The sequence below is a fragment of the Alosa pseudoharengus genome, unplaced genomic scaffold (genome assembly GCF_046254945.1).
Source record: "Alosa pseudoharengus isolate Yale_2024_CS ecotype anadromous, Long Island Sound unplaced genomic scaffold, YU_APseudo_1.1 YU_APseudo_1.1_scf_5, whole genome shotgun sequence".
Lineage (NCBI taxonomy): Eukaryota > Metazoa > Chordata > Actinopteri > Clupeiformes > Clupeidae > Alosa > Alosa pseudoharengus.
In genome coordinates this window covers 2,109,960-2,398,317 of record NW_027468837.1, presented here as the reverse complement: position 1 = coordinate 2,398,317, position 288,358 = coordinate 2,109,960, and the positions used below count along the sequence as shown (strand labels likewise).

Genomic DNA, 288,358 nt, shown 5'->3' with positions numbered 1-288,358 from the left:
GTCAGATGTCAAACCAGGAAAGGAAAACATCCTACTCTTTAAAAATTCTACATGTTACTGCGACTTGCAGTTATGAGTAAATTAATCATAACTTCTGAACCAAAGGTGATAAATTGATTCTGTTTTTTTCACTGAGGAGACCACAACACTTTCTATCTTTCACACACTATATCTACAATAGACATTAGGTGAAAAGCAAGATTCATCTTTACAAATTTATATTTTCGTGTTTTTTTATGTTGAATTTTGAAGGAATTGTTTAAAAACAATGTGTGTTACACTCAAACTTATTAACTATGATATGTACCATTTTAAAGGGCTAGTTCTCCTGATTACAATGGTGGGTATATCTTATCTCTGCCATGTAGCATGGCCACACAATAAGCCTTTTTGTCTCACAATGGCATCAACTATGAAAAATCGGAATGTTTCGTGCCGTCTGCAAAGGTCTAATACATTTATCATAACTTTTGAACAAAAGGTGATACATTGATTCTGTTTTCATCACTGAGTAGAGGACAAAATTGTGAATCTCCCATACACTCTAAGTTTTTCTCTATCTACAACAGAAATTGGGGGGAAAATTAGATTAATCTTGACAAACTGATAGTTTTGTGTTTTTTGGGGTTGAATTTTAAAGATATTTTTTAAAAAATATGTGTGTTCTCCTCAAAATTATTAATTATATTTTATACCATTTGAAAGGGCTATTTCTCCTGATTATAATGGTGGGTAAATTATATCTCTGTCATGTAGCATAATCACACAATAAGCCTTTTTGTGCCATAAGGCCATCGAGTATGAAAAAATGGAATGTTTGGCGCGGTCTGCAAAGGGTTAAAGCCTGAGACAGACAGTTGCTGGAGGTGGCCGGAACCATATGGCTCTGGCCGGAACACTTGGCATAGGATTCTAAGAGCCCTATTGTGATGCCATAATCGCCAGTGTTAAGTCTATGGGGAAAATTGTAATAGTTTTTAATTAATAGTTCAAAAAGTATAAAAGTTACAAATATGAAAAATACATTCCCCACCTGTCCTAAGTAAGACCTACGTAACACAGTTTGAATTAAGTTTCTACATTAAACGGTTGAAGCCGCATTAAACGCAGAAAAAGTGTTAGAAGAAGAATAATAACTAGAAAAGCATTTCCTGAAGGAAATACAGTGCATGAAAATGCAAAAAATATATACTATATAAACTATATTGGTTGCTAGGTAGATGAGGTTTAATATAGTTGGAATGACTGAACAGTTAAATAGGTGGATAGTTTATACAGTTAAATGATTTGCTTGGTAGATAAGGTTTAATATAGTTGGAATGATTGAACGGTTAAATAGGTGGATAATACTTAACTTAGTTAACTTAGCTAATGTTTTCATTTTTAGTAGTTATGCTAACTAGCATGTTAGCAATGCTAGCATGCTAACTATGCTAACCATGTGACTTAGCTAACTGAGCTAATCATTTTTAGCAGTTTTGTAAAAAATGCTAACTAGCATGCTAACATGCTAGCATGCTAACTATGCTAACCATGTGACTTAGCTAACTTAGCTAATCATTTTTAGCAGTTTTGCTAAAAATGCTAACTAGCATGCTAACATGTTAGCATGCTAACTATGCGAACCATGTGACTTAGCTAACTTAGCTAATCATTTTTAGCAGTTTTGCTAAAAATGCTAACTAGCATGCTAACATGCTAGCATGCTAACTATGCTAACCATGTGACTTAGCTAACTTAGCTAATCATTTTAGCAGTTTTGCTAAAAATGCTAACTAGCATGCTAACATGCTAGCATGCTAACTATGCTAACCAAGTTACTTAGCTAACTTAGCTAACTAGCTACAGTGGGTAGGAGTCATAGTTGATGACAAGTAACAGTTACAATGGCTGAACAGTTAAAAAGTTCAGTAGTTTAAAGGGTTAAATTGTTTAACAGTGAAATATTGTAGTGAGGACTTTTATTTTGAAACAGTTTTTGGCAGAGGAAGCAGTTGAACAGGATGTGTAGTCTTAATAGGGCCAGTTTGTATGCTTAAAGCCTGAGAATGGCAGTTGGGCCAGCTGGCCTGAACACCTGCCATAAGATTCTAATTGCTGTGATGTCATAAAGGGCAATGTTAAGTCAATGGGAAAATTTTGATAGTTTTTAATTAATAGTTTAAAAAGTATAAAAGTTACAAAGTTGAAAAATACAAAGCCCACATGTCCTAATTAAGACCTACGTGTCAATGTTTGAATGAAGTTTCTACGTTAAACGGTTGAAGCTGCATTAACTGCGTTAGAAGAAGAGGAATAATAAGAACTAGAAAAGCATTTCCTGAAGGAAATACAGTGCATGAAAATGCAAAAATATGATGAGTTCATATGGTTAAATTATTTGCTTGGTAGATAAGGTTTACTATAGTTGGAATGACTGAACAGTTAAATAGGTTGATAATTGAAATGGTTAAATTATTTAGGCAGATAGTTGACGATAACTAACAGTTGGAATGGCTCCAATGTTTGCTAGTAGTTATGCTAACTATGTTAAAGATAATAATGTTAACCAAGTAACTACGCTAACTAGCATGCTAACAATATTAAAATGTTAACTATGCTAACCATATGACTTAGCTAACCTAGCTAATAATTTGTATTAGTTATGATAACTATGCTAATTAGCATGCTAACATGCTAATTATGTTAACCATGTGACTTAGCTAACTTCGCTAATCATTTTTAACAGTAATGCTAACTAGTATGTTAACATGCTAGCATGCTAACTATGCTAACCATGTGACTTAGCTAACTTAGGTAATCATTTTTAGCAGTTTTGCAAAAAATGCTAACTAGCATGCTAACATGCTAGCATGCTAACTATGCTAACCATGTGACTTAGCTAACTTAGCTAATCATTTTTAGTAGTTTTGCTAAAAATGCTAACTAGCATGCTAACTAGCATGCTAACATGCTAGCATGCTAACTATGCTAACCAAGTTACTTAGCTAACTTAGCTAATCATTTTTAGCAGTTTTGTAAAAAATGCTAACTAGCATGCTAACATCCTAACTATGCTAACCATGTGACTTAGCTAACTTAGCTAATCATTTTGAGCAGTTTTGCTAAAAATGCTAACTAGCATGTAAACATGTTAGCATGCTAACATGCTAACTATGCTAACCATGCTAACTAGCTACAGTGGGTAGGAGTCATAGTTGATGACAAGTAACAGTTACAATGGCTGAACAGTTAAAAAGTTCAGTAGTTTAAAGGGTTAAATTGTTTAACAGTGAAATATTGTAGTGAGGACTTTTATTTTGAAACAGTTTTTGGCAGAGGAAGCAGTTGAACAGGATGTGTAGTCTTAATAGGGCCAGTTTGTATGCTTAAAGCCTGAGACTGGCAGTTGAAACAGGTGGCCCGAACACCTGCCATAGGATTCTAATTGCTTAACGGCCGTATTGTGATGTCATAATCATAATGTTAAGTCAATGGGGAAATTTTGATTAGTTTTTAATTAATAGTTTAAAAAGTATAAAAGTTACAAAGTTGAAAAATACAAAGCTCACATGTCCTAAGTAAGACCTACGTAACATAGTTTGAATGAAGTTTCTACGTTAAACGGTTGAAGCTGCATTAGCTGCGTTAGAAGAAGAATAATAATAATAATAATAACTAGAAAAGCATTTCCTGAAGGAAATACAGTGCATGAAAATGCAAAAAATATGATGTAAAATATCATACAGAGTAAAAACAAACTATATTGGTTGCTAGGTAGATGAGGTTTAATATAGTTGGAATAATAGAACGGTTAAATAGGTGGATAATACTTAACTTAGTTAACTTAGCTAATGTTTTCATTTTTAGTAGTTATGCTAACTAGCATGTTAGCAATGCTAACATGCTAACTATGTTAACCATGTTACTTAGCTAACTTAGCTAATAATTTTTAGTAGTTTTGCTAAAAATGTTAACTAGCATGCTAACATGTTAGCATGCTAACTATGCTAACCATGTGACTTAGCTAACTTAGCTAATCATTTTTAACAGTTTTGCTAAAAATGTTAACTAGCATGCTAACTAGCATGCTAACATGCTAGCATGCTAACTATGCTAACCATGTGACTTAGCTAACTTAGCTAATCATTTTTAGCAGTTTTATAAAAAATGCTAACTAGCATGCTAACATGTTAGCATGCTAACTATGCTAACCATGTGACTTAGCTAACCTAGCTAATCATTTTTAGCAATTTTGCAAAAAATGCTAACTAGCATGCTAACATGCTAGCATGCTAACTATGTTAACCATGTGACTTAGCTAACTTAGCTAATCATTTTTAGCAGTTTTGTAAAAAATGCTAACTAGCATGCTAACATGCTAGCATGCTAACATGCTAGCATGCTAACTATGCTAACCATGCTAACTAGCTACAGTGGGTAGGAGTCATAGTTGATGACAAGTAACAGTTACAATGGCTGAACAGTTAAAAAGTTCAGTAGTTTAAAGGGTTAAATTGTTTAACAGTGAAATATTGTAGTGAGGACTTTTATTTTGAAACAGTTTTTGGCAGAGGAAGCAGTTGAACAGGATGTGTAGTCTTAATAGGGCCAGTTTGTATGCTTTAAAGCCTGAGACTGGCAGTTGATGCAGGTGGCCCGAACACCTGCCATAGGATTCTAATTGCTTAACGGCTCTATTGTGATGTCATCAGCCCATGTTAAGTCTATGGGGAAATTTTGATTAGTTTTTAATTAATAGTTTAAAAAGTATAAAAGTTACAAAGATGAAAAATACATAGCACCCATGTCCTAAGTAAGACCTACGTAACATAGTTTGAATGAAGTTTCTACGTTAAACGGTTGAAGCTGCATTAAGTGCGTTAGAAGAAGAATAATAATAAAATGCCTTGGAATAACAGTACAGTGCATTTTCATGCACTGTAATAATAAAATGCCTTGGAATAACAGTACAGTGCATTTTCATGCACTGTAACTAGAAAAGCATTTCCTGAAGGAAATACAGTGCATGAAAATGCAAAAATATGATGAGTTCATATGGTTAAATTATTTGCTTGGTGTAGATAAGGTTTACTATAGTTGGAATGACTGAACAGTTAAATAGGTTGATAATTGAAATGGTTAAATTATTTAGGCAGATAGTTGACGATAACTAACAGTTGGAATGGCTCCAATGTTTGCTAGTAGTTATGCTAACTATGTTAAAGATAATAATGTTAACCAAGTAACTATGCTAACTAGCATGCTAACAATATTAAAATGTTAACTATGCTAACCATATGACTTAGCTAACCTAGCTAATCATTTTTATTAGTTATGATAACTATGTTAATTAGCATGCTAACATGTTAATTATGTTAACCATGTGACTTAGCTAACTTCGCTAATCATTTTTAACAGTAATGCTAACTATGCTAACTAACATGTTAACATGCTAGCATGCTAACTATGCTAACCATGTGACTTAGCTAACTTAGCTAATCATTTTCAGCAGTTTTGCAAAAAATGCTAACTAGCATGCTAACATGTTAGCATGCTAACTATGCTAACCACGTGACTTAGCTAACTTAGCTAATCATTTTTAGCGGTTTTGCAAAAAATGCTAACTAGCATGCTAACATGTTAGCATGCTAACTATGCTAACCACGTGACTTAGCTAACTTAGCTAATCATTTTTAGCAGTTTTGCTAAAAATGCTAACTAGCATGCTAACATGCTAGCATGCTAACTATGCTAACCAAGTTACTTAGCTAACTTAGCTAACTAGCTACAGTGGGTAGGAGTCATAGTTGATGACAAGTAACAGTTACAATGGCTGAACAGTTAAAAAGTTCAGTAGTTTAAAGGGTTAAATTGTTGAACAGTGAAATATTATAGTGAGGACTTTTATTTTGAAACAGTTTTTGGCAGAGGAAGCAGTTGAACAGGATGTGTAGTCTTAATAGGGCCAGTTTGTATGCTTAAAGCCTGAGAATGGCAGTTGGGCCAGCTGGCCTGGCCACCTGCCACAAGATTCTAATTGCGATGATGTCATAAAGGGCAATGTTAAGTCAATGGGGATTTTTTAAAAGTTAATAATTAATAGTTTAAAAAGTATAAAAGTTACAAAGTTGAAAAATACATAGCCCCTATGACACAAGTAAGACCTACGTAACAAAGTTTGAATGAAGTTTCTACGTTAAACGGTTGAAGCTGCATTAAACGCGTTAGAAGAAGAAGTATAATAAGAACTAGAAAAGCATTTCCTGAAGGAAATACAGTGCATGAAAATGCAAAAATATGATGCGTTCATATGGTTAAATTATTTGCTTGGTAGATAAGGTTTAATATAGTTAGAATGACTGAACAGTTAAATAGGTTGATAATTGAAATGGTTAAATTATTTAGGCAGATAGTTGACGATAACTAACAGTTGGAATGGCTCCAATGTTTGCTAGTAGTTATGCTAACTATGTTAATAAAGATAATAATGTTAACCAAGTTACTATGCTAACTAGCATGATAACAATGTTAAAATGTTAACTATGCTAACCATATGACTTAGCTAACCTAGCTAATCATTTTTATTAGTTATGATAACTATGTTAATTAACATGCTAAAATGCTAATTATGCTAACCATATGACTTAGCTAACTTCGCTAATCTTTTTTAACAGTTATGCTAACTATGCTAACTAGCATGCTAACATGATAGCATGCTAACTATGTTTACCACGTGACTTAGCTAACTTAGCTAATCATTTTTAGCAGTTTTGCAAAAAATGCTAACTAGCATGCTAACATGCTAGCATGCTAACTATGCTAACCATGTTACTTAGCTAACTTAGCTAATCATTTTTAGCAGTTTTGTAAAAAATGCTAATTAGCATGCTAACATGCTAGCATGCTAACTATGCTAACCATGTTACTTAGCTAACTTAGCTAATCATTTTTAGCAGTTTTGTAAAAAATGCTAACTAGCATGCTAACATGCTAGCATGCTAACTATGCTAACCATATGACTTAGCTAACTTAGCTAATCATTTTTAGCAGTTTTGCTAAAAATGCTAATTAGCATGCTAACATGTTAGCATGCTAACATGCTAGTATGCTAAACTATGCTAACCATGCTAACTAGCTACAGTGGGTAGGAGTCATAGTTGATGACAAGTAACAGTTACAATGGCTGAACAGTTAAAAAGTTCAGTAGTTTAAAGGGTTAAATTGTTTAACAGTGAAATATTGTAGTGAGGACTTCTATTTTGAAACAGTTTTTGGCAGAGGAAGCAGTTGAACAGGATGTGTAGTCTTAATAGGGCCAGTTTGTATGCTTAAAGCCTGAGAATGGCAGTTGGTCCAGGTGGCCCGAACACCTGCCATAGGATTCTAATTGCTGTGATGTCATAAAGGGCAATGTTAAGTCAATGGGGAAATTTTGATAGTTTTTAATTAATAGTTTAAAAAGTATAAAAGTTACAAAAATGAAAAATACATAGCACCCATGTCATAAGTAAGACCTACGTAACATAGTTTGAATGAAGTTTCTACGTTAAACGGTTGAAGCTGCATTAAACGCGTTAGAAGAAGAATAAGAATAAGAAGAAGCCTAGGAAGAACAGTACAGTGCATTTTCATGCACTGTAATAAAATGCCTAGGAAGAACAGTACAGTGCATTTTCATGCACTGTAATAAGAAGAAGCCTAGGAAGAACAGTACAGTGCATTTTCATGCACTGTAACTAGAAAAGCATTTCCTGAAGGAAATACAGTGCATGAAAATGCAAAAATATGATGAGTTCATATGGTTAAATTATTTGCTTGGTAGATAAGGTTTAATATAGTTGGAATGACTAAACAGTTAAATAGGTTGATAATTGAAATGGTTAAATTATTTAGGCAGATAGTTGATGATAACTAACAGTTGGAATGGCTCCAATGTTTGCTAGTAGTTATGCTAACTATGTTAACAAAGATAATAATGCTAACCAAGTTACTATGCTAACTAGCATGCTAACAATGTTAAAATGTTAACTATGCTAACCATATGACTTAGCTAACCTAGCTAATCATTTTTAGCAGTTTTGCTAACTATGCTAACTAGCATGCTAACATGCTAGCATGCTAACCATTTTACTTAGCTAACTTAGCTAATCATTTTTAACAGTTTTGCTAAAAATGCTAACTAGCATGTTAACATGCTAGCATGCTAACCATGTGACTTAGCTAACTTAGCTAATCATTTTTAGCAGTTTTGCAAAAAATGCTAACTAGCAACCATGTGACTTCGCTAACTTAGCTAATCATTTTTAGCAGTTTTGCTAAAAATGCTAATTAGCATGCTAGCATGCTAACTATGGTAACCATACTAACTAGCTACAGTGGGTAGGAGTCATAGTTGATGACAAGTAACAGTTACAATGGCTGAACAGTTAAAAAGTTCAGTAGTTTAAAGGGTTAAATTGTTTAACAGTGAAATATTGTAGTGAGGACTTTTATTTTGAAACAGTTTTTGGCAGAGGAAGCAGTTGGACAGGATGTGTAGTCTTAATAGGGCCAGTTTGTATGCTTAAAGCCTGAGACTGGCAGTTGATGCAGCTGGCCCGAACACCTGCCATAGGATTCTAATTGCTTAACGGCAGTCTTAATAGAGCCATATTGTATGCTTAAAGCCTGAGACAGAGTATATAGTTTAAAAGTTAAATGTAGATAGTGTAATGGATGTTGATAGACAGAAAGTTGAATGGATGTTGATAGGCAGATTGTTTAATGGATGTTGATGGATAGTTTAATGGGTGGATGAGTGAATGGTTTGAAGAGGATGAATGGATAGAAAGTTGGAGGAAATGTGTCTTATATCCTTGTAGAATGGAGAGACAGAGAGAGTTGGTCTAGTTCAGTAGAAAGCAGTTGATACAGGTGCAATCAGTTGAACTGATTCTTTGATGGGGCCTAGATGAGCAGCTGGAAGATGATACCAGGTGCAAATCAAGTTAATTAGTCCATTGTGATGTCATCAGCCCATGTTAAGTCTATGGGGAAATTTTGAGCAGTTTTTAATTAATAGTTTAAAAAGTATAAAAGTTACAAAGATGAAAAATACAAAGCCCACATGTCATAAGTAAGACCTACGCAACGCAGTTTGAATGAAGTTTCTACGTTAAACGGTTGAAGCTACATTAACTGCGTTAGAAGAAGAAGAATAAGAAGAAGAAGAAGAAGAAGAAGAAGCCTAGGAAGAACAGTAGCGTGCATTTTCATGCACTCTAATAAGAAGACTTGGAAGAACAGTATAGTGCATTTTCATGCACTATAATAAGAATAACTAGAAAAGCATTTCCTGAAGGAAATACAGTGCATGAAAATGCAAAAATATGTAAAATATACAGAGTAAAAACAAACTATATTGGTTGCTAGGTAGATGAGGTTTAATATAGTTGGAATGACTGAACAGTTAAATAGGTGGATAGTTTATATAGTTAAATGATTTACTTGGTAGATAAGGTTTAATATAGTTGGAATGATTGAACGGTTAAATAGGTGGATAATTTAAATGGTTAAATTATTTAGGTAGATAATTGACGATAACTGACAGTTGGAATGGCTCTAATGTTTGCTAGTAGTTATGCTAACTATGTTATCAAAGATAATAATGTTAACCAAGTTACTTAACTTAGCTAATGTTTTCATTTTTAGTAGTTATGCTAACTAGCATGTTAGCAATGCTAACATGCTTACTATGTTAACCATGTTACTTAGCTAACCTAGCTAATATTTTTTAGCAGTTATGCTAACTATGCTAACTAGCATGTTAGCATGTTAACTATGCTAACCATGTGACTTAGCTAACTTAGCTAATCATTTTTAGCAGTTTTGCTAAAAATGCTAAACTAGCATGTTAACATGTTAGCATGCTAACTATGCTAACCATGTGACTTAGCTAACTTAGCTAATCATTTTTAGCAGTTTTCTTAAAAATGCTAACTAGCATGTTAACATGCTAGCATGCTAACTATGCTAACCACGTTACTTAGCTAACTTAGCTAATCATTTTTAGCAGTTTTGCTAAAATTGCTAACTAGCATGTTAACATGTTAGCATGCTAACATGCTAACTATGTTAACCATGCTAACTAGCTACAGTGGGTAGGAGTCATAGTTGATGACAAGTAACAGTTACAATGGCTGAACAGTTAAAAAGTTCAGTAGTTTAAAGGGTTAAATTGTTTAACAGTGAAATATTTTGGTTAGGACTTTTATTTTGAAACAGTTTTTGGCAGAGGAAGCAGTTGAACAGGATGTGTAGTCTTAATAGGGCCAGTTTATATGCTTAAAGCCTGAGACTGGCAGTTGATGCAGCTGGCCCGAACACCTGCCATAGGATTCAAATGGTTAAATTATTTGCTAGGTAGATGAGGTTTAATATAGTTGGAATGACTGAACTAGGTAGATGAGGTTTAATATAGGAATGACTGAACTAGGTAGATGAGGTTTAATATAGTTGGAATGACTGAACGGTTAAATAGGTGGATAGTGTAAAAGGTTAAATTATTTGCTAGGTAGATGAGGTTTAATATAGTTGGAATGACTGAACTAGGTAGATGAGGTTTAATATAGTTGGACTGACTGAACAGTCAAATAGCTGGATAGTTTAAAAGGTTAGCCTGAGACACTGATAGGGTGCAGGTGGCCTGGCCACCTGGCCTAGGATTCTAATTGCTTAACGGCAGTCTTAACAGAGCCATATTGTATGCTTAAAGCATGAGACAGAGTATATAGTTTAAAAGTTAAATGTAGATAGTGTAATGGATGTTGATAGACAGAAAGTTGAATGGATGTTGATAGGCAGATTGTTTAATGGATGTTGATGGATAGTTTAATGGGTGGATGAGTGAATGGTTTGAAGAGGATGAATGGATAGAAAGTTGGAGGAAATGTGTCTTATATCCTTGTAGAATGGAGAGACAGAGAGAGTTGGTCTAGTTCAGTAGAAAGCAGTTGATACAGGTGCAATCAGTTGAACTGATTCTTTGATGGGGCCTAGATGAGCAGCTGGAAGATGATACCAGGTGCAAATCAAGTTAATTAGTCCATTGTGATGTCATCAGCCCATGTTAAGTCTATGGGGAAATTTTGAGTAGTTTTTAATTAATAGTTTAAAAAGTATAAAAGTTACAAAGATGAAAAATACATAGCCCACATGTCCTAAGTAAGACCTACGCAACGCAGTTTGAATGAAGTTTCTACGTTAAACGGTTGAAGCTGCATTAACTGCGTTAGAAGAAGAAAAATAATAAGAACTAGAAAAGCATTTCCTGAAGGAAATACAGTGCATGAAAATGCAAAAAATATGATGTAAAATATCATACAGAGTAAAAACAAACTATATTGGTTGCTAGGTAGATGAGGTTTAATATAGTTGGAGTGACTGAGCAATTAAATAGGTGGATAGTTTATATGGTTAAATGATTTGCTTGGTAGATAAGGTTTAATATAGTTGGAATGATTGAACGGTTAAATAGGTGGATAATACTTAACTTAGTTAACTTAGCTAATGTTTTCATTTTTAATAGGTATGCTAACTAACTATGTTAACCATGTTACTTAGCTAACTTAGCTAATCTTTTTAGCAGTTTTGCTAAAAATGCTAACTAGCATATTAACATGCTAACATGCTAACTATGCTAACCATGTGACTTAGCTAATGTAGCTAATCATTTTTAGCAGTTTTGCTAACTATGCTAACTAGCATGTTAACATGCTAGCATGCTAACTATGCTAACCATGTGACTTAGCTAACTTAGCTAATAATTTTTAGCAGTTTTACAAAAAATGCTAACTAGCATGCTAACATGCTAGCATGCTAACTATGCTAACCATGTGACTTAGCTAACTTAGCTAATCATTTTTAGCAGTTTTATCAAAAATGATAACTAGCATGCTAACATGTTAGCATGCTAACTATGCTAACCATGTGACTTAGCTAACTTAGCTAATCATTTTTAGCAGTTTTGCAAAAAATGCTAACTAGCATGCTAACATGTTAGCATGCTAACTATGCTAACCATGTGACTTAGCTAACTTAGCTAATCATTTTTAGCAGTTTTGCTAAAAATGCTAACTAGCATGTTAACTAGCATGCTAACATGCTAACACGCTAACTATGCTAACCAAGTTACTTAGCTAACTTAGCTAACTAGCTACAGTGGGTAGGAGTCATAGTTGATGACAAGTAACAGTTACAATGGCTGAACAGTTAAAAAGTTCAGTAGTTTAAAGGGTTAAATTGTTTAACAGTGAAATATTGTAGTGATGACTTTTATTTTGAAACAGTTTTTGGCAGAGGAAGCAGTTGAACAGGATGTGTAGTCTTAATAGGGCCAGTTTGTATGCTTAAAGCCTGAGAATGGCAGTTGGGCCAGCTGGCCTGAACACCTGCCATAAGATTCTAATTGCTGTGATGTCATAAAGGGCAATGTTAAGTCAATGGGGAAATTTTGATAGTTTTTAATTAATAGTTTAAAAAGTATAAAAGTTACAAAGATGAAAAATACATAGCACTCTTGTCCTAAGTAAGACCTACGTAACAAAGTTTGAATGAAGTTTCTACGTTAAACGGTTGAAGCTGCATTAAACGCGTTAGAAGAAGAAGAATAAGAAGAACTAGAAAAGCATTTCCTGAAGGAAATACAGTGCATGAAAACGCAAAAATATGATGAGTTCATATGGTTAAATTATTTGCTTGGTAGATAAGGTTTACTATAGTTGGAATGACTGAACAGTTAAATAGGTTGATAATTGAAATGGTTAAATTATTTAGGCAGATAGTTGACGATAACTAACAGTTGGAATGGCTCCAATGTTTGCTAGTAGTTATGCTAACTATGTTAACAAAGATAATAATGTTAACCAAGTAACCATGCTAACTAGCATGCTAACAATGTTAAAATGTTAACTATGCTAACCATATGACTTAGCTAACCTAGCTAATCATTGTTATTAGTTATGATAACTATGTTAATTATCATGCTAACATGCTAATTATATTAACCATGTGACTTAGCTAACTTCACTAAACATTTTTAACAGTTATGCTAACTAGCATGCTAACATGCTAACATGCTAACTATGCTAACCATGTGACTTAGCTAACTTAGCTAATTATTTTTAGCAGTTTTGAAAAAAATGCTAACTAGCATGCTAAAATGTTAGCATGCTAACTATGCTAACCATGTGACTTAGCTAACTTAGCTAATCATTTCTAGCAGTTTTGCAAAACATGCTAACTAGCATGCTAACATGTTAGCATGCTAACTATGCTAACCATGTGACTTAGCTAACTTAGCTAATCATTTTTAGCAGTTTTGCTAAAAATGCTAACCAGCATGCTAACTAGCATGCTAACATGCTAGCATGCTAACTATGCTAACCATGTTACTTAGCTAACTTAGCTAACTAGCTACAGTGGGTAGGAGTCATAGTTGATGACAAGTAACAGTTACAATGGCTGAACAGTTAAAAAGTTCAGTAGTTTAAAGGGTTAAATTGTTTAACAGTGAAATATTGTAGTGAGGACTTTTATTTTGAAACAGTTTTTGGCAGAGGAAGCAGTTGAACAGGATGTGTAGTCTTAATAGGGCCAGTTTGTATGCTTTAAAGCCTGAGACTGGCAGTTGATGCAGGTGGCCCGAACACCTGCCATAGGATTCTAATTGCTTAACGGCTCTATTGTGATGTCATCAGCCCATGTTAAGTCTATGGGGAAATTTTGATTAGTTTTTAATTAATAGTTTAAAAAGTATAAAAGTTACAAAGATGAAAAATCCATAGCACCCATGTCCTAAGTAAGACCTACGTAACATAGTTTGAATGAAGTTTCTACGTTAAACGGTTGAAGCTGCATTAAGTGCGTTAGAAGAAGAATAATAATAAAATGCCTTGGAATAACAGTACAGTGCATTTTCATGCACTGTAATAAGAAGAAGAAGAAGAAGAAGAAGAAGCCTAGGAAGAACAGTACAGTGCATTTTCATGCACTGTAATAATAAGAAGAAGCATAGGAAGAACAGTAGAGTGCATTTTCATGCACTCTAATAAGAAGAAGCCTAGGAAGAACAGTAGAGTGCATTTTCATGCACTCTAATAAAAAGCCTAGGAAGAACAGTACAGTGCATTTTCATGCACTGTAACTAGAGAATGTAATAAAAATTTTAATTAGCATGCTAACTATGCTAGCCATGTGACTTAGCTAACTAGCATGCTAATATGCTAGCATGCTAACTATGTTAACCATGCTAACTAACAACAGTGGGTAAGAGTCATAGTTGATGACAAGTAACAGTTACAATGGCTGAACAGTTAAAAAGTTCAGTAGTTTTATTTTGAAACAGTTTTTGGCAGAGGAAGCAGTTGAACAGGATGTGTAGTCTTAATAGGGCCAGTTTGTATGCTTAAAGCCTGAGACTGGCAGTTGAAACAGGTGGCCCGAACACCTGCCATAGGATTCTAATTGCTTAACGGCTCTATTGTGATGTCATCAGCCCATGTTAAGTCAATGGGGAAATTTAGGAATGAATGTAAGTGTTAATGTCAGCGATGTATGGTTGGCAGGATGTGCACACAGACAGGCACACACGAAATGTAATACACGGTCATCACCACACTGGTCTGGTCTGGAACCTATAAGACAAAAGCAAACAAGTTAGTTATACCAAAAACAAGGAATGTGTACAATTGTTCAATACAACTTAGATATTTAAGTGAGGTTGTTGCACCATAAATCTGTAATGGTAGTTAAATATACTAGCCTATAGTATTTCACTGCAAACAAAGCAACATTTTGTGTTTTATTAATTTCTGTTTAAGGATAGTTGATGAACAGTTTAAAGTAAACAGCTTAGAACACTTTGTAGGCAAAGGGTGTGTTGTTGCTGTTGATAATCATAAACTGAGTCTTAAGGATGGACCATTCTGATATTAAGCATCTTGATAACCAACTACACTATATCTTACAACATGCTAGGTCTGTTATCCACATTTTTTCTACAGATTACGATGTAGGCCTAGGCCTACTTTAGGATGTAGCCTACAACAACTGGGAAGCTTTAATTTATAGGCCAGAATAATGCAGAAATGAGTAGCCTAGGCCAAGTAAACATACTCTGTAGCTATGTTGACAGCACAAACGTTATACCTCAACTTCTGTAGTGTGTTTTAACAATACTTTGGTCATATGGTCCGTTTCCAAACAGTAAGGTTTTCATCAGGTCCCTTTCCACAGGTTATCAAGAGCCAGATAGTATAACGTTAGTTAAAACGCTACTGGTTAGTGAGCAAATGTAACGTTAACGTCAGTGCTTAGCTGGGAGCGACGTTAGGTTTGATTGTCGTTAGCTAACGTTATCGAAACCTACAGCCGGTCAATTTAAAGTGACGACTTATTAACGTTGATTAGGTGGGTTTCATAACTTTCCTTACATAATAAATATCAACGGATAGGATAAGTGCTAACGTTAACTATTCCCCTATTAGAACTACCGAGTTTGGCTACTTGTGACCTATCATTTCATACATAGCCTATAGTAGGCTATAGAATGCTACATAACATAATGTTTGACGACATAAATGAGTCAAATACCAAAAATCGGACCACTTACCTTGTCTGTAGTTAGAGAAATGTGCCTCTGGAGGAGAGTTTTAAGAGCAGGTAAAGTATCACGGCAGGCCAATTGTCACGTTCAGAAGATTGCAGCAGACCAGCTGTTGATTGATTTCAGGTGCAGGTCACGTCATAATGCTAAAAGTTGCCGCCAAGGCGGTCAATGTTAACTCAATGGGAATGTATTGCTCTTTTATCGTAAATATCTTAAAAAGTATAAAGTTCACAAATGTAAAAAATACATTGTACAATTGTCCGTTACAAGACCTTTGTAGGAGTGTTTGAATGACGTCAAACGGTTCAGTGGTTTTAGTGTTATTAAACGTCAAATTTGGTCGGAAGAAGAATAATAAAAGACGATAAGAAGAACAGTGATAATAGTCCATTGCATTTACATGCAATGCAATAAAAGACGATAATAAGAAGAACAGTGATAATAGTCCATTGCATTTACATGCAATGCAATAATAATAATAAAATGCCTTGGAATAACAGTACAGTGCATTTTCATGCACTGTAATAAGAAGCCTAGGAAGAACAGTACAGTGCATTTTCATGCACTGTAATAAGAAGAAGAAGCCTAGGAAGAACAGTACAGTGCATTTTCATGCACTGTAATAAGAAGAAGCCTAGGAAGAACAGTATAGTGCATATTTTCATGCACTATAATAAATCGGATAACAGTAGAGTGCATTTTCCAGGGAATTACGAGTGCATGAAAATGCAAAAATGGCTGCTGAGTAAAATATTTTTAAATATTGTTAAAAATAGAATCCAAGCACAAAGATGGATGTCAGTTGGAGAGACACAGTTGATGACAACTGACAGTTTGAATGATTGAACGGTTTAATAGTTGAGTAGTTTGAACAGTTAAATTATTTAATGGTAAATTATTGTAGTGAGGACTTTTGAAACAGTTGTGGGCAGAGGAAACAATGGGCTAGCTATGCTAACAGTGTGCTAACAGTGTTATGAAAGCTAACTTAGCTGCAAAGCTAACTATGCTAACAATGCATGTAACATAAGTTTGAACATATTCCACATGTGCATACATTGTTGCACCATAATGTGGTTCTGTATTGTTATGCTACCACTAGGTGTTTTAACTCTCAGGCCTAAATCTGAAAATAATTTGGGGATAGTTAATAATAGACTTACTTTCTCTGAACATAGCCTTCTGCTGCAGTCACTATGTTTTGAAGATTCATGTTGTACAATACAAAGAGAATCTGCCCTTATTTGACACAGAATTTATAACTTACATCTCTGTTTGTGCAGTGAAACATTCTAGAATGAAGCGGTGCATTTGGTCTTTGCTCTACTAAACTGTTTCAGCTTCCTATTCCAATATACATACAGATAGATAGATAGATAGATTGATTTATTAAGATTAAATTGTATGTTATTTAATGACACTTGTTTATAGGCTACCTTACAGCATATGTAAAGTAAATTACCATGTACAACTTAATACCTGTTTGAAAAACAAGTTTATTTATTCAGTCATAGTTCAGAAAGGTACTTTCACAGTTAATAAACTACTTGCAATGGGAAGAGCTTGCTTTGTAGGCTACATAATAAATAGGCAGGCAGCTAGATGGTAATCTTATAAGATCACAGTTGGTAAAACAGTGGAGATAAGGAACTGTACAACTTGTACTTTAAATTGCCAATTAAACCCCATTACTAAGCTGTATGTGTAGTTATACAAATAATAAAATTAACTCTAAGACTACATGTAATATGGAAATGTGATTACATGAGTGATATATGTGAGACCAACCACACATATTGCCATAAAAGTATAAACAATTCAATATTCTGCATAGGCCTACTTCTGATATAACCCAACATTGGTATGCATTGGATTAAATGTTTAACTTAAAATGCAAAACACCAGGCCATGACAACTGTAATATGTTTGCAGGAGACCTGAATGGGCACTGTGCTTGTAATCAGAAATGAAGATATTGCCCAACAAAGTATTCTTCTCAGTGGTTGACCACACAGGATGATGTTTTTTGCAGGTTTGGGTTAGCCCCAACCTCCAACCAGGAGGACCAGGTGTTGCACTTAGTCTGGCCCTTCACCTGAGACCTGACCGGCATGGTTGAACCTGCCAGGGACCTGAGTCCCAGCCGGCATAGCATTTTCATATTTCAAGTTTAAGCTCTTGTTTTTGTTTAGATCAAGTTCAGGTTAAGTTGGTTATTTCAAGTTTAAGCTGTTGTTTAGTTGAAGTTCAGGTTAAGTATTTCAAGTTTAAGCTGTTGTTTAGTTCAAGTTCAGGCTAAGTTACTTTCCTCCCGATTTATGCATGGGTTCCAATATATTTCCATTCCGAATGAGGTAAAAGGTGTCAGACTCAGGAGATCAAGTTAAAATACAAAATATAGGATCATGATAACTGTAATATGTTTGTAGAACACCTGAATGGGCACAGTGCTGGAGATCAGAAATGAAGATATTGTCCAACAATGTGTTTTTTTCTGTGGTAGCAGTCGTAATGAGATTTGTGAAACCTCTAGACTGAAATGAATCAAAGATTGGCTTCCTTCCATCAGCCAATAGGTTCTCATTGAAATCCCCACAGACAATAACTGGACCATCAGCCATAACATGTAATGAGTCCAACAGATGACAGAGATTTGGGATGAATACATTTGTGCTGTAATCTGGTGGTCTATAAATCACTGCAATTAGTGCTGAAACTGGGGCCACCACTTTCACTGCCAGGAACTCAAGGTCAGTCACTCCCTGCAGGTATGGAACATGATGGGCTACAACATGGTTTTTCACAAACACTGCAACTCCCCCACCATTCTTCTGTGCTAGATGAGTAAGGGTAGAGTATGACGCATGCCTGTTGCGCTTGTACATACGGTAGTTCTCCAGCTGGATATTATCTGGGACACAGGTTCCGAAAAGGTGTGTTTCAGTGAAACATAAAATGTCTGCAAGGCCCATTTCATGGTGTTTCTTGACATCATCAATATGTGCTGACAGTTCCTCTGTGTTATGATGAATCAGTTTTAGACACGATGATGAGCTGACTGATGGGAGACAGTGGAGAAGGGGCATTGCATTTCCAAAATGTGCTTTTTGCATAGTTTCCAAAGAATGTGTGATTTCTGGATCAGAATAAATTGTGTTTTCATCAAAATCAATAATGCGTAGGCCACGCAGTGAGGTTGTTCTGCTTAGGGCCACATATGCCATACCTGGTTCAAAGATTCGGTTCAGGGAAACCACAGCAGAGTCTCTAGTCATACCTTGAGCTTTGTGAATCGTTGAAGAAAAGGACAGAACTAATGGTAGCATTAATCTCTTGACTCCTTTCTTGCTCAAAGGTTCCTCTATTCTGTCAATGTACACCAAGTTATCTGGCTGTCCTGGTACCTTCAGCGATGTCTAGTCTATCAGGTAACTCTCCTTTACATCCTTTAACAGGCTCTCTCATCCTTTCCATGCGTCCAGTTTGAGGATCTTTCCTGTAGTCATGGGCTTCAATATTGACCAGTTCAGAGTACAGAGCAGAGATGGTGTTTGCATTGTGTTGCTGTACTTCTTTATTAGTTGCAAAAAGATGCAAAATGTCTTTGGGACAGTCCTCAGCTTGACATATGGCCTGGGTAAGTAGAGCTCTGTCTGCTTCAGTTAATGCCTCTCCCGTTTCACTCTTAGCCTGTTGAGTAGTTCAGCAAATGGCACATCATCTTTTTGACGCATTATTTCTGTGAGGGTGACAATTTGAAACTGATCCTTCCAGAAATCAAGAACGTGATCCTCATATACACAGAGAGGTTTAGCTTTGCCTGGTGCAGGGAGCTGGAAGAAGTCGCCAAAGACCATTACAGAAATTCCCCCAAAAGGTCTCTTACTGCCTTTGATTTCTTGTAGCCTCCAGTTAACATACATGAATAGTGGTTTTGATACCATGGACACTTCATCAATGATGATTATCTGAACATTGGACAAGGTTGCTCTCACTTCATCTCGACAGTTTCCAAGGCACTGGTAAGGTGGTTTAAGGCTTCTCGGTAGTTTCAGGACAGAATGCAGTGTCTTGCCAGATATGTTAAAGGCTGCTGTGCCAGTAAATGCGGTGAGAAGGACAGTAGGCATGGACATGTCTCTTTCCTCTGTGATGCGGGGTAACTTGCGGAGTATCTTTGATGGCTCTGCATAGATGCATTTGATAAGGTGTGATTTGCCTGTTCCAGCTCCACCAGTGACAAAGTAGAAAAACTGATCAGCACTCTGTCCACACACACGTCTTATGCACCACTTACGCACCGTGTAGAAGATGGATGCCTGCGTTTGATTTAGATTTTGATACATGCTTCGGATAACATTTGGGTCTGTTTGAGGAGCCTCAAACATAGGCGTTACACTTCCTCTGCTGGTGGCAGTTGTGCTATATTCAGGAATGTCATCCTGTTCATTTATTTCCTCTGGATTTATTTCCTCACGCTCAGAAACACACTCAAGACGAAGAAGCTCTGTCTCAGGTGCAAGTGTTGTCCATACATCTTCCATAGGCCCATTTTCTTCCAAGTTCTCAATAGCTTTCTCAATTGCATCACTGTTCTTTTCAAAGTGTGACCTGTTCTCTTTGACAATAGCAAATACACTCTCAGGATAGTCTTTTCTAGGAAGCCTTACAGAGCCTGATGTGTAAAATGACTCATATGTTGGAAAACCTGTGGGTTTCAATTCTGAATTTGAACGGTGGGGTAAATACAGCTTAACTAGTGTGCCATAGAATTTCTCTGGAGCTTTTTTCACAGAAAATCTGGCATATCTGATGATGGCAGGCTTTCCAGTAGTGCGCTTCTGAATAAATCCCATTTCATTTAGAAGTGGTAAAACTCGGCTTCCTTTTTTCTGCCTTCCATACACAATTCTGTAAGTGGAAGCAAACTCTGCCATGCACATTGTTGCAAACTCTGGTGTATCAGGTCTGTTTTTGTATTTGTCTCCCATTCCAGACATCCAAACATTCTCTGATTCAGGTATTCTGTCATTCAGATATCTCAAAGGGACACTCATTTTCAGAGCATCATCATCAGTGGGTATAAATATCACACTTCGAGAGCAAGACTTGAGTTTCAAGCTACACACTCGTGCAACAGCCTCTTGAACACTGACCTCTCTGTTTTTGGAGTAGGCTTGCATGATTTGTTTCATTTCTTCGGAATCAGATGTAGTTGACTGAGAGGTATCAGACACGACTCTTTTCAGATACTCACTCATTTCGTGTTCCGCTTTGGAAATGTATGATAAGATGTACATGATGCAAGAATAAGGGTTCGGGACAAACTGAATGTCCATGTTAGCATCCCATGCCCTTAACAAATGTGGGTTGTAGCCGTTTATCCAGCTGTCCTTTGGTTCACGTTTCATTACTAACACACTGGCTGTTGTTAATGACTCAACACAGTTTAGGTATTCCTCATAGGTTAGGTTGCATTGTGCAATAAGTTGTGGGATGCTTTCAAAGGATGCAGTTGGATTATTCAGCAACTCCCATACAGGCTTCAGTTTAGTTTTGGCATTTTCAGGAGACATGGACGGAGAGTCATGAGCAGATTCATCATCTGATTCATTTATAAGCTCTTCTGGCCTTGGTCGGGTTATGAATGTGTTCTCAACAGGCTGTTTTGGAAACCCAAACCGACAGTGCTTATTTCCCTTCTTACATGATTTGGAGTGTCTTTTGCTGTGGGTTTGCACCTCTGTCACTATTTTGAAAAGTTCAGGATCTTTGTCAGGGTCAGGTAGCTGGCATGTTATGTATTTATCCACAAACTCACACACTTTCTCATCAGGATCCTCCTCAAATACAGGTGCGTTCTTACACCAAACCAAAAGATGGATATGCGGTGAACCTCTAGCTTGAAACTCCACCCGAAAAAAGTAGTCAATGACCTCACCGATTGGCTGGCTTGGTGACAAAATCAAATTTCTCATCAGGGCATCAACACGCTTATCAAACATACGCATGGTAGTGACAGGGTTGCTGCGTAAAATCTCACATTTTGAAGCCCAGTCAAGCTTAGAGAAGTCAACCTGTTCGCCTTGTTGTGCCTTTATTGTTTGTATAACCTCTGGCCATCTCATTTCGGCAGCACTAAACGTGACGAAAAACGTTGGACAGTTTAGAGTACGTAACATCGCATATAGGTCGCGTAGTGTTCTTTCCCAGTATGCAGGTGTACCTCGCAAAGGTTGCATGAACCGAGTGGCATCTCTGTTGCGTACAAATTTTTCCACCTCACGTTTGTCTTGGAGCATTCTTGCTGTTATTTTGCGTCCATCCCGTGTCATAGGTTTTCCTTTACGTAGTTGGATAGACATTGAGGACTTGGCCAAATGCATTTCAGTGATAAACTGTGCAAAGAAAATGTAATTGGAGTCGAGAGCAAATTGATTGTCAATAGAAAAGAGACGTGCATTGAAATATCTGCTTGGTGATAATTTTCTGGGTCTCTCTGTTTCATCCAAGGTGTTCACTCCGGTGGGAAACTGTACTGGAAAGGCCATCGCTTCTAGTTTGGGAACTTGGAAGAAATTAACTGGTCGGTTTCCTTCAGCCGGGGCCACGCTAAATATTCCTTCACCAAATGTAATCATTTCCTGAGCAAGATCAGCTGGCTGCAAACAGGAGTCTATTGAGCATGCACCATTCTGCTGACTTGTGTTCTGCTCAGGTGAATCCTGGTCATCATTAGACTCATTCCTTTCATTATTAGGCTGAATGCAAGCACTGTTAGTCTCTGAATGTCCTGTGTCAGTCAAATCACACTCATGTATTGCATCGGTCTGCATTAGATCAATTGCCTCTGCATCTGTAATGTCATCGCTGATGTCATTTTCATCTGCCATATCACTTGTTTCATCCTCAAAAGCAGGTATATCATGTATAGTTATGTCTCTGTACTCTGGATGCATCTCTTTTAGTTTTGATAAGGCACAAAGCACTTTGGACATGTCAAGAGTTTGGAACTGGTAATGTCCTGTATAATTCATTCTTCTTTTCAGCTTGACTTTCAAAAATTGAGATTGGCTGCTGGGTCTAGGCAAAGCGTTAACTGTTGCTTGAACCTCTGAAGGGACGCACACAATTCCACCATGTATTAATTTCTGCTGGCCTTTGGGAAGACTGATTATTTTTGCAAATGGTATATATTTTGCTATTATGTGCCTCTCAAGTATATTTAGATTACAGAGCTCTGGAGGAATTTGTGCTAGTTCCAACAAATTAATGGCAGAAATGGGTGGAAATCGGCCTGATTTGAGGTTTTCGTGACAACTATGACAAATCCACTCTTCCTTTTGTTCTGGTGCACAACACGATTCAAGTGAACTGCATTGATCGCTGCAAGTATGCACATATTTGCCTGTTAAGCATCGCTCAACCATGCCTGGGTTCTTTTGATAACTTGAATGTTTACACTGTTTTACCTGATTGTAAAACAAAGCTCGGTGACACACTGTGCATGCGAAGGTAGGACCATTCTGTACATCAATTCGAAAAGCTACAATGGCATCATGGAGAGGGGTGCTTTCTGTTGGTGTTGACTGTTCAATCTCTGGTTCTGATCGAATTTCAGATAGACGTGCAAGATTACGGTATTTCCGCTGTATATTCAAAGCACAATGCATTTTCTGAAATGCGTTATTGGAACACTTCTTTTTCTGTAGGCTTAGATAATGTCTGAAAGAGGGGTCATTTCTGTATCTGTAAGTTAAGGTTTCTTTTTTTTTCTGCCTATATGTTGGATCATTCGCATAGTGATGCTTCATGGTCAACTTCTGTCTTGAACGAAAATTAACATTGTGCAAGTATCTCTGCTTTATGTACGCCTGGTGCCTTGATCTAAAATCCGGGTCACTTGAGTATCGCCTCTGTAAGTAAGCCTGCTGCCTTGACCTAAAATCCGGGTCACTTGAGTAACGCCTTTGTATGTAAGCCTGCTGCCTTGACCTAAAATTCGGGTCACTTGAGTATCGCCTCTGGATGTAAGCCTGCTTCCTCGATCTAAAATGCGGGTCACTTGAGTAACGCCTTTTCATGGAAGATTTCTTATTGTGTTGAATGCAGTTTGCATATCTCTTTCTTTCATACTGCAGTTTATTCATCCTATTCTTTTTATAATATGTTTGTTGTCTGATTTTGTTGTTCTCACTGGGCAACATTTTGTTTTGTGCTTTGACAGCTTTTCGACGTCTGCGATCTTTTGCACATTTAGCAAGCCGTGAATTCACGGAAACAGCTGGAGCCTGTAATTCTGCAGGAGCACGCTGCATATTGTCAGTGTGGCTTCCTTGTTCATCATTACACTCAGACGTAGGTCTAAATAACACCGGCATCAACTCATAGACCCATTCATCAGATGTGTCAAAGAGGGCCCAGAATGCAAACAGTCGATCAATCAAATCGCTTCTTGGATGTGGATCAAAAATTCCATATCGATAATTTTTAAACAAGGCAATTGTTAGGCTACCTACAGTCAGCAATGCAAAAATTACATCATTTGACAAACAGTGCAGTCTTTCAGACAGCCTTAAGAAGTCTGCAGCAGCTTCAGGTCCATCTTGTCTAAAGTAACCATACCGTGACAGGCACTTCTCAATGTGAATCATCTGTCCGTAGATCTCAACACTATCGGGTAATTCATCAAGAGCCAAGTGGTCAGGTGCTACATTGCCTCTAGTGCTCAATCTTTCCTGTACTTCACTGTACATGGAGTTACCTTTTTGCTAAATGTAGTCAAGATCATCACTGTTGAGTTCAGTTCTGTAATGAAGAGTAGCGAGAAATACCAGCGAGTTGCAAGTGCACTGCTTGCCTTTGTTGTTCCCGTACCTCAAATCATTTTGACTATGACTTGCTTGAACACAGTTGTCTCTCTGTTCCATCTCCACATCGGCAGCACTAGTTACCTCATTTACCTGTTCTCTCTCACTTGGCTCACTCTGGTCAAATGATGACTGGCATGGTGTTTCAACTTCAGAGAGGTCCAATTTTCGCCAGCGTTTTTTCTGAGCCTCTGAGCGACGGCCTTTCCTTGGCATGTCTTAAAATGTTACACCTGTAGTATGCAACTGGATGACTATAGGGTATCTAAGTGCACTATAAGCTGTACAACGACCTGGCAGTACAATTACTTACAGATTAGACAGTGTTGTTTAACTCCTCTTACAGGTTATACACAGTATTCTTTAACTCTGCTTACAGGTTAAACAATGACACTTATGAGTAAATGTAAACGGTGCAGATTAAATATTAATACACAATATTCAAAAAGTATTCTTTATTTAGTATTCTGTTACAATATTAGGCTGGATGTCGGAAGAAGAAATTATAACAACTGATGATTACTTGGTCAGGAATAAGCTAATGTCTACTGAAGTTTAACACTTAATTTCAGAATTTGATACCAATACAATTATGCTCAAAACTTAATCTGTAATGCTTAAATTCCAGCAATTTATCAGTGGTAATTCTGAATAGGCAGCACTGGAGTGGTTATGTAGAGGTCACACTTGATGATGGAGGCAGCCGTCAAGTTATGCAGAACTTGGTTGGAATATCAAAATCTTCACACAGCACAGCAGGTCTTGCAGGACAGCTCAGGTCTAAAAGCACAGAGCTAACAGCACAGATAACTTTAACAGAATAGATTATACAAATGTATAAATGTTTGAAAGATATGATTTACAGATATTAGTCCACAGATATACCGTACTTCTCTGTATGAAAGGTTCCCAGGTGTAGTTCTCAGTATAGTTCAGAGTATAGGTTTGATTCAGAGTATAGGTTTGTTCGTTCGTTGTAGAGTGAGCAAAGCAGCATTCATTGTTCTATTCGTTACAGTAATAGGCAGATGATAGTGATATAGGTTGGTGAGATAAGTGAAGTAACTTAACTGTCTGATTTGCTGTTGGAGATTGAGTCTGCAAAGCATGAAGGATACTTACTGGCCTATCCTCTCGACACAGCAAGGGGTATAAACCCGATAGTGGAGAAACTGCCGTATGGGCTCCAGGACAAGTGGGTAATGGAAGGCTCACGATACAAAGAAGAATTCAGGGTCCCCTATCCTCCATTCCAATTTTTTTTAGAGTTTGTGTGCAGGCAAGCAAAGGCACGCAACGACCCAAGCTTTAGTCTTCCTCTCTCCAGTGCAGCAAACAGGAAAGATAAGTTTAGTGAAAGTCACAACAGCAGCTGCAGAACAGTCTCTGTGCATAGAACTGACATTGCCTACTCTAACTCCACGCCCACTGCTGAAGACCCAGAGAAACAATGCCCCGTGCATCAAAAACCACACTCCCTGCAAATGTGCCGCGGCTTCAGAGAAAAGCTAATGGATGAACGAAAGAAAATATTAAAGGAGAATAACATATGTTTTAAGTGCTGTGCGTCAAACAAGCATGTATCCCTAGACTGTGAGGCCACAATCAAATGCACTGAGTGTAATAGCCATAGACACCCAACAGCACTGCACCCAGGCCCTGCTCCATGGTTCTCCAAGACCTCTCCACCCCCATCAGAGAATGGCGGGGAGAGTGATGAAGCGTCAGAAACCGCTGTGGTTTCCAAATGCACTGAGGTATGTGGGGAAGGCTTCAATGGCAAATCATGTTCCAAGATATGCCTAGTAACAGTCTACCCAGCAGACAGCCGCAACAAAGGCAAGAGGATGTACATCATGCTGGACGACCAAAGCAACAGGTCGCTGGCACGCTCAGAGTTTTTTTATATCTTCGGTGTAGGTGGGCCCACATACCCTTACACTCTGAAAACCTGCTCTGGTGTAGGTGACACGTCCGGCCGCCGAGCTACAGGGTTCATCATTGAGCCCCTTGTTCAGCCCCGAATGTTTAAAATGTATATAGCCCTGAATATCATTTTAAAAGTAGTCTGACAAAGCTTATTGTTTTGTGACACAGCTAAACACTGGTACCTCATAGAACGTCTATAACATAGCCTAGGTGGTCGCAACTCACAAAAGTAAAGCAGATAGAAAGAACTCACGCAAATCTAGCCTACAACACGCAGACAGCTTCATGCGCAGGGGAGAGAGCGTGCGCGCGTGCACAGGTGCTTTATGATTTTTGGCTTCTGATGGTATCTTGCTAATTCACTGAACTGCATTAGGTGACACAAATGGTATTGCCTTTATCTTATAACTCCTTGTCTGGGCGACTACCAGGCCTATGGTTTTTAAAAGTCAGATGTTCCCTGACAAAGACATTCGAAAATTAAGAATGTTTATTGACTTGAAAAATACACTAATTTTTGCAAACTCCCTTCATTCAACCCTTGAAGACATTGCGGTCTGGTGCGCTATGTAGATCGTTTCTCTTACCATTTAATTTCTCAGAATTTAGGTCTACTAGGCCTACAATAACGTCATCACCAAATACATCTTTTATTTTTAGTTGATCAACCACCAAGAGTAGCATAGGCCTACTGTGCACAGTGCACTGACGACTGTAGCAGCCCAAGGTAACCAGTTGTTGTAGATGACAATTATGCATTATGTAGATGCATTATGTCAGTGACGCGCATCATGTCATCTGTTTTTGTAACCTCTGGAAACTATCTGTAAACCTGAATGTGATGTATCATCTCCGAAATGTAACCCGGAGAAGGATGTGAATGCGTGTCATTTTAAATAGTTGGTTAAGATCAGTGACTTCTAGAATGTATTAGCTAACGTGAGAATATTCCCAGCTATATTCCCAGCTAACGTGAGAATATTCCCAGCCCTCGTGGGAACTTCTAGAAGTTTCCAAACTGTCGTGGGAAAATAGGATTGATTTGTCTCAGGAATGTGTGGGGGAGGTCAAGTCTACCTAGTATAAATAAGGGCTGAACTAGACAATCGGGGCTGCTTCTTCTTTTTTCTTCTACTGCTACGTGCTGTTTGCTGTTATGCTTGATTGTCAGGATTCGTTGTCCGTACTTCGTTGAGAAACCGAGTGTTGGAACTTTGTGCCAGGCTGAAGCCGCGGATCGGAACTCCGCACCACCTGTTGCCGGGATCGCACCGTACTCCGACAGTAAAGAGACTGCCGAACGACTATCAGCGGATTTTTCCCTTTTTTTGAGGACTTACTCTTTTTTATACCTTTTCCTCCATTTGTGGATTTACTATTGTATTCTCTTCTCCATCTGTGGATTACTATTTTTATCGTACTCTCTTTTGTGGATTTACTCTTTTTATATTCTCTACAACATTGTAACCTGCAAGTGGATATTACGCCGCATTTTGTTATCATCTCCAGAGTGCTGAAAAGTAAAGAACTCATTTAACCTTGGCATCTCATTCTTCAAGCAGTATTTTTTTGTCTTTTCTTGGGTTTTTCTACGAATACCAGCAGGAGGGTAAGATAACTGGTTTCTTCTGTGGTTATTCATCTGCTCTTTCTAAGACTTGGGTTAGTTGGACTTAGGTGCTGCTGGACGGTAACTAAATCTCCATCCTTATAAAACCTGAGCAAGAAGTAGCCTATAACCTGTGTCTCTAGATAATTCTAGGGTCAAACATCTTCGCACGTTAGCCAACTGTTCGAGACCTAGGCGTAGTCGCTCCTTAGTTCATAAACATCTCAATAAGTCCACCACGGAAGCCTGAACAACTTCCAAGGGGGATATTTAAAATAGGAGCTTTAGGTTATCTGCGCCGCAGAGGGAAGTCGTGCGACTGCACTCGACAGTAGGTCCCTGCTATCTACAATAACTTCAAGGGAGGTTTCGTAGGTTTTAACTACTTAGGCCTGGGGTTACGTCTGAGAAACGGCTGACGTTGACTAGGTTCTGGGGGTTACCTGCAGGGGGCAACACACGGCGCATAGGCAGCGTTAAAAAAAAAACCCATCTTCTGTTTTTGCGCGTTGCGAACGGAACGCTTCAGTTACGCGCCCGGTGTAGGCTCCCTGTGAAACGCTTGTTTGTTTGTTTGAAGTGCGTATGTATAGGCTACTTCTGTGAGAGGGGAATCGATGTAGCCTACTTTGATTTCAATTTGGTAGTTGCAGTCTACGCGATTAAAAAGCATGTCTAATTGTTAGTAGGCCTAGCATCCAAACAATCCAACTCCAAATCAAACAACACCTTGCAAATTGTCCTCGCGAATCGAACAAGTGGCTATGTTTAGCCTAAAGCGAAAGTATCTTCCGACCAGTGAATTCAGATTAGGCAAGCAGAGGTAGAAGTTTGTGGCAATCGCCTTGTTGCTTTGCACTTTTAGTTCAGTTTAAAACAAACAACTTAGTATCCAAACAACACCATTCAGATCTAAAACTTCGAAGAAAAAAGTCCACCGGGACGTTCGCTTATATCTGTCAATATGAGCCCACCTCATGCTTCATGCGCAACATTGTCTCGCTTAGTAGTGCTTAATAACCTATACACAGTGTTGGGAAGAATACTTTTAAAATGTAATCAGTTACAGAATACAGAATACATGCCCTAAAATGTAATTTGTAACGTATTCTGTTACATTACTCCATCTAAGTACCGTATTCTAAATACTTAGATTACATAAGCGCTGTTTTACATTTTATCAAGTGGGAAATCAAGCTGCTATTTCAGTTTGTAAGAACCACAGGCGATGTCAGCAAAAAACCCACAACTTAACTTTATAGGATAAACTGAAACATTATACATTTTGTTAATGCACAAGATCATCTCACAGAAATATTAGAATTTCAGTTCAAAAATCCCAGAAATTCATATGAGAAGGATTCTAAAAGTAACCCCTTAAAATGGCCAAAGTAACTGTATTCTGAATACCACTCATTGAACATGTAACTGTAACTAAATACAGTTACTCATAATTTGTATTCTGAATACGTAATCCCGAATACATGTATTCAGTTACTTCCCAACACTGCCTATACAAGAACATGATCGGTTCCGAAAAAACCTTCACGACACTTTAATTACGACTGCGTTAGCCACAGACCTTCAGCTATTTTCAGTAGGCTATCTACTGTAGCGTATGGAACAGTCTAGGGATGCATTTCATGGGTGCACTGTTTGACATGTCAGTTAGCCTACTCATTTACACCACTGGTTAGATGTAAAACGATATTTCACTCGTGCAATGACAATAAGGTTAAATGTAGGACTACTCTAATCTAAAACTTAGACATATGAACTAAACGTGAATTAAATCTTAGTGGAATAAAATATTCAGCATATCTTCTACTTATTCAACAATAAATGAACTGACCTCCAATGCATATGGATAAGAAAAATTAACAAAAAATCCATGGCATGACCTGTCTTCCTGATAGGCCTACCCGTTGAAAAGTCGAACTGCATGGAACTGTCAGGGATTGTTTTTTTTGTTTTTACAATAACACAACAACCAAATAACATATCATGCTGATAGCTTTTGTTCATCTCAAACACAATGTAGCCAGGTGAGATGTTTACAACTACATGACCTTTTATCAGTCCAGTTGCAGTAGGCCTAGATCTCAACCACAATTGATGAACTGCCCTACTTGTGACTGTTTTTAGAGATTTTAGAGGTTTTATATCGATGCTACAGAATTTGTGGCTGGTGCTACAAAACTTTGAACCTCTGTAGCACCAGTGCTAGTTGCAAAAAAAGTTAACGTACAGCCCTGTGCTGGGTGGCACATCTGTAAGAAGGCCATCTCTGGTGGTACGCTTGAAGAGGCAGAGAAGTTTGACAGCAGTGGCCTGCTGCGAGTAGGTGGGTGTATCAGTCAGTCAGGCCTTGAATTAAAGGAAACAAACCCAATCATCTTACCTGGCAGTCATCATGTCACCACTCTTCTTGTACAACATCATCACAAGAGAGTGCAGCACCAGGGGAGGCACTTTATGGAGAGAGCTGTCAGAGAGAGCGGCCTGTGGATAATAGGAGCGAAGAGGTTCATTGGAAAGATATTAAACAAATGTGTGATTTGCAGACGGCTCAGAGGCAAGATTGAAGTGCAGCAAATGAGCGACCTGCCTGCAGATCGTCTTCAAGCACTCACACGTGAGCATGGACATGTTCGGGCCATGGGAAGTGTCCACAAGGAGAACATGCGGGGGTCAGGCTAATAGTAAGAGATGGGCAATCCTGTTCACCTGTTTATGCACAAGGGCTGTCCACATCGAAGTGGTCGAAGAGATGAGCTCTTCCAGCTTCATCAATGCCCTGAGGCGTTTCTTTGCGCTGCGCGGACCAGCCAAACAGTTACGCTCAGATTGTGGGACAAACTTCGTCGGTGCATGCAGAGAAATGGGCATCGGCACTGCAGAGCTAACCTGACTCTCGCCAGATGAATTTCGTTCCGCCTAGCTCCACTCATCCATCTGGGACCAATCCATTGGAGTGTTGCTTCAGAAGGCTGGGCCTAATCAAAAAATGCTTGCATATGATTGAATAAGCCACTTGTCCGTCATCTATTGACGTGCTACTTCAACCACTCACATCGAAGCCAACCCGTGACGCTGATAACAGTCTCACAGTCGCTTCTACGCTATGTCACATCTATGAAACTCCCGCCCTGCGTCCTGATTGGCTGTACCATAAAATCTGGTGCAGAAATCACTCTCAATGGAAGAGGTCCACTGGGTGAAAAGGCTCTGAATCAGGGGATATACTGACCGGATATTTTTTATGACATGCAGCATATCAGGAGCATCTTTGATCATATCCTGAGTTTTTAAGAATCAGTGAAAATATTTATTTATTTTGACTCCTGATATGCCAATGAGATATCAGGGGTATGTATACCCAAATCACAAGTCACACACACCATTTCTGGATATCTTTGGGTAGGTCTCCACCCTTGGATAGGCTATCATACTAGATAGCCTAGGCCCAGATCTGCCTAATTAACAGTCACGCATGCCCTACGCCCAAAACGAACCATAAAACATCACTGATAGGCTATTTGCCGTTTGATTTCTATCTAATTTCGGGACATTCAAAAATAGACTATTTACAGTGTAAAGACTACCTTTTTCAGGTAGCCATTTTGGTTATGGTTCAATTTCAATTATATCTTTGCGATTTTATAGTTGCTGTAGTCTGTAGGTCTAGCCTACTTTTTATGTATATGCATGAGATCTGTTGGAGGAATAAAGTCCACATTTTAAATTATCTAGTTTCCCTTTGTCCCCAATGCTGACTGCCAAAATGAATTTGGTTCAGCTGGAGTTGCCACATAACAACAATACAAAGTTAAATTTAACAGTAGCCTAAACAATTCAACGTCAACGTTTCAACGGTGCACTTACAAACTTTCTAATGCCTCGTTATTGGACTAAAGGTCGTAGTTGTACTACTGCAGAAGTTTCGTACCATTCAGGGCATTATTAGTGGGGTAATTTACGAGATAAAAGTTGGTTCCATCACGACTGCAGAACGTCATTAGTTTTTGATAGCGCTACTCGACCAGGGTTCGACCAAGGGAAAAAAGGTTCTGGGAGGGTGTTTGGCTCGGGGTCATGGTGCAAAGGACCCTAGGGTGAAATTACTCCGAACCATCGCTTTAAGGCATTAAGATCAGATGATTTTTAAATGTATGTGTATGCTAAGGTTATGTAAACTTATGAGCACAACTGTAATACATATCTCCATTACTTCTAACTATTGCACCTGACGTCTAGGCTGCTATTGTGGGTTTGCTTTTATTTGTCACACAAGCTGAGTTAATTATATTCATGGACAGGGTCAATTGTAACATATACTTTCTTTCTCTTTTTACAGACACCTCACTTTTACTGCCAAAAGGACCATCAGAGCACCTCTCCCTACCATCTATACCAGAAGAGTACGGACAAGGGCCCAAAATGTTTTAAAGGACATTTCACGCCCAGACCATGGACTGTTTAAACCACTGTAGTCAAGCAGAAGTCTCTGTTCTCACTTGAGGCAGGTCATTGAGAGGGGGCGAGTGTCACTGCGTAAGCCCCCTACTGCAGGCGAGAAAGCCATGTTGATTTGAATATTGATTGATAAATACAATAAAGGCCATGTAACAAATTTTATTGCCTGTCGTATATGAATTTTCATGGTAAAGTAAAATAAGTCATTGGGATTTAGCAGGTGTAATTCAAAGTAAATAATGTAATTAAGTGTATGTAAAATGAATATGAAATATTATTTAAGTTAAAGTTGCACAATAAGCTCAGTGTTGGTTATGTAGGACTATCTCACGTTTAAAAAAATTACATAAATCACCATACATAAATCACAGGATTAATTTTAAAAAATAAAGGCATAAAGCCTATGGAAAAGCAAATAAAGGCATACACATAAATGCCTGCGAAATGATCTGTGCCTGGCAGTATATGGGCAGTATATGCGTAGTCCCATGTTTGACATATCAGGGGATATATGGGAACAAGAACAAGAGGTGTCCGGGGTCATATAAGTAGCTAATACTTGAAACATGGATCATATCAGGTGAGAATATGAAGTCTGGATATCTTGCATGTCGTCGCAGTCCCATTCAGGACTTTTGATATGCTCCTGATATGGCAATTGGCACTAAAATATCAGGAGCATATCAACCAATATATTTCCTGATATTACACATATCAGGAAATATATCACTATGAATATTCCCTGATTCAGAGCCTTTTCACCCAGTGGTCCCAGATGGATGTGAGTGAAGCTAGGCGGAGCTAAGCAGAACGAAATTCATCTGGCGAGAGTCAGGTTACTGCAGAGCAGGATAAGGTCCAAAATTACCTGCAAGAACAAAGATGTTCATGGATCTTTAACCCGCCCCATTCATCCCACATGGGTGGAGTGTGGGAACGCATGATCGGTGTTGCACGGCGCATACTGGACAGCATGATGCTGTGTGCTGGACAAACACATCTTACACGAGACACTTACTACCTTCCTGGCTGAGGTCACAGCCATAACTAGACTGCATTTCCGGCGGGAACTGCGAAAGTGTGCTTGCCCTGGTCCGGTCACCAACGTGAGCAGACAGTGACATACGCTATGCTGAACCTGGCTTGATCCAAGCATTTTAACAGTGCCTTTCAGTGTTGGAGCAGTGGCAATACCTCAAAAGCTCTATTCAACTATTGCCTTGCGGGGTGAATGCGGTTCGTTGGATTATACCTGTGGCCTGCCTTCGAATTTAGCTTCTATGACTAAAATCAAATCAATAAAATAAACAGCAGTGATTGGCTGCAAAAATAAATAATGTCACGCGTCTTGCACCTCTCAAACTGGGCTATCAGGTAACCTAGAGAAAAATTTGAAATTATGAAATATGACTAAGGCATTAAAATGCTGCTTGTTTGTCAGGATACTTTTTCACTGATTTATTTTAAAAATATGAGCTATGAGTGTGAATGTTATATATTCCATCCCCTAATTCTGTTTTACTGGTTTATTTGACAAATAATCTATATGGATTTGCTCTATAAAGACCTTATGTCTGTTTGGGATTGTTTTGAGAGCCTATTGATGTATCTCAGAATAAAGGAATGTCCACAACATTAGTGATATTTTGTGTACGTGTGTAAATGTATTTTACTTAAAGGAACACGCCACCCAAAATCAGTAGTGATATATGTTCTTACCGTAACTTTCACGAGTTGAGTCGTACCTCTCCCGCGTCGGTAGGTGCACTCAAACGCTCTGTCGCGCGGCGGGAATGTGTTAGCATGTTGCTATGCAAGCGGGCTCTGCCGTGGCCGTAGAGAGAGGCACATAGCAGTATTCAAACACCTCCACGTTTTACCTACTTAAATACAGTTGCACGAGTAGTTGATGAAAAATGTTAGGGCACACAACATGAAACATGACGATTTTCCAAGCGAATAAACATGAGAACTACAATGTGTGGCGCAATAGCACTTGGGAGTACTTTGACCTAGCGTGGTAATATTATTAACACCTAATTGTAGATCCTATCCACCACAGAGTTTAGAATCCATGCTGGATCGACCCTCAGCCTCTCCCTCCCCTCTGAGCGAGAGAGGCACACACACTAGAGATGTGCTGATGGGCTATTATTTCAACCATAACTGCATAGCAAAACTTATCATCCATCAGCCATCCATCAGCACCAAAGTTTGTTGACCAATTTTCAAAACTACACCTGCCCACCATCCGCTGGTTGTTTTAATGTAGGCTATATGGGTGATGCAGCGCTGCTGACGTGAGGCTAGAAAGCCCTTGTCTGTTCTAGAAAGACTGATCTAATGCAGCAAATATATTAAAAGGCAAAAGTCGTACATTGGCTAGGCCTATCCCCAGAATATCAGCAAACTCAGTCTCTGTTGCGCAAAACAGTCTCCAAATAAAACGCACATCGGCCTGTTGCCTATTCTGCCAGCTTGTGACAATATATCGTCCAAAATGCTTGATTGCATTGCATTCTCCACATTTTTAGCTACATTTTCATGTACCACATCAGCATTTTTGTTCAGTGAATCTTTTGTAAATTGCTTTACAATTACCGTCGGGCCTATAGGCCTATTGCCTGGCTTGCCTCAGCTTCGGTCACGTCCTTTTACAATTTTATCATTGTAATAAAAAACGCAATTTGCCACATAATTTCAGCATGCTCCTGGCCTACTAATTAATGCCTATTGTACTTTATTTTTTGCAAAAAGAAAGAAATCCTTGATAAAATAACAAGTCATTCACATTATAGGCTACTTATGTCAGGTTGACTGACAAGCCTGTTCTGAAGACTCCCATTCATTTTGACTGCACGAGCGCGTCTTTTTCAGACAGACATCGCAATTCATTTTATAGCAGGCCATCGGACAAATATGACGCCTCGATATTAAAGAAACTCCGCCTCCATTCATTCTGAAAGTCCACCGCACAACAATGCAACGTGCATGTTCACATTTTTAGTAACAACCGCCGAACTTGCTTGCTTGCCTTACACATCTAAGTTTTCCGACTATTTTTCTTACCTTCTTTTTCCGCTGGATGTTAGTGAGTTTGTAGAAGTTTTAGCTCTTACGTTCTGAACATCTCGCACTGCCATCGCCCGATGTCATTTCTTAGTCATATCACTCTCTGTCTCTCTTTTAAATGCCTATTCCCTGAATGGTAGGCTACAATTATGTGTTTTATATATAGGCTAATATCAAAACAAAATAACCCAGGCAGTCTCATCTAGGATATAACACAGGTTGAAGTTGGTTAGGGAGGTGAACATCTGTAGATGACTCAGAAATGACATCGGAAGACAAGGAGTGAATATGGCAAGAGGCAAGCCGAAGTCTGCTGACAAGGGCCCGACGGTAATTGTAAAGCAATTTACAAAAGATTCACTGAACAAAAATGCTGATGTGGTACATGAAAATGTAGCTAAAAATGTGGAGAATGCAATGCAATCAAGCATTTTGGACGATATATTGTCACAAGCTGGCAGAATAGGCAACAGGCCGATGTGCGTTTTATTTGGAGACTGTTTTGCGCGACAGAGACTGAGTTTGCTGCTGATATTCTGGGGATAGGCCTAGACAATGTACGACTTTTGCCTTTTAATATTTGCTGCATTAGATCAGTCTTTCTAGAACAGGCAAGGGCTTTCTAGCCTCACGTCAGCAGCGCTGCATCACCCATATAGCCTACATTAAAACAACCAGCGGATGGTGGGCAGGTGTAGTTTTGAAAATTGGTCAACAAACTTTGGTGCTGATGGATGGCTGATGGATGATAAGTTTTGCTATGCAGTTATGGTTGAAATAATAGCCCATCAGCGCATCTCTAGTGCAGGGGCGATTCTAGACCTAGAGCTTTGCTGGGGCACAGGCCCCCAACTCCCAATACATAAAAAAAAAAAATAATAACTGTGCGCGCAATATGAATAAATGGCTTGCCTGATTTGGACCATCACATATCTCCCCTAGGTCACAGACATCCTCCTCCATACTCTGAATAGTTTTACGCCTAGCCCCCATCATGTCCTCATCCGTTTCTTGCCTGTCTCTCCTCCTCCTCCTGCCTGGTATTGGACTGCCCAGCCTGTGCTCTTTCTCCCCTCTCTTCTCCCTCTCTTCGACATTCTCTTCCTCCTCCAGCACTCTCTCCCTCAATTGTTGTAGCAGCCACTATCCAGCAACATCCAAACACATAGGCATAAGTAGGCCTATACTCACATGCATTAATTTAATAGGCTTTCCTACTAACACAAGGGAAGCTTATTTTTAGTCAAAAGTGAGATATGCTTCCCTCCCAGGCAAGGGTCCTATATACATCCTGGCAATACTGCAGTTCTTTGTAGCTTAAATAGCCTACTAAAGCCTTCATACTGACTTTTGGTGATAATTTGCAAATGTAGCCTATAATAATCTACACAGATGGCTATTCTGATTCTGTGTATATTATTATAGGCTACATTTGCAAATGCAGCAAACTTATTTAAGTTTGCCATTAAACCATTGATCAAATCACAGCACTGGCTATTACCAGCATAAATGTTAATGTTACCGTTAATGTGGGCAAAATTATCATACCTCCCTCATCCTCCTCACTGTTCCTCTCCCTCTGTTCAGGAAGAATTTTCTGATGTCCATCTCTAAATAGTCAGAAGGCTGTGTTTAGTTTTACAGTAGGACAGCTTCACAAACAATATAGGCTAGGCTACTTTTACAGGAGTCTCTACAGTATACGTATAAATCCTTATTAATTGTCCGCATGTGTGCATGCAGCCTACGCATGGCGTGAGTGTGTGTGTGAGGGAGAGAGCACAAGCTGGTAAACTGTTGCTAAATTTAGGCTACAATGACGCTAATCATTGAAAAACAGATGCTAGTTATGTTATGTTATCCTAACACTCTCTAACAGCGATCAACTTGTAATTTTTTCTGTCAAACAAGTTGTGAATTTGTTGTAACATTAAACAGGGGACGACTTACTCTATGCTCAAAGTGATTCCACAATCCACAGTGTATGTGTGTGCAGTACAACGAAACACTCGGAAGAATCATGTGAACGATTTTCATTGGTTGTTGCGTTCAATCTTAGCCAGCTACAGAGGTGCTATTTCCTGATTGGCTATTATGGCCCCTTTCTTTATTCCTTGTTTTTTTTTATTATTGGCTGGTAAGTGACATACTCGAGCCATGATTAAAGCAGGCACGGAGATGCGCTCATGAATGCCGTTTCCAGCTAGAGCCACGCTAGAATTTTACTGGGGCACTGGAGACTTTTACTAAGGCACGTGCCCCAGTGAATAAGGTCTAGTGACGCCCCTGCTCTAGTGTGTGTACCTCTCTCGCTCAGAGGGGAGGGAGAGGCTGAGGGTCGATCCAGCATGGATTCTAAACTCTGTGGTGGATAGGATCTACAATTAGGTGTTAATAATATTACCACGCTAGGTCAAAGTACTCCCAAGTGCTATTGCGCCACACATTGTAGTTCTCATGTTTATTCGCTTGGAAAATCGTCATGTTTCATGTTGTGTGCCCTAACATTTTTCATCAACTACTCGTGCAACTGTATTTAAGTAGGTAAAACGTGGAGGTGTTTGAATACTGCTATGTGCCTCTCTCTACGGCCACGGCAGAGCCCGCTAGCATAGCAACATGCTAACACATTCGCGCCGCGCGACAGAGCGTTTGAGTGCACCTACCGACGCGGGAGAGGTACGACTCAACTCGTGAAAGTTACGGTAAGAACATATATCACTACTGATTTTGGGTGGCGTGTTCCTTTAACTCATTGAATGTAGCTGGATACTCATCAACGCATGTCTCTAATAGCCACAATAGGAGTAATTTTAGCAACACCGTATTTTGTGTGGCCCATAACGACCCAGTGGATCATGAAAATGTGCCAAAATTCACATTCCTTGCTTGTTGTTGGTACGTTAATCCCATTCAGATTGCCACTTATCTGAGATGTAAGGTCTGGGGCAGGGATTTGACATTCTGTGACTTCTTCATTGAGGGCTTGCTTAGCAGCACTGTCCGCTTTCTCATTTCCCCTCAGACCAACATGGCCTGGGACCCAGCAAAAAACTACACTCAAGTTCTGGTTCTTTAGACGTTCTAGTTGATCAAGCTCAGCTTTGGTTGTACTTTTTGCGTGACATTAATGCCTACTGAAAAGATTTTTAATTGCAATTTAATTGAATGCAATTTACTTTTACGATTAAATAAAATTAATTTATCCCTCTCACCCATAGTTTTCTATTTATTTACAAATGTACATAGGCCTACTGTAATTACATTTATACATAGTTATTCTACTGATCTTTATACTATTCATCCTGCACATATTTATTCTTACTACTCTTATAATGTTGTTTCTGCACTACAATGACACTGTTTCTACACTGCACATAGCTGTATGTTATGTACATATCTGTTATATATTTGTCATATTGAATATCCATATTTATTCTGTTTTATTATATTCTGTTAATACACTGCATATATTTATATTATTATTTCTACTATTATAATGTTACTGCTACATCTACATACATTATTCTACTTATTGTATGAGATAACTGCTAATACACTGCACATATTTATATTTAATTCATATTACTCTAAACCACCTTCTGTAAATCAACTGTATAATACTGTCTACATTGCACTATATTTCTTGACCTGTCTCTGTATATTTCATCACCTTTCTATACTTTGCATCACATTGAATGCATACTGTACATGAATCACAGCTCAGATCTTTGGTTGCTATGAAGGCCAAAGTCGTTCTAAATGGATGGTTGCTATGGCCAAAGGCCAGTTCTATCTCTGCCGTTGTCAAGCGGGCATATCCTAACTTTATCTTATTTTAAACATCTCTATTTTACTTAGCCTACTTCCATACAGTGACTCCTATTAAGAAGTGGCCACTTCATTCGCGCTTACCGTGATTCACGCAGCAACATTATTAACCCTCTAACCGCCCATGTCGCAATATTGCGACAAGCGTCATTACTGAATAAAACAGACGATAGACGCGAGTACAGTGTAAAATCTCATTTGTACTCTTGACCACTAGTTGGCAGACACCCAGAGCTTCGATTCAAGCTCAAGCTTTTTTTTTCGAAGTTTTCAGGAAGCATGCGAAAACCCGCGAGAAACACACAAAGAAGACGTGCATTTCCTCCATAACGCGGAAGCGATGCGGGCCATAGTTTTGCACAAATTGAAGCAGAAATACACCAAATGTTGAAAAAATAATTCACGTGTGATGAAGTCTTGGATCTGTTATTCACCTATTCTGATTCTGAAGGAGAATATCTGCCTTTTGGAGAATATGATCGATCGTCTATTGACTGATAGTCACGGTGCATCTGTGAATGGAGGTACGTCTTTGCGACAGTGTCCACTAAGCATACCATGCTTATTTCGACTGATTTCGACCCTCTGCCCAACATAGCTGGAGGTGCTAGTGGCAATAGTGATGATAGTGTCCGTAATGGACGTGGTATAGACAGCAGGGGTTGTAAAAATAGGGCTCTGAAGAGCTACAAAGTCACCCGCGATATGGAACTGATTTGACCAGGCTACTTTATTGTATAGTAGCATAGGGTTTGTGATTATAGTAATAGTTTACTATTGTTGGTTTACATGTGACTGTATTCCTGTTCATTTGTTATGTCGGTGAAATGGCAAAAAAAAGAAATAAAAACTGCTCAAATATGTTCAACATCTAGTATTTACTGAAATGTGCATAATTCACAGTGGTTACCATCCAGTGAGTCATAATATGCAAATTAGATGAGTAAATTTACCCCCTTCATAAACTTCTGTTCATACTAAATGATTTTCACATTTACAGTAGGACTTTATCTCTGACCACTTGCAAGCCATGGCCTTTTTTTTATGTACAAATCCAATTTATTCTTTTTAAACCCTGGCGGCTAAAGGGTTAAATTAATCTGTCACCATATGCCTATGCCAACGTTTGCAAAGAGGAGAATCTTTTAATTTGATTTACAATGAAACGTTACATTTAATGTACATGTTGACAATGAGTAGGCTAGTTTTGGTTGTTGTTGGTGGGGTTACTGCATTCCTTAGTTATGCCTACAATACAAAATTGTTCCCTCGTGATTGTTAGACGCATTTCAAAACATCGCGACGTGAAATGACACCACAAAACATTGTTTGTGAATCGGTCTTATTAGGAGTCCTCGCTTAAGCTGTCACAGACTCAGGCACTACTTTTAGGGCTAAAATGCTTCCTGAATTACTCTTAGTAAAAAAAAAATAGGAGTCCTAAAGTTACGAGTGACGAAGTTACGAGTACAAGCATCTCATATCAAATGACCATGGCATTACGCTAAGCAACATACATCTCATAACGTTACAGCAACATCTCCTCCCTATGACATAGCTAGCTAGCTTCTAGCCACACAAGAAATGAATGATTTTAAATCTCCGCTTAGCATTCTAATAACAGAAGGGGCACATTTATGTGGACCACTACAACATGACTCATTATGTCTGTAACGTTAACTGTATAAAACACTTACTTTCATAAAGGAAGCACACCATCCAGCACATACGCATGGAAACCGATATTTTAGGTACTTGGCCACAAACTCAAAACGTGTCTCTCTGAAGCTCTGTTCTAGAATCTTTGCTCTGAAGTCTGCCCCGTTGCTAAGCAACATCAAATAAACGAAATGACAGTCTTCCAGTATTAAATGTGTACGTGTGATTACGAATGGATGTGTGTGGTTTGCCACCTAGTGTTCAGATCATTTTTTACAGTCTATGGTTCAGATGTAGGCTATTTAACATTAACGTGACATTGCTTGCTTATTCTTTCGTCAACTCCATGCTTTTAGGAAAACAATCTTTTTATCATAGTTCCCTCTTCAATGAGCAATTACCAGCTCGTTTTTGTAACAGAGATAGCTGTTTATTGTCCCTAGGTTTACAGAAACACCTATTCATATTAATACGTAGCCTATGGAGTGCTGCCGACCACAGTTCATTACGGCCCAGAATGCCTTGCATGTCTTTACAACAAAACAACCCAGTAAAACCTAATTTCCCGTAAACATATGAATTTGCATACTTGTAACATTTTTAATAATACTCTCCCATCATGATATTTAACAATAATGAAAAATTTAATTTGAATACCGTCAATGTGAAAACAACTCTATTATGTAAGCTATATATAGCTACTGTTCACCTTGCTATTTCAGTTTGTAAGTCCATACTATCCCATGGCAGAGCAAGGATTTCATGATTGGGCAAGGTTGCCCCAAGACATTGTGGCTGCCCAGAGGCATTGAGCATACTTGGAAGGCATTGTGATAGAAGGTGAATGGTGAGAGTTACCAAATACCTGTGGGTGGTTTGGCAAATGATGGAAACTTTTGGAATATGTCTTTTTTTTTAGCCTATGCACCCTCACACTGGAGTCCCCAGTTCATATACAAAATTTGGTATCGATATGTGACAGTGTTCCTGAGATATGGACGACTTCCTGTTTCGGAGCTTCGCCACCGAATTCGTTTGGCTGTGACGGGCAAACGCTTTCGAAAATCAAAAATCCTTCCACTAACATTTGTGAGGCTTGGTCCAAGGATAATGTACATCAAGTTTCGTGGCGTTCGGACCAAATTTGTGAAAATTTAGTTTGCTTTCTGTTCAATCCAATATGGCGGACGAATGACACGCCCACCTGACGTCATCTTCGCGACCAACTTACACCGGTACTGACCGGACGTTTTAAAGTTGGAACGGTGTCTCTGTCTCAAAGGGCCTAGGCGCTAGAGCTGACAAAAAATTAGGGAGACGGGAATAATAAAACTTAAGAAGAACAATAAGTGTGCTGCTTTCAGCAAGCACACTTAATAATAAAACTTAAGAAGAACAATAAGTGTGCTGCTTTGCAAGCACACTTAATAATAAATATAACCGCAAGCGGTGATTTACGGGGTCCGAGCAAAACGAACATGAGGTAGCATAGCTTTTTAGTTTTACATATGCTTTGATTGTTTGGGCACAAATGTTCAAAAGAAACGTGATCGGATTTCGGTTATTGGATTTCAGTTACCAGATTTCGGCTATCGGATTGGATCAAATCTTGAAAATGGGTTGTTCAAAGGGAAACAAGGATCCTGAAATTGGATTAGACCACATAATCTATTCTTGGTTTTGATCTGGATAAAACCTTCACTTTGTGTTGTTCAAAACTTTTTAGTTGGATTGGAATAAATTTGAGGCATAAAATTAGGATTACCCTGTGCTGTAACATTATAGTGTGCTAACCTCCACAACCTAATAGTATTCTAACAATACCCTATTCTAGTGTGCTAACCTCCACAACCCAACAGTATTCTAACAGTAGTATTCTAGTGCGCTAATCTCCACAACACAATAGTATTCTAACAATACTCTATTCTACAGGACTATGCATTTGTCATGGATAAGATGAAGGGTCTGATAATGGAAGGCAGTGTTTCCCACAGAATTGAATTGTATTTGTGGTGGTAGGTGAAGGGGGGTTCTGTGTTGGAGTCAATAATATGAACAGCCTATAATTATACAGTTATACTTGCCTTGCACGACAAGTCCTGACTAGTAGCTGTAACGTTATAGTGTGCTAACCTCCACAACCCAACAGTATTCTAACAGTATTCTATTCTAGTACGCTAACCTCCACAACCCAACTGAAGGAACTGTAGGGGACGATGTGGGTTGAGGTAGAGTGAGTGTGTGGTGAGCAGGCAGAGCCTCGTTCAGAAGGCTCCATGGTATGGAGTGATGACATGGAGATGGCAGGTTTCGGTGCAACACAAGTTAACTTTATTTGAGTTTCAATTCATCTATTCTTTTGTTCTTTACTTGTATGTGTGCTGCATCAAAGAGGAAACAAACAGAAAATTGAGTAATCAGTGAAATGGGGTAAATCAGTACAGATCCCAAATCACAACAATAAACTGAAATCATATGACTATATAAGGTACAACTAAACAATACTTGACATCCCAAGTCAACCAACATCATCTAATCATCTCTCACATGGGACTCCAACACACCAAACCAAGAAACAAAGACCTTAACTTTACACATGATGGCAGAGCTACTCTACAAACTGATAAACATCACAAAAGTCATAGTGATGGTCATTAGTGATGTCTTAACGTTAACTCAAAGATGCACACAAAGCAGGACACACTGGAGTGCTTGGTTGAGATGAACAAAAGAGTGAACTGAGGGCGAGCAAACAATTTATCCTGGTCTGAGCCCCTGCTCCGGAGCTACAGGGCTTTCCAGCAGGTAAACTGGGTGTGGTTAGGTGGCAGAGCCAAACAATCCTGCAATTTCTCCACAGCACTTTCACCTCAAGGGGTCATCCCTATGTTCCCCGGGTCCTATGTTCCCCGCTACCGGGAAACATAGGACCCTTTTTTGAAAAAAGGGTCTTATGTTCCCCGCTGCTTCCAAGTAGACTGCAGCCGCACGGCAAGGCGCAGGTTGTTGTTGCTCCGTGCCCACACTTTGTTTGTGATGAGGGAAGGAGAGGGGTTACTGTACAAGAGGTGAAGGAGGTGATCTAAAATAGCCTTTGGTTGAGCTGTTGGAAGAATGTGATTAATTTTAATGGAACAAAGAGATATCAAACTATACTGGGCTGTAGACCCAAAGGGACATTTTTGGATTATTGACGAGTCAGACCAAAGGGGATTCGGAGCAACGCGCAGTCCCCCCTGCAGCGTGCCAGCGAACGGAAAAATGAACAAAACAAACCAATTAAATATCAACTTAAAAAGGCATGTAGTTGTAGCGCGTTTCTTCTGTGAGAGGTGCAGCTCGTGTGTGTTGCTGTCCTCAATTTAGTGCTGAAGCGGACAACGCGAAGTTACCTAGAATGTTAACTTTGAACTCGTTATATTCAGTAAAGAAGCACTACACAAGTAAAACCATTGTAGGCCTATGTTATAAAAAATTTTCTTCATCTATTCTTTTACTCCGCTATACTCAACGTGGAAGTTAGGAAAATCGCCCTTCTGGCTTGTGTCAATATTGCACCGTGCGCGTATGTGTAGGTCTACCTGGTGTGCTACGGCAAGCAACATTGACAGAAAAATACACTTTGCTACCGTTTGTGCACGAAATGTGCACTCGCAAGCATATCCCATGCAATTTCCGTGGTCAGATACAAGGCGGGGAACATAGGACCCTTTTCTACAAAAAGGGTCCTATGTTCCCCGGTCCCATACAAATAGCGGGGAACATAGGACCCGGGGAACATAGGTACGCTCCCCACCTCAAGCCCTCCTTACACTAACAGACTTTGGAAAGATTTGCAAAGATTTGGAAAAGATTTTTGAAAGACTACAGTCTCAGACCCTAGGGATCTTGCAGGGTCACTATTTACAAGACTGCAACACGATTCCTTTAAATTATTACCCATCGTGCAATAGATAAACAGGAACTGAAAATTATAGCCTACTAAACTCAAAGTCGTATTTTCGTGTTTCTGCAGCATTGTTTCATGCATGACATCCTTAACCGATACAGAGTTGTTCTGTCAAGTGGAAGAGCCGACTGAATATGTATAAGAAATGACAAATATTATAAGAATAACAAATAATTATAGGCTGTGCCGGAGTCAATAAGATAAACAGCCTATACAGTTATACTTGCCTTGCACTACAAGTCCATATTGACAAGTAGCTGTAATGTTATAGTGTGTTAACCTCCACAACCCAACAGCATTCTATTGTAGTATGCTAACATCCACAACCCAACAGTATTCGAACACTAATGCTTGAAGTGGGATTTGAACTCTCAAGCTAAGGATCACCAGTACAAGGCATTATCCCACTGAGCCACTGTCAATACTACACGTTGGCCAGTCACATTCACATGGTGAAAATGTGTATTGGTAAACACACAAGAAAAACAAGCATACATTTGACAATAAAATGAAGGGCTTTCCTAAAAGAGTAGGCCTGCACCTGAAAACGTTTTGAAATTCTGGGGCAATTAGACATTTGTAGAGAAGAATACTAATGGATGAAATCAGGGCTGTAGTACTCGAGTCCGGTCTTGGGGAGTTTTTCTATGGTCTCAGACTTGTCTCGGACTCGCTAGTATTTGGACTTGGTCTTGTCTCGGTCTCGGCCACTGGTCTTGCCAAATATGGCTTTTGGTCTCGACCGAGTCCAGGTGTCTTTATGGCCATCAAAATTAACGTGTTAATCGCCGCGATTCATTTTCAAATACATAATGCCAGAGCCATATAAAAAGAGAGTTGCGACACTCTTTGAAGTCGCCGCCACGCGGTCACGTGGTTCACGTATGCTTCAACAGTTCCAAACAGCTCTTTGCGTGTCGTGTTATTTCAATGGGATAGACAGCAGCAAGTGCGTTATTGAACGTGAAACATTACAACAAACCAAAAACGAGTGTTATTACGTGTTAGCATGCTTACATTATAGTGTCAATTATATATTGCGAGTATAATTAGTTTGCAACATCAATCTAAAATATGTTCTTTGGTAGTTCTAACATTGAACGTTTGTTTCCTTGCTGGACATTAGCTGTTATTGGATTCCTACATTTGCCTGTATCACGCTACCAGTGTTGGGAGTAACGGCGTTACTAACGGCGTTAATTTGTCAATAACGGAGTAATCTAATTAATTACTTTTTACAACGTTACAACGCCGTTAATGTTACTGGATGTTAAATGCGGTGCGTTACTTACTTTGCATTGATTGAATAAACTGTGTAATCCGAACGCACCCCTGGCTCACAGCTAGTGAGGAGGTGGGTTAATAACGACGTAAGCGATTAGGATTGGCTAAGGCAGAGTCATGTTTCATGATAGCCAATCAGAGCCAGCACACGCGCCACACACACGCAACAGCTAAAGTAGAGATTCGATGAAACAGCAGAGGTCAGGAGCAATCCGATGAAAAGTTGGCATTTTCAAGGTGGAGATATAAGCACTACTTCAAATTCATTGTGGTCAAAGGCAAGAACGTGCATGTAATGTGTACATTATGTAGACTTTGTCGACATCCGTTTTAAGCAACTCTAATTTAATGAGGCATCTCACACACGCTAGTGGCCAAAAACATCGATAGCCCCCCTCCACCAGAGATGATAGCTCGCCATCCACTAGCAAATAAGGACTCGGAGCAATGTCCTCCAAGCAGCAAAAGCTAGATCTTTCTGCCTCACAACAAAAACCTATGACACAGGCTGAAGTCAACCGTAGGTCTATCGATGTACAATTTCCCCTTGGGGATCAATAAAGTATCTATCTATCTATCTATCTAATAAATATCGAAAGTTATGTAGCCTACAAACACCTGTCTGTTCTACTAATTTCAACTGGCTTTTCAAAACTGCTCAAAAAATCCAAATTGTTTGACATATAGCAACTTTTTTTTTAACAGTAACGCAAATAGTTACTTTCCCTGGTAACGAGTTACTCTTATCATAGAGTAATTCAGTTGCTAACTCAGTTACTTTTTGGAACAAGTAGTGAGTAACTATAACTAATTACTTTTTTAAAGTAACGTTCCCAACACTGCACGCTACATATACTTTACTTACATTGTCAAAACGTAGGCTATGCATTTTGTATCCTTTTTGTGTGTGTAACATTTTAAGAGTAAGCCATAAACATGTCAAAAACACATAGGCTAAATAAGAATCAATTACAACTTTAAATGTGAAAAATTTGATTCATACTGCAAGATAAGACACCCACTGTTTCAATAACACACTTGTAACTCAATAAGCAATCAACTATTTCAATAAAATACTTATAACTTATATTTCAGCCGGCTGGTGAGACTACAGCATGAAAAGGATGACTGATGTTAGGTTTTCAATAGAATTTTTATTAAGTTTTCAATGTGTGTTTAAAACAAGAACAGGAACAAATGCAAAAAAGACTGGGAGGGAGGTATGGTGACACTGCAACATAAAAAGAAGGTCTGACACTCATTTAGGTTTCCAAAAAATAAAAAGATTTCAGTTTCCAAAGTTTGAACAACAATTGTGTGAACTACACAAAAGACACAATGTGGAAGGGATGGGTAGCCCTGTACTCTGTACACCTATAAGAGGGACATGGTAAGGAGGATGCAACATTTGGCTGGAGTCGGGAGTGTTATGGGAGGTGTGGAAGATGCTGGATCAACACAACTCCATTTGTGTAAGGGCCCCATCGTGTGGACCTCAAACATAAAAAATTATCTTATCTGACCATTCCAGTCATATATCGCACACCCTTTTTGTCCTCTGCATCCTTGGTCCTGGATAAGCAGAACAGGCACAGTGGAGAATGGAGGGAGAGAACAAAGCAGGTAACACTCAGTGTATACTTGGGACAACACATTAAGAAAGTAGCAGAAACCTAAGCAAGAGGCCATCTCCAGCAAGAGGCCAGCACGAGTTTTACATACCCATACACAGCTAACCATTTGCAAGGCTGGTTGGGGGTGCCACAAGTCCACACAAAAACTATAACAATAACAACATGAAGAATGATTTTGTTGGGGATTACTTTCAGAGTGATCTATGCCCTATTAACCTGACTACACTTTTCAGTTATCCAAAAAAAGACATTTGTCCTACTTACAAAGATCACTGACCTAATGAAAGGCAATGCCCTCTTGTCACGTCAGTCTCTTCCATGCAAACTTCGCTATGTATTTGACAAATTACTTGGCAGATAAAGCAATCAAAATTACACCAAGAACACCAACACGAAATGTACAATTACTGAAAACTAAATGAACTGAAACCGATCATCAGTTGGAGCAAAAACTCCTAGGCTACTATACAGACGCTATACCTACTGTCCCACGACCACGCTCGTGCCACACTCGCCTACTGCTTGTGCCACTGTCCCGTTTGGAACAGTGAACAGTAGTGGCACAGGACTGGGCTGGCAAGGGACACAAGAGCCACGCACCAGTAACAACAACAATAACTTATAATAGTCTAGGTTTTGCTCCTACTGCTTCCCCTGAAATTCATAATTGAAATCCCCTCGTTCACGAGTCGTGGACACTAGCCTATATCATGTCATGTTCAGCCCACGGTTCAGTTCATAACGCCATAAAACTCGCCATCTAGCAAGCTAGTCTATATCAGGTTTAAAGACAATAATCACATTAATTTCCTCCATTTTTCACCTGAAGAGCGTTAATCACAAACCCATTGATAACCGGCACATCTGAATATAGAGTTACCATGCTGTATGGAATGTATTTTATCAATGTAGCATTTAATATGAGAACAGCTTTCGAGTTCCCCCTCATAGCATGTCTAACGTTATCACTATGTATGTGAATGAGCTGACTAGCTAACGTAAGCTAGTAAGCTAACGCAATCAGGTTTGAAAAATATAGCATTATAAACATAATAAAAATCTGTTGACAACCAACCTATCATCTAAAGTTGCCCTACTACAATAGGCTAACCAAATGTATTTTGTCTGAAATTCATTATTGACGTAGGAACATTATCTTTAAGCTAGCCTCTCTCCACATCAAGGTTTGCAGGCTAACTTTTGGCTTTAAAATTTCGGTCAACATTTAAGCTATAAATATCAGTTAAACAAGCAGCACAAAATCCTCAAAGAACAATACCAGTATCTACTAGTGCAGTTGGTATAGGAAATGCATATCACAATTAAAAAAACGTCGTACATTCGTCTACTTACCACTGACAATATCAGGCAGAAAGCAATGGAAGTGAATGGGGCTACAGCCGTGAATGTCAAAGTTTGGAACTGTTGAGCTCAGCATAAAGCGGAAGTAGCGTGGAAAAAGCACCGCCATTGTTTCCTATGGAAGTCTATGGGATTGTCGCAACTCGCTTTTTATATGGCTCTGCATAATGCGTTACAAAATATTAACTCAATAGTGTTTACCTTTGTGGGGGCTGATGTCACGTAACGGAAGCCGCAAAACCTAAAACCGCAAGCCTGAGAGTTTATTTTACTGTCTGTGGAGTTAGCTGAAGATGAAGAGGAAACAACATTTAGCCAAATAGTAGCTTTACTGCAAACTGCTTTTCACTCTTGTTAGATAACATTTACAATGTCAAAATGCACCAACAGCAACAGTTACATAAAGATGATACTTTTCGGGTCCTCTCCATTAAGATCAAACTTGAACGTATGCTACTCCATTCATAGCCGTGGGAAGTAGGGGTGCTGGGGGTGCGGCAGCACCCCCTGCAGGAAAGCACGCGTATTTATATGTCATACCACTCACGATCAGAAAAAAAAGAAGCTCTCCGTCCCCCTGTCTATTATTCTATTATGCACTAAAAAATGTTAGGCCTACATTAGACCTGGGAGATCTAAACAAAAACTAAACAAATTGACAAAACCTGAGGGAGATATCCTATGACGCTAGCTTTATGGTACAACAATATGCCATATATGTAGGCTAGCTGAATATTATCGTGAGTTTCCCAAGGAGCTGAACACGGGCCGCCTCAATCTTCAGTTTAAAATGATGCATAGTGTTATCGGGGAGTCTCGGTGCACCACGGTGAAAGGTGGCATAGATATTAAGTAAGCTCCATCCACAAACAAGAGCTCTCTTCAGCGAGGTAGATGAACTTATTCATCTGTCTTTGCGTGCCTGTTTCAGTGGCCTCCTCAGAGCGTTCTTTCTCTTCTTTTTGAAAGTGTAGGTTAAAGGCTACACTGTGCGTTTATGATGTCAGCATTTGTTGTAGGCTATATTTGTGATATGTGGATCAATTTAATGTAGGCTAGCTTATGAATATTGCGTTGTGTAGGCCTATCTTATGCATATGTTTTGAGTCAATGTGTTCTGTCTAATATGCTGTGCGATACTCTTTAGCCTGTTTAACACCCATGTCAGAAGCGTCAATAATTATTACGTTTTATTAATGTCCCATGTCAGAAGCGTCAATAATTATTATGTTTTATTAATGTTGGTGTTCAACATTTTTATATTTCTCGTGTTCACCTTCGATTTCGGTGCAAGGCTACAGCAACTTTGTTACCTTACTAGTGTAGCGTCAGATTGCAGACGGTTACTTTGTTTGCGTTAGTATCAATCTGTGGTTTGCGACATTTTCTGTGTGTCATGCAATGCCAGTATGCTGTTGTCCATTAACAGAGAAAGGCGTTTAAATAAAATACAATAACTTTTTTTAACCCCCCCCCCCCCCCCTCGACTACAGCACCCCCAACCAAAACTCACTTCCCACGGCCCTGACTCCATTTAATTGAGAGCGCGTCTGAGCGCACACGAGAAGGAGAGACAACGATTGGCAGGCTCCAGCTGGCTTGTCGTTGTTGATGATAATTGATATCTCCTTTTTAATATAAGAAACGTATAAAAGGAAGGCAACAAAGACGAGGTTAGAGGAGATTGCGGATTTATCCGATTTCCACTACTGACCAGTTATAAACATGTAGGCTATGACATGTAGGCTGCACTCACTGTGATTTGAAAAATGGACAAAAATATGAAGAGTTGTCTTTGCCTTTGTGTAATGGAACTGGTGAGTCTTGAAGTCTTCAATAATTTGTTTACATGAAGCACATATTATGCCGATTGAAACACAGGAATGAAAACTGTTTATACCAACTTAATATCATGCTTATCATTGTTAATATTGTACAATACATGTGGTACAAACAATATTAGAGCTTGTGGACTAGCTATAGGCTATATTTCAATGGAGCTGGTAAAAAAAAGATCATTATGAGAACGTGGCCACAATGGGCTAAAGTGACAGTTCACCATTTACAAATGAGTTAAACAGCATCAAATGTGTAGTATTTCTTAAGAAATGAATACTTTAAAACACAATTACTGTGTCAGTATTATCATTTAAATAATATAAAAGTGTTTTACTTTTACCTTTGTGGTTACTCATTAATTTTGTGATTTATGTTGTATTTAATATGCCATTTAAGAAGCTTTAGTCTTTAGGAACTTTTTAATTGCGGTTAATCGAGATTAATTCATTTCAAAATATATATTTTGAATCGTTTGACAGCCCTATAATAATATTGGAGAAGGGGAATGGCTACACTTACAAATCCTGTGTGTGTTCACACTGTTTTTGCTTTTAGATAATAATAATAATAACCCAAAATGATTGTCTTGATACTGTCATGCATAAGACTTTTTTTCCTATCCTGGACTCGGTCTTGACTCGGACTCGAACCTTTTTAGACTCGGTCTTGTCTTGGACTCGAACCTCTTTGGACTCGGTCTTGACTTGGTCTCGACTAGTCCTGGTCTTGGACTTGGCTACAGTGGTCTTGACTACAGCCCTGGATGAAATATAAATATGATAGACTTAACGATGAAGGAAAAATAGTAAACAAAGAAGTTCCCCTGAATGTCATAGAGTGTCTCGGCATTCTGATTCTTGGCAACTAATGACTGTGTATGTTGATTGCCTGATGTCATTCAGGTGCTGTTCAATGGTGTGAATCTTCAATAACCAATAGTATTCGAGCTAGAACCTAAAGCACTACCGGGGATTCAAACTCTCAACCTAAGAAACACCAGCACTAGGCATTATCCCACTGAGCCACTGACAATCCTACATATTTGGCAGTCACATTCACATGGTGAAAATGTGTGTTGGCAAACACACAACATCAAGAAAATTCCTAGCATACATTTGACAATAGAATTAAGGACTTTATAAAAAAGAGTACAGATCTGAAAATGTGCACTGTTAATGGTATCCACATAATGATGGTTGTATGGTTCTCAAAGGAAAAAAAATTACTCATATAGGAATATAGGTGATATAGGAGAAATAGGCTGAGTGGTGGAACTTTATTGGTCTATATCTCTGAAATGGACCAACATATCCAAATTCTTTTGATAACTTTTGTGAGGCTTGGTCTAAATATTGTCTGTGAGAATTTTGGTGAAGATTTGAATATTTTTGAAGAGTGTGAAACTTTTTATAATGTTTGGCTTTTCCATGAAATTGTGTCAAAAGTAAACATTTTTAGACCATAAGACCAAGGCCAAAAAGATGCATCTGAGTTTAGAGATTAATATTATGAAAGAATTTTGAGTCTAGGTCAATCTGGTAAGGAGAAATTGGCATAATTAACTTTTTTTTCCAATAGCGCTACCTTTGGGTGCAGTACCCCAAATTTTGGGTTATGGGCAAAGGGGGGTACTGGAAACCATACCTGAAAATTTGAAGAGTTTTGGAGTTACGGTTTAGGCTGCAGTATGACTTTGCTTGTCCTTTGATACAAGTCTCGTCTGACCCTGAGCATCCTCACATTCTGTCACCCTCCATCTTGCTGACCCAGAAATCGTGCACATCCTTCCCACCTTTGGGCAGCTGCAGTCCAAGGGAGATCTTAAGGAATCAGTGGAAACGTGTTCAGCTGCTGGCCGACGAGTTCTGGAACAGGTGTCGCAAGGAGTATCTTGGCACTTTGCAGTCGAGGCAGAAGTGGCAACACAAGAGACCAGGGGCCGTATTCACAAAGAATTTTAAGGCTAAAAGTAGCTCCTAAGTGGCGAATTTAGGAGCAACTCCTAAAAATAATGGGCGTGTCACTCCTAACTTTAGGACTCCTATTTTTTTTCACTAAAAGTAATTCACGAAGCATTTTAGACCTAAAAGTAGCACCTAAGTCTGGGACAGCCTAAAAGAAGTCGAGAGGACTCCTAACTCACTAAGACCTATTCACAAACAGCTTTTTGTGGCATTTCACGTTGCGATGTTTTGAAATGGGTATGCGCAACAGGAGCTTCCAATCGCGAGGGAACAATTTTGCATTGTAGGCATAAAAGGGATGCTATAACGCCACCAACAACAACCAGAACTACTCATTGTCAACATGTAAATTAAATGTAACGTTTCATTGTGAATCAAATTAAAATGTTCTCCTCTTTGCAAACGTAGGCATATGGTGACAGATTCATTTAATAATGTTGCAAAGATAGCCTAACCTACTGCATCAATCCGTAGGCCTATGTTTTATTAGGCTACTAGGCTATTTGTTTTGTCTTACTCTTTATCCATTTAGGCTAGGCCTTTTTATTCAGTTATTCATCATCTTCCGTCCTTTGCACTACTTGTGTAGCGCACGCATTCTCAGACCTGTCATCTGTCACTCATCATCGTAAGGGAGGTGTTTGGAATCATTCCCGCGTTACAATCATCAGCCAATCAAGGTGGTCACTTCAGTCAAGCTTGTGCATGAGTAATGATGTCATCTATATCAACGAAGACTCACTCTTAGTTTAGGAGTTGTAATTTTTCTTTACTAAGAGTAGATCTGAAAGGCTTTGTGAATAACTTTTAAGAGAAAACTCCTAGCTAAAATCTTTTCGTGCGATTTAGGAGTACTCCTAGTGGTAAGATAAAAGGCTTTGTGAATACGGCCCCAGATCTTAAGCCAGGAGACATAGTCCTTCTCAAGGAGAAACAGGCCAGAAGGAATGAGTGGCCTATGGGGGTCGTTGTTAAGACAGTCCCAAGCCAGATGGACTGATAAGAAAGGCTGAAGTCAAAGTTGTTCAGCAAGGGTCAACGAAGAACTATTACAGACCTATTTCAGAACTAGCAGTGTTTCCCACAGAATTGAATTATATTTGTGGTGGTAGGTTTGCAGAATTAACTTGAATGCAACAGTTTTTAACAAATTAGCACGGCGTGGTTATGATGCTAACCAGCTTTAAGCACAATTTAGTACAACCTGGAAAATCATTGTGTGGTGGTCAGTGTTGATATTGTGGTGGGCCGCCACAAATAAGTCAATGTATGGGAAACACTGACTAGTGTCTAGTATCCCCAGAGTAAGGTGTAATTTTAATGTGTTATGGTATCTCTAAAGATACCAGACGGGGAGTGTTCTGGCCTCTGCCAGCAGTTCACATGTTAGGGTATGTAGGGACTTTCATTTTGTCTATTGTTTACACTCTGCACTGTAGCTGCAGGAAGTCTGAGAAAGAAGAAGAAGAAAGTTAGACAGCATGGTTAAAAGCAGCATGGAAGTTTGTTGTTGTGCTCCTCCTTCTGTGTAACTGTTTGAAGGCATTCTCTGTAAGTAAATGTTCTCAAAGTAAATGAGATTAAGTTATGATGTTTGTGCCCTAGACAAATTAGATTAAGAATAGCATTATGATGTCCAGCTAGAGTTATAGCTAACCAGTTTGTTGTCCTGCTAGTTTCTGATAGCTTTTATATTGATTGCACCTGAGCCAAAGCTTTTATTTGTAAGATCCATATTGCCATGTATTTACTGTATGTGTATGTATCTGTATTTCAGTTTCACAATTTTCCATATAAAGAGTCATCTTCACCCTCGGTGTCCGGGACTTATTGTATGGAGTTGTTTAGCTTGCTGGATAGCTGAATTAGGACATTCTGTGATGCCAGTACACTTATTTTAGCAACTTTTTCAGTGAAAAATGTTGCAAAGTCATCTGCTGAGAGTGAAGTAGCTGATGGTGGTGGTGGAGGATTGAGAAGAGACTTGAAAGTGGAAAAAAGTTTTCCACTGTCAGTGGCGCTCTCAATCTTGCTCTGATAGAATGCCTTTTTTTGCAAGTGTAACAGTGGATGAAAAAGATGATAGCAAAGATTGGTAAAGATAGGTAAAATCATTTCCATAATGGCCATTGATTTACGCCATTTCCATCTCTTGATTTAAGCCGAAAGTTCCTTTCATACTGTGTCTATACTATTACTTCCTGTTGACTAGAAAAAACATACTTATAATCTTATTTCCTTCTGGATATTTCTATTTAATTATTTATTATATTTATTCATATGTATGTACCTATTTATTCTATTTATTTAACATTAGCAACTAATTTTGGGCTTAGTAACTAATGCTTAGGTGGGTTACCCCTGGGTTACCTATGTAGGCCTACATGAAGTCCATAAAGGGCCCATCATCAGCCACATCTGGGCTAACCCCATAGGGCCACCATGGCAACTGAGGACAAAATTAGTTGGGCCCCAGCTGGCTAGCCCAGATGGGCCCCACTCGTCAGCCCACAACCAACCCACACGGGCCCCTTATGAGTGTTACCTGGGATGCCCAGTTTCTAAACCTTTTATAATACGGATAGCGATGGCCATAGAATCCTGTGGCAGAGGAAGTAAGAAGATGAGTAAGGACATTCATAATAACAATGACAATGACAGACAGTAATGATGACAATAGGCTGAAAATAGTGGGTAGTTGCCTACACAGCTTCACAACTTGGCCCCCAATAAATGGTGGCTTTGTTACTACAGCATTGGCCAAAGTTATTAGTTTCTACAAAAATATGATTATGTTCTACAAAAATAAGGTTAACCTGATAATGTAGTAGCCTCTCGTTCATGTAATAATTTGTTACATTATCAGTACAGAGATTATTACATTATTGGAAAACGCACTTTATTACATTATCAGGGATTGATTATCACATTTTATTACATGTTTTTTTGGAATTATGAGGGGATTTTTATTACATTATTGGGAGTTTACATTATTTGAAAATTATTACATTATCAGTCTCTACAAACCTTTATATTGTCTTGAGAAATTGAAATTTGTCACTTCCAATGCCCCCATGTGTCCAAAGAATCTGGTAGCAATGCAGCCTTCACATCACAATATATCCAGTGAAGCACTAGACATAATTTCCTACCTTTGGCCTATAGCTAGAAAACAGTTACTTCATAAAGTTACATATAGCCCTATGTTTTTTTATTTGTTTTTAAATCAGGTTGGGCAGGTCTGATGTCACCATATTGGCTAAATACTATTCCGCTTTCCTTGGTTTTAACTCTGGGCACCACTAACTGACCTGATCTAGTAGCCTAGTTCTAGCAAACCTTTCAGCAATATTTAGGGCCCACACTATAGCATCTCAGTAAGAGATGCTAAGTAACAATCAGTAAGACCTTGGTCATTTTATAAACATGTTCATGCAATAAGGCCAGAAATCCCCTTGGGGATCAATAAAGTATCTATCTATCTATCTATCTATCTATCTATCTATCTATCTAAATCACATTTTTGTTTCAGTGACTACAGGTTTTCTAACTTTAGTGATCACAGGTGTATTCACTTTTGTATTTTGTTTAGTCCTACTTTGAGGCCTATATTTTCAATAGTCAAAATATAAATTTTGAATCATTATTGCACAGGCATGGACTTACTTCAGTTTAATAATAGGTCATATAGCCTATGTCCTTTTATGTGCGCTGAGATACCACTAGAGGGTGACAAATCTGTATTTAAATGCACCCGCTCAGTCTGCATGTAGCATTTCATTGTCCTGTAAATATCGATAGGCTAAACTTTTTCAACCAGCAAACTTACCAATGTGGCATATTGATGTATCTAACTGCATGTGACTTGTTACCATAGTTATGCACAATGTGCCTATTTTTTATTTCAGTTCTCTCTTTCTGTAGTCTGTTGGATATACTGCATAACATTAATATATCACAATGCAATTTGTCACAATATAGCCTATGACCACGCAGGCTTACTAGTGGGTGGTGTTAGGTTGACTATCCAAAATCTACTTTTAGTGAGCCATAGGCTAATTTTAGAAAATGACTTGTCAAGATTGGCTAGGCAACAGGAACACATAGCGGTGACGACATTTGCAATAGGCTAACCATACTAACCAAACTGGTTTGATGTGCATGTAGTTGAGGTGGTGAGACTAAAGCGCTAAAAGACGCGCAACCTTGGCAATATCAGGATACATTTTACCACATCTGCTAACCATGGCCAGGTCGCAGTGAGCTGTCAAAATGCCCTTACCCACAGTGCATTGTTTTTCCTTAGCCTCTTGCAATCGGATGGAGCTCATAGACAGTGAAAAGAGGTAGTCCTACGTCTGCATCCCTTTCTGCCTCCTCTGCCTCCCTCCCCCTCCTCGCTCAGGCGCTGCCTTATCCACTCGGCTTGTTATTACACTGAAATCGTTTTTTTGCTACAGTACAAGGTTTGCATGGACAATGATGCAATCAGCTGAGGATATGTTATTATAATACGGACGTGTATGTTAAGAGTGTGCCATTCAAGACAGCGATAATAAGGTAGGCCTAAGAGTTTATCATTAATCCATAATTCAATGACTTATTTCTCTTCTCTTTAATCTTAGGCTATAGCCGTCTCGAGAGTGGCGAGTGATGTAGTCATAGGCTTCAATGCCTGTCATGCTACTGATCATCTGGGTTTACAGACAGGCTATAGGCAGTGTCCAGTGAAATAGGCTAATGACATGGAGGATGCTCAGCAAAGCCACACAAGCCAGAACTTAATTACCATGATTCAAATAATCGTAGCCTACAGAAACGGAACAAGCACGAATAAGTAATAGGCTATTCTCATAATATTTTAAACACCCTGTATCCATTTATGGGTAACGAATGAAAACGCCTATACGGCAGTGAAGGGCCACGGGTAGGGTTAAACAAGTCCTAGGAAATCCGTGTCAATTAGCCTAAGCAAATTTCTTCACAAATTCGGTAAACTGCTATAAAGACCGCGACAGTGTCCATATCAATTGCGTATAGAATTTCAGTCACAGGACATTTTTCAACAGTCAATTTGTCGACTCCTTATGTAGCATATAGGCCTAATCGTGCATATGTGCGCCCATTACCCGTGATTTTGAACAAATGTGCATGAATAAGACTCATTGGTAAATGCATGTTTGTTGTTATCATAATAAAGCCTACAGGAAAGTTAGTAGGCCTAACAGTTAGGCTACGTCCCATCGTGATTTGAAGATGTCTGAAGATGCCACTATCAGCAAAAGACTCAATGTGTTCTGTCTCTATCACAGAAATCCTATCTTTAATAGCCATTTGACCTAGGCTTTGTTAGCTCCTATGTATTGATTACACATCTTTAGAATCTTGTGGCACTTTACCTGGGTTTTCTCCTTGATTGGCTGTGACATTTGATCAACATCTGATGTGCATTTTTTAGTTCATTTTATAGTTCTCTCCAGTGTGGAGTGTGATCCAATATTTTAAGTGTGGAGTGTGAGGCCATATTAAAGGGAGTCATGCCATACACTTCTCAGTTATTTTAATTAATAAGTTAATGAGTTAATTGTCTTGCTGATTCAGAAAAAACAGAGGGCATGTTTTTTTCTGAATTACTTACTTAATTCAGAAAAACAAATAATTGTAAGCATCAATGTTGTGCTTTGCCTGATGGCTATTGCTCATGAACATAATGCAGGCTATGGCTATATCTGCTTTTACTTTTTATTTGAGAAGGGTCCGACTGCAGAACCGTAGACCATAAGGCAACCGATCTACCACCACTGATCTATGGAGTGAGGATTGTCTCAAAATGATTTAACCCTTAGAACCCTAAGCTGTTTTAAGGGCATTTTCACTACCTTTATTCATAAGGATTTATTCTGGTCATTGTAAGTGCCACACACACATATTATATATTATTTTTTTCAGCAGAGTCTGAGTCATTCCATGCATTAGTACTAGCATTGATTTTATTTAGATTTTTAAAGAATTCAAATATAAAAAGCGTATTATAAAAAATCTTATATTTCAACATGTATCTCACCACAGCAAGCTCATAGCTCTACATGCATTTCATGTGTGTGTAGGGCAGACTGTCCTGAATCGGGCAATACAATTGCCATGTTGGAGGGATACTCTGGGGCTGAGCAATTTACAGAAATATGTGGTGTGTGATTTACGGAAATAAATGCCATTTTTTATTTAATGATGAAAAATTACCTTTCTGTGCTCCATATCTGTGACTCGAACTGATCTGACCTGACTTGACCCGAGGTTGCGTGTTAGCCTGCGTGCCTATGCACTCATAATGATTCTCAACTTTTTACTGGATTGCCATGAACAAAGTAAAGGCAAAAAAGGTGTTTCTTTGTTGAACAAATTGGGATGCAATGTGAGCCTTGAATTGGATGCCATGCAGGAATTTGCTAGGATCTTAAAACCGGATTATGAACATGCTTTGTTATAGAGAAACACACAATAGCGTTGGATTATAAACATGCTTTGCCACAAGAACAGACAAAAACGTGGGGTAAGCCCAGCTATATGAAGTTATTATTTTGCTGTCACTTCGTCTGTTTAATAACCCAGAATGATGTACTTGGTATCCTGTGTCTCCTCTTTCGCGAGTAATTCAAACGAGAGTAATGGGTGCGCAGGTGAACACAGAGAAGCATATACTGTAAATATGATGCAATTTGATTTAATTTCATGATTTTTTTTAATTTTCATACTTGATCGTACAGACAAGTGTGTAGTCTCTTTGGAAAGCCCCACTTCTGCTCTGTCATGCAATAAAGGTTTCATCTCGCTGCGATGAACATTTCCGGAGCAATGTAACAGAGAAGAAAGGGTGTGTTTTTTGACGCACTTTGCGTCAATCGGGTTCTAAGGGTTAAATATATATAAAAGGATATATATACATACATTTATAAATATCCAAATACAAAATGCTAATATAAAATGTGACATACAAATAAACACATTTATATAAATAAACGTGTCTTTGTAAATATATTTTCGAGATTTGAAAATAAATATGCTTGACTTTGTGATTAGTACATAGGTGCCTGCCATTGCACAGTGCCTGCTTCAAAGGCTACTGTTCCCACCTAGTTTGCCTATAATCAAATGATTGACCTCTTTGGAAAGCTAAGACACTGTTTATTGGGAAACAATCAGAATAACTGTTATGTACTGACATCGAGTTTCTGCCGGATTACAAGCATCTCTGAACTGACATAATTAAAACACACAAATAGCCTAACATAAAAGAAAACACCCCTCAAAGGTAAAGAAGTTGGTTACATACAAGTGCATGTGTGGGTGCACAATGTCCTTTAGTATGTATGTCAGTGGAAGTCTGAAGAGTTCTATGGTTCACCTTTTTTCACAAGTTCTTCTGTGTTAAATTCTCTAACATTTTATCTTATTTATTCACAGCGCACCTTAGTAGAAAACCTTTTTCATAAGGTATTCACATTTCAGCTTTATAGGGTTAGCTGGGAACTGCACAAACTTTGCATACAACTGAACAGTATGCATTTCTTTGCATTTTCCCTCTGTCTTTTATTACATAGAATGAACATTAATGGTAGTCCCACTAAGTAGATTTCATCTGGCATTTTGGGGCAAAGCACACTTTGGCTTCTGGGACAACAAAATAAAAGGCCATAGTTGTACATACAAAGAATGTTAGGCAGACAGGAGTAGGGGTTTTCGTGGGGGCATACACATTCATCCATGCATTTGGATTCATGTGTTGACAGAGCTGCTACTGTGCAAAGTCCTCTGCTCTCATTCTCACTCCTCACAAGGGCTAGCTTTGTATCACCAGCACTGCATCCTTGGCATAAAGATCAGCAAAAGCTGAAGCCAACATGGCATGCTGGGAAATGGACAGAGAGAAACGTATCCTCTGTTTTCACGCCACCTACCAGAAAAACAGCTCATGGAAAACCGAGCGAGGAGAGAGCAAGTGAAAGAATCAGGAGAGAATTCAATATCTTGATATGACCCCACAGATATAACAAGAAAGTGAGGGAGTTGCTTTTCAGGAACGAGAATCAGCCAGCAAGAAAAAAAATGGGAAGGGCCTTGATGATGATGCCTATAACACGGCATCGTACTTGAAAAATATGCCAGGGTGGCCCAGTAGTCCTTTAGTAGGAACATAAGCTCTATCCTGATGTAAAATCAATACTGTTTATTTTCTCTTACTTCCCCTCACAATACCCTCTTTTTGGCTTACTGACTGATAATGGTGTCGCTTCTCTTGCAAGACCACCTCTTGCCCATTCCCCATCTCAGTTTGTGTCACTTGTCCTCTTTATCTCTTTATGCATGTGAGTGAGTGACACCTTTTCTCGAAGCTCATGTCAAGATGCATTAATGATGCAGTAATTATTTACTGGTATTTGTTCACAAATATGGTAAAGAATTAGTGAGAACTTCACCTGTATTCTGTTCAGGCAACCACTATGGTGATTATCCCTGAAATCTGCAAGCCAGTTTCATTCTCCCTCAAAACTGGTGACATCAGTGGCATTGTGTTTTGTGATAAATCTGCACATTTTAGATGCTTTTTAATCAGCATCTTTCGATATGTCACACGTGTCAGGTGAATGGATTATCTTGGTGAAGGCGATGCTCACAGATTTGGTGTGAAAACAAAAGTGATTTTTTGTTTAGTATACTTCACAGCTAAGTTCTCTGTATGCCACACCAGACTATTCTCTATACTCTTAGGGATTCAGCTGTACTGTTACAGCTCCTGCTACTCTTTCAGACATAGACATCCCCTATACATCAAGACAGGGGGATTTTGTCAGTGTTGATAGTATCTTTGCAGCTTGCAATGCACCTAAGCCGCATCACTCTCCTCTCCAAGATGATCGAACCCATTCTCTGCTGGTACGCAGGACATGGGCAAAGCACAGGTAATTTTAGCCAATGTAGGGTACAAATTTGACAATTTCATAAATGAGCATTATATCTGCCTCCACATCAGAGGTTTTCCAAAAATGTAATGAACATTTTAAGAGAGGCTAGGCCTACATTTGCAATATTGACTTTTTAAACCATGCCAAACATATTTTAGCAAGGTATGCCAACCAAACTAAAATTATGATATGATATGATATGATATATCCTTATCAGAGATTTTCACAAAATTTAAATGAATGTTTTGAGAGGCTACATTGCAACATCGCCCACAGTATAGCCTACTCATAACCCTGCCAGTTAAAGCAAATCATTAATAACTATCTATATTTGAGTCACTAATAAAACAATTAAGGGCACTCTTTATTTCAATGTCTGATCCACTGTTTACTGTTGGTGATCCCCTGCTACTGCTAAGCAAGCGGTCGGAACATAATTTGATACCAAAGGTGTGAGTTCATGTTGCTTTGAATACAAGCATCTGATAAAGCCTATACTCACATACGCAACACTGTCAAATGTATTTTTCTCAAAGGGGTCAAATTCTGCTCAATTCCACATATAACTATGATTTTGGTTTAAATTAGTGAACTCTATGTTTTCATCTATGAGACCCACAATACATATAATATAATATTTGTGTGTGTGTGTATATTTGGTACTTTGGTAAATTTGAAGACTGTATATTTATGATGCTAATTCAGGTTGTGCCTGATGGTTTGCTGTTGGCATCTTCTTTTTGTTTGTGGCATTAGAGTTTTTTCCCTTCTGCTGCTTGCTGAGTGCCTGAAATATTTAACAAGGCTTTTGCTATTTTTGGAATGAAGTGCTCTCTCCCTGTCTCTCTCTTTCCCTCCCCTCTTTATTTTTCTTGCTCTATCTCCCTTCCGTTTTTATCTCACAATGGCTGCGTCTTACATGTTGTCTAAGAAATGTATGTGTTTGTTTGCACAAAGGAGCAGGCCATTTCTGTCTGTCATATTGACTCCAACCAGGGTAAGCTGAGGCTCTCATGAACATTTGTCTGATTTGTGGTTGAGGAGCCTACTTCTTTAGTGGCACCAACATGGTGCTATTATTCAGTCCAAAAGCATAATTTTCAAATCATCTTAGAACTTAGAAGCCTGAAGTGTTATTTCTCAGTTGTTAACAATGATCTAACAATATTGTCATGAAGTTGGCTGAAAACTATAGTCTTTCAGGGGAAGATGTAGGCCTACATATATTAGAAAGGGCAGGCCTAGAAACTGTTTTTGAATTTGAAATTAAATTATTTTGATGTATTTCAATAATATTAAATAGGATGATTCAATTGATTAAATCAGATAGATGAATGCATAATTATTATAATATAACAAGTAAGCAAGTCAAGCTAAGTCAAGTCATTTTATTTATATAGCACAATTTAAAACAACAGCAGTTGACTCAAAGTGCTTTACAGTTGAGGCAGTTAGGAGTTGACAATATAAAAAATGGTCCAGGTAGGAACAAAGTAGACTCGGTAAACCCAGCCCGATCTGCCAGCGATTTGATTTCGCCCTGCAGCTCAGACTGGAAACCTGTACATCTTTCTCTCCTGCTTCCGATAATTCCGTTCCATTCCGTTAATTTTGCGGGGACCAATCACAAACTGGCTTATCCACCTGGCATGCTATTGGCGGGTTTAACACAATGACGATAGAGAAGCGACGGCAAAGTCTCTCTCACGACTGTCAATCCAATTCCTTTTAACCTCTCGATGATGCTCAATGTGTTCTTTAGGTTAGCAAACAAATCGATCGAGGGGGTGTAAATACCACTCACTTTCATGTTTTTTTTTTGCACAACCTGCAAAAATCGCTCGATGCCATTGCTGCTTCTGTAGACCGCTGATCAATGCAACAAACCACCAACATGTTTGTTGACATGTTTCCTGACAGGAGTTTTCGCGCCACTCTGCAAACGTATGTCACCCGGATTGTTGGTCTGATTGTTGAATGTCTAACCAATTACGTACATCATTTGAACTATGCTGGTTGACCATGCCTGTTGTGCAGTAGAAAATACATAGCAGACTCCCCAGACCTATGTTCAATCTGAAAAGACTGAGCTTGGTCTGGTGATAGCCAGACTAGGGACAAAGATCAAAAGAGATAAAAAAAAACATATAATTCATAAAATATTAGATAAAAGAAAAGTTAAATAGGAACTAAAATAGTAAATAAAAAGAATACTACATACTAAAACATGAAATAAAGATGGAATAAAAAATGAAATACTTATGGATACAAATGTAAAAGTTAATTAAATAAGTAATAACAAAACTAGTGAATAAAATACTAAAGACTAAAAGATGAAATATGAAATAACATGAAATAAAAAGTGATAATAAACTAAAATATAGCCGTAAGTGGCAATGGCGGGCCCGAGCACCTGCGGGCCGCAACCCGTGACATGTCGGAATCCAACAAAGCACCGACGTGGTGCATTTGTGAAATGTACATATTTGATGCGTGTGCTATTTGTTTTTGTATTTTATTTTCTGCCACATGTACTTGCTTGACCAGGTGGGGACGCAATGCAAGGCAGGCACATTGGGTGTCATCATAATCATAATATTAACCTGAGAAATTTCAGACCATTCATTTTAAGCAAAGAACATTTCTGATACACTTTTTGGTTGGCCAGATGGTGGCGCTATGTTAGACATGGAAATTAGACATGTGAATATCATCACAATCATGATATCCAAAATTTGTGTAAACTTTCATATCAATCACTTAAGGCATTGTCCATTTCTGGCACATTTCCTGCTTGACCAGGTGGTGGCGCTATTCCAGGCAGGCCCATTGGGTGTCTAGATATCATCATAATCATAATATCTATTAACCTGAGAAGTTTCAGACCATTTATTCAAAGCATAGAGCATTTCTGGCACATTTCCGGCTTGGCCAGATGGTGGCGCTATGCTAGGCCTGTGAATTATGCATGTGAATATCATCACAATAATGATATCCAATATTTTATGAAGTTTCAGATCAATCACTTAAGGCATTGTCCATTTCTGGCACATTTCCTGCTTGGCCAGGTGGTGGCGCTATGCCAGGCAGGCCCATTGGGTGTCTGGATATCATCATAATCATGATATCTATTAACCTGAGAAGTTTCAGACCATTCATTCAATGCACTGTGATTTATGACACATTTCCTCTTTATGTGGTGAGATATTAAAATCATATGAAATATATAACATATCAAAAATCCCTTCACAATTTAACATCAGCGACATCTTGGCATAATGTTTGCCAAATTTCACATGAATCTGACAAACCGTCTAGGAGCAGTATGTTAAAATTGATCATGTGACATCAGTGTAATTGTCATTCTTTCTGTTGCCAGTTGGTGGCGCTATGCCAAACATGCATTATGGGCATGTGATTATTATCATTAACGTGGTCTTCAATGACCTGTGAAATATAAAACATTTCAAGCCATGCATGGTGAATTATGACACATTTATTGTTTATGTGGAAGGGTATTAAAATTAATAATTTCGCCATTTCGTCAAATTACAACATATCAAAAAAAGCTTTACAATTTATAACCAGGAACATCTCAGCGTCATGTATACCAACTTTGACATGAATCGGATCAACCGTCTAGGAGGAGTATGTTAAAATTGATCATGTCCACAACGAACAAAATCTCAATTACCTCACTTCCTGTGGGCGTGGCTAATGGCATGTTAATACAAAAGTTGATTGTTTTTGGGAGTTACATACACCCACCAAATTTGGTGTGTGTATCTAAAACTATATGCCAACCACAAGTCACAGTGACATAAGGGGGCGCTATGGAGTTCCTGGGCAACGCCCGGTGCCAAGGCTTTTCCCTTGTGTATTCACGGTACCTCTTGATGTGTGTGTCATTTTCACGTGTTTTCAGCGATGGGAAGCACCTCTTTTGGCATCACAATTCATCACATTTTAGTCCGCACAAAATCCCAAATACCTCACTTCCTGTTGGGCCGTCCCGGCCTCGCGCACCGTCGGTGCTCGGGCCCTAATGAAATTATCTAAACTAAAAAATAAACAGATAAAAACAGAAAATAGAAATGAGAAGGTGAAGAGTGTACCTTGAGAAGGACCGATATGGGACATCAGCCTGAGCTGAAAGCAAGGGTAAAAAGGTAGGTCTTTAAATTGGATTTAAAACTGCCAATAGTTGGGCATGACTTGATGTGAGTGGGAAGACTGTTCCAGAGCTGACAGTTTCCAGATTGTTATGAGATAAAAAAAAAACGTTTTACTATGGTTCTGAGTTGATAAAAGCACTACTAACAGAACTAGAAGAGCCAAATAATTATAACTTCAGTTTTGTTGTCATTTAGTTGGAGAATTTATTTGCCATCCATGATTTAATGTCATCCAGATAGTTCAACAGGTTTCAGTGTTTCCCACATAATTTGATTAAATTTATGGCGGGGGGGGTCTTAAGATTGTCTTGGTATTGTATAGGTCTAATTGAGTGCCTGTCACTTTAAGACGTTCGTGAGGGTAACACCGTTAAAAGGCTGCTGATGTGTTGCAATTGTGATGCAATTCATAACGTTTTCTATGTAGTTAGTTAAAATAAAGGTTGGTACTTCTCATTGGGACAAGCACTTTTGAGTCTTGGAAAACACTTTTCCATTTACATCGGGATTTTGCAAATATTCAGTGTCAGAGTCAATAAAATGAGCCCTGCATGAGTAACGAAATTGACAAGCAGCTGTAAGTAAGCATGCTAAACTTGCATCCAAACAGTATTCTAACGTTAGCTTTGAGATACTGCTTGATTGCATAACTTAACTTAGTTTAGTCTCCTCAATGTACTATGTTGTGATAAGACTTAGCAGTTAAAGCAACACCAAAGAACTTTCCCTCTGTCGCACGCATGCTATTTGTTTATCCAGCACCGGCTTTGCAAATAACGATGTCCACAGACAAGGTAGAATATGTTGCACGATTTATAAAAAAAAGTAGCCTACGATGTATTGCGACATCAGATGCAAGTCAAATTTGTAGTTTCTTATGTCTCATTCCATTGAACTACAGATCCGCTACCCGATCTGGGAAACTTATATAGTGCGGTTATAGCCGATAGAGGGCCGCGAAGCAAATGCAGAAGTGCCGTTCACCCTGTTACAAGTTGATGAACGACTGAAACGATTTTGGAAACATTATTTTAAGGTATAAAAAACTCTTTGGTGTTGCTTTAACTTTAATGCAGCAGTTTTGAACAAAACAAAATTTGTCACGATGCTAAGCGGATTTAGTAGCAATTTAGCCCGTCATCTTCTATGCAAAGCTTCTATATGGCAACAACAATCGTTCAACAATCATTACTTTTTTGTTAGATAGATACTTTATTGATCCCCAGGGGAAATTCAAGGTCTCAGCAGCATACAGACAACACAAACACATTCTTTAACAGCAGAAAGAGTAATTAAAGTATATAATATAAAAACACAACTAAGCAATAAGGACAGTAGAAGATAAAGAATATGCTAAATATACTAAAATACAAATTATACTAACACTTAATCTAAATCAATTCTAAAAACAGTATCCAGGAGGGAGGGGTTATGCATATGTGCTAATGTGCTAATATAGCACGCAAACAGTGAGGCAGAAAGACAGTGGTAAAAGTGGCTAGTGGACAGACAGTATCCAAACATGGAGGGGGTGAAGAGGCAGACAGACTATGCAGAGAAGTCTATCTCTCCTCTTCCCTTAAATGCACATGCAGAGTAGGGGCAGCGGGCTCGTTACGAGAGAGGGCGGGGCGGGGCAAGGAAAGGCTGTGTGCCTAAAAAGCACAGCTCAATGAAAGTATTTTATCTTATCTTTAATTTAAATAGTAGCCTACAACATAGAAGATTAATGTGTGGCGGCCGGTTTTGATTTCATATCGCCCCGCCACAGATTAGTCAACGTATGGGAAACACTGGGTTTGTAAGTGAGCAGGTATTATCTGACGTAGCTGGTAGGTATAACTGTGCATCATCCGCATAGCAATGACTTTGAATGTGGTATTTTTCAAGGATTGAATCAAGGGGTAGCATGTATAGAGAGAATAAAAGATCAAACCATGTGAAACGCCACATTTGATGCAGTTCCCTAATTTGACAGAGAAAGTTTGGTCTTTAAGATAGGAGGTAAACAATTTTATAATTGCGCCCTGTAGGCCAACTCTGTTCTCCAGGCGTTTTAAAAGGAGGTGGTCAATTGTATCAAAGGAAGCACTAAGATAAAGTAAGACTAAAATGGCACATGAACCAGAGTCAGTGCACAGCAAAATGTCGTTATGTACTTTCAACAAGGAAGATTCAGTGCTGTACAAAGATCTAAAACCAGACTGAAATGTGTCAAAAATATTAAAATTGTTCAGGTATGATGAGAGCTGTGAGAAAACAACTTTTTCCAGGATCTTAGACATGAATGGTAACTTATAGGTCTTATAGGAGATAGGTCTGTAATTCTTATGGTCACTGGATCATGGATGGTAGCATGTCTAAAACTGGGAGGGACAACACCATTTGCTAGAGAGCTATTTAGAATGGCTAAGATAAGGGGACAGATTACAGACAAAAGGCGTGATGGAACAGCATTTGAGGGGCAATAGGTGGGATATATGTATATATAATATGTGAGATGACCTCAGACAGCTGGGAGGATGTCACTTTTTTGACACCTCTTTGACACATCATTGTTTATTACTTTTGCAAAGTAATCTGCCCTAGCCACCTTTACAGAAAGTTGGTAGATTTTTAAATGGTCTTGTAAGATTTTGTATGAAACCTGCAATTTGTCTTTTTTCCATTTTCATTCCGTCTGCCTACAAGCTTCACGTAGGGTGTGGGTGGAATCATTCAGCCAAGGAGTCATTTAGACGTTTTAGTTTAAGAGGGGCTATAGTGTTCAAAGTGCCACAGGCTGAGTTGAAAAGATTAACTAGCTCAAGAGTGTCAGTGCAGGTGGATAGGGCTTCAGAGATATGAGTTAAAGAAATGTGAAGCTGTAGCTGAGTTTATAGATGGGTAGGAAGGGAGAGAAGGGTGTGGGCAGGACCATATACAACCAAATTCTACCAAGAAATGGTCTGACACAGCAATATTAAGATGTGAGACAGGAAAATCAGATGACAATACTAGATCCAGTATATTGGAGTTTGGAGCCAGGAGTTGCTAATTGCGAGAATCAATGCCCCCATCTCTGTATTTCCTATCCATATACATGGCATTCTAGACTAAATAACCTTATTTCCTGAGGGTTTTATGAAAAAATACTAAAAATTGTCAACGTCTACCAAAATGTAATATCTAAGCCTCTGTAGCACCTAGAAACATGAAATAAAAAGCATGCTGCGCTACGCAGCAACCAGTGGGAGATTCAATGTTGCGCTATGCAGCAACCAGTGGGAGATAGAATGTTGCGTCATGCAGCATCCAGCGTGAATAAACAGTGCCAAAGGGCTAATATTTGCAGGTCAGGCAAATATAGGGTATGATTTTAGGATAATTGGTTTCTTTTAGTGCTGAATTATGAAATTATTTCATAGGTATGTTTTCTTTCTTACAGTATTTTGTTTTACTTTTTGCCTCAGATAGGACAGTGAAGAGTGATGGGAAGTGAGTGGGGGAGATGGGCTAGGAACGGGAATTGACTGGGGGTCTGCGTGGGCACTTGGACCCAAATGTAGTATGGACGCTGCAGCCGCTTGCACCATAGCTCCCCCAGTATGGATACAAATATCAGACAAATATACAGGTCACATTATACGTGATTACAGAAGAATTGTATGAATAGCACAATAGTCTGAATAGCTGAGATTCTCAAATATTTACTTTTCAAAACAGAACATGTGTTAAATAGGTGGTATACCTTTTTGCTGTTCAGGACTGACAAAGATTTCCTGTAAGATGCAACTGCAACCAGTAACCATAACCCTCCTGATTGTTAAAAGCTATTGATCCCTGTCCCTCCTCTGCTCAGGCTGTCTGCTCCAGCTGCCTCTCTACACCATCTGTCCCTTCTCTATTACAATTCTCACATTCTCCACCCAATCGTTTAGAAAGAGGAGATGAAGGAGTGGAGTGAGTTGAGACAATATAAAGATTCACACAACCTATATCCAGACAGGGAGGTCACCAAATGGGGTAAAGGGAAAGGTTAACAGATGGGAATCTTACTCTGCAACCACACCCAGTCAACAAGGATCTGTGTTTTAACAACACAGAAATCTACAATCATGTTTCTCTCCCCCTCCTCAGAGGCACAAACAGAACAGGCTCCATAATAGCACATCAGGCCATTGTGAGAATATACACCTTTTAACTCATTGAATGCCAAGCTGTTTTCGGAAGCTTTGTCCTAGAGTGCCAGCAATCTAGACCATTGTTGATGCTCTCAGTGGGTGCAAACCGTGTATTTCTACACGCCTCTGTTCCTGAGAAATCCCAAGCTAAACAGTGGCTAGTTTTCATCAAAATCGCTGTTTTTTTCTAGAAATAGAGATATAACGTCTTTCATGAAATATGAAGTGTTGCCTGTAAACTTTCCGGGAAGTGATCAGCGAGACCTGGCAAGACTGCCACCTAGTGATAGACCCAACCGAGTTATGATAAAATGTCCAGGGGGTCGTTTCTAGAAAGCATCGTTTGCTAACTTGCGTCGCAACCTTGGTAGTACGCTCCATCGTTCTTGGATTTGGTGTTTCTAGAAAGGGTAGTTCGAACTCTCAATCGCAAACAAGGACGCAAAGTTTGGTCGTTTGAACTACTGCCCCTAGGCAGTCGCACTTGTGTCGTTCCTTGGTAGTTCCTGTTGGTGTCCGGAGCGCCTAACCAAAAATCACAACCGCCTAACCAAAATTTGCGAAGTGGATGTTTATCTCGTGACTTAATGATTGATCTATCCTGTAGCTTAATTTTGATTAAGACACTGACTCCCCTACTTGGGTCATTCTTGCTATTTATGTTAATTTAAGTATTGCCTTGCTTTTAGTATTATAATCTTCACAGACCCTTACATCAGCAGTGCTAAATGGTGTAGTGGCTAAAGTAGATGACTTATTATCCCAACGTTGTAGGTTCGATTTTCTTATGGTGTGAGATTGTCCTCTTGCTTCTCGCTACCTGCAGGTGAACTAGTGTGACACGTAGATTCAATTGTTTTTGACTGATGTATTGTACCTATGGTCTCTCGATGTAGAGTAACTATACATAAATATGTATGGTCAAAACCTATTGTGTCTCGTAGACCTACTCTTACTCAGAGATGAAAAGAAGAGATAGGATGCGAACTTGGGCTGAGCTCGCAGTGCACCGACGCGCTCCCGTTAAGCCACGAGACAGTTGACAAGCTATGGGATACCCAGACATTTGTCCAGGCTATATATTTTTTCCAACATAGATATTTAACACAAATAATGACTCATATTGGTCTTCTTAAGTTAACTGTTTTATATGCTTGCAATAGGTTTAGGTTTTGGCTGGTGGCAATGACAATGCCAGCATTAATCACTCGGTTTAGATTAGAAAAATGTCGACATAGGCCGTGACAGAACATTTCTAGGGGGTGGGGTATTACTCGTTGCCACTGTTTCCACCAATGATATGTATCGCTGCATCATCAACAACGTTGTTGGAACTACGGTGTTCGAACGACGGAGGTAGCGAATTGCGACACAGGTACGATGCTTTCTGGAAACAGGTGTAACAGTGTCGTTGTTTGGTCGCAAGTTGCGTCGTACCACGGTGGTTGAGCAACGTCGTTGCTAACTTTTCTAGAAACGACCCCCAGATTGTGCGTTTTCATGAGTTTTCGATCGTCATATATTTCATTTCCATTCATCACAGAGTTCCCAAAATCACATATAAGGTGTGTTACAGTGTCTAGTTTCGTAATTAAAAAAAAAGCTAAAAACATAATATTATGTTTTTGGCACTCAACGCATGGGAAGGAAAAACATAATATTACGTTTTTGGCACTCAATGAGATAAGTAATCACCAATACAACATCAAGTACTTTTCACAGTCATACGATTACTAATAGTCATACTTTTCATAGCCTGTCAGGAACTGTGGTAAACCCCATCAACTTACAACTCTGGAAAAAAATTGAGAGACCACTGCACATTTTGTCATCCTATGGTTGCTGAGTATCATTTGAATGAGTTGATGGTCATATTCAAATTTGCAGTGGTCTCTTATTTATGAATATGACCTGTATTTGAATTATATAAAATATTAACTTAAATTAATGCTATTTTAAGAAGATAATATGCCTAATGTTTGTGAACATTCTGTCATACAATATTCAGAACATCAGACCCTCTCTCACATAATGTGCTACACAACTTCTTGTACAGGCCACAAGGTTCTTTTGAAACTGGACTATTGCAATGAAATGTTCCTTCAAATGTAGTAAAACTATTACAGATGATTCCAAAAGCAGTAGTATTTAGTACTCCTCTATTACGTTCCCTACTTTGTCTTCGCATAGCAACTTGAATTAAATCCTTCAATCAGGCCTACAGGACACTTAATGGATCTGCACTTTCTATCATTCAGTGATAATCACAGTGCAAATCATATAGTTCTATGATTCAGTTTATTCCCCTTTTCACCACTGCAGTCCTCTGATAAGTGTTTGCTGTGTTGGCTTTCCATCCAAACTAATAGTTCATAATCAACAACTAAGTTGTTTGTGGTTCCTTGCTGGTGGAATGATTTACCTAGTGTTCTCCATTCTAGCGATTGTTGTGGGATTTTCAGGAGGCCATGAATCCAGTCATTGTTTGTAAATGTTCATGATTATTGTTGTTATGAAGACTTGGTATTATGTATTATTGTTATTAGAATTAGTCTATTGATTTTAAATGTGTTTGACTTAAACTGTTCATTTGAATGCTAATGTAATGTTTATTGTTAAAATATAAAATAAATATAGTATATAACATCAATGTTGCTATTGCACACACAGAAACACTCTCAAATACACAGCGCAGACTAGACAGTCACATGTTCTTTGTGAAGCCAGGGCACATCATGTGGTCGCTGTGCTGGTGACACAACTCATCTCTTTGTCATGCAAGAGGACGGAGAGGTATTTTTACTCACAAGGCTATGCCTGCTTCATAGGGGAATGTTATCTGGCCTGAGTAGACCTATTCATCTACAACCACTGCATGAACCTCAGGCTGAATCGCAGCCCAACAGTCTTTGGCACATAACAGAATATTACAGATGCATTCTATCAGGGTACCCAGACTTACTTAAGTGTTAGATAGTTTTAATGTTTGAATATATACAGTATAATGTACAGTTGCAATCTAAACATCAAAGTCGTTCTAGAGTGGCAAGTACAAGTTATTATGTCAACTAGTGTAGTAAATTGTATAGTAAACACTGTAATGAATTTCAGAATATAAATGAGATTATACAAAAAGTTAATACATCCAACATCCACGTGCAAAATGTATTCAATCCCTCAAAGTCAGTAAGAATCTACTTTCTTTTGACAGCATTTCATTTTAATCTTGACTCTGATCTCTTGTGCAAAGACTTCCGGTACAGTAATGCACTGTGCATACCATCAGGCTACTCAGCTACAAGTAGAGAGATAATTTCCCCTGTGGATATTCACTCCAAGTTGGCCAACTCTTCACTGCTGTAGCCCATTAACTACATATATCTTCCTGTAAAAACAAATTAAGTTCAACTTTATGCAGCAGAATTACTCACTACTTGAAAGCACACATTTTGTTCACGCAGGATGCATGCAGTAATTACATAATTTGTACTTGTTGCTGGTTACTAGCAAACAATGATTAGCTAATTTACCAACTGAAGACTTCAAGCCCATCATGGATATAAAACGTTTTTTTTTTGTAAACAAGAAAAACAAAGAATGGAGGCAGCAAAGCTAGAGGAGTTATTTCAGATGGGCAAGAACAAGGTTAATTGTTAATAAGGTTAATAAACACATTATTTGGGTGCACCCGATTTTTTTGAGATGTTTACATTAAGTATGCTATACGCATCCAAAACGACTGCTGTTCGGGGTGCGCATCTGCAATATGTTGGGTAGCCTACTCTGTAGCCTACTCTTGCTGCTCTTTCCTCTCTCCTTTTGTAGATATCCCAGGGGAGAAACCCTCGATTAATAGACCTATGACTTGACACTTCTGGCCTAAAAAAATGGATTGAAATGCGGATTGAAATGCGTGTCTCTCACGCATTGGGTGCCCTGTTTATGCCTATCGATATCTTCATATAGCCAATCTATACAAAATATCAGAAAATGGTTTTGCATTAGGCTTATAGCCTAGCTATAAGACTACCAAATTAATTAAACAAGAAAACTGCATGTGTTTTTCTTTCCTCCAATTGGAATTAATGAAATTACTGTGAGATTTCGCCAAATTTGGTTTTACTAATTTTGAGTAGGCTTAAACTGTTCGCCAGAGGCCATCATCTCTGGCCCCAGCTTGATAAAAAAAGTAGGTTGTGATTTAGCCTAGTCTACTGTTAACCTGACTCCGCCAGATGGATTTGCTCCGCATATCCATCTGGGAACTTTTCATTGAAGAACTTTTGGGAAGGGGCGGACATACTGGTTAGCTGATTGGATAAACCATCTGTCTATCACCACCTTTGTTGGTTATCGACGGGCCAAATCAACCAATTAGATGAACAAAGTATTCTTCTAATGCCGTTTAACATACAATTAAGTTAGGTAACGTGACAAACGTTAAGATGTTTTAACTTACCATTTATGAACCTAATCAACGACAATTCCCATCAAGTTTTCACGGTAGGCCCTACACTTCTGAAGAAAGTATATTCCTCCATTATGAACTGGAATCAGCCGTGGAGGATGTCTGTGTCGTTCATTCCTCCCAGCTGCATGGCTGAGACTCATAGCTTCACAGTTTACCCAGGAATACTTTCTAATTTGAATAAAACTTCTCTGTGGATGCCGTCATGTTGTTCGTTGCGTCACACCTCAACCCGCCTCAAAGCCAACGCTGATTGGACGTTCGTTTGGTGAACTGCTCCAAATTTTCTTTAACGGAAAGTATCCAGACTGATCTGCGAGTGAAACCCTGAAGCTCGCGAGATCAGGATGGTCTCACGAGGCTAGTCTACTGTATGACTTCAACGAGGTGATCTTTAGTATCTGTGGGGTTCCCAACCTTTTTCATTACCAGAACCGGTCATATTTCTGAGTATTTTGTGAGAGGTGGTGCTGATCATATTACCAGGGGTTCAGGGGTGTCTCCCCTGGGAAAATTTAGAAATTCTGGCTGGTAAATACACCATTTTAACGCAGTTTGGAAGGGGCAGAAATACTTTAACAGAGCAAGCAGGTGACGTAAGGTTATCACGCGTCATGTCATCGCCATAGGCTATTTGCTACGATGTAAGCTACTGTTAGGCCTACAACAAGTCACGATTTATAGGCTATCCAATCACTATGCTGTTTTCATGATTCAACATTACAGGAATCCACTTCATTCATTGTTTTAAATATCGTTGCTTACAGTAGTTCTAGCTACCCACGAATTTGTCAGTTTCACTTGCGCAGACGGCCTACACATTGAATGAGCACTCACAGCCTACCACTACCACCTAATGTTATGCCTCTATATTTTATGAATTAAGAAGTATGTATTGATCAGGGAAACATTTCGTTTTTTTTTCTTTTGGTCCGGGGTTCAGAGTCCTGCACGGGTCCAATTTTTTAAATCCGCACCCACCCGTACCCTTCATGTTTAAAACCGCATCCGACCCGTTTTCCGACACCAGAGCTAGTTAAAATCCGTACCCGACCCGACCCGCATTAAATAAAACTGACACCCGACCCGTACCGAGTTAAACAGACACGTTTAAGGAACTAATTACACAACCATTAACATTGCAGATCCAACTTCAGCTGAAGTTGACAGGCATATCCTACATGATGTATTGTGGTAGCCTGGCTACTTTTCAACACCCGAGTGATAACATTTTACCACTTTTCAAGCAGATGCGTCTACAAGGCTATCGCCACGCAAATGCCTAATTTAGAATTCAAACACGGCCTTGCACACACAACTTATTAACAGCAGTAGTAGGCTAGCCTACATTAAAAGAAGGAATGATTCGGTCATAACCTACACCGGATTATGCATTAGCCTGTGAAACTTTATGGAAATAGGCATAAGACGTGTGACACTATCCCGTTTATTTGAGTGCAAGATTGAATGGGGAAAATGTGCCTATACCTTTTCCCACGCATAGGAGAAATCTCGCTCGCTTGCAGGGATGTCAATAGATCTCACAATCTAGGCAATATTGGGAATTAAACGAGCATGCTCTCTCCACCATGACAACACAGAGTCATCTTTAGGCGTTTTTTTTATCAATGTGCAGCCACTTTTGTTCTGAAAGACTGCAGGCAGATCCCGCGCATGTGATTTTTAAAAGTGAAATAGCCTATAGGCGCCTGTTTTGGGAAGGCACGTACGAAACGTGCATTTCAAATGCTTTTATCAACTTGAATTGCAGGCATATTATTTAGGATGTGTTACTGTAGAAAATATTGTTACATATGCACGTGTGTTTATGAAAGGCCAATTCCGACCCGTGTCACCCCCGTGTCCGACCCGCATCCGACACAGTAGAATATTTTTCACCCGTTTCATCAAAATGTGCGGGTCACCCGTCGGGTACCCGCGGGTACCCGAACCCGTGCAGGACTCTGCCGGGGTTCCATAACACCATTCAGTTGTGCCGCAAATTAAAAGGACACCAGGCAAGCCTGATGCTTTTTCTCTACGAAACTCCCCCTTCGCTCGGTCTGAAGCTCTTTTCCTTTTCTTTGCATCTTCCGTCAAGGGTTTTCGCTGCTTTTTCGCCGGCTCTGCCATTATACACACGTTTGCAACAATCGCTAGCGTTTAGTAGCCTGCCTCTGAGAATGTAATTGATCCTGCTTCGGTCGGCGGGTAGGATACACTGAACTTGCAAGCGGGATATTCTTCCTATAGGCAGTAGGGGCGGGCGAGAGAGTCTTCATTCGCCCTGTAATAAGTCATTTAACCATATACCGATTTACAAAGATGAGTAATTAACACGAAAACGTTGCCTGGTGTCCCTTTAACAGACAGAAGCACTGGGTATAATCTAGCCTAAATTCGTGGCTCTGTGGACCAGCAATCTACTCGTCGAGGAGGCTCATAGTTTGAAGATCATAGACCATAGATCATAGACAGAGAAAGCCTATGCAGTTGCTTCGTATAGCACATGTTTTTTGGGGTTTTCTTTCGTGGACCAGCTAGGTCCAGCCAAGGGGGCAGGCGAATTCCCGGAAGTTCAATGGAGCTGTGGTTATCAACTCTCTTAGCCTGGGTGCCATTCCGGGTGCCATGTTTGAAATAAAAACGCTGTGGCTAGAAGGATACATGGCTTTTAAGACCCCATATGGAAAATGCATATTATTTAATGAGGTTTTATCACTGAAAATGATTATTTCTGAAAACTTTGGCCAAAGTTGAGATGTGGGAAAACTTGTGGTTTCACTTTCATCAAGGAAAAACAGCACTGTTGCATTGCGACATGTTCCCTCGTTCGTTTGAAATCTCTGATTGACCACCTGTACGAGGGATTTGCGACAGCCTTTTCCAGCTGTTTATGTTTGTAGCATATCAGTGTTCAACAGATTTTTAAAAACGGAGGGGATATAGGCGATCAGTTTTTTTCTAATAGCCTACCCTACTACGTATCTCTTAGATTTCGCTAATGAGTGTTGTAGGCTAGGAATTATTGACGGCACTAACTTTTACAAAAGACCAGAAAACAATGTTAAGGCATTTGTGTAGAAGAAGGATGGTTCGTGTGTTTTCTTCCTACAGTACACCTCACAGTAAGCTATTTCGTTGCTTTGATTGGTTAGGTCTATCCAATTGAGTGCAGAGGCATCTCCCCCCTGTATCGGTTGAAACACGCCCCATAATTATGTCCCAATGGAGCAGTATCAGACTCATATTCTGATTAGAATTGAGTATGACTACGTCAGGCTACAACTCTCTGCTAACCCCATAGAACACCCATTCATTTAGAATTTTTTTCAAATCCTATAACTTCATATAGTATATATCCTGTGCCGACATTGTAGCTTCTGTATTATCTACATTAACAATAGAAGGCAAAACAGGCTCAACTACCTCGTACGTAACGTTGGGTTCCCGTAAGAAGTATAGTTAGCATGTCCGGTTGTAGGGAAGCTAACTTTTGACGTAATTTGATGCAATTATGCCTGCGTCTTTCTGTCGCACAGTAGGGAAATAACCGCATTGTTTGGATAAGAAGCTAAGTCCAGCCAGCACGGAAACTCATGAACAAAGCTATGTAGCCTACAATATAAGGTAAAGCATTACATAGAGGCAAGTAAACCTAATAAAAAAAAACGGCACTAACGTTAATCATTTCAGAGGTTTTCGATGGATTGACAGTAGGACAAGTGGAAAGAAGATTAGGCTATAACTTTTTTGTTTTGTTTTACCATGACTGTGTTTGAAGATGATCATGTCTGGTAGTTTCAACATTAACACGACTTGATATCACTTGTGAGGATGGTATTAATAATAATACACAAACAAATGTTTAACTTTGATGACTTTGAAGGTGAAAGAAATGTGAGAAGAATTTCTGTGTGAACCATCTATAATAGAGTGTCCCAGTGACTTCCGTTTTACTTCCACTACAAGGGACCTATCTTTCAAGTAAATATGAACGGGAGTTAATGGAGAGATAACAATTATTTTTTGGTCCAGTTTGAATTGTGCCATGAATTTCACATATGATGTGTGTGATGTGTATGATGTGTATGATGATGTGTACGATCTTTCACAATGTTGTAATTCAATAGTTACGAAACAAACTGCAAATGTCTTTACATGAAAAATTGTCTTTAAAATTGACAAACATCATACCGGGACCAGAAAATCATTTCTTTTTCGCCATAGACTGGCATTCAAAATTTTTTTGAAAGGTAGGTCCCATGGAGGCAAATGGAAGTGGCGTCACTGGGACACTATACGAATTACAAGATTCAGTTTGATGGCTAATGTCACGGAGTTAAGTGTGAGTCTGCGCAGTACGATGGGAAGCCAACTGAAAAAACGTTCAATTTGCGTCTGTGCCCTCCCATTGAAAACGACAGAGTCCATTTCTTTTACTGTCTATGGGTTCAGCTCATGACCCGGCACCGGTCCGCGGATTGCCAATTACACTGCCGTTACAACGCCTCTGAATGCAGTCTGCTGCCCTGTTTACCGGCAATGCTAAGCTACCACCTCGTGGCGAAAAGCAGCTGCGTAAATCACAGGAAGGACGAATGAAGTGGCCACTTCTAAATGGGAGCCATTGTAGGTCCTGCATATGGAATCCAAATGTATGTGCTTTATATTTGTTCTGTTATTTCTATTATTTGTTCTATTATTTCTATATTTAAGCAGGCAAATGACAACAACAGCACCTCCCCTCCCCCCCAAAAAATAGCACCTACATTTCAGCGACCCGTGACATTCTGTAATGTCTAATGTCATACATGTTCGATTAGCATTTTGCATGTTCCGGTTCATAAGAAAAAATCCCTATGAGAGCATGAATGGGGTTTCAGGAATCATAAAAAGAATAATGCCCCCGATAGTTGATTAACTGCTCGTGAGTTCCCGCGTTTGTTTCCTTTCAACAAAATCAACGTGTACTGTATGTTGTCTCCGTGTGGACTTTATATCTGCTATATCTCCAAAATATGACTGTTGCTACACCTTTGCTACCAGCGTAAAACATTAAAACTACAAACTGTCTCTCGCGCTCTCTCCTAAATGTGTCACAAGGTGAGCAGGAGCTTACCATAGTTAGCTTTACCAAGCAAGGATAAGTTTTCTCACAACAATCACGCAGTTAAATAAAGTTAACTGTCGATTCCAGAAGAGTTTGGCAGCCACAATCAGTTGGATAGTATAAATCAGATGTTTTAGGCACTATAGCTGTAATGTAAAGTTACATGAGAAGTCAAGGGGAGTGAGCAAAGAGTTATCTGTAATCATCGATACCTCTCAACCACCCTGCTTGCTGTACCAGGCAAGTGACTCACTATATAGTCCACTTCATTTTTGTATCTTCATTTTGGTATCTTAATTTTTACCAGACAACAGTTTGTGACAGAATAGTAAATATCTTTTAACTCACCAAACTGAACGCCTAGGTTTTCAACGACCGTTATTTCGCTCAGACTGAGCCGTATATGCAAAAGTCCATTCATTTAACCATAGAGATTTTCTCTTATAAACCATGAAGCGTTAAAATGCTGATGCTAAAAACAACAAGCTTCCAGGTGGCTACCACTCTAAAAAAAGTTAAAGTTAGGCCTACAGATTAACATGCCTATGCAAGTTTGTTAAAGTTACCAGCCATGCTAAAAAAATTGCTAAAGCTGGTTTCCTACTAAATTAGACTGAAATAGCTACAGAAATGTCCTCATTCAGCTGTTCATTTATTTATTGGGTACAAGGCAACATGGTCTTGTCATGGTATTTTATTACTCTCTCCTTTGTTTTTCATTAGACAATGATGCACTTACCCTACATTATCACTGGGGGTTGTTCTCCTGATTTTCTTACCTTGTTTGTTAGTCCACAGAGTGACACAAAGTTGGATCCTTAGTATATGAAGCTATTCGTCAATGCTTACAAAATTCTAGAAAGAAAATAAAGATGACAAGTGATGAATTCATGCAATGATTAGTAAGTTGCTGGAGTCATGTTTGAGGTGAAAAGGGAAGGACCAAGTCTGTTTTCCCCTGACTCATTGTTGAGTTGTTGCATGTACAGCTGTCCACTCCATAACAGCTGAAGAGCTTCTCAGAGATCAGAAAGACATACCGGGCCAGTGTTGCTTATGCAGCTGACACCTTCCTATCCACAGTCTTCATCACTTGTCTTTCTTTCTTTCCTCTCCTGTTCTCCCACCTATCTAACATTTTTCTGGATGGTTGCAGCTCTGACACAGGGAATGGGTGCTATGAGGTGTTGTAGTACTATTCTTGGGCAGACCAAGATTAATTAAAGCAATGAATTTGGGCCTACATTATATCTGTCAGTGAGTCATTTTAGTACTTCTCTGTGGGCACTAGTTTAAATCTGCAGTGCACACTCCATGCTGTGGAAGCCACATAATGAGAACAGGTGATGATACCAATATTTGCTCATTTATTGACACATCGCAGGTTGAAGTGTTTGTTAACATCAAGGGAAACATGATGGAGGTTAAAGGGATATTCCAAGGGATATTACACTCACACCCTTGAGTTAAACAATTGATTTTTACCTTTTTCCAGTTCATCCAGCCGTTTTTAGATAGATAGATAGATAGATACTTTACTGATCCCCAAGGGGAAATTCAAAAATTTTACGAAGATTTAACGAAACATCTAGAGCAGTGCCACGCCAATCTTTTTGATTCTTCATGAAGCATAAAGCATCCTCTTCTGATGCATGCCATCTTTGCTTTTGCTTTGCCAGAAATGCAAAAACAAGATTGTGTAGCTTATCTTGCCATGTCTTTAGGCTTTGGGTTGCAATATAGTGGACTCTATTGATTTTAATGAGTAGGCCAAAATTTACAGTATTTCTATCACAATTTACCAGACTTTGACTTTTTGTCTATTTTTAATAAAATTCTGGCTATGATTGTTGACTTGTATTGAGTCATGAGGCATCACTGCACCTATTACATTTCACTCTTGTTAGCCTTAAGCCTAGTTCAGTCATTCATTATGCTATACCACATCGCCCTCCACTGGGTGTGTAATGGGCTGCATTGAACGTAACAAACCACATTTAGAATGCATTTATGGGATTTGGCAGATGTTTTTGTCCAAAAAGACATACAAATAAAAACATACAATAGTTAAATTTAACAGTGAACAATTTAAAATGTTGTAAGACTACATTAAGGAGAATAGCAATAATAAACAATAATGTGAATTTAATCAATAGCCTAATAAAACTAAACAATGAAAATAAAAGAGAATAGCAATAATAAACAATAATGTCAATTCAATCAATAGCATAATGACAAAACAAATACTATAATATACAAACCATAACTCATAAGAGACTCAAAACTATCACAGGAACAGAGAGCACTGGGCAAGATAAAGATAAACACCTAGGTTTGAAAATAGATAAAATTTTCAGTTGGAGAAAATAACGCTACCACAGATCAAACTCCTGAATAATCATAATTTCTAACATTTCTAACAATAACTATTCTAATTTCTAAAATAAATAAAATCTACTATAACCTGCTCATGTTGGTGAACTACAGCTGAGCAAAGGTCACATAAGGTCATATCTCAGCAACACTTGACAATGCACACAAAATATAGTGCCCTTCGACCTCTAGGGGACACTGCAACTATCAAAAATGGGTTTTGCCGTTTCAGACGTGCGTTAATGCACGTAACTTACCCGTAAGCCCGATGTTGAAAAATGAGTACTGTTAGAAGCAAACCAAGTTCAACCAGCCTATTCCACTACCTGCTCCCATAGGTGAACCACACCTGAGTAAGCACACTTTGCAGTTTCTCGGAAATGAATTCTAGTTATTAGTGGGTTTGATCCAGCAAGCCCACTATTGTTCTTCTTAAGTTTTCTTATTATTAGTGGGTTTGATCCAGCAAGCCCACAGCATGGCTTTGCCATGCTGTGTTCTTCTTAAGTTTTCTTATTATTATATCTTCCTATTCACCCACTTTTTGGCCGAACTACTGCTCCTAGACCGTTTGAGCTATCGACGCGGTTCAAACTCCAAAAATTCAGGCCCGAACCGGTGTAACTTGCTTGTTGATTTCGTGTCGCTGGCCCTTGTCGTTTTCGCGGTATTCCCGTTTTTCTGCGTTTTTTGGGCCCATTGAAATGAATGGCGGAATGTTCAGAATTCAAATTTCGATTGTGACATCACAGCTCTAATTGCTTAGGCTTGCACCTGGAAGAGTTCTAAGCCACCTGGCAGAGCTCTAATGGGCTGGGCTGGGCTGTCTGTGTATATGAAGGTGTGTGCATGTAACTTTTGACCCGTATGTCCGATTTTCATAAATGAGGTACCGTTGGAATCCTTGGATAAGGCCGAGTTCCATGCCCCTGATCAAACCCACTCTTGCAGTTCCTCGGAACCGCAATTCTAGTTATTATTATTATTTATTATTCCTGTTCACCCACTTTTTGGCCGAACTACTGCTCCTAGACCGTTTGAGCTATCGACGCGGTTCGAACTCCAAAAATTCAGGCCCGAACCGGTGTAACTTGCTTGTTGATTTCGTGTCGCTGGCCCTTGTCGTTTTCGCGGTATTCCCGTTTTTCTGCGTTTTTTGGGCCCATTGAAATGAATGGCGGAATGTTCAGAATTCAAATTTCGATTGTGACATCACAGCTCTAATTGCTTAAGCTTGCACCTGGAAGAGTTCTAAGCCACCTGGCAGAGCTATAATGGGCTGGGCTGGGCTGTCTGTGTATATGAAGGTGTGTGCATGTAACTTTTGACCCGTATGTCCGATTTTCATAAATGAGGTACCGTTGGAATCCTTGGATAAGGCCGAGTTCCATGCCCCTGATCAAACCCACTCTTGCAGTTCCTCGGAACCGCAATTCTAGTTGTTATTATTATTCCCGTCAGTCCATTTTGTTGGCCAGCGCCTGCTCCTAGACCTTTTGAGATATTGGCACCAGTCCATCTGTGGAACGTCCGGCCAGAACCAGTGTTAGTTGCTTAAGAAGAAGGCATCACTGACCCTTGTCGTTCTTCCGCTATATTGGATTTTATCGAAAGCGAAACTAACCTGAGCAAGCACACTTTGCAGTTCATCAGAAATGAATTCTAGTTGAAATTGTAAGCAATGACAAAACAGTCTTACACATAGTTTTTTACTTTCACAATACTGACTGACAAGGGGTTACAATCAAAAACATAGCCTCAAAAACACTTACCCAAATAACATTTGATTGACTGGTTAAAAATCCTAAGGACATTCATCCAAGTACATCAACAATTGTGTTGCCAGGGACTTGTTGCTTAAGTTTCGCGACTAGGCAGATCAGAAACTAGACTTCTTAGCTTTGGCTGATGCTTTTATCCAAAGCAAATTACATGCATCAAATATTACAATGGCCAGTCTCCCTGGAGCAACTCAGGGTAATTCAATTAAATGTGCCTTGCTCAAGGGCACAATGGTGGCAGCCAGGAGTCGAGTCCACAACTTTTTCTAACTGCTGCATTCCCAGCTCTGTATCCACTTTGCTACCACTGCACATTTCACTTTAGACCAGTTTTTTCTTGGTTATTAGTGTTCTAATTTTCAGTGGCGTCAAAATAGCAATGTGTGATCAATGAACCACCATTTGATCGAGATTTGACTCTTTTTGGATAATTTTACATGTTTTTCTACTGTGACAGTGGACTTTTGAATGGGAACTGTCAGATACTCAGAAGGTATTTTTTTCAAATTCCTCTTCTTGAAGTTTGGTGGTGATGGGCAACATTCACAATGCAATCCTGGGAATTGGGAATCTTGAATCAAATTACTACGTTTTCAGTTTTGGATCGTTATTCTGTGTTTCCATTCCAAATAGTAGGCAAAATAGTTCAGTGCTATTGAATTATATTTTTCATCATGTTTACATAATAGCAGAAACACTGGAGTTACATTGTGTGTGGGTGGCAGGTAAAACCCCACTGTTATTGGTGGAGTTGTCTTTACACATTATTGTACCATGATTGTCAGGGCATGTGGATAAACAGGTAGATAAACAATGGGAGCAAACTGACCGACAGAACAAGGAATGTAACCGCATATTAATTCTGCCATTATGTCTGGTGTAATTACAGCAAACGAAAGTATCACAAAATGAAAGGTAAAGGGAATGATCGACAGAAAAGAGGGGGGAGAGAAGAGAATTAAGTACTGCTCACTGGCGCCATCCTGCCTTTCAAATGACCAGCCAAATCAATAGATCTGTGTATGTGTGTGTGTGTGTGTGTGTGGGGGGGGGGGGCTATATTTGTTCACCACAACCTGTTCTCTACTGCAGAAGCAAGAATTACTCCAAATGATGCATGTTACATTTAGTCTGCATCATTTGGATTCATTTTTGCTTCTGCAGTTATGAAGATGCATGATATGCAGTTTGCATGTTATGACAAAATTATTATGTTATGCCAATGTATTAATACTAGGGCTGTCAAAATAACTGATTAATTTCGATTAATTAATTTGAGAAAAAATAACTGATTAAAAAAAATAACGCAGATTAATCGATTCTGTATGACCTTTGACCCCGAGACCCCGAGAAAATGTGCTGCCTAGATCATTGATTGGAACATTTACTTTTCAAAAACGGCTTGATGGTATTGGTAAAAATAATGTGTTGATTAAAATAAAGTCCTCTGCAATGTATGTGATAAAAAACCTTCTTCCCGAAGCACTTTTGAATTTATTTCCTCAGCATATTAGGTCATATCATAGATTATTATGGCCATTATTAAAATAATAATAAAGAGTTTTTGAACTTTAATGTCACTAATGCTGATTATTCAATGATTGATTTGAATTTAAATATTTAAAATACTTTCACAGCAAAAATCATATATGCGATTAATTTAGAGTAATTAATCACAGAGTATGTAATTAATTAGATACATTTTTTAATCGATTGACAGCCCTAATTAATACAATTTAATTAAATTTATATATTATATGAATTTAATTAAATTGTATTAATACATTGCCATAACATACTCATGCCTGAATGCATTTTACAGAGTACAGATAGAACTCCATCCTGAGAGCAAGCAGTAAGGTGACTGAGACAGTATAAAAAGGAACCTGGTCGAATATATGTAGATGATTCACAATGGATAATGGTATGATACATTCAGAGTTCAGAGTAGAGTATACATTCAGAGTAGGGCCAGCATTGAAAAAGGGTATGTGGTATGATATTATTATTACAGGAATGAGTAGAGCAATAAAGCAGAGAGTATATCATTGATGACAAATATGATGACTCATAAAGGGGCATAGAGCATCTGAAGGCAGCCTAAGCAGAACAATTTATTGTCGCTAATAAATCCCTACAAACTTGTAGGAAACCGAAAGTTGATAGACGTGGGAGGGACCTTTTTACCTTGACAGCTTGGACCAATAGACCTCTGAAGTTCGCCTTCAAAAAAGCTGCCATCTTTGAGACCTGGTATCTTGTGTTTTTTCCCATGGGAAAATAACATGGGGATTTTGAATTATCGCACCTGTTAAACTCTCGCGGGGACAAAGAAGTCTGAAATGCAGACATTTTGCCCAACACACTTTTGTCCTCTGCCTTCAAGTGGGTACTGTGATCTTCGGTACGTTAAGACGGCAAACAGATTTTTGCTACCCCAGAGCTAAATTGCAATGCAACTTGCCATAGGTAGTTAGCTTCAATTAACACCCGGATCTCCTTATATGGGCATAGATGGCTGTTGTTCTTTTTTGTAGGCGAACTTCAGAGGTCTATGATCGCACAATTCCGACTGAAAATGTTTATGCATAGGATGCTCTTGTGTTTCCTCGCATATCGGCCCTTTCTTCTCTCTCCTTGTTCTCACCTCCTCTGGTTGCAATTAGTTAAATTAAGCATCCTCGATGGGCATGAGGTAGCACAAATGAATAGCAGTGTTTTTAATATTTTTAGTATGACATGGGGGGCCAGCTTCATGGAGGTTAGGCTCGCATATCTCAAAATGTTCATCCAATTGATTTCAAACTTGGCAGGTGTCTTGCTATGGGCACGAGTAAGTGCAGTGCCAAGTTTGTTTGGATACGTAATTCAAAAGATATTGTTAACTAGAAATGTAATGCCAGAGGAATTACAATAGTGGATGGAAAGCTGCTGGCTTAATGTTGGTGGGGAGATTCCTGGAAAAAAAACATTGAATCTTCTACCAAAAAACCTTGAGATATAACACTCAAGGTGATTTTGACCTTGACATTTGACCTCCAACATCAATTCACTTCATCTTTGAGTCCATACAAACACTCATACCAAATTTCAGGCATGTATGTCAAGGCATTTTTGAGATATCGCGCTCAGAGTATTCATGGACTTGACCTTTGACCTCCAACATCAACTCACTTCATCTTTGAGTCCATACAAACACTTGTACCAAATTTGAAGCATATGCGTCAAGCCGTTCTGGAGATATAATGCGCAAAGAATGAGATATGGCTGTGACTTTTATTTTGACACACGGGAAACACTTAAACAGGATGTGTAGTTTTTATGTGTAATTGAATTTCCCCTTGGGGATCAATAAAGTATCTATCTATCTATCTATCTATCTATCTAACTAGTTTTAGGGAGCGCCAGATTGTATGCATTAGAAGCTGAGACAGTTGGATTTACACGTGACACCTGTGCCAGTGTTCTGATTAGCCCGGGAACTACTCTGGGAGCTTAACGAGCGCAGCTGGCTTTAGGCCATTATGACATCACAGACATTCAAGTCTATGGGGGGGAAATTAGCTTTTTAACATTTTTAATCCCCTATTTCTCAAAAAGTATAAACTTTTAATAAAATCTGAAAAAATAACTCTCTTGTCCAACTCCAGACACAACGGTTATTTCAACATGTCTGTCCGTTAAGCGGTTAGAGTCGCATTCATTCTTGAAAAGGTCAAAAGAAAAGGTTATAAGAAGAAGAAGAAGCCAGGAGATTTCAAGATAGTGGATTCCATCCACTATAAATATATCAGTAAAAGAAGCACACCTTGGCTATTTCCGCTCCCCCACTCCCCCTCTCACACAGCACAGTGCAGGACCAGAGACAGAGAGGGTAACCCTAGATGCACACAGTTGCGTTGCGTTACTGCATGCTGGTAGGTTTTCCCAACAGTCGGGGTGTGTACTTTGGTGTATATCTTGAAGCATAACCATAATTTGATTGGCTGGTGCCTTGCATTGTTCTCCGTTGGTGTAGCAAAAGTTGAACACTTCAACTTTTTGACAGAGGCGATGGGAGAAAAGCAATGCAACAGAACCACAATTTACTTGCACAACAGATGACGTAAGCCCATATAAAGTGAAGGAGGTGCGTCTCCAGCACTGCATTCAATGCAAGCATCTGTGAGACAAGTTTTGGCAGCACTGAATCAGGGCACAGCATGGGTCAAGATTACATTACATTACATTACATTACATTTGGCTGACGCATTTTTAACCAAAGCGACTAACAACATGGTAAACAGTTTAAGTTTTAGAGCAATTCTCAACAATATTAGGACAATTTAAAAAACATAAGAATAAGTACAGTAAGAATAAGTGCATCAGTGAGTGCTGTTTTTAACAGTTACGTGTCCGTTTAAGACGGCTGGTGAGTGCTAGGATCGATCAGCAAGACTTGTTGTAAGTGTTGCTATGAGAGGAGATGTTCTCTAAAGAGCTGGGTCTTCAGGAGTTTTTTGAAAATGGAGAGGGATGTCCCTGCCCTTGTAGGAACTGGCAGTGTGTTCCACCAACGAGGAACAACAGATGAGAAAAGTTTGGATTGGCCTGAGCGTACCGGAGGTAGAGCTAGACGTCGTTCGTCTGAGGAGCGCAGCGGTCTGGAGGTAGCGTATGTCTGTATGAAGGCATTCAAGTAGGTGGGAGCAGAACCGGAGACTACTTTGTAGGCAAGCGTTAGAGCCTTGAATTTGATGCGGGCCATCAAAGATGCAAGATGCAAGATGTTTGGATGATTATCATGTCTGACATCAACAGTAAAGACATGTATGCAGTTTGCTTGCATAAAATGATTCGGCAGATTTTGAAAAACACGCTAACAAACACAGGTATGCAGTGGTTATTCAAAATGACATAAAAAGGATGTGCAATAAACTGACACTTTGCATAGCCCAGTCTACTTTGGACTAGAGACTTTGAATAAACGACTATTCTGACTGCAAGGTCCCAAATTGAAACAAGCTATAGGCTAATGGTTCCGAATTTAAGGACGTTTCAGAATGCCACACAGAGACGAGTGTCTGTAGTCTGTATATATCAGTATAATATCACTTATGCTGCCAAAGACTGTTTTTGAGTCACATCATTGCAAATCTCATATGATGATGCATCTTTCTACAAAATAGTTTTCTATACTTATAGTATTTCTATACCATTATATTCATATATCAAGTTATTCAATAGGCTAAACATATAGCCTACATCAAAGCAGTCAGCTACAGACAACGAATGGCAGACAGAGCAGGATGTCACTTATAGTCTGCCAGAGATTGTTGAATCATATCTTTTCAAATGTCATATGATGATGCATCATTCCACAAAATGGTTTGTCTTCTCTATCAGGAAGTTATTCAATAAGCTTAACAATACACATAGCCTTAACTCAAAACAGCAGCAGCCATGCCTAAACTCTGCTTACTGCACATTTATTATAGGCTAATATATTATAATATAATATTCAGTATTCATTATTGAATGCTTAGCTGGAATAATGTTTTTCCCTATCATCCTATTTTTAAAATACATCCTATTTTCTACAGGATTGTCATGTTTGAACGGGCACTGCACTGAGATAAATGAGTGACAAAGAAAATGCAATTAAACTGTAATAAGCAGTTGTGGCAAGAAAACTCCCAAGAACAAACACTGAGCAGTATTTAACATTGAGATTCACCAGTTATCTGTGTTTTTATTAAATGGTGCCACATGCTCTCTAAGACTAGTGGCTAGAATGTCACTAAAAATTGATATTTTGCTATTTCATATTCTGTGCCGCATGCTTCATGCTAACATCAGTTTGTGACCTACTTTTGGAATGTGGGATGGGGGCAGCCATAAGGCATTTCTGAAATATCTGTCAGTATACGTTGTCTTACTGAGTTTGAATCTCTTTTGATTTACCCATTCATTCTGTATCACATTTATTTCTCTCTGAACAAAGTTTTTTTATAATCTATGTCTGACAAGCAACACAAGCAGTTCCAGATATACTTCTGTTTATTGTTCATGAACTGAAATAAGACATTTAGAAAAATAGCCTTTTGTGAAAATAATCTGCACATATCCATTGTAATATACATGATCTCAGGATTTTACAGCTAAGAGTACATGTAAGGAAATCAGTTTTTCACATTATCCTGAGATCATCATGTTGCATGTATATTTTTGTTCCCTCTCTTTAATATGTCACATAATTCCCACTGACCCACAGAAAATGCATTTTCTCAAACTCATCCTAGGCTGCAGTTTGAATGTGCATATCTGTGTCATCTCCAGAGCTTTCTTTCAAAAACGTTGGTCAAGGGATTTTGAAAGTTCTGCAAACATAAAAATCATCACAGTATGGGTTGGTGGGAAATGAGTTATCGGAACTCCCCCTATTACCGTCGGTCCCGTATTTCCGCCGTCTTGCGTGTAGGTGTCACTTAATATCCATTTCTATACAAACCAAGACGGCGGTTTCCTAAAGAAACACAAGCACCCACACCATAGGTGTATCTAAATTAGCTATGTACCAAAAATGACATTTTACCGTGACTCGAAGAGCTGTAAACAGTGTTGTAAGGCAAGAAATTTTAATTTAACCGTTTAACCGTTCATGTGCTGTTGAAACGGCGTAAATAGGCGACCCATCAGGCCAGCACTATAACTCCGAGCGTGGTCAACAAAATCGGATATTTCAGGCAGTAAATGCTCCCGTTAAGAACCAAACCAGATTTTGTTCAAATCTACACACCTATGGCTACTTTAAAATATTTTAAAGTGTTAAAAAACATCGTTGTTTTAGAATTTCCGAACAAAAGTGGTGATAATTGGGGGTGTAACGATGTAACATTTGTGGTAGGCAACTATTGTTATGTTTTTGGGAATGTATTATATTTGTGGGCATAACACAGAAGCCATGCATCAGCATGGTCAATGTGAAAAATAGGGTTAAAAGAAAAACAAACCATGTGAAGATTCTAATCTAGATGAATTCCTCAAATTCTAGTAGCACATTTCATGTGTGCCAGGTCCAAAAGCTGAATATTTTGTCAAATATGTTAGTGTTCCTTATTTCAGTCATTAATTAAGCTTACACTTAATAAATTAATGTTATACAATCCCAATGGCAATCCTATAATGGTATACAATCCTAACACTTCAAATAGAGCTGCAAGTGGCAATGGAGGGCCCGAGCACCTGCGGTCCGCGACACATGACATTCCGGAATCCAAAAATGCACTCACTCAATGTGGTGCATGTGTCAAATGTATCTGATGTGTGTGCTATTTGCCGGGTTCCCACTCTAAGTCAAATGTAAAATTCCATGACTTTTCCCTGACTTTCCCTGACAAAAAAAATAGAATTCCATGACCTACATGACCAGTGGGAACCCTGCATTTGTTTTTGCAAGTGCTATACATTGGAAACACTTACTCACTATCTGTTGGATGTGACATTTTACACCAATGATATTCACTATTCACAGGTGGCACTACACCACAAATATGGGTACAATGAAATTCTTCCAAGTAAACAATTTATGACATATGTGATATGCAGTGCAACAATTGATATCCTACAAACTTTCAGCCTTACCCACTTGAGGGGGGGGGGGGTGCTTATATTCTTCTTAGGGAGGTCCATATCCCTTGCACCTTTGGTGCTCTGGCCCTAATAATAATCTTTCTAAAAACTATAGGGCCTTGTGCCTTTGGTACTTTGGCCCTAATAATAATAATAATCATTTAACCTCTGTCACACTTTATTTTCATACCTTAGTTATGAACTACTGCTTAAAGTTCACAGACACCTAGTCAACTTTACCAGGGGTGCCAATAATTCTGTAGGGCACTCTAGCCTAATGTAAATACTTGTACTTGGTTTGAAAACATTTCAAAATGCACCTGGATTGTTTTGCATTCTGTGACTTTCAGTAAATAAAAGGCATTTTTTTCCAGTCACATATTTCATCATTGAAGATTTCTTAAAAATAGTGTTAAAATATTGTCTTGTTTCGTTCTCATGAACCCAATATTGTGTATCATCTCGTGGGCTGAGTGTATCGTCACACCCCTATTAGATTGATGAATCAGGAAAACATATCCTAGATGACTGCCAATGTATCATGCATCCTAGTAAACACGAATGATAATGTTCCTTGATATGGTCTGTCAAAAAGTACATCTCACAGCTCACTCAATGATGTATCTGTGTTGTGTGTCAACAGAGTGGTAACGGGAAGTCAAAGGTCCCCGCATTGTACCGCCAGCCCACCTGCTGACCAGGCCACTTACATGCGTCTCCCTGTGTCAGACTCAAACACCAGAATGAACTGTGAGCAGGACTTCGGAGAAGGGGGCATGAATGTGACCCTCACTCTCAGGCTGCTCATGCATGGGAAGGTAAGAGTAATCAGTTTTGGAACTGACCACTGGGTCCCATTGTAATGGCTATTTTTTTTCTTAACGCATAATCTAAAGCATGTCGTCCCTTTAGAATTGTAAGGTTCTATCTGATCACTCTAAAATGGAGTTATTGACATATTCTTATTCTGTGACAAGTTCATAAGGTGAGGTGAGGTGTTTCTTGATGCATTTTTATCTAAAGACTTGCATCATGCTTGGCACCATGATGTGCTGGGTGTAAGATAGGGCCCTATGTGTGGACGAGGTCATTCATATTACCTAGAGCAGGGGTCAGCAACCTGTGGCCCGAGGCCACATCTTTATGGACTCCTTGCCTTTGTTTAAAAATAGAAATATGTTTGCAAATTAATTTGATCATTGTTAAAGCTGCAGTAGGCAATTTTTTATCATATTCACTGAAACCGACACTATGCTCCGACAGAACAACATAAATCAGTCGGTTTTAGAAAAAAACCTGCACTTCTACCTCCACCTAGAGCCTGTTATTTGTTTTGCAAAATTCCACAGCTCCCGGTTCTTCTGGTCCAATCAGAGCAGGGCTGTGTGAGTTCTGACTGTCAATCACAGTCTGGTGCAGACTGACGAGCACAAACTCGATGAGGGGATGCTCGATGGTAGTGGGGGAGGGGCATGAGAGTTGTAAACATTAAAAATTTTGGCTAAGACATCCTCCTGTCCCGTGATGCCCCTTTGAAAATCAAAGGTTTACAGGCCACTGTGGCCTTGGTGCCCCAATACAACACTGTGGCCTTGGTGCCCCAATACAACTTTGATAATTTTTATAACCTACTGTATAGTTAACTTTGGCCTTGGTGCCCTGACATGTGGCCTTTGTGCCCCCCACCAAATCTGCCCAACTGAAGGCCAAGTGGCCTTGCCCCTAAAATGATGAAATTCCAAGCCTGTCGTGGAGTAAAACAGATCAATTTAATGATCAATTAAATGCTAGGATCGAATTTGTTTGCCTTCACCACCACTGCGACTGAATTACTGGCAAAATGTCTGATCTGCAGCAAGAGGACACACAAAATGTAATGTTGAAGACATCTCGGAAGTAGATCATTCTGAGAGTGCAGATATCCATGCAGGCTAAGTGCCATGTCATGCAACACTGCGAAAGTTGCCTGGTGATTCTTTCTTTGCCCTTGCTACATTCCGCCAACTTTCATCAAAATCGGGCTTGTAGATTTGTGTGATCCTCAGGGAAACAAAGAAATCTTGAATTTCCCCTTGGGGATCAATAAAGTATCTATCTATCTATCTATCTATCTATCTATCTATCTATCTAAATCGCCATGGAACATTGCATTTGGGCACTGAGCAAAAATGTGTAGGTCATTAGATAGATAGATAGATAGATAGATACTTTATTGATCCCCAGGGGAAATTCAAGAATTACTGTACACGCTTACATAGCCAGCAGGAAGATCCTTATTAATTATATTGTTACAATTATTAGTACTATTTTGGACCACTCATCAACTCGTTTGATTACAATTATTTCGAAGGAAGAAAACGTATTACATTCAGGTGATGTTGAAAAGTGAATTAAGACGTGCGCCACTCAGCTGTCACAAGTCTACACTGACATCTTTAACTTTTCTAATTTACGATTCTAATTTAACTTCCCCTTGGTTTCTCTATAAATGTTACAAAATGTAGGCTACAATTACTAGGCAAATAGGCTATCCCTTATTTTCAAAGCCCAATATTGACAGATAATCTGATTTCCCACACGATGAGTTTAGGCAATGCCAGAGCCGAGATGTAGGGGTTTACGTCATAAACCTGGCAGGAAAGTTCAGAGCGGCGCAGTCAGTTTAAACAGCAAGCCGGTAAGAAAAACTATTGTCAAGACATTAGGCAATTAGGCTATTGTACCCCGGAATACAAAAATAAACTTCAGAAAGACAGAAAGTTTGTTGTAGGCTACTGTATTCATAGTCCGAATCAGTAGATTTACCTGTTGTCAGTTGAGTTCGTTCAATTCATTTATTGTAGGCTGGTAGCCTAGGCAAATATGAAACGGAGATGTAACGTGGCTACCGGCGGGATTTTGAACTTGCATGTTTCATGCATTTTAGGGCAAACAATACCATGGGATTGATGTGTTCTCCATTTGAGGAACGTAATCAATTGCGGACGTGCACAGACAGCTCAGACACAGAGCGCATATAGGCCTTGGTTAGGCTACTTTCACTTTCTAGAGTGCGCATTAATTACGTAAAAGATGCTTCAAACCAAAACAACGATCAAACATTATCAAATGTATCATGACGTGTTGTCACAAAGACTTAGACTACGTTTACACGAAGCAGGGTATTTTCCTAAACGAATATCTGGCCATCTACGTTTGCAAATAAAACTGCATTTACACGAGACCGTTTATTTTTAAAATGTGTTTACACGAACCCGTGTACATACATGCTGTCATGAGCACGCCAAACCACAGTGGCAGTCTAACGATAAGCTCAAGCTCACATTAACCAATCAGAACCCTGAAAAGTCGCACGTGAGAACATGTACTCACGCATAGGGACTCACGGCAGATATTGCGCGAAATGTTGGTTTATTTAAATGTTGGTATCGTTTAGATGTCCTTCCTATTTATTAACATGAACATGATGACTGACTAAATAAATGACTACGATGTTTAATAAACCATTGTAGGCATACAAGTTATCATTATATCACATCAATTAGTTTTCTGTAGGCTAGTCTAGTGTGACATGCTTTACACTAGGCTACAGCATAAAATAGGCTATCAACACGTTTGCAGTATCACTGTTGCAGAAATCACATACAAGAAAGCATCCTCTTGATTGTTTGTACATTTTTGCATATTCCAACATAAGGAAGCAGCATGAGGAAACTTGTCGTTTTTCTGCCTTATTTTCTAACTACTTTAACGAGTCTGCAGTATCACTGAGTAGCTGTTACAAGAGGGTCTGGCGTCCCTTTGTTATGACGCAACTTCCTGCGAGTTTTTTTTGGATAACCGTTTTACGGGGCGAATTCTCCGTTTGCGTCTAAATGAAAGGCTCAAACGTAGGGACATGTCTTCGTTTATAAAAATACACATGCTCGTGTAAACGGGGTCTTAACCTGACTCTTGCCAGATGAATTTTGTGCCGCTTAGCTCCGCCTAGCTTCACTTTAGCTCCGCCTAGCTTCACTCACATCCATCTGGGACCTCTTCCATTGAGAGTCATTTCAGCATGAGATTGTATGGTAGAGCCAAATAGGACGCAGAGCGGGAGTTTCATAGATGTGACATAGCGTAGAAGCATGAGACTGTGAGACTGTTCACAATGTGTGGGGCATGAGCCACGCCCCCTCCCACACACCACTGTACTGTAAGCCAGGGGTCCCCAACCTTTTATGTACCATGGACCGGTTTGATTCCTATTTTTTTTTCACGGACCGGCAGGGGGGGGGGGGGGGGGAGGTTCTGGGGTTCCATGTTCCATATGTGTTGTGCATGCATTACTTGAAAAGAACTAGCTCCAGTTATGTATGAACACAAGGATTAAAGTTCTCCGTCGTACGACGGATTTCCGTCCATTTGATTTTAGAAATGTCATATTTGAGATCGATGCAGATCCGATGAGAAAAAAAATAGGAGGGGGGGGGGGGCTATCACCTTTTCTTTTCTTTTTTTTAAGGCAACTAAATATTAGGTCCGATGAATGAATGTGTGTGATGGTAAATGTTTAGACCTTAGTGTTCTTGAGAACTTTCTGTGTCTCAATCAGTGACCACTCAAGAAGATACGTCAGCCATGAGTTTCGATTTGTTTATGTTGTCGCTACACACTTGTCTCATTGGCCTGGGGCGTTTGCTTAAAAAAAAAGAACACGTCTGGAGGACTAACGGTCTAAAAGTTGGATTAAAGTGACACAATCGAGACAGCTGCCCAATAACTTTTTTGGATATGATATTGTGAGCTCGTGCGAATTCGGAGAAGAAGTGTAGGCTGTGTTCTTTCCGTGCATCAATGTAGACCATTTCTTACTATCGCGAACTCTTGTCAGGGGAGGTCATTCATTTTGGGTGTCACCTATGACTTGAACAGACCCGATGTACTATTATTGTTACAGTTTTTAATCAATGCAACTAACATTATGTGTAAAGCGACGCAATATAAACCGTAGCCTATGCAATTTATTATTCGGTCTGTTATGACATGTACAACAATGTTTTTCACAATTTGCGACAGAAGGTTTTGACTGAGCGTGTTAACATAAAATAATAATAATATTGTCATCATCGCGAACTGTTGAGTAAGGGGGTCAGTCGTGTTTGTGACGCACAGACAGCCTTGTAGCCTATTTTGCTTAGGCCTCACTTTTAATGACAGTAGGTTGTGAGTGTATGTTGACAAAAAATAACCATGCAATTAAAAGTCAACTTAAAACTGCTATTATTAATTTATAGCACAAAACCATAACCAGTAGGCCTACCAGAACCTCGCATATTAGCGTCATGATTTGTGTGCGTCTATTTGGCAAGGCCACTAGCTGTCATGGATGCGTTGTTGCTAAAGGAAGGCACAGGTGTCAAAAGTTAAAAAATAAATGGAGATGGGTGGCTTTTGGAAACGGGGGAGAACTAACAAGCCATGGTGTAAAGAAATTAAAGTGCCAGGGGTTTGCTTATGCACGGTTTGCTGCAAGAAAATTGTTTATGGATGCAATAGGAAAACGTTTTAGCACGGCAACAATCAGAAGACCGCCATATCGTACACTTCAGGACATCTTCCCTATACCTGGTGCAACTAGCCACCACGACAGAGGTAGACTACGTTTATCTATGGCTGGCCGTTTTTGCGCTCAGAAAGTAGGCTACGCATGTTCTTTCATAGCGCGACACGACCTGTCCCTCACCATATCGCAACCTCTTGTCAACCTTATACAATCTGTTGCTGAAGACAAAAGCGCCCTCTCCAGATTGTCGTTATCATGCGCAGACCTCCTGCACGAGCACACACAGTATTGCTGCTCATTGGAAAACTGAGTTGTCTGTAAAACTCAAAATTACAAACAAATGGAAATATGAACAATATCTAGTTTTTTTTTTATTCGTTACTTTGATGAGGAAATGGGGAATTGCAAACTTGATTTTATAGATTTTACTTGGTGTTGAATTGCATATTAACAATTCTCCCCTTTAAACACTTTTGGCCTGAAGTAATTAAATAAGAGTGTAAGTTAAAGCCTTTCTACAATATTTCTGCAGTAGAAAAGAACAGCAATGGCTAATCAGCAATGGTCAGGGATGGTACTGAAATATTGTTTTGTTCATCAGGAACACTCAATCTCAATCAAGAACACTCTCAATTCGCCTTATTCACATGGCGGCCATTGGCGACTAAAACGAGGCTACAGGGTACACAAACCATAGGATTGTTATGTGCTATGCATTCACCTGTAGGTGGCATTAATTATATAGTAAGTGTACCCTGTAGCCTCGTTTTGGTTTAAACAATGGCCGCTGTGTGAATAAGGCGAATACTCCCTTTGCTTTGCTGTTTACATCTTTTTGTACATTAAAAACCTGCTATCTCTATAGGTAGATATGAACAATATATGACTTATGGCCTAAAAAAAGTTCAGTCAAACTATTTTTTTTTCACTTTAATCCTTGTGAACAGTGAAGGTAACGATCTCTTGTGAAAAACGTGAACTTGAAGAAGTGAAAATTAAACAATATGGACTATAAGTGTGAACATGCTTAACAAAATATGGGAACAAAACATGGGAACTAAACGTGCATTACGAATATAATCAGTGGGAGCCCTGCTTGTTTCCCTGCAACAAGAAGCTTCCATCTGGGGGTGATGGAAGACAGTGACACCCTCAGTGTGTTTGAAATGTCCAGTCGATTGCGCAATTTGGTCTTAGTTGCAGTCATTGCTGAAAAACCGGCCTCGCATAGATGGTGGGAAACGTTTTCAGCGCTTTTACGGCTATCTCGGGATATTCTGCTTTGGTTTTGATCCAAAAACCCGCCAGAGAGGTTTCCTTATACACACTCTTAAGACCACCGTCATTTGCAATTTCGATCAACCGCTTCTCCCCTGGAGTGACAGGTTGAGGTCATTAAGCAACCCGAATATGTCACACAGGTAAGCGAGTTTTGACACCGAGTCCTCATCACTAAAACTCAAACACTCTGGCCAGTGACCTGCTAAAGATGTTTGTTTTTTGTTGCTCATTACAGTTTAGCTAACTTCGTGTGACACTACCGAATTAAAGAACGTCTCAGAATGCCACACATACAAAGCATAACCAGCGACAAGCAACGAGTGGCAGACAGAGTGTGATGCTATATGAATAGCCCAGGCTACTTTGTACTGTCTTTAGACTTTGAATAAGCAAACGACTATGGCAAGCGATTTTAACATTTTCCCGCTAGACTGGATATGTATTGCAGATATCTGTAATTCAGTTTTGCCTAGTCAAAACGAACATTTTAGATATCCGCAACTGAATTCTTCCTATCCATAATCGTCATTTCAGATATCCACAAAGACATTCTTCCTAGGACAAATGACGCCACATTTGCCATTCATTTCTATGGGGTTTATCATTACGGATATCTACAATTCAGTTGCAGATATACACTATGTGAATTACGGATATCTGCAATTGAATTGTAGATATCTGTAATTCCAGTTAGAGATATCTACAATTTGATTCTGACTAGTCATAACTCCAGTTGAAGATATCTTTAATTCACTTCAATTCAAGATATCTAGATGTTCCTTTTCAGATATCTTGAATTAAGTTTTGACTAGGCGAAATGACATTGTAGATATCTGTAAATGGAATTTTGACTAGTCAAAATGACGTTGTAGATATCTCAAACTGGAGTTAGGGATAGTCATAATTTGATTGTAGATATCTATTATCAAGTTATAGATATCTTGAATGAGTTTTGATTAGAGATATCTGAAATTGGAGATATCTATAACTTTCATTCTGCCTAGTCAAAATGTAATTATAGATATCTTGAATTAGAGTTTTGACTAGGCGAAATTACGTTAGAGATATCTGTATTGCTATGCAAATTAGGCCCGCATCCCACTTTAGGCAGGAGAAGAGCGTGTTGTTGTTCAAATCATCAAATCACATAGCACCTGTTAACTGTTAACTTTGTAATTAGCACCATGTCAGAGCAGCCAGAGGGCGAAGGAGTTCGTCTTTTTAATGCTGCAGCCTATGCAAGACAGGAGCTGGCAGCAAGAATTGATGATTCAATGTTGCTTTGATTTTTTCGATTACAGCCAACACCATTATGAATGGAATTTCCTGTAGCTGGTGCTGGTGAATTTAGTAGCCTATAGGCCTACTAATTAATGTAGGCTACGACATTACAGCCTCCTTATTCTTCTTCCATTCATAGAAATAAGGAAATAAGCCCACTTTTTCTTCGATTATGTTGGGGAGGGGAAATTAGCTGACAATGTCTAAGTAGATGGGCTAGCCTAGAAATCTAGACGGCCTCTGCTACGGAACTAAAGAGCAACGTCTTGCACAATAATTTGCACTAGTCATAATGACGTTTGAGATATCTTCACCTTTCATTCTGCCTAGTCAAAACTGAATTAAAGATATCTGCAATTGCCATTTAAGATGTGTGACGAGTTGAATGTTGTTTTCAATGACGTGAGGACAGATATCTGTAATTCAGTTTTGCCTAGTCAAAACTAAATTACAGATATCTCTATCTGACGTTTCGACTAGTCACAATTACGTTACAGATATCTTGAATGACAATTCCAACTATCCAAAATGTAATTGCGACCAGTCAGAAAGACGTTGTTGATATCTACAATGTTAATTCCAGATAGTCAAACTTAGCGGGTAAATGATAAAATCGCTTGCCATAAACGACAGTTCCAACTGCAAGGTCCTAAATTGAAACGAGCGATGATAGTCCCGAATTAAAGAACGTCTCAGAATGCCACACATGCAAAGCATAACCAGCGACAAGCAACGAGTGGCAGACAGAGTGTGATGTCACTTATAGGCCTTAGAGACTGTTTTTGAGTCACACCGTTGCAAATTTCATATGATGCATCATTTCACAAAATGGTTTGTTTTATCATCAAGTTATTCAATAGGCTAAGCATATAGCCTTGACTCAAAACAGCTGTTAGGATTATGTAATTTTGATTTGTAAAAAATGTCACATGTAGCCATGCTTAAATTCTGCTCACTTCACATTTATTATATTATTATATTACCTGTAGGCCTATTCATTATTGAATGCTTACCTGGAATTATGTTTTTCCCTATTCTATTTTTAAAGCAGGCCTACCTGCAGGCATGTAATTGGGCTACAGGAATAGCATGTTTGAACGGGCACTGCAATAGTAATATACAAACCATAACTCATAAAAAACGCTTAATTAACTAAGTGCCAGCTGATCAGATAGGTTATGCCTATAGACCCCTCTTGAAAGACCCAAAGTGCCAGTCAGATATACCTTGAGTCTCACATTTTTAAAGTCTCAATGTGTCCATTAGTTTACACAGAATTCACTAGAAGTCATTATTTAAGGGTTTATTTTTCAAAATGTTCTTCCCCGGAGCGCATGCCCCGCCTGGACCCTCCAAGCCTTCCTGTGTGTGACACTGGGCTAAGCCCCCAATGTTTCAAATGTCTGGCTCCGCCCCTGATCCGTGGTGATGAAGTGCCTGGAGAGACTGGTTGCAGTTTACATCAACACACACCTCCCTGCTTTCCTGGATCAACTCCAGTTTGCATACAAGCACAACAGGTCCGTGGATGATGCCATCTCCATCGCCTTGCATACTGCCCTAGCTCACCTGGACAAAATGCTGTTCATTGACTACAGTTCTGCCTTTAACACTGTTGTACCATCAAAACTGGTGTTAAAGCTCAGAGACCTGGGTCTGACACTGCGTGAAAAGTAAGATTTTCGCCCCCGTAAACGCCCGGAGATCTCCCTCATTTTCAACAATTTGCAACCCGCGAATGTCACATTTGTCTGTGCCATATATATATTTATACTGACAAGATGTCGCCTTGACGACTGCTGTTCATTGGAACGAATGCGTCAATCGAGACGCCATCTTGCCGCGGTGGCCCACTTAATCATGGGCCAATGCTATGGGCAAACGAGATGTAGCTTAATTCACAAATGACAAAGCCATGAGAAATGTGATTTTCTTACATTTCAACAACGAAACCGAGTTTGCCATCATTGTGAGAAGTTCCCAAATTTGTCGCTAATCGCTAAAAAGGTTTTCTGTCGCTGGGGATGGCCAAACGTCGCAAAATAGGTAACACTGCAAATACGGGAGAACTAGTTTAGAGCTTCAGATCCCCGCTACAAGATGGCGGCGGTGTTGACGCATGCTGAGAAGCCGAAGGCGACATCTAGTCAGTATATATATGCAGTTCTGCATATATTTTTGTTGAATGAAGATAGTGATAAAGACAATCATTTATATATTTGCCTCTGAAATTCTCATTGTGTTGGTGTGAAGGGAAAATCCGAATCTAAACTTGAGTCTATCGACTGTTTTAAGTCAGGTTACATTATTGGAGCTTGCAGGGAATAGACATGTCATACCCAGCATCATTTCTGCCTGTTGAGCGTATTGCTGGGAGTTGTGTGGTTAACACATCCACTGTTTAAGCAAGACCAAAGGCCACAGTCATGCCACCATGCACAGTGCACTCCCCCTGCTACCCTGATTTGCATTTGTATAGCTCACAGCATTTTCATTTACATGTTAAAGCCTCCCCTAGAATTAGGAGGAGGGGGGTCATGGGGTACGACTGCCAAGCAAGGCCCACGTCAATTTCTGACAATTCATGGCAGTTTTCAGCGTTGCCTGCAAACTGCCGCGAACAGCCATTAACCTGAACTTCCACGACAATCTACAGTGCCGCATACTGACGACAATCACACTTTTCATGCAGTGTGAGCAGCCGATATGCAGTTGGGTGCTAGACTTCCTGACCAACAGGCCACAGTTAGTTAAAATAGGCAACAGGAAATCATCCACGCTGATCCTCAACACCGGCGTCCCACAAGGCTGTTGCCTCAAGGCTTCAACATACTCGCCACTCCCGACCGGTAGCGCAACAATGTGACGTCACGGGAGCGCCATAACCATTTATACTCGCGTGTGGTGATCGCGACACTTGCAATATTCTCCTGAATTGGCATTGGCCTCAATGGCAGTAAAAACTACCCTCTGTGATGATACTTACTTCGGTTGCTGCTATTCACAACTACCATCATTACCATCTAGTTTCCTAGGTGTGTGCAGCTAGATAGATAGATAGATAGATAGATAGATACTTTATTCATCCCGAGGGAAATTTTAGCAGGTAAGCTAGCTGGCCTCAGCTTCAAATGATCTACTCCACATGCTGTCAGAGGAGGGCTGAGTCCATCACCAAGGATGCCAGCCATCCAGCTCACTCCCTCTTCTCTCTGCTTCCCTCTTGCAAGCGCTACCGGAGCATTAGCACCCACACCACACAATTCAGAGACAGTTTTTTTTCAGAATCCTAAATGTACATGTCCCATGTCCATGAGGTTTTATTTATGCTTTGCATGCAAGTATAGTGGTTGTGTGTGTGCATATGTGTGTGTGTGTGTGTATATATGGCTGTATAATGTGTTCATGTATGGATAGTTTGGCTATGTGTGGTACTGTAAAGTCCTACTTCAACTCCCCCCTGTGTTTATTTACCCCTCCTTGCACTACTGCAACTGTGGCACAAAAATGTCATTATAATGCAAAGTATATGTGACAATAAAACGTGAAACTTGAATTCAGTAATGTTGAAAAGCTAATTCAGACCAATAGGCTGATGACTACATGCATTTAAAGGACTTAAATATTGGTGCAGATACTTCCTGTCCTGGTGCACAGTGCCGTTGTGTTAACAGCCCTTTACTGGCCGCTTTTGCTTTCTTTAAAGTCTTTTGCAAATTTGTTTTGTTTGTCAATTTTTGTGTCTGACAACTCGAGAACATTAGGGACTCAACTCAAGTTGGATTTGCCTCAGACTCCAACACTTGGGACTCAAGACTCTATTCGGACTCGAGTTTTAGTGACTCGAATACAACACTGATGTATAGCTAAAACACCAATAAATGTATCAAAATGCATACATCCATCAGAAGGCAAATACTACAACAATGCAAAACTGTAATACATCAATACATGTATCACTACTCACCAGGGGCCAGCTACCCTTTTTTGAGGGGTATGCAACAACAATATTGCCCCCCCCCACACACACACAAACACAAACAACTAAAGTAAAACAAAAGGCCAATAATTTACACTATTAGTGTGTATTAGTGTGTATGAAATATTTTTTTTTAAAGAAATGCTGCCAATTTAATTTTCTTTAACGTGATGAAGTATTGATAAACATCCTTTTGCCAGCTGTTGCTCACAAAGGATAAGGCTGATCCAACTGTGAAGTAGTGAGTTGAGCGGTGGAGGCAGTCACCAGGAAAGATTGTTCCAGTATGAAGAAAGCTATTTATTTTTAAGCTGCAGGCAGGTGAACAGACAAGACAGACTGGTACATTTAACATTCAATGAAGTTTGCCGTTAACAAAATCCTTAATATCAGCAATAAGGTTGTAATTACACTGAGTCAACAAACCTCTCACAACAGAGGTCCAGAATAGACTGACTTCCCCATTACCTGAACACAGGTAATAAAGTGAGTAACTCCTCCCCTCAGGAGTAAACCAGCATTCATAAATCAATTAAGTGAAGGAATTACATTTCAGTAACAAAACCATGTATAATACATACAAACTTACATGTTGAACACGCTAATATGCCCACATTTAAATATCACAGCTCATTGCAGCTAAAACAATGATACAATAGAGCTGCACAGTCCCGCCCACAGCTGATGCCGGATGTAAAAACTCAAAGCAATTTCTCCATTGACAATTGCGGTATAAGCCATAAAAACTTAACTGCACGTGGTAGACTTAAAACCAGCTACGGCTGTACTAAGCGATTGTATATGCTCCTATAGACACCAAGAGTTCATGGGGCACTAACCTTGTTTTGAGATAAATGCCTTTTATTCGCGATCTCTTGGATAAGTACTTCATTACCCACAATCCTGAACAATCCCACAGTGATGCCTCAGATTGGTGGAAAGGCCGTTACGGTCATAGCAGAGAATATCTAATAAGGGGAGAACTGCCACTCTCGGAAAACTTTCGGTTTCTGAACTGGTTGCAGTTCCTTCTGTGGTTCCACATGAGGGCGCTCGTCCACGAGTGCAGAATGCATGGAGGTCTATGGAGCTGTACCCCTCAAAATCCACTTTTCTCGGGATATAATTTTTTTTCAAGTAATTTGAGTATTGTATTCGAAAGGGGAGGCAAAGAAAATACACTTGGTTGAGTATTATATTTTTTAAAGTCACTTAATTGTTCTAAAAAGCCTTTCAAATGTGTCAATGACATCATTCATTAGCACAATGCTAGCGTGTTATGTGCAACAACGACCCAACCTGTAAGAAATCAAAAGGACATAAGTACTCGTTCATTCAACTTTTTACCTAGAAAGAGACAAATTTAGCCGTCTAGCTCCATTGACTCCCATTCATTCTGCACTCATGGCGATCGCCCCCAGTGGAACTCTGTTGGAACTGCATCCAAAATTCGGTACAATGGGACTTAATACGAGTTGCAAGGCTCTCCGTAGACGGGCTCTGGTCATAGTTTGAAACTTTCTCAGCGAAAAATATTGACAAAGATGGCAGAGTCTTTTACTGCCTATAGAGTGTCCCAGTGACGCCACTTCCATTTGCCTCCATGGGACCTATCTTTCTAAAAATTTTGAACGCCAGTCTATGGCGAAAAAGAAATGATTTTCTGGTCCCGGTTGACTTGTGCCTTGAATTACCCATATGATGTTTGTAAATTTTAAAGACAATTTTTCATGTAAAGACATTTGCAGTTTGTTTCGTAACTATTGAATTACAACATTGTGAAAGATGGTAATTCCAACGACTACAAACCCATCAGTCGCGCTAGTGACGTTAGCTCATTCACAGCCACACTAGATTGTACAAGCATACCAGCAACAGGTCTTAATTGGGCTTTCCTTGCCGATGAAAATACCATGAGTCAGAGGATTAAACACATCAGGTAAGTTGTATTCGTCCATAGACTGTACATTAGATACTGTTAAGTGACATAGCAGGCAGCAAGATGCAACCGTTAACTAGCATAACAGCTAGCATGCTAATCTTATCGTTTCATTACGTTGGTGACGTACATCGTTTGAGACGAGAGATGTAGTACACTGAGCGGATTCGCACAAAACCAACATAACTTTTGAAGTCTATCGAACAACAGTACTTTCTTGATGTGAAAAATTATCTTTTAAATTCACACACATCATATGTGAAATTCGTGGCACAATTCAAACTGGACCAAAAAATAATTGTTATCTCTCCATTAACTCCCGTTCATATTTTTTTGAAAGACAGGTCCCTTGTAGCGGAAGTAAAACGGAAGTCACTGGGACACTCTATGGCGAAAATCTTAATGTGATTAAAAACTTTCTTGACGAATATTGGTACTTGTATCAACAAGGATTGGGGTTTATACATCACACGAACTTATTCAGGGCCAATACACTATCAAATAGACCACTGTAAATGTTAGTTTAAATACTCAAACTTTTCAGGTAGCCGACAGGCTAACCTTTAGCATTTCCGACATTGTATGTCATCATAGACATATACACTAGATGTCGCCTTGACTACTGCTGTTCATTGGAACGAATCCGTCAATCGAGACGCCATCTTGCTTCAGTGATCCACTCCTCTATAATGCATTAGCGTCAATCTGGGCAAAGATCTAGCGAAAATAAAATCACCATAAATCGTCAAAATCTCTAGTTTTTTGGGTTGTTCCAACTGACAGGTATGTATTTATGGTTGAGTCTAGAGAAAACTAAGCTTAAACTAAGCTTAAGACGATAATAAAGATACATTTTACCCGTCTAGCCCCATAGACTCCCATTCATTCTGCACTAGCTAGTGGCGGCCCCTAGAGGAACAATGAGTAAACTGCAACCAGGTTCGATACAATGAAAGTAAACAGGCTCTTCTAGACAGGCTCTGGTTGAGGCCACATACCCCTCGTCTCGTTTACTCATGTAAGTTGTAATCTCACCAGAAGTTGCTGTAGATCTGTAGAACATTTACCTCTGCATAGGCTACGCCAGTCGTTACTTTTATAATCATGGGTCAGTGCCATGGGCAAACGAGATGTAGCTGAATTCATAAATGACAAAGCCATGAGAAAGGTGATTTTCTTACGTTTCAACAACAAAGAAGCCGATCTGCCATCATTGTGAGAAGTTCCCAAATTTGTCACTAATCGCTAAAAAGGTTTTCTATCGCTGGGGATGGCCAAACGTCGCTAAATAAGTAACGCTGACAATACAGGAGAACTAGTTTAGCGCTTCAGATCCCTGTACTAGAGGTCTGCGCGGGACTGATTTTTCAGTCCCGCGCCCGCCCGCTCCCGCAATATTCTGTCCCGCTCCTGCCCGCTCCCGCATTAATGTGTCATTTTTAGTCCCGCTCCCGCCCGCATCTGTAACATGATGTCCCGCTCCCGCCCGCTAAAGCCCGCATGCAGGAGAGATTTCATTTTTTCATTTTTTCATTTCTGTCTCACGGAAGGAGCACACACACCTGAGAAAGACTCCAGATGTCAGTTTCTTGGTTCTTGGTTCTGAATGTAGACTAACAACTGAAGTAGGCCTAGTCTGGTACCCTCTTCCTCTGTCATGCTTTCGATTTCGAGTTTTGACAATGAGCAGCAGGAACAAATTGAACCCACGTAAACGACAATATAGGCTTAGGCTACTATCCGTCAGTTATGCTTAAACCCCGTTTTTTTAATGCTGCCTAACAGAACATCCAGTTTAACTATATGAACACTACTTTTCATCATTTCCATATTTAATTTTACGCACATATTTAATTTGCGGGAGTGCAGTGAATCATCAGTTTGTCCCGCACCTTCGAACGCACCTCTCTCATCCCGCCCGCTCCCGCAAAGAGCTTTCAAAAGTTGTCCCGCGCCGCACTCTTTTGCGCCAGGACCCAGACGTCTACCCTGTACAAAGATGGCGGCGGTGTTGACGCATGCTGAGAAGCAGAAGGCGACATCTAGTGTATATATCTATGGTATGTCATTACATAATGCAGCTAACATTAGCCTACATGCTGCAACACAGTATGAAATATATTGTTTTGGTGAGTGTCCAAAGGGGTGAAAGCCACTTTAAATCGGGTCACATTATTGACTGTTGTGTGTCCGAGAGTCAGTTTGTGGGTTTTGTAAGGGTCAGCATGAGGGACAAGACCTACAAAGTTGTGGTGAGTTAAGCAGGGAGGTTGGTAACGTTAATGCTGCTAGCAGTGCTAGTTAACATTAGCTAGGCTACTGTAGCCTTCATACTGTATAATTAATATCAATCATTAACCTAGGAATACTTCTTCGTGTATTTAATGAACATTTTGTGTAATAATTCACGGCAAATTAATAAACTGAATATGGTGGTCCAAGAGCAGACCATGCACCAGTCCATGCATCAGCCCGACTGAGCAGTGATGACAGCATAGGATGAGTCAGGTAGCAGCTAACGTTATGAAGCACTTTCACACACACACGATATAAAATACACGATGATAAATATAAAATTCAATATCAAAACACTATTATTTACACGATTACTCCTGAAATAACTGCTATTAACTGCACATTCACTATATAAAAATCACTGTTTGGAGGAAAGGGTTCGTGTGCTGTCGCCGGTTGGCAATGGCAAAATAAATCGCGCAGATTTTGCCTATATTATTCAGTGAGGCGGTGGTTTATGGGATGAGTAGTTCCTTCGCTCGGAATGAAAATATGTACAGTCTTGTACCTTTTTTTGGATTTTCTCTTCGTTTTTTCACTCGAAATGATATGTTGTATGCTTATGAGTTATGCCGTAGCTGGCAGTGATGTAGTACTCGAGTCCGGTCTCGGACTCGAGACCGGTCTCGAGACCGATTTCTGCTTTCTCGGACTCGACTCGGACTTGTTCCTTCAAAGACTCGGTCTTGACTCGGTCTCGGACCACAGTGGGAGGAGAAGGACTCGTAATTTCAGACCGAGTCCTCGAGACCAGCGCATTTTTTTAGGTTCATATAAAAAAAAAATGAAAATGAAATTTCACGGCGGCCACGTCTTTGCCCCTTGCGTTAGCCTTGGTGCCCCCTTCTTTCAATATTCTGCTTTGCGTCCGTTTAATAGCGATTTTTATTTAGCCTATAGCCTGTCAAAATAATCTTAGCATCACAGCGCAAACTAATTCAGTTTTACCAGAAAATGACGATGGCAAGAATGAAAGTGCGTCCAAACTCACCCATTCTTCTCAGTTGAAATACTCGCAATCGTTAAGCCTACTCATCACACAGACACATGTATCACATCACATGAAAGAGCTTTTTCTCAGCTTTTAAACGATGTTAGCCGCTAATTGCTGTGGTGAACGGTTCGCGAGAAAAGTAAATAATATAATTAAATTTAATCATAACGTCTACATAAGGTGCTATACCCATCTCCCCTACCCATTTATCTCGGTGGAATACTTCACGAACCCTTAGTTCAACACATGACAAACCATATATCAGAATAAACAGCAGACCTTACCAGAAATAAAGCAGTCCCCTGTACAGTAAGCCGTTCCAGAGTATTCCGGTTAAAAATTAAAAATTTAAAATGTAATCTGCAGCAAGGTCTACATTCATGTCTCCAACTTTGGTCTTTAGGTTTCAAAATGTGTTTAAATCGTTCTTCATGATTTCATAACAGGCCAAATGCAAAATAAATGTTACAAATATTGCCTAGATATAGGTAAATATTAAAATCAGAGGATATACAGCTGAGTAAGAGTTTGTGAAAGGAGTCTTAATGATCAAAAAATGCTAAGCATGCATCTAGCTTACTCAATATCCATGCCACCTTTCACCGTGGTGCACCGAGACTTCCCGATAACACTATGCATCATTTTAAGCTGAAGATTGAGGCGGCCCGTGTTCAGCTCCTTGGGAAACTCACGGTAATATTCAGCTACTTAATATGGCATATTGTCGTACCATAAAGCTAGCGTCATAGGATATCTCCCTCAGGTTTGTTTTGTTAATTTGTTTAGATTTTGTTTAGATCTCCCAGGTCTAATGTAGGCCTAACATTTTTTTAGTGCATAATAGAATAATAGACAGGGGGACAGAGAGCTTCTTTTTTTTCTGATCGTGAGTGGTATGACACATAAATACGCGTGCTTTCCTGCAGGGGGTGCTGCCGCACCCCCAGCACCCCCACTTCCCACGGCTATGAGCCTACCTGCTCGCTCAACGCTCACGGCGCCCCCACTCTCTCTTCTATGTCAAAATGATATGATGAATATTATATAAAGGGCAGCCTAGGCCTACTGGTTAGCGCTTCGGACTTGTAACCAGAGGGTTGCCGGTTTGAACCCCGCACGGCTGAAGTGCCCTTGAGCAAGGCACCTAACCCCTCACTGCTCCCCGAGCGCCGCTGTTGTAGCAGGCAGCTCACTGCGCTGGGATTAGTGTGTGCTTCACCTCACTGTGTGTTCACTATGTGCTGAGTGTGTTTCACTAATTCACGGATTGGGATAAATGCAGAGACCAAATTTCTTTCATGGGATCAAAAGAGTATATATATTTACTTACTTATATATTATATGTTATATAACATTGAGAAAATGTTGAAATGATTTAGAAACGCACAACAGTAGCTACAGAAAATACCAAACGCATTGAATGAGAAGGTGTGTCCAAACTTTTGACCTGTACTGTACAGTATATATATTATTATTATTTTTTTACCATCGCTTTGGCACCCCCATGGTGCTGCGCCCCCATGTGCTGCATATATCGCATGCCCACTTTTTGTGCCACTGCTACTTACACATACAATATATCAATAGACAGCCAGTAGACATAGGCAATGTGTGGTCTGTCATTACCACAAAATTACCTCTAAACAGACGTTACAACAGGTCCAATAATTCCCATATGCTTTTTACATGATTTCGATAGCTGGTAGGTGTGTGCAGCTTATTCCTTCCTTACACTGAAAAATTTGGAAAAGATTTTTGAATGACTACAGTCTCAGACCCTCTCACATCAAAAGACAAGTCATTGAGTTTTTAAGTCACAGACTAGTCAAATACTAATACCACTCCTAAGACTAATACCACTCCACCATGGAGAGCAGACATCATTTAATTAGTCTATCTTAGTAAAGTACTAGCCTACTGATATCCTGATGTCCATGTTAACTGGTGATAGCCATGACATGAGCAAACACAGCTAATGCAAGCCTTGAACAATGCAGATTCATTTTGCCTCTGATAGGCCTACCAAAACAGTTTCAACAAACTGACATGACCCCACTTCAGAAGTTGTTCGTTTTTGGGGGCAGAAACACACACACACACGTGATTATAATGCACAAAAATGATGATCACTTGTAGGCCTCGAACTGCTCACTAAAACTACAAGCTAGCAGCAATACATACCCAGGCTTAGTTGCACCACCAATTCTGCTTATCATTTAGTAGGTCATTTTTGTATGTCTACATTAGCCTAGTCTTCCCATTAAATGAATGCGTATGTTGTCTTGTGACAGCTTTTTGTCAACCGATCAAGATGATATTCATTATAGCAATACATCTAAGTGAATGTTTTGCAACAGACTGCTGAACGAGCAGTATTTAAAAAAAATCTAATTTAGGCTATGTGGGAATGCATTTGCCCATATTAACTTGTGATATCACCAGTTAACATGGGCGTATATATATAATATATATGTTAACCTTCGTTAACTTAGACTACAAGTCCAATATATAGATAGAAATCACAAAAGCATTTCAGCAGTATGTAGTGTAGGCGTAGGCTACGTAGTAGCTAATCCGTCAACTTTTCTGTCCAATACAACCAAGATTCGAATCCCAGCTTGATCTCTAATGCGTTGTTTTGTTTTATTTATTTATTTTCGTTCATACAGTGTGTCGTGTTTGTGTGGATAATGCTTAAACGGACATGTATTAGACATAAATGATGTTTTCAGCCATATCCATTATTTTGTCTGACTTGCAAACACTTTGTGAAAATGTGAACTGCTGGCACTCCAGGGGCGGAGGCAGAGCAGGGTGTTCTTAAGTATATGCAGGGCCTTCTTGAATATTCACTGATTTTATGCAAATATCATCAGATAACATGATCACCAGCCAAACTGGCATACCGGTGTTACGGATTTTAATGGGATGCATGTTAACTGGGAATAAACAATTAGCATGTCATCAGGAGCAGGTATTTACCTTATTTACTGCAGATCTGACTACAATTCAAGAAATGGTAACTTTAACCACACTAACTTTGCGTTGAGCCAATTGAAAAAACAACAGACAACATGAGCCTTTGCAAAAATATACCCCTGATATTCCTAGATTTGAACCTGCGCATCAGTGGCATACAAGGCTGAGAGACTAACACGCTAACAACCACGCTATCAAACAGTTACCATGCCATGACACAACAAGATTACTTGCATCTTTTAGGCATAAACTACCTTGCCATGTCAACTTGGGATAGAAGCCTATTCACAGAGATAGATAATGTTTTCCACAAACGCAACAATGCTGCATTGCATTATCTTGATGGCTGTTAGAGGGATGGCCTAATCTCTTCTAAAGATGAAATCAAGTGCTGAAAAAATGGCCTCGCAGTAGGCTATGGACTACTACTAAATTGCCCACATTTAAATGCCGTAGCCAACAGCCAGCGTGCGTTGTTCTGCTGCAATCAATTCCGAAGTCTGAATTCCGAATTCCGAAACCACATATGTTGATATTTGTATGACCTTTGTCATAGATTACCTACAATTTAAGGTATCTGTGTTTGCTAGGTAAACTAAATAATATATACAGTAGGCTATGTTACTTTATAAGGTAACAGACTGCATGTCTGTGATGTGCTTAGACTGATATATGTTACTTTATTGCTGAGCCGAGAGGTTGTTGAGCATACAGATCAATATGGTGACATTTGTCTTGTTTACCTTTCACAGGAGGTTGGAAGCATCATAGGGAAGGTGAGTATATCAATTTCCTTTCTGAGAATTTCATTGTAATATAAAATATGTGTTTGTGTGAAATGCATCTCCAGTTCACTGTGGTGTTAATCACTTTTTTATTGGCCCTTTGTAAAGCTGTTTTTTTTTATCTTTCTGTTGTATTGCCAAATCCAGACCTAAAGAAAACTTAAGGTTACGACCGTAACCCCGGTTCTCTGATAGCATGAGTGAGGTATCTCACATATGGGGTACGCTTCCCCGCGTATCCCTCAGAAGCACTTTCTCACTACGCCAGCCATGATGGGCTGGCCACGTCTGACGCAAGGCGCACAAGGGCGGTCCCCGTATATATACTGCAGCCCGTGCGCTGCATCGTCATTCAAGGTAGCAACCTCTTCTCGCTCCACGCAAGAAGGGTGGTCCGGTGAGATACCTCACTCATGCTATCAGAGAACCGGGGTTACGGTCGTAACCTTAAGTTCTCTTTCAAGCATTCGTTCGGTATCTCACATATGGGATATATTAACTCCCGTATTGTCGGACAAGCCAACCTTGGTGATACGTGACCTTTCCAATCATACCAGCGCATACTACGTCCCCGCTTAATCCACACTCAGAACAGCCTGATCCAGGCGAGGCGCAGTAACGTCGAGTCTGTAAAACCTCATGAACGTCGTTGGGGACGACCAGCAAGCAGACGCGCACACTTCCTGTATCGACAACCCTTTAAATAAAGCCCATGACGTGGCAATTCCCCTCGTTGAATGTGCACGCAGGCCAACAGGGGATTCAAGCCCTTTAGACGAATAGGCCAAGGTGATCGCCTCCACAATCCAGTGTGATAACCGCTGCTTTGTGATAGGCTTACCTTTGTGAGGTCCAGACCATGAAACAAACAGCTGATCTGCTTTTTTAATTGATAGTGTCTTAGCGAGATACGCTCTCAGAGTGCGCACAGGACACAACATATGCAGCCGCCTCTGTTCCTCCGAAGCGAACGGTGGTGGACAGAAGGCACTAAGCTCTAAGGAAAGGCACGAGTAGGACGAGTCCATGACCTTAGGAATATATGCCGGGTTCGGTCGTAATGAGACTTTAGAATCTCCTGGGCCAAACTGCAGACATGATGGATGCACCGATAAGGCGTGTAAATCACCAACTCGCTTGGCTGAAACCAACGCCAAAAGCAGTGCTGTCTTAAGTGAAAGCATCTTCACATCCACCTCTAATAAGGGATCGAAAGGAGGTCCCGATAAGGCTTCCAGCACTAGTGGCAAATCCCATCCGGGAGACAATGATTTAGTCACCGGGCGTAAGCAGCGCGCTCCGCGCATGAAATGACAGACTAGGGGATGCTGTCCCACACGTTTAAACCCACGACACGCAGATATAGCGGCCAGATATACTTTAATCGTGGAGAACGCTTTCCCCTTGTCAAGGAGAGTTTGTAGAAACGTAAACACAATTCCCACCGAACACTGAAAGGGCACTTCACCAGTAGAAGTGCACCATTCTTCAAATACACGCCACTTAGCATCATACAAAGTACGCGTGGATGGAGCTCTTGCACTCTGAATAGTCATGATAACATTTTCAGGTAGACCACAGGACGTCAAATATCCTGGCGCATATTGTGCCCAGTGGCACTCCCTGCGTCAGGAACTGTGGCCGTTTCCACTGACATAGCGTCATCGCGCAGTCTGCTGATACAAAGATACGGCGGTGTGAGTGAGCTCGAGGGTCTAAACCGAGTGTCGTTACCCAGCGTTGAAATCCCCTCATATATAGCCTGCCTAGGGGAAGAGCAACCAGTGCTGATGCCATCAGACCCAGCAGTCTGTGGCAATTCCGTAATGTCACATATTTTCCCCTGCGAAACAGAGCGAGACATGCACGCATCGCTTCTGTCCTGTCTAGAGACAAGCGAGCCCTCATCGTGACCGAGTCTACGGACAGGCCGATAACATTTATTGATTGTGTAGGAGTCAGTACACTTTTCTTTAAGTTGAACTTGACCTCGCAGCTAGGAGGCAGTCGTCCAGGTATGTTGCCAGACGAATTCCGTTTGTCCTGAGTGGTCCCATCGCAGCCTCCGTACATTTGATGAAGACACGTGGGCTGAGTGACAGGCCAAAAGGCAGGACTAAGTACTCGTACGCCACGCCCCTTTAGGCAAATCTGAGATATTTTCTGTGAGGGGGGTAAATTCGCAGATGAAAATACGCGTCGGCCAGATCGAGGCTGGTAAACCAATCGCCTGGACGAACGAATTTCAACAGTGCTGCGTGTGTCAGCATTCGAAACCTGTATTGTCTTAGATGTTTGTTCAACGCTCTTAGATCCAATATAGGCCTCATGCCCCCTCCCTTTTTGGGGACGATGAAGTACCTCGAGTAGAAGCCGCTTTGGCTCTGCATCGGAGGTACTACCTGAATTGCCCCTTTCTCTAGTAGAGAGCTGATCTCTGCATCTAGAAAGTGAGCCGCCTCCCCCACCACTTGTGAATGTATTATTCTTGAGAAACGAGGGGGGGAATGTACGAACTGGAGTCTGTACCCTCTTTCGACAGTTCTGAGCAGCCAGTTTGATTCCACACACGCTCGCCAGTGGTGCACTCGCTGTGCGAGTGAGCCTACTGAGGGAGTCGGTGCGACGGCAGGCCGCATTGCTGCGCCGTGACAGCCGAGAGTATGTGCGCAGCCTGCCCTGCTACAGGGCTTATGAGGCTGTTTATGATTTTCATGTTTTGCAACACAGAATATTTTGAGTGCAGTGCCCTCGGCCCTCGGCCTGGATGATCTGGTGGGTACAACTTTATTGTTTCTGAACAAAACAGTGTGTTTGTGCTTTTGACAGTGGAGGGGGGTGGTAGTGACAGAACGTTGTCCCGTGACTCTGGGTTCCGAGCCGCAACGGCAGGCTCTCGGGACTGGCCCCAATGCTGCAGGAGAGGTGCATGCGTCTGGCGGACACGCTTTCCCTCCCCCGGCAGCGAGCTAGGTCGCCCGCTTGGCCCTCTTGCCCGGTCGTGAGCGAGGTGGCACTGGCTGGCTTCCCTGCTGTTCCACTGATGCAGCTGGTTTGTTGGCCCATGCACCACCACCTTCAGTCTTGGGTTGAGCAGTAGGACGCTTTGGGATCCTGTAGCTGGGCGCAGGACGAGCTACCACCTGAGCGAAGGAAGGTCGAGGAGTCGGAGCGGGGGGCGGCTGCGTTTTCCTGGGCAAACAGGTCTGCAGGGCTTCACCCTCTCTCTTCTTCTCCTCGCAGCGGCGTTGCATGGTTGCCATCGCGGGGCCGAACAGGCCCTTCGGATCCACTGCAACGTCGAGGAGCTGGACTTTTTCGCGGTGTGAGAGGCTGGATAGATTGAGCCATCGCGCCCTCTCCTGCGTCACCATGGTGGTCATCGCCCTTCCCGATGCTTGCACTGCGCAACGGTGTAGACGGAGGCATACAGTGGGTCCCTGTTAAGTTTGGACGGGTTCCTTCAGGAATCACAATCCCCATTTTCTCGGCAGAAATGGCACAAACTGCAGTTGACACAAACAACCACAAGGTGTCACTTTGGTGCCACTACTATTTTTGATGCGACTTGACTTACTGCTTCCATGATGCAGTTTCCAAGTCAGTAGAACAATCAGAGAAAGCTGAGCCATTACCAAACATATATGATAATACAATAGCGTGAGTTTATATATCTTATACCCTATTTGTCACGGTTACTTATAGATTTGATAGTGTAACGATAAGCGCATAAGAGCATAAGAGACTTTCAGCGGGGGCACGGAAACTTAAATTGATCACGGTAGTTTAAGCTTACACTTGACAAAACATTCTAATATGAAAATGTAGATGCAATTGTTGTAAGATGGTGCAGCTCCTTTAAGAAAGCACCGTGCAAAAAAGTAGATGTGCTGTTGAGACTGGAGCGAGTCATATTCAAAATGCAAAAAATAACACCGCAGATAAAACCAATTATCCTCATTCATTGCAACCGCAGCATGCCTGCTTGCCGACGTTTAAACAAAAAAGATATCAAAGCACCTTTTGCGTTTGAATGTAACACGAAAAAATGTTTAAACAGCTGGACAAATGATTTAGCTAATTGATTATAGCCTGTACACCAGCAATTGTTGAACATTTGGAAAAAGATCGCTCAGCTGTTGCCACAGTCACAGGCAATGTCAGAAACAACATGAGAGCAGTAGCCTACACACTTCCCCGAATGTGGATGTTACACTGTCATAATCTACCACCAGCATTTTGGCAAGTTGAAAAATAGATGACTTCTGTGAAATCTCTGCTTTAAAGCAAGACCTAAATGAGTGGAGTTGTGTTGGGAATGTCGGTGCAATGTCCATGCTATAATGGTCTGACAAACGTACTGCCTTTTCAAGCAGTTCATCATCACCTGCGAGTTGAAGGATCATAGGACGTAAAGACTCAAACACATAACAAGTTTCCCGCATGCTTGCACATCTTTGGGAGAGCTGACTGATTATGATGTCCAGAGTTGCATTAAATACCTGCACTTTGAAGTATCTCTCTGCATCGGTTAAGCGTTCATCTTCCGATAGTTCGTCAAAGTGACGCTTCACTCTCCGAGTACATTTTCAAATGTACTCTGAACCCCCATTTATTTGCGAGTGTCTGCGCTGTAGCCTTGGCCTGGTCAAAGGCACGCAGGTAGTCAGAAAGGACCGGTATAGAATTTTCCAGCAATTGCATTGCGGGGGTAGCGACAGGCCCCGGGAGGTCACAGGCCCTGGTGCGACTGCACTTGCTGCACCTACTATAGTTACGCCACTGCGTGGAGCGCTAATGTGTCTACTGTAAATCATTCATGTGTGAAAGTCATTAGGCTGGAAGCGCTAATGTGTCTAAGCTCATTAGTCTACTTTCAATAGGCCTACTGTACAGCCTGAGAGGGGGAACATAACCTATAGCCTAGGCTACTGTAGAGTAGGCCTACAGTAGGCTAAACAATCTGTTGTGAAAGTCTGCAACGAAAGTTTCCTAATGGAAGCGCTAACGTGTCTATTGAGCTCATTAGCCTACTTTCAATAGGCCTACTGTACAGCCTGAGAGGGGGAACATAGCCTACTGTAGAGTAAACAATCAGTTTACTTAGTTACATTTGTTTAGTTAAATCCAGTTTTCTACTCTATCTCCATGATATGCTTAGCCTATAGAAAGACGAAGTCGGGAAAGTGCTTCAGAGAAAACTTATTTATTGAAATAATGAACAGTCTACATTCTACATTCTACAGTCTAAATTTAAAGCACGTTGAATCCCTGGGAAGATCTGCGTGTTGTGCGGAGGAATTCATTGATCTTATTGATGCAGTCCTTCAGTTCACTCCTCCCCATAGCAGGGAACTTTCGTTGCAGTGTTGAGACCACAAAGTTTTTCACATTCTGCGGCAATGCTCTCTTGCCCTTCGCTCCATCCCAGTTGGTGGTTTTGCTCCAGGCTTTATAGTGTTCCTCTGTGACGATGGACCTGAAGAGCAGGCATCCGTATCTGCCCACTTGGCCGTAGCTCTGTTGGTGAATCTTAGCGTGGTCTTCGGGACCAACATCACGCAAGGTCATGTCTGCGTGTTGACTAGGAACTTGGATGCTGTCGTTGAGTGTGACGGAGAGGGCCATGGAGACATCTGCAAGGAGGACGTTTCTGGAGCTGGTGTCGAGGTGCACCTGGGGATTGGTCTCTCAGGCGTCGAATAACTTCTCTGCTCACGTAGGGTCGCCTGAAGTTCTCCGATTCCAGCTCTCATCTCCTGTAAAATGTCTCTGTGGCTCTCCAAGTGGCTGGTCTCTCGGAGTTGTTGAAGTTCTCGTTTGAGGTTGTTGACCTCCGCTTTCAACCTATCATTCAATCATACATTCGATCATACAATCCTTAACGTGAAAAAGCTTAACGTAGCATAATGTCCCAAAACAACAAGTCGTTTTATGCGCTCATTATAAAGAAAGTTTATGTAAATCATTCAAAATGTGTGAAAGTCATTAGGCTGGAAGCGTGTCTACTGTCAGTGACAAATGCGAGAAGCAGGTTCTGTGTTGTAGACTATGCATTTTTCCGACACTTGGCTGCAAGCTCCCACCCCCTTCTTTCACAAGCAGTGCAGCTTTCTGAAGCGGTGCCTTTTGAAGCTAATGTAACAAATACCAATATTGTTGTGTGGCAATAAAAGTCTATCCAGGGTTTGCGCAAGTAGCCTAGCCTAAATAGGCCTATATAAATAAATTAAGGACATACAATCCTTAAAGCTTAACGTAGCCTAGATTAATGTCCCAAAACAAGTCGTTTTATGCGCTCATTATACATGGATTTCTGTGAAACGTCACGAAAACATGCGTGCGCAACCAAGAGGCAGAAAGCACCATAGAACAGCATAGAGCAATGCAAAAGAGCAAAAGAATAAAATGAGTTTTTGTGCTGACAACTGCACCAATTCGAAATCACGATGGTTAGAGAATGTTCAATATCCCTAACGGAATGCATGTCTTCGCCAAAAATGACAAAATACGATGTTATGTTAATAATGCAAATGACCGGCACACTTTGAAATATATTCGGAAATGAGATGTTATTATCATTGAGACAACAGGGGTATACAATAAAATCCGATTGTAGCTTACAGCAGCCGACTATTTAGGTTAAGTTTATAACTTTGTGGACGGCCACCAAGCGTCTTCTGCCCCACGGCTGTGGCACAGTCTTGAGTGACCGGATTCGTTTTCCTTTGTCATATGAATGCTGTCATTTTGTTAACATTACTGTTAAGGAGATGCTGTAGGCAAAGGCTATATTTCAACCTCGTTATTGTCAGAACTATTCACAAGGTTTCTGGGCAGCATTTTTATGTTCTGTTAGCAAGCGAACTTCTCATGACTACCGACAAAGTAGCCTACTGCCAGCTGACGAAGCTCTCATTTTAAAACATTACTGAGAGACAGACACTGCACAATCAAGAAATCTTGCCACTGAATCCAAAACTATGTTTAACATTATGCACAAGGCTTAGGCTACAGTGGACTAGCATGTTGCAGGGGCTACTAAAAACACAGAGAAACGCACTGAAAACTCGGCCAATCACAGCCCTTGTTGTCGAATGCGCCGTCTGGTTCGACCGTGAAACGCTACAGCGGACTATGCTGCCCCCAAGCGGCTGCAGTTGTACTTACATTTCACCATTCACCATGATCGTGAATGAAGTGTCAATTTTTAACGGGGACCCACAGTAGGTCAGTCACAACGCACATCTCGTCCCAAAGCGCACGGTCCATGGTGCCGGCCATCTCATCCTGGAGTTCAGCCTGATACGCCATCAGCATAGATGATGCATTAAGAGCTCGCACTCCGAGGGCTACAGACTTGTATGCCTTGTCGGTCATGGATGACTGGAACCCATCCGTCTTCGACGGGAAGCTAGGAGCGGAGGATGTCATGAGGGCTTTCTGGCCGGGGTGAAGGTGGTGAGCAACCACGGCTCCACAGGCGGCAGCTTGGAAAATCCCTTCTCTTCCATGGCTACGCAGTCCAGCGTAGCTCCCCCTTGAACTGGGCTCTTTGATGAAAAGGGCTTCGGCCAGGTGCGGGTAGCTTCTTCCAGGCATTCGGGGAATAGGGGGAGTAGTTGCCTCTCCGCACTCTTCACCCTGGGTAGGTGCTTGCCTTCGTACCGGGAGCGGTCTTCTCAGGCGGAGCGCTGGGCCATGGAATTCCCAGCTTTTCGGCAGCATGTTTGCACACATCGTGAAGGCTCATGCCGATAACTGGGTAACCACCATCATCGCCTCTCGCATCCTCGGTGCTTAGGTCGTGTGGGGTTTAGGGCATCGCTGCCCCTGAGGCCGGCAGGAACGGATCATCCTCATCGTCGTACGAGAGGATGTTGTCCGACCCGTCGAGAGAATCCAGCTCGGCGTCGAGAATGTTCTCGCAATCCTCGCGCACACAGCTGTATTCAAGCAGTGGAGCTACATCGTCCATCTGCTCAGCCCAGTCTGCACTCGTGGTGCAGACTTTGACCGTCTGATGTGGTGGGCTCTGCCAACATGGGGTCCTGGTCAGTCAAACTAACATGGCGAGCAAGTCGACGACGCAGACTTTTCATAGGCAGTCGAGCGCAGTGAGCACAGGTGCCCGTCGGGGCCAGCGCTTCCTGGGCATGTTTTAGCCCCAGACAGTCGTTGCAACAGGAGTGGGTATCCCTCACGGAAATATTATTCCCGCACGGGCACACACGCCCTGACATGGCTTCCTTCGTGGTGGGAGAGGAGGCCATGGTGTCCTAGCTAAACACTAATTGCAGTTTGGAAACTGGCCAATGTCGTGTTGCTATCTGTATAGCTTATCCAGCTAGGTTGATGTAGCTTTGCAGCTAAGAGTTAGCTTTGCAGCTAGGTAATGCTATGGCTAATGTTTGGGACAAACTAGCCGGCAGCTTAGAAGCTAGGTCAGCGAACTCTAGTTTGGAGACTAGCGAGCTCGACTGAGGGTAACCACTGTTTGGGGGCAGACTGGTTATGATAGTTGTTTGGAGACAAGCCTATCGGTCGAATACTACCGAGTAGGGACCAGCGCCCGGCGAGCGAGTTGTGAGCTCGACTCTGTGGACAGTTAGCATAGACCCTGGCAGTATCAACGTTGTTTGCTTCTGAGCGAGAAGAGGTAGTTGAATGATGATGCGGCGCACAGGCTGCAGTATATATACGGGGACCGCCCTTGTGCGCCTTGCGTCAGACGTGGCCAGCCAATCATTGCTGGCGTAGTGAGAAAGTGCTTCTGAGGGATACGCGGGGAGGCGTACCCCATATGTGAGATACCGAACGAATGCTTGAAAGAGAACTCCCTATGAGAGAATAAATGGGGCTTTGGAAAATCGTTAAAGTAATGACCATGGTAGTTTAAAAAAACAGCTCTAGAGATCCTGCATTTGATTATTTTAAAATGCACGTACAGTCTTCTCTGGATAGACTTTGACCCATTATTCTTCTGAAATATGCCTTGTAGCTATCCCTGTGCTAACCGCAAAAAACAATGGACTATCCACCTTATTCGTGAAACCCTACTTCCATCTGGTTTTCATCTTCCGTGCTGTTTACATGATTAAAGTCCTTATAGGCAAGTCTCTGACATAATAACTAAGTGCAGTCTCAGCAGGCTAACTAAAATATTTTTGAACTTATATGCTTACATAGCAAGCAAGGGAGAGAGAACCCGGGTCCCCGTGGGCACTTGAATCCAAGTGTGGTATGGGCAGTGTAGCCAGTTGCGCCAAAGCGTCCTCAAAATATTTTAAATGACATACGGCTTAATACAGATGCAGACAAAACATCATTCCTAGTGCTATTGGACCTTTGTGCAGACACTGTTGATCACAACATATTACTATACAACCGGGCATTGTGTTGGTATTAAAGATTCTGCTCTTGTCTGATAGAAGGTTTTTGGTCAGCCTTGGTGACTTTGTTTCTTCTTCAGCACCTCTACCTTGTGGAGTCCCACAGGGATCTATCCTCGCGCCGATCGCATTCGCTCTATACATTTATATTTATTAATTTAGCAGAGGCTTTTATTCAAAACGACTTACATATGTGAATTACAATGTCCCTAGAGCAACTCAGGGTTAAGTGCCTTGCTCAAGGGCACAACAGTGGAAGCCGGGAATTGAACCCACAACTTTTTTGGCTACTGCAGGCTAGCCCAGCTCCTTAGCCACTATGCTACCACTGTCCTTGTATGGTGCTCCCCTTAGGTTCCATCCTGTGAAACTATGGTATTTCTTTCCATTGCTATGCAGATAACACCCACATTTACTTACCTTTGAAACAATAAAAGATAATCCCTTAAATAATGACTTCTGGTGAAATTTCTGGAAACTAAATTGAGATTGAGATATATTAACCCTTTGCAGACCGCGCGGAACATACCATTTTTTCATACTCAATGGCCTTATGGCACAAAAAAGCTTATTGTGTGATTGTGCTACAGAGATAGAGATACAATTTACCCACCATTGTAATCAGGAGAAATGGCCCTTTCAAATGGTATAAAATATAATTAATAAGTTTGAGAACACACATCATTTTTAAAGAATATCTTTCAAATTCAACCCCAAAAAACACAAAAATATCAGTTTGTCAAGATTAATCTAATTTCCCCCCCAATTTCTGTTGTAGATAGAGTGTAGGGGGATTCACAATTTTGTCCTCTACTCAGTGATTAAAAACAGAATCAATGTGGCACCTTTTGTTCAAAAGTTATGAAAAATGTATTAGACCTTTGCAGACGGCACAAAACATTCAGTTTTTTCATACTTGATGCCCTTGTGAGACAAAAAGGTTTATTGTGTGGCCATGCTACATGGCAGAGATAGCCCTTTAAAATGGTACACATCACAGTCAGGGTTCTAAATTAACAGCCAATGTGGTTACTAGCCAATTAGAATTTCTACTAGCCAATTTTTTTCTGGTGAAAATAAGAGAATTATGAGTTTATGAGATGAGTGTCACTGAATGCATTTGATCATTTTATTAACAGTGTTGGCATGAATACATACCACAAAATAAACAAAGAAAATGCACTTCATTTCATGTTTGGGATCTCTATCTATCTATCTATCTATCTATCTTTCTATCTATCTATCTATCTATCTATCTATCTATTTCTCTGTCATATCATGCTTCATTCCTCTTCTCGCCCCCATAAGTCTGTCCCAACCACTGCCGCATTTAGTTTCATCTTAACTTAATAAAAAGGAGATATCAATTATCATCAACAATGTCAAGCCAGCTGGAACCTGCCACTCGTTTTCTCTCCCTCTCGTGTGCGCTCAGACACGTTCTCAATTAAATGGAGTAGCATAGGGCCTACGTTCAAGTTGGATCTTTATAGAGAGGACCCGAAAAGTATTATCTTTATGTAACATGCTGTTGGTGCATGTTGACATGGTATACTTTCTCTATCAAGAATGAAAAACAGTTTGCAGGACAGCTACCACTGGCGCCTTAATGCAGGGGCTTACCTGGGCTTCAGCCCAGGGGCCTCGACCAATGAGGGGCCTCCTAATAATAATAATGATAATCAATAATAATAAACGGCGTGTCCGTATTCGCGGCGTCATTATACTCTGGAGCTAGCCTAAATAATTGAGCACATCGTACTGCTCTTACATCCATGCAGAGGCCCCCTTTGTCTTCTCCAATTCTAAAGTGTAACAAAATGTAACAAAACGTAATAAATTCCAACGGGTGTAGAGGAGCTAGAGGAGAGGCTGAAACTGACTGACAAACTTATCATACAAACTCTGGAGATAACGTGGGTAGGATTGAAGCAACGATAAACGAATGACCTGGATTCCTGTAACTGTCCATGAAAACAGAAGGCAGGTAAATATCGTAGCAAATAGCCTGGAAATGAAACGGCTTTAAAAACATGTATTTCACTTGTCTCATTGGAGTGAACGCAGAACATGGGCTGTGGCGCAAAGACATGAATTAGTGATCTGCATCTCCGTTCACCAACAGCTTGTGCTAACCCATTCGCACATATAATAGTCTATGTTATGTTGTCTCCCTTGTTAACGTGAGATATGTCTCCATGTAGTGTAGTGATAATGCATAAGGTAGCCATGTTCACGTCACATGAGCCAGCTTGTTATTAGGCCTGTCAAACTCGATTCCTTTTAAGGATCCGGGTTATTCTGAGTCACTCACTAAACTGATCCGGGTTGAACGAGTCACTTGAGTCAGTATTGCTAAATCGCAAAGAAATTCAGTCCTACGTTCAAGCAGTGCAGTGGGGTGCTTCATTTCGTTAAGTGCCTTCTCATGTTGGATGTGGATCCTCCATGATTTGAAACCAGGTTTTTGCAGTACTTGCATTTAGCCTAAAAGTTTTGCTCTCCTGGTCAAAGTGCATCCACACATTGTTCATCTTTTTGGTGCTCATGTTCAGAAACTTTGATCTTATTGACAGAGAGGGTAGCCTATATTATAATAATTAATTATTTGTTGTTGTTTTGTTAACAATAGAAAATTTGCCTAGGTCTAATGCTACTCTGCTACAATGTTTATTACCACTACTATATACTAATAGTAGGCTACTAGGAATCTATTCTAATAGGTATTATATGCAGCTAATACTAGGCAACTAATATTATTAGCCTATTAATCATAGCTATACATATAAATATATATATATATATATATATATATATATATATATATATATATCATGTAGCCTAATATAATATAATATAATATAATATAATATAAAATAGCCTAATATAATAGCATCAAAACCTCCATGCACTCAGGGGAAAGAAAGCAGTTTGAGCCAGACTGTTTATTTATTGTCTTAACCTAGCCTAAGCAATTGACTTTCAATGTAGACATAGAAACAGGAACGTAGAAATGCCCTGCAGTGAATAAATTATTATTATTGTTATTATTATTATTATTACTAGGCTACTACTACTACTATTCTCATTAGGCCTATTATTATTATCACCTTGACACGAGTAGAAACTAGGCTACTTGCTCGTCTACAGATCCACTCATGACAATGTAGCCGGCTGATTCGACTGACTCTCATAACAACATAATGTAACCGGTCCGCCCTTCTGATCCAAATGACCCAGGTAGGCTAGCCTACTCAAGCAACTCCATACAGAGCTTGCAATGTTTCGGACTGTCTTCGCGACCTAATTGCATTTTAAAGTAGGCTATGCGTGCAGAATATATGTTATTTCAGAAGTGAAAGCATGGCTTTTGTTGTGGATTTTCTTTTAACCTTGACGAGGAGTTACTCGCTCCTCTAAAGATCCACTCATGACAACGTAGCCGGCTGATTCGGCTGACTCGCACTCATAACAACAACGTAACCGGCCCGCTTGGCTGATCCGACTGGCTAGCCTACTCTCCATACAGAGCTTGCAATGTTTCGGACTGTCTTCGCGACCTAATTGCATTTTAAAGTAGGCTATGCGTGCAGAATATATTGTAACGTTTAATGCACACGACACCAATGTTGTTCAATGGCAGCTTTATTGGCTCAAGAACGAGGGCAGGGACACAGACACAGATTACAATGCACACAGGGCAGGTCAAGGAATCACACACACTACACCAACAGGGGAGGACCAGCCCCCCACACGAAAAGGAACACATGAGGGATAACTAAAAGGGAAACATGTTACGATAAAGACATCAACTTTACACTTATAACTTAGGAGAATAACGAAATAAACCCCCCGATTGTTCGCTCTCGTGTCCCAGCATGCTTTTCGCCGGAGAACGGTAGCACAGTCTTTTTGCGCCGACGCTACATAGCTCCCCCAACAAGCCGTTGCCGTCCTCGGCAACGACCACGAGGTAGCCACATGCTAGCGTCGGCGCGCGTCGCCCGCCACTCAGTCCAGTGCGACAGTACCGCCAAATCACGTGGGGTGCACGCGCCGCAGGAGCTCACTCAACGGGGCGCCACGCTGCTAGCAGTCCAGTTCGGGCGTGCTAGCAGCCACGTGGCCGACCCCGCTCGTCACCAGCTCCCTCTCAGCAGCCGCCCTCAGGCTGCCCTTTCCGCGGCGTGTCACCACGGCACTCCTCCTCTCCAGACGGGGCCCTAGGTGGCCTTACAACCGTTGACACTGTACCAAGCACCGGGGTTCGAGGGGTGCCAGATGAAGCTGCGCCAACGCCACTCCGCTCCATCGAGTCGCCGACCAGGACAGACAGGCACCGACTCCACAGCAACCGGACCGCACTGAGCTCTCCCGCTGCAGCTACCGTCTTCGGCGTCCCTCCTCGTGTTGCCATCTCGCAGAGCCGTACTGCTCTGTTCCCGGCCCGTTCCACTCCTTCGTGGCCTCGGCGAAGGCACGACCCCCGAGATGGTCATGCTATCGAACTCCACACAACAAACTTTTTTTTTTTTTTTTTTTAAAGGCGCCGGCCAACAGGCCAACTAGAACTAGCGCCTAGCACAGCACGGTGCCCCTCACACGCACCCAAAAGTTAAAAACCCCATACACAAAAACAGTCACACACTAGAGGGCCCCCACCCTCTCCCCTACCCAAAAGTCCCCGCACCCCTCGTGGCTCCAAAATGGCGCGAAGCAGGCGCGGCCGCCCAGGCTCCCAATTCTCCTCGCCGCTTCCAACTCCCCCGCGACGAACGGGCTCCATCTCTCCCAGGCCAACAGTCGGCCCGTCGAGGAGGGCCGGAAGTAAGCCGGCAGCTCGCGCCGTAACTCTCCCCCGGCGGGGGCAGCCGTTCCGGCCCCACCTCGACCGACATTGCAGGTGGCCCGTCTTCCCCGCTGCTCGCGCTCTCGTTTCCGCTCTCGCCGCCGCTCCGTTCCTCACTCGCCCCTGGCGCGAACTCCGCCGCCAGCAGGCCCGAGCATTTCCCTAGGAACTCGCTCTCGTCCTCCTCCTCCTCACGCAGCTCAAGTAGTCGGCCCTCTTCTCCCGAGCAGAGGTCTGCCGGCGCTTCGTCTGCCGCGCGGAGCCAGGCTTTGATGATGGCGCCCCTCCTCCTCTCCCTCCGTCGCCGAGCCTTGGTGCGAGCCTTGGGAGCCCTGATAAGGGCTGGCGGGAGCTCGAACGGCCCCCACCCCGGGGTCAGGTCGCCTGCCCTCACGAAGACTCCCGGGGCAGGGGCAGCTCCGCCACTCAGTCCGGCATTGGAGGCTTCCATGTTCACTTCTGACCCAGTGTAACGTTTAATGCACACGACACCAACGTTGTTCAATGGCAGCTTTATTGGCTCAAGAACGAGGGCAGGGACACAGACACAGATTACAATGCACACAGGGCAGGTCAAGGAATCACACACACTACACCAACAGGGGAGGTCCAGCCCCCCACACGAAAAGGAACACACATGAGGGATAACTAAAAGGGAAACATGTTACGATAAAGACACCAACTTTACACTTATAACTTAGGAGAATAACGAAATAAACCCCCCGATTGTTCGCTCTCGTGTCCCAGCATGCTTTTCGCCGGAGAACGGTAGCACAGTCTTTTTGCGCCGACGCTACAATATGTTATTTCAGAAGTGAAAGCATGGCTTTTGTTGTGGATTTTCTTTTAACCTTGACGAGGCGTTACTCGCTCCTCTAAAGATCCACTCATGACAACGTAGCCGGCTGATTCGGCTGACTCGCACTCATAACAACAACGTAACCGGCCCGCTTGGCTGATCCGACTGGCTAGCCTACTCTCCATACAGAGTTTGCAATGTTTCGGACTGTCTTCGCGACCTAATTGCATTTTAAAGTAGGCTATGCGTGCAGAACATATGTTATTTCAGAAGTGAAAGCATGGCTTTTGTTGTGGATTTGTTTTTCACCTTGACGAGAAGTTACTCTAAAGATCACTCATGACAACGTAGCCGGCTGATTCGGCTGACTCGCACTCATAACAACCTAACCGGCCCGCCCGGCTGATTCGACTGACCCGGGTAGATAGGCTACTCAAGCAGCTCCATGAGCGTGCAGTTCGGACTGTCTGCACGACCTAATTGCATTTTAATATGCTACATCTATACACCAAATCTAATTATGTCTAGGCTACATGCAGAACATCGAATGTTATTTCAGAAGTGAAAGAATGGCTTTTGTTGTGGAATTGCTTTTCACCTCGAGGAGGAGCTACTCGCTCTCGCAGATCCACTCATGACAACGTAGCCGGCTGATTCGACTGACTCGTACTCAACGTAGCCTAACCGGCCGGCTGATCCGACTAACCCGGATTGCTACTCAGCCGCTCCAATCTGAGTCCCATGGTCTGTGAGTCTGCAATGTTTCCGGCTCTGCGGGAAGTTAACCAGTTATCTCGGACTGCCTGCTCACTCAGTCACTTGAGTTGATTTGTGGAGTTGTGGTTGCCTACGAAATTGCTAAATTTTTGGCAGCTAGGATGGCTAGGGCTAGGAGGCTAGCTAATGTTGCAAGAGGTTTGTGTGGCGCTGTTTATCGTTTTAGATTGAATTGTAGTAGGACTCAACTGATCCGAGTTAATGATACTAGAGACTCGCGACTCATGGGTTAATTTAAAGACACGGGTGAAAGATCCGAGTGAGTCACGACTCGAACACCTTTACTTGTTATAGGCTAAAAGTATTTCTGTCCCTCCCAAACTGCGTTAAACTGGTGTGTTAAGTAGACAGCATTAAAAAAAAAACTCCTGGGGAACCCCCCGACACGACAAACACGCACTTTTGAAAAGCTTTTAAACCTCCATATGTGTAGCCTACCCATCTTAACTTAGCCTACAACATGTGTTGTAAAAGTTCAACGCTTGTTTTCGTGCAGTAGGCTAGCCTTTTTGATAAGCGATGTCATGGGTAGGCTGACGTGATTCGAGGGCATTCTGTTCCTGTTTATGTAAAGGTTTTACATAGGCTGAATAATAGGCTACACTGCATATTATTAACCAAAAGCGCACGCTATGTGTCGGGTCAGATCGCGGGCCGGGTATCATTTAATCATAATTAATATTTGCGGTTTGGGGGGGGGGGGGGGCTTAAAAAACATATAGCCCAGGGGCCTCGGATGGTATTAAGGCGCCCCTGACAGCTACTATTTATTGTCTAAATGTTGGTCCCTCCTCTGTCTCTTGGTGCCCTATGCACAGTGCATGATGCGTGTGGTGGTGGTGATCACTGATCAGGCAACTTTTAAAAATGTTAAATTTTCGCCTACAAGCTCCTCACGTTCCATCTTCAGCTAACTCCATAGACAATAAAATAAACAATCTTGCTGCTTCAGGTTTTGCGGCCTCCGTTACATGACATCAGTCCCCCACATAGGAAATAAGTAAACACAATGCGTTAATATTTCGAAACGCGTTATTTATTTGTGTTATGTACATGTGTTATGTACTTTTTACTTTACTGGCTAACTCCCTCCTCTTTCAGTCTATGGTCCCTGCTCTGGCTCCATTCGTTCTTCCTTAATTCCTCTTGTTTTCTGGTAGACGCTCCGTTCATTTCCATGGTCTCTAGCGCTGGTTTCACTGCAAACTGCGCGCAGCCAATGGGCGTATTAAACATCATCACGTAGCATTACGGCACAATGGTCATGTAGGAAGTACTGCCAGGGGGATATATGACCGAGAACAGAGCCTTATGTATCATGCATGTAATGCCTCATGCATCACCGGCCAAACTGGCTAGTAAGTTTTTATTAACACCCGCCAAAAGGAATTTTAACCCGCATTTGGCAGGGTGGCGGGTGTTAATTTAGAACCCTGATCATAGTTAATAAGTTTGAGTGTAACACACATTGTTTTTAAACAATACCTTCAAAATTCAATATCAAAAAACATGAAAATATCAATTTGTCAAGATGAATCTTACTTTTCACCTAATGTCTATTGTATAGTGTATGAAAGATAGACAGTGTTGTGTTCTCCTCAGTAAAAAAAAAAAACAGAATCAATTTATTATGGAAGAATATTAGACTCAAATGTTTTGTACGTGTGTATCACGTTTTGAAACTCTAGAAATGATTTGTAACTGTAAAAATTATCTGTACAAGTAATTGTCAATATCACAAATATGCCCTACACTTACAAATCTATTCTAAGGGTAGCCTACGGATCGGTTTTACAAATCATCCTACAGTTAAAAATATTTTACCATTACAAATATATTCTACAATTACAAATCAATATTCTACGTACAAAAAGTTGTCCTACAGTTACAAATCTTTTCTGCAGGTGCACAGACTTTTGCACCACCTTAGGGATAGCGTCTCATATGTATTGTGTGTGTGTGTATCAGGATTTGTAACTGTAAAAATGATTTGTGATTTAACAAAAAAATAACACGAACGATTTTAAGTATTACTCATATGTCCTTCACTTACAAATATATTCCACAGACTATTCTGCCATTACAAATCTCTGCTGCTCGCACAAGAATTTTCTGCAAGTACACGAATACTTTTGAGACTGTTCTGGCACTTCCTGTTGAATAGCCAATGGCGATGCTCAGGTTTGGCTATCCAATCAGGAATCTAAGTTCACTAACCAATCACAGAGTCAGCAGTGTGTACCAACGTGGGTGGGTTGTGTTGGTGGTGTGTTGTGCTTGCGCTGTGCACGTAAACTCCATGATGGTCAAAACTCTAAAGAGAATCTGTGATGCTGTCATGATGACTAAAACTTCCCTCTTTAGTCCATTGATCTGTTAACTTAGCTCGCTCTCGCATCTCAAGCGTACAATGACCATCCACATCATATTGTGTTGTTTTCCAGGCGAAATTTTGTCCTTTTTTCTCCCAATAGCTGGACCTTGGTTGACTAGCAAAATAACCTAGCTAAAACGTAAAACGTAAACGGCATATAGTGACCTAAGCTTAACATACTAAGACTTCTCTGTCATGACAATCCCAGCACAATTAATGTTTGTAAGCAAACGTAGGCCTATGGGCTTGATTTTCTCTCGCAACAGCTGGCCACTCACGGCATAGACTAATTACTTACCTTATAATAAGGTATGGACATGGACATACTTTTGCCACGGAAGAAAGCCAGTGACAAGTATAGCCTATTATACACCACCATTATATTATACATACACAGTGATTATCTTCTTTATTGGCCTACATTCAGTGGCTCATGAATCTGCTCATGAATATGGGACAGTTCACAGAAGGAAGTAGACTCATTTTAATTAACGTCATTTTCAGATAGATCACAAGACTTAAAGCAAATTCCATGTATTGGTGTTGAATTAATCCCATGTAAGCTATATCGTTTTGCCAGCGTTTCTCCCGTGTGCACCATTGTGAGCATAACCAGAGCCTGCATAACATCCTCGTTCTTCTGACAGTCGATCCTCTTCAACCCACGTGGGGTGGGGTGCACTACCTCCTGACTCTGTGATTGGTTAGTGAATTTAGATTCCTGATTGGCTAGCCAAACCTGAGCATCGCCATTGGCTATTCAACAGGAAGTGCCAGACAGTCTCAAAAATATTTGTGTACTTGCAGAAAATACTTGTACGAGCGGCAGAGATTTGTAATGGCAGAATAGTTTTGTAATTGAAAGACAGCAACTGTGGAAGGTTTAGTACCTGTGGAATATATTTGTAAGTGAAGGACATATGAGTAATACTTAAAATCGTCTCAGATTTGTAATTGTAGGGCATATTTGTGATATTGACAATTACTTGTACAGATCATTTTTACAGTTACAAATAATTTCTACAGTTTCAAAACGTGATACACACGTACAAAACAATTGAGTCTAATATTCTTCCATAATTTATCACCTTTGGTTCAGAACTCATAACTGCAAGTTGCAGTAACAAGTAGAATTTTTAAAGAGTAGGATGCTTTTATTTCCCGGTTTGACATCTGACCCAAAAATACACAGATATAATGGTCATGTAACAAAAATAAGATGTTTTACCATCAAAACAAGATGCATAGCTCAATATGGGATGTCTTACTGTACTCTGAAGAGGCTAAATCAATTATGGGGAGGAAAGAAAGGCTGAAATACAGACTAGCTGATGGTAACTGCTTCTACGTGTGCTTCATTCTACTATGAAAACAAGAATATGAGACACTGGCACATGTGTTAGGTTTACGAAAGGGGAAATAAATAGTTTTATTTACAAAAGTCTTAAACAATTTCATTAAATAACCAGGAACAACAACTTCAGGTAAATAACATAAACATATTTTTACAAACAAGCATCAACAACATACTTTAACATGGTGAACAAAACATCAATTCATATTTACATTCACACACACATATATATAAACAATTACAATGTTAGAAGAAATTCAATACATTTAACAACCATGCAGCATATGATTCGATACAATATATAATTAGGGCCCGAGCACCGACGGTGCGCAAGGCCGTCGAGAGGTGCGAAGCCCTATTGTTTTTGAAAGGATTATTATTAGGGCCCGAGCACCGAAGGGCACAAGGCCCTATTGTTTTTGTAAGGATTATTATTATTATTATTAGGGCCCGAGCACCGAAGGGCGCAAGGCCCTATTGTTTTTGTAAGGATTATTATTATTAGGGCCAGAGCACCGAAGGGCGCAAGGCCCTATTGTTTTTGTAAGGATTATTATTATTATTATTATTATTATTATTGTTATTCCACTTTTTTGCTTTCCTGTTTTTGAGGTGGTTAACATGGTCGAAACCTCTTGAAATTTGGCACACACGTCAGGTGTCACGCATCGCAGTTAGGTACAAGAGCTTGACCCCGGGCGTGGCCCAGGGACTCGCTAGCGCCCCCTTAGGTGACTGATCCCGTGGTTGGCAAATATTTTGAGGTGGTTAACATAATCGAAAACGCATGAAATTTAGCACACACATCAAGTGGTACAGTGAATAGACAGGGATAAAAGCTTGGCACCGGGCGTTGCCCAGGAACTCCATAGCGCCCCCTTACGTCACAGTGACTTGTGGTTGGCATATAGTTTTAGATACACACACCAAATTTGGTGGGTGTATGTAACTCCCAAAAACAAACTACTTTTGTATTAACATGCCATTAGCCACGCCCACAGGAAGTGAGGTAATTGAGATTTTGTGCGTTGTGGACATGATCAATTTTAACGTACTCCTCCTAGACGGTTGATCCGATTCATGTCAAAGTTGGTATACATGATGCCGAGATGTTCCTGATTATAAATTGTGAAGCCTTTTTTTGATATCTTGTAATTTGACGAAATGGCGAAATTATTAATTTTAATACCCTTCCACATAAACAATAAATGTGTCATAATTCACCATGCATGGCTTGAAATGTTTTAAATTTCACAGGTCATTGAAGACCATGTTAATGATAATATTCACATGCCCATAATGCATGTTTGGCATAGCGCCACCAACTGGCAACAGAAAGAATGACAATTATACTGATGTCACATGATCAATTTGAACATACTCCTCCTAGACGGTTTGTCAGATTCATTTGAAATTTGGCAAACATTATGCCAAGATGTCGCTGATGTAAAATTGTGAATGGATTTTTGAATGTTGTAATATATTTGATATGATTTTAATATCTCACCACATAAACAGGAAATGTGTCATAAATCACAGTGCATTGAATGAATGGTCTGAAACTTCTCAAGTTAATAGATATCATGATTATGATGATATCCAGACACCCAATGGGCCTGCCTGGCATAGCGCCACCACCTGGCCAAGCAGGAAATTTGCCAGAAATGGACAATGCCTTAAGTGATTGATCTGAAACGTTATAAAATATTGGATATCATTATTGTGATGATATTCACATGCGTAATTCACAGGCCTAGCATAGCGCCACCTTCTGGCCAAGCAGGAAATGTGCCAGAAATGCTCTATGCTTTGAATAAATGGTCTGAAACTTCTAATGTTAATAGATATTATAATTATGATGATATCCAGACACCCAATGGGCCGGCTTGGCATAGCGCCACCACCTGGTCAAGCAGGAAATGTGCCAGAAAATGGACAATGCCTTAAGTGATTGATCTGAAAGTTTACAAAAAAATTGGATATCATTATTGTGATGATATTCACATGTGTAATTTGCATGCCTAACATAGCGCCACCATCTGGCCAACCAAAAAGTGTATCAGAAATGTTCTTTGCTTAAAATGAATGGTCTGAAATTTCTCAGGTTAATATATACTATGATTATGATGACACCCAATGGGCCTGCCTTGCATTGCGCCCCCACCTGGCCAAGCAAGTACATGTGGCAGAAAATAAAATACAAAAACAAGTAGCACACGCATCAAATATGTACATTTCACAAATGCACCACGTCGGTTCTTTGTTGGATTCCGACATGTCATGGGTTGCGGCCCGCAGGTGCTCGGGCCCGCCATTGCCGCTTGCGGCTATATTCATTATTATTATTTTTAGGGCCCGAGCACCGAAGGGCGCAAGGCCCTATTGTTTTTGTAAGGATTATTATTAGGGCCCGAGCACCGAAGGGCGCAAGGCCCTATTGTTTTTGTAAGGATTATTATTATTATTATTATTATTATTATTATTATTGTTATTCCACTTTTTTGCTTTCCTGTTTTTGAGGTGGTTAACATGGTCGAAACCTCTTGAAATTTGGCACACACGTCAGGTGTCATGCATCGCAGTTAGGTACAAGAGCTTGACCCCGGGCGTGGCCCAGGGACTCGCTAGCGCCCCCTTAGGTGACTGATCCCGTGGTTGGCAAATATTTTGAGGTGGTTAACATAATCGAAAACGCAGGAAATTTAGCACACACATCAAGTGGTACAGTGAATAGACAGGGATAAAAGCTTGGCACCGGGCGTTGCCCAGGAACTCCATAGCGCCCCCTTACGTCACAGTGACTTGTGGTTGGCATATAGTTTTAGATACACACACCAAATTTGGTGGGTGTATGTAACTCCCAAAAACAAACAACTTTTGTATTAACATGCCATTAGCCACGCCCACAGGAAGTGAGGTAATTGAGATTTTGTGCGTTGTGGACATGATCATTTTTAACGTACTCCTCCTAGACGGTTGATCCGATTCATGTCAAAGTTGGTATACATGATGCCGAGATGTTCCTGATTATAAATTGTGAAGTTTTTTTTCGATATGTTGTAATTTGACGAAATGGCAAAATTATTAATTTTAATACCCTTCCACATAAACAATAAATGTGTCATAATTCACCATGCATGGCTTGAAATGTTTTAAATTTCACAGGTCATTGAAGACCATGTTAATGATAATATTCACATGCCCATAATGCATGTTTGGCATAGCGCCACCAACTGGCAACAGAAAGAATGACAATTATACTGATGTCACATGATCAATTTGAACATACTCCTCCTAGACGGTTTGCCAGATTCATTTGAAATTTGGCAAACATTATGCCAAGATGTCGCTGATGTTAAATTGTGAAGGTATTTTTGAATGTTGTAATATATTTGATATGATTTTAATATCTCACCACATAAACAGGAAATGTGTCATAAATCACAGTGCATTGAATGAATGGTCTGAAACTTCTCAGGTTAATAGATATCATGATTATGATGATATCCAGACACCCAATGGGCCTGCCTGGCATAGCGCCACCACCTGGCCAAGCAGGAAATGTGCCAGAAATGGAAAATGCCTTAAGTGATTGATCTGAAACTTTATAAAATATTGGATATCATTATTGTGATGATATTCACATGCATAATTCACAGGCCTAGCATAGCGCCACCATCTGGCCAAGCAGGAAATGTGCCAGAAATGCTCTATGCATTGAATAAATGGTCTGAAACTTCTCAGGTTAATAGATATTATGATTATGATGATATCCAGACACCCAATGGGCCTGCCTGGCATAGCGCCACCACCTGGTCAAGCAGGAAATGTGCCAGAAATGGACAATACCTTAAGTGATTGATCTGAAAGTTTACAAACATTTTGGATATCATTATTGTGATGATATTCACATGTGTAATTTTCATGACTAACATAGCGCCACCATCTGGCCAACCAAAAAGTGTATCAGAAATGTTCTTTGCTTAAAATGAATGGTCTGAAATTTCTCAGGTTAATATATATTATCAATATGATGACACCCAATGGGCCTGCCTTGCATTAAGCCCCCACCTGGCCAAGCGAGTAAATGTGGCAGAAAATAAAATGCAAAAATAAATAGCACACGCATCAAATATGTACATTTCAGAAACTCACCACGTCGGTGCTTTGTCACGGGTTGCGGCCCGCAGGTGCTCGGGCCCGCCATTGCCGCTTGCGGCTATATTTAGGGCCCGAGCACCGAAGGGCGCAAGGCCCTATTGTTTTTGTAAGGATTATTATTATTATTATTATTATTATTATTATTATTGTTATTCCACTTTTTTGCTTTCCTGTTTTTGAGGTGGTTAACATGGTCGAACACTCTTGAAATTTGGCACACACGTCAGGTGTCACGCATCGCAGTTAGGTACAAGAGCTTGACCCCAGGCGTGGCCCAGGGACTCGCTAGCGCCCCCTTAGGTGACTGATCCCGTGGTTGGCATATATTTTGAGGTGGTTAACATGGTCGAAAACGCATTAAATTTAGCACACACATCAAGTGGTACAGTGAATAGACAGGGATAAAAGCTTGGCACCGGGCGTTGCCCAGGAACTCCATAGCGCCCCCTTACGTCACAGTGATTTGTGGTTGGCATATAGTTTTAGATACACACACCAAATTTGGTGGGTGTATGTAACTCCCAAAAACAAACAACTTTTGTATTAACATGCCATTAGCCACGCCCACAGGAAGTGAAGTAATTGAGATTTTGTGCGTTGTGGACAGGATCAATTTTAACGTACTCCTCCTAGACGGTTGATCCGATTCATGTCAAAGTTGGTATACATGATGCCGAGATGATCCTGATTATAAATTGTGAAGCTTTTTTTTGATATGTTGTAATTTGACGAAATGGCGAAATTATTAATTTTAATACCCTTCCACATAAACAATAAATGTGTCATAATTCACCATGCATGGCTTGAAATGTTTTAAATTTCACAGGTCATTGAAGACCATGTTAATGATAATATTCACATGCCCATAATGCATGTTTGGCATAGCGCCACCAATTGGCAACAGAAAGAATGACAATTATACTGATGTCACATGATCAATTTGAACATACTCCTCCTAGACGGTTTGCCAGATTCATTTGAAATTTGGCAAACATTATGCCAAGATGTCGCTGATGTTAAATTGTGAATGGATTTTTTAATGTTGTAATATATTTGATATGATTTTAATATCTCACCACATAAACAGGAAATGTGTCATAAATCACAGTGCATTGAATGAATGGTCTGAAACTTTTCAGGTTAATAGATATTATGATTATGATGATATCCAGACACCCAATGGGCCACCCTGGCATAGCGCCACCACCTGGCCAAGCAGGAAATGTGCCAGAAATGGACAATGCCTTAAGTGATTGATCTGAAACTTTATAAAATATTGGATATCATTATTGCGATGATATTCACATATGTAATTCACAGGCCTAACATAGCGCCACCTTCTGGCCAAGCAGGAAATGTGCCAGAAATGCTCTATGCTTTGAATAAATGGTCTGAAACTTTTCAGGTTAATAGATATTATGATTATGATGATATCCAGACACCCAATGGGCCTGCCTGGCATAGCGCCACCACCTGGTCAAGCAGGAAATGTGCCAGAAATGGACAATGCCTTAAGTGATTGATCTGAAAGTTTACAAAAAAATTGGATATCATTATTGTGATAATATTCACATGTGTAATTTCCATGCCTAATATAGCGCCACCATCTGGCCAACCAAAAAGTGTATCAGAAATGTTCTTTGCTTAAAATGAATGGTCTGAAATTTCTCAGGTTAATATATACTATGATTATGATGACACCCAATGGGCCTGCCTTGCATTGCGCCCCCACCTGGCCAAGCAAGTACATGTGGCAGAAAATAAAATACAAAAACAAGTAGCACACGCATTAAATATGTACATTTCACAAACGCACCACGTTGGTGCTTAGTTGGATTCCGACATGTCATGGGTTGTGGCCCGCAGGTGCTCGGGCCCGCCATTGCCGCTTGCGGCTATATTTCACTATTATTATTGTTATTCCACTTTTTTGCTTTCCTGTTTTTGAGGTGGTTAACATGGTCGAAAACTCTTGAAATTTGGCACACACGTCAGGTGTCACGCATCGCAGTTAGGTACAAGAGCTTGACTCCGGGTGTGGCCCAGGGACTCGCTAGCGCCCCCTTAGGTGACTGATCCCGTGGTTGGCAAATATTTTGAGGTGGTTAACATAATCGAAAAGTCTTGAAATTTGGCACACACATCTAGTGATACAGTAAATAGACAGGGATAAAAGCTTGGCACCGGGCGTTGCCCCGGAACTCCATAGCGCCCCCTTATGTCACTGTGACTTGTAGTTGGCATATAGTTTTAGATACACACACCAAATTTGGTGGGTGTATGTAACTCCCAAAAACAAACAACTTTTGTAAAAACATGCCATTAGCCACGCCCACAGGAAGTGAGGTAATTGAGATTTTGTGCGTTGTGGACATGACAAATTTTAAAGTACTCCTCCTAGACGGTTGATCCGATTCATGTCAAAGTTGGTATACATGACGCCGAGATGTTCCTGATTCTAAATTGTGAAGCCTTTTTTTGATATGTTGTAATTTGACGAAATGGCGAAATTGTTAATTTTAATACCATTCCACACAAACAATAAATGTGTCATAATTCACCATGCATGGCTTGAAATGTTTTAAATTTCACAGGTCATTGAAGACCATGTTAATGATAATATTCACATACCCATAATGCATGTTTGGCATAGCGCCACCAACTGGCAACAGAAAGAATGGCAATTACACTGATGTCACATGATCAATTTGAACATACTCCTCCTAGACGGTTTGTCAGATTCATGTGAAATTTGACACACATTATGCCAAGATGTTGCTGATGTTAAATTGTGAAGGGATTTTTGATATGTTGTAATATATTTTATATGATTTTAATATCTCACCACATAAACAGGAAATGTGTCATATAGTCACAGTGCATTGAATGAATGGTCTGAATCTTCTCAGGTTAATAGATATTATGATTATGATGATATCCAGACACCCAATGGGCCTGCCTGGCATAGCGCCACCACCTGGCCAAGCAGGAAATCTGCCAGAAATGGACAATTCCTTAAGTGATTGATCTGAAACTTTATAAAATATTGGATATCATTATTGTGATGATATTCACACATATAATTCACATGCCTAGCATAGCGCCACCATCTGGCCAAACAGGAAATATGCCAGAAATGCTCTATGCTTTGAATGAATGGTCTGAAACTTCTCAGGTTAATAGATATTATAATTATGATGATATCCAGAGACCCTATGGGCCTGCCTGACATAGCGCCACCACCTGGCCAAGCAGGAAAATGTGCCAGAAATTGGTAATGCCTTTATTGGTTGATCTGAAACTTTACAAAATATTGGATATCATTATTGTGATGATATTCACATGTGTAATTCACATGCCTAATATAGCGCCACCATCTGGCCAAAAAGTGTATCAGAAATGTTCTTTGCTTAAAATGAATAATCTGAAATTTCTCAGGTTAATATATATTATGATTATGATGACACACAATGGGCCTGCCTTGCATTGCGCCCCCACCTGGCCAAGAAAGTAAATGTGCCAGAAAATAACATGCAAAAACGAATAGCACACATATCAAATATGTACATTTTACAAATGCACCATGTTGGTGCTTTGTTGGATTCTGAAATGTCACGGGTTGCGGCCCGCAGGTGCTCGGGCCCGCCATTGCCGCTTGCGGCTATATTTAGGGCCCGAGCACCGAAGGGCGCAAGGCCCTATTGTTTTTGTAAGGATTATTATTATTATTATTATTATTGTTATTCCACTTTTTTGCTTTCCTGTTTTTGAGGTGGTTAACATGGTCGAAACCTCTTGAAATTTGGCACACACGTCAGGTGTCATGCATCGCAGTTAGGTACAAGAGCTTGACCCCGGGCGTGGCCCAGGGACTCGCTAGCGTCCCCTTAGGTGACTGATCCCGTGGTTGGCAAATATTTTGAGGTGGTTAACATAATCGAAAACGCATGAAATTTAGCACACACATCAAGTGGTACAGTGAATAGACAGGGATAAAAGCTTGGCACCGGGCGTTGCCCAGGAACTCCATAGCGCCCCCTTACGTCACAGTGACTTGTGGTTGGCATATAGTTTTAGATACACACACCAAATTTGGTGGGTGTATGTAACTCCCAAAAACAAACAACTTTTGTATTAACATGCCATTAGCCACGCCCACAGGAAGTGAGGAAATTGAGATTTTGTGCGTTGTGGACATGATCAATTTTAACGTACTCCTCCTAGACAGTTGATCCGATTCATGTCAAAGTTGGTATACATGATGCCGAGATGTTCCTGATTATAAATTGTGAAGTTTTTTTTCGATATGTTGTAATTTGACTAAATGGCAAAATTATTAATTTTAATACCCTTCCACATAAACAATAAATGTGTCATAATTCACCATGCATGGCTTGAAATGTTTTAAATTTCACAGGTCATTGAAGACCATGTTAATGATAATATTCACATGCCCATAATGCATGTTTGGCATAGCGCCACCAACTGGCAACAGAAAGAATGACAATTATACTGATGTCACATGATCAATTTGAACATACTCCTCCTAGACGGTTTGCCAGATTCATTTGAAATTTGGCAAACATTATGCCAAGATGTCGCTGATGTTAAATTGTGAAGGTATTTTTGAATGTTGTAATATATTTGATATGATTTTAATATCTCACCACATAAACAGGAAATGTGTCATAAATCACAGTGCATTGAATGAATGGTCTGAAACTTCTCAGGTTAATATCCAGACACCCAATGGGCCTGCCTGGCATAGCGCCACCACCTGGCCAAGCAGGAAATGTGCCAGAAATGGAAAATGCCTTAAGTGATTGATCTGAAACGTTATAAAATATTGGATATCATTATTGTGATGATATTCACGTGTGTAATTCACACCCTCTGGCCAAGCAGGAAATGTGCCAGAAATGCTCTATGCTTTGAATAAATGGTCTGAAACTTCTCAGGTTAATAGATATTATGATTATGATGATATCCAGACACCCAATGGGCCTGCCTGGCATAGCGCCACCACCTGGTCAAGCAGGAAATGTGCCAGAAATGGACAATACCTTAAGTGATTGATCTGAAAGTTTACAAACATTTTGGATATCATTATTGTGATGATATTCACATGTGTAATTTTCATGACTAACATAGCGCCACCATCTGGCCAACCAAAAAGTGTATCAGAAATGTTCTTTGCTTAAAATGAATGGTCTAAAATTTCTCAGGTTAATATATATTATGAATATGATGACACCCAATGGGCCTGCCTTGCATTAAGCCCCCACCTGGCCAAGCGAGTAAATGTGGCAGAAAATAAAATGCAAAAATAAATAGCACACGCATCAAATATGTACATTTCAGAAACTCACCACGTCGGTGCTTTGTTGGATTCCGACATGTCACGGGTTGTGGCCCGCAGGTGCTCGGGCCCGCCATTGCCGCTTGCGGCTATATTTCATTATTGTTATTCTACTTTTTTTCTTTCCTGTTTTTGAGGTGGTTAACATGGTCGAAAACTCTTGAAATTTGGCACACACGTCAGGTGTCAGGCATCGCAGTTAGGTACAAGAGCTTGACCCCGGGCGTGGCCCAGGGACTCGCTAGCGCCCCCTTAGGTGACTGATCCCGTGGTTGGCAAATATTTAGAAGTGGTTAACATAATCGAAAAGTCTTGAAATTTGGCACACACATGAGGTGTCACACAAAGCAGCTAGGTAAAAAAGCTTGGTCCCGGGTATGGCCCATAGACTCGCTAGCGCCCCCTTAAGCCCCCTTAGATGACTGCTCCCGTGGTGGGCATATACTTTCAGCTACAAACACCAAATTTGGTAGGTGTGTGTATCTCCCCAAGATGAACAACTTTCGTATGTACAATGCATTAGCCACGCCCACAGGAAGTGAGGTAATTGAGATTTTGTGCGTTGTGGACATGATACATTTTAACGTACTCCTCCTAGACGGTTGATCCGATTCATGTCAAAGTTGGTATACATGATGCCGAGATGTTCCTGATTATAAATTGTGAAGGTTTTTTTTGATATGTTGTAATTTGACGAAATGGCGAAATTATTAATTTTAATACCCTTCCACATAAACAATAAATGTGTCATAATTCACCATGCATGGCTTGAAATGTTTTAAATTTCACAGGTCATTGAAGGCCATGTTAATGATAATATTCACATGCCCATAATGCTTGTTTGGCATAGCGCCACCAACTGGCAACAGAAAGAATGACAATTATACTGATGCCATATGATCAATTTGAACATACTCCTCCTAGACGGTTTGTCAGATTCATTTGAAATTTGGCAAATATTATGCCAAGATGTCGCTGATGTTAAATTGTGAAGGGATTTTTGATAAATTATATATTTGATATGATTTTAATATCTCACCACATAAACAGTAAATGTGTCATAAATCACAGTGCATTGAATGAATGGTCTGAAACTTCTCAGGTTAATAGATATCATGATTATGATGATATCCAGACACCCAATGGGCCTGTCTGACATAGCGCTACCACCTGGCCAAACACAAAATGTGCCAGAAATGGACAATGCCTTAAGTGATTGATCTGAAACTTTATAAAATATCAGACATCATTATTGTGATGATATTCACATTCGTAATTCACAGGCCTAGCATAGCGCCACCATCTGGCCAAGCAGGAAATGTGCCAGAAATGCTCTATGCTTTGAATAAATGGTCTGAAACTTCTCATGTTAATAGATATTATAATTATGATGATATCCAGACACCCAATGGGCCTGCCTGGCATAGCGCCACCACCTGGTCAAGCAGGAAATGTGCCAGAAAATGGACAATGACTTAAGTGATTGATCTGAACGTTTACAAAAAATGTGGATATCATTATTGTGATGATATTCACATGTGTAATTTCAATGCCTAACATAGCGCCACCATCTGGCCAACCAAAAAGTGTATCAGAAATGTTCTTTGCTTAAAATGAATGGTCTGAAATTTCTCAGGTTAATATATATTATGATTATGATGACACCCAATGGGCCTGCCTTGCATTACGCCCCCACCTGGCCAAGCGAGTAAATGTGGCAGAAAATAAAATACAAAAGCAAATAGCCCACGCATCAAATATGTACATTTCACACACGCACCACGTCGGTGCTTTGTTGGATTCCGACATGTCACGGGTTGCGGCCCGCAGGTGCTCGGGCCCGCCATTGCCGCTTGCGGCTATATTTATTATTATTATTATTATTTGTTCACCTTTTTGCTATTTTTGAGGTGGTTAGCATGGATGAAAAGTCTTGAAATTTGGCACACACATCTGGTATCACAATGGCTACACAGGCATAAAAGCTTGGCCCCGGGCGTGGCCCAGGGACTCAGTAGCGCCCCCTTAGGTGATTGATCCAGTGGTTGGCACATACTTTCAGCTAGACACACCAAATTTTGTAGGTGTGTGTATCTCCCCAAGATGAACAACTTTCGTATGTACAATGCATTAGCCACGCCCAACAGGAAGTGAGGTATTTGGGATTTTGTGCGGACTAAAATGTGATGAATTGTGATGCCAAAAGAGTTGTTTCCCATCGGTGAAAACGCATGAAATTTGGTACACACGTCAAGAGGTACCGTGAATACACAGGGGAAAAGCCTTGGCACCGGGCGTTGCCCAGGAACTCCATAGCGCCCCCTTATGTCACTGTGACTTGTGGTTGGCATATAGTTTTAGATACACACACCAAATTTGGTGGGTGTTTGTAACTCCCAAAAACAAACAACTTTTGTATTAACATGCCATTAGCCACGCCCACAGGAAGTGAGGTAATTGAGATTTTGTGCGTTGTGGACATGATCAATTTTAATGTACTCCTCCTAGACGGTTGATCCAATTCATGTCAAAGTTGGTATACAAGACGCCGAGATGTTCCTGATTATAAATTGTGAAGCTTTTTTTTGATATGTTGTAATTTGACGAAATGGCGAAATTATTAATTTTAATACCCTTCCACATAAACAATAAATGTGTCATAATTCACCATGCATGGCTTGAAATGTTTTATATTTCACAGGTCATTGAAGACCATGTTAATAATGATATTCACATGCCCATAATGCATGTTTGGCATAGCGCCACCAACTGGCAACAGAAAGAATGACAATTACACTGATGTCACATGATATATTTTAACATACTGCTCCTAGACGGTTTGTCAGATTCATTTGAAATTTGGCAAATATTATGCCAAGATGTCGCTGATGTTAAATTGTGAAGGGATTTTTGATAAGTTATATATTTCATATGATTTTAATATCTCACCACATAAACAGGAAATGTGTCATAAATCACAGTGCATTGAATGAATGGTCTGAAACTTCTCAGGTTAATAGATATCATGATTATGATGATATCCAGACACCCAATGGGCCTGCCTGGCATAGCACCACCACCTGGCCAAGCAGGAAATGTGCCAGAAATGGACAATGCCTTAAGTGATTGATCTGAAACTTTATAAAATATAAGATATCATTATTGTGATGATATTCACATTCGTAATTCACAGGCCTAGCATAGCGCCACCATCTGGCCAAGCAGGAAATGTGCCAGAAATGTATGCCTTGAATAAATGGTCTGAAACTTCTCATGTTAATATATATTATGATTATGATGATATCCAGACACCCAATGGGCCTGCCTGACATAGCGCCACCACCTGGTCAAGCAGGAAATGTGCCAGAAATGGACAATGCCTTAAGTGATTGATCTGAAAGTTTACAAAAAAGTTGGATATCATTATTGTGATGATATTCACATGTGTAATTTCCATGCCTAACATAGCGCCACCATCTGGCCATCCAAAAAGTGTATCAGAAATGTTCTTTGCTTAAAATGAATGGTCTGAAATTTCTCAGGTTAATATATATTATGATTATGATGACAACCAATGGGCCTGCCTTGCATTGCGCCCCCGCAAGTACATGTGGCAGAAAATAAAATACAAAAACAAATAGCACATGCATCAAATATGTACATTTCACAAACGCACCACGTCGGTGCTTTGTTGGATTCCGACATGTCACGGGTTGCGGCCCGCAGGTGCTCGGGCCCGCCATTGCCGCTTGCGGCTATATTTATCGATATAATTTGTCCTACACATAAGGTGATACACTAACGCCACATTCACACCAGATCCGTGGTGTGTGCGTTGTCATAGCTGTGGCATGGTTGTGTGTGTGTGTGTGTGTCCATCTACTTGTAAGCCTAGCAGACGATGGGGTGTAAATGCTATTGGAGTTGGTGTCTCTGCCTGTGCCTGTGTTAGAAGGATAGGCAAAGTGTATATGCTTTCTACCTGACATGTGGACTTGACCAAACTTAAAATAAAGAAATTGTCAGATAAGAAAAGTAGAAATTGAATTACAAATCTAACCAAACTACTGTATTATCACTATAATCCCTGTCATTATTGTTATTAGCAACACTCTTATCACAACCAGAAATTTGCATGCGCTCAGTTGGGCGCACAGACACACACAAATGCTTACCCAGCTGAGGATGATGGGAGATTACTCTGCTCCTTTAGCACATCATTGTCTTCCTCTTCATCCAGAAGCTACCCATCCTTGTTCCATGTCCATGCCATCGTGGTCCTTGGGGTCATGTTTGCCATCAGCAGTTGGCTGCTTTCACCCCAGTTGCACGTACTTCTCTCCCTCCATCTAAAATAACAAATAACACAGGTCTGATAGTGAATAGGTTGTTTAGTTTTATTTTGCATTACTTCCACATAATGTTTAGAAATCCAAAGTAGCCTATACACCAGACTGAACCATATGGGGGGGGGGGGTGAAATGTAAAGGCTATCATGATCTTTTTACCAACAACAACATAAAACCATGTGTTTGTTTAGTTTATGACTTAAAAGTTATAATTTTTATGACATTATTAAGCCTACTTGATGTAAGTGTTCTCTGGGGAGCCCCGTCAGTGCTGGGCCCTTAGAATGGTCCTAGCTGCTATGTGTTCACCAAAGTAAATTTTTTAGCAGTCTGGTAGATCAGTAAAGAGCAATAAGTAATACACTAAGACAATATTATCAAATCGAGAAGTTTTTTTCCTAAGCTATGGAAAGCTAAAATTGTTCAAATGTTGCCTAAGATGTATTTAATTTTCCTCCACAGAAAGGAGAGACTGTCAAGCGAATACGGGAAGAGGTAAGCCTAGATAAATCCTTTCAGTATCTAGTGAATGCAAACAAATTCACTCTGTGTCTGAATGAAGTTTATAAGTTAAACAGTTGAAATTAGATGTGATCAAAAGAATAATTAAAAGAATAATAAGAACTAGAGATTAATTTCCTGAAGGAAATACCAGTGCATGCAAAGTGGTAAATGAATTAGTTGCTAATGTGTTGCGAGTGCCTACGCAGGCGCACGGGAACCTATTTTTGACCAGGGGTGCTGAATAACAAAAAGAATGGATGTCCGACGATTCCCCCCCCCCGGACATGTTTAGGATTTTGACTGCTAAATACGTAATTTTAGTGCGGTGTGCGGGTGATAGCGAGAAGTTTTAGAAAAGTCCTGGGCAGCCACAAATTCCAATGTTCCGCGACAGCACTCCGAGTCCACTGCACCCACCCTAAATCCACAGAAGCGCACTTGACATCGTTAGCCTATTTCAGTATAGCTAAGGAAAATTACTTTTCTGATCGTCAAAACCACACCAGAGATGTTAGGCTTTAAATATAGGCTAATAATCAGGCTGCAATGATCTCACAAATAATTTCTGAATAGCCTAAAGTGTGTCGTCTCCACAGCAAGTATGTGTAATAATTTCTATCTTAGCGACTAGTGAATGATTTCACTAGCTATGCATTTATTATTTTTGCAAAACTGTAAAACACAATTAAAGTTTCTTTCAGCTTATCCATGTTTTTTTTTAACGTGTAAATCGCATAGAATATGTAGGCCTATATCAACCGTAGGCCTACACACTTGATCGCTATCACATAGATGAAACCACGCTACGGTTCTTACAGTAACTGACTCACGTTCATGTTGATCTCTATAACTGTTAATTTTTAGTAGCCTATATTCGAACCTATCCATAACCCTTTTTTGCTATTTGACTCATCATTTCACATACAAAAATATAAATAATGTCAGACAGCGAATTAGTAATTATTTAAAAAAATATATAATATTTTTAAAAAATCTATCTCCTGCCAGCAGGGGGTGCTGCAGCACCCTCAGCACCCCCTTCCCGCGCCCTTGTGCCTACGATCAATATTCCTAGTTCAAGTTCCAAGTTTATATGTTAAACGGTTCTTTAGCAATTGTATACAGAAAAATCCTTGAAGAGAGTGAGGAGAGATGAGGACATTAAAGGAATGTTCCGGAGCAAAAATAACCTAGGCTCTATTTTCAAAAGCTAACAGGTTCAAACAGTTGTTTGAGAGCATAATTATGTTAATTGGTGCAGTTTTGAGCAATACAGTTGTTTGCATTAACACCAAATTGTCTTACAATGCAAGTAGTTTTGATACGGGACAATGACAAAACCAACTACTGGGCTTGGGTAGAAACTGCCATCAGATCAGGCTGCGTTCACCCAGCCTAGATTATTAGCAAATTTCAATCGGACAATTTGACCGGAGATTTAATTTTGTCAGACAGTTCATTTTTTTGACAAAGAAAACCCTGTTAACATGGCCAAGTTAACATGGCCAGCAACATTGCTGGACATCAGTTAAATTATCTGACCACAATCTGCAAATCCAGTGGTGAAGAAAGGACAAGCAATTTGCGGTGACATGTTCCATCCCCTATTCTAGGCGTATGAGGTGCTGCCATCAGGCAGAAGATATAGTAGCGTGTCGTCCTTACAAACCAACCGGGCTCGTAAATCATTTATCCACCATTACAATACTGAACAAGTTAGGGAAAATAACTTGATCCACTTTCTGTGTGATACAGTAATACTGCACTTTGGTATAATATTAAAATGTCACTGATGATGTTGCACCTTACTATTGACAGCACACTGGTGCTAATGATACTGCACTTTTATATTTTAGAACGTAGAGATACTTGGTGTTGTGTATTGTTGTTGTGTGGGGGTGAGGGAGGGTTTAGTGGTCCTGTTGTCTGTCTATCTATCTGATAGAGCTGTATGGTGCAAGAAGAATTTCTGAAAAAATCAAAAAATGTCTATCTATCTAAGTGCAAAGGGCAAAGACACACATCAAAAACAAACTCTATTTTTAACCACTGACAATGTTCAAAATAGAATGACACTTCTGTTGTAGTGTGGTGAGGTATTCTCCCTAAAGGTTCCCTAATAGTTGCACAAAATTACGTTTAGGGAACGTTCCTTAACCCTTTGCAGACCGCGCCGAACATTCCATTTTTTCATACTCGATGGCCTTATGGCACAAAAAGGCTTATTGTGTGATTATGCTACATGACAGAGATATAATTTACCCACCATTATAATCAGGAGAAATAGCCCTTTCAAATGGTATAAAATATAATTAATAATTTTGAGGAGAACAAACATATTATTTTAAAAATATCTTTAAAATTCAACCCCAAAAAACACAAAACTATCAGTTTGTCAAGATTAATCTCATTTTCCCCCCAATTTCTGTTGTAGATAGAGAAAAACTTAGAGTGTATGGGAGATTCACAATTTTGTCCTCTACTCAGTGATGAAAACAGAATCAATGTATCACCTTTTGTTCAAAAGTTATGATAAATTTATTAGACCTTTGCCGACGGCACAAAACATTCCGTTTTTTCATACTTGATGCCCTTGTGAGACAAAAAGGCTTATTGTGTGGCCATGCTACATGGCAGAGATAAGATATACCCACCATTGTAATCAGGAGAACTAGCCCTTTAAAATGGCACATATCATAGTTAATAAGTTTGAGGGTAACACACATTGTTTTTAAACAATACCTTCAAAATTCAACATCAAAAAACACGAAAATATCAATTTGTCAAGATGAATCTTACTTTTCACCTAATGTCTATTGTAGATATAGTGTGTGAAAGATAGACAGTGTTGTGTTCTCCTCAGTGAAAGAAACAGAATCAATTTATCACCTTTGGTTCAGAAGTTATGATTAATTTACTCATAACTGCAAGTCGCAGTAACAAGTAGAATTTTTAAAGAGTAGGATGTTTTCCTTTCCTGGTTTGACATCTGACCAAAAATACACAGATATAATGGTCATGTAACAAATATAAGATGTTTTACCATAAAAACAAGATGCATAGCTAAATATAGGATGTCTTACTGTACTCTGAGGAGGCAAAATCAATTGTGGGGAGGAAAGATAAAGGCTGAAATAAAGACTAGGCAGATGGTAACTGCTTCTCCGTGTGCTTCATTCTACTATGAAAACAAGAATAAGAGACACTGGCACATGTGTTAGGTTTACGAAAGAGGAAATAAATCATTTTATTTAGATAAGTCTTTAACAATTTCATTAAATAATCAGGAACAACAACTTCAGGTAAATAACATAAACATATGTTTACAAACTACAAGACAACAGTATAACAAAGATCAACAAAATACTTTAACATGATGAACAAAAAGCATCAATTCATATTATAGCATAACAAAGCATCAATTTACATTCACAAATATAAACAATTAAAACATTAGAAGAAATTCAATACATTTAACAACCATACAGCATTTAATTTGATACAATATATAATTATCGATATCATTTGCCCTACACATAAGGTGATACACTAATGCCGCATTCACACCAGATCTGTGGTGTGTGTGTGTTGTCACAGCTGTGGTGTGTGTGTGTGTGTCCATCTAAGCCTAGCAGACGATGAGGTGTAAATGCTACTGGAGTTGGTGTCCCTGTCTGTGTTAGAAGGATAGGCAAAGTGTATGCTTTCTACCTGACATGGGACTTGACCAAGCTCAAAATAAAGAAATTGTCAGATAAGAAAATTAGAAATTGAATTACAAATCTAAGCAAACTTCCTGAATTTCCCCTTGGGGATCAATAAAGTGTCTATCTATCTATCTATCTATCTAAACTATAATCACTATAATCCCTGTCATTATTGTTATAAGCAACACTCTTATCACAACCAGAAATGTGCATACGCCCAGTTGGGCGAACACACACACACACACACACAAACATGCTTACCCAGCTGAGGATGACGGGAGATTACTCTCCTCCTCTAGCAAATCATTGTCTTCCTCTTCATCCAGAAACTACCCATCCATGTCCCATGTCCATGCCATTGTGGTCCTTGGGGTCATGTTTGCCATCAGCAGTCGGCTGCTTTCACCTCAGTTGCACGTACTTCTCTCCCTCCATCTAAAATAACAAAAAATCACAGGTCTGATAGTGAATAGGTTGTTTAGTTTTATTTTACATTACTTCCACATAATCTTAATCACCACCAACCATGACTCTTTTCACTAAAAGTATTTTTGTCACTGGAGGACTCCAATATTGCTTGGAGAGGTAACATTAGTCTCAGAGCTCACTATAAGTGTTATTGCCTTGGTTAAACCATACATAGCATACCAGCTTACAAGCAAACATTGATTCATGAACATGAGTCAGGAGATATGACAGAAAACATCTAAACAGCGTATGCATACACATACACACCGTGCATAGGCTACTACAGTTGCGTAAAGACAAATTACCCCCATAAAATTATGTGTCGACGTGTAGGCTTGGGTGTAGCTGCTATGAGCTCCCATCATAGTTAGCCACCCAAAAACCTCATAATCGTAGCAGCCAACCTTACAGCCTAAAAGTTAAACAATACTAAGACACATTTCTAACAAATCTTCAGTCATGTATTGATGAAAACAGCAGTCAATGAATAAAATCCTTACACCATCGGTGATCAACACAGTCTTCACGTCGGTAACATAACATTAACGTTGTCATTCATGTCAGATGTTTCTATCTAAGTAAGCTAAGCAACTTGGCTACAAACAACTGTAAATTGTGTTATACATATTACGAAGGAATGAAAGGTTTATTTGACAATAAAATACCGATTAGGTGTACTTGACATGAAGTTGCCAGTCATGAAGCACGGGAGTGAACTTTATCGCGACTACGCGTCAAGGACATGTTGCAGCCTCTCCTGATGCTAACGTTACCTAACTTAGCTAGTTTTCTGTATCATCAGATGACAAGCAAGCAACATCGTTCAAAATACAACAAATCGTTAAAGTTTCAGTCCTAGTAGGTCTGTAATCTTGGTTGACATATAGTAACCCCCCAAAAATGATTGAAAATAATGAGTTTACTAAAGATTACGGTGTGCTAAAATACAAGCTGTCATATCAGCTGAAGTGAACACACACACGCATTATGTTACGGCCATGCATACAAGGTGTAATTACCAGCAAAAATAACTTTTAAAAACGATTTTGAAGTAATAACATGGATAACAAGTAGTAATAACATAAAAAGACTTGTTTTTACCTCAGATGATCCAGTAGTTTCTCCTTTAGACGACGTGAAGATCAACGATGCATAGTGCTTCCTGCTGTTTTTCCTCTAGTGGAGGGAGACGTCAACTCTTAATTTTTCCTTCACGTAGTAAAAGTAATTCGCGCCACAAATCCCTTAACCAATCATATCGCCAGAAAGCCTATGATGTGACGTTTTTGAGGAAGTTTTCATTGATAAAATTGGTTGGGGTATGGCAGAGTTATTAGACTGAACGTCATCGGTACTGGGGTACCGAAATTAGAACGTGCGGTCTGCAAAGGGTTAATGGATAAAAAAATATGTATCCTTAATATGACCATCAGGGAACGTCCCCTAAAGGTTCCCTAAAGGTACAGTTTTGTGCAACTATTTGGGAACCTTTAGGCAACATTCCCTAAAGGTTTCCTAATAGTTGCACAAAACTGCCTCACTAAAAAATTTATTCTTCATAATGACCATCAGGGAACGTTCCCTAAAGGTATAGTTTTGTGCAACTATTAGGGATTTTTGCTTCTTTGCTCACATAGGCTACCACTGCCTGGATCCCATATACAAAATCACTCACACCAGATTTGCAGTTTTTACCTGGTACTCATAAAATTGTGACTTAGATCGCACATAGAGCTTTCTTATAGATTCTGTTGTGTTGGAACAGTTTGCAGTTTTTCGATTTGGCTGAATGTAATGACTCATCGTTTAATGTTCAATGTTTAATTCACTGGCCCACAAAACTGGAAGTACAGAACAACCATTCAATTCTGTGAGGTGCATCATAGACTCTAATGGCTTGTCATTTTAAGGACAAACATAATAGTGATCATTCAATCCTAAGGGCAATTGGCATTGATCACATACCACAAACTATAAGGGGAGGGAATAGGCTAAAGCAATTGAACCAGCAAGAGTTTTTGGATTTTAAATTAAAAGCAGCCCTTTACCCAGGTCTCAATGAAGATTTAGAATACTGCCATTTTCTGTAAAGACTTATGCTTATTTTCCTATGTATGTGTGATGTACATTTGTATGTTTGTCTATATCTGATGGACTCTTACTTTGCTGTGTGGATTCGAGGCCCCCTGTTGGCCACCTATGTTTTGTCTGGTTGTGGCTACCTTTGTCTGCCATTAGTTACTTGATGATCCAATGTTCACACCCACCCATATTGATGTTTTAACCAGACTTGTCTCAGAGTCAGATTGTTCACTTCCTGATGAAGGCTTTTGAGCCGAAACACGTCAAAGTGTTTTTTAATCATGATCTGCCCATAACATAAAGGCATTTTAACTTTTTCACCTGATGAGTGCCTATGTATCTTCTAAGTTTAACATTTTGGTAACACTTTACTTGACGGGTGAGTTCATAACACATTCATAGCAGCTGTCATAAACTGCACATAAAGCATTCATGACTGTTTCATGAGACATGACTCAACATTCATACCAAACCTTTAATGAATGTGGAAGACATAACGACGACAACTTGTCAAAATAAAAGTCCAACAATCGCAAAGCAGCATTGCCGTTTTTCTCTTCAGCCTTTGTAAATATTTCATGAATATCTTATGAAGTCTACATCGAATGTCACTTTACTATACAAGTTGTGAAGTATTCGTAATCACTGAGTTTAACTCTGGTAGGTAAACTAGCCTACATTCAGCTGACCTGTATTTGTGTAACCTGGAACGGTTGGACATTCCAAAGATGAGAAATCTGCAAAGGATAGGCCTACATCATAAAACAAATAGCCTACATTTTATGAAACAAAAATATTTGCTTGCCCATGTTCTGTCTTTTTGGCACTGGAGTAGACGTGATCAGGTAAGAGGTTTGATCAAAAACGGCAATGCTGCTTTGCGATTGTTGGACTTTTATTTTCACAAGTTGTCGTCTTTCTGTCTTCCACATTCATGAAAGGTTTGGTATGAATGTTGAGTCATGTCTCATGAAACAGTCATGAATGCTTTATGTGCAGTTGATGACAGCTGCTATGAATGTATTATGAATTCACCCGTCAAGTAAAGTGTTACCAACATTTTTATAACCTTTCGAAACACTTACAACGTTTACAATACTTCGATTTGTCTGTAGAGAACCTCACCACACTACCACAGAAGTGTCATTCTATTTTGAACATTGTCAGTGGTGAAAAATAGAGTTTTTTTTTGACGTGTGTCTTTGCCCTTTAACTGTACATTTGCATTGTTAGACAATTTGGTGTTAATCCAAAAATCAATGCTCAAAACTGCACCAATTAACGTTATTATGCTCTCAAACAACTGTTTAAACCTGTTAGCTTTTGGAAATAGACCCTAGGTTGTTACAACAAATTGCACAACTAATCCGCTATCGAGCGCTGTAAATATTTGTAGATGTCATACAGGCTACAGATGCTCAGAGGCTCTCCCTATTAAGTCAGGTTCTGCTCAAGGTTTCTTCCTGGAATATGGGAGTTTTTCCTTGCCACAGTTGCCATATGGCGTGCTTATGGGGGGTAAAGGGTTAAGGCTGCCAGTCTTATGATATGTTATTTTCTATATTTTTGATATGTTGCTGAGTGGATCATAAACGGCCCCAGCAATGAAGAAAAGTGATTGATAATGACTGACTGACTATTATTGTGTTACATGCTTCAAATGTAAAGCACTTTGAGCTGCATTCTGTATATGAAAGGTGCTATACAAATAAAGCTTATTATTATTATTATTATTATCATCATACAGGTTAGAAAATATAATCTGAACTATTTTCTGTGATGTGGCCTCCATACTTAACTGCATAATAAAGCTAGAAGAAAGATTCCAAAATTATGCATTAATTTATTTCAATTTCACCTTTAAATTTCACCATTACCCTTGAGGATGCCGGACAGCACCCCAGGGTGCCGCGGCACCCCGGTTGAGAAACACTGCCACCTTTAAACTGTGCCTTTGTGACTCAAAATGTCATTACAAGTGCTGTACAACATGAGCATGGTCCTTACATGACACCATCATCAGTGTATCAGTTCAACTCAGTAATTGTGAAGAAACAGAATAAATAGTGTTTTCACAGGCATGGACATGTACATGCTTCTACAACTTGTTTGGAGTCCACCTGTGCCTAAATGAAATCATTGGACATTATTAGGAGAGGCACACATCTGTATATAAGGTCTCACAGTTGATGGTGTATGTCAGAGTGAAAATCAAGCCACGAGATTGACAGAAATTCAAGAGATTGTCCATAGACCTGCAAGACAGGATTGTATCAAGACACAGATCTGGGAAAGGATACAAGAAAATGTCTGCAGCATTGAAAGTGCCCAAAAGCACGGTAGCCTCTATCATTCTTAATTGGAAAATATTTGGAATTATTAATAACCACAGGTTACTATTAACCTATTATTAGTTGCTACTAAACTATTATGAACTTTTATGCTTTTATTTAACACTTTGACAGCTATTAAGTAATGTTAACGTTAGCCTGGATAATAAATGTTTGCGGAAACGTTATGGACTTTGCTAGTTAGATAATGCTAGCACAACAATCATTGTAGCAGCAACTTGGACCAGTCAAAATTATTTGTTTCTGGTGGATAATCCTGGATAACATATTCTGTGATAATAATACAGTGCATTGCTTTGCATTAGCTCCTGCATCAGATATTCGCAATGCGCCTCCAAAACTCCTCCAGTGAGGCGGCGGAAGTAGTCCAATTATTTGTCGGATTATTATTTATTGTGTAAAGTCGCAAACCTATATGAGAGATGTCGTTACAGAGCTCAGGGACAACATGTGCTGTTTGTGGTTGTACACAACTGGATTAAACTAATCCAGTGGCTTTAACGTCAGTATTTTGAACATCAGCCTAAAACTAAATCGGAGCGTTCCTGTCAACGATGGATGGTATCATTGTCTCCCAAAAGACGACTAATCAAAAGGAAAATGTCTGAAGAACTTAAACTTCCCCTAAGCCCCTTAAGAAGCGGAAGTCACTCCCACTTTTGATGCAAGGCCTCATGGGACGTAAGAAACTTGTGGATACTGTTGAATGTGTCAGAAGCAACTGGAGGTTTTGGCACAAACGTACAATAGTTATATTATATTTTTAAGTATATGTCTTTCTATTGTCCTAGCAAAGGCAGTAAAGGAAATCAGGTAACCCTTTACTTGACAGTATCGACAAGAGTGACATGACACTTTCATGAATACATGACACTGTCATGAATACATGACAATGTCATGACACATGAATCTTAACCCTAACCCTAATCCTAACCGTAACCTTAACCCTAACTCTATACCTAACCCTAACCTTAAACCTAACCCTAATCCTAACCCTAAATTGTTATGACAAAAACCGAATGTCACTTAATAACAGAAGTGTTGTCATAAACGTTTATGACTTGTTCATGACATGTTCATTACAATGTCATGTCACTCTTATGTCGATACTGTCAAGTAAAGTATAACCGGAAATCATGTAAGAATAGGGTGACCAGACGTCCCGAAAAATTCGGGACAGTCCCGATATCCAAGCAGTTGTCCCGAATCCCTAATTGTCCCGAAAATTATACTCAATCAGAATACTGAGTAGATATTTTCTGATAAACATTAAAATTTCTGATAAACTGTCCGTAGAGAGTCTGAGTCGACTGCATGCAGCCCCCGACGGCAGCTAAGTGTCTGGATGCAGCCCGGCTATAAATAAATAGCCTAGGCGCAAGTGGCGCTTTTGCGCAGTACAGTATATGCGCACGGTAGGCCTAGGCTTTACCTTGACACACGCACACAACAGACATAGATTTTTCATAGAAATTGATTACTTTTAATTAATTTCAACATATTATTGATTATAATAGTCCATATCTCATTTCAAGATTTCACAATACAAAGAAATAGACTAAACGATTTAGTCTGTGCCATTCTCAATTTCACAACGTAACTCATTTAAACCAGACCACCGTCTCAGATAGGCTATCCTCAGTGTCATGTAACTTATACACAGGGGGAAAAGCACTAACTGGCAGAAATTAATAAAGCCAGCCAAACTATGTTCTAGTAGGCTAATGTGTTGAACCGTGGAAAATTAGACGAACAATTTTGGAGTTTGCACTGAGATTTTGTCAGAGATTGCTAACAGGTGTTTCAAAATAGCTGGGAACTTTCCGGAGCTCTGAATGGCAGAGGATAGCTAGATCATCAGACAACATAATCATTGTAGGCTGCATTATGGGCCATAATTTATGGCTTTGTCAATCAACATATAATAGGTGAAGCGTAAGTTCAACAGCAAACAGGACTTTTCAGCACGTATCAAACCACGTAGGCTAGCCCAATGAACGCCTATGCAAATAGACAAAACACTCACATCAAAGCAGGGTGACTTCTTCAGATTTGCGAGTGCTGTCAAATCGATACGGTTTGCTCATATAGTCTAGTGGTGTGGTGAAGTGTCATGCTGCGTTCAAGAGCATAGTGTAGGTCTACGTCCCGTAGTAGCCTATATTTTAATTTAACGTCTTTAATGGTAAGAGATCGCACAGGGATGGATAATGAGCGGTTGTTTAAGATTAAATTACAATGCCAGACACCTTCAGATATGAGAGACCCCCTCAGGTTTTTGACTTTGTTGCTTTCATGGGAGCCAGTCCTCACTCTATGGGAGCTCGGCTCCCTCTGGCTCCCACGTAATTCGAGCCCTGGCATTAGGCTATTATCCTTATTCTGAAAGGTCTGATTTGCACTGTTACGCAGTCATTGTTTTTTTTTTTTTTTCCCACAATGACATTTTGAGTTCATGATTTCTCTGTTGTATTTTGAGGCAGACTTGATGTTTGAATAAAAATGTGTTTTGGTACATGTTTGAAAATTCGCTGTAATTGGTGTAGGCGGGACAAAGGCGAGCTGCACTGATGACGACGGTGCTGCGACGTCCGGAATCATCTAGAAAACATTGCAAGATAGCTACCGATGAACACCAGTTGTTTGAAACGGCTTTGGCCGCTACAATAAAGGATTTAGATTTGGCTTTTCAACTAAAAGAGGAGCAGATAATCGCCCTCAAATCGTTCCTTTGCAAGAACTGGATACGTCACACCGTGAATTGTTGTGATTGGTCGTAGCGTTATCCAACTGCGTGCAGTGAGAGTTTCAAATGCATGCTTGGTGCCGCCCCTCGAATTGGGCCGTTTTCATTACTCGTGGCCAGACCCTTAATCTGAAAGATTCCAGGGTCTGGTTTACCAGGCTACATGTCTGAAAGACAATAGACAAAAATACAAGGATGTTTCAGCTGAGTGTGACATTTTGAGCTAGAAAAGAGACACACATGTACTCACAAATTAATTGTGTTTGTTATGTCTGTACAGAGCAGTGCCCGCATCAACATCTCAGAGGGTTCTTGTCCAGAACGGATTATAACCATCACAGGCCCCACTGAATGTGTGTTCCGAGCCTTCACCATGATCACAGTCAAACTGGAGGAGGTACCTGATGTACACTTACACACAAACATGCCTGGGGATCTCTGACAGGGAATTTGGGATATTGTAAATAATCATAGAAAATGACAAATGGGAAAGTACACCCAAACGCAAGGCCACCAAGGTATCCTAGAGCAAAACACACTGCCCAGTGTCAGAGAGCTTGGTCTCAGTGGCAGGTAATGGATCCTCCAAAAGGACAATGACCCAAAACTCACACCTAAAAGCAACCAAAAATAGCTAAGTAAAAAAAAAAAAACAATGGCCTATTCTGAAGTGGCCCTACATGTATATGAGCCTTGATCTGAATCTTACCTCTGTGGAGAGAGCAGACACGTGCAGTCTGTAGAGGGCACGCTTCAAACAGTTTGTTTAGGTAGAGGGGGCCAAACTACCTGTTGACCGATGCAGAAGTCTCATAAAGAGCTACAGAAAATGTTATTGCCTCTAAAGGTTGTGCAACACACTGTTAGGTAAAGGGCACTATACATTTTGTCCATTTAATTTTAATTTGTTATTGAGTCAAAAGTAAAGTCAGGTTTGCATTAAACATAGAATAAACAATAATGTATGTTAATTACTTTTGTCACTTTATAATTTAAATATTAAATAACTTCAGGGAAAAATGGAGGGGTTCTTCTTTTTTCGAGCATACCAACACATTTGTCAATGACTGTATCCATCTTTTTTCCTGAGTGCACACCTGTAGGATGGTGAACCAAGGACATTGAGCTATAAAATAACTCATAAATAAACAATGAATGATGATAAGCTAAATCTTTCACTTATCTTGGATAAGTGTACATTGAATGGATGGGTAATACTGGATATGTTTCTAAGAATTGTTTCTGTGGAAGAATGCAGTTAAACCAAACTGCTCACATTGGTCTGGTCATTTTATGGGTAATCGTGAAGTATTTCAGCTGCAGTTTCTTTGTATACTGTATACCTGGGGCCAGATTCACAAAAAGATTAATAAGAAAAAAGTTAGGGAGGTCGTAATAATGTTCTAAAGCGTAATTCCCTAACATTATTGTAAGAATCATCTTATTTCATACAACATTCTTAGATTAGAATGGACCTACCTGTATCATTCAATAACAGTGTAATCTACTGTCGAATCGTGAAAATAACATTTTATGACAGATGCACACAATATCAATCCCGTTTAAATCTGACTAGCAAGTTATCTAATGTAGCTTTGCTAGCTGTGTATCATTTGTGTTCTAAAGAATCTTTGGTATTTGATAGCAAGGGGCTGGCGGACCACTGGGGGCAGATCTGGCTGTCTGCTGTCGTTTTGCTCATCGGTTCTCTGGCAGTCCGCTGGCAGGTTGCAGACAAATTGCCCAATATTTTGCCACTATTGTTCTAAAATCTTTTTCATTCCTTCAGTTATACTCCATATATTATTAATATTAATTATAAGAGTTGCCTATAGTAACGGGGACGCTGGCGAGATTGACGCCGCTCCGGCTGGCTTGTTTACTTTCAGTAATTTTACTTTTTCTCACGAATACATCGATCATTTTCTTTGATTTTCATACTCAGTTCATCAACAAAGTTCAATAGTTATATAGCTACACATTTTATCATCTCTCCGCTGTACTTGTTTTTATACGGAATTGAAGTCTGCCTGCGTCTTTGACCGGAGGATGCAAGTAACCTAACGTTAAACTCCATCGCAGTAGCCTAAGCCAACAGCGCTCTAGGACTAGGCCTACTTACCCACAACAAATTCCTGCATCGGCTACATCTGCTGGAGTAAGGATGAGGAAATATTTAATAAGTGAACTTTACCGGTTATGGGGGAACCATGCACCTTCTGCGGAGCTTCTGTGTCAACGTGACATTCTCCGACGTCCAAAGTATATCCACCGTGGATCTCGTCGCAACAAAATCTGCATGGCTCGCAAAGATGACAAAATAATCCCCTGTCTCTGGACTGTTGATCGTGGTCATTTGAAGCCTGATCGACAAGTTGACCATACTGTGCTTGCCCGTCTGCCCAGATCGGATGTGCACAGTCAGTCAAACCGATTGAAAGCTGGATTGTTCAACATAAGATCCCTCACCAACAAAGCTTCTCTCGTCAGCGACTTCATTGTGGACCATAAACTGGACTTTCTATGCCTGATGGAAACGTGGCAGCAGAGCAATGATTTCTTCCACCTGAACCAAGCAGTCCCACATGGATTTGTTTACATCTGTAAAGTCCGCTCATCTGGGAGGGGAGGTGGTCTCGCACTGCTCTATCGCAAGAATGTGAAATTGACACCGCTATCTGTGCCTGATCACACCTCTTTTGAACTGCTGGCTGTTAAACTCAGAGGACCCGCACCCACCATTATTGCGGTATTGTACAGACCACCTAAACCATCAAATATGTTTATTCCTGAACTTTCAACTGTTCTTGCTGCTTTGAATGCAATGTCTCCTAATGTCATCCTGATGGGGGATTTTAATATACATATGGACAAATGTTCTAATGCATTTACAAAAGACTTTATGGATATGCTTGACTCCTTTGGGATCACACAATATGTTGACTTTCCAACCCACAACAAAGGACATATTTTAGATCTGGTCTGTTGCTCTGGTATCAAGCCTGTCAATATCAGTACTGCTGAACTACCCATCTCTGATCACAAAGCTGTACTGTTTGACACCCATCTGCCTGTCATGAAGTCCAAGGTTCAGCTTGTGATGTCATATCGCAACATTAAAAAGGTGGACCCAGAGGAACTCACTTCTCTAATTGCCACTTATCCCTCCCCTGCTTTTAATACTACAGACTTGCTCCTATGAAGACTCAAACAGTTTCATTTGTGCACTCCGCTCCTTGGTTTACACCTGAACTTTGGCATATGAAATCCTTGGGCCGACGCCTGGAGCGGCTGTCAAAAAAGACTGGTCTTAATGTACACAAAGACATGTATTCTGAACACCTGCATCAGTATAAAAACGCACTCTGTGTTGCAAAAACATCATACTAGGACAAGGAAACACCAGTGCTCTCTTTTCTACTGTTAATGGTCTCCTTAAGCCACCTGATAACATCACCCACCAGGAACTCTCTGATGAACGCTGCTCAGCCTTCCTCAACTTTTTCAATACCAAAATTGAGGCAATCCACCAACAATTAGAATGTTCCATTACTCAGTTGAAACAATCATACTCACTGAGCACTCTGGGCTCACCTTCCATCAATGAACTCCGTGAATTCAGTCTCCCTGCTGAAAGTACCATCTGTGGCCTCATCAAAAAGTGCAATTCCTCCACCTGTCAGCTGGACCCTCTTCCAACAAGCCTGGTTAAGAGCTGCCTGCCATCTATTGCTCCGATGATTACATCAATATTTCACACCTCTCTTCTCTCTGGCAATGTACCACCATCCTTTAAAACTGCTATTGTCAGACCAACACTGAAAAAACCTGGATTGGATTCTGACAACTTCAACAATTACAGGCCTATTTCCAACTTGCCTTTTCTCTCCAAAGTTCTTGAGAAGATAGTGGCAACTCAACTCCAGGATCACCTGAAGGACAATGACCTCTTCGAGCCATTCCAGTCTGGATTTCGTCCTATGCACAGTACTGAAACGGCCATGATTAAGATTACTAATGACCTCCTCTGTGCAGCTGATGATGGACTTTTTTCCATTCTGATTCTCCTTGATCTCAGTGCAGCCTTTGACACCATCTCCCACCATCTTCTCCTGGAACGTTTAGCCAATATCGGAGTGCGGGGCAGTGTTCACCAGTGGTTCACCTCCTATCTCTCTGGAAGGACACAGTTTGTACAAATACAGAGTTGCAAGTCTGAGAGCAGTGCTGTGACAAGAGGGGTACCCCAGGGGTCTGTGTTGGGCTTTCTGTTGTTTATTATCTACCTCCTCCCACTTGGCACTATCCTCAGGCAACATGGTATTCAATTTCACTGCTATGCTGACGACACCCAGCTCTACTTATCTACAAAACCCACTGCCACTCTTCCTCTAGCTGCAATTACTGCCTGCCTGCATGACATAAACTTGTGGATGACACAAAACTACCTGAAGCTGAATAGTAGTAAGACTGAGCTCTTAGTAGTTGGCTCCAAATCAGCTCTTGCTAAGATGGAACCTTTCACCCTTTGTATAGATGGCAGCACCATCCCTTGCTCCAACCAGGTCAAGAGCCTTGGTGTCATACTGGACAACACACTTTCATTTAGTGCGCACATAAACAGTATGTCTCAAAGTGCTTTTTCCATCTAAGGAACATTGCACGGCTTAGCCCAGCGCTCACCCAGCAGAGTGCAGAAGTCCTTGTAAATGCGTATGTGACATCCCGCCTTGACTACTGTAATTCCATCTTGTCCGGAATCCCTAACAAGCTACTCCATCAGCTCCAACTAATTCAGAATTCTGCAGCAAGGATTATTATAGGCTCCAAATCCACTAGTCATGTAACACCATTACTGATGCAACTGCACTGGCTTCCAGTTGCCTACAGAATACATTTCAAAGTCCTACTCCTGGCATACAAGGCCCTACACAATTATACCCCCACCTACCTCACTGACCTCCTAGAAGTCTACACTCCTGCCCGCTCACTGAGATCCTCCTCAGCAGGTCTACTGCATGTCCCTAATGTGAACCTCAGCACCCAGGGAGAGAGGGCTTTCAGCTACATAGCCCCCAAGCTGTGGAATTCACTGCCAGACTACATGAGACATTGTGACTCAATTACTGACTTTAAAAGCACACTTAAAACATATCTCTTCAAGATGGCTTATGGACTGACTGACTGACTGATTTTTACTTTTTATTTTTACTTTTACTTTTAATTTAATTTTTTGAGCTGACTATAATTTTACAACCTTTTTGTTTTTGTTTATTTGTGAAGTGACCTTGGGTGACATGAAAGGCGCTCTAAATAAAATGTATTATTATTATTATTCATGACAAGTTAAATTTAAAGAGATGGTCCAACGGCGGATCACAAGTGCCACGCCACCGGCGGCATACCACCAGCGGTCCGCTATCTGCCAATCTGATTTTGCTATCTGGGTATGTGGAATGGAAAATGGAAACATTTAGGGCCATATTTTAGCAATCTGAAACATCTGGTCAGAGACGCAAAGTTTAAAGACAAAAGGTCCAGAGGTCCAGTCTGCATTCGAATAATTATGCATAATTTAACGGTGTGATTTTGTGATCATTGTTCAAAATGTTATGATTATTAATTAATCAGTCATGGGTGTGTTTTGGCCCTAACATCCGGTAACACTTTATTTTAAGGGGTCCTTATTCCAGTGTATCTATATAATGTATAATAAAGTAACCTATGTAACAATATGTAATATCACATACTTATATTGTCCATACATAATGTATTTTTGTGTACCTACAGATCATACGCGTAGCTACGGGCAGGCCTGGACGGGCCTAGGCCCGCCTACTAGTCAGCCTTGCCTGTCCAAATAGAGGGCTTTCCTTCGTTTACGTTCACCATCTAAAAAAGACGCGCAGACAGCACTCCGCTGAGAGCTCAAGAATCAGTCAAATCGCGAACAGCCTACAGCTCTATTTAAAATGTTTCTACGTAATTGTCAGCTGTGATCAAATGCGTTCAATAAATTCGACTTTTATGTCATAAATATAACATGCCTATTACTAATGTTTGTATGGTGTATATAATAGGCCTCTCTTATGTTCAAACAAATTGGCATTGCCCACCCGTTTTTTTCTGTGCCCACCCATTTGAACATTTCTGGCTACGCTACTGCTACAGATCAGTAGTACACATTTAATAAGAAGTGCTTGTTACAATACTTTGCCTCATAGGCAATGACCAAAACAGTTCTAAGTTATTTACTTTGACTATTGACTGACAAATGGTCACAATCGAAAACATAGCCTGAAAAAAAACTTAACCCAATAATGTTCGAATGACTATATAAAAATCCTACCGATGTTTATCCTGAAAATGAGTTGTTGTCTGGGACTCGTTGTTAAGGGCTACTTACACCTTGTGACAGTGCGTCTTCACCACTGTGCCTTATATGCATTTTTCGCTATAGACCAGGTTTTTCTTGGTCAGTGGCGTAATGATTTTTAGTGGGTGTAAGATAGTAATTTTTGGATCATGCACCAGACCACACCTATTTTCTTTCATTGACACACCCGTGGGAGCAATGTTCAATGGAAGTGGGGTGCATCTCAAAAAAATCATCTCTGACTTTGAGGGCCAGATGTACTAACACTTTTGCGCCCACTTTTGCACCGCGTATTTGTTCCGCAGCGTGCGTGTAAAATCATGAAACCGCACTGAGGTAAAAGCGCAGACTGCCTGTCGCGGGAGCTGGAAATGGCAAATTGCACTTTTCCGTGTCATGCATGCATATGCATTCATGGGAGGGTCAAATGGAAAGTGGGAGTTTACCGTTAAGAGATGGGAGGGGAAGCGTAAAGAGCGCCCAATTATGTACTCCGCGGTATGTACGAAAATTGCCCATGAAAGTGCACGTCTATTCTGCGCCTAAATATTTCCGCCTTGTAAAAGCAGGTGTTAATCAAATTGCAGTTAAATGCATCAATAAGAGAACCTTTCAAAGACAACAGAATCGCTATTTAGAGCACCAGTTTTGCGTCTTTGTACTATATCAAAAGCAACCTTAACTTTCGTTGCCTTTCAAATGTCTTACTTTCACTTTCACATCATCCACTTAAACTTTCCTACTTGCTAGATTTGACCAATCTTCCATCACCTACATGCACAAGTAATTTGAGTAGAACTACTGATTTTCATTATCTCCCTGCTTGTTTACATCTTATCATGTATTGTATTATTTCATGATCGCTAAACGTTTGATTCTTTTTAATGTCATCAGTTAACTTCATTCAACTGCGCTTGTGCTGTATGTAGGCTATGCCGTTCAGTTGTGGACGTTCGTAAATTGCGGTAGGGGGGCGGATAAAGGCGTAGATTACCCGATGAAGTGAAAGTTTGATAAATACCACGTATCACAGCGCTCGCTATCTGCAGTTTGTCCATGGCGCTAATAACGCTACGTTCGCAAATGTACCTACATCTGGCCCTCAGTGTCTTCGTTTGATGTCTGTCACATGTTGAGATCATTTAGTTCTGCCTTCTCATTATTGATGCATTAGAAGAAGAGAGGGAAGGAATAGTGCAGTATCAGTATAGTCTAAGATTTAACCCTGGATCTAACCCTTCTCCTTAAGTCCACTGTCATCTCCACAGTCTTCTTGGGGTTTAACTCCAGGTGGTTCTGACTGCACCATTGGACCAGCTGTTCCACCTCCTGTCTGTAAGCAGACTCGTCACCATCCTGGATCAAACCAATTTTGGTGGTGTCATCTGGAAACTTCAGGAGTTTTACAGACGGGTTCTTTGAGGTGCAGTCATTAATGTAAAGGGAGAAGAGCAGCGGGAAGAGGACACCCCTGTGGGGTACCAGTGCTGATGGACTGGGTTTTGGATGAGATGCTCTCCAGTCTGACATGCTGCTGCCTGTCAATGAGGAAGCTGATGATTCACTGACTGGTGGTGGCAGGCACGAGAACTGGGTGAGCTTCTGATGTAGGAGTTCAGGGATGCTGGTGTTGACTGCCGAGCTGAAGTCCACAAACAGGATCCTGGCATACTTACCTGGGGAGTTGAGGTGGTGCTGTATTGCAGTCCCATATTGACAACATCATCTGCCGACCCTGTATCCTGTATCCTTCAGGTGGCTCAACACCAGGATTTCATGGGTTTTTTGGGGACTGGGATGATGGTGGAGCATTTGAAGCAGGAGGGCACTTCACACAGCTCCAGGGACCGGTTAAAGATCTGCATGAAGATTGGCGCCAGCTGTTCAGAACAGACTCACAGACAGGAGGGGGACACTTGATCTCCTGCTTCTGAAAGAGCCGGCACACATCCTTCTTGCAGATTGTTAGCACAGGTGGGGGGAGGTATCCAGGACTGAGATACCAACTATGCAGGACTTTTACAGCCAGCACTGGAGGAGAAAGACCAAACGGATCCTCGCTGACCCCAGTCATCCCAGCCACAGTCATTTCACCCTCCTACCATCTGGTAGAAAGTACAAGAGCATGTGAACCTGTACCAACAGATACAGAGACAGTTTATATCCACAAGCCATCAGGATGCTGAACTATCATTCTCATACCTAATCTCATGAACCTCACACCTCCTCAGGGTTTTCATTTTTTCTCTTTTTTTTTTGCAGCACTTGCCACTTTTTTGGCCTATTTGCCATGGTATTATCTTGGTTAAATATGGAAAATATAGGCTACACTCACTCCGTAACTAACAAGGATCAGGTGAGGGGCGGAGACACAGGCACATGGAACAGAGACACATGGCAAACAAACAAAGGAGCACATGGCACAAGACACAGGAAGTAAACAAAGCAAACAGGAAGACAAGAGGAGCAAACATGATGGAAAAACATTAGACGGGGAGAACAGGGGCCTGTACTACAAAGCGGGGTTACTGGCTTATCTGGGTAACTTCGAGAGTAACTTGATCACGTGTGGCATAACTTCCCGATTAACCCGTACTACGAAAGGTGGATATATTTTAACCTAGGTATGCTGCCATGGCAATTTACGCTGCATCTCAAACCTGCTCCGAGCAGGTTATGTTCTTGGTTAACCCGAGGTTTCCGTTAACCACACCCTTTATAAGTACCACCCCTCCACTAACAATTCGAGACGATGACGGCGTACCTGATGATCCATACGACATTGGAGCGCAAATCGTGAGGGGCTCTCTTCGCAGGGCGAGGGTTTTTAGAGACCGCCAGAATCCGCTGATATACCTGGACGATACCCTCTATGAAAGATATAGATTGTCAGCTGAGGGAATTCGTTATCTTTGTCAGCTGATCGAGGCTGACGTCTCTAATGTCACCCGCTGTAGCAATGCCCTTATGTGGACAATTCATGTATTCCATCGGTGATGCTGAACATCTGAGCAAAAATACTGTATGTCCGAAAATAAATCGGACATACAGTATGCTGAACATCTGAGCAAGAATAGCCTACTGTATGTCCGAAAATAAATCGTATACATTTTTAGCATAAACTTGAATGTCATATTACCCTGCGCGTAAAGGCTGCATATTTCCACAGCACCAGAATCCGACCGCATGCCTCCCTCAACCCCCTCGACCTCATAATCGGCCTTCCACTATTATTTGCGATGGCCAACTCCTCTGCTACTGTAAAAAACACTCTGCCTTTCCTCCTCCAGTAGTGTTCAAAGACACCTTTTTGTTGTTAGCTGTAAAACAGGCCAAGTGGAGTCTATAAGCATACAACATATTTTCATAATTAAGAAATATTAATGCAAGCTATAACTAGCCTATATAAACCTACCATTCTGAATAATATTTTTATGTTTCATTTTCACCTGCTGTCATGTGCGTTTGGGACTGCATCTGAAATGTTCACAGGATTAGGCATACACTAAATCAGGCAAAGGGGGCTACTTAAACATTCAATTATCCTTATTAATCTATATGCCCACTTCTGAATTGTGTTGCATCTGCAGGCCTTTTTATGAACTCAAAATATTTAATTATTTCAACACATTTCAGAAATTCCACAAGCTATTAATCCTCTGTAACACATAGGCTATTTGAGGAACATGTGGAAATAAAACTTTACTTAGGCATTTAGGCTACCCGATCTGCAATACGTTGCCAACAGCCTTGACTTGCTTTGTTTGCTGCCGACGTATTTGATTTTTGTCGTAGAGTGGGTTTTAATTCCTCGCAACTTGTCATAATAATTGTGCATTCCTCACTCGTAAAATAAGTTGATCGCGTTATCATTGAAAGTGGTGACTTGCATTGCAACCCACCCCTTTTATGTGAGCGTGCACAAACTCCAATCAGGTTAACCCCGGTTCAACAAATCAACTTCTTAATCAGCGTCGTAGTACTGATTAACACCAATTAAAATAACCAGGTTTTGTCAACCCTGGTTTAACAAAGTAACCCTGGGTTACATCTGGGTAGGTTAAACTCCCTTCATAGTACAGGTCCCAGCCCTGTGATCACCTGTCTCTTAGACCCCGTTTCATTTCCCTTTGTTTGTGCCCTTCGTTTACATGCAAACAGAGAATTCGCCTCTGAAAACGATTTTGAAAAAAAAAATGTTGCACGTTTGCATGTAAACTGAGAAAAATTGAGTGTGCCAGAACTTGCACCTGGGCAAAAAAAGCGACCTATGTTTACATTTTGTTCAAAAGAAGAAGTAATTTGTTGCTGTTGCTATTTTTGGGATTCTGATTGGCCAATGTGGGCTTGAGCTTCTCGTTACACTTTGAAAACGGAGTGGGTGAAATGTCCGTTATGAAAATAGCCGGCCACGTGTAAACACAGCCTTGTTGTACCTTGTTTCTTGTCCACCTGTATCCTGTTATCCTTGTTAAATCCCTATGTATGTAAACCCCTAGTTTTTTTGTTCTGTTCCTTCTGTGTCATTGTTATATTGTCCCAGGGGCAGCCGTGGCCTACTGGTTAACGCTTCGGACTTGTAACCGGAGGGTTGCCGGTTCGAACCCCGAACAGTAGGAACGGCTGAAGTGCCCTTGAGCAAGGCACCTAACCCCTCACTGCTCCCCTAGCGCCGCTGTAGCAGGCAGCTCACTGCGTCGGGATTAGTGTGTGCTTCACCTCACTGTGTGCTGAGTGTGTTTCACTAATTCACGGATTGGGATAAATGCAGAGACCAAATTTCCCTCACGGGATCAAAAGAGTATATACATACTTATACTTATACTTACTGTGCTGCACCCTGTGAGTAAAGTTTTGTAAGAATACTATTTGAGTTGTCCTCCATACGGGTCTACAAAGAAGCAGTCCGTGACAAGTAGTCTATACAGTATGGTATTTCAAAAGGCTGTCAACAAAATTAACATAGTGTCCGATGATTTTTTTTATGTAGCCTAGGCCTACAGTATATCTAATGTTATATATAAGAAAACAATTTAACCACGCCAGTGCGTGCGTTGTTTATTAAAACGGTAGGAAAATTCTGAATCAAAGATGGTGCTTTCCATCAACAAAAACAGCATGGAGTGAAAACCTAATTTAAATTCCCAGACATTTAAAGGGGCAGCAATCACTCAATACATAGACCTACACCACAACTAAATTAAATGCTTTGAATAGCCTACAAAACACTGCATTTATATGACAACTGCATGTAGAACTACACTAATCTAGTTGATGAGGAATTAAGCATATAGCATGCAAATTTAAAGCATTCAAAAGAGGAAAGCTTGATCAGTCGACTGTTAAAGTGTTCACATAAAAGGAACAGCAGGCCTACAGAATATTCCAAATAGGCTAGTTTCCTTTCACAGTGACAGAAGCTGGAACATATGAGTTTAATCATGTTAAATTCTAAAGCATCTATCTAGTGACAGGAGGTTTTAGGGGGGAAAAGAGAACAAACTCTATGTAACCTACCTGATTCCACAGTCAATGTTCAGTATTTGGCCTATAATTTTGCCTATAATGTCTGACATTTTTGAATCCATGAAAATGAACCAAAATAATTTCCTATCAACAGCTGAAGATTGTGATTTACACCACTACAAAAACAATAGTGACAAGCTAAAACTAATGAGAATTGTTAAGCTTACCTAAAAGTACCCATAATTAAGACTGACATTTCAAACTGTCTGTCTTAAAACTGCAAAATACATTTACATGAATGGATTAACCTTTCACTGTAACATTTGACAGGTGACAACCTTGCACAATGACAGATAGCTGTGAAGAATAATACACTTTTCAGGAATCTTAACTTATTAATTCTCAGGAATCTTAACTCAAATCTTAACTACGCCACCAGGCAACATTTTCATGTTACTTAATCATCTTCGTAAATCGGTATATGGTTAAATGACTCATTACAGGGCGAATGAAGACTCTCTCGCCCGCCCCTACTGCCTGTAGGAAGAATATCCCGCTTGCAAGTGCAGTGTATTGTACCCGCCGACCTTCAGTCTCACATAGTCTCAGACATCGCGAGAAGCAGGATCAGTTTACATCCTGCATCCACAGCACAGAGGCAGGCTAACGAAACGCTAACGCGAAAACCCTTGACGGAAGATGCAAAGAAAAGGGAAAGAGCTTCAGAGCAACAGTAGTTCCCAGTACTGACCATTTATAAACTGTGAGCCATAGGCACAGCACTAGCCATAGGCTAGTGGAGCTGGTAAAAGTATTAAAGTGACAGTGCACCATTTATAAATGAATTAAACAACATCAAATGAACAGTATTTATTAAGAAATTAATTTTCTACAACAAAATTACTTCGTCATTTAAATGATACAAAACATTATATATATATATATATATATATATATATATATATATATATATATATATATATACATATATATACACACACATTATTTTTTTGTTGTGTGGCCCGCCGGCCAATTTTCAAAACCCAATGTGGCCCTTGAGTCAAAAGTATAAGTCAATAGTGTTAAGTATTTTTTTGGTGAATCCAGGTTTGTGAATTCGGCCTCTGGTGTTGTTTTCAGTTCTTATAGTATGGGAGCAGAATAGACTTCTGAAGTTCGTCTACAAAAAGAACCAAAACGGCCGTCTTTGCCCATATAAGGAGATCCGGTTGTTAATTGTAGCTAACTACCTATGGCAAGTTGCATTGCAAGTTAGCTCTGGAGTAGCAAAAATCTAAGTGTGCCGCCTTCACGTACCGGAGATCACAGTGTCCACTCGAAGGCAGAGGACAACAGTGTGTTCAGGAAAACGTCTGCATTTCAGACTTTTTCATCCCAGCAAGAGTTTAACAGGTGCGATAATTCAAAAACCCCATGTTATTTTCCAATAGGAAAAATTGCCAGATACCGGATGTCAAAGATGGCTGCTTTTTTGTAGGCGAACTTCAGAGGTCTATGAGTACTAACTAGTCATCATGCTTAAAACCTGGGTGTGAACTTGGTTCAACTTTGAAGCACAATATAAGTTAAAATGTTGATTTAGTGGCTTTGTATTTGTATACAGAAGGTATAGCTGTGATTCTCAGTATCACATTTTCCCAGTTTGTGTACATTAGACACATATTCAGTGGCATACTGTTGGAAGCATCTTCCTTTTCATATTTACTCCTCTCTTCTTATAAATGTCACTCAGGACCTTACTGCTCTTGTGGCCAATGGTACAGTCTCCAGCAAACCTCCAGTTACCTTACGACTGGTTATTCCTGCCAGCCAGTGTGGCTCACTCATTGGAAAGGGTGGTTCAAAAATCAAGGAGATCAGAGAGGTGAGTTGTGAAGAAAATAAATATATTCTTCTGCTTCCTTCTTTCTCCTCAAGAAGACCTCTAACTCTTTCTGTCTCCTTGTCTTTGCTGTACTGAATAATGTATGCATTATGATGCCAGTAAGGCCTCATTTATTTTAAATGTATTGTCATATTTCTGACAGTAGGAATGAGGTAATGTGTAATGTAGTGTCAAGCCAACAGTTAAAAAAAACTGTTTTTCCCGTGGAAAGCTCACCAGACCATATATCTCTTCTTCTTTCTGGCAGAGCACAGGAGCTCAGGTACAGGTAGCTGGAGACCTCCTTCCAAACTCCACTGAGAGAGGTGTCACAATATCTGGCACACAGGACGCCATCATCCAATGTGTCAAACTTATCTGCACTGTAATATTGGAGGTAGGATTTACACAGCTTCCAGACCAATCATTTGATCAAGAACACACAGTTATTGAACTATTACAGTCGCCAAGTCTATTTAAAGGATATGATTTCATTTTTGTACCTTTGACAGAGATAGGGAGAAAATTTGCATGGAAAATTAAGAATTAAGAGGGATGAAGCAGAAAACTATGTCAATGACTTATACTAAAGCTAAATAGGCTGGCACACAATAAGAAATAATGCACAAAATTAGGTGAGAATGGGTAGCTGTAAGCAGAGGGTTTCTACAAGTGTATCAGGTTGGAGTCAAGGACTTCAGTAGCTTCTCTGCTGCTTGTCTGAATGACCTTTGGAATTTGTATTCACTAATTTAAATGTTATTGTGGTGAGTGTTGCTTTCATAGTGTTTATTAATGACCGCCGTCCCCCCCCCCCCCCCCATCATCAACATTCTGAATTTTTGGTCAACGATTCCTGGAACACCGAATTTGCCTGTATCATGCTACATATACTTCACTTACATTGTCAAAATGTAGGCTATGCATTTTGTATCCTTTTTGTGTGTGGTCATTAGATCCAGTGTGCTTTTCAGTTTGTTTGGTGAGATGAAGATGAAGATGAAGGTGCCCCCCCCCCCAATCTACCACACAACTTTGATCATTGTAAGATTAGCAATAAACGTCTATCAAATATATAAATAGCAATCAGTAGCCTAACAGCTTAAATTTTAAAAGTTTGATCAATGCATTAAATCTGTTCAGTTAGAGAAATAGCATAAAGGTTGCCACCACACAGCCTTGGTAACATTTTAAGACTAAGCCATAAACATGTCAAAAACACATAGGCTAAATAAGAATCAATAACAACTTAAATGTGAAAAGTTTGCTCAATACTGCAAGATAAGACACCCACTGTTTCCATAACACACTTGTTACACAATAAGCAATCAACTGTTTCAATAAAATACTTATAACTTATATTTCACCCGGCTGGTGAGACTACAGCATTAAAAGGATGACTGATACATGTTCAATAGATTTTTTATTACGTTTTCAATGTCTGTTAAAAACAACAGGAACAAATGCAAAAAAGACTGAGAGGAAGGTACTGTATGGTGACACTGTAACATAAAAAGGAGGTCTAACACTCATTTATGTTTCCAAAAAATAAAAAGATTTCAATTTCCAAAGTTTGAACAACAATTGTGTGTGAACTACACAAAAGACACAATGTAGAAGGGATGGGTAGCTCTCCATATACTCTGTAAAACTATAAGAGGGACATGGTAAGGAGGATGCAGCAGATTTGGCTGGAGTCAGGAGAGTTATGGGAGGTGTGGAAGATGCTGGATCAACACAACTCCCTTTGTGTAAGACGGTCCCATTGTGGGGACCTCCAACATAAAAAATTATCTTATCGGACCATTCCAGTCATATATCGCACACCCTTCTTGTCCTCTGCATCCTTGGTCCTGGATAAGAAGAACAGGCACAGTGGAGAATGGAGGGAGAGAACAGAGCAGGTAACATACTATGGGACAACACATTAAGTAATAAAAGCCTAAGAGGCCATCTCCAGCAAGAGGCCAGGGTTTTACATAGCCTACCCATACACAGCCAACCATTTGCAAGGCTGGTTGGGGGTGCTACACATCCACACAAAAACTAACTAGATGTACCGCAGAGCGGTACAAAATATGACCGCCGCCCAGTCCAGCACATTTTTCCACAAAAATAAATCACGCTGAAAGGCCTACAGTGGGCAGTGCTTCGACTTGGCCAGCTTCATTCGCGGTCCGCGCGTGGGATCACGCGGTATCACGCGACTTTAATTTGTATTTTCCCAGTGAGACGCTGCAACAACCCAAACAACCGGTAGATGGCTCAAGTGAGCAGGGTGTCTCGTAAAAAGAAATGGAGCCTGGAAAACCCTACACAGACTTCACTACAGACTTTAGCAGACTGGTTTAGAAATAATTTAATAGCCAGAAATATGCCTGCCCTGCCCTAATAAAGAAATATTTGGTTAACTGCGAGTGAATCCCGTTTGCTGCCGTAGAAGAAACGCAGGACAAATTAAACATTCTGGTTTTCTCCGAGTGCAACGATGATTGACAGACATCATTTGGACAAAATATAGAGCATATTAACCTCCGTTGCTCAGCAAAATGCCTTCCTGTTACGTCCTGTTATCACGGAGTCACAGGAGATAAACGATTTTTGATGGTCACAAGTTTACTTCATTAGCGGTTTATTTTTTTGATTATTAAAGAGTGTTTTTCATTTAAAGGTTTGACTTCGTGCTTATTCAGTAGAGCATTTAGTGCTCTTCCCAATCCCAGACGTTCACATTGCATGTTTGTTTGTAATGGATGCAACCGCGAGATAGGCTACGCGTTTGACGGCAATGAGTTGTTAACACACATGAACCAAGACATATAGCCCAGCAGCAATCTAGGGACTGTTCGTTATTTATTGAAGGGGCCACCGGAGGAATTTTGAGTGCTTCAGTCAAAAGTTGCATGACCCTCCCTTGCCTGCTAGAAATTGTTCAATGACCCTCCGACATAATTGTTAAAAAAGACATGACCCTCCCCTGCCAATTGTCGCTCCGCCCGCGCTGCTTTGCGCCACAGCCACACACTGTGATAACGTTCTTAAATCAATCTTTCCCATGAGCTTGCATGCTACCAGTCCTTCCTTTTCAAATGTGTTGCGCCTGTTTGCACAATTTCACAAATAATCATATGTGATTAATAATATGACAAATAATCCCTGTGCACGGGGACCGAAACAATGCATGCCAACTTTTTCTGTGTTTCTCACGTATTTTAACTTCCCCCCGCTGTTTATTTTTTTGATTATTAAAGAGTGTTTTTCATTTAAAGGCTTGACTTTTTCAGAGGAGCATTTAGTGCTCTCCCCAATCCCAGACGTTCACATTGCATGTTTGTTTGTAATGGATGCAACCGCGAGATACGCTTTTCATAGGCGCCGATACCGTGGGTGCTCCGTCTCTCGGGCACCCACTGAAAACATCGAGCACCCACGTGTGCCAGCTTACAGTCCCGGCTAAATTTACATTAATTTAAAATCAAACATCGCAGTTTTTGTTAAATTCAGCATCTCTCATAATGGATATGTTGCTGTCAATTCCCTACTTCATATACTACCAACAACAAAGAGTAGCATAGGCCTACTGTGCACAGTGCACTGAGGACTGTAGCAGCCCAAGGTAACCAGTTGTTGTAGATGAGAGGCAACCCCTTGTTTCAGATAGCCTGGACAACATGTTACCTGGGTGTTGCCTACGTTATTAATTAATGGTAGCCTACAATAGTTAATTGATTCGCGTAACATATTAGTTGGCTCAAAGAGTAGGGAATCAGGATGGAGAGAGTCACGCGTGTGTTGCTTTTGCGGGATCGAATCCAGTTTAATGCTAGTTTTCAAAATGTATTTTTTACATGTCTTTTGTCCGAGTGGCTGTAATGTAGCCGAGCGCTCATGGCGTATGAAAAGCGACTTCAAACCGCCTAAAACAACTTGTTTGTGAATGTCTGACAACTGCTGCAGCGCATGCACGCGCAAGGAAACCAGTAGGTGGAGAAACCAGAAGGCACACAACACCGGAGCGATTTTAAGGCTATTTCGCATAGGCTACTCAATGGTGCTATTTCACACGCATTATAGCGACCCCCACTCACCGGGGTTAGGTGGAAGGTGTTAATAGACGATTGGCGTAGCCTACAGTGGACTAGGGCTGTCAAAATGGCTCAAAAATGACGTTCGAATATCCCCTCTAAAATAAACACATGTATTCGAATATATTGGAATATCTAGGCTATATTATTTGCGCATTATGTCAGTGATGCGCATCATGTCATCTGTTTTTAACTTTTTGTATGGTTATTGCTTGACAGGGGGGATCCCAAGCAGCTTTCAGCCATAAGGCATTTCCTAATTCACCTGACACTGATATTCAAAATGTTGACACTATTTCGGCATAGCCTATAAGCAGTTTAATTAAATGTAATGTTAGTTGTAAAAAAACGGGCTACTTGGTGAGGCTTGGCCTCACAGATGCGCTCGTGCCTTAAATGGCAATACAAATCTTCACGATAGGCCTATTAACTGACCGCCCGATTCACGGCAGGGGGGGGAGGGCATCAGACATTTGTTCCCAATGGTCTATGAATTGTTAATCCCGGCCCTTCCCCCAACGAACGCAACTTTCCACCTCTGAGACAGCTGAAAAGAAGTCTAGAGGACTCCTAACTCACTAGAACTACTTACTGTAGGCTGCGCAAACCACAAGCCTGCATTCGAGGCAGGCCTTCTGTTGAAGAATTTTATATAAATCCTGCGCTAACAGTAATCCTCCTACCCCCCACCACAGCTGTGGATAGTGTGGCATGTTCACGCTTTATGTCTCCTTCTTGCAAACTAGGCCTATAGCCCAACCATTTACGTCTTCAAAAAATAACAACTTGCCAGATATGCCTTCATATCTTTGGGCTTCATTCAGCATTTTGTTCTTCCACTGGAAATGACTCTTCTACATTTGCTGCCTGCTGCATCCTTTCTGTTTGTATTGTTTAGAAAATGTTTGAAGTCTTGAGTTAATGCATTAAACATTGTTTGCTGGTAACCAGCCACAAATAGCCTACAGATTCTTGCGTGCGTTCTCTCCAAAATGTACCCGTTCTATAGGCTGGCCAAGTGCGTAATTCTGCGCATAAAGCAGATGTATTTGTGTATTGTACAGAAAAATAAAAATAACCTGTCAAGCAGTCAATTGACTACATTGCAGTCAATAAGTAGTGCAAATTATGAAACCAAAACGTGGGTCATAGTTGTCTAAGCCTCTGCTGTGCCAAACCCATGAACAAAGACGCATTGATATCTGCAATAGTTTTTTTTTTTTGGCGAAACAAGCTCACAGCCGAACGAGTCATAGCACTGAAGGGAGAGGGATGTACAAGTTTTCTCCTGTGCCTACGATATTTAATCCAGTGTTTTGTCAAGTTGCAAAATGCTATTCGTTTTAACGATTTTTTATGATAGTACCCTATACAAAAAGTACTTCATACTATCTTAATTGCTTTATACTCAATACTTGACCAATGGCTATTGCATCTGTCTATTGAAAGTGAGAATGTGGCATGTGATCTACTGTGTAGGCTTCATTAAATAAAATAAACAGATTGCTAATGGCCTACAAGCTGATCTGGGGTGCGTTTCCCGCTTTTTACTAACAGGATGCATCGTTCAACTAACCAACATGTAAGTTACGACTGTTTCCCAAAACTGTCGTACTTACATAGTACTGTAAGTTTGGACCATGATAGTTTCCAAACTTCAGTAGTCTGGACTAAGGTGGTTAATGACGTTTAGTAGCACGTGAACGGGCACCTGCACATACTTCTGTGGCGCATTGCGTTAAGGCCGGCAGATGACAGCCGCCGTTGCACAGCAGTTACCAGTCCCCTGTCCAAGAGTTCGAATCTGGGTTAAGACTTTGACCACAATATTGACATCGTTGTTTACCTAAGTTTATCTTTTGTGCAGATCATATTATCAAAATCAGAATCAGCCTTCTTGGCTTGGTTTGCGTAAACTAACAAGGACCCCCCCCCCCCATGAAAATCAAAGGCTACATATTCTCAGCTGACCCGTCAAAAAGTGCGCACCACCTTATTATTATCTGCAGGTGTGTGACTTTTACTTACGTGCACATGGCTGCAAATTGACTTTTAATTTATGTATTTTCTGCCTTGGGCATTTTAAAATATGGATGTATGGTGGTTAGAAGTGTAAATATCAATTAGAAACCTAAATATATTTATAATTATTAATTTGCAAACAAATAACTGGCGTCAGTGACATCTTTGACATGAAGATCCCTGGAACTATGCTTCTAGCATTCTACCACAGGTCGAGAAGTGTAGTTTTAGTACTTTACGATAGTGGTTGCGAACGTTCGTTGCTACTATGGTTTTGGGAAACACTAACGTAGTGTAACGATGCATTGGACTATGTTCCAAATATGAATGTAATTCTGCGGCATAAAGCAGATGTATTTGTTTATTGTACAGAAAAATAAAAATGACATGTCAAGCAGTCAATTGACTACATTGCAGTGAAGAAGTAGGGCAAATTAATTTACGAAACCAAAACGTGGGTCTTAGTTGTCTAAGCCTCTATAGCGTAGCCTGTTAAAAACGTCGCAGAAGCCTACCCAAGGCTACAGATTAATTCTGAACAGTTATTTCTCTACTGGCTCAATTATCACACCACTGTTTTGATTTGCGTAGTTACGTTAACCCAACACTGACAATAATGTAGACAGTAAATTTCGATTTCCGTTACCACCGTGTAGTCAAGCCTTAAGCCATACCCAAGTAGCCTAAATCGAGGTAAATCGAGGGGCGGCAGGCAGAGCGATGTACAGTGGCTGAAAGTGGTACTAAAGCTTAACGCAGCTTCACGCCTCGTAATGCGCGACTGAAGTGGCCATTTGAAAGCGATGCCCACTGTATATGATTCTAACTGTCTCACTAAATTGCATTATCCACACTCAATTCTCACTGGTATCTGCTAGACAACAAGTACCAAAACATGATTAGTTCATAGATTTCACATGTAAAATTCATTTTATACAAGCCCACCTCCATCTTGCCTGTTCATAATTCTGAGAAATTCTTGAATTGTGTGCATGTGTGCATGTACATGTTTATGGTATGTGTTTGTGTGTGTGTGTGTGTGTGTGTGTGTGTGTGTGTGTGTGCGTGTTTGTGTGTTTGTGTGTGTGCCTGCGTATGTGCCTGTGCATGCATGCGTACATATGTCTACTGTGTGAGTATGTGTCATACGTATGATTACTGTGAATGTATGTGTGTGCGTGTGTATCTGTTTATGCACATGTGTGCACATGGAATGGGTTAACATGACCCCTGGAGGCAAACATACGGAAAAAAATGGTCATCCTAGGCCCTACGGTTCTCAAGATATTCACAGAAAACTGTGTCTGCCCTACCCTCCTTTCGGAGGGTCCAGTACAGCGGGGGGGCTACAGATCAAAACGAAAAATGATGGTTCCATGCTTTCCATGTGGGGTTACATGCCCACCAAGTTTAGTGTACCCCGGTCTTTCAGTGTCCCGGGAATCCTTGTTGGTGTATGGTCACTAAATGTACACATAAATTATTTTATTGTAAGGCCCCCCATGAACGAAAGTTCACAAAACTTGGCATGCATTCGGAGGGTGTCATAATGATCCTACGCTTTCAATTTCATGCAGTTTTGACCATGTCAGCCAGAGATATTGTGATGAAAAGACCTAATTTTTTGCTTTTTAATTTTTAACTAGGTGGCACTATACATGAAATAAGTGGTAATGGGATGGGTTGACATGCCCCCTTAAGACCAACATACAAAAAAAAGGTGGACCTCCTAGGCCCTACGGTTCTCGAGATATTCACAGAAAACTGTCTCCGGCCACCTACAGGCCAGTTGCTGTATAGTAACATAAATGAATTTATTGTGTGGCCCCCCATGAACGGAATTCCATGAAACTTGGCGTGCATTCAGAGGGTGTCATAATGATCCTACACTTCCAATTTCGTGCAGTTTTGACTATGTTAGGTCACAGATACCTGCAATTACAACACCTCATTTTTACTTTTTTGTGTTTAACTAGCTATACATGAAATGAGTGGTTTGATGGAATGGAATGGGTTGACATGGCCCCTTGAGATCAACATACAAAAAAAATGGTCCTCCTAAACCTTACGGTTCTCGAGATATTCACAGAAAACTGTGTCTGCCCTACCCTCCTTTCGGGGGGTCCAGTACAGCGGGGGGGCTACAGATCAAAACGAAAAACGATGGTTCCATGCCATCCATGTGGGGTTGACGAAAATTTAAGTGCGAAGAAAAAAAACAAATCTGACTAAACCTACATGACCGCCGCTTCGCTGCGCGGCGGTTATAATAACAAGATGAAGAATGATTTTGTTGGGGATCACTTTCAGAGTGATCTATGTCCTATCAACCTGACTACACTTTTCAGTTATCCAAAAAAGACATTTGTCCTACTGACAAAGATCACTGACCCAATGAAAGGCAATGCCCTCGTCATGTCAGTCTCTTCCATGCAAACTTCGCTATGTATTTGACAAATTACTTGGCAGACAAATCAATCAAAACTATTGCACCAAGAACACCAATACGAAATGTTAAATTACTTAAAACTAAATGAACTGAAACCTGAAATCGATCATCAGTTGGAGCAAAAACTCCTACTGTAGGCTACACTGTCCCACGACCACGCTCGTGCCACACTAGCCTACCGCTTGTGCCACTGTCCCATTTGGAACAGTAACGTTAGTGGCACAGGACTGGGCTGGCAAGAGATACAAGAGCCACGCACCAGTAGCAACAACAGTAACTTATAATATAGTCTAGGTTTTGCTCCTACGGCTTCCCCTGAAATTCATAACTGAAATCCCCTCGTTCACGAGTCGTGGACAGTTAGCCTACTTCATGTCATTTTCAGCCCACGGTTCAGTTCACACCATAAAACTCGCCATCTAGCAAGCTAATCTATATCAGGTTTAAAGACAATAATCACATTAATTTTCTCCATTTTTCACTTGAAAAGCGTTAATCACAAACCCATTGATAATAGCACATCTGAATACCATGAGTTACCATGCTGAATGAAATGTATTTTATCAAGATAAAGCTCGTGTTCCCCCTCATAGCATGTATAGCGTTAACACAATGTACGTGAATGAGCTGACTAGCTAACGTAAGCTAACGCAATCAATTTTGAAAAATATAGCATTATAAAAACCTGTTGACAACCAACCGATCATCTAAAGTTGCCCTACTACAATAGGCTAACCAAATGTGTTTTGTCTGAAATTCATTATTGACATAGGAACATTATCTTAAGCTAGCCTCTCTCCACATCAAGGCTTGCAGGATAACTTTTAGCTTTGAAATTTCGGTCAACATTTAAGCTATAAATATCAGTTAAACAAGCAGCACATAAACCTCAAAGAACAATACCAGTATCTAGCAGTATAGGAAATGCATATGCCAATTAAAAAAACGTCATAACTTCGTCTACTTACCACTGACAATATCAGGCAGAAAGCAATGGAAGTTAGGAACTTTTGATCTCAGCATAGCGCTGAAATAGCCTGAAAAAAGCGCCGCCATTGTTTCCTATGGAAGTCTATGGGAGTGTCGCGACTCTGTTTTTCTACCGCTCGGGTTTTGACCTGACGTGCATGCGTCACTGATTCAACCCAAAGCGGCAACCGAGTTATGATAAAATGTCCAGATAAAATGTCCAGATTGTGCGTTTTCATGAGTTTCACGATCGTCATATATTTCATTTCCATTCATCACAGAGTTCTCAAAATCACATATAATGTATGTTAGAGTTTCGTAATTAAAAAAAAAAGCTTAAAACGTAATATTATGGTCAGAAAGCTGCTGGCCCTGATGGAGTTCCCGGACGTGTGTTGCGAGCCTGCTCGGAGCAGTTGGCTGGTGTCTTCACCAACATCTTTAACATGTCTCTAGCCCACTCAACAGTCCCCCACAGTTTTAAATCTGCCACTATTGTTCCGGTGCATAAACAGTCCACAGCCAAAGAGCTGAACAACTTCCGCCCGTTTGCACTGACACCCATTATTGCGAAATGCTTTGAGAAGTTGGTCCTCTCACAGCTGAAATCATGTCTGCCTGCTACACTGGACCCGTGTCAATTTGCCTACCGACGCAACAGATCAACAGAGGATGCCATCTCCACAGCGCTCCATCTGGCACTCACCCATCTGGACAGTCCCAAAACATATGTTAGAATGCTGTTCATTGACTTCAGTTCAGCATTCAACACTGTGATCCCCTCCAAGCTGATCTCCAAGCTAGGCCAGCTTGGCATCAGCAACTCACTCTGCAACTGGATTATGGACTTCCTTACTAACAGACCCCAGACTTTTAAATTAGGAAGTCTCTCCTCCTCCTCCATCACCCTGAACATTGGCGTGCCGCAGGGCTGTGTGTTGAGCCCTCTGCTCTACTCCCTCTTCACCCACGACTGCGCCCCTGTTTATGGCTCCAATGCCATAATCAAGTTCGCAGATGACACCACAGTGGTGGGCCTGATCAGAGAGGAGGATGAAACAGCATATAGAGAGGAGGTTCAGCACCTAGCTATGTGGTGCAAAAACAATAACCTGCCACTCAATACCCAGAAGACCAAGGAGATCATTGTGGATTTCAGGAGAGCCAAGAGCAGGGCACACATCCCCCTCCACATCAGCGGTGCTGAGGTGGAATGTGTGTCTAGCTTTAAAGCTAGAAAAAAAAACTTTTTAGGTTAATATGCAGGTTTTTTAGCTTAATTTACCTTCAACAGTCATTGGAATGGTTATATGACTTTTTTCGGGTTGAATGGTAGCCGTCTCGCTTCCCCCTAGCGCCTGTGAACGGAAAAACTACCCTTGCAACTTTGTGCCGGCGGCCCGACGACCTCAGTGTCAGGAAGTATAATGAGTGTAACAAATTGCTTTACTGCATTTAAATACACATACACGCCAGGCACCGGCTAGAACAAGGTAGCGATGGAGTTTCTCAGACATTCGTCATGACAGAGCCAGCGAAAAAGAAAAGAAAAGTGAGGAAACTGTCAATACTGCATAGTTTCTCTTTAAGTTCCTTGGGGTACACATCACTGAAAATCTTTCTTGGTCTCTCATCTCCTCCAGTCTGGTGAAGATGTCGCATCAGCGCCTTCACTTTCTAAGAACCCTGAAGAAAGCACACCTATGTCCGAGGATTCCTAGGAACAGACTTCTACCGTTGTACCATTGAGAGCATACTCACTAACTGTATCTCTGTATGGTACGGCAACTGCAACACTGCTGATCTCAAGGCACTACAAAGAGTAGTGAAATCTGCCCAAAGGACTATTGGCTCCCAACTCCCCTCCATCCACGACACATATCATAAACATTGTAAAAACAAAGCCAAATCCATTGTCAAGGATGCCACCCACCCAAACTATGGTCTTTTCAGTCTACTCCCGTCTGGCAGGCGATACAGGAGCCTGCGCTCCCGCACCAGCAGGCTCAGGTACAGCTTCTTTCCAGCTGCTGAACAAATCCTCACCTCCTGTCTAGCATTTGCACTTTAGCTGTTACTAGTTTACCTGTTTACTTTTTACTACTGCACTGTTTACCTGTTTACATTGACTGTATTGCATTGCTCCTGTTTACATTTACTCCTACACTGTTTCACCTATGACCTTGCACTGCTAACACCCCATACTATACATTATATTTATATATAGTTAAAAATCCAAAGTTGGGCCTTCTCTCCCTCCATCTAAGGAAAGAACACAAGCCTGATAGTGAATAGGTTGTTTGGTTGTATTATACATCACATCCACATAATCTAAACCACCAACCATGACCCTGTTCACTATAATTATTGTCACGGGAGGATTTACAGATTGTTTGGAGAGGTAACATTAGTCTAAGAGTTCACTACTGTGTGTTATGCCCTTGGCTAAACCATGCATAGCTACCAACTTGCAAGCTAACATTGATTCATGAAGATTATGAGAAAGGAGATATGACAGCAAACATCCATAGAGCATATGCACAATTAACCTGCATTGTGTTGAACCTGCACGATTCAGCCCTGCACACGCCCAGACTCGAACCCGCGAAACAGCAGCACCTTGGATCAGTGTTGGGGATAACAAGTTACAAAGTAATGTTCAGATATGTTTAAGTGGTGCATGCATGTGTGCTTGCACCGTTGCCATAGCGACAGAGATCAATTTGAGTGACGTAACTGCTGGTGCGAAGGAGAGAGGGAAATAGAGATGGAGACAGGGTTTCGGCCAGTGGCGATAATCACATTACTTTCAGTTTATTGGTCGAAAGGACAAAAAATATTTGTGTGAAATGTACTCTATGCCCAGGCGACAGGTATCTTTCTACTGCTGCCAACTCAGCATGGGGTCATTCCGTGTCAAATCACCCAGTGGCTGGCAGGTCACCCTCTCCCAAAAAATCAGAAAAAAATCACGGGTGTTTGTAGACCAAACCTATGCATAAATCTTAAATAGTATATCTGTATCACTAATGGTTCCAAAACTACAGCCCTTTGAAGTTTCAAGTCATTTTAAGCATCGTGGTGAACAATCCTTTTTGTTCAACTTCCAACATTACTGGCTCTTTTGGTATTTCACACACATTAGTGAAACTATGTGAATAGAAGTACATTTTCCTGTTGAATTAAACAATCCAATCAAATCAGGTGTATCTTGTGTAATTTCCCCTCTGCAAAGCTCTGAAAATGGCTATAAATTCATTATGTGAAAAAACATCACCACCTTTGAGGGCTTGTCATTCAAAAAGTATGTGACACAAATTCATCAGATTTTTTTCCCACTCATGTATGGATTATAAGGTCATGTCCATGCATTAACTTTGGTTGTTAACATTATCATATTGTCATAGCATTTTTATTAAATTGGGCTTGATTTTCAAAAAGCCTGTTTTCATCTTCTCATTTCACCACGTGGACAGTTAACAGGATTTTTTTTTATTTTACCATATATCATTCTGTATGTGAGGATCATCTGCCCAAAATTTCGGCTTGTTGCTGAGTTTCTTCATTGAGAAGATTTTTTACAAATATTGTCTATAAATCCACTGAATTTGTACTTTATCTGCAGTACCACTTTGCACCACATGTGGTGTTCTTTTAATACAATGGAAGTCAATGTAAGAGTAAGAGAGTCACTTGTTTGCTGCACATATCCAATCTAAACACACAGTTTATGGTTCATATGGTTCAAGTAAAAAGGGGTTTCTAAAATTCAGTGCATTGTCAGATGCAGAAAAATCAATACTAAAGATTTATCATCTTTTTACAAATGCCTCTTGGATCCACGAGTCCTCAAACCTTGTTATGAATACTTGTGATGGAAACACACATGGTCATCTTCATCAAGTGAAATACCTTGATGAACTGAATTTTAGAAACCCATTGTTTGATTGTTTGTTAAAGCACTGATCTCCATCTTGATGCTCTTTGTCTATGTATCACAGAGGACTGCATCCCAAGCATATGACGATGAATATAGACTTTGCCTAACCAGCTGGCTAAAAATTATTAAAGTGCTTACATAGGCACTGATAGGTTGAAGCTGGTGTAGAAAACTCATTACAAAGATGGTAATTATGCTAAATCCTCTTGCTGCATGTATGATGACCAGTCAGTCTTATGTGTGTATAATTTACTTGATCAGTTTATTTTCTCTAAATAAGATTTATGTATGAGTAGTATGTTGTTCATGTTGCAATAATTATTTGGACCAATTCAACTATGAACCATAAACTGTGTGTTTAGATTGGATATGTGCAGCAAACAAGTGACTCTCTTACTCTTCCATTGACTTCCATTGTATTAAAAGAGCACCACATGTGGTGCAAAGTGGTACTGCAGATCCAGTACAAATTTTGTGGATTTATAGACAATATTTAAAAAAAATCTTATCTCAATGAAGAAACTCAGCAACAAGCCCAAATTTTGGGCAGATGATCCTCACATACAGAATGATATATGGTAAAATTAAAAAAAATCCTGTTAGCTGTCCACGTGGTGAAATGAGAAGATGAAAACAGGCTTTTTGAAAATCAAGCCCAATTTTAAAAAAATGCTCTGAAAATATGAAAATGATAACAACCAAAGTTAATGCATGGACAGGACCTTATAATACATATATGTGTAGGAAAAGAATCTGATGAATTTGTGTCACATACTTTTTGAATGACAAGCCCTCAAAGGTGGTGATGTTTTTTCACATAATGAATTTATAGCCATTTTCAGAGCTTTGCAGAGGGGAAATTACACAAGATACACCTGATTTGATTGGATTGTTTAATTCAACAGGAAAATGTACTTCTATTCACATAGTTTCACTAATGTGTGTGAAATACCAAAAGAGCCAATAATGTTGAAAGTTGAATAAAAAGGATTGTTCACCACGATGCTTAAAATGACTTGAAACTTGTGATTGTGACTGATTTTTTTCAGATTTTTTTGGAGAGGGTCACCTGCCAAATTGTGCTGAAATTGGGTGATTTCACACGGAATGACCCCATGGCAATACAAAACTTGTGGTGAAAGATCCTGCTCGCCGGTCATTTGAAGAAGTCACTCAGCAGCCAACCCCGCTTTTCTCAAGTCTTGTAGCGCAGCAGGTAGCACAAAAAGAAATGAACAGGCTAGTTGCAGGGTTCATTATAGATGACAACTATTGAATTGCCCAGGTTTAGAAAAATACTACATAAAATACCCGCGACCCACAAGCCAATGTCCAACAAGAAAACATTTTCCCAATACCTGGACAAGTGTTATCCAGACATGGAATCGAAGCTCAAAATAACTTTCAAGTCCCTGGTTCATGTGTCTACCACCGCGGACATTTGGTCCGCCAACAACAAAAGTCACTTAGGAATGACGGTGCACTGGATAGACAGCATTAGTTTTAAACACGAGAAGGCTGCTCTTGTCTGCAAGAGGGTGAGAGGAAAACACACTTACGATTGTCATAGCTAGCGAAATAGAATAGGTTCACTCCAAATTATTGTCTAGGTGTAGGTGGTCATAAAATAAATTAGTATCAACGTAATATAGCCTGTTGTCTCCCATAAGTCCCAAAGTGTTTGAAATATATTTATTAGTGCTGTCAAACGATTAAAATTTTTAATCACGATTAATCGCTGAATTCCTATAGTTAATCACGATTAATCACATATTTTATCGCATGATTAAAATTATATTATTTTGCATTGCTGAACTTTCCAGGAGTCCATATTAACAATATAAAGCAATTATTGTGTATCTTGATTAGGATTCAAATGAAAGCCAAGCAAGTTACTTCATTAACTTAACTTTAAGACATAGGTCTATTTGATTATTTCAAATCAAATGTCAAAAGATGTGCAGCAGACCTGAGGCAACACAATATATTCTTCAGAAATATAGCTAATAAAGGGCATAACAAACATAAAATACTATATTCATTATCTTTGAGTTCAGTTGAAAATAAGGAACTTTTCGACATTAGTGCACTGCCATTTTATAGGCTTAGGCTACAGTCTATGGTGCACTGTCACTTGCCACACACATCAGCGCCGAAGTTTTTAACACGCAAACACTGGATGAACAATGGATTTTATGGAGCGGCGTCGACCAAATATAACTGAATCGTGATTTACACGGCGGCAAAGTGCGATGCTGGTGTGCAGAGTTGTATTGAAAAGAATGGAATCTAATGTACAGTAAATGAATGTCGAAAGCAGAGTGTCCACAGCAATTTAAAACACCATTCAGCTGACGGGGAGTTCAGAACTGCGTTGGTGTTTATCATACGAATCTTTGGCCGGCTCGTAAGCCCAAACAAGTGTGTGCAGCATGCCTTTACATAGCCTACTAAAGGCGCATCATAAAGATAGGCTACATTTAATCTGCATCACGCCCCATTTTAGCGGAAAACAAGTTAACATTATATCATTGATTTTCACTGATGACAGCTAGCCTAATCACACCTTGATGTTACATCTAGTTATTAATTTACAGGCCATTCAATCATTTTACTAACAGGGCAGTTATGAAGAATTATGTGTATGTAACTTACTCATGTCTAAACTATGTACATTACAACCCATTCAGAACGTAGCTACACTTACCATATCCCATGTAAAACGGTTAGCTTGCTAGCTAGCCAACTGTGGAACTTCAGTATAACAGGCATAGCCAATTATCTCACCTAGTTGTAGGAAAAAGGCTACGTTAATATTACAAGTGATAGAATGAATGTGTGACTTATGTTTAGTTGATGTTATGACATGTAACGTAAATGACATGTAAGCTTGCCGAACTTATAGTCAGCCACGGGTAGTTTGACTGTGCCTACATTCGTGACACTCCTGTTAGTAGGCTATAAACTGGAAAGAGCATAATGGTCACATTAATCCCATAAACACACAGATAACTCTTACACCAACCTTATTTTGTGCCTTTTATTCACGTTTGTTTCAAGATTTAGTAAGTATAAGCCCTTTTCGCTCCCCACTTTGATGCAGCATAGGTTTCCATTATCCAAACAGCTCCCTTTCCCCTAAAAGGGGGCGTGTACATGCAGCACGGTCTAGCTAGATCCAGTGTAGTTGTAGTTGTTCTAACGTTACGTAGTTGTTGCAACAGCATGTGAAAAAACTACAAAGTTTGTTACACTAAAAAGAACGTTAATCTCGCGATAAAAAAATTGACGCCGTTAAAATAGGTTTACGTTAACGCCGTTAATAACGCGTTTAACTGACAGCACTAATATTTATCTGAAATGCAATAGCTTTCAATTTCTCATTTAGGCCTAATATTTAATCTGTGTAGCACACAGTTGATTTACATTCATGAACAATCGTCGACACATGAAGCAGTTTTAATTATTAGCTGCCTATAGGCCTACAGGCCACAGAATTATCCTTTGGCTTGCATCAGATATAATATAGCCCACTGGCAAAGCATAATTTACTGTCACTGAACAGCCTACCAAATGTGCATGACCCTTATCAACAGTAGGACATGTCTTTCATTAAAGAACGCCTGGTCTTCAATCAGCCAAAGAGGACACATGTAACTCCTCTCCTAGTTACTCTCCATTGGCGCCCTATAGTAGCCAGAATTAAATTTAAATCTCTCACTTTGGCCTATAGGACACTAGCTGGATCTGCTCCTAGTTATTTTAATTTAATAATCAAGCCTTAGATCCCCAACCGCCCACTGCGGTCTTCTGGTGAGCGTCTGTTGTGTCGACCAGTCATGAAAACTGGGTCTAATTCCAGACTCTTTTCTTCAGTGGTTCCATGTTGGTGGAATGAATTGCCCAGTGCTCTCCGTTCCTGTGGTAGTTTTGGGTCGTTTAAGAGGGGTCTAAAGACATTTCTATTCAACATATACTTGTTGTTTAAGCGCTTATGTGTTATGGTTTGTATAATGTTTTATTTTAATTGGGCTGTTAATTAATTTGACATTATTGTTTTTTATTGATATTCTCCTTAATGTAGTCTTAGCATGTCATTGTTTTTATATTATTGATGGACATTGTTTTATTATTGCCTTCCCCTTTTTTCCATTGCTTTTTTATTAGGCTATTGATTGAATTGATATTATTGTGTATTATAACTATTCTCCTTATTATATTTGACCTACATTCTAATCTGTTCCCTGTTCAATTTTAAATATTATTATGTTGTTTTGTATTTATGTGTCGCTTTGGACAAAGGCGTCTGCTAAATCCATAACCATAACCATAAAGAGTATAATCTAAAAAAGCCATTTTCAAGGTGATAAGCTATGTAGCCTTGTGAGGGACCGAGGCGACAACCCCACGTTTAGGGAGGTGCGCCACTGGATTAGGTGGTGTTGAGGGAAGGCAGGAGACAGCAGTTCCATACAAAAATATAATTTATTTTGTCCACAAACCAGGAGGAAGCACAGCCGGAATCCAGACATAAAAATCCAGGGAACTTCAGTATGTATCTTCAAGTGAACATTTGAACTGGCCATTAAACTAGGCCACAATTTCACAGACTTTCTAGGCTCCCGATCCAAACAAGGAGTCCTTGCATAACTTTATTCTTTATTAGGAGATCGCGTGTGTATAGACACAAGATCAGCAGATCGCGTGTGTATAGACACAAAGAGACACAAGGCTAAGTGGCACAAGAGATGTCGGCTAAAACTCAACAAAAAAGCATTTGATGAGCTAAGTCGGGGGAAAGTAACTACAGCACAACAACAAAATACCTCGACTGTACACACAAGATCTGTCCCCAGCCATTCACCGTCCACAGAACCTACTTGCTTCCTTTGCAATGAGCCTGCTGCAGGTTCTTCAGGTTTCCATAATGCATCAAGCTACAACATTGACAGTGAGGAAGTGTGCCTTTCCATTGAGGCCAAGTACCATCACCACTGTCTGTCTTCATTGTACAACAGAGCCAGGCAGGCTGCATCTAAACGAAATGATGGAGATGATTCTTGTCTACATGGCATAGCCTTTGCACAGTTAGTGGCATATCTGGAAGACATGAACAGTGATGAGAACAGTGCCCCTTTCTTCAAATTGACAGACATCGCTCAGTTGTACAAGACCAGGCTTGGTCTTATTGTAGGTGAACGGATTCACACCACCAGACTGAAACAACGACTGCTTTCTTATTAGTGACTTCTTATATCTGACACAGTTCTCAATGTTTTTAATATCCAAAGAGAGCCTATTCCACATAGCAGAGCCCCTGTAGAGGACAGTTCTTGTCATACAGTTTGTGCATGGTGCTGGGACACTAGGGTTGGGTATCGTTTGGGTTTTATCCGATACCGGTGCTAAATCGATACTTTTAAAACGGTGCCGGTGCCGAAACGGTGCCTGAACCGGTACTTTTGTTTTTAAAATGTTTTAAATTAAAATGGTCTAAAGCATGAATTGCTTTTTTTTATTGATAAGACAAATTTGAACATGAAATTAAACTGTTATATTCAATTTACTATCAATATCTCATTGCTCCTACGAATAATACATTTAAATGTTAAAACAGCTTGCCATGCATGCACACACAATGGTAAGCTCTGCTTTCAAGTTTACTCAGTGTAGGTGGTTTGCCATAAGGTATGTTAAAACCGCTTGCCATAAAACTGCCAGGTCATGGACAACGGCATTTGCAAGCAAGCTAACAGGGACTCTACTTTCCAGTTAATTCAGTGTGTTCCCAAATGCTTCAAGAAATTTCATGTCTTAACCCATAACACGCAGTAGGTTTGAACATGTTAGGCTACATGTCGGTGTTGAAGTGTTTAGATTCCCAGCGCTAGCCTAGTAGGCATTTTAACAGCATGGTTATACGCTAACACCAGTCAGCTGAGTTTAATTAGCGATAACGTACGGAGATGGTTTCATAGCCTCTTTGACAGCTCAGTGACATCAGGTATGTAACCTACATATTTATGTTTTTGCCAGCTAACTTTTAACATGATCTTCATATTCATTGTGATTGTGATGCTATATGGGCCTCGTGCACATAACACCGTGAAATAAAGTTTTCACCTTACAACTTTGCTGATAACATTTCAAATAAATGTCAGTTAGCGCATTAGTAAGGATATTGTGTAACGTAGCCTAGCCTACTGTTGATGTTGTTTCATAGCCTTTTGCTTGTGTGTAGTTAGGCCCACTGCTAGATTTTGACAGGAGCTCGCGATATCGCTTTAAAGTAAGCTACTTTGGGCTCACGCAAGCTGTCAAACAATGTCCACTCGCCTATGTGGTGCACCCCTCTGGTTTATACATCCAGTGTTTATCATATGTTAGCTAACTGTATCTGGATGTGTTGCTATCAGAGCAAGACGTTAGAGATGGCGCATGACATGCAGTGATGCCTCGTATAAAAATAAATAAATAAATAAATGCTATTTAAGCACCAAAATGAGGCACCGAAATCCACGTTGTTATTCGATGCAGTTACTACCGTTTGCGTTGGCACCGGTGCCATATTAGAACCGTGTTTCGGTGCCCAATCCTATGGGACACCCAAAAACCCATTTGTCACTTGTCGTGTTCCATACCTATAGCAATCACCTGCCAGTATCAGCCAATTGGAAAATAACTGAGGTGTGTTTTTCCAAATTACATTATGTATAAATCTCAAAAGATGATACTTACATTTTGATTCTACAGTTAGCCATTGTAACCTTTTCTGCATCTCAGAAACATTTGCCTCACAGCAAGCAAGGTTAACATTATAAACTTCAATTTACTTTCAAACTCTAAACTTCCCTGAGTCCCTGGATCTCCAGCTCTTCCCTCTGTTTTCTGTTGTCTCCAGTCTATTGTGTATCTTCCTGTGTGAAATAAGCCTGCCATTAAATAGGCTAGGCAATTACCCAATTAGGTCTGGGCTAAACTATTATAGGAAATGTGGGGGTGGTGGTGGTCTGTACCATTAACCCAGTCACAGTTCAAATCAACACCTTAATACAGACACATACATACATACAACATAAACCCATACACGGCCATAAACCTGGAACCGAGTGCAGGTGAGTGTGTTTGGCTGCAGTCCATGCAGGTGTGGCACAAGGCAGTTTTTCAAAAGTTTGTCGTAAGGGAAAAGTTGAGGACTCCTTTTTCACAAGCCTAAATACATTGTATGGGAAGCGAACCTGTGAACACACAAGAATATAATATAGAATATAATTCCTTTCCCATGCTGTCTCGCTACGCATTACACCTAAATTCTTTGGAGCTAGTGAATGTGTAAATCCATGCTTGGTGACACTGTCGGAAAGAAACATTTCTACTTCTATTTTTGAAGTTGTAGGCTACAGGTGACGAAAGCACAGGTTGACGGAACCATCTTTTTGGACTCGTTTTCCGACTGATTGGGTTTTTTTGCAACACATCTTAATTTAGCTTGAAAGTTAACCTGCTACGGACCAGGTTAGTTCTGTGGCATAAATTTCCATAGTTACCAAGCTGGGATTCACGTTAAGCTCACTAATAGAACGGAACTCTCACAAAAATTTGTGAGACTTATCAAAATAAGCCAGGTTTGGCCTTTAGTGAGGTTGATGGAATACTCTCCTGGACTCGGCAGGAACATACGCCAGGATCCTGTTTGTTGATTTCAGCTCCTTCTTCAACACCATCATCCCAGCTCTGCTGCGGGACAAACTCTCTCAGCTGCATGTACCTGACTCCACCTGCAGTATGTGAAGCTGGGGAAACATGTCTCTGACTCCAGGACCATCAGCACCGGTTCCCCTTAAGGCTGCGTCCTTTCCCCTTTACTCTTCTCCATGAATACAAACAGTTGCGCCTCCATTCATCAGTCAGTCAAGCTCCTAAAGTTTGCGGATGACACCACACTCATTGGGCTCGTCTCTGGTGGTGATGAGTCCGCCTACAGGTGGAAGATTGACCATGTGGTGTCCTGGTGCAGACAAAACAGCTTGGAGCTAAATGCTCTGAAGATAGTGGAGATGGTTGTGGACTTAAGGAGAAATCCAGCCACACCCGCCCCCTGAGAGGCTCCCCTGTAGACTCTGTTGAGTCCTTCCGCTTCCTGGGCATCATCATCACCCAGGACCTCAAGTGGGAGCTGGACACCAGTGCCCTCACCAAAAAGGCACAGCAGAGGATGTACTTCCTGCGACAGCTGAAGAAATACAACCTGCCAAAGCCAATGATGGTGCTCTTCTAGACTTCCATCATTGAGTCCATCCTTACCTCCTCCATCACCATCTCTGCCAAGGACAAGCGCAGACTGCAGCGTATCATTCACTCTGCTGAGAGGGTGATTGGATGCTGTCTGCCATCCCTCCATGACCTGCATGCCTCCAGGGCCCTGGGGCAGGCAGGTAGGATTGTGGCTGACCCCTCCCACAATAATCACAATTATTTATTTAGTTATTTAGGAAAAACTGCATTTTTCGGTAACAGTCTAGTGCGGCTACATGACCACCAAATTTCATGTGCCCCGGTGTTTCGGTGTCCTGGGAATCGTTGACCAAAAATTTGTTTGTATTATTAATATTTCTCTATTATTGTGTTAAATGCTCCAAATGTAAAGCACTTACAAGGATACAAGGATACAAGGAAGTTTATTGTCACATGCATATAGTTACTGGAAGTAAGAAATGCAGTGAAATTATGTCTGGTGTCAGCCTATTTGTGCATTAATGGGGGGGGGGGGGGGTAAAAAGTGCAGTAGAAGAGGGGTTTAGTAGATTAAGTGGCAAGGGCTGCATAAAAAAGGTGGGGGAGGATTGGGATTGGGTGGGGGGCACCAACAAGGAGCACCCAAGAGCAACAGGGGCAAGGAAAAACTCCCTTACCAAGGAAGAAACCTTGGGCAGATCCACGGCTCAAGAGGCTAACCCAACTGCCAGGGGTCTTGGTGTGTGTGTTAGGGGTAGGGGTGAACGATTTTGGAAAAAAATCTAATTGCGATTTTTCTCACCAATATTGCGATTGCGATGCGATATGCGATTATTTTTAAGCTCTTTATCTTCTGTCTTATTCAACAAAGACAAGCAATATAATTCTATAGTATGACCAACACAAAATTAGATAAGTTAAACATAAACTGTTCTTTCCTGAAGCCCAGGCCTATGTTATGATGGCATTAGGTCATTGAATAAGATTGATGAATGTGTGGAAATTGCAGTAAATTGCAAGAGACAATTTCTCACGTTGAGCACACGAATGCGTGTGTCGTTTATTTTGATAGGAAAAAACACTGAAAACAAAAATGGCGCTGTCCAGCAACAAAACAGGCATGGGGCTACACGTCATCACACATTCATAACATTTAAAGGGACCGCGATCCCTGAACAGTTCGCATTCACTACACACGTCCCCCCAGAATTCACCATATCAGAAGTAAAATCAACAGTCAACGGGGAGGTGGGCGTATTAACTGTCCACAACGGCTGTGCTGTACCGGAGGTCGATGAGACCCAACTGCGGCAGGTGTCCCGTCATGACACGGGTGTGGGGCATGGCGTGTGGGAGGCTTGGGAGAGAGGGGAGTAGGGGGTGGGGGCAGAGCTGGAGGCCGTCCGCGTCGTGGGGGCTGGGCCAGGTCAACGGGCCTGGCCACATCCAAGTGAGCCGGTTTGAGGCGGTCAATGGAGAGTCGCTCCGGTTTGCCGCCCATGTCCACCACAAAATGTTTGTCTCCTGCCTCCAAAACACGGAATGGGCCCTCGTAGGGCGGGCGTAGCGGTCCTCTGTGGGCATCGTGGCGAATGAAAACATAGTCAGCCGTCTGAAGCCCAGTGGGAATGTGCGACTGAGGGAGGCCGTGACGGGAAGTAGGGACAGGTGCGAAAAGCCTCGCATTGTCCAATAGAGTTGACCGCTGGAGAGTAGCAGACCAAGGAACCGTGGTGCTAGGGACAAAATCCCCTGGGACCCGCAGCGGCTGTCCATAAACAAGTTCGGCGGATGAGGACTGTAAGTCCTCCTTTGGTGCGGTCCTGATGCCCAGCATCACCCACGGGAGTTTGTCGACCCAGTTGCTGTCTTTGAGGCTGGCACGCAGGGCAGCCTTCATTGACCTATGAAAACGTTCACAGAGTCCGTTAGCCTGCGGGTGATACGCAGTCGTGCGGTGGAGTTTCACCCCGAGGCTCTGTGCGACAGCATTCCACAGCTCAGACGTGAACTGCGCGCCTCGGTCAGAGGATATATCCGAAGGGGTGCCGAAACGAGCAACCCAGGTTCCGATAAAGGCCCGTGTCATCTCAACAGTTGCCACCGACGTCAGTGGCACAGCCTCAGGCCAGCGGGTGGTCCTGTCAACCATGGTTAACAGGTATGTGAAACCGTGAGAAGATGGCAGAGGGCCGACCAGATCTACATTCACATGGTCAAAACGTCTCTCTGGAACCGGGAACAACTCTAGTGGGGCTTTAGTGTGACGGTGTACTTTGGCCCGTTGGCACTCAACGCAGGTGTTAGTCCAGTCCCTAACGTCCTTCTTGAGGCCGTGCCAGACAAACTTTGCTGCAACCAGTCTCTGTGACGCTTTCGAACCTGGGTGGGAGAGACCATGGATGGCATCAAAAACTTGTTGTCTCCATCCTGTGGGAACTATTGGCCGAGGACTGCCTGTGGAGACGTCACACAGGAGCGTGGTGCCAGCATCTCCAAAAACCACGTCCTCGATCTGCAGCCCTGTAGTTGAGGTCCTCAGGAGTTGCACGTCCGGGTCTGTGGTCTGATCTGCTGACATGCGGTGGTAATCCAAGCCAAGATGGACTGCCCCCGCCACAGCCCGTGACAGGCAATCCGCCACGTAGTTGTTCTTACCAGCAACATGTTGCAAGTCCGTAGTGAACTCTGAAATGTAGGACAGATGACGTTGCTGGCGGGCGGACCACGGCTCAGCCACCTTGGCCATGGCAAAAGTCAGTGGCTTGTGGTCCACAAAAGCAGTGAAGTGTCGACCTTCCAGCAGGGAACGAAAATGTCTGATGGCGAGGTAGAGACCCAGCAGCTCCCGGTCGAATGTACTGTACTTACGCTCGCTGGGACGCAGCTGACGGCTAAAGAAAGCCAGCGGCTGCCAGGCCCCGCCTACCCACTGCTCGTAGACAGCACCGACAGCGTAGTCCGAGGCGTCCGAGGTGACGGCGATGGAGGCTGTTGAAGAAGGATGCGCCAGCATGGTGGCATTCGCCAGGGCTGCCTTAGTGGCAGCAAAAGCCTTGTCCCTGCTCTCTGACCAGTCCACAAGGTGCTTGGGCTTACCTTTCAAGGCCTCGTGCAAGGGCTGCATAAGCTGAGCAGCTCGAGGGATGAAGCGGTGGTAAAAATTCACTCCGAGGAGGGGAACGGCAACCTTTGCTGTAACAAAGTCCCAGCCAAACCGCTGTCCTCCGAAACACAATTCAACGTACCTCGTTCCATACGTGCGGATGGGGCTACCATTGGCAGCTTCCATAGGGGGGCCGTGGCTGTCAGTCACCATGTCCAAACGGGATGCAGGCAGGACGCTCCTCTGTGCTCCCGTGTCGCACAGGAAACGTCGTCCGGAGATGCTGTCACGGATGAAAAGCAGCCTGCCTACATGGCCGACGCTCATGGCCACTACTGAGCGCCGGCCCTGGCATTTCCCGACCCGCCGAAACTGCATGGCGAACGACATTTGTTAGCCTTGGGTCCAAACTTGGCATGATAAAAACACAAGCCTGAAGACTGTTGGGGGCCAGAAGACTGCTGCCGACGAGAAGTGGTTGCAGCGATGAGTGTGGAGTCGTCCAGCGTCACAGGAGCGATGTGTGCGGGAAAAAGCGCGGCCACAATGTCCCTGACTTGCCAGGAAGAATTTGTCAGCCTCTTCAGCCAGCCTCCGACAGTCAGTGATTGTGGTGTTGGCTAGTGCAGCCCTGACTTGGGAAGGCAGCTGACGCAGAAAAAGTTGGATAAAAAGAAAATCGGGTCTGTGCTCACCCAAGAGATCCAGCATACGGTCCATGAGCTCAGATGGTTTGCTGTCACCCAGTCCTTGAAGGGAGAAAAGCCTGCTGGTTCTCTCAGCGTCTGACAGTTCAAAAGTTTTCACCAGTGGGCTTTGAGTGCTATATACTTCTCAGTTGCCGGAGGGTCTTTAAGAAGACTCACCACTCTGGATGCTGTTGAATTTCCGAGAGCCGACACAACGTAGTAGTACTTTGTTGTATCCGCGGTGATCTCACGCAACGCGAACTGCGCTTCAGTCTGGGCAAACCATGCCGACGCCGACGGTTCCCAGAATTCGGGGAGTTTGAGGGTAACAGCGTTCGCGGTCATGGTCGTGTAGTGTCTCTGGATACGTCCACCAGACTAACGTCGGGGTCACCAGTGTGGAAATTGCAGTAAATTGCAAGAGACAATTTCTCACGTTGAGCACACGAATGCGTGTGTCGTTTATTTTGATAGGAAAAAACACTGAAAACAAAAATGGCGCTGTCCAGCAACAAAACAGGCATGGGGCTACACGTCATCACACATTCATAACATTTAAAGGGACCGCGATCCCTGAACAGTTATACTTACATGAAGTAACTACAGACAGAACAAAGTGCTGTGTTTAATATGAACGGTGTGTAGAACCACACTTAATAACAAAGGTGAATTATGCCGGTCACATTCACTACAAATGAAATATTTTTGAACTATTTTAATCACATTAGTAGACCTATATTTGTTGAACTCCAGCCTTGTAAACATTTAATGATTCTGATACGTTTCTATTTTGTTTCTATTTCATGTAGATATGATCTTCTTTCGTTAGTTAAAAAATAGGTCTACATGTAGTGGCACTGACACGGCTTGTCCTGTGATCTCCATACACGCGCGCGCACGCACACACACACACACACACACACAGACCCAATATCACAGACCCGCTCCTCTCCTCTGTAGGCTACTTGCACGTGAATCGGAACAAACTACTGTAGATTGTTGTAGCGCAAATAAATGCGGCCGAAAGACCGTTCGGCTAGGTGTTAACTAAAGGTTAGCATCATCAACACCGCAGCGCAATACGCATGCATGCAAATTAACTAGTTTGTTCATATCACAACAAAGCCAATCGCGGAGACAAAACTCTTTAAACAGGCAAAGTTATCAGCAGTTAGCAGCATGTATGTAGCCTAGAGCCTTAGCTGGTAAGCTAATGTTAGAACAGCTGGGTTTTTGGTGTTTAGCTGTGTCAACTACTTGAGGATAACATTATGCATCAATTCATTCATTACCTGTGAGATGAAATGTTTGTGCCGCAAATGCAAATGCCCCCACTGTCACTGTACTCCAGTAAAAAAAAGTCCCCAGTGCACAGATGAGTGCAGCCTAGATGGCGGTGCCTAAACAGTCGTGGAGTTTTAATCATCAGCTGGACAAGTGAACGAAGTTACCAGCCAGAGTAGCAGCATAGGGTATTTATGAACTAGAACCAGGGGCATGGCAGGTTCGAGCAAAAGGTAATGAAGAGGTTTATTTTTAACCAAAGTAGCTCTAGTGATCAGACCTTTCTTGACACTGTTAGCTGGTCCTCTTGTTTACATTTTTTGCTTCTTCAGTGGTCGGTGTTATGAGTCGGTGGCGCGTCGTCAAGCGCAAGTATAAATGTGTTTTGTTGACGTCACATATTACGAATCGCAGCCTTTGCGGTTTGAAAATCGCGTTTCATCATATCGCGATATTATCGCAAATGCAATAAATCGTTCAGCCCTAGTTGGGGGGATGACAGGGGAGATGGGATAGTGTGCTGTGTATGTGGGGAGAGGGCAGTGTGCAATATGTGTGTTGGAGAAGCTTCCTCATGAGACAATGTGCTGTGTATTGGGGGGGGGGGGGGGCAGTGTGCTGTAAGTATGTTGGGGATGTGTGTTGGAGAAGCTTCCTGATGAAATAATGTGCTGTGTATGTGTGTGTGGGGGGGGGGGGGGGGGGGGGGGGGGGGGGGCAGTGTGCTGTAAGTATGTTGGGGATGTGTGTTGGAGAAGCTTCCTGATGAAATAATGTGCTGTGTATGTAGGGGGGGGGGGGGGGCAGGGACTTACTAATTGCAAGCAGAGTACTGTATGTATGATGTATGTGAGTGATGACAGTGAAGATGTGTGTGTGGGCGGGAGGGGAGTGGAGCAGTGACTGTGTGTGTAGTGTGTGTGTGGGTAGGTGGGGGCAGTGTGCTGTAAGTATGTAGAGCAGGGGTATTCAATTAATCTTCAGCGAGGTCCAGTTACGGAAAATTTCCTCAAGCAAAGGTCCGGAGCATCATAATGTTTAACGTGCGTGTTTAGGCTATGTATATGTACAGTATGTATGTATAATATTAGGATGGATGGATGGAGCCTAGTTGTAGATAGATAGATAGATAGATCCCCAAGGGGAAATTCAAGAGATAGAAGAGTGTAAGCCTAGGCCTAATGTTTAATGTGAAATAAAATAAGTAGCCTAAAAGGCAACATTCGAAATGAGGAGAAATAAGGCAAGATAAGAGTAGCCTAATTGGGGAGAAAAACTTGAGTAGCCTTGGCTATTTTTAAGATCTTAACGTGAACTTAAAATAAAATTTGAGCTGAGACAAGGATGTATATTCCACAGCTGGTTCCTTGAACCCATTAATCAGCAAGTTTAATTTATTTTTTTTAGTTTTTTTTATGTTGACCCGAAATCCCTGAAACCCAGGAATATCACGTTGTTGGGCAGTGAATGCATGTAGGCTTAACTAGATTGTGGTGTATCAATCATATTGCCTTCTTAAATCGTAAAATATTCTGTGGTCTCAGTTCACTGTTGAATGGGCCTAGCCTACCCTATGCTTGCTCAAAATATATGCTTTGTCTAGTAGAGGTGCTTCAAATTGGCGCTTAAAATTGCCTGTCTCAGAATATAGAAGAGGTCCAGGGCAATTCCGCGCAAAACTGTCACATCCATATTTAGTTGGCGTTACGGACGTGACAGTTTTGCGTGGTATTGCCCCCGTATCGTTATATAAAGCTCTCTTCTCGCTCTCTAGCTTTCTCCTCTTTGAGCAATCGATGATTTGAAAATAACTTACTTATCGTTATACACAGATATCCATCTGATTGTTTCTCGTCCCGTCTCCTCTCCTCGCTCGTTTCAGGCTATCAGTCTCTTCTCCATAGTAGGCTACTACTTTACTCACTGACTCGACTTTATCAGAATTCACAGATTTCACTGGCTGAGTAGCAGCAAGCGAAATGATGGTTCCTGAAGCTCCTGAAGTAAATGCTGTTATCCTAACCAACGAAACATTTAGCGCAGCTTTGAAATCTTACGTGAAAATCTAAATTAGGCTATTATGGTCTGGGTCCGGATAGGATCACGTCACAGTCCGGACTCGGACCGCGGTCCGCCATTTGGTGATGGCTGATGTAGAGGATGTGTGTTGGAGAAGATTCTGAAGACAATGTGCTGTGTATGTAGGGGGGGGGGGGGGGGGAAGTGTGCAGCAAGTATGTAGAGGAGGCTTACTGTAGCAAGCAGTGTGCTGTATGTATGTGATGTGATGACAGTGATGATGTAAGTGTGTGTGTTGGGGATGGGGGTGGGGGGGGGCAGAAAGGCTAGGCAATCAAGGACATGGGTAGATGGAGGAGAAATCAAAAATAATAAATAAAAAGTTCTATGGAGATGTGCAAAAGTTGGAGAAAGTCAGATATGTGTGTGTGTGTTTGTGTGTTTTGACGTGTGATGAAATAAGGAAATAAATAAAAGGTCTGTAGCATAGGGAGAGGGATGTAAAAGTGCTAAAAGTCTTGTAGGTGTGTGTGTGTGTGTGGGGGGGGGGGGGTCATGAGTGCTGAGTAGTGAATGAGTGCAAAGTCAGTATAGTGTGAGTTCAGAGTTGGGAAATGTTTGAGAGTGCTGAGGAGTGAATGTGTGCAAAGTCAGTATAGTGTGAGTTCAGAGTTCGGATGGCCTGGGGATAAAAACTTCTCCTGAGTCTCTCAGTTCTGGCTTTGTGACTACATAGGCGTCTTCTTGATTTCAGTGGTAGGAATAATCCATTGTTAGGATGAGAAGAGTCCTTCAGAATCTTTTGGGCTCTTAGGAGTACTCTTCTGGAATAGATATCTTGTAGAGCAGGGAGTTGAGTTCTTATAGTACGTTCAGCTGAGCGCACTACTCTCTGCAGAGTACTACAATCTCTAACTGTGGAGTTCCCATACCAGGTGATGATGCTACCAGTTAGAACACTCTCAACCGCTGAAGTGTAGAAGGCCTTCATGATGGATGTAGAAACTTTGAATTTCCTTAGCTGACGAAGGAAGTAGAGTCGTTGTCTGGACTTCTTCAGAACATATTGAGTGTTAACAGTCCATGTTAAGTCTTCAGTAATGTGGACACCAAGGTATTTAAAACTTGTGACTCTCTCTACAGGTTGCTCGCTGATCATTAGTGGGGTGTAACTGTAGTTCTGCTGCTGCCTTCTGTAATCCACTACCATTTCCTTGGTTTTATTGATATTCAGTGTCAAGCTGTTAGATTGACACCACTGTGCCACCTCATCAACCTGATCCAAGTAGAGCTGTTCATTGCTGTTACTAATCAGGCCCAAGATCACTGTGTCATCTGCAAACTTGATGATGGAGGTATGACTACTGTTGGCTTTGCAGTCATGTGTGTAGATGTTGTACAGCAGTGGACTCAAAACACAGCCTTGGGGAGCACCAGTGCTGATGGTTAATGAGTCAGATGTCAGACCCCCCACTCTAATCACTTGTGAACGGTTGGTGAGGAAGTCAAATATCCAGTGACACAGGGTGGTGTTCAGTCCTAAGGCCTTCATCTTTGTGACCAAGGTGAGAGGTACTATCGTGTTGAATGCTGAACTAAAGTCATCCTCACATAATTCCCATTCCCCTCCTCCAGGTGAGTTAAGGTGGTGTGCATGAGGTTTGACATGGCATCCTCTGTAGACCTGTTGGCTCTGTAAGCAAATTGGAGGGGGTCGAAGGAGGCAGGGAGGGATGAGCAGATAATGTTTTTCACAAGCTTCTCAAAACACTTCATCACTGTAGACGTCAGGGCTACTGGGCGGTAGTCATTCAGGCATGATGGACTTTTGTTTTTCGGTACTGGAACAATAACAGACTGCTTAAGGCAAGTAGGAACTGTCTCTTGAGCCAATGATGTGTTAAAGATATAAGTGAACACAGGAGCTAACTGAGCAGCGCAGGATTTCAAAACCCTGTTAGAAATTCCATCCGGTCCAGTAGCTTTTCTACAATTAACCCTCCTAAAGGCATTGCTCACATCGACCTCAGAGACACGGAAAGGTGCATCCTCATTTGCTTCACATGATGCAGCTAGACCAATATAGTCTGTGTTTTTCATGTCAAAGCGAGCATAAAAAGCATTAAGTTCATCAGGGAGGGCTTTACTCACATTCATCATAGGAGGGGACTTTCTTTCAAAGCCAGTGATGGTTCGGAGTCCTTTCCACACTCGTGCTGGATCACCCTCCAAGAAATCAGCTTCAACTCTGTCTCTATAGCGCCGCTTAGCATCTTTAATAGCTCTACGTAAACTATAAGATGCTGCTTTGTAATCCGTCAATCCCCTGAAATAAGCCCAGCATTATAAGTCATGGTGCGTGTCTTTAATGCCGTTCTCACTTCTCTATCCACCCATGGCTTCTGGTTCGGGAAGCTTCGGATCTTTACAGTTGGGATGATGGAATCAGTTAGCATATTGATGTAACTCAATGATACTTCCGTAAACTCATTGATGTCAGCAGAGTTCGTCTTGAACATCTCCCAGTCAACGTTGCTAAGGGCGTCCTGTAGCCTGGCTTCCGATTGGTCAGTCCAGCGCTTGACCTCCTTCGTCACTGGGGGGTCCGTCCGACTTCTCTGTTTGTACATAGGCAGTAGGAAAACAGCGGCATGATCTGATTTTCCGAAAGCCGGTAGAGACTTACGCTTTGTAACTGTTCTTGAACCGTGTGTAGCAGTGATCCAGTGTGTTGTCACCACGTGTAGGGAAGTGAATGTGTTGAATAAATTCAGGCATGGCCCGGTTAAGATGTACTTGATTGAAATCACCGGCCACAATAAGCGCAGCTTCAGGGTGCGTGTGTTGTTGTCTATTTAACACTTCTTGCAATTCTGAAACCGCAGCATCTGTGTTGGCTTGTGGAGGAATGTAGACAGCGTTGAATATTACCGAAGTAAACTCACGGGGCAGGTAGAAGGGTCGACAGACGATCGCTAGATGTTCTAGATGAGGCGAGCAGGACTTTGAGAGAACGGTGACATTTCTAGGATCACACCACTTGCTGTTCGTCATGATGCAAACACCGCCACCTTTCGATTTTCCAGATTCCTCAGTCCTGTCAGAGCGAGCAGCAGAGAAAAACTCCACCGGAGTGATGGCACTGTCCGGTACAAGTTCAGTTAGCCATGTCTCAGTAAAGCATAGAATGTTACAGTCCCTGATGTCTCTTTGAAACTGTATCCTCGCTCTTAGTTCATCCATCTTGTTCACAAGAGACTGGACATTGGCTAGGAGAATGCTAGGCAGTGGAGGACTATGAGCTCTATTCCTCAATCTGTTACGGGCCCACTTTGAGCTGCATTCTGTGTTTGAAAGGTGCTATACAAATAAATCTTATTATTATTATCATAACCTTTTTTTCTCTAAGTGAAGCGACTAATTCTCCTCATATTTAACACAATAATAAAGAAAATAATAATAATAATAACAATAAATATAGCCGCAAGCGGCAATGGCGGGCCCGAGCACCTGCGGGCCGCAAGCCGTGACATGTCGGAATCCAACAAAGCACCGACGTGGTGCGTTTGTGAAATATTTGATGTGTGCTATTTGTTTTTGTATTTTATTTTCTGCCACATTTACTCGCTTGGCCAGGTGGGGGCGTAATGCAAGGCAGGCCCATTGGGTGTCATCATAATCATAATATATATTAACCTGAGAAATTTCAGACCATTCATTTTAAGCAAAGAACATTTCTGATACACTTTTTGGTTGGCCAGATGGTGGCGCTATGTTAGGCATTGAAATTACACATGTGAATATCATCACAATAATGATATCCAAAATGTGTGTAAACTTTCAGATCAATCACTTAAGGCATTGTCCATTTCTGGCACATTTCCTGCTTGACCAGGTGGTGGCGCTATGCCAGGCAGGCCCATTGGGTGTATGGATATCATCATAATCATAATATCTATTAGCCTGAGAAGTTTCAGACCATTTATTCAAAGCATAGAGCATTTCTGGCACATTTCCTGCTTGGCCAGAAGGTGGCGCTATGCTAGGCCTGTGAATTACGCATGTGAATATCATCACAATAATGATATCCAATATTTTATAAAGTTTCAGATCAATCACTTAAGGCATTGTCCATTTCTGGCACATTTCCTACTTGGCCAGGTGGTGGCGCTATGCCAGGCAGGCCCGTTGGGTGTCTGGATATCATCATAATCATGATATCTATTAAACTGAGAAGTTTCAGACCATTCATTCAATGCACTGTGATTTATGACACATTTCCTGTTTATGTGGTGAGATATTAAAATCATATCAAATATATTACATATCAAAAATCCCCTCACATTTTAACGTCAGCGACATCTTGGCATAATGTTTGCCAAATTTCAAATGAATCTGACAAACCGTCTAGGAGGAGTATGTTCAAATTGATCATATGGCATCAGTATAATTGTCATTCTTTCTGTTGCCAGTTGGTGGCGCTATGCCAAACATGCATTATGGGCATGTGAATATTATCATTAACATGGCCTTCAATGACCTGTGAAATTTAAAACATTTCAAGCCATGCATGGTGAATTATGACACATTTATTGTTTATGTGGAAGGGTATTAAAATTAATAATTTCGCCATTTCGTCAAATTACAACATATCAAAAAAAACCTTCACAATTTATAATCAGGAACATCTCGGCATCATGTATACCAACTTTGACATGAATCGGATCAACCGTCTAGGAGGAGTACGTTAAAATTTATCATGTCCACAACGCACAAAATCTCAATTACCTCACTTCCTGTGGGCGTGGCTAATGGCATGTTAATACAAAAGTTGTTTGTTTTTGGGAGTTACATACACCCACCAAATTTGGTGTGTGTATCTAAAACTATATGCCAACCACAAGTCACTGTGACGTAAGGGGGCGCTATGGAGTTCCTGGGCAACGCCCGGTGCCAAGCTTTTATCCCTGTCTATTCACTGTACCACTTGATGTGTGTGCTAAATTTCATGCGTTTTCGACTATGTTAACCACCTCAAAATATTTGCCAACCACGAGATCAGTCACCTAAGGAGGCGCTAGCGAGTCCCTGGGCCACGCCCGGGGTCAAGCTCTTGTACCTAACTGCGATGCATGACACCTGACGTGTGTGCCAAATTTCAAGAGGTTTCGACCATGTTAACCACCTCAAAAACAGGAAAGCAAAAAAGTGAAATAACAATAATAATAATAATAATCCTTACAAAAACAATAGGGCCTTGCGCCCTTCGGGTGCTCGGGCCCTAATAATAATCCTTACAAAAACAATAGGGCCTTGCGCCCTTCGGGTGCTCGGGCCCTAAATATAGCCGCAAGCGGCAATGAAGGGCCCGAGCACCTGCGGGCCGCAACCCGTGACATGTCGGAATCCAACAAAGCACCGACGTGGTGTGTTTGTGAAATGTACATATTTGATGCGTGGGCTATTTGCTTTTGTATTTTATTTTCTGCCACATTTACTCGCTTGGCCAGGTGGGGGCGTAATGCAAGGCAGGCCCATTTGGTGTCATCATAATCATAATATATATTAACCTGAGAAATTTCAGACCATTCATTTTAAGCAAAGAACATTTCTGATACACTTTTTGGTTGGCCAGATGGTGGCGCTATGTTAGGCATTGAAATTACACATGTGAATATCATCACAATAATGATATCCAAAATGTTTGTACACTTTCAGATCAATCACTTAAGGCATTGTCCATTTCTGGCACATTTCCTGCTTGACCAGGTGGTGGCGCTATGCCAGGCAGGCCCATTGGGTGTCTGGATATCATCATAATCATAATATCTATTAACCTGAGAAGTTTCAGACCATTTATTCAAAGCATAGAGCATTTCTGGCACATTTCCTGCTTGGCCAGAAGGTGGCGCTATGCTAGGCCTGTGAATTACGCATGTGAATATCATCACAATAATGATATCCAATATTTTATAAAGTTTCAGATCAATCACTTAAGGCATTTTCCATTTCTGGCACATTTCCTGCTTGGCCAGGTGGTGGCGCTATGCCAGGCAGGCCCATTTGGTGTCTGGATATCATCATAATCATGATATCTATTAACCTGAGAAGTTTCAGACCACTCATTCAATGCACTGTGATTTATGACACATTTCCTGTTTATGTGGTGAGATATTAAAATCATATCAAATATATTACAACATTCAAAAATACCTTCACAATTTAACATCAGCGACATCTTGGCATAATGTTTGACAAAATTTCAAATGAATCTGACAAACCGTCTAGGAGGAGTATGTTCAAATTGATCATATGACATCAGTATAATTGTCATTCTTTCTGTTGCCAGTTGGTGGCGCTATGCCAAACATGCATTATGGGCATGTGAATATTATCATTAACATGGTCTTCCATGACCTGTGAAATTTAAAACATTTCAAGCCATGCATGGTTAATTATGACACATTTATTGTTTATGTGGAAGGGTATTAAAATTAATAATTTCGCCATTTTGTCAAATTACAACATATCAAAAAAATGCTTCACAATTTATCATCAGGAACATCTCGGCGTCATGTATACCAACTTTGACATGAATTGGATCAACCGTCTAGGAGGAGTACGTTAAAATTGATCATGTCCACAACGCACAAAATCTCAATTACCTCACTTCCTGTGGGCGTGGCTAATGGCATGTTAATACAAAAGTTGTTTGTTTTTGGGAGTTACATACACCTACCAAATTTGGTGTGTGTATCTAAAACTATATGCCAACCACAAGTCACAGTGACATAAGGGGGCGCTATGGAGTTCCTGGGCCAAGCCCAGTGCCAAGGCTTTTCCCCTGTGTATTCATGGTACCTCTTGACGTGTGTGCCAAATTTCATGCGTTTTCACCGATGGGAAGAACGTCTTCTGGCATCACAATTCATCACATTTTAGTCCGCACAAAATCCCAAATACCTCACTTCCTGTTGGGCGTGGCTAATGCATTGTACATACGAAAGTTGTTCATCTTGGGGAGATACACACACCTACCGAATTTAATGCCGCTAGCTGAAAGTATGTGCCAACCACTGCCTCAATCACCTAAGGGGGCGCTACTGAGTCCCTGGGCCACGCCCAGGGCCAAGCTCTTGTACCTAACTGCTTTGCGTGACACCTGATATGTGTGCCAAATTTCAAGAGTTTTCGACCATGTTAACCACCTCAAAAAAGGAAAACGCTCTGAGACAAAGTTAATATAATAATAATAATAATAATCCTTACAAAAACAATAGGGCCTTGCGCCCTTCGGTGCTCGGGCCCTAATAATAATAATAATAATAATAATCCTTACAAAAACAATAGGGCCTTGCGCCCTTCGGTGCTCGGGCCCTAATAATCCTTACAAAAACAATAGGGCCTTGCGCCCTTCGGTGCTCGGGCCCTAAGAATAGTGAAAAAAAAAAAAATAATCCTTACAAAAACAATAGGGCCTTGCGCCCTTCGGTGCTCGGGCCCTAATAATAATAATCCTTACAAAAACAATAGGGCCTTTCACCCTTCGGTGCTCGGCCCTAATAATAATAATAAATATAACCGCAAGCAGTGATTTAACGGGGTCCGAGCAAAATGAACATGAGGTAGCATAGCTTTTTAGCTTACATACGCTTTGATTTTTTGGGCCCAATTTTTTGGGCCCAAAAAACGTGATTGGATTTCGGTTATCGGATTTCAATTACCGGATTTCGGCAATCGGATTTCAAATCTTGAAAATGGGTTGTTCAAAGGGAAACAAGGATCCTGGAATTGGATTAGATCACATAATCTATTCTTGGTTTTGATCTGGATAAAACCTTTTTGTTGTTAAAAACTTTTGAGTTGGATTGGAATAAATTTGATCCATAAAATTATGATTACCCTGTGCTGTAACATTCTAGTGTGCTTACCTCCACAACCCAACAGTATTCTAACAGTGCTCTACTCTAGTGTGGTAATCTCCACAACCCAATAGTATTCTAACAATAATCTATTCTAGTGTGCTAATCTCTACAACCCAATATTATTCTAACAATACTCTATTCTACAGGACTATGCATTTGTCGTGGATAAGATGGAGGGTAGGCAGTGTTTCCCACAGAATTTAATTGTATTTGTGGTGGTAGGTGATGGGGGGTGGGGGTGGGTTCTGTGTTGGAGTCAATAAGATGAACAGCTTATACAGTCATACTTGCCTTGCACGACAAGTCCTGACTAGTAGCTGTAACGTTATAGTGTGCTAACCTCCACAACCCAACAGCATTCTAACAGTATTCTATTCTAGTATGCTAACCTCCACAACCCAACTGAAGGAACTGTAGGGGGCGATGTGGGTTGAGGTAGAGTGAGTGTGTGGCGAGCAGGCAGAGCCTCGGTCAGAAGGCTCAATGGTATGGAGTGATGACACAGAGATGGCAGGTTTCGGTGCAACACAAGTGAACTTTATTTGAGTTTCAATTCATCTGTTCTTTTGTTCTTTACTTGTATGTGTGCTGCATCAAAGAGGAAACAAACAGAAAATGGAGTAATCAGTGAAATGGGGTAAATCAGTATAGATCCCAACTCACAACAATAAACTGAAATCATATGGCTATATAAGATACAACTAAACAATACTTGACATCCCAAGTCAACCAACATCATCTAATCATCTCTCACATGGGACTCCAACACACCAAACCAACAAACAAAGACCTTAACTTTACACATGATGGCAGAGCTACTCTACAAACTGATAAACATCACAAAAGTCATAGTGAGGGTCATTAAAGTGATGACTTATGTTAACTCAAAGACGCACACAAAGCAGGACACACTGGAGTGCTGGGTTGAGATGAACAAAAGAGTGAACTGAGGGGGCGAGCAAACAATTTATCCTGGTCTGAGCCCCTGCTCCGGAGCTACAGGGTTTTCCAGACGGTAAACTGGGCGTGGTACATTCGAAAATGAGAAACAATATAATAAAAATAATTATATATATATATAAAAACTTAGGGAGTCTTTTCACCAACGGGGGGTGGGTTCTGTGTTGGAGTCAATAAGATAAACAGCCTATAATTATACAGTTATACTTGCCTTGCACTACAGTAAAAGTCCATATTGACAGGTAGCTGTAATGTTATAGTGTGCTAACCTCCACAACCCAACAACATTATATTCTAGTATGCTAACCTCCACAACCCAACAGCATTCGAACACTAACGCTTCAAGTGGGATTTGAACTCTCAACCTAAGGATCACCAGTACAAGGCATTATCCTACTGAGCCACTGTCAATCCTACATGTTGGCCAGTCACATGAACACAAAATGTGTAAACACACAACAAGAAAAACTCCAAGCATACATTTGACAATAAAATGAAGGGCTTTCCTAAAAGAGTACACCTGAAGACTTTTTGAAATTCTGGGGCAATTAGACATTAGTAGAGATGAACACTAATGGATAGACGTAATGATTAAGGAAAAATAGTAAACAATGAAGTTCCCCTAAATGTCATAGAGTGTCTGCATTCTGATTCTTGGCAACTGATGAGTGTGAATGTTGATTGCCTGATGTCAGTACAAGGCATTTTCCCACTGAGCCACTGACAATCATACACACTGGGCAGTGAGATTCACATGGTGAAAATGTTAGTTGGTAAACACACAAGAAAAACTCCAAGCATACATTTGACAATAAAATGAAGGGCTTTCCTGAAAGAGTACACCTGAAAACTTTTTGAAATTCTGGGGCAATTAGACATTTGTAGAGAAGAACACTAATGGATGAAATATAAATATGATAGAGTTAATGATGAAGGAAAAATAGTAAACAAAGAAGTTCCCCTAAATGCCATAGACCAGGGGTGGGCAACTAATTTCCCCAAGGGGCCACATGACGAACTAGGACTGTTGAGGAGGGCCGGACCCAAAATACCGAACTTAAGTCTGAACTCAATTCTGTTCAATTCTATTCTGTTCTTGTATAACATTAAGTAAATCATATGGTTTTGTTTACTACTCGTAAGAACAGATGAAAATGTGACAAAGGAAAAACAGCAATATTTAATCTATGTCCAGTAGGCTATTTAATCCTCATTCTCGAAAATGATGTTTTGACATTGAATTTTTTTTTTTCAGTTTTCAAAGACTGATATAAAAAAGTACTACAATATCTATATAATTAGGCTAGGTTATGAAAATGTGAAGGAGTCAGTACAACCATAACCCTGTGCCACCATTTCCCATTTCATCAACACTCAGCAATATTTCATCATTAAATCATTGCCATCATTAAATTAACTCTTTGCAGAATTAGACTGAAAATGTGGAGCAGACTGTAGGCTGTCATTAGTTAATCAACATGCACAAAGAAAACTATTTTTAAAATGTAGGCTATGTTTTTGCTTTAACTTTATGTACAAAACTGTGATTGGTCAACTCGCCCTGTGTGTTGAGCCGGCTGCTTCAAGCAACCTGTGGGTAGTAGCATCATACTAGTTCGCTAACATAAGCTTTGCAAATAAACTCAGACATATTTTGGTTACAATGACGGGGTTATCCGATTGTAAACTGTCTCTGCCAGTAACGTTTTGAAATTAACACTTCGTATCGCCAACGAGCAGCAGTAGGAGTTCGACATTCTAACAACCTTTGCGGTGGTGAGCGATGCAGACACAAGAGACACAAAACTTTGAAAGGTTTACACCGACGTAAAGGCAACTGCATTGTGTCGACGCAGAAGCATAAATTCTATTCACCAGCACATCAGTGGGGGTGTTTACGTCGTCGTATGCATCCACGCACAAATTTATGGGCGTACAAATAGCAGTCGCTTTCAAAATAAAAGCAACGATATTGATTTGCGTGCATTATCTCTATGCTAGGCTCTTGACTATTGTTTTTTCACAGACCTTACGCAGGCCGGTCAGGGAAAGCCCACGGGCCGGATGTTGCCCATGTCTCTCGGCATTCTGATTCTTGGCAACTAATGAGTGTGAATGTTGATTGCCTGATGTCATTCAGGTGCTGTTCAAAGGTGTGAATCTTCAATAACCAATAGCATGTGCAGCTTAACCCTAAAGCTTTAACGGGGATTCGAACTTCGAACGGGGAGTTACTGTTTAGGCTGCAGTATGACTTTTACAGAATTTTGGCGAAAAATGAACGGTACAGAAACAATAGGGGTCCTGCAGCTACGCTGCTCGGACCCCTAATAATACATTTTGAGGCTAACGCAGCAAGTTGTTGCGGTAGTATAGGCTCTGCTGACAAATGGTTAGGCCCCGTTGATGTGGACTCTAAAGCCCATTTCACAGCAAAGTGGTGAGACGAAACCATTGCAGAAAGGAGTTGCAGCGGTGTGAATTAAATGTTGCACGTCGTTGCCAGTTGTTGCAAGCCATCGCAAAACATTCACCATGTCTAGTCGCAGTTGCAAGGTTTTAGAATGCTGCAGCAAGTTGCTGGTTTATAGAATGTTGCAGCTCATCTCGTTGCGAATCTTCAGTGTTGGGAGGGTTACTTTCAAAACGTATTCCGTTACAGAATACATGCCCAAAAATGTAATCTGTAACGTATTCCGTTACGTTACTCAATCTGAGTAACGTATTCTGAATACTTAGATTACTCCTGCATTGAATTGCATTTTATAAGTGTAGGCTTAGGCCTACTAAACAGGAACAAGAATAATTCTTCAGAGGCTGCACCATATAATTCATTTTAAAATGTAAATGTAGATCTAATTAGAAAAAATAATAATCCATAAAGCTATTTTAAGTTAGAATAAAAAACATAGAATGCAGTGCCTATTTTAGAGATTGGTTTTATTGTAGGTCTGAACTAGGCTTTGCTTAGGCCTATTACTTAGCAAACTGTGTAACCGATTGGCCGAAGTAGCCTGAGCTATTAAAGTGGAAATGAAGCAGTCAAATAAAACAGATGTCTATAGCACTAGTTAAATATTTAAATATACCTTAAATACAAATAAAGTCAGAAATATGACCCGTTATTCAGAATAAAGCACAAACAAGTTGCATTAATTTCAGCTGTGCACCGCCATCTTTGTTTTCAGAAAATGATGACATCACAAGAATGGTTGGTACAACATTCTATGCTGTTTACATAGCGGCTTTTACTGTCTACCAGCGACTGTCATAGCCTCACAGTTAGCTTACTGCCTCAACAAAATGGATATGGACGAATGGGATAGACCCACCAATGAGGACAGGCATCCAATTGCCTATGCTTTTGAGCCAGTAAGTGCAGTGGGAGTTTTAGTGCCCCCAGAGCCTGACTATGGAGGAGAAATAGATGATCGAGAGAGAGAGGTGTATCTGAGCGCACAGAAAACAATCGGTGGTGCTTATGTGGGGGTTGTGTCCCTATGTTCACTGACATGGCACACATGGAGAGTGTCTGCTGCCAGGAAATGAACCTGGGACATCTCATCCAAAATAACAGATATATCACGTCCAATCCTACGTACCAAATGCTGTCATTAAAGCGAGACGTTGGAGGTTGCAATGCGGTCGCTGAGGGACATCCGAGCCGAAACACTGGAACGCCCAATAAACAGCAGTTAACCAACTAACACACTCTTGATAGGTTGTGCAGAGGGGGTAGGCTAGGGGACTACACTGATCACCTGAGACTACACTAATTTTTACACCCATACTCAGTTGTTCTGCAATGTATTATCATGGTAGAAGCTGCGATACAGTACTAGCATAGCATAACATAACAAGCACATACTGTAACTAGCATGAACCCTAAAATCTATGGTTGCTACAACCGGCACATCCGTGCATTTATTTACTTAAATTGAACAGCATGTTATTTTATGTTAGCTTACATAAACAAATAAAACTCAGACGCCTTACAGTCCATAAACAACGTCTACCCACAAAACCATGCCTGTCACAATCACAGACCTAGGCTACTGCAGAGTACTAGCCTAGAAGCTACACAAGTCAGACGTAGGCTAGCGTACCCACAACAGGTTCTCACCAGGTTCGCAAGTCTCTGTAAATAGTTTCCACTACTACTTGAGTGAAACAAATGCAATCATTGATACTAATCAATCACAAAAAGAAACCTCTTACTCACACATGAGAAGTTCGCTCCCCCGAGTTTATTCACCAATTCATCAACGATGCAACTGCATTTTCAGGTCGCGGTAATCCACAAGTTGTGCGAGAACATCCAAACACATTGCGACTGAAGTTAAATCTAATTAAGTACTGTCTCTGATAGGCCTACGGGCTACATTACAGCGGCCCTTGTTCTTGTACAAACACAAAAACAAACATAAACAGAATTTGCGTAGGCATATTGAAATAATGTGAACGTCCGCTAATGGATAAAACATCCACGAACAAACGCTAACCATTCTGATGACGTAGCGCCTGCATTTTTAAAACATGTCCGCGCCCCAGTGGCGAAAGTCGTTATTGACATGTCATTTTCCAGTGAAACTACTTGAATTTCAGGTTTAAAGGGACACCAGGCAACGTTTTCGTGTTAATTACTCATCTTCGTAAGTCCGTATATGGTTAAATGACTCATTACAGGGCGAATGAAGACTCTCTCGCCCGCCCCTACTGCCTGTAGGAAGAATATCCCACTTGCAAGTTCAGTGTATCGTACCCGGCGATAGAAGCAGTTTCAGTTTCCATCCTGCATCCACAGCACAGAGGGAGGCTAACGAAACGCTAGCGATTGTTGCAAATGTGTGTATAATGGCAGAGCCGGCGAACAAGCAGCGAAAACCCTTGACAGAAGATGCAAAGAAAAGGAAAAGAGCTTCAGACCGAGCGAGGGGGAGTTTCGTAGAGAAAAAGCATCAGGCTTGCCTGGTGTCCCTTTAATGAAAATCCATGTATCTTCAAAAATGAAAAAGCAACCAAAAAATGGTCACAGTTCTCACTGCTTCATTTCCACTTTAATACTTGGGAAAATATCCTTTGAACAGACATCAGAAACAACGATCAGTGAGGAACAGAAGTTACCTCCACTTACTTTACTTCTAATTTGCTGTGCAAACAGTCATTTCAGGGTCTCCGATGACGCGTCCATAATGCACGCTGGCTGCGTTTTGAGGCTAGTGCAAGGCGGCGGGGCTTGGATTTAAACATGTAAACAATTTCATCATAGATTGCTTTCAGGAGCTTCTGGGAAATGGAGTTGCTTTAATTTATTTAGAGAGTGAACAAACTTATGAAACAGAAGTATTGTCATGTAATCCATTGATTTCAACAATGTAACTGTATTCTAAATACCAACTATTTAACTTGTAACTGTATCGGAATACAGTTACTCATAATTTGTATTCTGAATACGTAACGCCGGTAGGCCTACATGTATTCCGTTACTCCCCAACACTGCGAATCTTTGGTGTGAATTGAGCGGTTAGCCTTAGTATGTTCTTAGTATTTGTTGTGATTATATGAATTTATATACAGACGTTTAAGGAACACAATGTAACTGAACAATCTTGATGTAAGGTTATTATTATGTAGTATGGATCAAAATAGAGAGTTTATAGACTCCTAATTCACTGTGTTGAATATATGACTTATAGTGACAGAACAATAACATATTATACAAGACAATGTATTAGAAATCTGTTCTATTTTGATCCATACTACGTATTAATAACTTTAGATTAAGACCAACTAGTTGTTTATTCAGGATTTACGAAGAATAATTCACCTATTGAGTAAGAATAAGAAGTTGTTGAATAAAGACCTAATAAATGTGTAATGACACTTAATACAGGCCTGACACATTATTAGTTATGTATTAATGGCTAAAATGTGTTTGCTAAAATGAAGTGTTACCAAAATGATTCTATTAAAGGAGAAATCTGGGACCAATTAAGAGATACACTAGAACATTGCATATACACTACTTTTTTTCTTTATGCTCATCTCTCGATTTGTGTTTGTCTTCCAGTCCCCCCCAAAAGGAGCTACTATTCCATATAGACCAAGCCCAACACCTGGAGTGCTTCTTGCTGGAAATCAGGTACACGGATTTACCCAGGTTTGTCCATGTTAGTGATTGTAATGTATCTATGCTCTACATACATTGCATTCACTATCACATTCCCACACTCTCAATTCCCACACTCTCAAGCAATGAACAGAGTAACGTTAGGGGTCCTATTCTTGTATTCATAAAAATCAAAGAGATGATACAAGAGAACTGTTTGGGGACAGGGGTACGATTTACAGGATGTTATTGTATTATATAATGTTACTGGATATACATTATATTGTATTTTTAATGTCTTTATTCATTATGCATACCTACCTACCTTTCAAGGTACAACTAAATGTGCTCTTATGATCCAATAAACACTAAACTAAAAAAAAAAAAGATTAATGCAAATGAATCACCTCCTCCATTTTCTCTGAGCTAGCATGTGAGTTCTGTGAAACTTAAATCATGTTTTTAACTGTACCAGATTTACCAGGCTCCCACCTGTACCGGTACACAGTGATAAAGCACACATATACAGGTGCATCTCAAATATATAAATATTTTTGAAAAGTTTCAAAGTTTAATTTGTTTTAAAATGTGAATCTTTCATATATCCTAGATGCATTACACATAAAGTGAAATATTTTAAGCGCTTTTCATTTTAATCTTCATGATTACGCTTACAACTCATGTAAATCAAAAGAAATTAACTAATCTGACTAACTAGTTAATTTATGCACTCAATACTTTTTGGGCTCCTTTTGCAAATAGATTCTCTATGGGGCTCAGGTCAGGCAAGTTGGCTGGTCAATCAAGCACAGTAATACCATGGTGAGCAAACCAGTTACTAGTAGTTTGGACACTGTGGGCAGGTGCCAAGTCCTGCTGGAAAAGGAAATTGGCATCTCCATAAAGCTTGCCAGCAGATGGAAGCATGACGTGCTCTAACATTCCCTGGTAAACGGCTGCATTGACTCTGGACTTGATATAACACAGTTGACCAACATCAGCAGATAACTTGGTACCCCAAATCATAACTGACTGCGGAAACTTCACACTGGACTTCAAGCAATTTAGAGTATGTGCCTCTCCACTCTTCCTCCAGACTCTTGGGACCTTGATTGGCCTTGATTTCCAAATGAAATGCAAAATTTATTTTCATCTGAAAAGAGGACATTGGACCACTGAGCAATGGTCCAGTTCTTTTTATCCTTAGCCCAGGCAAGATGCTTCTAACACTGTCTCTGGTTCAGGAGTAGCTTGATACTAGGAATGTAACACTTGTATCTCATTTCCTGGACATGTCTGTGTGTAGTAGCTCTTGGTGCACTGACTCCAGCCTCAGTTCCCCCAAGTTCTTGTATCTGCTTTGCATGGCAATCCTCTCAAAGCTGTGGTCATCCCTGTTGCTTGTGCACCTTTTCCTACTACAATTTACCCTTCCTGTCAACATTCCATTAACATGTTTTGATACAACACTCTGTGAACAGCCTGCCCTTTCAGCAATGACCTTCTGCTTGTGGAGGGTGTCAATGAGTGTCTTCTGGACAACTGTCAAGTCTTTCCCGTGCTTGTGGTAGTGTTTACTGAACCAAACTGAGAGATTAAAGGCTCAGGAAACCGACAATTCTGTATAGTCTCTTCATTCTAATATTTTGAGATTCTGATTACTGACTGACTGATTGATTACTGACAGAAAAAAATGAACTTTTCCCAAAAAATTCAAATTTTTTGATATGCACCTGTAAATCTTCTGTGTGTGAAAGTCAGGTCCCTATGCATATGAATATTGTTGCATAAAGCTGTTCTATCAAGTGGCTTGTCCATAACCTGACTCCGCCAGATGGATTTGCTCCGCATATCCATCTGGGAACTTTTCATTGAAGAACTTTTGGGAAGGGGCGGACATACTGGTTAGCTGATTGGATAAACCATCTGTCTATCACCACCTTTGTTGGTTATCGACGGGCCAAATCAACCAATTAGATGAACAAAGTAGGCCTATTCTTCTAATGCCGTTTAACATACAATTAAGTTAGGTAACGTGACAAACGTTAAGATGTTTTAACTTACCATTTATGAACCTAATCAACGACAATTCCCATCAAGTTTTCACGGTAGGCCCTACACTTCTGAAGATAGTATATTCCTCCATTATGAACTGGAATCAGCCGTGGAGGATGTCTGTGTCGTTCATTCCTCCCAGCTGCATGGCTGAGACTCATAGCTTCACAGTTTACCCAGGAATACTTTCTAATTTGAATAAAACTTGCGCGATAGCTATGCTCATCTCTGTGGATGCCGTCATGTTGTTCGTTGCGTCACACCTCAACCCGCCTCAAAGCCAACGCTGATTGGACGTTCGTTTGGTGAACTGCTCCAAATTTTCTTTAACGGAAAGTATCCAGACTGATCTGCGAGTGAAACCCTGAAGCTCGCAAGATCAGGATGGTCTCACGAGGCTAGCTTGTCCATGCAGTATTTCAGAATCAGTGTAGTTGCGTATTTGAAAGGCCATGTATGCATATTTGGTACGATGATGCAATAGTTATAATATTATTAGTGACACAGTGGCACAGTCTGCTGACAGTAATTCCTGTCTCTTCTCTCCTTTCAAGGTGTTTGAAAGCTCTGAATTTGGGTCACATCCTCTTTTATCAGTCACTCAAGGGGGTCTGGATCTGCAACAAGTGAGTATATAGTTAGTAATTTGAAGAAAAACATTTGTCACTGTAAGGCATCTCGCAGGCATCACTCTATTCGGTTGTTAAATCTGATGTCACGGGCCCAACAAAAAACAAACAAAAACAAAAATCTGAAGGTGTCTGCCATATGTGGCATTGTGATTTAATCTTAAACAATGCTCATTTTCCATCCCTGTGCGGTCTCTTACCATTAAAGACGTTAAATTAAAATATAGGCTAGGCCTACTACGGGATGTAGACCTGAACCTACCCTACACTCATGGAAGCAGCATGACTGCACTTCACCACCACACGACTAGGCTATGTGAGCAAACCGCATACGATCGATTTGACAGCACTCGCAAGTCTGAAGAAGTCACCTTACTTTGATGTGAGTGTTTTGTCCATAGATATACATATGGTTTTGTCTATCTCTTAAAAAGTCTTAAAAAGTCTTAAGTACACCTTTCAGTTTTTAAGGCCTAAAAAAGTCTTAAATTGTCTGGGATGTTTTGAATTTTTGAAAGGGAGGTATTACATTTGCGTATGGGACCGCCAGCGAGTGCAAGAGAGTGAGTGAAATGTCTCCATTCGGTTTTTCGTGTATTCAAAACGCAATTGTATAAGTGACTATAAGGCTACTGGAGGAAGTGTAGTGGTTGCAAAGTGAAGATGTTTTTCACGGGTGTGGTTAAAGGTGTGAAAACGGTAATAATATGTACAAATATCCCTGACGTTTTCGTGGTGTAGCTGAGGACTGAGAGATACGCAGGTAGCCTACGTGAGTGGTAGAATGAGCGGGAGAAAGAGTTGGTAAGCCAGTTAGCGATAGGGTGGCCATACGTTTGAATTTAGGCAGGACATAGCCTATGGATTTTAAAAGCCCTGTCCGGCGCTGCCTTAAAGGAATACGCCACCCCTAGGTGAAAATGGGTCTCTCCCCGCAGTCCCTAGAGTTGGATGAGTGAGCCAAAGCGTTTTATAGCCGACCCAGCCATTGTCCTAATCTAGAAACGGCCCGGTTAGCTTTAGCTTAGCGTAGTCGCTGTAATCCGGCGCTGCCAGCTAGCATGTCGTTGCAAAAGTGAATCAAATAACTCAAGATTTTTTATAATTATTTCTCGTAACCTGTACATTCACATCGAGTACAAATATCAATGCAAATTAACACGAAGGGATTTACTAGACCAATTTAGATTTGGAACTATTTTCAGGCATAGCACCGGCAAAGCACCGCTGCCAGGCGCAAAGACATCACGCAGCATCTGAAAACCCTCAACTTCACGCAATACACCAGTGTTAGTATTTTGAAGTTAGTTTCACCGAAGGACTTTGGTTTCACATCTACTGGGGAAAAATGGCTACTTGCTGTGTGAAGGGCTGCGGTAACAAGCAGAGGACACGAACATAATGTTTCACAGAATTCCAAACCCAGTGGAACGAAGAAATCTTTGGCTTGCTGCCCTCGGCATTCCTGCAACAACTCCAGTGGATAAAATCAATCAGTATCGTGTTTGCGAGGAGCATTTCAAACCGGAGGACTACAAAGAGAAAATGCAGTAGCCCTATGCTACGAGAAAAATGCTGTTACATCTGAAGGATACGGCCGTCCCATCCATTTTCAGTACAGAGGCAGAACAGTGTTCATCATCCATGCCTGTAAGTATAATTTCTATCCTTCTTTAGGTTATACGTTGCTAACGTTATAACTGAAACAGTCTGACTCACATTGTCGCTTCCAGTTTTATTGTATAACTTCATTAGCCTGCCGTTTCACCCTATTGACAATATGACGACTTTACCTTTTACCGTTACCTGTCAGTCGGCATGGGTTGGCACACTCCACACTCACACCACCTGTTCGTGTTTGCTCTCGTTCGCTCATCCGACTCGCCTTGACCAGTCGCAACGTCCTCTCTTCCCAGATCCAAAGCTCGCAACTTCTCTTCAGTGAACTCAGGTTCGAAAAGGTAGGGTCTTGGATCTTGGTAGTCGAAGTCATCATCTTCGTCTATCGTGTAATCTTCCATATTCATCGGCATTAGAACTCTTAGAGAAAGCCCACCTGTCAGTGTCAGCCTAGTAGCAGAGAACTTGGTAGTCATGCTGGTGTATTGCCGGAAGTTGAGGGTTTACAGATGCTGCGTGATGTCTTTGCGCCTGGCAGCGGTGCTTTGCCGGTGCTATGCCCGAAAATAGTTCCAAATCTAAATTGGTCTAGTAAATCCCTTCGTGTTAATTTGCATTGATATTTGTACTCGATGTGAATGTACAGGTTACGAGAAATAATTATAAAAAATCTTGAGTTATTTGATTCACTTTTGCAACGACATGCTAGCTGGCAGCGCCGGATTACAGCGACTACGCTAAGCTAAAGCTAACCGGGCCGTTTCTAGATTAGGACAATGGCTGGGTCGGCTATAAAACGCTTTGGCTCACTCATCCAACTCTAGGGACTGCGGGGAGAGACCCAATTTCACCTAGGGGTGGCGTATTCCTTTAAGCCGGACGCTCATTTGTCCTTTTTGGAGTTGCGCTGGGCATCATGGTTTCACAAACTATGGACACGAAGACTGCTGGTCAAATTATGCGCAGTGCTTCTGTCACTCGTCTGATAATTTGCTGTGAAGGAAGGAACCACGGACTGACAGAAAAAGAAAACAAACGTTTTCGCAATCAGGAGGAAATACTACATGTTAAGTTGATCTGTTTGCATCTTTCCACCGTGTGTTGCTGGCCTAGCCTAGGGAAGAAAATATCTGTATAAGTTATAATACCTGTAATATCTGTCAGCAGCTTGCTTGCCAGCCTTTCCCAGTAGGCCTACTCCGCAAAAGTTGTGAAATATAGCTGCATTTGTTTTTGGTGTGGCTACTGGCTACATAAAAAAAAAAAAAAAAAACGTGTGTTCATAATAGGCTACGTGCGTGTATGAGATGAAACCAGCAGTTTTCAGCAGGATCCGAGGAGGAGCTGTCTCTTAATTAATTTAAAACAAGTCAATGGTTTTACAATGTTTTAGTCAAGCTTTGGTTGGTTTAGATACAACTGGTATGCAAAATGTAAAGTCGTGGATTAACTCTTTCCCGACAGGGCCAAAATAGGCCAAAAATTACTCCTTTGATATTTCATTCTGCTGTGGGTGACCTAAGCATATCTCAAAGAAACCATATATTTTCTCTTGAAGCCAGATAGTTAGGCTACACAAATATATGTTTGACATGACAATTATGTATTATTTATATATGCTAATTAGCATCAATTAGCATACAATTTGCATATTCCGGGCACATTTTTTGAGTTTGTGAAGCTCTACAGCTTCAACAAAGCATGTTATAAAAAAAAGTGAAATAGCAGAAAGTTGCATTTACCTGTTGGCTAAATAAATACCAAGTTTGGTAGCAATTGGGTGAAAGGAACTTTAAATAACTAATTTTGAAAATATGTATACAGACGAGCCTAAATAACCATTATATAGTTTTATTATCAAAATTAGTTGCAATATCACATTTGTATCAAAAAAATAACTTACAATTTCATCTCATACATATTATTTTGGTTAATAATCATGTTTTTTTTTTTGGTCAATGTGTAATAATCATGTTAACACAGTTTAGACTGTTAAAACAGATGAACAGTTAAAATGACCCAACAGAGTCAGTGTTGCTGAAAATGACCCAACAGATTCAGATACCTCCCACACGGAGTTACACTACAGATTTGGCCCCTACCCTCTCACACCACACAGTTTCATATCACTAGACAACATGGGCGTATGTACTTTTAAAAACAGCTGAACAGTATGTCATTACTACCACTGAACCTCGGTCGATTGTCATTACTCGCCATATTGAAATATCGCGATCAGCGCTTGACAACCAATCACAAAATATAAAATCTAACCAATAGCAAAAATTCAACACATATCCAAGGAAAACCCATTTATTTGATTGGCTTAGACACTCATTGACATACAAAGACGTTTTTGCGGGGTTTCAGTGAAGAAAAATGATACTTTTATTCATTTCCGTCATCAGTACATACATACTGATTTCTCTATGGGCTGTCGGGAAAGAGTTAATTTTATTTGTGTTGCGCATATGGGACAATAGATGCACATAAACTAGACTGCATTTCCGGCGGGAACTGCGAAAGTGTGCTTGCCCTGGTCCGGTCAGCAACGTGAGCGGACAGTGGCATACGCTATGCTGAACCTGGCTTGATCCAGGCATTGTAACAGTGCCTTTCAATGTTGGAGCAGTGGCAATATCTCAAAAGCTCTAGGAGAGGGCTATTCAACTATTGGCTTGCGGGTTGAATGCGATTCGTTGGATTTTACCTTTGGCTTGCCTTCGAATTTAGCTTCTATGACTGAGATCAAATCAATAAAATAAAATGACAGCAGTGATTGGCTGCAAAAAATAAATAATGTCACGCGTCTTGCGCCTCTCAAACTGGGCTATCAGGTAACCTACAGAGGAATTGAAATTATGAAATATGACCAAGGCATTAAAAAGCTGCTTGTTTGTCAGGATACTTTTTCACTGATTTATTTTAAAAAAATATGAGCTATGAGTGTGAATGTTATATATTCCATCCCACAAATTATGTTTTACTGGTTTATTTGACAAATAATCTATATAGATTTGCTCTATAAAGACCTTATGTCTGTTTGGGATTGTTTTGTGAGCCTGGGGTTGTTTTGAGAGCCTATGTAGCCTATCTCAGAATAAAGGAATACTTCATATTAATCTAAACCACCGTCTGTAAATCAACTGTATACTACTGTCTACACTGCACTATATTTCTTGACCTGTCTCTGTATGTTTCATCACCTTTCTATACTTTGCCCACTGGCGCCTTAATGCAGGGGCTTACCTGGGCTTTAGCCCAGGGGCCTCGACCAATGAGGGGCCTCCTAATAATAATAATGATAATCAATAATAATAAACGGCGTGTCCGTATTCGCTGCGTCATTATACTCTGGAGCTAGCCTAAATAATTGAGCACATCGTACTGCTCTTACATCCATGCAGAGGCCCCCTTTGTCTTCTCCAATTCTAAAGTGTAACAAAATGTAACAAAACGTAATAAATTCCAACGGGTGTAGATGAGCTAGAGGAGAGGCTGAAACTGACTGACAAACTTATCATACAAACTCTGGAGATAACGTGGGTAGGATTGAAGCAACGATAAACAAATGACGTGGATTCCTGTAACTGTCCATGAAAACAGAAGGCATAGCAGGTAAATATCGTAGCAAATAGCCTGGAAATGAAACGGCTTTAAAAACATGTATTTCACTTGTGTCATTGGAGTGAACGCAGAACATGGGCTGTGGCGCAAAGACATGAATTAGTGATCTGCATCTCCGTTCACCAACAGCTTGTGCTAACCCATTCGCACATATAATAGTCTATGTTACGTTGTCTCCCTTGTTAACGTGAGATATGTCTCCATGTAGTGTAGTGATAATGCATAAGGTAGCCATGTTCACGTCACATGAGCCAGCTTGTTATAGGCTAAAAGTATTTCTGTCCCTCCCAAACTGCGTTAAACTGGTGTGTTAAGTAGACAGCATTAAAAAAAAAACTCCTGGGGAACCCCCCGACACGACAAACACGCACTTTTGAAAAGCTTTTAAACGTCCATATGTGTAGCCTACCCATCTTAACTTAGCCTACAACATGTGTTGTAAAAGTTCAACGCTTATTTTTGTGCAGTAGGCTAGCCTTTTTGATAAGCGATGTCATGGGTAGGCTGACGTGATTCGAGGGCATTCTGTTCCTGTTTATGTAAAGGTTTTACATAGGCTGAATAATAGGCTACACTGCATATTATTAACCAAAAGCGCACGCTATGTGTCGGGTCAGATCGCGGGCCGGGTATCATTTAATCATAATTAATATTTGCGGTTGGGGGGGGGGCTTAAAAAACATATAGCCCAGGGGCCTCGGGTGGTATTAAGGCGCCCCTGACTTTGCCTCACATTGCAACACAGCTCAGATCTTTGGTTGCTATGAAGGCCAGTCGTTCTAAATGGATGGTTGCTATGGCCAAAGGCCAGTTCTATCTCTGCCGTTGTCAAGCGGGCATATCGTAGAATTCTGATTAACCTTATCTTATTTAAAACATCTCTATTTTACTTAGCCCACTTCCATACAGTGGGTCCCATTAAGAAGTGGCCACTTCATTCACGCTTACCGTGATTCACACAGCAGCATTATTAAATTAATCTGTCACCATACGCCTATGCCTACGTTTGCAAAGAAAACATTTTAATTTGAAAATTTACATTTCATGTACATGTTGACAATGAGTAGGCTAGTTTTGGTTGTTGGTGGTGTTATTGCATCCCTTAGTTATGCCTACAATGCAAGTTCCCTTAAACTGTAACAGAAGTAGGTACTACTTTTAGGGTTAAAGTGCTTCGTGTTATTAACAGCCTGCAGGCCATGGTAATCTAATATTACTGCATTAACATCAACTCGCATGGAATTATGGGAACACTCAATGCGCTCAATGCGCTTCTTCAACCCTCTGCTGAAACTGCAAGCGTTGCTTGCTTAAAAACTCGCACTGCGCAGAAACAAAACTTAATGTAGCCTAACTTATTTAACCGTGCAGAAACCAAATAAAATCATTCATATGCATACAATCCCCAATATGCGTGAATTAGGCCATTAGAAGAAGGCCATCTTACGAGCCTTTCGTTGAATCGTTAACGATGTTCCCAATATTTAATGCTCTTGCTCTCGTATTTTCAATGGACAGGATAGCTAACCCACTGAGCCTCTCCTGCCCCATGCTGCTCCTTAATAAGTTTGAGTTTGGAAAAAGATCGCTCAGCTGTTGCCACAGTCACAGGCAATGTCAGAAACAACATGAGAGCAGTACACACTTACCCGAATGTGGATGTTACACTGTCATAATCTACCACCAGCATTTTGGCAAGTTGAAAAATAGATGACTTCTGTGAAATCTCTTTAAAGCAAGACCTGAATGAGAGGAGTTGTGTTGGGAATGTCGGTGCAATGTCCCTGCTATAATGGTCTGACAAACGTCTTGCCTTTTCAAGCAGTTCATTCCTGCGAGTTGAAGGGTCATAGGACGTAAAGACTCAAACACATGACAAGTTTCCCGCATACTTGCAAATCGTTGGGAAAGCTGACTGATTATGATGTCCAGAGTTGCATTAAATACCTGCACTTTGAAGAATTTCTCTGCATCGGTTAAGCGCTCATCTATCGATAGTTCGCTTCACTCTCCGTGCTCTAACATTTTCAAATGTACTCTGAACCCCCAATTAATTTGTGAGCGTCTGCGCTGTAGCCTTGGCCTGGTCAAAGGCACGCCGGTAGTCAGAAAGGACCTGTACAGAATTTTCCAGCAATTGCATTGCGGGGGTAGCGACGGGCCCCGGGAGGTTTCCCATGATAAATTACATAATATTTGCACCTTCCTTACTTGTGAAGCTCACACGTATTCAGTGAAATGTAATACAACGTTGCCAACCTAGCGTTAGGCTATTTAACATTAAAGTGACATTGCTTGCTTATTCTTTCGTCAACTCCATGCTTTTAGAAAAACAATCTTTTTATCATAGTTCCCTCTTCAATGAGCGATTACCAGCTCGTTTTTGTAACAGAGATAGCTGTTTATTGTCCCTAGGTTTACAGAAACACCTATTCATATTAATACGTAGCCTATGGAGTGCTGCCAACCACTGTTCATTACGGCCCAGAATGCCTTGCATGTCTTTACAACAAAACAACCCAGTAAAACCTAATTTCCCGTAAACATATGAATTTGCATACTTGTAACATTTTTAATAATACTCTCCCATCATGATATTTAACAATAAGGAACATTTTTATTTGAATACCGTCAATGTGAAAACAACTTTATTATGTAAGCTATATATAGCTAGTGTTCTCCTTGCTATTTCAGTTCGTAAGTCCATACTATCCCATGGCAGAGCAAGGATTTCATGATTGGGCAAGGTTGCCTGGAGACATTGTGGCTACCCAGAGACATTGAGCATACTTGGAAGGCGTTGTGATAGAAGGTGAATGGTGCAAAGGTGAATGGTGAGAGTTACCAAATACCTGTGGGTGGTTTGCCAAATGATGGAAACTTTTGGAATATTTCTTTTTTTTTTTTTAGCTTATGCAGCCTCACACTGGAGTCCCCAGTTCATATACAAAATTTGGTATCGATATGTGACAGTGTTCCTGAGATATGGACGACTTCCTGTTTCGGAGCTTCGTCGCCGATTTCGTTTGGCTGTGACGGGCAAACGCTTTCGAAATTCAAAAATCCTTCTAGTAACTTTTGTGAGGCTTGGTCCAATGATAATGTACGTCAAGTTTCGTGGCGTTCGGACCAAATTTGTGACCTGTGAAAATTTAGTTTCGCTTTCTATTCAATCCAATATGGCGGACGAACGACACGCCCACTTGACGTCATCTTCTTGAGCAAGTTACACCGTTACTGCCCGGACGTTTTAAAGTTGGAACGGTGTCTCTGTCTCAAAGGGCCTAGGCACAGGAGCTGGAAAAAAATTAGGGAGACAGGAATAATAATATTAACTAGAATTGCGGTTCCGAGGAACTGCAAGAGTGGGTTTGATCTGGGGCACGGAACTCGGCCTCATCCAAGGATTCCAACGGTACCTCATTTATGAAAATCGGGCACACGGATCAAAAGTTATCTGCATTAACGCAACATCCAATAAGCTAAAACGCATAAATATAGTGGTTGCTATGCTGGTTGCTAGGGCAATCATGCTGGTTGCTATGGTGGTCACTAGGTTAGAAGGCCAGGCCTCCTGAGAGGCCTGAAGGGTCAGTTCTGAGGTTGTTGGCTGCTGGAACCGAAAAATGGACTGCCTTTTCTTAAAAGACAATGTGACTGAATGTGACTGAAGTGCGGGCAAAGTTTGCACAGAAATGTACGATTTTTCCCACCCTCATCGACCTTGTCCTAAAACTTGTTTAAATGATCACACGACGCCTCCTTGCTGCTTTGTCGGCTACATCAGCCTTTCTCAAACTTCTTTGACCTGAGGCCCAGTCAAGGCATACTTTGGGGTCATAGGGCCCACCTACATGAACCCACCCCTCCTCCCACCCCCCCATCAAATTGTAACGATATCACAATTATTATTATTATTTTTATACTATATTGCCTACATGCACTTCAAAACAGTCAATGTTTAAAGTGCTAAGATTGTTCACAAAAGTTTGTGAAAGCATGCACATCAGAGTACTGCTTTACTAATGTAAAATATAATTAGGCCTACACTAGTTTCATTGTTTTTGCATTGTTGCATGATTGATATGCTATTTAATTACATTTCATTTGAATGCCTGAATGTAAGAATTCAGGAAACACAATACCAGCTTTTAACATTTCTGTTGTTTACTAGTTTATGTAAATCACATAACACATGAACTGTTTACATACTACTGATAGCCCATTACTGTACACAATAATACTGTGCTCATTCATTAACATATATTAAACATCAGGCATCTTGTTTACACATTTAAACCATATTTGCACTTCGAATTTCGCTTCCAAACTGTAATAACTACATCTACAAAGTCTAAAGAAGATGATCATGTAGTCTGTTCATAGATAAGATACATTTTGACAGAACTACAGACTTCGTGAAAGTAGCCTAGTAGTCCTACATAAAAGGCTCCATATTCACTTCATTGCAAAATCGCGGTTGGTCTGTTTGCACACTAAAACCATATTTACACTTTGAAATTCGCTTCCAAATTGTAGTAACTACATCTACGAAGTCTAAGGAAGATGATCATGTAGTCTGTTCATAGATAAGATACATTTTGACAGAACTACAGACTTCGTGAAAGTAGCCTAGTAGTCCTACATAAAAGGCTCCATATTCACTTCATTGCAAAATCGCGGTTGGTCTGTTTGCACACTAAAACCATATTTACACTTCGAAATTCGCTTCCAAATTGTAGTAACTACATCTACGAAGTCTAAGGAAGATAATCATGTAGTCTGTTCATAGATAAGATACATTTTGACAGAACTACAGACCTCGTAAAAGTAGTACCTAAAATGAGTGTGATAAATGGCCATCACGTAGCCTAAAGCATATAGCACTAGCATATGACAACAGCAAATAGCTAACGTTTACGTTAGCCTAACTTACTTATCGTTGACGTTGACCCGACACGTTTATAAGTTAGACCATAGACTGATAAGGACGTCCATCAAAATTCCGTGTGTATCCTGTGTATCTTTCGTGCTGCTATCCTGTTGCCTTTTCCCTGTTGTTCCGGCAACAAGGTTTTTACGCGATATTTGCCACATCCCAGAGAGTTGTTGTTTGGTGGGTCAGGTGACGAGCCGTCGAATCACAGCACAGCACCCAGAATGCATTGCAACACACCGTCTAGAAGGGACTCAGCGTTAGGTCGGCTTTAAATAGCATACAGAACCTATAGTAATATAACGTTGTCTGTAAGCTCCACAGATCGTGGCAATACAATTGAATTGATTGTGGACTTCTTGCTGGGCAACGATGAGTAACTTGATTAGTAATGCTGCGTGGATATGCATGATATCTGTATGAAAGTGTGTTTCTCAATGTAATAATCTATACAACTGTACACATGACCAAGTTCAAATGGAGCTAGCTGGGTATAGGACTGGGCTGAATGGATTGGTGAAATACTTTATTTATTTATTTTTTTAATGACCTATATGAACATGGTTTGCGCTGTCTCCTCTTTTTTTACATGACCTTTACACTTAGTGCTGGCAAGGCATTGAACTGGGCTGAATGGATTTGGAAAATATATATATATATTTTTTTTAATGACCTGTATCAACATGGTTTGGCTTTAAAAAAAAGATGAGACAGCGCTTCGCGCTGTCTCATCTTTTTTTACATTACCTTTACACTTAGTGCTGGCAAGGCATTGAACTGGGCTTCATTCAAGGATTCCAACGGTACCTCATTCATGAAAATCGGACATACTGGTCAAAAGTTACATGCACACACCTTCATATACACAGACAGCCCAGCCCAGCCCATTAGACATTGCCAGATGGCTTAGAACTCTGCCAGGTGCAAGTAATCAACTCTAGCAGCAGAGCTCTACCAGGTGCAAGTAATGAGGTGCTGTGATGTCATAAAGCCCCAGCATTCCGTCATTCATTTCAATGGGGCCCAAAAACGCCGAAAAACGGGAATACCGCGAAAACGACAAGGGCCAGCGACACGAAATTAACAAGCAAGTTACACCGGTTCGGGCCTGAATTTTTGGAGTTCGAACCGCGTCGATAGCTCAAACGGTCTAGGAGCAGTAGTTCGGCCAAAAAGTGGGTGAAAAGGAATAATAAACTAGAATTGCGGTTCCGAGGAACTGCAAGAGTGGGTTTGATCAGGGGCATGGAACTCGGCCTTATCCAAGGATTCCAACGGTACCTCATTTATGAAAATCGGACATACGGGTCAAAAGTTACATGCACACACCTTCATATACACAGACAGCCCAGCCCAGCCCATTATAGCTCTGCCAGGTGGCTTAGAACTCTTCCAGGTGCAAGCTTAAGCAATTAGAGCTGTGATGTCACAATCGAAATTTGAATTCTGAACATTCCGCCATTCATTTCAATGGGCCCAAAAAACGCAGAAAAACGGGAATACCGCGAAAACGACAAGGGCCAGCGACACGAAATCAACAAGCAAGTTACACCGGTTCGGGCCTGAATTTTTGGAGTTCGAACCGCGTCGATAGCTCAAACGGTCTAGGAGCAGTAGTTCGGCCAAAAAGTGGGCTTATAGGAAGATATAATAACTAGAATTGCGGTTCCGAGGAACTGCAAGAGTGGGTTTGATCAGGGGCATGGAACTCGGCCTCATCCAAGGATTCCAACGGTACCTCATTTATGAAAATCGGACATACGGGTCAAAAGTTACATGCACACACCTTCATATACACAGACAGCCCAGTCCAGCCCATTAGAGCTCTGCCAGGTGGCTTAGAACTCTTCCAGGTGCAAGCTTAAGCAATTAGAGCTGTGATGTCACAATCGAAATTTGAATTCTGAACATTCCGCCATTCATTTCAATGGGCCCAAAAAACGCAGAAAAACGGGAATACCGCGAAAACGACAAGGGCCAGCGACACGAAATCAACAAGCAAGTTACACCGGTTCGGGCCTGAATTTTTGGAGTTCGAACCGCGTCGATAGCTCAAACGGTCTAGGAGCAGTAGTTCGGCCAAAAAGTGGGCTTATAGGAAGATATAATAATAATAATAACTAGAATTGCGGTTCCGAGGAACTGCAAGAGTGGGTTTGATCAGTGGCACGGAACTCGGCCTCATCCAAGGATTCCAACGGTACCTCATTTATGAAAATCGGGCACACGGATCAAAAGTTGTCTGCATTAACGCAACATCCAATAAGCTAAAACGCATAAATAACATGGTTGCTATGCTGGTTGCTATGGTGGTCGCTAGGTTGACATTACAGGGGTGGTTTCTAGGTTGTTGCTAGGGTAATTAGTTAGTTGCTAGTAAGCCATCTTAAGCTGACTGCATAAAGTGATTATTTTAAGAGATACATTTTCAAACCAGAACTGTGTATAGGTCATGGTTAAAAACGTATCAGAATCTCAGAAATAATCACGTAATGCAGCCAGTTTAATATTTTTTAAGAAGTCAGATTTTTTAAAGGCAATCAAATTTCTGCTGACTCTCTTCTGGCTGCGGTTAAAGGCCAGCGCCTCCTGAGAGGCCTGAAGGGTCAGTTCTGAGGTTGTTGGCTGCTGGAACCGAAAAAAGGACTGCATTTTCTTAAAAGACAATGTGACTGAAGTGCGGGCAAAGTTTGCACAGAAATGTACGATTTTTCCCACCCTCATCGACCTTGTCATAAAACTTGTTTAAATGATCACACGACGCCTCCTTGCTGCTTTGTTGTCTACATCAGCATTTCTCAAACTTCTTTGACCTGAGGCCCAGTCAAGGCATACTTTGGGGTCATAGGGCCCACCTACATGAACCCACCCCCTCCTCCCAACCCCTATCAAATTGTAATGATATCACAATTATTATTTTTATACTATATTGCTATACATGCACTTTAAAACAGTCAATGTTTAAAGTGCTAAGATTGTTCACAAAAGTTTGTGAAAGCATGCACATCAGAGTACTGCTTTACTCAGGGGCGGAGCTACGTGGTGGCCAGGGGGGGCCACGGCCACCACTGGTCAAAGCTTGGCCACCCTGCTGGCCCCCCCAGCTCCGTTCAGTGAAAAGTAAAAAAAAAAGATTGCTGCCGTTTTCAACGGTAGCCTACTTTGAAAGGAAGTGTAGCCTACGGTTCTAATCAAATCGTGAGTAGGCCTAGTGCAGCAGCAGCAGGGGACAATTCAAGTCATCTGTTAAAAACACTTGAAAGTAGACTACTACTTACTTAACCTCAGTGACAACAGGTGAGTTGATGATGACTTGGAACATTAATGTTAAAATGTGACACTAATCATAGCAAAGTGAGCTGCGTTGGGCTGTTCTTGTTAGGTAGGCTCTGACATTGACGTGTGAGGCTGATCAAAAATAAGCGGATGCCCGCGGTAACTCTGTTACAAAAATATTTTGATAATATTCGGGTGAAATGCAAGCATATTAGGCACATATCTCCGGATGGCTCCAATAAAAGTAGGCTAATAGTGTCTAGCCTAGGCTACTTTATAAAAACATAATTTGCTGACTGCGTGTGGTTCTTGCCATAGCTGGTCAGGCAGAGGCAGGCTGCTGCGTTGCCTGAGTTCTTTGTTACATTGCTCCGGTAATTGCAATGAGATGAAACCTTAACTGCGTGACAGAGCAGAAGTGGGGCTTTCCAACGAGACTAAACACTTGTCTGTGCGATCAAGTATGAAAATACAAAAAATCATGAAATTAAATAAAATTGCATCATATTTAGTTTACCTACGCACCCACACTCTCGTTTGAATTAGGCTACTCGCGAACCCGTGATCGCATAGATATGGCATATCAGAAGAAAGAGGAGGCACAGGGCTATCCATTGGTACCAAGTATATCAATCCTTCTGGGCTATAAAAACAGACAACGTGACTGCAAAATAACATCATGTACAAAAACCAACGCTTCACAGCCATTACTCTCGTTTGAATTAGGCCCTACTCACGAACCCGTGATCGGATAGATAGCCTATGCCACGCATGTCAGATGAAAGAGGAGACACAGAGCTATCATTTGATACCAAGTACATCCTTCTGGGTTATAAAACAGACGAAGGGACATCAAAATAATAACTTCATATAGCTCGACTTACTTACCCCACGTTTTTGTGTGTTGTTGTGGTGGCAAAGCATGTTCATAATCCAACGCTATAATGTGTTTCTCTATGGCATAGCATGTTCATAATCCGGTTTTGAGATCCTAGCAAATTCCTACATGGCATCCAATTCAAGACTCACATTGCATCCCAATTTATTCGACAAAGAAACACCTTTTTCCCTTCACTTTGTTCATGGCTCATTGTTCTTGTTTGTGTATGGCACTTACAATGACCAGGATAAATGCTTCTAACTAAAGGTAGTGAAAAAGCCCTTAAAACAGTCTAGGGTTCTAAGGGTTAATGTCTTGATTCAGAGCCATGTTACTTACAGCCAAGTACTTGGAGTGGATAACAGAAAGAAATATAGTTTTGCCATCAGTATAAGATTAAATATCTGCATACCATATTTGTAGTATTTATTATTGTTCTTTGAGTTAACATCATTTGAATATGACTGATTAAGTAAGGTGCATTATCATAATGTACTTTTTATAGCATTGGCCTATTTATGGAAAATGTGTTGGAGTGGACAACAAACTGTTCAGGTTGTCTGTGAATGGACCTGTGTATCAGTTGGCTTTACACAATTTATTGCCATTATTAAAACAGGGTATCCTAATCTTCAAAACTTTTTGAGTAGTTTTCATATTGTAGTTTTGATTCCCAAGTGCCACCCCAATAAAAAGTCTGGACCCAGCTGGCCCCCCCTATAAAATAATCCTGGCTACGCCCCTGGCTTTACTAATGTAAAATATAATTAGGCCTACACTAGTTTCTTTGTTTTTGCATTGTTGCATGATGCTTGCATGAGAAATACTTCTCAAAACAACAGCAATTATATGGGTGCCGTTGTTTTGGGATGTTTCCCTCATGCAAGCATCATACACTGATAGAGTATATATATGCTATTTAATTACATTTCATTTGAATGCCTGAATGTAAGAATTCAGGAAACACAATACCAGCTTTTAACATGTCTGTTGTTTACTAGTTTATGTAAATCACATAACACATGAACTGTTCATACTACTGATAGCCCATTACTGTACACAATAATACTGTGCCCATTCATTAACATATATTAAACATCAGGCGTCTTGTTTACACATTTAAACCATATTTGCACTTCGAATTTCGCTTCCAAACTGTAATAACTACATCTACAAAGTCTAAAGAAGATAACCATGTAGTCTGTTCATAGATAAGATCAATTTTGACAGAACTACAGACTTCGTGAAAGTAGCCTAGTAGTCCTACATAAAAGGCTCCATATTCACTTCATTGCAAAATCGCGGTTGGTCTGTTTACACACTAAAACCATATTTACACGTCGAAATTCGCTTCCAAATTGTAGTAACTACATCTACGAAGTCTAAGGAAGATAATCATGTAGTCTGTTCATAGATAAGATACATTTTGACAGAACTACAGACTTCGTGAAAGTAGCCTAGAAGCCCTACATAAAAGGCTCCATTAACTTCATTGCAAAATCGCGGTTGGTCTGTTTACACACTAAAACCATATTTACACTTCGAAATTCGCTTCCAAATTGTAGTAACTACATCTACGAAGTCTAAGGAAGATAACCTTGTAGTCTGTTCAACGATAAGATACATTTTGACAGACCTACAGACCTCGTAAAAGTAGTACCTAAAATGAGTGTGATAAATGGCCATCACGTAGCCTAAAGCATATAGCACTAGCATATGACAACAGCAAATAGCTAACGTTTACGTTAGCCTAACTTACTTATCGTTGACGTTGACCCGACACGTTTATAAGTTAGACCATAGACTGATAAGGACGTCCATCAAAATTCCGTGTGTATCCTGTGTATCTTTCGTGCTGCTATCCTGTTGCCTTTTCCCTGTTGTTCCGGCAACAAGGTTTTTACGCGATATTTGCCACATCCCAGAGAGTTGTTGTTTGGTGGGTCAGGTGACGAGCCGTCGAATCACAGCACAGCACCCAGAATGCATTGCAACACACCGTCTAGAAAGGACTCAGCGTTAGGTCGGCTTTAAATAGCATACAGCACCTATAGTATTATAACGTTGTCTGTAAGCTCCACAGATCGTGGCAAGACAATTGAATTGATTGAGGACTTCTTGCTGGGCAACGATGAGTAACTTGATTAGTAATGCAGCGTGGATATGCATGATATCTGTATGAAAGTGTGTTTCTCAATGTAATAATCTATACAACTGTACGCATGACTAAGTTCAAATGGATCTAGCTGGGTATAGGACTGGGCTGAATGGATTGGTGAAATACTTTATTTTATTTTTTTTTTAATGACCTATATGAACATGGTTTGGCTTTAAAAAAAAGAGGAGACAGCGCTTCGCGCTGTCTCCTCTTTTTTTACATGACCTTTACACTTAGTGCTGGCAAGGCATTGAACTGGGCTGAATGGATTTGGAAAATATATATATATTTTTTAATGACCTGTATCAACATGGTTTGGCTTTAAAAAAAAGATGAGACAGCGCTTTGCGCTGTCTCATCTTTTTTTACATTACCTTTACACTTAGTGCTGGCAAGGCATTGAACTGGGCTTCATTCAAGGATTCCAACGGTACCTCATTCATGAAAATCGGACATACGGGTCAAAAGTTACATGCACACACCTTCATATACACAGACAGCCCAGCCCAGCCCATTAGAGCTCTGCCAGGTGGCTTAGAACTCTTCCAGGTGCAAGCTTAAGCAATTAGAGCTGTGATGTCACAATCGAATTAGAATCCTTGAACATTCCGCCATTCATTTCAATGGGGCCCAAAAACGCCGAAAAACGGGAATACCGCGAAAACGACAAGTGCCAGCGACACGAAATCAACAAGCAAGTTACACCGGTTCGGGCCTGAATTTTTGGAGTTCGAACCGCGGCGATAGCTCAAACAGTCTAGGAGCAGTAGTTCGGCCAAAAAGTGGGTGAACAGGAATAATAAATAAACTAGAATTGCGGTTCCGAGGAACTGCAAGAGTGGGTTTGATCAGGGACATGGAACTCGGCCTTATCCAAGGATTCCAACGGTACCTCATTTATGAAAATCGGACATACGGGTCAAAAGTTACATGCACACACCTTCATATACACAGACAGCCCAGCCCAGCCCATTATAGCTCTGCCAGGTGGCTTAGAACTCTTCCAGGTGCAAGCTTAAGCAATTAGAGCTGTGATGTCACAATCGAATTAGAATCCTTGAACATTCCGCCATTCATTTCAATGGGCCCAAAAAACGCAGAAAAACGGGAATACCGCGAAAACGACAAGGGCCAGCGACACGAAATCAACAAGCAAGTTACACCGGTTCGGGCCTGAATTTTTGGAGTTCGAACCGCGTCGATAGCTCAAACGGTCTAGGAGCAGTAGTTCGGCCAAAAAGTGGGTGAACAGGAATAATAAATAATAATAATAAGAAAACTTAAGAAGAACAATAGTGGGCTTGCTCCGCAAGCCCACAGCATGGCAAAGCTGTGCTTGCCATGCTGTGGGCTTGCTGGATCAAACCCACTAATAAAGTAAACTTAAGAAGAACAATAGTGGGCTTGCTGGATCAAACCCACTAATAAGAAAACTTAAGAAGAACAATAGTGGGCTTGCTCCGCAAGCCCACAGCGTCTTGCTGGATCAAACCCACTAACTAGAATTGCGGTTCCGAGGAACTGCAAGAGTGGGTTTGATCATTGGCACGGAACTCGGCCTCATCCAAGGATTCCAACGGTACCTCATTTATGAAAATCGGGCACACGGATCAAAAGTTGTCTGCATTAACGCAACATCCAATAAGCTAAAACGCATAAATAACATGGTTGCTATGCTGGTTGCTATGGTGGTCGCTAGGTTGACATTACAGGGGTGGTTTCTAGGTTGTTGCTAGGGTAATTAGTTAGTTGCTAGTAAGCCATCTTAAGCTGACTGCATAAAGTGATTATTTTAAGAGATACATTTTCAAACCAGAACTGTGTATAGGTCATGGTTAAAAACGTATCAGAATCTCAGAAATAATCACGTAATGCAGCCAGTTTAAGATTTTTTAAGAAGTCAGATTTTTTAAAGGCAATCAAATTTCTGCTGACTCTATTCTGGCTGCGGTTAAAGGCCAGCGCCTCCTGAGAGGCCTGAAGGGTCAGTTCTGAGGTTGTTGGCTGCTGGAACCGAAAAAAGGACTGCATTTTCTTAAAAGACAATGTGACTGAAGTGCGGGCAAAGTTTGCACAGAAATGTACGATTTTTCCCACCCTCATCGACCTCGTCATAAAACTTGTTTAAATGATCACACGACGCCTCCTTGCTGCTTTGTTGTCTACATCAGCATTTCTCAAACTTCTTTGACCTGAGGCCCAGTCAAGGCATACTTTGGGGTCATAGGGCCCACCTACATGAACCCACCCCTTCCTCCCAACCCCTATCAAATTGTAATGAGATCGATCACAATTATTATTTTTATACTATATTGCTATACATGCACTTTAAAACAGTCAATGTTTAAAGTGCTAAGATTGTTCACAAAAGTTTGTGAAAGCATGCACATCAGAGTACTGCTTTACTAATGTAAAATATAATTAGGCCTAGTTTCTTTGTTTTTGCATTGTTGCATGATGCTTGCATGAGAAATACTTCTCAAAACAACAGCAATTATATGGGTGCCGTTGTTTTGGGATGTTTCCCTCATGCAAGCATCATACACTGATAGAGTATATATATGCTATTTAATTACATTTCATTTGAATGCCTGAATGTAAGAATTCAGGAAACACAATACCAGCTTTTAACATGTCTGTTGTTTACTAGTTTATGTAAATCACATAACACATGAACTGTTCATACTACTGATAGCCCATTACTGTACACAATAATACTGTGCCCATTCATTAACATATATTAAACATCAGGCGTCTTGTTTACACATTTAAACCATATTTGCACTTCGAATTTCGCTTCCAAACTGTAATAACTACATCTACAAAGTCTAAAGAAGATAACCATGTAGTCTGTTCATAGATAAGATCAATTTTGACAGAACTACAGACTTCGTGAAAGTAGCCTAGGCATAAAAAAAAAAAAGGTTTGGTTCCTGTTGGTTGTCAGTTGAGGCCATGGGTCGGTAGGGAATTTTTTTTTTTTTTTTTTTTTTTTTTTCAGTGGCAGTAAGGGATAGGTAGAAAATCAATCCCACCAGGATTTCGCGAGGTTTTTTGAGACTGTTGCGACCTAAAATGCCTGGATGGAAGTTGTGGTGATTTTAGCTGTTTCTTGTGGAGAAATTGCGGGAGGAAGTGAAAATTGCAAAAATAGTTTAAATTTAGGGCAATTAAGGTTAGTAAGACCAAAATCACACTGATAATCTTGATGCTTATTAAAAAGGATAATCAAAGGTAAACAGAAACATAAACAAACAAGATTACAGAAAATCAAAGTAGGCCTACTTTATTTGTGAAAATGCTTTGACTGAGGTCATTCACAAAGCATTATAGTAGAACTGTCCAAAAAAGACAGTCACCTAAAGAGATGGCATCATGTCATATGTTTCAATACATTCATATATTTTGTAATTCATATTAAGTTCATATCTTTTTAATAATTCATAGTCTGTGGCCTGCATAATTACTAATAGCCAAGTAAGTATCTAGTAATTTCATATTGATTTAAACTATTTGACTACACTTCTGTTTAATGTCATTACATTGGTGGTGTACGTCTAATTGACTGCCTGCCCCTTTAAGGACGTGAGAGTAGCCTAAGTACATTTCTGAGTGGATTGGAAGGCTTGCATCTCACTGTGTTCGGCTACGAGTGTAAATCACTTTTTGCATAGTGCATTACGATATGTGGATGCAATTGGGAATGTCTTCTATGTCATTAGTTAAAATAAATGTTAAAAAAAACAACTCGAATGAAATTATTATTGGATCATAGAAGAGGTAAATGTCTTGCAATTTTATTAATTTCTATGATTTTGGTAGCACTACTCAAACTAAGCCCACAAGCTAGCAAACATGACATAAGCTAAAAGGACATATCCAGGTAAACGTTTGCCAATGGGTTGCATAGCCTACTCAAAAATCAGTAAACCAAGTAGGCCTTAATTAACTTACTTTCATAGCCTAGGTAGGTTAGCAACACCAGGTTGAGAGATGCAAGTAAGCAGATCATTAACGTTAGCCTTCTATTTATTGTCATCAAAACTGTAGAGGAACGAACACGTTAGGGCAGTCTTTGGTGTCATATGCAAAAGGTGCAGAAGTAAGTGTGCCATCTGGCTCAATATTCTGCGCGAGGGACTGTTGTGGTAGGTGAAATTTCACGGTGAAACTACGATGATTGGTCAAATTTGCGAAAAAGTTGCGGTGTTTGGACAAAATTGCGAGTGCCTTGATAAGTGACGAAAACAATCGTCTTCGTGAACAGCTGTGCACAGGCTACTTTGTAAAAGAGAGAATACGCTCATCCCTATACATAACGCAAGGGGTAATTAATGTAATTATAGTTCGCCTTTTATTTGTGGATTTATTTAATATATTTAGTGTTATTTCTTCCCCAAGCTCATAAAATAAATTTGGGTCGCACATAAATTGACAGGGTCGGTCGGAAACCGGAACCCAAGAAATTTTTTTTTTATGCCCTAGTAGTCCTACATAAAAGGCTCCATATTCACTTCATTGCAAAATCGCGGTTGGTCTGTTTACACAGTAAAACCATATTTACACTTCGAAATTCGCTTCCAAATTGTAGTAACTACATCTACGAAGTCTAAGGAAGATAATCACGTAGTCTGTTCATAGATAAGATACATTTTGACAGAACTACAGACTTCGTGAAAGTAGCCTAGAAGCCCTACATAAAAGGCTCCATTAACTTCATTGCAAAATCGCGGTTGGTCTGTTTACACACTAAAACCATATTTACACTTTGAAATTCGCTTCCAAATTGTAGTAACTACATCTACGAAGTCTAAGGAAGATAACCTTGTAGTCTGTTCAACGATAAGATACATTTTGACAGAACTACAGACCTCGTAAAAGTAGTACCTAAAATTAGTGTGATAAATGGCCATCACGTAGCCTAAAGCATATAGCACTAGCATATGACAACAGCAAATAGCTAACGTTTACGTTAGCCTAACTTACTTATCGTTGACGTTGACCCGACACGTTTATAAGTTAGACCATAGACTGATAAGGACGTCCATCAAAATTCCGTGTGTATCCTGTGTATCTTTCGTGCTGCTATCCTGTTGCCTTTTCCCTGTTGTTCCGGCAACAAGGTTTTTACGCGATATTTGCCACATCCCAGAGAGTTGTTGTTTGGTGGGTCAGGTGACGAGCCGTCGAATCACAGCACAGCACCCAGAATGCATTGCAACACACCGTCTAGAAGGGACTCAGCGTTAGGTGGGCTTTAAATAGCATACAGAACCTATAGTAATATAACGTTGTCTGTAAGCTCCACAGATCGTGGCAAGACAATTGAATTGATTGTGGACTTCTTGCTGGGCAACGATGAGTAACTTGATTAGTAATGCTGCGTGGATATGCATGATATCTGTAAGTAAGTGTGTTTCTCAATGTAATAATCTATACAACTGTACACATGACTAAGTTCAAATGGAGCTAGCTGGGTATAGGACTGGGCTGAATGGATTGGTGAAATACTTTATTTATTTATTTTTTTAATGACCTATATGAACATGGTTTGGCTTTAAAAAAAAGTGCTGGCAAGGCATTGAACTGGGCTGAATGGATTTGGAAAATATATATATATATTTTTTAATGACCTGTATCAACATGGTTTGGCTTTAAAAAAAAGATGAGACAGCGCTTCGCAAACGGTCTAGGAGCAGTAGTTCGGCCAAAAAGTGGGTGAAAAGGAATAATAAATAAAGTAAACTTAAGAAGAACAATAGTGGGCTTGCTCCGCAAGCCCACAGCATGGCTGGATCAAACCCACTAATAAAGTAAACTTAAGAAGAACAATAGTGGTCTTGCTGGATCAAACCCACTAATAAAGAAATAAATAAAGAAAACTTAAGAAGAACAATAGTGGGCTTGCTGGATCAAACCCACTAATAATAATAAGAAAACTTAAGAAGAACAATAAGTGTGCTGCTTTGCAAGCACACTTAATTATATAAAGTAGGCCTATTCAAATATTTAAATAGCTTAGTCTAACTTTGAAAAAAATATTGAAGGGAATCCAGTCCAGTGCACATGTCTTTGGCAAGTAGCCTAGGCTACTACAGACACAGGTGAAGAACAGTCAGCCTCAGCCAGTAAGCGCAACCAGATATATACAGCCAGCTTCAAAAGTAATCAGCCCAGACCCTAAAATTGTGCATTTATAGCTGTGAAGGTAATTCACACACAATTATTTTTCTTTCGCCAAAATATTGCATAAAACAGTTTTAAGTTGTCGTATGTATATTTTTGATGTGGTATAGTATTAATTTTTCTATTTAGATGTCTTGAAAAGGTCTTAAACGTCCTTAAAATTTGCACTTGGAAAATGTGCAGATACCCTGTGGCGGACCGTGCGTTCAGTGGTTAGGCCTTCAATGATGACTATTTTTTGACAAAAATAATAATAGGGGGGCGTTACGGCGGATATTTTTTTTTTTTACATTTCAGCGTTAAAATGTGTGCAATTTCCCAGCATTTCATGGTGGGGGAATAGTTTTCTCTCTCTTACGCGAGTCTGTAGCACTAGAATCTTCGTTACACAAACAATTAATGCTCTGATTGCTTATTGGTTAACAGATCACCCTCAGCAGCAAAGTAGGCTAGGCTATTTATTTACCACCCATATTCACAAGTACATTATAAACTTCTGCCTGCTGCTGCCAGTAAAGACGTGCAATTTAGTCCATGTCATATTGAAAGTGAACACCAAGTGTACTCAAGTATGGGTTTGTGCAGACTACTTTGAAATATTTAGGCTATCGGTTGCCTACTTTATGTTCATGACTCGCACGCACATATAGCACTGCCACCGGTCTACAATGATGTGTCCAAACCATTTAGTAGCCTAGTTTAATCTGATATCAGCAAACTTGCTTCAGACTGTGGCTCTCCTATTTAGTTGTAGCTCTAACGTTAACGTTACAGTGCAACTGTTCTAGGTACGCTGCTCTGATTACTCACGTGAAACTACAGTAGGCTATCCTACAGTGTTTGCCAAGCGTAGGCTATTTCGCGGTAGGCCTACACTATGAGAAAATGTCTCAACAAAAATTATTTAAAAAAATTTCACATCACACCACCATGCTATTAAACATAAAAGTCACCAGATGTATTGTATACCTATGTGTATTGCCCTAATGCTGCTAATGCTTGTTGGCTATTTTAGAATGTCTGATAGCCTGGTCTGATGGTCTGATTTCACTAATAATTTCCACAAAACTCAGAGAGATTAAAAAGTCAGACTAAACTAGCAGGGCAGGGAACCAAAGACAAATGACAGTTTTCACATAGATGCCGATCCAGACATCTTCACCAAAGCCACCAACTCCTCAAGCTAGCATACAGTAGAGTAACCAAGCAGACACTGCAGTCTGCAAGCAGCACAAAAACAGTTTTTATATAGAAAAGGGCCAGATAACAAGCATCTATAGTACTACTGTACTACAAGTCTATGTTATCAAATAAACATTAAACAAAACTTACCAATTCCTGCATAGGTTACCAGCTACGTGCAGAGCTAGCTGACGTTATGTGCATCTTGCTAACATGTTGTCCAGCTGACACTGTAACATTACATTAGCCTATATTATTTTGCTTAATGAAGGCGTATCAATACATACTTTTTAAACAAAAACGGTCAATTTACTGTTCATAACTATAACCATAGTCATGTCACCGTGGTAAAGTTGGTTTTATATTGGACGTTGGATATTCGACACATTCGAAAAATCTATTTAGCACTGACTACGAGGGTCAAATTTGTGTCAAACCAACTTTAATGTGTTTAAACAAGGCCTGCCTATATTACACAAAGCTTCTTTTGTCCAAAAACCCATGTTTTGATTTTATGAATTTTTTAGGCTGATAAAAGATTTCAATCTATTATGCGGCTTCACCTTTTGACTTACCCATACTAAAACATATCTCCTGAACTCGGCTTACTGCCCTTTCTAGTACACAAAGCTTCTTTTTCCCTAAAACCTACTCTTTGATTTTATACAATTTTTAATGTTAAATGTTTCAAATCTATTATGCGGCTTGCCCTTTTGACCTACCCATGTCAAAACACATCTGTTGCACTCGGCTAACTGCCCTACATAGTACACAAAGCTTCTTTTTTTCAAAAACGCACTCTTTGATTTTATATACATTTTTTACTATTCAAAAATGCTATGAATCTATTATGCTGCTTCCCCTTTCGACCTACCCATGTCAAAACACATCGCTGAACTCAGCTAACTGCCCTACATAATACACAAAGCTTCTTTTTTCCAGAAACTCACTCTTTGATTTTATATTAATTTTTTACTATTCAAAAATGCTATAAATCTATTATGCGGCTTGACCTTAAAACTCACTCTTTGATTTTATATAAATTTTTTACTATTCAAAAATGCAAAAAAACAAGCTACCTCTTTGTAGGTAGACATACATCATTTATATTTATTAAGTTAACTATATTTTGTTTTCCATCCAAAGTTCCATTTGGCTGTGTAAATCAACTGGATTTTTTTATATTTTCAATAAATGTATAATATAGATTTATAGCATTTTTTGATAATAAAATCAAAGAGTGGGCTTTGGAAAAAATAAGCTTTGTGTACTATGTAGGGCAGTTAGCTGAGTGCAGCAGATGTGTTTTGACATGGGTAGGTCAAAAAGTGAAGGCGCATAATAGATTTATAGCATTTTTGAATAGTAAAATATTAATATAAAATCAAAGAGTGAGTTTTTGGAAAAAATAAGTTTTGTGTACTATGTAGGGCAGTTAACTGAGTGCAGCAGATGTGTTTTGACATGGGTTGGTCAAAAGGTCAATTCGCATAATAGATTTATAGCATTTTTGAATAGTAAAAAATTAATATAAAATCAAAGAGTGAGTTTTTGAAAAAAAGAAGCTTTGTGTACTATGAAGGCCAGTTAGCTGAGTGCAACAGATGTGTTTTGACATGGGTAAGTCGAAAGGGGAAGCCGCATAATAGATTTATAGCATTTTTGAATAGTAAAAAAATTATATAAAATCAAAGAGTACGTTTTTGAAAAAAAGAAGCTTTGTGTACTATGTAGGCAAGTTAGCTGAGTGCAACAGATGTGTTTTGACATGGGTAGGTCAAAAGGTGAAGTCACATAATAGATTTATAGCATTTTTATAAAGTAAAAAAATAATATAAAATCAAAGAGTGAGTTTTTGGAAAAAAGAAGCTTTGTGTATTATGTAGGGCAGTTAGCTGAGTGCGGCAGATGTGTTTTGACATGGGTAGGTCAAAAGGTCAATTCGCATAATAGATTTATAGCATTTTTGAATAGTAAAAAATTAATATAAAATCAAAGAGTGCGTTTTTGAAAAAAAGAAGCTTTGTGTACTATGTAGGGCAGTTAGCAGAGTGCAGCAGATGTGTTTTGACATGGGTAGGTCAAAAGGTGAAGGCACATAATAGATTTATAGCATTTTTGAATAGTAACAAATTTATATAAAATCAAAGAGTAAGTTTTTGAAAAAAAGAAGCTTTGTGTACTATGTAGGGCAGTTAACTGAGTGCAGCAGATGTGTTTTGACATGGGTTGGTCAAAAGGTCAATTCGCATAATAGATTTATAGCATTTTTGAATAGTAAAAAATTAATATAAAATCAAAGAGTGCGTTTTTGAAAAAAAGAAGCTTTGTGTACTATGTAGGGCAGTTAGCAGAGTGCAGCAGATGTGTTTTGACATGGGTAGGTCAAAAGGTGAAGGCACATAATAGATTTATAGCATTTTTGAATAGTAACAAATTTATATAAAATCAAAGAGTAAGTTTTTGAAAAAAAGAAGCTTTGTGTACTATGTAGGGCAGTTAACTGAGTGCAGCAGATGTGTTTTGACATGGGTTGGTCAAAAGGTCAATTCGCATAATAGATTTATAGCATTTTTGAATAGTAAAAAATTAATATAAAATCAAAGAGTGAGTTTTTGAAAAAAAGAAGCTTTGTGTACTATGAAGGCCAGTTAGCTGAGTGCAACAGATGTGTTTTGACATGGGTAAGTCGAAAGGTGAAGCCGCATAATAGATTTATAGCATTTTTGAATAGTAAAAAATGTATATAAAATCAAAGAGTACATTTTTGAAAAAAAGAAGCTTTGTGTACTATGTAGGCAAGTTAGCTGAGTGCAACAGATGTGTTTTGACATGGGTAGGTCAAAAGGTGAAGGCACATAATAGATTTATAGCATTTTTATAAAGTAAAAAAATAATATAAAATCAAAGAGTGAGTTTTTGGAAAAAAGAAGCTTTGTGTATTATGTAGGGCAGTTAGCTGAGTGCGGCAGATGTGTTTTGACATGGGTAGGTCAAAATGTCAGGTCGCATAATAGATTTATAGCATTTTTGAATAGTAAAAAATTAATATAAAATCAAAGAGTGCGTTTTTGAAAAAAAGAAGCTTTGTGTACTAGGGGAGCGCGGGGCACAAAGTAACGCGGGGTTAAATGTAACACGGACTTTTTCCCTGTTTGCAGGGGGTTGATCGAGGCATGCTATTGGTCAGTTAATCACATTACTATGAGACGGTATTCCACAAATTTTCAGTCAGTATGGACGTGTTTCCACGTAGATCTGCAGCAAAACGCCTTTTGAAGACATCAACTTAAATGTCTAGGTGGTACTTGTCTTTCCATTACTGAGTTGTGGGTGCAGCTCACTGACTCCAATCTTCTATCATCTTAATAACCGTCTTGTAGGCTAAAAATGAACACCGTTTTGAAACATGTAGCCAACTCATAGCAGGAGCTAGCTTATCTTATAACAAACGTGACCCAGCGGGGTTAGTTGTAACGCGCTGTTACAACTAAGCCACTCATACTGTACAATGATGTTGCAATACAAAAATATGCGCGTATTAGTGTTAGTTTAGTTAGTTTTTGTGATGTTTTGCATTTTGCCTCATGTGTTTTCAGGTTTGAGGGCTTTTCTTGGCAGGATTGACCTTGGTTAGACTCTTTTCTTCCTTTGGCGCATATTTCTCATGTTATTTCTCCGTATAGAAAATAAAGTCAATTTTCGACACACGTCTGTTGTTAGTTCATGACTTATGTATCATAAATAGTCAGATCCTATTCTATCATACACATTCAGATACATTTATTGAATTAATCTAATTAAAAACAGCCGTTTGGATGAGTGTTACAACTAACCCCGCATATGGGGCAGGTTGTAACATTTCACCTATCGCCACTCTCGGTGGAATTGTAAAAGAACAGTAGCTCCTACAAACACACTTCCAGTGCATATGTGTAACAGAGATATGTATGTTGCTTTTTAAAAAGTATAACTAGTGAAACTCAAATGATTTTAGAATTATTTAGCCATAACCAAAAAGTGTTACTTTGTGCCCCGCGCTCCCCTATGTAGGGCAGTTAGCTGAGTGCAGCAGATGTGTTTTGACATGGGTAGGTCGAAAGGTAAAGGCACATAATAGATTTATAGCATTTTTGAATAGTAAAAAAATAATATAAAATCAAAGAGTGCATTTTTGGAAAAAAGAAGCTTTGTGTACTATGTAGGGCAGTTAGCCGAGTGCAACAGATGTGTTTTGACATGGTTAGGTCAAAAGGTCAAGCCGCATAATAGATTGAAAGCATTTAAAGCATTTTTTTTACATTAAAAAATATTTATAAAATCAAAGAATGGATTTTTGGGAAAAAGAAGCTTTGTGTACTATATAGAGCAGTAATCCGAGTTCACCAGATGTGTTTTGACATGGGTAGGTCAAAAGGGAAAGCCGCATAATAGATTTGAAACATTTAACATTAAAAATTGTATAAAATCAAAGAGTAGGTTTTAGGGAAAAAGAAGCTTTGTGTACTAGAAAGGGCAGTAAGCCGAGTTCAGGAGATGTGTTTTAGTATGGGTAAGTCAAAAGGTGAAGCCGCATAATAGATTGAAATCTTTTATCAGCCTAAAAATTTCATAAAATCAAAACATGGGTTTTTGGACAAAAGAAGCTTTGTGTAATATAGGCAGGCCTTGTTTAAACACATTAAAGTTGGTTTGACACAAATTTGACCCTCGTAGTCAGTGCTAAATAGATTTTTCGAATGTGTCGAATATCCAACGTCCAATATAAAACCAACTTTACCACGGTTGTTCACTTCGGTAAAGTTAGACAGAAATTGGCAGATTCGCAAGATTCGCGTTTTGCGGTTCAATAAATCATAGGAGAAACATTTTCATTGCACAATAGAGAGCTCTATCTAACCGTAGTAAGGTAGACAACAAGCTACAACCCGGTTTTCATCCGAAAGAACCGTGTACATACGTGGATAAATGTGTACTCATGTTGTTTCTGACATTGCCTGTGACTGTGGCAACAGCTAAGCGATCTTTTTCCAAACTCAAACTTATTAAGACCTATACCTAAGGAGCAGCATAGGGCAGGAGAGGCTCCGTTGGTTAGCTATCCTGTCCATTGAAAATACGAGAGCCAGAGCATTAAATATTGGGAACATCGTTGACGATTTTGCACAACGAAAGGCTCGTAAGATGGCCTTCTTCTAATGGCCTAATTCACGCATATTGGGGATTGTATTCATATTAATGATTTTATTTGGGTTTCTGGACGGTTAAATAAGTTAGGCTACATTAAGTTTTGTTTCTGCGCAGTGCGAGTTTATAAGCAAGCAATCTAGGCTTGCAGTTTCAGCAGAGGGTTGAAGAGGCGCATTGAGTGTTCCCATAATTCCATGCGAGTTGATGTTAATGCAGTAATATTAGATTACCCTGGCCTGCAGGCTGTTAATAAAATTATTTTTTTAATGTTTTTACATGTAATGGATATGTAGTCGTGTGTTTTTTATTTGAAATTGTAATCTGTAACTACTAAACTACTTCGGTGCCTCAGGCCCTTTGCATAAACAATTACCCTTAATGTGTATTGCATGTATCAGAGCTAATTCATCCTGGGCCAAAGTTCGCTGGTGGGGGGCCCGCGTTGCGCTCTCGCACCTGGGCCCACCATTGGTTTGTTACGCCACTGGATACTGTGCATAGTTGGGAAGTTATGGTTGGCCAATTTGGTGTGAATACACATTACACACAGACAAGGGAAATTTTCTCTCGTTTTTGAGTAGCCTGATGGTACGCACAGTGCGTACGGACGTACACCTGCAGGCGCGCCTGTGTAGGCCCTACATTATAAGATTATACTAGTTTGTGCAATGATCATTTCTGCCAATTAATGCATTTTCCCTGTGTAGGCCTATAAGACTACATGCATTATTGTGTTTGACTTAGAATATCTGAGATGGTGGTCTGGTTCAAATGAGTTACGTTTTATTTCAAAATTGTTTATAGTCTATTTCTTTGTATTGCGAAATGTAAATGAAATATGGACTATTACAGTCAATAATGTATTGAAATTAATTAAAAGAATCCATTTCTGTAAAGAGCATATAGGCTGGGGGCGCTGTGGCGTAACAGGCTACAGCGGCCATACTATGTACGGGTCCAATCCAACCTGCGGTCATTTCCCGACCCCACCTCACACTGGGTGAAAAGGCTCTGAATCAGGGGATATACTGACCGGATATTTTTTATGACATGCAGCATATCAGGAGCATCTTTGATCATATCCTGAGTTTTTAAGAATCAGTGAAAATATTGATTTATTTTGACTCCTGATATGCCAATGAGATATCAGGGGTATGCATACTTAAATCACAAGTCACACACACCATTTCTGGATATCTTTGGGTAGGTCTCCACCCTTGGATAGGCTATCATATTAGATAGCCTAGGCCCAAGATCTGCCTAATTAAGTCACGCATGCCCTACGCCCAAAATGTACCATAAAACATCACTGATAGGCTATTTGCCGTTAGATTTCTATCTAATTTCGGGACATTCAAAAATAGACTATTTACAGTGTAAAGACTACCTTTTTCAGGCCAAGGCTAGCCTACTTAACTAATTATTTTGGTTATGGTTCAATTTCACTGATATCTTTGAGATTTTTTGGTTGCTATAGTCTGTAGGTCTAGCCTACTTTTTATGTATAATATGCATGAGATCCTTTGGAGGAATAAAGTCCACATTTTAAATTATCTGCTTTCCCCTTGTCCCCAATGCTGTCTGCCCAAACGAATTCGGTTCAGCTGGAGTTGCCACATAACAACAATACAAAGTTAAATTTAACAGTAGGCTAGCCTAAACCATTTGAAGTAGGCCTACATTAAGAAGAATAGCAATAATAAACAACAATTCAATCAATAGCCTAATGAAAATAAATACATACTATATGCTACAAACCATAACACATAAGAAAGGCTTATTAAACTTGTTAAAGTTGAGCATCTATAATTTCATACTATTTTAACATTAAGCTTCCTTGTGGGCCAACGTAACAATGGATCAATCATGTTGTAACTTGTCTAAAACGTGGGTGACTGATAAACCAATGTTGATTTAATTAAGAAACAAGGCTTCAAATGAAATTGACGTCAAACTATCTGAGAACCAATAATGTTAATAATCAGAATAATAGTAATAGCCCACTTGGCTACTGTGTTTTGACGCTTATACAAAATCAGTTTGGTTGTCATTTTAATGTAACTAAAATATGCAGGCCTAATAATTTCCACGATTTCTTATGCTTTGCCTCTCGATAAGCGCATGCGCACACACGGCATACCCATCCCCCACCCCTGACTGACTTTTCAACGAACTCTTTGCCACTGGTGGTGACTTCAACCGTCACTTTGTTGTCATGCATCTGACTGCAAGCTGTACAAACTCTGCCGTCATCATATCCAAGGTAAGAACTACAGTACTTTTGTATGCCAATTGAAAACTGGAATTAATTAGGAAAATACTGTTTTTAGCATTAATGTTAACCAAAACCGTTTGTTAACCGTCATGTTAGAATCAGCTAACGTTTGCTAGCTAGCGAGCTAACATCGATAACGTTAGCTGCTAGCTGTTAATGTTAACTTTTCCAATAACTAACTTTACCATTGTGTGGAATATATGGAATGGTAGTAATATCATATTCAACAATAAGTCTGTCTGAGATTTCGTTATGGATGTAAAGTTTTAGTTTGAATGAAATGGCCAAGACTATCAGGCACGAGTAGGTTAGCTAACCTAGCTATAACTTCTAGAAGCTAGGCTACATTTATAGTGGCTGCTAATGACTATGCAGGCTAACGTGAACAGGGGGTTGACGTACCTCAATATGATGCCGACAAGTGAAGGGATCTTTAGTTTGTGAAGGGTAACGTATAGTGTTATATTAAGCCATCCTTACACCAGAAGACTTGACCAGATTTGGGTAAGATTATTGAAAGATTGCAGTCTTTTGAGTAAAGCTTGAAAGCCGAATCTTGTCAAAGGTTTCTGATGTATGGGTAGCATTAGGCAAAATGTTCTTCATTTCATAGCCCTTATTTGGTTGTACCTGACTTGTGCCAAGGCATGTGTTTATTTAAGATGCATGTGAGGGCATTAGTGCTTCAGTGATAGTCTTTTCACGTTATGTGTAAGCTTATTTTGCAATTTATTAATCTTAATTTCCCTCTGTTCTCTGTTTGCAGGCAGTGAGTTGTGAGGACTGCTTCCCTGAGAACACTGAGTGCATTCTGGAATATTCCAAATGTGTGCCACTTCCATGCAAAATAAGTTCAAATCCCGCAAGAGAGTTCACTCACCAGGTAGAGACAGACAGACAGACAGACACACGTAGAATAGCAAATAACATTATAATGTGTGTGCATGTATTTGTGTCTGTTGCTGTGTTTAGTTTATCCCCTTTTTTCATGTGTCTGTTTGTTGTTATGACTGTAGTGGGCTCCATCAACAGACCAGGGCAAAGTCAGTCTGTCCTGCTACTACTACATGCTACTTGACTATGTCTGGAAGCCATGGCTGCTGCCCTCAACATGCTGTAAGTGTTTGTGTGTTTTGAATGAGGGCTATGTCACTGTGCACACTCTAATTTGTTTGACAAATGTGCAATGTAATGCATTAATACAGAAACTAATCATCATTATTGTCGTTTTTAATCATAGTCTTGAATTTTGAAGTTTAGCCATGTTTACCATTATGTTGGTGGTAATGTAAATAATGTGTTGAATATATGCCAAACTGAGCATAATCATAATTTAGTTAAATCTTATTTTCTATTTACAGAAACTGAAACCCTCACAAATAAACTGATATCAATAATTAACATTGATGGTGATGGTGGCAAGGGTGCCTTCATAAGGTAATTATCATTTTTGTTTGAACACCTGATTGACTTACCAACTTATTTTTTAATGTTTGATTTTTATCTTAATCAACAATAACATAATGTATAGCAATTGCTGTTTTATTTTTTTAGGTGCCATCCAGCAAGTCCCAGCCTGGAGCCAGAGGCTGGCACTGGTTTAAGCAAGAAGGAAAGAGCTTCTGCAGACAGTGTTGCAATTAGGTATGATACTTTTGGAAATTGATCTTAATGCCTTAATTGAAAAAATTAGGAAAAATCCAACCTTTAAGGACAATAATTTTCTTTGTGAATGAATAATGTATCGTAAATAAATACGTGTTCCTTAAAGGTTGAATTTTTCCTCATTTTTTTTATTAAGGCATTAAGATCAGATGATTTTTAAATGTATGTGTATGCTAAGGTTATGTAAACTTATGACCACAACTGTAATACATATCTCCATTACTTCTAACTATTGCACCTGACGTCTAGGCTGCTATTGTGGGTTTGCTTTTTATTTGTCACACAAGCCGAGTTAATTATATTCACGGACAGGGTCAATTGTAACATATACTTTCTTTCTCTTTTTACAGACACCTGACTTTTACTGCCAAAGGGACCATCAGAGCACCTCTCCCTACCATCTATACCAGTAGAGTACGGACAAGGGCCCAAAATGTTTTAAAGGACGTTGCACGCCCAGACCATGGACTGTTTAAACCACTGTGGTCAAGCAGAAGTCTCTGTTCTCACTCGAGGCAGGATCATTGAGAGGGGGCGAGTGTCACTGCGTAAGCCCCCTACTGCAGGCGAGAAAGCCATGTTGATTTGAATATTGATTGATAAATACAATAAAGGCCATGTAACAAATGTTATTGCCTGTCGTATATGAATTTTCATGGTAAAGTAAAATAAGTCATTGGGATTTAGCAGGTGTAATTTAAAGTAAATAATGTAATTAAGTGTATGTAAAATTAATATGAAATATTATTTAAGTTAAAGTTGCACAATAAGCTCAGTGTTGGTTATGTACTATCTCACATTTAAAACCATTACATAAATCACCATACATAAATCACAGGATTCATTTTAAAAATAAAGGCATAAAGCCTATGGAAAAGCAAATAAAGGCATACACATAAATGCCTGCAAAATTAGCTGTGCCTGGCAGTATATGGGCTGTATATGCGTAGTCCCATGTTTGACATATCAGGGGGTATATGGAAACAAGAACAAGAGGTGTCCGGGGTCATATAAGTAGCTAATACTTGAAACATGGATCATATCAGGTGAGAATATGAAGTCTGGATATCTTGCATGTCGTCGCAGTCCCATTCAGGACTTTTGATATGCTCCTGATATGGCAATTGGCACTAAAATATCAGGAGCATATCAACCAATATATTTCCTGATATTACACATATCAGGAAATATATCACTATGAATATTCCCTGAATACCCAGTGTCATCTCTCTCTCTGTCCTATCTGAATAAAGGCAAAAAGGCCAAAAAATATACTTTATAAAAACTTAAATATACTTAAAATATAGCATATAGGCTACTACGCAAAAGAGCCACTCGCGCCTAGGCTATTTAATTGTTAGGCTATGTGCGGGGTGTGCCAACTTTTTTATGAGATAAAGAGACCCCCTTAAAGTGTCACGGTTCAGACAGACGACCAGAGGACCACAATTGCGTCACACCAGAAAGTTTATTGAACTTCAGGGAAAAGGGAAGTAGGGAGTGAGTGAAGGCTCCAGGGGTTCCAGGGGTTACCGGGATTACAGGGGTTCCGTCCAATGTGCTGTGTCTGTGTCAGTGCCAGTGGCAGCGATGCGTCCTATGACGCCGGTGGTGGGTGGTCTGGAGGTCCTGGGGGGGGGACACTGACACACAACAGGGCGGATGAAACCAGGCAGAAGTACAGTTCAAGGGAAATCCGAAATTGTAGTTGCAAGGCAGAAGGCTGGTCAGAGTTACCGGGGTCGAAGAGTAGTCAGGAGTCATTAAGGCAGAAAGCAGGTCTGGTTCTCTGGGGCAGAAGAGTAGTCAAGATTCAGGCAGGTCCGGGGTCACAAAACAGGAGTCAGCCAGAAGCGCGAGCAAACAGGTTCCGGGTGTGAGCTTTGCAGACGATCTGACAAAGGAGGGCTGAAAGACAGGGCTTTAAATACTGGGAGAAGTTAGTGGGTAATGCAGCGCAGCTGGCAGAGTAATTAGAGCAGAGCAGAGACAGGTGGAGCTAATTAGGCTGAGTAGAGAGAGTGGTGAGCAGAGTGGAAGATAATGGAAACCAATTAAGGTGGTAACCCGGTGGAGTGAGAGGGCTCATGACAGAACCCCCCCCCCCAAGGGACGGCCCCAGAAGTCCCAAGAGCAACACCATGCCGGGTGGGAGGAGGGGAGCCGGCGGAGGGCTAGAACTCCTCTGAACGGTCCGAGTGAACGTCCTCATCCTCGGAGAAAGCCGGAGGGTCGTGGTCGGGAGACGGGACAGGTCCCGAGACAGGGTCAGGCACAGGACAGGAAGCTGAGCGGGCAGGATGGTCAGGGACCCCTTTGGGGCGGCCCCTACAGAGTACAGGTTCTGAAACAGGGTCAGGCACAGGATAGGAAGCCGGGCGGGCAGGACGGTTAGGGACCCCTCTGGGGCGGCCCCTACGGATTGCAGGTTGATCAGGATGCCGTTGGTGGAAGGCGGTGATGAGGGTCCGATCCACTATCCGACTAGCCGGCACCCAGGTCCTTTCCTCAGGTCCATAGCCCTCCCAGTCAACGAGGTACTGGAGGCCCCTACCCCTCCGTCTGGACCGAAGCAGGCGGCGGACGGTGTAAACCGGACCACCATCGATGAGCCGTGGAGGAGGAGGTGCACCCTCATGGAATTAGGCAGTTGGAGCCAGACAGCAGTTGGACTGATCACTCTTACGATAGGGAATGGGCCAAGGAACCGAGGTGCCAGCTTTCGCGACTCCACCATGAGTGGCAGGTCCTTGGATGACAACCATACCCTTTGGCCAACATGGTAGGTGGGAGCAGGAGTTCTCCGACGGTTGGCCCCGGTAGTGTAGCTGGCAACGGATCTGAGGAGTGTGGCTCAGGCTTGTGACCAGGTGCAGCGACATCGACGGGCAAAAAGCAAGTGCAGATGGGCAAGTAACCTCCTGGCTGGTGAATAGAGGAGGCTGGTATCCATAGACACGACCAGGAGTGGGGGTTGCGGGATGTCATGCATCGCAGTGCCTTCTCGAGCTCCTGATTTGCCCGCTCTGACTGCCCATTGGATTGGGGATGGAATCCAGAAGTCAGACTGACTGTGGCTCCCAGCAGGTGACAGAACTCCTTCCAAAAGGCGGAGGAGAATTGTGGGCCACGGTCAGAAACTACATCCTTTGGCAGTCCGTGGATACGGAAGACATGTTCCAGGACCACCTGGGCGGTCTTCTTGGCGGTTGGGAGCTTGGGGAGGGGAACAAAGTGTGCCATTTTGCTGAATCGGTCAACTATGGTGAGATTGACGGTCATGCCACTTGAAGGGGGCAGCCCCGTGACAAAGTCAAGGGTGATGTGAGACCAGGGATGTGTGGGCACAGGCAGGGGCTGCAGCAATCCGGCTGGGGGCTGGCAGGACGACTTGTGTTGGTTGCAGATGGGGCAGGCTTGGACGAATTCCCGTACATCCTTTCTCAGAGAGGGCCACCAGAACCTCTGGGCGAGCAGGTTGTAAGTGCGGGTGGAGCCAAGGTGACAAGCTAGGCGGGAGCCATGTCCCCACTGAATGACCTGGGACCTCAGGTTTTCGGGGACAAAGAGGCGGTCAGCTGGGCAAGCGCTGGGACCTGGCTGGTTACAGAGAGCTTCCAGCACCTGTTCTTCAACATCCCAGGTCAGAGCTGCTACGATGCAGGGACTTGGTAGCCTGGGTGTTCCCATGCTGCCTTGCGTGTGATTTGATTCACGCTGCTAAGGCAGCCTGGAAACTACCGCCCTAATTTTTGCCTCAGATAGGGAACCAATCACAGAACAAGGGGGAAAGCAAGACGATGATGAGCTATGCACAGATGCATTTGATAGACATCCGTGGCACCCAATAAACGGATCTGGGCATTTTTTTCAAATACGAGAAAATTAACGTTTGGTTCCCAGACCACGTCTCATTGAGAAGTGGTGGCGCTAGCCAGACTAGGGACTTGGCAGAATCGACACAGGATCTTTGGAGGGGGTGTCATCTTTCTGGAATTGACGGGAGAGGGTGTCTGGCTTGGTGTTGCATGATCCAGGCCGGTATGACAGAGTGAAGTTAAACCTGGTGAAGAACAGGGCCCAGCGGGACTGCCTGGAGTTCAACCGTTTGGCCGTGCGGATGTACTCCAAGTTCTTATGATCGGTCCAAACGAGGAATGGAACGGTGGACCCCTCCAGCTAGTGACGCCACTCCTCCAGGGCAAGCTTCACAGCCAGCAGCTCTCGGTTCCCTATGTCGTAATTGCACTCAGAGGGGGACAAGCCCACTGAGAAATCACAGCACCGACTCCCACATCCGAGGCGTCTACCTCCACAATGAATTGCCGGTCCACATCAGGCATCTGGAGGTTGGGAGCGGAGGTGAACCTTGCCTTGAGGGTACTGAAGGCTTTGTCGGCTGCTGGGGTCCAGGTGAAGGGTTGCTTGGTGCTGGTTAGAGCAGTGAGAGGAGCAGCAATGGTACTGTAGTTCCGGATAAACTTTCTATAGAAGTTAGCAAACCCCAGAAACTGTTGCAGCTTCTTTCTGTTCTCCGGAACTGGCCATGAAGTGACTGCTGATACCTTGGCAGGATCCATTTGGATACTTCCCTCTGCCACGATGTACCCCAGGAAGGCCACATTTCTCCGCCTTGGCGTAGAGGGAATTCTCCAGGAGACGATGAAGGACTTGCTGGACTCTGTGTTCTGGAGTAGATCAAGATGTCATCCAGGTAAACGAAGACAAACTTGTTTAACATGTCCCGCAGCACGTCATTCAGACGTAGAGCCTGGAACACAGCAGGAGCATTGGTGAGGCCAAAAGGCATAACCAGATACTCGTAGTGGCCTGTTGGTGTATTGAAAGTGGTTTTCCATTCATCTCCCTCCCGGATCCGCACTAGGTGGTAAGCGTTTCTGAGAGCCAACTTGGTAAAAACAGCTCAACCTCAACTCAAAGGCAGAGGTGAGCAGAGGCAGAGGGTAACGGTTCTTCACCGTGATGTTGTCGTAATCGATACAAGGGCGAAGAAATCCATCTTTCTTCCCCACAAAGAAGAAGCCAGCACCAGCAGGAGATGAAGATGGGCGGATTAATCCTGCAGACAGAGAGTTGTTGATGTAGTCCTCCATGGACTTTATTTCAGGAGCAGACAACGAATAGAGACAGCCCTTTGGAGGGGCTGTTCCAGGGACATTGGAGAGGTCAGGAGTGGAGTTGGTGGGTACTGGCCGAGGGGGTAGTGCGGCAGCAAGCAGGCAGGTTTGGTGGCAGTCCTCTCCCCACTCACTGATCACCCCGGTCACCCAGTCGAGCTGAGGGTTGTGCCGGCGGAGCAATGGGTAACCCAGGATGAGGGGTTGGCCTGGAGAGTGGAGCAGGTGAAACTGGATAGTTTCTTGATGGTTTCCGGACAGGCTCATCGAGACCGGGGCCGTGACATGAGTGACCGATCCGAGTAAGTGTCCGTCCAGTGCCCGGGCAGGAATAGGAGGTGTCAAACGGTGGTTCTCCAGTCCCAGTTGGCGTGCCAGCTTGATGTCCATTATGTTGGCTTCGGCGCCAGAATCCACCAGAGCAGCCAGGGTGTGAGTGCAAGTCAGAGAGACGGAGGTGAACTTGCAGCAGGGGTTTGCGGTCGGAGGACTGGATGGTCATTCCCCCCATGTCTGGTGAGCTTCGGCTTTTAAAGGGCAGGTTACAACACGATGTCCATCACCTCCACAATAGAGGCAGAGGTTTGAGGTGAAGCGGCGCTGGCGCTCTACAGGAGTGAGAAAGGCTCGCCCAATTTCCATAGGCTCAGACTGGTCAAGCTGGCTTGGTTGAGTAGCAGTAGATGACAGGAGCCCAGTCGGATTTCTCCGAATGCCGGTGGTTGGTGGATTTTGGCGCCCCCTCTCACGACGGCAGGTCTGTATTCTTCTGTCGATCCGGACAGCCAGTGCGATGGCTTCATCAAGGGTGGAAGGCAGTTCATGGGAGACCAACTCGTCCTTGATATAGTCGGCCGAGCTATGGAAGAACGCGTCCACCAACAATGGTGTGTTCCAAGAGCTTCGTCTTGCCAGGGTTCGGAAGTCGATGGAATGGTCTGCGACTGTACGTCTGCCTTGCCGAATACTGAACAGTTCACGAGACGCCTCTGCGGTTGGTGAATCCAGGTCAAACACCTTCAGCATCTCCTCAGCAAACAGGTCGAAGGTTGCACATGCGGGGGTTTGACGTTCGAACTACCCAGAGTCGAGCTCGGCCCGTCAGGTGAGTGATGGCATACCCAACTTTAGCCCCTTCAGTGGCGAAGGTCCTTGGCTGCAAGGAGAACTGAAGTCGGCAGCTAGTGAGGAATGGCCGGACCTGGGTTGAATCACTGTTGAACCACTCTGGGTTTCCAATCTTGGGTTCCGGAGCAGCGGCTGCAGTGACCGGGGCAGGTGACTCGGGGGCTGGGCTGGTGGGCAGACTGACTGGAACTGGGCCGGTGGGCGGAGTGGCTGGGGTAAGGTTGGTGAGGAGTTGGATGATCATGCCGAGTTGTTGTTGCTGCTGCTGGATCTGTTGCTGTTGCTGCTGGAACTGCTGCTGTTGCTGCTGGAACTGCTGATGCTGTTGCTGAAGCAGGGAGGCAATGTCGCCACTCATGCGGGTTAACCCTCTCTCAGTGTGTTCCAGGCGTTGCATGGCGGTGGGTTGCTCAGGTTCGTCGGTTTCCATGTCGGGGGAAGTGTGCGCTGGGCAGAGTTTCCACTAGAAAAAAATGGTGCCGGTCAAAATGACCGGCAGAGGTTTCGTTTTCCGGACATTTTGATGATATGCCGGTCAAATATCCTATTATCCCTTCTTAATTAGTCAAATTGAGGAAAACTGGAGACAGGCTATGTAGCTTAAAGAATGACATAATCAGGCTGTAGGCTATAGAATGCAACATGTTCATTAGCCTAACTTAAACATGCCTAACAAGATCTAGCCAGTATCTTTTCATCGACAGCAAGAGTCCGTTTCGTTCGTTGTTTTAAAAAGGCTACGTTGTTTGTTGCTGCTACGTTATCTCCAGTGGTGACTGTTTAACTCACACAGATGCGCACACACAAGAATGATCGCTCACACCACTACCCCCTAATGCTATGCCTTTTTATTTGATAACAATAAATTAAGAAATGTTTCCTATTCTGGGAAATGTTTAGTTTCTTTTTCTTTCGGCCGTGGTTCAATGATAGGCCTACCGTTTAATTGTGCCAGAAATTATCCTCGTCGAGGAGGCCCTAACCCTGCTAATCATAGACAGAGAACGCATAGGCCAACTGTATGCTTTGGGTAAAGAACACTTTGCATGGCCAGTGTACACGGAGAATGACAGTGTCTTGGAGCGGCCTCACCCCCCGCAACTCCACTTCCAATGTCACTGATTCCGACAGATAAGCCCGACACTTCTGCTTTTTATCTGGTGGTGGTGGAGTTGACCGGACATCTGAGGCTTCAGACGTTACCAATTTATCATCCATCACGTCTGGCCTCTGAAAAAACTTTGGCCTGGCCATGTTTGAACCGCCTCACTCATTTGTTGGTTGTTTAACATGGACGTTTTAAGCGTGCGCTTCCTATTTGAAATGCAGCATAGGCTATGCGTGTTGTTTAGCTTACTTTTCAAACGGTAGAGCCTGTTCATTTAAAAACATAGCCAGAGGACGTATAATATAGGCTTACATATTAAGGCTTATTCTCAAATTCAGATTGCGTTAGGGGACGGGATTATTAGCCAATTTCAATTGGACAATTTGACCGGAGAGATTTAATTTTGTCGGACATTTCATTTTTTTTCCGGCCAATGTCCGGTAATTACCGGACAACGGAAACCCTGCCGCTGGGTCCATGATGGTCAGATCGTACTGTCACGGTTCAGACAGATGACCAGAGGACCACAATTGCGTCACACCAGAAAGTTTATTGAACTTCAGGGAAAAGGGAAGTAGGGAGTGAGTGAAGGCTCCAGGGGTTCCAGGGGTTCCGTCCAATGTGCTGTGTCTGTGTCCCCCCCCAGTGGCAGCGATGCGTCCTATGACGCCGGTGGTGGGTGGTCCGGAAGTCCTGGGGGGAACACAGACACAACAGGGCAGATGAAACAAGGCAGAAGTACAGTTCAAGGGAAATCCAAAAATCGTAGTTGCAAGGCAGAAGGCTGGTCAGAGTTACCGGGGTCGAAGAGTAGTCAGGAGTCGTTAAGGCAGAAAGCAGGTCTGGTTCTCTGGGGCAGAAGAGTAGTCAAGATTCAGGCAGGTCCGGGTAACAAAACAGGAGTCAGCCAGAAGCGTGAGCAAACAGGTTCTGGGTGTGAGCTTTGCAGACGATCTGACAAAGGAGGGCTGAAAGATAGTGATGGGACATTCGACACTGAGGCACTGAAGCTTGTATCACTCCCATGAAGCAAATTGTTTCGACACAGTGGGTGTGTTCCAAATGGGTAAAGTTGCTGCCTTTTAAGATATCTAACTGGGGAGCAAGGCAGCAAGTGCGGTTCGAAACCGAAAAAACAAATTCTGCTGCCTTTTAAGATATCTTAGAATTCCCAAATAACGGTCATTTTTGAAGGCAGCATCGATGCACACTTCATGCTCCCTCCTACCCATAATCCCTTGCGGCAACGTCTGAAACAGCTGTGAAAGGTAAACAAACATGGCGGATGACATCGGTAATGGCTGCTGAATCTGTTTAAAATGTCATTTGTGTGACCTTATTTTGCTTAGATTTGTAGATGAGATGAAAAATAAACAACTTACTATCTGATTATGCCATTGTTGTAACCATTAATAGCGTCTGGTCTGATATATCTGCCGGCCGTAAAACTAATTTATACCGTTAGCCTGCTAGCTTACGCAAGCTAATTTAGTTTAACGTCAGGCCTTTGCTAACGTCATACCGTAGTGTTAACCGAAGATTCTAGAGTGCTACGCTCATTTTTAAAAGATGCATTTAATCCAAAGTCATGTCTAGTGAGACAGCTCTCTATGTAGGGAGGGAGGCAGTAGGCAGCTGTCTCCCGTTTCGAACACACCCTGTGTGTTGGAGCTTGTATCAAATTGGAATAAGCACGTGACTGGTGACGTCTGAAGCTTCAAACGTCACCGAAGGGTTTTGCTGGATTCGAAAGTTTGCTGCTGCGCTGATACCCAACAGGAGCAACACTGCATTCTCTGTAGCCTACTGCTGTAATTTAACAAAACCTGTGTTACGTGTCTTAGTTACTCAACAATCATTGTTGCTGAAGAACCTTTTAAAGTTTTGAAGTCAAATTTCAAATATTTTTTGTTATTGCATAAGCCTAATAAAAATTCCTCGTAAAGTGACTCACAGGGATTGAACCTACGTTGCCAGATTTATCGTCCTCATCGTTACCTCTACTCTATCGTAGGCATACGGCAAAAATGGATGTTCATAAACTATTTATTTCTAACAACGGCCTGTTTAGTTCTAAAACATAATGCCTCTTGGTTATGAGTAGGCTATGACAGTTTATTGGATAAGGCCTAGGTAGCCTACACTTTATTTATTTAAAGTAAATTGATATTGCCACATAGCAGATGGCTGCATTTCTTGCTGCAGTTTGTTAAAACCAACTGAACACACGTAAATTCAAACGCTGAACACACTAGGCTATATTCAAACATTATACCCTAGTTCTAATTAATTTATTTAATTTTCAGTCATCTCATGCCATGTGTCCATTCTGTCCCTCATGTTCATGTTGTAAGCTTCGTTCAGGTGTGTCGAATTTATAGCCGCTGTCATTTTTGCTGACCACCAGATGTCACTGTGTTGTCTTCGATGCTTTGATGCTTCGGATCATTTTGCGATAATATCAGGAAGAAGCTTCAAAAGCTTCACAAGGCTTTGTTCGCCCATCACTACTGAAAGACAGGGCTTTAAATACTGGGAGAGGTTAGTGGTTAATGCAGCGCAGCTGGCAGAGTAATTAGAGCAGAGCAGAGACAGGTGGAGCTAGTTAGGCTGAGTAGAGAGAGTGGTGAGCAGAGTGGAAGACAATGGAAACCAATTAAGGTGGTAACCCGGTGGAGTGAGAGGGCTCATGACATAAAGACAAAAAGATAATTCGAGCACTGCTTAGTGGTAAGATAAAATGCTTTGTGAATACGGGCTCAGGTCTCCGCGAAAAATATAATTTTGCTAGGTTGAGGGAGCAAGTGAGTAGTAGAATTATAATTTTCTCATCACAAACCAAGGCGGCGGATTCCTAAAGAAACGCAAACACCCACACCATAAGTTTATCTAAATTAGATGTAAAAAAAATACATTTTACCGTGACTCGAAGAGCTGAATTACATAATCATTGAAAAAAACATAGATAGTTCTAACATAAAACTAGATGTACCGCATAGCGGTACAAAATATGACCGCCGCTCAGTCCTGTACATCCATTCCGCGAAAATAAATCACACTTCAATTTGTCTCCATATTTTACTCCATCCCCCACTCTTGAGACTTTTGTGTATGCTTGTTTGGCATGCCTGAGTGTGTGTGTGCGGCTGCACAGAAAGTACCCTACTGGTGCTGAAAAGGTGAATAGATTGTAGAATAGCCAAAGAAGATGTAGCATTGTTATAAAACCTTTAAAATCTCTAAACAATCACAAGTAGGGCAGTTCATCACAGTTCATCCATTGCAACTGGATTGATGAAAGGTCACTGACACCTGTAGGCTACATTGTATTTGGGAAAAGCAAAAGGTATCAGCATAATGTTATTTATTTATTTATGTATTTATTTATTTATTTATAAACAAAAACATCTCTGTCAGTTCCATGCCGTTTTCAACAGCTATCAAAAACAAAGGTCATTTTTGGATGGATGTTTTGTGAATGTTTCTTCTTCTACATAAGATTTTAGTCATCTTTAGTTCATGTCAATGCACAAATTAAGTAACAGTAGTCTGAAACGTTATTGTTAATGCACAAATTAAGTAACAGTAGTCTGAAACGAAATGCTGTTTTACATCTAACCAGTGGTGCAAATAACTGACATGTCCAAATGGGCCTTGATGAAATGCGTCGCTAGACTGTTCATACACAGTTTAACGGGCCAAAGTTGAAGAGCTGTTGTCCGTTATTGTTCATGCAAATATAGGCTGATTCATGTTCCCTTGCATTGTGTAACTGAGGTCCATGGCTAGTCTGGCTTTCACCAGACCAAACTCAATCTTTTCAGAAATCAAAAAATAAATAGCGGGCAGATCAGGCTGGGTTCACCCAGCCTAGGCACCCGATATTGTTTAATTTTCCGATTGAGATATCCACGCTCTGGCTATTCTAAATGCAAAAATGCATCAGGGAGTTATGACAAAACTGTAACTAACAAACTAGATCCTAATAGAAAGCTGTTAGCTTCCCTAAGCTACAGGTAGGCTTATAAGGTAGGCCTATTTACAACATAAATTGTCAATAGGCTATGCTGGCGACTCAAATAAAATCTCCTTTGGAAACCAATGGCTTACGCCTTACAGTATCAAGCAGACTTAAACTGCCCTATCGTGGCCAGTGTTGGGTATCGTTACTTTTGAAAGTAGTTAGTTACGTTACTACGTTACTATCAATTAAAAGTAATCCGTTACGTTACTACGTTACCTATAAATAAAAGTAACGCGTTAGAGTACTTGTGCATTACCAACAATTAAAATGCGTTTGGGGTGCGTCTCCGCCTGCAGCAGCAACACACATCCTCCTTTAGATGCACCGACAGTGCTGACTGTTCATGAATCAATCATGAACCTAACTGTAGGATAATGACAGGAAAGACAGTCAGCATATTGCACGTTTTATTTAACAGGCATTCATCCTTTGATAATTAGAACAGCTTCTATGAATAGCATATACCGGTAATAGGCAAAGTAATAGCCTAATAAAAACAAAAACAAAAAAACAGTAAACATCCTTGTCCGATGTCGTTTCCTCTTTTTTCATTGTAACATAAGAATGTAGCTTATCGCGCATACCTCCAAGAATCAAACACACGTAGCTTACACACACACACACAGGGGCGCCTGCAGGAATTAATGCTATGGTACGCACACTCACCCCCCCCCCCCCCCCGCAAAAATATTTGTCCGTTTTAGGTCCGTGCATTGGTCAGCAAAAAAGTAGCCTACATAGCATAACAACATCCACATGCAATAATACAACGACAATGTCTACAATGACCTACTCATTTGGACAACTTGATACAGCCCTATACAGGCTAAAGTTACCTTTAGTTTTGTTCTAGAGTATTTCTAGACTATTTTGTTCTAGAGTAACGTGACGTCTGGCTTTAGTGCAGTCTAACGCTCTGACAAGCACACCAATTGCCTACCTTGTTCTTGCCCATCTGGAATAACTCCTAGCTTTGCTGCCTCCATCCTTTGTTTTCGTTGTTTAAACTTGTGATATCCATTGATGAGTATTGAGTTAGTGAATTAGCTCAACATTGTGTGCTGATAATAGATAGCCGAGTAAAAGAAAACAACAAGTAGCCTATAGCGTGTCTGCGTGCGTATTCTCTCTCCTGCTCAAACAAAATGCATGCACGTTAATTTTGATAACGTGTTCACTAACTTTACGTAATAGAAAATGGTAAATAGCCTAATGGCATGCAGCTAAAGGGATACTGTGCATAGTTGGGAAAGTATGGTAGGCCAATTTGGTGTGAATACACACACACACACAAGGGAAATTTTCTGTTGTTGAGTAGCTTGATGGTACGCACAGTGTGTATGGACGTACACCTGCAGGCGCGCCTGCACACACACACACACACACACACACAGAGGAAAGGAGCAGGGCACAGACGCAAGCAGCCACATCTGACTAAATGCAGAAAAGCAGGGACTTTACTTTCCTTATCGAGGGAAATTCTTAAAGTAACGGAGTAACGAGTGCTTATTTTGGAAAATAACTGAGTTACTGATTACTGAATTCGCAAAACTAACGCGTTAGATTACTCATTACTGAAAAAAACTAATAAGAGTACTCTAACGCTTTACTTGTAACGCGTTACCCCCAACACTGATCGTGGCGAAAAGTTGTAATAAAATTCACGCAGCTCCATGAGTCAAGGAAAGCGCGAATGAAGTAGCCACTTCTAAATGGGACCCACACAGTATCTTAAGGTGTGTTGCTAAAGCAGCCATAATGAAATGAAGGTGTCATTGTTTGGATACTTCACACACACGTGCTTTTTAATTTCACAGACTACAACTACCAAGCTGGAATCAAAGCACATCGATTCCCCTCTCACACACACCCTGCACGCACTTAAAACAAAATAAACAGGCGTCAGTTTCATGCATGTATAGGCATGTATAAACTGTATCGGACCGGTGTAACGTTGGTAAATCTTCCATTGCACAGAATGATTTTTGTAGCACGTGCAACAAATGATAGTCGAAAGATACAATTACAGTGCTGCTATCAATTTGCTTGGTATAACCGCATTTATAGTTTTCTACAAATGCAATCAATCAAATTGGCCTCCATCACTCAACCAACGCTAACGGTAACATTACCTAGGTCCTTATTGATATTATAAGATTAACGTACCTGCAGTAAAAACCAAGCATGTCCGATAAACATCCTCAGATTTATTTCAGCTTCAAGAAGAAATGGGAATTACATTTCATGTGAACATCGTCCTATCCTTATTAGACGTTCTCTGCGGTAAACAGTCCTTGTAAGAAGCGTCCATTGTTTTTCCAACCCACTTTTAACTTCCAACAAAATTACGTGTCACTGCAACGATGCGCCATCTAGTGGACAAACGACTACTTATCGCCAATACTGGAAATGCAGCCATGATGATGATGATGAATATTTATTTTGGCTTTCTTTTAATCCTACTGAATTTGTAATTATGTATCGGCCGTTCTAATACCGATAGTATGTGGGTGCCTGTGTGTGTGCATGTGTATATGTGTGCACCGCCATCTGCAGGCCAATGAGTGTACAGTCACTAAATGTACACATAACCTAATTTTTTGGGGTGAAATTCTACGAAACTTGGCATATCCCCAGATAATGCCAGGTCAATCATACACATAAAATTTGGTGCAGTTCTGAGCATCTTAACTGAAGATAGGGGCGATTAAAGCAGAATAATATTGCATTTTCATTTTTTACCGGGGGGGTGCAAATCACAAATGAGTGATTATGGGCCAGGTTGATGTGGGCCCTTGAGACCAACATACCATAAAAGATTCTTCATCCTCAGTGCCACGGTTCAGGTAGTTATTTAGGAAAAACTGCTTTTTTTGCGGTTCGGGGGGCCCAGCACGGGGGGGGAGTGGCCCCCGGGGACGAAACGAACATTTTCCGTAAAAGTCTAGTGGGGCTACATACCCACCAAATTTCATGTGCCCCGGTGGTTCGGTGTCCCGGGTATCGTTGACCAAAAATTCAGGAAGTAGATGACGGGGGAAAAAAAAAAAACTTTGACAATCCCTATATGACCGCTTCGCTAGTGGCGGTCATAATAAACGTTTTTCCTTCTTTTTTGAATCAACCTTCCGCGCCTCCCCTCAAATTATTTGGCGCCCCCCCAGGGGAGGCGCGCCTCACAGTTTGGGAACCTCTGGGCTAATCTGAATAATTTAAAAATAGAAAAATAGTTTCTGGGACCAGTTGGACCTGGAGAAAGAAATATTGGCACATTATTGCCTCACAACTTAACAACCGGATTCTCCATTCACTCTACGCACTGCTCTCGGGATCTGAAGCTAACAATTTATTGGTTTGCATACTATTCCTAGATCCTGGATCAACTAAATATTCCTAGGTCTTGACTTATTCTCACATTTCTCTAGGCTGCCCTAGGGCCCTAGTCTGACTAAATACTAAATATACTATATAAATTAAATGTAAAAAATCCAGTGTGATTGAGGGTGATCAAGCATGAGATGCTTGTAGTGACAGGGCCTGTAGTTCTGTGTGCATGGTGAGGTGCTCAAGAGAGTGAGTGTCATGGTGAAGGTGCAAAAGTAGTCCAACAGTAGTCCTTTAGTTATGTGTGCATGGTAAGGTGCTCAAGATAGTGAGTGTCATGGTGAAGGTGCAAAAAGTAGTCCAACATTAGTCCAACAGTGCAATAATAAGGTCTAGAGACCAGCATAAATAATATGGACAAATAGGAGAGAGAGTATAATGTAGACAAGGTAATATAAAAAACTATAAAAAACTATGTCAGTGCAAGAACAGGTTGAGGTAATAGGGTTACAGCCATTCAGTATTGTAGCAGAAGCCATTGATCATGTGTGCTAATATAGCATGGAAAACAGTAGTAAAAACATTAGGCTGTGGACATTGGTAAAACAGTAGTAAAACAGTAGTAAAGCAGTAGTGGGCAGTCAGTACTAAAACATGGAGAGGGTGGAGAGGCAGACATTTTTCTGCCCAGTGACAGGTAGTTAATTTTTTTACCTAGACATTGATTTTGTAAATTCTCTGTAAGCGGTAAACAAATGTCATCCAGGACTTCAGTAATGACATTTGTTGTCATCTCTATTCATACTTTAATTACCCTATAGCAGGAGAAGAAATGTCATGCAACAGTGCATTTTTCATAAAATATCATAGGCTAGGCCTATAAAATGTTTTCAATATATATTTTTAGAAACAGCTTAGTTAGGCCATTGATTTCATTAAAGCATATGCTAATGATATTGATGACGGGGTGTTTACAAGGCGAAGACCTAAAACCAGTCGCTGCGCACAAGTTGACATTTATTTGTGATTTATAATGGTCATATCTGGATGAGTGGCGTACGCACATTTGTGCGTACGTTCGTTTTCTCTGAATCACACTTACGATCATTTCAGAAATGATCTAAGATCAAATCAAACATGGTTTCTACGCAACATTTTTATAAATGAGGTCCCTGGTTGCTTCTGTTCACTAATATGACTTGTCTTTTGTTTTTTATAGGCATACACATTACAAAACCAATATGGCATTCCACACTCAGAGGTAAGACATGCTGATGAGAAACATCCAGAATGTTTTTGACATACAGAGTACGTATTTTAATAAGTATTTCATGTGTTTCATTTAGACCCATTGCCATAGGTGTATAAAGTCAGTCTACATGCAGTCTACATCCACAAACATTTGTAAAAATCTTGTTCTTAAAGGAGAACTCCGGCCATTATTAACACGGGGCTCAGTTGATCATGTTCATGGAATGCTGGAAAAACGTGAAAAAAATCGGTGCTGTCTGACGCAAGTTAGCCGGCTAGTAAAGTGCCTACAAGCTATGCCATGGGGGCAAGAACTAAACTATGTCCTTATGTGACACCACTGTGCAACCCAATAATTGTGAAGGAACAGTATAAATCCCCTGTTTGTAGCCTACTGTCACATAGCCTACCTAGAATTTGTAGCCTACATTTCTAATTTATTCTGCATTCATTTATTTATTTATCTTTTATATTTACCGGAAGCAATGGAGGGAAACAGGTAGGCTGACAGCCTAGGCCAGGGGTATTCAATTAATCTTCAGCGAGGTCCAGTTACGGAAAATTTCCTCAAGCAAAGGTCCAGAGCATCATAATGTTTAACGTGCGTGTTTAGGCTATGTATATGTATGTATGTATAATATTAGGATGGATGAATGGAGCCTAGTTGTAGATAGATAGATAGATAGATAGATAGATACTTTATTGATCCCCAAGGGGAAATTCAAGAAATAGAAGATTGTAGGCCTAGGCCTAATGTTTAATGTGAAATAAAATAAGTAGCCTAAAAGAGAACATTCGAAATGAGGAGAAATAAGGCAAGATAAGAGTAGCCTAATTGGGGAGAAAAACTGAGTAGCCTTGGCTATTTTTAAGATCTTCTGGTAAACATAAAAAAAACTAAAAATAAAATTTGAGCTGAGACAAGGATGAACTTAAAATAAAATTTGAGCTGAGACAAGGATGGATATTCCACACCCATTAATCAGGAAGTTTAATTTAATTTTTTTAGTTTTTTTTTTATGTTGACCGGAAATTCTGGAAACCCAGGAATATCACGTTGTTGGGCAGTGAATGCATGTAAGCTTAACTAGATTGTGGTGGATCAATCATATTGCCTTCAATCGTAGAATATTCTGTGGTCTCAGTTCACTGTTGAATGGGCCTAGCCTACCCTATGCTTGCTCAAAATATATGCTTTGTCTAGTAGAGGTGCTTCAAATTGGCGCTTAAAATCGCCTGTCTCAGAATAGGAGCGGTCCAGGGCAATTCCGCGCAAAACTGTCACATCCATATTTAGTTGGCGTTAAGGACGTGACAGTTTTGCGTGGTGTTTCCCCCGTATCGTTATATAAAGCTCTGTTCTCGCTGGCTTTCTCCTCTTTGAGCAATCGATAATTTTAAAATAACTTACTTAGCCTATCGTTAACTTAGATATCCATCTGATTGTTTTTCGTCCCGTCTCCTCTCCTCGCTCGTTTCAGGCTATCAGTCTCTTCCCCATAGGCTACTTTACTCACTGACTCGACTTTATCAGAATTCACAGATTTCACTGGCTGAGTAGCAGCAAGCGAAATGATGGTGCCTGAAGCTCCTGAAGTAAATGCTGTTATCCTAACCAACGAAACATTTAGCACAGCTTTGAAATCTTACGTGAAAATCTAAATTAGGCTATTATGGTCTGGGTCCGGATAGGATCACGTCACGGTCCGGACTCGGACCGCGGTCCGCCATTTGGTGATGGCTGGCCTAGGTTACAAACCAGTACTGTTTCTAGTATACTGTTTCTTCACAATAACTGGGTTAAACACGCACAGTGGTATTATGTAAGGGCCCTGTTCATGCGTCATAGCACTTGTCATGACATTTTGAGTCTGTTAGGAGGCACAAAGGTACAGTGTAGTACATGCCTAAAAGTACATGCCTAAAAGCATAGCTTGTAGGTTATTTGGCTGCTTTAGTCGCTAGTCGAATAACTTGTGTAAGGCAGTAGCGATTTTCTTTCCACATTTTTTCCAACCAAATGTTTTTCGTGAACATGAGCTGAGCTGAACTAATCTCCATGTTAAAATTCTCCTTTAAGAGTTCCGTGAATTCAGGCATATTACTGTCATAGGGAGCACAAAACAAAGACGTGGTTGGTTGAGTTTGGTGTGGAAGAACTCGACAGGGCGGCACAGACCCCTGACATCAACCCCATCAAACACTACTGGGTACTAACAAAGAATGCGAGCCAGGCCTTTTCATCAGTGTCATCAGTGGCAAAAATCCTACAGACACACTCCAAATTTTTGTGTAAAGCGTCCCAAATTGATTGGAATTGATTGGTTGTTATAAAAGTTCCTGTTCCTGACAATACTTTTGTCCATATGGTGTATCTATCTCCCTTCTTTCATTTTGGGTTGTGGTAATTGTTGTTGGGGTGAACTTTAATTTGATGCCAAGTAGAATAATTTTAACCACACAAATACCATATGGATACAGTCATGGATTGTCATAATGGCTGTTCCACAAAGTACGAAACAAGCCCCCTTAATTTCCCCCATTATAAATGCCTTACTTTTGACCTTAAAACCTTTCTATAATTAGGTAAGAATGTGCATAGATTAAGGTCAATTAACTCATTGAGTGCCAAAAACGTAATATTACGTTTTTCCTTCCCATGCGTAGAGTGCCAAAAACGTAATATTAAGTTTTTAGCTTTTTTTTATAATTACGAAACTAGACACTCTAACACACCTTATATGTGATTTTGGGAACTCTGTGATTAATGGAAATGAAATATATGACGATGGAAAACTCATGAAAACGCACAATCTGGACATTTTATCTGGACATTTTATCATAACTCGGTTGCCGCTTTGGGTCGAATCAGTGACGCATGCACGTCAGGTCAAAACCAGGCCATTTTCATGGGTCTATCACTAGGTGGCAGTCTTGCCAGGTCTCGCTGATCACTTCCCGGAAAGTTTACACAAGTAACAGGCAACACTTCATATTTCATGAAAGACGTTATATCTCCATTTCTAGAAAAAAACAGCGATTTTGATGAAAACTAGCCACTGTTTAGCTTGGGATTTCTCAGGAACAGAGGCGTGTAGAAATACACGGTTTGCACCCACCAAGAGCTTAAAGTCTCACCTTTTAAACGAGCCATGTGTTCATAGCTATGAACACATACAATAGCTCGTTTAAAATGGGAGACTTTAAGCTCTCAGTGGGTGCAAACCGTGTATTTCTACACGCCTCTGTTCCTGAGAAATCCCAAGCTAAACAGTGGCTAGTTTTCATCAAAATTTTCTAGAAATGGAGATATAGCGTCTTTCATGAAATATTAAGTGTTGCCTGTAAACTTTCCGGGAAGTGATCAGCAATTATATTTCATTGCCATTCATCACAGAATTCCCAAAATCACATATAAGGTGTGTTAGAGTGTCTAGTTTCGTATTTTAAAAAAAAGCTAAAAACGTAATATTAAGTTTTTGGCACTCAACACATGGGCAGGAAAAACGTAATATTACGTTTTTGGCACTCAATGAGTTAAAGCGTAACTCTCGCCAAAATGCAACCTAGGTCTTTTTGTGAATGTACCCGAGTCAAACTTTCGTTTAAAAGCATAATTATGTCGGAAGCGTCACTTTTAAGCTTGACCATATTGTCTTTTTCGGGTCAAATAACCTTTTGAATGGTAGTGCTAGGGGCACTAATATTTTGAGGCATGATCGCATCAAATTTGCTATTTTAACACTAATAAGGCTCGACACAACATGAAACATTGATCGAAGTATCACCAGGGTCTCTACACATGAACTTTAGCATTGAGAACATTGTTTTAGTGTACACAGAGTTTACAAAAAAAAAAGGGTTTTGGACAACTCACTTGGTGAGCGGAACAACCAAGTGAGAAAACCATTCTTTTAGTAACCTCTGTGTCGAGCCTTCTTAGTGTTTTAAAAGTAGTGATTTTGATGAGATCATGCAACAAAATAGTAGTGCCCCTAGCAATCACATTCAAAAGGCCATTTGACCCGAAAACCACAATAAAATCAATCTTAAAAGTGGCGCTTCCGACGTAATTATGCTTTTAAACGAAAGTTTGACTCGGGTACATTCACAAAAAGACTCTAGGTTGCATTTTGGCGAGAGTTGCGCTTTAATCAAAGAATCCCTGAATTAACACCTTTATATAGATACACAAACACAAAAATCATTTAGATCACAACAAATAAAGGGAACCCCTGACTTTGTTTTACAAATTAAGGGGTTTCAAACTCACACCTTAAAATGGCATTTTAACTCATTGGCTGCCAAAGACGTCTACAGACGTCAATTTAAATACAATCGTTGACTGCCAAAGACATCTATAGACGTCAATTACGTTTTTCAACGGGGCGGGCTGGGGAACGATCTGGCGGAGCTTGTCTCTAAAAATCAGGCTTGTAAATAGAGAATTTGCTAGCGAACTGACCCGCTCAATGGCCGCAGTGTCACGTTGGATGGGAGATGAGTAAAGACCATAGACAGTAGAAGAAGACTGAAGCTGCTGAAGCCCTATGGCGAGTCCCTTTACACACACCTGTACAGTAAGTGGCAGTATGCACACAGAATGTTGTAATCCGCCAATAAAATGAAGAAAAATGGCTGAAGCCAGAGTGATAGAGAAAACAGCTAATCAAGCTATATGATGTCTATGGCTGAAGCCTATTAGAAGAAAGAGAACATGGCGCTGGCGAGACGAGAGATTACACATGTATCATGACGCTTTACAGAATGTAGGCAATCAGAGAAAAAGAAAAGAGGGAGAAAAGAAAAGGAAGAAGAAAGAAGGCCCATGGGTAACAGGGGTGAGGAAAAACTCTAGAATTGGAGATACATATAGGAAGAAACCTCGAGCAGATCCACGACTCAAGGGCCTGACCCATCTGCCTAGGGTCAGTACGGACAGTAAGGTCTGTAAACAATGACAAATGCATATGACAGTCAGATGTGGAGAATAGGACATGGTGTTTAAAGCACCCGAGGTGAAAGTTACAAGAGGTGGGATGATAACGTATCCGGTATGATAAAGCATTAATCATGATTTAGTGAGAGAAAGTACAATAGTCCGGTATCGGAATTGTCCAGGAAAGAAAGTTGTCAGGGGGCAAGTGGTGGGTCAGCAGACAGGCCAGAATCCGGGCAGAGTTGTCATAGGCAGGTGATGGGGCTGTACGGGCCAGGAATCCATGTAGGGGGACAGTAATACAGCAGTCAAGGATGGGACTTCTGGTGGGATGGGTAAGAGGAGGGCCAGGCACACGGATGGTTGATGACTGGTGATGATATACCTCACAAGTGAGGTACAGTAAGGGGGAAGAAAGAGAAATGTAGAATGGGTTAGTATTACTTGAAATCAATGTAGTTAACGTCAAGAAGTGATCAGTGGTGCTATATATTGTTACAGTAAATCATAGTGAGAATGGGCAAGAGAGGGAGAGTTGAGAGAAAGAGAGAAGGGGAGAAAGGAGAGGAGAGGGGGGGGTTGTATGGCGTGGCACATGAGAAGTCCATGCCAGCACTATGCTATAGCAGCATAACTAAGGCATGGTGAGGGGTAGTCGACACCAGCGCAGGTATAGTCGGGGACCACCATCTCACGTGCGACTGGAGTGCCAGTCACACGAAAACTCAGCAGGGTGGTCCGTTCCAAAATCCCCGAGATGGTTGAAGTTCCACACCGCACCATACCTAACTATGGGAGGCAGGAAAGAGGTACGTTTTAAGTCTAGACTTAAAAATAGGGAGGGTGTCTGCTAATCGAATTGAGGAAGGGAAATTATTCCAGAGGAGGGGTGCGCGATAGCTGAAAGCTCTGCCACCTACTGTAGTTTTTGAGATTCTTGGAATTACTGTACATGAAGGCCAGTATTCTGTGATCGTAGCAGTCTGGGCGGGTTATATGGGACTAGGAGATCTTTAATATATTCTGGTGCCTGGCCATTAATGGCTTTGTATGTTAGAAGTAATATTTTGAAGTCAATGCGACTTTTAACAGGCAGCCAATGTAGAGATGCCAGGATAGGGGAAATATGTTCATATTTTTTAGTTCTAGTGAGTGTGCGAGCAGCTGCATTTTGTATAAGCTGTAAGCTCTTTAGACAGCTGTTATTGCAGCCAGCATACAGAGCATTGCAATAATCAATCCTTGAGGTTACAAAAGCATGGATTAATTTCTCAGCGTCTGGTAAGGATAAGGACTTCCTTATCTTTGAAATGTTCCTTAAGTGATAGAATGAAGTTTTGGTAATCTGTTTTATGTGATTACTTAGTGATAGGTCTTGGTCAATTGTAACTCCTAGATTTTTAACACTTGTGGATGAGGATAGTCGAAGATCAGTAAATGTAGCCTTTTGTGAGGTGTTTTTGATGAAACCAACTTATGTTCTACTGCCGATTACTAAAGAACGGAAAAAGGTAGAAACAAAAAAATTTTCCCTGATGAAAGAAGAGTCTACTCTTTATTTTGGTAGTTTCGGTGTTTAAATAGTCATAGAACTCACTGTTCTGTGGGTCTTGGAAAATCAGTCAAAATGCTGTAAAATGCTTGACAGTATGGGGCTCTCTGCACTGACTGGTAGCCAATGGGTTAAGATACAATTGAGGGCCTGTTTTACAAATTAAGGACCACTTCATATAAATTAAGTTGTTTTGGTATGTTTTTAGGGGTCATTTTTACAAGGTAAATTTGAGTACATCACGTTTCGTAGTGATTGCAGTAAATGATTTCCAGTGATAACATTTAACTTTATGATATTGACCTAATCGGCTATTCTGTTTCCATAGGTGGCTAAACTGCACCAGTTGTCCATTCAACAGGGTATTACCTCCATGGGCCAGCCTGTTCCTCCAATTCTGCCTGGTAGATTTAATACATACACCATTCCTCTTACATGGATTTAAACTTAGAACCAGTACTTTTTTAAAGCAATGGGACTTCACTTAAATTGGCTAATGTAAAATACAGTGGACCAAACATGGACCAAAAATCTTGGGACAGAATCATTCCTAGTGCTCTTTAAATTATTTATTCATAGTAGTTTGCTTACAGTGTTCATTTCGGGTCTGTTTATACATGTTAACCAATGGAAAATGTAAAACTACAGTCATTAGGAAAACTAAAAAAAAAGTTAGCCCATTTAACCATTAGGCGAACCTGTGCCGGCTACTACATGAGGCTGATGCTGCTTGCACAGAGTCATGACGGGAAAAAGAAAGGCATTTTCTATGAATGACAAATGAAGAGATTGGTTCCAGAATGCTATATCTCCATTTTTGAAAACATTATTATTACACGGTTCATCAGAGTGCTGCAGAAAGTTCCATTCACATGAATGGGCCTTCCCAACGTTCGGTGGTCTGTTAAATCTATATAATCACCGGCAAAGTATATAATCACTGCTGTCAATGGCAACAGGTTTTGTGCTTCTAATTAACGTCTTTCATATCACTCCGCAAGAAGTCTGTTCGCTTATTGCAATGGAATTTCATTGAAAGTGAAAGTCAGCTATTAAGATGTTGCCACGCAAAACCTGAAACTGCCAAGTTCTATCTGTGTGGTGAACTATTTATTTTGTCAGCGGAAGCCACAAAACAGTAGCAAAATCATTTTTAAAGACCCAAAGTTTCTTTTCTCATTTTGGCAAGTAATAATGATATTGTCCGCCGGTATTATTGGATAAGCGGGTAATGTATTGATAATGATAATGTATTGTCCGCCTGTAATTATCAGAAAATAAGTCCTTTCAGGTCATAGCAAAATTTCTGTCGAAGCAAAGTTCTGTTCTCCCTGTCGGGACTTATTTTCTGATAATTACCGGCGGACAATACATTATCCCTTACATAAGTCATGTCGTTTAATTGTGTTAGGTAATATCGGTAAAATTGCAGTTGTGTTATTTTGATGGAGTGAAGATAAATCAAATTCATTCAAATGGAGGATATAGCATTTTGGAACCAAACCCTTCAAATAGAGACTGTAGACTGTAAACTGCTTAAAACCAGTCACAAAGATGCAGTAGTGAAAGTTGGTTTTCCTTAGACTAGCCGGTTACACTTTACTTGAAGGTATCTGCATAAGTGTGACATGACACTGTCATGAACGTGTCATGAACATTATAAACAAGTCATAAACGTTTATGACACTTTATGCGTTTATGACGCTTCTGTCGTTAAGTGTCATTCGGTTTTTGTGTTACCGACTAGCCTACTTTGTGCAAAAGTCTGGCCTCTGAAAGTAAAAGTCCTACCACATATTGGTTAATACATTTGATTTCACTAATTAGTTCTACTTGGCTGAGGAGTTGTGCCAATTAGAATCACATGGTTTAGTGAATGGTTTGACCAAATAATATTATGTGGCAGGATTTTTACTTTCTGAAGCCGGACTTTTATAACCTGACTCTCGCCAGATGAATTTCGTTCCGCTTAGCTCCGCCTAGCTCCACTCACATCCATCTGGGATCGCTTCCGTTGAGAGTGATTTCGGCACCAGATTTTATGGTAGAGCCAATTTAGGACGCAGGGTGGGAGTTTCATAGATGTGATGTAGCGTACAAGCGTCTGTGAGACTTCTCAGCGTCACGGGTTGGCTTCGATGTGAGTGGTTGAAGTAGCACGTCAATAGATGATGGACAAGTGGCTTATCCAATCATATGAAAGGATTTTTGATAAGGCCCAGCCTTCTGAAACACCACTCCAATGGATCGATCCCAGATGGATGAGTGGAGCTAGGCGGAACGAAATTCATCTGGCGAGAGTCAGGTTAGGACTTTTACACCCCTGACAAAATGTATCAGTTTAAAAAATTCCACTATTTATTCAATATCTGGTCAAGGTTTTAAGCAAGGAATGTAGGGAAATATGCTGTGTGTTTGTATTAAGGGGCCCGAGTTCGGCGGCGATATAGGTAGCGGGAAGCTACGTCAAGGCGAAATGGGCGAGACCTCTCCAGTGAAGTGAAATTGAATAAACCAATCACATGCAACCAGTATTCAATTCTGATCTATCCATCTATTTTTTATTAAGTAACTTCAGCCTGACTTTGCCCACTTCTTGCTTCTGACTTCGCTCTGGCCACAGTGTGCATGCACTGTTGGCAAAATACGCTGTCAAACTCGCACCCTATGTGTTCCTTTTATGATTTCTTCACTGGATTACCTTAGCTCTTCTTCTTTCCTACAGCAGTAGAGTCTAACTCCCAGTCCACGTCCCAGGAGCTCCTCATTCCAAATGACGTAGGTAGAAAGCAGACAGAATGGTCCTTTTCATATATTCATCATAATCCACAGTTTGTTTTCTTCTGTGACAACCCAAATCCACCTGTACTGTCTTATCATTTTTTTCTTGAAACTATTATTTCTGTCTAAGATCTGTAAACCCTACTACAATGTAGCCTGGGTGTTCCCATGCTGCCTTGCGCGCGATTTGATTCACGCTGCTAAGGCAGCCTGGAGAACATGGAGCAAATTTTGGCCTGAGATAGGGGACCAATCACAGAACAAGGGGGAAAGCAAGACAATGATGAGCTATGCACAGACGCATTTGATAGACATCCGTGGCACCCAATAAACGGATCTGGGCATTTTTTTCAAATACGAGAAAATGAACGTTTGGTTTCCAGACCACGTCTCATTGAGAAGTGGTGGCGCTAGCCAGGCTAACTACAATGAACTGATGGCTTTTCATAAATATAATTGAGCTCAATTTAACATTAAGCTTTTTGCCATTTTTTGTATTTCTTAATTTGATCTCCTGAGAAGTAGCTCTCAAGTCTGATTTAAGTTCAACTTAAAGGCAAACTTTTAATAACAATGCACAATGACGTGCGCTGGCTAAGCAAGGGCAAAGCGTTGGACCGCTTCTGTGCACTATTGGGTGAGGTGAAGGTCGTTCCTTATATCTAGCAAGAGTAAGACAGCAGCAGATCACCTTGTCTTTCTGGAGGACGAGAAATTAATACAAGGATACAAGGATACAAGGAAGTTTATTGTCACATGCATATAGTTACTGGAAGTAAGAAATGCAGTGAAATTATGTCTGGTGTCAGCCTATTTGTGCATTCCTTTTACTATCACTATATTGTGCAAGTTCATTTACTATCAAATTGGCTTTGTTAAGGTTATATTAAGGGGGAAATCTTGCATAATGTACCTTTAAATATATCTATGCAACATAATTACACACAAGGTTTCTTTGTGGAGAAAATACGTTTTTGTTGTTCCATGTTATAAGAGAAAGGCAACACACTGAACTAAAACCTATTTTTTAGCAGTTCTGCAAGGATACAAGGATACAAGGATAATGTCCAATGTTGCATTTTTAGCTGACATATTTGCCCATTTAAACAATCTTAACATGCAGCTACAGGGAAAAGGCAAAACCATCGTGGACATGGTTGAAAAGCTCCAAGCATTCACCATCAAGCTGGGGTTGTTAGAGTCCGACATATCAACTGGCAGGCTCCTACATTTCAGTACTCTAAAAACACAGGCAAGTCAAGTGACGGGACTGATGGTAGACTTCATCAAGCAACTCCGAGCCAACTTCTCTTCTAGATTGGAGGACTTCTCCGTCCCGAATTAAGTAATTGCTTTTGTGCATGACCCTCTCACAACCCGACTTAGCGGAGAACTCTCCTCCCTGGTCAAAACAATCGTACTCTCCTTGGATGAGGCTAAATTTGAGATGGAGTTAATTGATTTCCAAACAACCTCTCTGATCAAAGATGCGTTCAGATCTGCAGAGTCCCTGAGTGCCTTTTGGGTGGCATGCTCAGAGGAGTACAGCACAATCAAGAACCTTGCGTTTTATGTGTTGACAATGTTCCCTTCCACCTATACATACGAGTCTGCCTTCTCATCAATGAATGCAATAAAGACGTATGAGAGAAATAGACTGACGCACAAAAACCTTGAGAACTGCCTGCGGATTTCAGTGACAACTGTAACACCAGACATCCGAAACATTGTGGTGAATGAAAGATGCCAGTTTTCACATTAAGTGAGTAACCCTATCAATAGCAAATTATATTTAATTGTCAGATTGCATTTTGCAAGAGGCAGCAGTAGCGGAAGGCAAGGTAGTGGGCTGCACGCGGGCTGCAATAACTTGCTGAGTTGAAAAACATGTTGCATGAACAGGCAATTGATCCCACACGCATCCACCTCTGCTTTAATCAAAGATATTGTCCGCGGAGTAGCTCTCCTTCTTCGAGTCGTGCAGTGGCTATCGCTGTTATTAGAAACAGGCGAGTGATTGGATGCCTGTGAAGGCACTGAGGAAGCCAATCTGCACGACCGGCGACTTGGCTCCTGGCTGACCAAACGCGTCTTGCGAGCGGAGTGACGAATTAGACTGCGAATAAATAACCTGTCTGATCGAAGGAGGTGTGGCAAATTCCGTCACCTCCTCCCGAACTTTCGTTTGTAAACGCCATATTAAATTAAACTAGAAGTTCTTATATACATGTTAGTGTCTTCCCTGACATGCTAGAATGAAGTTAAGAAGGCGAAAAAAATTGTACTTCTCCGAAGCTCAACTCTCCTCTTTTCCATCTGCTTTCTGCCTCCCACCCTTTAACTGCCTGCTCAACCGTTTGGTAGAGCACACTTTAAGACACCATATCTTACCAAAAAATCCAATTGTTTTGAATTTAAATATATGGAGCCATATCTACTACTTGAGTACTACATGTTAAGCACAACATATTTGCTCAGTACTCCTGTAATGTCGAAGTCCACACCTTCTCATCATACGAGATTTAAGAAATTAATTGATGCAATTTTGGCCTTATTTTGTGGAATCACATCTACCAAGTTTTCAAAAGTAAGACTTTTTTTCTTTATTATTATGTTAAAATGAAGTGGAATAACACATGTATTAACTTACATTAAAAATATATATATATATTTTCATGGTCAAATAATTTTTTGAAAACATGCTCAACCAAACGGTAAAAGTCAGGTCCGTATAGATAATACTAGAAAACATGACAAAGTTTATGAATTAATCATATTAACCATTATATGCTATTTTTAAATGTATAATACTACTGTATACTCAGCATATATATGTTTGAAAAGCATGCATAAGCATGAAATATATCAAATATGCTTACTAGCTATGCAATTCACTACATTTTGGTCTGTACCATGAAGGGGAAACTGATTCAACTATATAAACCATATATTTTCAGAAAGCTTAGACCCTCAGGATGTGATCTAACATGACATGAGACGCTAACATGACATGCTGCCCATGCATAATACATTGGGTATTGGTAAATAGTGTATTAACAACTTTTGTAGTGTACCGTCTCATATGCCCCTGTAACTGTTTTTATATCGGACAAATAAAAAGGCGTCTTAAAGATCGAATAGCGGAGCATAAATATGCGATTAGAAATAACACGAAGACTATCCGATGGCACGGCACTTTAATAGTTTTTATAACAATGATGCTAATCTGTTAAGATTTGAGGGATTGGAACAAGTACAATTAATTGCCCCCTAAAGGTGGAGACTGCTGTCTGGACTGCTGGCATTAACGCGTTAATTGCCATGTGATTCTGGACCAAGCATAACACGTTTTTTTAATCGCGTACCACCAAATATTTTTTATTTTATACCGCCATGTTTTCTGTTATCAACTATCAACTTGGCCTTTGGAATTAAAATAGCCCCACATCATCACATACCCTTCACCATACCTAGAGATTGGCATGGGTGTTATTTCAGTTAGCCTATTAGCTGGTTTGATTTGCATTGACCTCAATGAGCATCAAACCAGCTAATAGGCTAACTGAAATAACACCCATGCCAATCTCTAGGTATGGTGAAGGGTATGTGATGATGTGGGGCTATTTTAATTCCAAAGGCCAAGGTAACTTTATCAGGATGCACAGTATTCTGGATCCATGAAATAACTGGCCTTTAAAAATAAAAATCTGCCTGTCTCTATGGGAATTTAACATAGGGGTGTCAATACTTATGACCCCTGTATTTTAAGGAAGAACATTTATTTATTTATGATACATTATTCATTCACTAAGAAAATTGGTGTCCTTAAAGGTTAGATATTTCCTAATTTTTCACTTAAGGCATTAAGATCAATTTCCAAAAGATGATTTTATATTCCTCTTTTCAGTCAACTTTAGCATGGGTGCCAACACTTTTGGCCATCACTGTACATAAATAATTGTAATTATTTAAGATTAGATTGTTGCACCATGCAATAATTTTTCGCTGTGTCACTTAAGAACACGTTTGAAGATAAGAAAGTAGTCGAGTAAGAAAGTGAGGAAATGTGTAGGCTTAGATTTTGATACAGTAGGCCTACAGACTAAACCACATGTTCCTTTCTCTGCTTTTACCTCATAGGCCTAATAAAATATATCCCTCACTTAGCAAAGATAATGGCAAACTATTCTGGCAACGTCTCGTTTCATAACTTGATTGCATTTTTGTCCACTTTCCATCACATTATTATGACCATTAAATGTAGGCTATGCTATTTTGCATGCTAAAATCTGATTCATCACAGGTAAACACAATAAAGAATGGGAATGTAAATTGGATTATGTATTCTAAGTTGTAATTCCCCTGTATGTCCTGTTGGTGACCTCAGTGAGAAGTACTGTTAAGACGCTCTTAGCCGGTAACGAGAACTCTGGAGCACTAATAGATCTACGAGTGTTTTCACGACGCTCTTAAGCTACGATGGTTTCGGGAAACAGTCAGCAAATCTTAAGACGTTCGTAAGAGGGACTTTACGACGCTCTTAGGCTTAAGATGCTTTCGGGGAACTGGGCCCTGAACTCCCGGTCGGCTGAATGGAACTTTAAAGGCACTATAAGCGATGTTACGCAGTTTCTAAGCTAAAACATTTTTTGTCACATACAGCTAACATTACCTCACCATCCACTAGCTGCCTGTGCCCCGAATACACTGTAAAAAAACGCTCCAAAAACGGCCACAAAACAACTTGGGCAAACCTTGCCCATAAAAACATAACAAACAGTTCCAGCAAATCACCGACGAGGTGCGTGTTTAGGAGAGCTTCAATTGCACGGAAGGGAGTAGCAAGCTAGCTCTGTGTTTTGTTTGAACATCAACAGAAGTGACGTTATCCTGCATCGCTTATAGCACATTTAAGTGCTGCGGACACAGGCTATGTGACAAGTGACAGTGCACTCATGTCGGCGCCAGTGTCGGCTCAGTCGACATGGAATTAAGATATCACAGAAGCACTTCAAGTTTACGAGCTAACCATTGTTTACACTTTTACACTGATACAAGTGAACTGAACATAGTTAGCCCATTAATGGACATATGGCCTAGGGTATTTATGCTTCTTATGCACTTAATTGAAATGTGCTGTAGGCCTAGGCTACATTTTGCACATGCACTTTTGCATATTTCTCAATATGAAAAGTTCCTTATTTTCAACTGTACTCAAAGATAATGAATAAAGGCTATATTGAGTATTTTTTTGTTTGTGTTATAGTGTTTGTAGGCTACATTTTTATTTCAGTTTATATCAGTTTATATCAGCTATATTTCTGAAGAATACACTGTGTTGCCTCAGGCCAGCTGCACATCTTTTGAAACTTTATTTGAAATAATCAAATAAGTTAGGTTCATAAAGTAACTTTCCTTGCTTTCACTTGATTCCCAATATACAAGATACACTGGTAAAAATTGCTTTAGATTGTTAATATGGACTTAAAATAATAGATTTTTAATGATGTGATAAAATATGTAATTAATAGCGATTAACTATAGAAATGTAGTGATTAATCGCAATTTTAAAAAGAAATAATCATTTGACAGCTCTAAACATTTTACTTTAGCCCTCAAGTGTTCAGGCCCTCAGCTGTCTACTCTGTTCACACCCTTCCCTGGCCTTTTTCCATTCTCTCCCATGCAGCTTATTGGGTCCATCATTGGCAGACAAGGAACCAAAATCAATGAAATCCGGCAAGTTTCAGGGGCACAGATCAAGATTGGTAGCCAGCTGGACAGTACCAGTGATCGGCACGTCACCATTACAGGCTCCCCCATCAGCATCAACCTGGCCCAATATCTCATCACCTCCTGGTAAGACTTGACAGTCAGCCTTGTATGAAAGGCTCAGCACAGACAGCCAGACAGAACACCCACCATACATATGTGTTAAACAATATTTGTCATTTTATGGAAGTATAAAAAGCATCTGGTGATGAAAACGGCATTTTTATACTTTATAATTCTAGTTATTGTTGTAATACAATTACATTGGAATCCTCCACACTCAGCTCCTATGCTGAAGTTCGCTCACTCAGAAGCAAAGTTAATTACATTAATTACGGTAATTAAGATTGATATCACATACTGTATCTATTCACATTGGTGGTGGTTAGTGAGGTTCCCACTTCACTGTGAAGCGCTTTGAATGTCAAGAAAAGCACTATATAAATGTAACGTGTTGGTTGTTGGTTATTCAACAATTGTAGGAGAAATATTAAATATTTAGAGAAATATAAAATATAAATATTTTGTTATATATTTGACAGTTTTGCATAAATACCACTCAGCTGTAGCTTGTCTCAGATGTATTTCCCTCTCCCTGCACTAAATATATAAAATTGCAGTTGGCTCTTGGTTGCACTGACTTGGGAAGTCCATAAGTGTAAATAACTTTCAGCAAATGTATAATCATTGGATGGGTGTTCTAGAAGCAGACTGGAAAATAAAAGCAGTGGTTTTGCATATTTGGCTATTTCAGGGAATAATACAGAAAATATGAAATTAATACAGAATTCATAAAGATGTGACACTCACCTGTCCTGGGTGAAGACTGGAGTTTACTGAAAGTTGAGTTTTGAAGATGACTCCTGGCATCAGAACCCACCAATATTGGTCCATTAACTCTGAATTAAATCCCAGCACAACCATATGAGAGCCTCACCTAGAACCAACATTAATGCCTGATCACGGCTATCACTTTGCTTATTCTTTCAAAGAGTTGCATCAAGAAGGTCTGCATATTGAACACACCCTTTACAAAGTCATATCAATGTGAATGATTAGTGACATATTTCACATTTGGCTGAATTGCTTACTTCAGATGTGTTTATGCTCACATGCTCAAGTCAGTCTACCATGCTGGCAAATGCATTTATATTCACTGATCATTCTTGGGATGTAGTCATTTTGAGAGAGCGAGGAAAATCCTAATGAGTTGAAAACCATTCTGTCTCCTCTCCCTCCAAGCCCCTACCCAAGCCATTACCCTGAATTAAACAGCACCTCCCTCATGAGTGCCAAGGTCCCCCCTCAAATAATATGTTGCAACCTTCAGCAAAACACACCTCTCTTATGATTTATTTATTTTTTTAGTTTAATTTATTTTTATTTTCAATTTCTTTAACATGTCTTTTATTTAACCTTCTAACCCTTCTCCATCCAAACCCCTTCCCTTCCCCCCCCACCCTTCACCCCCCCCCCCCCCCCCCCGCTGCTAAATGCAGTTTAGAGACCGCCAAATCCACCGCCCAGTCCTCTTCCATGTCGACCCCTGTTGACCTGAACATGAGCTTCACCCAGCCCACCTCCCCTGCTTCGTCCTCTACTGCAGCACTGGCAGCAATGGGTGGTCTGCCCCATGCTCCAATCCTGGGTACCCCCTATGCCTTTCCCCTCTCCAGCCTTCTAGGAATGAAATCCGTCCCCCTCCTGGCACTTTCCACCCCCACTGCCACAGCAGCCGCTGCAGCCCCCACACATGGGACCCTGGCATCCTACACCGCCAAAATATCCTCAGCCAATGGGATCAAGAAGCCAGAAAGACAGAAGTTTGCACCTTACTGATGTCTACACCTACTCTTACCTTCCTGGTCTTATCACATCCACGTTCCTTCTCTTCTCCTGACCCCAGCAGGTTAAGTGTTGGAACCAGGGTGCTTTTCTGTGGCGCTTCCTTACTCTTCATCTACTGCAGCCATTGTAGTCAACCTGAGACAATGCTATCAGTCCCTATCTTTACTCTTATTTCCAAAGGTCTGTAAAACAACAGTGGCTAACATAGACAGAAACAATGTTTTCTGGCTAAAAAGCCTCTAAAGCCATAAATTGATCCTTCTAACTTCCCTCTCAACACCTCAGTTTTCCCCAAATCTACTGTCTCTATTGATCTTATTTATTGATATTAATGTATTATCCCCTTACTATTTATGACACTAGTGACTGATGTGCAACTCTCTATGTCAGCTTTTTATGATTACAGCGCCATTCCCATTTATTGGCACCCCTGGTAAAAATGTGCAAAAAGAGGTAGTAAAAATAATGTTTTGCTGTTTTATCTTAGTTTGAAAATAAAAACAATGAGGAAAAATTCAACCTTGAATGGAAGCAAATTCAGTGTGAGAAAAAATTCTAGTCCTAACGAAAAAATCCATAGCAAAAAAAATATTTTTTAACAAAATCACACAGGCCACAATTATTGCCGCCCCTGTGTTTAATTCTTTTTAGCCTCCATTCAAAATGAAAGTCTTCTCCTATAACATTTCATAGTTGTCAATTACAAAGCAGGGGATTTGAGAGCATTCCTCGAGTATCCCCGTCTTTCCCATGTTGAAGAGTGACTATTCGCCTTATTCGACGCTACAGGGTACACTTTCCATCACACCTCAGTCCAGCAGATGGTGGTAATGCACTCTATTTGCAAACATACAAAAAAAGAAAAAAGCTCACAGATTAAAAGAAGAAGGGTTCACTGGCCTGCCAGAGTAATCTTCTTCTTCTTCTTCTGTTTGCAAACAGAGTGCATTACCACCATCTGCTGGACTGAAGTGTGATGGGATGGTGAAGTGTACCCTGTAGTGTCGTTCTGGCCGCCGGGTGAATAAGGCGAATGGGGTGTTTAATCTCTTTGTGACTTAATTGTTATACCATAAAGACTTAATAGAATGGATGAATGGAGTATTTTATCTTGTTCTGTGAGGTTACTAGAGAAGTAACCTCAACTATCGTCTATCAAAAAATGCTCAGATGTTATTTTACAAGCCCATTTACAACCCTATACTGTAATTAGGTTGTAATTGTAAAAAGGCGACATCTAAGTTTTACTTGCTCTAATCTAATAATTACTTGCCTTGCAGCCAGTGACTACTAACCATAGCTTTTGTGAATCTCAACTGAAGTGAAACGTTATGCTTCAAAACCAGTTTACCATCGTGATAGCCCCATACACATGGAGCTGTGCATCATTGAGCCAAAATCGGAGAAGAAATGTCCCTCAAACATTGGAATTAAATGTTTCTGTGTGCCTTTGGTACATTTTCTCTACTGTCACCCAGCCAAGACACAAAGCATAACCATACCCCAGACATTCACTACCAGTATAACTCTCATGGAAAAAAACATATAATCCATAAAAAAACAAAATCTACAAATTATTTTGCTGTCCAACAACCTGGGCTTCCCATATATTAGGTTGTAATGACTTGGGTGCTGCTTCAAACTTCAGTGTCAATTAAACTGACCAAAGTGACGCAAGCTTTACACTCTCTTTCAGCATCAGTTTAGTTTGCTGTTACACTGCACCTTTGGTTGAATAATGTATAACAGGCGGTTGCGTATGACGGGTCAGATCAAACTCCATGTCGGACTCTATCCACATCTGCGCATAAAGCAGCACATCCGCCATGGGTGCGTCTTGAAGACAGTTTGTCCAACGACCCCACATGCACTGAATTCAAGCCACAGTACACTGAAGAGTAAAGCATGGTGGTGCACAAACCATGTTATGGGGATGTTTCTCATACTGTCGTGTTGGACCTATATATAGCACACCATCATGGATCAGTTTCAATACATCAAAATATTTGAAGAGGTCATGTTGTCTTATGCTGAAGAGGAAATGCCTTTGAAATGGGTGTTCAAATCAAGATTCACTCATTTGAATTAGTTTTAGTTTTGATTAAAAAGTTAATAAAGTTGGACAGGATTTAGCCCTGTCTAAGGTGGGCTAAATTAGCTTGCGCAAGCTAGAAGCTAGCTGGTGTTTAATGTGAGCTACCATCAGCCATCAGCTGGCCATTATAGCAAATTTTCGGATTATATCAGCAAACAAAGCTAGATAAGTAGGTAACTTGTGTTATGAAAGTACATTTTCACTGAAAAGATATACCGGCATTTTGTCTTTCACTCCGTATCAGGGTAGGAATTTCACGGCGGCCACGACGGCCATGGCCGTCGTAGCCCCTTGCGTTGGCCGTGACGCCCCTTTGAAAATCAGAGGTTTACAGGCCACGGTGGCCGTGGTGCCCCCTTCTTTAAATATTCTGTTTTGCGTCCTACTAATAGCGATATATATTTAGCCTATGGCCTGTCAAAATAATCTTAGCATTCACAGCTCAAATTACGCAGTGGTGAAAGTGACAGCGAAAGAAAGTGCGTCCAAATTAACCCATTCTTCTCAGTTGAACTACTCGCGAAGTAGCCTACTCATCACACAGACATCACAAGTATCACATGAAAGAGCTTTTTCTCAGCTTTTAAACGATGTTAGCCGCTAATTGCTGTGGTGAACGGTTCACGAGAAAAGTAAATAACATCATTCAAATTTAATCATAAATTCTACTGAAGGTTTTGCGTCCATCTCCCTACCCATTCATCTCGGTGGAATACTTCACGAACCCTTCGTTTAACATATGACAAACCATATATCAGAATAAACAGCAGACCTTACAGAACAGAAAGGTGTAAAGCAGCCCCCTGTACAGTTAGCTGTTCCAGACTAATCCCGTTTTGAATTTGCAGTAAATTTCAACATACATGGATGTCTCCAAATTTGGGATTTAAGTTTTACACTGTGTTTAAATTGTTCCACATTATTTTATAACGGGCCAAATACAAAATAAATATTACAAATGTCGGTAAATCAGAAGACAGCTGACTATAAGAGTTTGTGAAAGTAGCCTTAATGATCACAAAATGCTAAGCATGCATCTATTTGAGTTTCTTAAAGTTGAGCTGTGCTTAAATTGTTCAATTCATGATTTCATAACAGGCCAAATACAAAATAAACGTTAAATATAGCCTAGATATCTGAAAATATTAGATGATCAGATGATTTACAGTTATATGTAATATGTCATGTTTTATGTTTTTGTAATGTTTCATACAGTGATGCAGGTCTACTGCAGTGAATAGGCTAAATACAACTTTGATCATTTTTATAGCCTACTACTGTATAGTTAACTTTGGCCTTGGTGCCCTGACATGTGGCCTTTGTGTCCCCCACCAAATATGCCCAACTGAAGGCCAAGTGGCCTTGCCCCTAAAATGGTGAAATTCCAAGCCTGCTCCGTATATTACTCAATCAGCGAGAAAACTAAGGAAATAACCGTTAGCGACTTGAAAGGGCGCGTTCAATGTCGGGCATTCGCATGGGGTCTGCTGCAGGCCCGCCGGATTGTGTTCTGTAGCCTACCCATAGCTAAAACGGAGGTAAACCAGTGGATCTGCTGGTATGAGGGTGGGTTCGCCACGGACTCTGTTTTTCTTGTTTTTCAAGAATCAGAATTATGTCAAACCTAGCAAGTAGCAACAGTTATGCAGACAGACTTTCTGTAGCTAAGCTTCATGAAGTGGGTTGGTGTGTATGTAAATATTGGGGCGTTACAAAGATACAGACCAGTGGTCCGTTGCACAAAAGCAGAATTAAGACATCCGGGATAAGTTACTAAGCTGCGCTCAATGACTCCAAAACAAGAGCGTACAGGCTTAATTGGTTGCACAACGAGCAAGCCAGGATGAGCAGACACCCGCCACCGATCACAGATTCACTGATTCACCATGGCAACTAGAGCGGCTTCATTGCTTCTTCTACAGTGTGAAGTAGGTAGCGATAGCCTTTTCACAACAGCAACAAACAGCAGCACCTCTGTTTAGGAGAATATTGCAACTAGTTACGCGACCACCACGTGCGAAATGGTTAGGCACTCCTGTGACGTCACATTGTCGCATGACAGGTCGGGAATGCCGAGTATGTAAAAGTTGATTATTG

At 40.7% G+C, this 288,358-nt stretch overlaps 1 protein-coding gene and 4 long non-coding RNA genes across 6 annotated transcripts; 3 read left to right on the top strand and 2 right to left on the bottom strand.

The window, feature by feature from the left end:
- Positions 1–25,202: 25,202 nt before the first annotated feature.
- LOC143104017 (uncharacterized) lies at positions 25,203–41,202 on the bottom strand. Its single transcript, XR_012982977.1, has 3 exons — positions 41,113–41,202; positions 30,438–30,538; positions 25,203–25,292 (listed from the first exon to the last, which is right to left on the bottom strand). It is a non-coding gene; the product is annotated as an uncharacterized LOC143104017 (long non-coding RNA).
- LOC143104018 (uncharacterized) lies at positions 25,286–32,669 on the top strand. The gene is made up of 2 exons (XR_012982978.1): positions 25,286–28,036; positions 32,394–32,669. It is a non-coding gene; the product is annotated as an uncharacterized LOC143104018 (long non-coding RNA).
- Positions 41,203–47,335: 6,133 nt separating the features above from the next.
- On the bottom strand, positions 47,336–49,399 carry LOC143104071 (uncharacterized). Its single transcript, XR_012982995.1, has 3 exons — positions 49,295–49,399; positions 48,030–48,087; positions 47,336–47,879 (listed from the first exon to the last, which is right to left on the bottom strand). It is a non-coding gene; the product is annotated as an uncharacterized LOC143104071 (long non-coding RNA).
- An 8,130-nt stretch (positions 49,400–57,529) lies between these two features.
- Positions 57,530–285,001, top strand: pcbp4 (poly(rC) binding protein 4). Of its 2 annotated transcripts, none has more exons than XM_076267921.1 (14): positions 57,530–57,666; positions 92,394–92,568; positions 112,799–112,822; positions 146,708–146,740; positions 158,384–158,500; positions 171,699–171,830; positions 172,099–172,227; positions 215,584–215,655; positions 218,232–218,303; positions 267,243–267,284; positions 274,094–274,169; positions 276,491–276,543; positions 282,236–282,405; positions 283,818–285,001. In XM_076267921.1, exons 2-14 carry the CDS (start codon positions 92,461–92,463, stop codon positions 284,155–284,157), a joined length of 1,368 nt encoding a protein of 455 aa, XP_076124036.1. In that variant the 5' UTR covers positions 57,530–57,666; positions 92,394–92,460; the 3' UTR covers positions 284,158–285,001. The 2 variants fall into 2 exon arrangements, with proteins under 2 accessions (XP_076124036.1, XP_076124035.1); XM_076267920.1 differs by having other exon boundaries at positions 215,584–215,673.
- Positions 250,325–251,068, top strand: LOC143104019 (uncharacterized). The gene is made up of 3 exons (XR_012982979.1): positions 250,325–250,519; positions 250,653–250,752; positions 250,998–251,068. It is a non-coding gene; the product is annotated as an uncharacterized LOC143104019 (long non-coding RNA).
- Positions 285,002–288,358: the final 3,357 nt, after the last annotated feature.

What these genes read in the sequence shown, in the direction of transcription:
- pcbp4 (XM_076267920.1), top strand. Translation starts at nt 92,461, where the DNA reads ATGCGTCTCCCTGTGTCAGACTCAAACACCAGAATGAACTGTGAGCAG. An exon ending in TCTGCACTGTAATATTGGAG is followed by an intron (nt 172,228 to 215,583) that starts GTAGGATTTACA and finishes TTTGTCTTCCAG; the next exon opens with TCCCCCCCAAAAGGAGCTAC. An exon ending in ATGGCATTCCACACTCAGAG is followed by an intron (nt 267,285 to 274,093) that starts GTAAGACATGCT and finishes CTGTTTCCATAG; the next exon opens with GTGGCTAAACTGCACCAGTT.